General features: G+C 29.0%; 13 protein-coding genes across 22 annotated transcripts; 7 read left to right on the forward strand and 6 right to left on the reverse strand.

Annotated features, from left to right (window-relative positions):
* The first annotated feature begins 51909 nt into the window (after positions 1-51909).
* LOC132928406 (A disintegrin and metalloproteinase with thrombospondin motifs like) lies at positions 51910-101209 on the forward strand. Of its 3 annotated transcripts, none has more exons than XM_060993043.1 (17): positions 51910-52556; positions 71072-71255; positions 75623-75686; positions 77063-77271; positions 82842-82928; positions 90309-90540; positions 90607-90724; positions 90885-91014; positions 91774-91916; positions 92127-92179; positions 93495-93621; positions 93752-93916; positions 94180-94306; positions 94388-94492; positions 94942-95093; positions 96838-97211; positions 100025-101209. In XM_060993043.1, exons 2-17 carry the CDS (start codon positions 71187-71189, stop codon positions 100216-100218), a joined length of 2349 nt encoding a protein of 782 aa, XP_060849026.1. In that variant the 5' UTR covers positions 51910-52556; positions 71072-71186; the 3' UTR covers positions 100219-101209. The 3 variants fall into 3 exon arrangements, with proteins under 3 accessions (XP_060849026.1, XP_060849025.1, XP_060849027.1); XM_060993042.1 differs by lacking the exon at positions 92127-92179 and adding an exon at positions 92577-92632; XM_060993044.1 differs by lacking the exons at positions 92127-92179; positions 96838-97211 and adding an exon at positions 92577-92632 and having other exon boundaries at positions 51911-52556; positions 100025-100165.
* LOC132928410 (transmembrane protein 14C) lies at positions 90806-110945 on the reverse strand. Of its 3 annotated transcripts, none has more exons than XM_060993052.1 (4): positions 110616-110757; positions 104241-104418; positions 103775-103964; positions 101213-101600 (listed from the first exon to the last, which is right to left on the reverse strand). In XM_060993052.1, the coding sequence occupies exons 2-4, from the start codon at positions 104314-104316 to the stop codon at positions 101537-101539; spliced, it is 330 nt and encodes a 109-aa protein (XP_060849035.1). In that variant the 5' UTR covers positions 104317-104418; positions 110616-110757; the 3' UTR covers positions 101213-101536. The 3 variants fall into 3 exon arrangements, with proteins under 3 accessions (XP_060849034.1, XP_060849035.1, XP_060849036.1); XM_060993053.1 differs by having other exon boundaries at positions 104241-104390; positions 110616-110755; XM_060993051.1 differs by lacking the exons at positions 101213-101600; positions 103775-103964; positions 104241-104418 and adding exons at positions 90806-91720; positions 91864-91939 and having other exon boundaries at positions 110616-110945.
* LOC132928409 (glutamate--cysteine ligase regulatory subunit) lies at positions 104728-107501 on the forward strand. The gene is made up of 5 exons (XM_060993050.1): positions 104728-105049; positions 105127-105316; positions 105392-105585; positions 105644-105758; positions 107194-107501. The coding sequence occupies exons 1-5, from the start codon at positions 104942-104944 to the stop codon at positions 107352-107354; spliced, it is 768 nt and encodes a 255-aa protein (XP_060849033.1). The 5' UTR covers positions 104728-104941; the 3' UTR covers positions 107355-107501.
* A 160-nt stretch (positions 110946-111105) lies between the features above and the next one.
* On the forward strand, positions 111106-117048 carry LOC132928407 (uncharacterized). Of its 3 annotated transcripts, XM_060993047.1 has the most exons (3): positions 111264-111649; positions 112275-113528; positions 116666-117048. In XM_060993047.1, exon 2 carries the CDS (start codon positions 112279-112281, stop codon positions 113506-113508), a length of 1230 nt encoding a protein of 409 aa, XP_060849030.1. In that variant the 5' UTR covers positions 111264-111649; positions 112275-112278; the 3' UTR covers positions 113509-113528; positions 116666-117048. The 3 variants fall into 3 exon arrangements, with proteins under 3 accessions (XP_060849031.1, XP_060849030.1, XP_060849028.1); XM_060993048.1 differs by lacking the exons at positions 111264-111649; positions 116666-117048 and adding an exon at positions 111106-111241 and having other exon boundaries at positions 112275-113569; XM_060993045.1 differs by lacking the exon at positions 116666-117048 and having other exon boundaries at positions 112275-113569.
* Positions 117048-121970, reverse strand: LOC132928411 (transmembrane protein 234 homolog). Of its 2 annotated transcripts, none has more exons than XM_060993056.1 (5): positions 121718-121970; positions 117615-117754; positions 117469-117535; positions 117261-117353; positions 117048-117181 (listed from the first exon to the last, which is right to left on the reverse strand). In XM_060993056.1, the coding sequence occupies exons 1-5, from the start codon at positions 121722-121724 to the stop codon at positions 117114-117116; spliced, it is 375 nt and encodes a 124-aa protein (XP_060849039.1). In that variant the 5' UTR covers positions 121725-121970; the 3' UTR covers positions 117048-117113. The 2 variants fall into 2 exon arrangements, with proteins under 2 accessions (XP_060849039.1, XP_060849037.1); XM_060993054.1 differs by having other exon boundaries at positions 117065-117199.
* Positions 120645-121720, reverse strand: LOC132928408 (NADH dehydrogenase [ubiquinone] 1 alpha subcomplex assembly factor 3). The gene has a single exon (XM_060993049.1). It carries the CDS (start codon positions 121655-121657, stop codon positions 120854-120856), a length of 804 nt encoding a protein of 267 aa, XP_060849032.1. The 5' UTR covers positions 121658-121720; the 3' UTR covers positions 120645-120853.
* Positions 121971-123547: 1577 nt separating the features above from the next.
* LOC132928461 (protein LTV1 homolog) lies at positions 123548-126578 on the forward strand. 3 transcript variants are annotated; one of them, XM_060993139.1, is made up of 11 exons: positions 123548-123698; positions 123771-123851; positions 124574-124717; positions 124792-124926; positions 125002-125095; positions 125158-125272; positions 125341-125530; positions 125605-125730; positions 125796-125972; positions 126115-126327; positions 126394-126578. In XM_060993139.1, the coding sequence occupies exons 2-11, from the start codon at positions 123849-123851 to the stop codon at positions 126502-126504; spliced, it is 1308 nt and encodes a 435-aa protein (XP_060849122.1). In that variant the 5' UTR covers positions 123548-123698; positions 123771-123848; the 3' UTR covers positions 126505-126578. The 3 variants fall into 3 exon arrangements, with proteins under 3 accessions (XP_060849122.1, XP_060849125.1, XP_060849124.1); XM_060993142.1 differs by having other exon boundaries at positions 124574-124714; XM_060993141.1 differs by having other exon boundaries at positions 123643-123851.
* Positions 126579-127734: 1156 nt separating this feature from the next.
* Positions 127735-131250, reverse strand: LOC132928460 (SNW domain-containing protein 1-like). Its single transcript, XM_060993138.1, has 5 exons — positions 131086-131250; positions 130846-130999; positions 129245-129595; positions 128295-129184; positions 127735-128074 (listed from the first exon to the last, which is right to left on the reverse strand). The coding sequence occupies exons 1-5, from the start codon at positions 131097-131099 to the stop codon at positions 127876-127878; spliced, it is 1608 nt and encodes a 535-aa protein (XP_060849121.1). The 5' UTR covers positions 131100-131250; the 3' UTR covers positions 127735-127875.
* A 478-nt stretch (positions 131251-131728) lies between these two features.
* On the reverse strand, positions 131729-134579 carry LOC132928459 (tRNA-dihydrouridine(47) synthase [NAD(P)(+)]-like). Its single transcript, XM_060993137.1, is given in 3 exon segments — positions 131729-133298; positions 133300-133699; positions 134425-134579. Coding segments are annotated over 2 exon segments (1761 nt in total). The 5' UTR covers positions 133690-133699; positions 134425-134579; the 3' UTR covers positions 131729-131927.
* Positions 134580-134723: 144 nt separating this feature from the next.
* On the forward strand, positions 134724-138560 carry LOC132929974 (protein lin-9 homolog). Its single transcript, XM_060995631.1, has 2 exons — positions 134724-134878; positions 136354-138560. Exon 2 carries the CDS (start codon positions 136496-136498, stop codon positions 138305-138307), a length of 1812 nt encoding a protein of 603 aa, XP_060851614.1. The 5' UTR covers positions 134724-134878; positions 136354-136495; the 3' UTR covers positions 138308-138560.
* A 1787-nt stretch (positions 138561-140347) lies between these two features.
* LOC132929973 (coiled-coil domain-containing protein 40-like) lies at positions 140348-152936 on the forward strand. The gene is made up of 14 exons (XM_060995630.1): positions 140348-140704; positions 141048-141415; positions 141484-141703; positions 141772-141929; positions 142138-142382; positions 143670-143913; positions 143975-144157; positions 144216-144461; positions 144540-144714; positions 149065-149273; positions 149863-150078; positions 150150-150341; positions 150978-151136; positions 152152-152936. Exons 1-14 carry the CDS (start codon positions 140518-140520, stop codon positions 152389-152391), a joined length of 3042 nt encoding a protein of 1013 aa, XP_060851613.1. The 5' UTR covers positions 140348-140517; the 3' UTR covers positions 152392-152936.
* Positions 152937-156000: 3064 nt separating this feature from the next.
* Positions 156001-185270, forward strand: LOC132930449 (F-actin-monooxygenase Mical). Its single transcript, XM_060996330.1, is given in 30 exon segments — positions 156001-156471; positions 166087-166273; positions 166469-166549; positions 166551-166571; positions 166632-166839; positions 166905-167015; positions 167302-167403; positions 167505-167761; positions 168225-168482; positions 168552-168909; positions 168998-169030; positions 169183-169418; positions 169479-169601; positions 169666-169890; positions 170020-170157; positions 170899-171046; positions 171164-171297; positions 171392-171616; positions 171983-172306; positions 172373-172551; positions 172617-172804; positions 172921-173048; positions 175214-177625; positions 177712-177912; positions 178970-179005; positions 180025-180175; positions 180243-180366; positions 180429-180535; positions 180953-181114; positions 184789-185270. Coding segments are annotated over 29 exon segments (6882 nt in total). The 5' UTR covers positions 156001-156471; positions 166087-166096; the 3' UTR covers positions 184824-185270.
* A 190-nt stretch (positions 185271-185460) lies between these two features.
* Positions 185461-202097, reverse strand: LOC132930450 (SPARC-related modular calcium-binding protein 2). The gene is made up of 14 exons (XM_060996332.1): positions 201622-202097; positions 200515-200694; positions 194568-194736; positions 191932-192144; positions 191799-191846; positions 191356-191451; positions 190418-190657; positions 189333-189494; positions 189136-189216; positions 186493-186615; positions 186235-186412; positions 186065-186149; positions 185781-185961; positions 185461-185714 (listed from the first exon to the last, which is right to left on the reverse strand). The coding sequence occupies exons 2-14, from the start codon at positions 200599-200601 to the stop codon at positions 185641-185643; spliced, it is 1737 nt and encodes a 578-aa protein (XP_060852315.1). The 5' UTR covers positions 200602-200694; positions 201622-202097; the 3' UTR covers positions 185461-185640.
* Between the last annotated feature and the right edge of the window lie 11107 nt (positions 202098-213204).

The raw sequence follows: 213204 nt of genomic DNA on the forward strand, positions 1-213204 counted from the left end.
ATTATCCTAATTGAATAGAAATTATAAACGTAAAAGCGTCGCACGTCTACTTGTAGGTATATATTATGTATATATTATATATACAGCGCGTATCATTATAATATTATATTTTGTGCTGCCTGTGATGGCAATCCGCCCGATTATAATTTATTATGTAAAAAAATAAAAAACTTCTCGTGAAATATAAAAAGTTAATATCATATTATACGATATGATAACTTTTATTTTATTACTGTTTTAGTTTTCGTATAAATTTCACATAAATTGTAGAAAAAAAAACATACACGTGTTCATTATATGCACAAGGAAAATGTGTGCGGTCCAAAAAAAAAAAATCGCTACTTTATTTTGTCAATAAAAAAAATAAAAAAATAGAAGACCTCGGGATAGGCATATATTATAATATCATGGATGTTGAGGATTTAGTATACATATATATATAGATAGATATTATACTACAGTATAGGTAATATAATATAATAGATATATAGCATAATACAGTTTTTCCCGTCGACATTGTCGCCGAACAATGTTCCTCGACGTAACGACGAGGAAGCAGTAGTATAATATATTGTACATTTATACGTGTTTTAATAATATAGTTATGATGTACCTACCGTTTGACGATAATCGAAATATTTCTGGTGATTATAAACGTTGGTGCTGAAATCGATTACATTTCAGTATAAACTCTGTGACACGTTCCGTCGATCGGAGAAAATTTTATTCTGATTGGCGAGACGGCGCGATTTTTCAATTTTTCGTTGGATTTTCTCTGTAGGTGATGACAAAAGAAACAATTAAAAGTTGTTACGACGTACGCCTAGCTATTATAGTTGTATATAAAATCGTATATTCATCGAACATCGTACCTGTTAGTATACTTTGAAAATGAGAATAATATCATTAAAATAAATCTAAATAATATTATATTATCTAATTTTGATCGTACAAATTTTTGGACAACTGTTTTCATTATACGCTTAACCCCGTTAATTGATTTTTATATTTTGCTTCGAGACTATCATATTAATTCTAAATTGTAATATTTACTAATAAAAGTAAATTATTCTTAAATTATTCAAATGCATACATCAAATTTTTAGAAAAATAATCTGTTCCGGAATGTGAACTCATTAATAACAAAACTCGACAGCAGATTTGCTTACAAAAGTTATAAAATTGAAAATGTTAACAGAATGTACCGAGTTGTATTTATATTTAATTTTCTTTTAAGATCGTATTATTGATTTCCTTTTCAGTATATTTTGTATTTTCAAGAAATGTACTGATCTTACATGATACTACGAGGGATTATGTGTGTGGTTTTTTTATTACTTTATAAAACAGACGATTTACTATAATCTCCAACCTTGATTCTTGACATTAAAAGTGGTTTTTAGTAGCAGTTTTGATATGGTTTGAAAATATGGTAATATTATACGCAACCTCAGTTTTTGATCAATTGAACAAATCAATTTTGGTCAGTGTAAATCGTGTGTAATCAGTGTAATCATTAGATAATCCACCTGTCTCATTCACGCAGGAATGTTTTTTCAATACACAATGATTGATTATTGGATTTATAAATAATACACTTATTATCTCTAGCTGATCATACCTGCAGTTAAAGTGACCTACTCGCAAGGAAAATAGATACAATATTGCAGCAGTCCAGCAGTCGAAATATCGCATTTTTCTTCTATCCACGTCACGCGTTGTATACGCGATTTCAGCATTTGTTCGACAGATCGTTTGCAAAACTTTAAATTACTATATTAAATACTTATAAACATATAATTGACAACATTTTACACGTCTTTGTTATTAACTATATAATGCATTTCGTATAGCCCCGAGTTGCGAATCGCAAAACGCCATCTCCTTGAAGGTTAACGAATATAATACGATACATTATATTATACCTATTATAATACGAGTGCGATAAAACGTACGTATTATCTACGACTATATTCTATAATTATATGGTGATATATTATTATTAATGGACGTTTTAAATGCACGCGCGAACTGGCGATTAAGTTTTCGACTTTTCGTGCAGGCTGCTGTAGCGGAACTATAAATATTATTATTTGTGCAATTTGCACACTATTATAGAACAATATCGTGTATATTCTATAAATAGTAAATAATAATGCGTAAAATGATATATAGGCACTGGAGTCACAAGTCACAAGCAATATGCGTAGGAACCGCGTGTTCCAAACGTATAACAACAAACAATTATACGTATAGATATATACAGGTGAATAATAATTTAAGACGGATATAATATATTTAAGATCGATTTACTGTAGATTTGTTCGCAGAAGCTTACGACGAGCTCGTGATTTCTCGGGCCTCTCGCGACCGAAAGGGTTAAGGTTAAGATGTGTATATAAATAACGACAAAGCGGAGTAAGACAAATGTGTGCGCAAAAGAGAGAGAGAAGAGGAGAGAGTATGTGTGTGTGAGAGAGAAACGCGTCGTACAACGATGTAGATGTTTTATTGTTGATCGACCACACGACGACCGATGATTTCCTTGATCGCGTGCTGCAATCTACAATGCGTCTCTGGAAGACGAAGAATCGCGTCGAAAAACAAAACGCCGTGCATTTGCAGTGCACATAGCAGCTAGGTATGGGTATGGATCCAGCGAAACGCTGTCGGCGATTTGTCGTACCAGTTGGAATAATGATGCGCCAAGGTCCTTAAGGTTTTCGACAAAATTAATTTACGATAATAATAATATATTGTAATCGGTCTTCCTAAAATAACCGACAATACTAATTTCACGCGCGTAGTATTATATTATTATTATATATTGTGTATGCGCTTGCTATACGCGGATACATTTTGTTTCGTTTTTATCAGCCCGACGACACCGACGAGATAATTTATCATCGTTTGGAGGACGATCTCACTATAATACTACGTTTACATAATATTTAATATTGTGATGTGTCATGTACAGTGTACACCCATATGTGTGTTTTATTTTTATTTTTTATCGTGATCAAAACAATATTGTCATGCCGTATAAAAGATTTCTATGTGTATCCTACAAAATCGACAGTAACATATTATATTATATTGACAGACACGTGGTACAGAACAATACGATGAAGATTATTGCAATACTATAGCAAGCTATTTACGTTTCCAAAAACGTAAAATCGTGTGTACATCTATTGGTAATATATTAAATAGCCGCTAAAGCTATATTCGCATTAGAGCTGCCGCGAAGTCACTGAATAATAACATTAGGAACAAGAACGGCGCAGGCACGAAATTCATTTTCAAAATATGAGATCGCGTTTTCATCGTCTCGGAAATCGTTATGACAAGAGATCGCGCGATCGAGTACTAAAGAGTGAGGTAAATGGTTTAGATCGCTTATATATTATTATATCCATTCTCCATTCCATATATTATTGTAGTCAAATTTCCAGTATGATACCTATTCCATTTAACTTAGGTTATTGTTGTCGGTAACGATGGTTGTTTTCAAGAATATATATCAATTAGATCGGGTTCGGTCTATTTTTAGAATCCAGAGGATGTATATTTTTAATATTGGTATGCCTTCCTAAATAATTACCGTAGCGCCCTTGTAGCAAAACAAGTTATAACAGGTGGACGTATAGGCACGGGACCCTATTCAGGGCGGGCCAAGAAAGCGTGAGCCGGGGGCACACATTTTAGAACTCAAAATATGTGAATAAATAAATACAATTGCCTACTGCGAGTGCTGAATACTTATCAATCATTACTCCTAAAACTCGTGTACTCAACTCCGAAGTATATTTATTATTTGAATTAAAAATAAATTATGAAGCTTTATAAGCTCTACTGTGTAGTTGGCAGTAAACTCGCTTACTATTGAAAATGTATAAGTCCCGATAATATAAATTTATTTAGTTTTTCAATTTTAATTTTAGGTAGTTATACTTTGTATTTTTAATAGTTAGTTATGTTAAAAATCTGATCTCGTAAATTTGGGTTTGTGGCAAAAAAGAAAAATAAATAAATCAAAAACGTTCAAAATGTATAATATATGATCTAACGGCTAACACAGAATTCTGACTATAGACAAATTCGAAAAATTCGTTTTATTCAAAAAGTTGAAAGGGCGCAATTATAATGATTTCCTAGAGGCGTTGAACAAAACTTATGAAATATATGGTATCTACTGAATCTTTTTTAATAAACAAAAAAGCAATATAAATACAAGTATTATGTAAACAGTGCACAGCCATGAATGAATACGTCATATATGATTTTTGTGATACTTAAATTTTTAAACAATTTGTAATACCTTACTTATTGCAGTCGACTTCAATTTCGGGTTGTGACTTTATTTAATACATCGCACGTGTATGAGTTACATCTCGTTTACCTAATTTAAACCATTTAACCATTTCAAAACGTTTAAACCAGTGTATGTTTTGATACAGATCTAATTTAGATAAATAATATGTTATAAGTAAACGGCGACAGCTGCAGTAGACTTAGTGCTGACGTTTTTATAAGCAGTATATATATTACCGTATTTATTATAATAATAACTATTAGTTTATAATAAAGTGCCGCCGCCGCGTAGTCTAATCTGCAGTCCATGATCCCGCTTTTCGTCCGACGATTTAACCACCATCATATGTTTTTAGTAAAAATAATAATTCACCACGGCTGCTGCAGTCGCTGCAGTAGTCCCGCCACTCCCACGGCGCCGCCGCCGATCGTTCGTCCGGATCAAAAATATTAATCATTTGACGTAATTCCGTTTGACCTTTCGAAAACACTTGCGAAACATCGAAAAAGTGCGACGAATAACGATAAATCACGGTTTAAATAGTATACCAGCTATAACTGCGATACATACACTCATTATAATAATATTATATTTCAATATTTGTAACTATTGTGTATAGACGGCGTTGCACGTCTGTTTGACCTTTACCGCAGACGGAAACGCGCGCTCGAATGCTTGCAAAGCGAAAACATATATATGTACAATAAATATATATATATATATATAACCACACCTCCTCCGATAAAAAATAAATAAATAAAAATTTCTGTTGGGGCTACGAACGGTCGATAGTATGTAGTGTAAATATAATATATTATATTATCATTATAATATCGAAATCGATGTACGACCGACGTCAACAAATTATATGATGTCGAGAAAACACGTTTTTTTTTATTTCCATATATTATTTCGATAGAAAACAATACGTGACTGTAGCAGTCTATATGTATATAGAAGCATTTATTATCTATCTTTCGCAGCGTATGATTAGTCTGAATCATTCGGAACGATCGATTTCGAGAGTGTGCGCTGCAACGTGGTCCATAATATTATGGTCTAGTTAGGTTAAAAACATGAAGTAGGTACAAATGTGTGTCGCGCGATGGTATAGACAACAATTATATAGACCGTATAGTTAATTATTACCGGGAAAACAATAAACTCACCTTAAATAATCTCGCCAAGGGCCGGATCTATGGGGGAGCGAACCGGGGGTACTTGCCCCGGAAGTCTTGATCGGAAGGCGTCAAATTACCAAATAATAAGTGGGTGAATTATAGTAGAGCGCTAATTTTGCTTACTTTGCTCCGGGTAAAAAATATACAAGATCCACCACTGATCTTGCCAGCTTCTCGCGGATCGGGGAAGACTACGAAATCGCGGTTTATATATATATATAGAGAGACAACTATCGAACTGGTAATAGTAATTATTATTCAAATCCACCCGCAACATCGACGTGCACAATAATGTGGTTCCATATAATATATGATAATAATTAAATATCCGTCATAAATTACTCGTAATTATTAATATATACCTCTATATATACACTACATTATAGCTATAGTGTATAGCCGCGGTATAGTCATTAATCAAAATTAACGTGTTGGCACCTAATTTTTTTTTCAGCGTTTGGCATACGCCTCGATAACACGCATCGTGCAATCGACAAAACTAATATAATGTATAGAGTCACAATAAATAATAACATCATATATAAAATGTTGAGGTATAAATTGTTCAATCTTTTTATACCCACGCGCGTAAAATATATATATACGACGTGCCTGTATATTATATTTTATGAAGACATTTCGCATTATTACAATATATAATAATATATGCTATACATTATATTATCATATTATTGAGAGAAAATTGGTATATTGACAAATTCCTACATGATATTATGCAGACAGTCCTACACGCGCGCACCCATCAATGAGAATATAATAATATATAAAATGTTTGTGTTTCGGCAGCGAAAAAAACAACTATACAGATTTTCGTTAGTTTTCGGTCCATCGACGAGACGATAGATCATCGCCAAACTTTCAGCGTATCGCGATGTATTAAAATATCACCCGTGTTTCGTATTGAATCACTTAACGCCAATGATTTTATACGTACAACAGGATGTGTTTAAAATAAATAGAAATTCATTTGTACATTATAAATACGAACGTGAAGGTGCACTGCGACAGGTATAATCGTAGAGATATTGGCACGCTTTATATCTATACGAGTAACGAGTATAAAACATAATTGCTAATCATATGGATGGACGAAATAATTTTATAATTTACCAACAAAATTCTCGTCAAACTAATTAAGTTCTGATGTATTTAACGAATATATTATAATATCGAAATGCAATAAATATTATTTGTTAATTTCATCCACGATTTTTCTTACTACGATTGCGAGTTATCTGGTTGTTGGTTAAACTTAAAATTGTAAATTAATAATGACCCATAGGTACTTAGAAAATATTTACATAAATTGCATATTTTAGAATTTTAGATGTTTAATAAACATCGCTTATAGCCTTTAAGGAAATTAAAAAAGTATTAAAAATTATGTAATAACTATACTACACTGGTTATGCATTATTGACTATCAATAATTTTCTGAAAAATGATTATGAGAAAACATATTTTACCGAAAGGAATACTTTTTCAACAGAATTATAGTCTACGGCCTCTATTTATTTTAAAACAAAGCCTTCTCTTGAACCAATCAATTTATGTGCTTTCGGCAAAATACTTTTTAAATTTGATGTTAGTTTTAATTGTTAGTTTTAACTACTTAGATACATAAATAGTTTTCTAGTATTAAATATGTTAATTCATTAGTGATCCATTAAAAACATTGTTTTTATTCTGCAGCGTATGCATTCAAAAAACCCGTACGCAAAAAATAATATAGTTTTTGACAGCGCACGATTGTTGGCAACAAATTGGTTGATTATATGATAATATTATATATATATATATATATATTGTTATCGCATTGTGTTATGATATATTATAATAATTTGTCTATCATTAAATCACGTATTGTTATATTATTTTTTAAAGAACACTATATAAATCACTTAGTATTTTTTAGTAACCAGACTATTGATCGAAGTGTCCGATCAGAAGACGGTTTCTAGACGTAGTGATGAATTATTAAAATATTGCCCACGGCGAGGGTAGTAAGGTCGAAAGCTGTTCAATATGATATATCGTACTACTCTGCATAATATACCTACGACCACGGGATATACCTATTCATACTACAACGTACACCATCGTGTCTAGTACGGAACTAGGCGATTTTTTCTCCAACACACTTCAACACGCGAAGGTTTCGGGGACCGGTTTAACACATTTTCCGGGCGTTTTTATTCTGTTAAATATAGTATATGTCGGAGTATATGTCCGTCGTCGGAGCATGAGCACCGTCGTGCAGTATTACACCGATTCGATAAAATATATTATCGATATTTTATGACAGTCTCACGGCTCACACCTGTTGATATTAGATGATCTCACGTATACTATTTACATTATAATATTATATAGATATGTATGTATATTTTATCAATTATTTACATATAATATACGAAGTGAACACACATTGGCGGCGCGCGGCGGCCACAGCAGTCTGCCCATAATTGGATACCTAATAGTAATAATAATACAATATAATAATTCGTGTATATGCTGTAGGTATATAGTGTATACGGATGTTGTATGCTGTTAATAGTTTTTAAAAAAAAAAATTGTTTTTCTCTTTTACTCGGCAACAAATCATTTTGTTCCTAAACGCGGACGTGATTATGTATGGGTTGAAATAAACTGACGTGTTTTTATTAAACGGAACAATGACTAAGAGAAATAATAATAATAATGTATTGCCGATGACCATAGTACGCTACTCCATTATATACGTATACGTACCTATGCCTAGCGTGAAAAAAGGGCGTACTACAGTCGTTTATACTTACTGCACATAATAATATACATTTTAATGATTAAATTGACCGCGGCTCCCGAGAATAAAATACAATTGGTTTTAACGTATCCCTTACTCAGTTTTCTCTAAACTTACGTCACTTACGATTTCTGTATCACATTCACAACACTATATTTTATTTAAATACTTAAATATACATTTACAAATATAATTATATTACATGCTTACACACGGGTCACAGGTAAACTCTTCGCAGGTTCACAGGATGATATGAATGTATTTGTTTCTCCTGTACTCGCCGTGTACCTATATATATATATATATAGCCAAGGGGAGGTCTACTTGCGGCTAGCGAACCATATACGGCTCGTGTCTTATTTATAAAATTGAAATTTACTTATTGTTATATTATTATTATTATTTTAAATTTTAATATTTTAGGTATACATTTATAAAAAATTATTAAATTTTATAAAACGTATCTATAGACATTTTGGCTCTTGGTATTGTTGTACTTTACGTGTGGTCCGGAAAACAATTCATGTTGGCCACCCCTGCTATACAGTATAGGTAATATTATAATATTGTATATACCTACATCATGATCGAAAACCAGCCAGCAGTTTAGATAATTTGTACTAAATATTGCGTTGGTCGAATTAAAAACTAAAACTCATTTATACCATGTCCGTTACGCAATTATTAGCGATAATATTATAGTCAAAATTAATCCACCCACACAAATAAGCAACTAAAAAATGAAGACTTCCGAAAAAAAAATCACCGTACTTTTGCCGTTGCTGTGTAGGTACCTATAGAATTTTATTATTGTGTTAGTCAACGGTAATCTGCGATTTGCTTTGTTCCGATTAGTTAATCTCGTGAATTGTAAATTTATATAGTATATTAGTTGTTTTCCTTTTACATTGTAGTAATTATCAAAGAATTTTTGCTTTTTGAAAGCACTTGGCATGTATACTTTATATTTTTAAACAAAGATTTTGTATATTTTTTTCAAAAAAAAATAATAAAAATAGTTATGAAGCGTCCAAGGTACTCGTCACTGACCGTAAAAATTGGATCGCACCACGGTCACTCACTATCGCCACGCTCGTTTGAACGGGTTAGTTTGGATACCTAGCAGAGCTTCCCAAAATATAATAAATATTTCAAATGTTGATACTTTTTTTCTCTCTCTTTGATCGATGTGACGATGTAGGTACCTACCTAAATTTTTTTCTTGAATCGATCATACACAACAGATGAATTTACCTGATAGTAAGTCGTGTCCTCGGTGTGGGAAAATATATTTTTCTTTTTAAATGTATAGTTAATTTATATTTCACGGTTAAGTATTATATTCTGTTCGGTTGACCTTTAAATTTTAACACATAGACCAATATATATTTATTATGTTAAGATAGTTGAGCATCGCTAAGCGTTGTGGGTTATTATAGAAAACGCCGTGTGAAGGCAATATACACACAGCTAATATTATTAATTGCAATATTCTAAGAGAGTTCTTTACTTAAGACTGCAGTCTTATCAGATATAATTATACATGATTATTTCGAATATTGTAGATAAGGAAATAATTCGCATAGTTATACTAATTACTATTAATAACATTAATAACTGCCGATAAATAATTATTATAATTGATTAATTAATTAGGTTTTTTTTCATTTTTTTAATGAATAAACGCATATTGTGATCAAAACATTTGATAACTATACAAATAACTCTCAACAATTAAGTAAGGTTTCCTTTCAATTAAATTAAATCATCTTAATTTCAAACATATATGCACCTATTTGTTGGGTATATTCGTATTATAATATTATATAAAATGGTATAAGGTGTCAAGTGATGAGTAAATATTTTAATTTAAATCATCAGAATGATGGACCAACATTTTTTCAGTGAACCATAATATGCCACTCAACTCCATTCAACACAGAACAGTAGTTGAGATGTGAACCGTACATCGTAAACCCATAGCTCATTATGATATTAATATATTTTTTTTCAGTACGAATAATTAGCTACGACCTTTTGTTCTCATTTTTATTAGGATTTGCATAACTATAAGTTATTGTTTCATCATAGTCGACGCGATATTCGAAACAATATCGTACGAGAGCGGGACTGGCGCAACGTATTGTGTCCTAAAGCCCCTACCCGTGACCAAAATCTGATTTTATTGAATATACGTATAGCGGTATATAGTACTATGTATAGAATATATATTGTATATCGAATATGCAGTAGATATTCACGATTAGCATGAATTAACACTAACGCGTACGGCGTACCTATATAGATACTATAATGTACGTAGTGCCGGAAGTCGTGTATAATATATTGTGGGATCACGGAGTACAATTTTAACGTATTAAATTCACTTAATGCGACGCGCAATATTTATGTAAATGAACAAAAAAATTATGTACATATACTAGTTGTTTCTTTTTTATGCCAATCGTTATTATTGAGAAAGTGAAATCTGTGTACTGCAGTTATTTCAATTGACAATAATTTTGGTCTTTGGAGCCAATAGAGGACAAAACTCGATTTATCCTTCGTCGCGTTAAATCACAATAAACATAGTTTAAAGCGTAATTAAATCTCAAAATATAAATTCATCTTTTTTAGTTTTTTATAAGGTTTGATGTCACGTGATAGTAAGACTTTTTCGCCAATATTGCTATTTTTGGTGGAGTCTTTACAGAGATTAACGACTATTAACGACATTTTTTTTCAAGTTATTAATATAATAACTCTGAATTAAAAAAATATTCGATCAAATAGATCTGATTTTGTTTTTGTTGAAGACAAAAAAAATTAATGTTTAACATATACGTAGAACACAAATTCTGGCAAATAAATTGCTCAAACGCCTCGAACAACTTACATACTAATAAATTTAATTTAATTATAATAAATATATATGTAATATTATGTATAATGTTATATCGTTGATATCGAAATGATTACATTTGTTTGAATAAAACTCAATACTATAATATAACGTTGAGTATACAATATATAATATATCATATCATTAATATCACATCGATACATTTTCTCACCCACTTTCACCCGTGTAGAAACGTATCACGAGGTCCTTCGATGTCCTGCAGGTTGAATATATTATAATTTATCAAATTCGTTCCTTGTTTTATATTTTATTGATACTTACATTTGTTGTGATTGAAAAAGAAATTGTATTCAATCATACTATTATTTGCTTGGCATATTTCTACGTAACATTTTTAATTAATGAATTTTTCTAAACATATTTTAATATTATGTATATTGTATATTCTAATCCCTGAAATAGACGATTTTTACAAACACCACTCTTCGTAGCACAAATTTTGCACTATGAGTTTAAGTTACAATAATACGGCCGGCACGCTGCAATGCACATCGATAAATGTACTCGATAAATACGTAATGTTAAAAAAAAAAAAACAATGATACGTACTTACTTCGCACGTATTATGTCATGTCCACCGTGTCATAGTCTATATTATTCACTATACAGGCAATTGGTATAATATATTCGCTTCTGACGTGGTTCTGTACGTTTTTATAATATAACGACGTTTGTCTAGTATAATAATATATATTACGACTGTAATAATTAAACGTCGTACAACAACCGTACGTGTACATTAATTGTTTGAAACTTGACTTGAGACCTCCAATTTTCTACGCAAGAAAGTCACGGCCAGACCGGCGGTGGTGTATAAATCTAACGCTGTTTATGATAGTAATAAGTAGGTAATATTTTATATATACATAAAATAAATACGTGCACCGAGAAATCCGCGTATTGTGTATTGTGGGTCGCGCGTTTTCCCAGCACATTTCGACACGAATCAAGTGCGAAGGTTTCACGACCAATTTAACTTTTGGCCGTTTGCAAACTGTTGTTATTGTAGATATATAAATACCGTTTTCGCAGGCCACCGCTGCACGGGATAACACGCGTGTGTGTAGTAAAACTAATTTGTTAATTTTTATCCTACACGATTGTGTGTGTGTGTGTACGTGTGTGCATGTGTAAGGGAGAGAGTGAATATACGAGTGTGTAGGAGTATCCGAAACGATACTGATATTTTATTACAATGGGCGTCGGCTTCTCAAACTATATCATATTATACTATGTACGGACAGAGAGTGAAAATAATGACTGTGGCGGGTCCGACCGTAATTGGATAATATTATACACCTAACCTATACGCGACTGCAGTTGTCTAATAGTTTTTGATTTTTTGTCTTCTTCCTTCGCCCGGCACCAGCCAACAAGGTAACGACTTATCATTTTATTGTTTCCATATGCGCGATCGCGTGATTTTATCAGACTTCTTATGAAAACCGTCTCGCCGCGGTGCTTGCAGTGATGTGAATACAATTTTCTAGAACACGATTCACCCTCCCACACCCACCTACCGACCAAGATCTTGAGATCGCATAGGTTTGTACGATAGAAATAGATTGCTTATTCGACTTTTAAAACGTTTACGATTAACATTACGAACACCTACTGGTCCTGCTGTAATACTATCACAAAACAGCGTTTTCGGGTATGAAAATCGTCGTGAAAGTAATTTTTTTATTTCAAATTTAATCCGGTTGAACTATCTATTATATATGTATAAGTATATATAGGTATTTTAAACTGCAATATATTGAATATAACACATTTTTAAATACCATTTAAATGGTCCCGCTTAGAAAATATAAAGTAATAAATCCGTCGATTGGGACACTAATAACTCTGCGGGGGCTTACGAGTGTACAGTGCATATACGCACTGACTGAAATATATTGACATGCACTATATTATACAGACGCGTACTATGTCATAATAACGCTGAAAATTGTTTTGCGTTCATCTGAACAATGGCCGAGTTATAATAATATAACGAACGTTGAACAGCGTACAATACAATAAGTGTTAAACTTGCAATGAATAATGATGATAATATCTATTGCCAATGGCCCTCCCGCAATAATAATATTATATGCACTGTGTACACGACAAACGTAGTTGTGTTGTGATTATTTAGAGTAAATAGCATTATTGTTCTGCTGTCGTCGGATAATAGTTCGTGATTTATTTTCGACAAATACGGCGAAAAATAAGTCTATTGTTTTTAAACCGAGCGCAAATGGTCGTGAAACAGCCATCACAAACATATATTATTATAATATAATCAAGTCGCCGAAAAATGTATACATCCGTCATCGTGTAAGTACGTGTTGCGAGCGGTGCAGACGGCGCAGAGACGATGAATTAATAATTATTACATTTTATTTTTTCACGTATGCTTTCATAATATATACCCACTGTATATTCCTGTAATTAATTTAGTTTATTAGTTTGCGAGTCTAATTCGTCAAAAATTCGAGCGTAATTTGTTTTAGAATCGTTTTTACTATGGATTACACTGATTACAGGGATGCCAAACTAATATCTATATCGCTAGTCGGTGTTGTTCGTATCAAACTCGCGCGTCGAATAAGTGTTTAATATAATATACGTTAATACGCATTTACGATAGTTTAGCAGTCGGAACAACTCGACGCGAACACTATATTGTGTGTGACCAATCGTTAAGAATTCCAAGACGGATTTGAGGGTTATTTCAACATTAATTATACCGGCATTTAATTTCAAGCCCGCAAGTTTGGACGTTCACGACAATTTATCAAATCCGACGGCGTGCTGCCCGCAGTGATGATCACCATAGCGCTTAACTATATACAGTACAATACGTAACCAAGACAAGTACAATTTCTCATAACAGATGAAAACGTTATATTATTGAAACTGATTACTTGCGTTGTAAATGCATTATGCGCGTGTATGCGCATGTTATATATTATATAGTTATTATCATCATGAACGTCAAAAAATGACGATTTTTCTACAGTATTCAGACCGTTTGCGCAAACCATAATCGATTATTTTGTTTTATAGTTTGTGCGCGAATGGTCCGCGAGTTAGATTTTTAATGTACATGACTATATGTATACATGAATATAATATTAAAAATCGTTAAATTATTATTGTACGTACCTGTGTGCACTTGACCGATCGTTTATTATCGCGGATTGCGTCATTTATTAGGACACACGACGATGAGCAATACGCATTATGAACGATGGGGTTATTATATGGATTTTATATTAAATTCACTGTACTTTATATTCGTATTTATTTTATACTCGTCCGCGACCTAAAATAAATACGTATATAATATTATTATAACAATACTCGTCGTAATTTTATAGCGTTATCGTATAAAATCGAAACTCACTACATATAATAGTTATAAATGTTATAATATATTATAACATCGTCATGCTGCCATACAATTATCAAGAGTATGTGGTCACATTTTTGGTCATCACTGAGACACAAATTGCAATGCTTACATCAATATTATACTTATTTACGAGTGTACTGTTAATATTATAGTTTTAAATAGGTTTTTTAAGATTTACAGAGTTTCACGTGTAATGAGTGTATGTAGGTGTAGAGGACTAGATAATTTCTGTTTAAATTGACATAATAAACATCATGACGTATATTATGTACAACGTCTAACGCCTATAAACAGATAATAACCCGGAAATCCACGCTTAGGCGGCAGCGGGTAAACTGCCCTCGCTTGTGACCCCTCGCTTAACGGCCCCAGCGAAAGTTTAGAAATTTCCGTCAGTAAGACGCGCAGTACGTCTTTATAGCGTCCGTACATTATTATAGTATAATCGCGTATAATATATTATCGTTCCGGGAAGTGTGTGTATAAAATAACAATAACAGTAAATCGCCTTGAAAAATATCATCGCTGCTCAAATATAGCATCGATGTGTGCTCAGAAATATTATAATAATATTGCCTCGCGTACATTTATAGTATATTATACTGTACACCCACCAGTTAACATAAAACTGTATTTATTATATTTTATAGTTGCTACTGGAGATGTGAGCTCCCATAGAGAGCGAACGCGCACGTGCGTGTGTATGTGATATACCGATATATTATATCAGGCAGGTATACACGATAGTCTCGATTTCACGCGGAGACAATTAATATAAATTATTGTTTCTCGTTGATAACGATATTATAAGTACGTGCGTGTGACGCGTATAATATTATACTATACAATATTATTATTTAGCACGTCCTCTCTCTATATACGGCCATAGGACAGTGATTTTTAGCAAAAATGATTTTAAATAGCTCGAACTCTCAAAGTCCTAAACATTATGATTTATAATACTGTATTATATATATTTTATTCGATTACATTTTTTATCTGAAAATTCGTTTTAGTCACCGATTTTAATCTTCCAAAATTAGAATTACCAATGAGTGTAAATGTCCAAACCTACGGTCACACCCAAACTTACTGGGTTTATTTTCCCATGTGTGCATAAAACGTGGGATAAATCATCTAACCTACCTCCTGTACGAGCCGAATCTCCTAAAAGAATCATCCTCTGCAAAAGAGCATACGCCCAAGTAAAAAATCCGAAAATAATTATAAAATAATTCTTTAAATTTAAAAATTTCACTAGAATTGTTAAAAACAACGTGTCTTACTAAACATATAGCTTTAACTAAAAAATTGATTAAAGTTTCGGCTGTATAATAACGTGTACTATATTAATTTTGGCATTTGTCGACATTAAAATTCGGCTGATGTCAAATCTTTTACAACACGTGAGTTAAAAATAATATTTATACTGTTTTACTCTATAAATATTGACGGATATATTTTTTTTTACTAATACACACGATACATTGTGCAGGAAATGATTTTGCAAAAAACACGTGGCCGGTGAAGAAAGTGAAACGGTTATACATTACGTCCGAGAAGTTTCGTCAATGAAAAAAACCATCTAATGAAAAACGGATGTTCGGGAAAATATATCTAAACAAGGAAACCAATCAAAAAATGTACTAATTTAAATTAAATATAATATATTATATTTTGATATATTATTATTGATTAAAATGTGTTTCATAGACTCATCTGGTGGAGTACACATGTTTGTATTCTTTTATTCCTTCAACAGCTTAACAGCTCAATAAAGACGTAAGACCGGTGCTGACACTATAGTAATACATTTATCGATATATTTATCTACCTTAATACTTATAATCACACTATCCTACCACGGTAAAGTGGTATTGATTCAAAAGCTAACAATAATAATAAATTATATATAAATATATTATACTATACTGATAATGATTAATAATATAATAAATCTAATTTTTTTAGTAAACATTAATTCGACCTACCGGCTACCATAATGATATATCATTGAATTCAAATTTAACACACACATTATAGTAACTTACTCAATGAATAGACTATCTTACACTCATTAACACCTACTGCAGTAGAGCATATAGGTAGTGGTTACCTACTTTCCACATTTTCTTTTGTTTGATTTGTATAAAAAAAAAAAATTAGCGATAATAACTTCACATGTGCGGGGGGGGCTTTTCGTGAGGTTTCAAGTTCACACGATAATTAATTAACTGTCGTAAAGTAAATAGGTTTATAAGTTATAACCAGGTGGTCTGAAAAACACGCACACTTAATAATAATAATAATAAATAATAATAATGTAGGTCCACCTACTCGAGGGTCGACGTAAGTCTAACAGCTGTGTGCATAAATCAGTAATATTATATTAAGGCGCTGGTTTGATTTAAAGCTTAAAAGCAAAAATAGAAAGTTTCGCTAATTCCACCGTTCATGTTTATGCGATCTACATTTGAATATCCCTTTTACCTATATTATTTTGATACTCTAAAACATTTGCAGAAGTTGATCGAGAAACTTAAACAAATATAAGTACCCGTGTGTGCTGTAAATACCTACCTATATATTTTAATAATGATACATATACATATGACAGCACGATTGTCCAAAGTCATCATATAATGTATCACACCAATGATATCACATATATTATATATTATATATAATTCATTTCGATAAATAACGTTTGGCACTTACACGCTTTTTAAATACGATCCCGGATCCATATACCTGTTGACTTTAATGATATCTATTTAACCATTGATTTTATTGATTTTATATTGTGTGTATATTATACTATGTCATACAATCAGTGGTATCAGTAGTGAGTATAACTTAACAATAATATCAAACATTTTCAATATTGAACAATGCATACTTTATAAGTAGATAAATGCGAGTATGAAAATATCGAACAAAATAAAAGTGATACTTATTATTATTATTATTATTATTTTATCACTGTTGCGCGTGTCTCAAAGACAAAATATAATTAACATCAATAGACAATAATCGTAATGAACTTAAAACGAAATGTTTAACAGTGGCTTTTTTTTATTATTATAATTTACTTCACGTAAAATATTTAGCTCTCGTGACTGTAGTATTCGATTCAATAAACTTTACTTGGGTTTATATTTTATATTATAATAATATACAGTGTTCTCGTTGAATCGAAGAAATTTAATTGGGTAAGTGAAACACACGACATAACGTTATTGATGTGACATTAAAATACTCCTCTTAAATATGAACGTAAAACGCATTACCTCTCATCTGTACTCTGTAGCATACACTTTTACATATATATTATGTACACTGCTCATAATTTCTATTAACGTTAATCGTATATGCATTTTATTCTGCAGGTCGTAAAATGTATATGTTAATTTCAAATTTTATCGATCTCTCGATATTAACAATATTTTTTAATACGTATGTATATTTATACATTTTTATTTTTATTTTTTTTAAGTGCTTTCATTTGTTTATAATTTAACTTTATATCGAGATGCGTATCAACAAATATCGTATGGTCTGTAAACAATATACCTGTCCTATTAATAATAGTAGATAACAATACAATATTATAATATAACAATACGCCAGCATTCTTCAAATACTGTGTCGCCGTCGAATGTTTTCTGAGAAAAGATAAGTGCACAAGTATTCATCGTGACGTAGACATCTTCGGCAGTTACCGCAGTGACTTTTGTGACAGACTATAATGAGAAATCAGTGTCGTTGCGTGAATTTCGATTTTTCGGATCGGACAGAGATGGCGCGCAGAAGGAACAACCGCAGACGTTGTTGTGCAATCCGTAATGTGTATATATAATTCCAGACGAAAACCGTGTACGGCGGAACGGCGATGTATACATGGATATAAATATTGTATATTATGTGTATGCACACGTAACGAGCAGGGTCACGATTATCTCGAGGAAATAATATAGGTATGACATATTTATATAAAACAATAATGGTATATACGGGCGATTTGCCGGCGACACGACAAATAATAACAGTAATAATAATATGACTCTCGGCGCGCACGGTCGAATATGCTTGACCGCGGACGTATACCTATAATATTATAAAATATATATATATTATACATGAATTATACGTGTGCATTGTGCTTGTATATATCATATGCGCATGTAACGCTACCCGAAACTCCGTAATCTGGTGATCTAACCCACCTCTTCACCCCCCCACCGCCACAGACGGTTCTGAAACTTTCAGTTTCATTATCGCTCGCTAATCATATATTATGTATTTTTGTAAAAGTATAATATAGGGTGGTCGTACTCCGTACTAATTGCGGAACACACGTACATACTAAAATAAGTACTTATTCCACAAAATATCTAATGATGACGTCGCATATAAAATCAGACGGCGAATCGATAGCGATGGATACGTGAGATTCGTCTTCCTATAACTCCATTGCTGCGATATTACGTTTGTGGATTCATGACGGTATACGTTATGGTTCGATTTTCACGATCTCAAAACGATTGAGGGCGAGGAGAGGGCGTCACCAGAAAAGTATGTGATGCCTATTATAATATACGTTATTATTACCTGTATGTTTCGAAAGTATTGGGCACATCTAACCCAAAATAAAAACCCTTTTTCGGCTACCCCTGTTGGAAATATCGTATACATCATATACTTATTTTTACGATTCTTTCTAGTCCGCGTTGCTTAATCAAAAATGTTATTTACTATAGCAACACATCCTTCTCTAAAACAGCGCAAAACGGTTTTAAATAAAATTATATCCCACAACACCTTTAAATACCGTCGATTTTGCATAAAGTTACAGGTGTTTAGATAACATAGCGTTCCAAGCGTGCCTGTTCTACGGCTAGTTTATGGTCAGATTACGTTGATCGAAGTCTAGTGATGGTTTTTGTTTTGATTTATAATATGCATCATGTCATCAAACTATGACTACGGAGCGTTCTTATAATCGTATCGAGACAGTCGAAACTGCAACAAAGTACAGCTGAATTATTATTAACGCATATTATATTATTATATTTTACTGATGATGCGATAATTGCGTAAAATATAATAAAACACCTATCTATTACTTAATACCATTAATAGACTCGTAAAGTCATAAAATTGCATAAACGTTTTAATATCGCGTCTTAATTATTGTTATTGTAAAATATTAAATAACGTAATTTAGATTTTAGATCAAATGTAATTTTGAATTTAGATTAGATTTTTTATTAACTTTTTATTGAAATCGCGGCGTAGGTAACTATATTATTTAAAGCATACAATTACTTCATCATTCATTATATACATATAGACTGTAATGAAATACCGTACACGCATGCCTATTATAATATATAATTTGGTATTTAAAATTTAATAACTGTATGTTAATGGGTCATCGTGCACAAAAATCGAGTGCGGTATTATACATATTATTATGATATTAGATTAACAATAATAATAATAATAATGCATGCACTCGATGACGATATAATAATATATGCGTATTATACTTAACGGCACGATCGGCGATGAGGTGATATTTTGCGTGGGTACCTTATAGTATAATATATATGTATGTATTAACTCTGCGTTATGTATATAATATTATTATACGACATCGTCATATCCTGTTGTAGACTATACAGTGCCTATTATATTATCAATTATCATTGAACAAAAAACATTACAACTTGACGTCTTCTACGGGCTTCGACAGAGAAACCTAAACATCGACTGCCTATTCAATAGACTTAAATACATAGATTGGATTCGACAGAACCTATGCATATAGCCATATATAGGTATAATATATAATATTTCAAATGTAATATTATGATGTGTGTGTACTAATCTTATCGGGGTGTTAAACGTGATGACTGATCAGCTGCGACGGCATAGGACTTCAACGTATTGGAACTATAGAATATAAAATAATAATATTTTTTATGTTTCTCCTTCGTCTGAACACTTGAAAATTATTTTATTTTTCAATAATTTCTATAGTTGACGAGATAATGTGGAAAAAATGAGCATTCAAATCAAAACTATATTTTTATAAATAAATACATAAACACGAGGCATTGATAAGAATTTGATCAATGCACCTGACGCATTCATCGTGTTTATAATTATATTATGTTAATACCGACGACGAGTCAACAAACAGTCAAGTGTAGGTATGCACACTAAACAAAACGTTTGATTACGTTATTTTATTATAATCGCATTGTTTCAGAATCGATTGACAAATCGTTTAAATGACATTACGTACATGGTATGCCGCCGCCCGACGCTAACTGTTGCTTAACATTATTATATGCTCTCATAGTAATAATATAATAGTACGTCATATTATGTATACCGAAGACGATGACGGTGTTTTGCACTTAGTCGACGGCTGACACGAAGTCGTCAAACAATTCTTATATCATAACTACTACTTATATGTATATGTATAGTATATTTATGACGAGTTTTATAAAAATTGATTAATTTAATGGACCGATCATAGGCCTCTTAATCGCATGTTTAATATACGACTAATACTGATGCATTAATTCGTTACATCTTACATGTTTAGTACTTTTTAAGGGCAACCCGGCAACAAGGTTTGAAAATTTCACGAATTATAAAATTTTTATGAAAATATTTTGGCATGTGTATTATATCGGTTATTTATAATATTATGAATTGGATAAATTAAAAAATGTTGTATACGTAACATCAATATACCATCCAAATATCCAAGTATGCACAAATAGATACATGAAAAATACTGTAAATGGATAGTTACTATTATGCTAAAAATATGGTCCATATAGGTACGCTTAACTACTTAAGTAATTCAAAAATTGAATAGATGCAATATTAAAGGGTAAAATGGGTTGAGCATGATGCTTGATGTATCATCATGTATACATATATACCATATGGGACTCGCACTCGTGCATCAACTCGTTTTAACCATTCGATTTATTTACGACTTATAACATTGTTTTTATAGGTACCTACCTAGTCAGAGAAGTAATGTAATAGTGAGCAGCAAACCGTTGTCACAGATTAAACACATACAAGCGTATACAACATCTATCTGTTCTGAAGTTATGTACGGGCTGGGCCTGTAGCTACAGCGAGGCACCGATGTAAGCGTAAAGTGTTACAACTATAGTTAATAGTGGCGAGTGATATTTTCACAACGGTCAATGTAAAATGTTTATTTTATATACTTGTATCACTCGTGCGTAAAATTATATAGCCCATAAATTAAAACACATTAACAAAATATAACACGGACGTCTCGCCCGGGCTATTATCCATTTATAGAGCTTATGTTGACCATCACGTGACTACGGTCAAAACTACGCGCACACATACATACTATAAAATATAAATATGGAAGATTGCGTTTTCGTTGTACGCGCGTTGTGTAAGTTCACGAACTCGCGTGTCTTTAGTGGAGTTTCGGGTGATAATAACCTGCAAAACATGCAAAATTATTGAATACGATCGAATCGATTTAATATGATACGTATATAACATAAATGTTATAAATACAATATAAAATTGTGAAATAAATAACTTTTTAAAAAACTCGACAATCTATACAATACGTATTAAGGTAAACATTGTAATCGGACGGATATATTGTCCATATACATACGTCGTAGGTACATATAATAATTGTATAGGTATACCTCGCAGTATAATTTTAACCATACTGCTGCAGTAACCCAATATAGCAGCAATATATGTGTGTGTGTGTACAACCATCGCCATTTAACGGTGTCGCAAAAACGCTAGTTTTTCATCGTTCTATTCGGCGATGGCAGGTCGATGTTATGATAATTATAAGTTGTTACAGCATTGCCGTCTGCAGTGTATAATAATAACGCGCCAAGCAAACGTTGGCACTTAAAAACATCACATCGCCGGCCACAAGTCACAGTCCCTCGTCACTTCGAATGTGGGAAAAATTCTATTGGTGAACAATTTTTTATATTTCACTCGCATGTAACACGCGCACATCCACCAACACCACTGCAGTATGGGATAATATTATTATAATGATGAAACTAAATCGATTTCTTATTTCTTTTCGAACGAAAATCGCTGTCGATTGCGCAATACGCGAATTCAATGCGCACGGCGACGGGCGTGATCTTATTACACGTACATACACGGCCAAGGCGATTTTTCGAATTACACGTATAATGACGAAATATCCGTTGTTTGTCGGTCGTTATTAATAATCCAACGGCCGTTTGCGGCGTTCAACCGAAATAATCATTGCACGTCAACGCCGTATAATATATTATATTATATTAGAATATATATACACGTAAATTAGGTATTATTATTGTTATCTGTGCCGAAATTCGATTTTTCTACAAAAGCGTTATGGAGTTGACCTTCACATTTGTTATAACCTATATTATTGTAACGCATTATGTCTAAGTCTAAACAATATTATTAGGGCCCTAAAATAATATCATTGCGAATAGGCCGCGTCAGATATTCGAGACATGATCGATATAATAAAACAATAATATAATAATATAATATATGAGCTTATAATATATAATATATTAATATTATATATCTCTGTGTATATATGATTGATGTGTTTGAGAACGCGTTCCGGCCTCAAATTTTGGATTGATTTCTTAGCCGATTTATCGCTCTCGCACAACTATTGTGACTATAAGTCAAAACTCACGGTGTGTGCGGAATGACGCGCCAACGCGTATCGAGCACACCAAGACGTGTTTTCCACGTTTATATGTGTTGTCTGTGTACGCGTTTATTCGGCTTTATCGTGACCGGAAATTGGTAAATACAGGACCTGCAAGGGTTGATACCCAAGAATATTTCCAAATATTTTCGCAAGCGTTCCAAGTCCGCTCGTCTATGTACGTATTGCAAATATATAATATGTAAGCTTATTAACGTTAAAATCAAAAATCTATGCTACATGCATTGCGGACGATTTTCACTGCGGTTCCGCCACGACCGCCGTAGTCTTTCTGCCGGTCGCCACTTCACGAAAACCGGTCCACGACTCGAACGTTCTTTCTGTTTGGTCATTACAGTGCAGCGGTTGTCCAAGTGTCACGCCAACACTGCGAGATAAAAAAAAAATATGATAAATGACCGTAAAAAAATTTGCAAAACACATCAGTATTATACGAGCGCATCACTTGAAATTGTGTACAGGCATTAGGCAACCTAAAACATTTCACATAATATCACAGTATGTTCGTCGTCGGACTTCGCTTCACGTTATTCATATCGTAGTAGTGTGCGTAAATATTATGTGATACACAATAATAATATAACCATATCGACACCTCATCGGAGTTGTACACTACGACGTAATAATTAAGCGCACGGGCTGACGGTGACGTGCCCGAGTCTAAAGTGATATTATTACGACACTTAGACCGAATTTCGCGGTTTGACGCTATACGTAAAATAATTTGTGTGTATATATAATAAGCTTCTTGCCGTGGCAAAAAAAACCGCAGAGGAGTGCGTATTGTGTCGGTTTCGAGTCATTGCACTGACCCGATTCAGGGTGAGCACAGGACACTGCATGCAGTCGACTTGTCATCCGTAACGATTATTGTGATCTGCAATATCGCCACGTGGATATCACAATAATATCATTCATATTCATTTCGGTGTTTTTTTTTTTTTTACCAGCCGATCGTAGTAAAATTCGTATCCTACTTTGCAGTGAACAATAACGTTATTGTCATCTGCAATATTATTACATCGATCGTGCGGTATGCGTTGTCGGGGTAGGTGAACCTGTACACAGTGTACACGTAAGACGTAACTTAATGCGTATAGGTAGGTATATTTTGAAATGACATGACGTATTAAGTCGACTTAGTATTACTATATTTTATCTAGTAATACGTATACTAAATTTTAATGAGTGTGAAATTAGCCCCCTCACCCTTTGTCTAAATTATACTGGAACAATCGTAAATTGTAAGAAATTGCAGGAAGTCGCATAAAAATTAACTTAAGAGAGAGGTGAACTTTACACATGGCACTCTCATCTTGCCTTCTTCAAATCGTTATAAACCTACGTAATTGTATAAAATTAAATTTGTAAGTAATTATACGAATAAGCTAATTGTTTGGTGTAACCACCCTCTAGTTTTGCGCATATCTATACGTATCAATGTGCTTAAAAATTCCAAAAATCAACTTATAATTACTATTATCAATTGAGGTCTATCACTATATCACTATATCATACACTTTTTCGGTATAATTTAGATAAAGTGGTGGTAGGACTGACTTCACTCACGCATCTCTATTTATTACTAACTAACGTAATATGTTTATAAAATTATAGGTCTAGGTTGGTTAGGTTAGGTCTTATCTATAATTATTGTTACATATTATATGACTGGGCCATTTGGGTACAATATTATATAATTTGTATCGTACAGAAATGGTAAATCGAACGGGTTCGTTTAGAACAAAACCAAAATCATATTTTAAACGTTTCGTGACTCAAAGATAAAGTAAAATTAAAATAAATGATTTTTTTTTAGACGAACGATATCTAACCCATATTTTTAACATTGACACAGTTTTTACCACGACGCCGCATATTATTATATAAGTCATAAAAACACTATAACTACTCGCGAAGTCCAATCGGATATATTTGGTGATTTCTGCTTTATTGTCTCCCAGTTTTAAATACGTCTGTAATAAACCATATCGTCATAACGAAGATTTTTGAAGTTTTTGGCGCGATCGTGTTGTATATTATGTAAGAGTCGTCGGCAATCCCCATTATCCTGCAAACTCTAAGACAATAAGAGTCGTATCACTACATCGAAGATTATATATAACAATAATATAATATGTATATATATATATTTATCACATAAACTACCGTTTGTCCGTTTAGTCGACCCACGAGGAGGTAAGTTTTCGTTTTACTGAATTTCCCGTTTGCTGTAGTTCGCCCTGTTTAAACGCACGATCAGCTGCACATACGGTGAGAAGAGTTTTGCGCGCGTCCAAAGTCTCAAGCCAAATAGGTCGACGGGTTTCCACCGCTCTTACGGTTCATTCGCCGAAGTCACCCGTACCGGCCTGCAAGTACATAATATACCGGCTGCGGATATTTCTCTATATATTATACATGTATACATATTGTTCACCACACGCGATCGTCGACTATCTATCTGCATATACGCGTTCGTGATCGTGTCGATGACCCCGCGGGGTAAACGACACCCGACCGGCAATTTACCCTCATTGTGTATCGGTGGCAGGTAAAAGGAAAAAAATTATACTCAAGTACCTATATATATATATATATATACGCAGCGTATACATCATGTAGTACGCGCGTTCCCTTTAATTTCTCTCTCGACCAGAGATCGGAGTTTGTACACACACACACATTTACTCGTATATATTATATATATATGTACAATATAATAGATTATACTTGCAGTATATGAACGACGAGAGACGACGACATTCCGCCGCGGTAAAATATATAGTATAACCACTACCGCGAGGAGGGTATGTCTAATCGGGTGGGAGGAGGCCGCGGCGGTGTATCTCTCATTAGAGAAAGATACTGTGTGTGTGTTTGTATCTTTTGACCATTCGACCGTGCACCCCGGACGCACGCGCATTACCATAAGACTTATGTGTATGTATATGTGTGTGTGTGTGTGTGTGATTGTGTATAATATGTACGTGTCTGCCGGTAGTATAGACCACTTCGGTCGGGTCCTCGGACAAGTACGATATTTTTTCTTTACAAACCTATATAAATACATACGTTGTAGATGTATTTGCGCACCGAGTGGCTTCTCTTTTTTCCCCACCGTCACGTATTTCGCAGTATACATACATACATATATTTCGCTGATTTTATTTATGAACGTGTTTATTGTGTCCGCGCTCTCAACAGGTGAGGCCCCTGCAATTGGAACTGGTCCAAGTGGCTTTTACAGACTTCTAGTCGTCCCGATATCCGTTCTGACATTCCACGTACACCGCACACACAAACGCACACACACACATACACATTAACATTCACATTCACATTCACATTCGTTCGCGCGTGTGTGCGCGTATAATATATGTACCGGCCGCGGTATATAAGCCTCACCTCCTCTATATAAAATGCTATATAGGCACTTATCGCCACAATAAAATAGTGTGCGACGTGTGCGCGTGTGTGTGTGTCAAACTCATTCATCCACGATTCCCGCGAAGGTTTTCCGCACGATCGTGTTTTTCGGGGATGACTCATTACAGCGCGCGCGTCAAAGGTCAATAACTCGTGCAAGTGGCGAAGAGGTGGCAGAGACGGCCGCGGCGCGATTGCTGGTAGAGCACAAGTGGGGAGAGGGAGTCGGGGGGAACGAGTTGACCTTAAACCTCCGCTGCAGCAGCAGCAAGCCAGCGAGCGAGCGAGCCAAGGGTCTAACCTGTTTGTACGACGCGTTTCGTGTTTTTCTCGAGAAGGAGTAGAAGAATAAGATGATGATGAAAAAATCATCGTTGGCAAAAAAAAAAAATAACTTATTATATAAACATATGCAGGGCCACCTGCGAAGATGAATATGGCGGTGATGGGCCGCGGATGGTGCAGACAACGGCGGCAACGACGATTCGACCCGATGACATTCTCGTCGGCCGCTGCAGAATACACGAACTGCACATGAACGGGCGATGGATCGTCGCAGCGCTGTGTACAACGGTGGCGTGAGAAAAATGGGTTGAACACACTTCACTAAATGAGTGAAGAAATATGCAAAATCGTATGCACATCGCACATACGTCGTACGTATATAAAGAATGTTGTGTATGATTGTATGAACGTGTTATGACTTTGCAGGAGGTGACATTATACTAATTTTTATTATACGCATAACACGCGTTTACCTATACATTATATTTATTTATTTTATCATAATTATTATCGTTTTTATATCATATAACGTCACATACATATAAACCTGCCAGAAATTATACCTATCTGACGCGACACTACGTAGCGTAATGATTATTATTGTATTATGATCACTATATAGCTGGATTATCCGATTTCGACCGTGTGCAGTTTTGAACTAAAATGCAATTATTTATATAATATATATGCCATTTCTCATTATATTTTTTATAATTTGACAATTTTGTGAAATAAAAATCGTAAAATTATTTAAATGCCTTTTCGAAAAAAATCATAATATTTAATACAATACTTCTTCTATCCCCTCACCTAAAAAAAATTGGCGTCATGGGGACACTCAATGAGGTATTTGAAACCACTCTGTGATGAAAATGAATCGTAAAAAAGTTTATAATAGTGTCGTCAGAAACTTAAGTACCTATTTATAAAAAAGAACTGTTCTTCTATATAAATATAAGGATAAGGATTATTATTTCAGTGCAGCGTCGACATATGTTACAACTTAAAAACGATATATTATTATTGTATTGATTATATTATACACTAGTAGGTACATTAATACGTCATTCGAAAATATTATGTAGAAATAATATATGAAAATGAATTTCCAATGATAATAATTTAGCCGCATGAACGATTTGGCAGATTCTCTGCGGCAGCTGTAATAATATTTTAACGTGTTGCGTATACCTAATATGGTGTATATTAAGAGTTTGCCGTAGGTATATACACTTATATGAATGCATGTGACCGTGTTCGGATTTTAATAATCTTATTAATTTTAATAATTTTGTAATATACATTATTTTACGTGTACTATAGTACAAGCTTGTGTGTAGACATTAATTAAATAAAATTACGAATAATAATAATATACGCAAAAATGTTGCGACAACACGCGTTAAAGTCTCTACGATTTGTTCAAAATAATGTATTATTATTATCGTCACAATATTGTAACCAGAAATAACGACAAAGAATCTCGAAGCATAGGAAAACACCATAATCTGCATTTTCATTGAAGTGAGCAATATTCATAATCGACTGTCACCGTAACTTTTCAGAATTTTAAAAATATCTAAATTAAACGAGAACTAACGTTATTGAATATTTATATTGTTGATACACATCTATCGATGAATCGTCTAAAAATGACTGTAGTGATATGAATACAACATAATACTGCATTTTGAAGGATACTCAAATTTATTGTCTGTGTCTTATAGAACAACATAGAATGCGTTTACCTTCGGTAGTTCAATTTTAGTTTTATCAGGTAGTCTTGATAATATTAAAGTGATTGAATATTGGCCTATTATTTAACTTAAAGATAGATGACTAATATATTTCGATTATTTAATGATATTTTATAACAAATGTAATAATAATTTTAATGCTAGTTTTTAGAATATTTAAATTGTATTAATAAAAAAACACCGATAGCCAAACCCAAACAAAAAGGGACATATTAAAGTGGTGTGCTGTAGCTTTGAAAATCAATGTATTTAGTTATTTTGTTTCATAAATTTATTTAGGTATTGGAAGATAAACTATGTTTATATTTAATTTACCAAATACTTTAAATGAGTTGAAAGAAGAACTAAAATATAATTATAATCAATAGAACCTAAATAATATAATGTATAGAAAAAAACATTAAACAATAAATTATCAATAATTACTTACTGTAGATTGTACAAACATTATCTTTTTGTATTCAAATATTAAATTAGGTACTTTCAATGTCATTATTTATTCGGAACAGTACCCGTGACATATCCTCAATGGCTGTACATCCAATATCCAAAAGATGATCTCATCTCTATAACACCTAAAGATACAATCGATGTGCAAAAAATCAACACCCAACATGGGGAGCTACCCCTGAAACACATATATTATTATAAAATACAAGTATTTCAATCTTGAATTGTATAAATAATTTTTATAATTTTTTCTATGGAAATGCGAATTATTATATATTGCCATAATCCTCCCAATTCGTATTAGATATAATCAGATTTTCACTCCTGTCCCCTCCACCCGTAGGACATTACAATGTTTTGATTATTCAAAAGCTGTGTATGTGGATTATATTTATAAAAATGTCCACCATGTTGTTCCCGCGTTAGATAATATATTGCATTAAACCCATTTACAGCGATGGGACTGTTTATTATATGTATACAACGCCAATATATATAGGTATACAATTATACAATATGTTATTCGCACGCGCGAGGGGACCAAGATTTTGGCTCAATCGAGACGATTTGTCAATCGATTATGTTATCTTATCACGACGACCTTCTCCTTCATTTACGCACAGATTTCCGGAATGAATTTCGAGGTATGGGTGGGAATGATGAGTGGAGGAGGGTCGAACAACAAGGGAGACGACACGTGGACGCGGGTAAACAGAAAATCATCAATTTTATTATTTATTTATTTTTATTCTTAGTGAAAAAAATGGACGTACCTATTTTAAGCAAAAAATGAAAACATGAATTTTGATGAAATGCCAACAATTCATAAATATTACGATAACGCTCCACCTCCGCATATAGAGTACGAGTACCTATAATGGTGTATGCGATAGCCTTGAGCCGATATGCGTTGAGTCGTTATTATATTAAAATTATATTTATGGCGATATAAGTATAATTGACGCTAAATTATTATACTATTTTATATGAATACATACTATATAAATATATTTTAGCATACATATATAACGGACGGCTATCGCCAATTTGATATCTATAATAGTCACACTAATATATTTGTGTGACCATCAAAACGCGGTATACCTAATAATTAAAAAGGTATCATAATATACATTTTTTCTTTATATAATATCAAAAACTTATAACATTTTAAACATAATTATTTGAAAACTAGGTTGAACAAAACTTTTAAATGACAACAGATATACATAATATGTCTGTGGTGTTCACCCCTCCCCCATTTCCTTTATTTACATCTAGACATTAACAGCTATTGATTTTATCGAGTAAATCAAATTAATTATCTTTTAAGGAAGTTTACTTCTGTAAGACTCCTAAAATAAAACGTGTGATCAAAAAACCATAAATAATAAACACTTTTCATGTATTAAAAAAAAATAACTACAATTATAATGTAATACTTTTTTTATAACTTCCCCTCCGTGAAGAAATCCTGTTCACGGACTTGATAAGTAAATAACCCAGGTTTCAGAAGTCCATCACAATATTAAGGAATTAAGGATCAAAATGTAATGTGCATGGGTGACGTTTGCGCGACTGACATCGATATATTGGTCCAAGGCTCGAATTGCCTTCTATGGCATATTGGCATGCACTATGCACACACAATATTATATTTTTTTTTATTTTGCTTTTGTCGTCTCCGAAAACGCCACTTTCGATATCATACGGTAATTATTCATATTGTACTTACCATTCTGACTTTCTGAGTATCTAGATTCGCCAAAATATTTTCACAAAACCACTCGTGAGTAACACATCTACCAGCTGGTATTTGGTATTATATTACACAAAATTTATCGATACGTTCAAGTATATTCAACTGATTTGAATAATAACTTTTCTAACCATTGCACAGCAAGATTTCTTACCGAACGTACTAAACATGTTAATGTGTTTTTATTAGTTTAAATATGACAACATGACAATTATTTATTGTTATAATTATTTTATTTGACCACAAACCACATATTTTATTAAAAAGTATTATAAATTATAATATGATATAATAGCTAGTGCCTGGTTATAATATGTCGAATATTGTACGACTTATCGTTAAATTGAATTCAAACCCTCTGTATATAGTGCATACATTAATTTTAATGATTCGAATAGTGTAGTACTATTATATACCATTATTAGCTGAATGATTTTTACTTACAGCTATACATCTCACAATGTCGATTTTCGTGTTTTAAACTTTTGTTTGTGCTGTCAAATCAAAAAATGGTATAAAAACTCATTATTTACGCAACTATAATATGTGTTACTGAATAATCGTCAATGTTCGTAAGCATCAGTACGGGCAGTATGGCTTCACCGTAGTATATGTATATATCATGATCGTACCTGACGTACCTTATATAATGTTATATTGTTGCACCTATGTTTCCAACCCTTCTTCATCAATTAATTCAATGAATAAATTAAAAAAAAATAATTTCAATATTCTCTTCCTTATTTCTTTATTATCTCTTATTTAATAAAATATGTAAATTATTAATTGTTTACGAGTGATTTTATAAAGTTTATTAATATTTTGTATTTGCTGTATACCTACTACATAAATTGTAAATATATATTATATACCTACCTTCTATATGATTACATTACCACCCACTAATTCAATCATAACGAACAGTTAGTAGTCATTATTTAGTATTATAATAATAATATAACGTAGACTAAGCACGCTGGAAATATTCTATTTATTTGATTTTAATATTAAATGTAATAAAATACATTATATAACGAGTAAACGTCTTCAACGTGTAATTCCTGTTTTACGTTGTCATTTTTAAAATATTCATCCTAGTCCAAATGTAAATAATAACATCATCTTTTACCAGTTTCTCACTAATCGAATGATAATTTACATAAACGCGAATCCACTTTTACGTGTTTCACTGAAAGAATAATGGCCGCAAAAGTGGTCAATTAACTTTTTATTCGCAATAATATATATATATATAATACATAGAGATGCACGAATATCGCGCAAACAGCAGTCTTATTCTTACAATGTATTATTAATTGTGAATTAATTTAATATGCTAAATAAATAGTATTTTTCTATTTAACGTTGTCCGGTTTGTTTCCATTTTATATTTACAGTAATTTATTATTATAATATAAATATTTAATATATACTTAATAAAATTATAAAAATGGGAAGAAAAAAATCATAATTTTCCTCCATATAGATATAATAGTTTGTAGCTCTTGAAATTTTACTAAAAAGTTTGATACTATTTACAATGATTGAATTTATAGAGCACAATAAAGATACAGAGTTAATATTTTACTTATAATTATATTTTAATTATACATTACTATGATACAAAAAATATATATAATATATGATCGCAATCGTACCAACAATTATCCAAGACTGTTTAACAAACGACCAATTTAGTCATATAATATTTTTTTACTATAAATACAGTATATACATATATTTTATTGTAAAATTGAAATATTGTTAACATTTTAAATGTTTAAACCAGTTGTGGCGCCAAAAACAGGTACGGGAGGGCCACTGTGAAGCCTCCCTGAAAATCCCTGTCTATTGGCACACCCTGAAATTTTATGAATATTTAAATTTTACATAAAAACCTATAGTTATTATTACATATTTTTCATGGTCTTTTATTAATATGTGTACTAGGAGAAAATATAAATGAATTATATATGAAAATATGATAATAATGATATTTTCATTGATCTATGTTGCGTATATGATGTGATTATTAGTGTAATAATGCCCTTTATTATATAAAAGTAGGAGAATAATATTGAAATAAATTAAATATATACTTCAATTTATAATGTCAATCGTTGTTCCGTTTATGTTAACAATCTAAAACTAATAACTTATAATAAATAGTAATATAAAACATAATTTATAATCATTTCAATATTATTTAATTAAGTAAATATAGTTAAAAGTATATATATATATATAAGATGTAGATGTAGGTGTAGATGATAATATAATATAATAATAATGTTTTAATTTTCTTACAAAGTATTTATAAATACTTGTATTTTATTTATTATCATGTATATACATTATACTCATACATCATATATAATTATAATATATATTTATACTAACCGAAAAGTGTATCTATTTTATCCTATAAAATCTTCATAAATTACTTATATGTATCTTAAAAATTGACTCCCTGCTTTGTCCAATCGATTTGATAAACTTGCTAATAACTTAAATATAAATTTAAAATAATTAGATTTTAGAATTTTCAATTTAGTCATTTTAATTTAATCTAAATCTAAAAATTGTAAAATTTACCAAAAACATATATATTGCTTCGCAAATTTCAAAACTAATTTGCAATTGATTTGTATAATATTGGCAATTTTTTCGAATCGACCAGACCACCAGACTTACATTAATTACAAATCGTGCAAAACATTTTAACTTAAGTAATCAACAACTTAAAACGGCCAACTGGTTTCTACGAAGTTAAACGTGACTTAAACATATATATATATAAATAACTGGATACATCATCTGAATTTAAAAATTAACAATTTATAGTATAGTATACTTATTTATTGTATTTATTTACGTGTGACTTATTTTTTACTTGCCTATTATTTATTGAAAAACTTGAGAGTTAAAACCGTTCGTTTAAGTCTCTATATATGAAATGGAATATATTTTTTCGGTGATGAGTGCGGTGACAACTGTTTTGGTTTTAGGAATAACAAATTATTATTACTCAAACTGAGTGTTGCCTGTTTTTATTTTTTTTCTTGTTACCTTGACCTTTTAGCGAACTTGACTATCAAACGGTACAAGTATGACGTATATAATGTATATACATAATATACCCTCTTCCACCACCAATTTTGTATGTAAAGAAATTACAATTCGATCTTTGTTTTTGTATATTTTTTAATGCTCTTTGAAATAATACTGTTAGTCAATATAATATTATAATGTGATAGTAGAAAAATAAGTGCATATGTTTAATTATATAATACATCGTATACAGTTTTATGAGTGAGTCACTTGAAAAAAAAATAAAAAAAAATAAAATAGTATAGTTGGTACCTACATCACGTTACTATACAAGATAAGTAAATAAAAGGCTAATATTATTTATTATTATCAAAAAACAAGTATCTACACCAATAACAGAGTCGCTGTACTGTAAATACTGAAAAAAATATAGTTATCTCTGATAATGATGAGCGCAAATTATTTAAAATTATTTTTCACGATAAATCGTGCGTTATGTAGTCAATGGTCATTACATAAGAATAGCCAAAAATATATTTTGAAAAAACTGTTTATTTTTAAAACAATGCGCTACGATGAATGGAATTACTAATCACTGTATGTCCATAATATATTACTTACACATTTTTGTATTTAGTAAACCTATCGTGTTATTACCCGTCGGCGATAATCATTAACACCGTGCGTACGATATGTGCATTTTACGCCCCGTGGGCTGAGAACGGTCAATTTTTTAGATGGTATATGATAAAAATTTTAAATTAACACTATTCAGAAGAATAAAAATAAAAAAATAAATAGGAATGATCGATATTTACTGCTTAATTATGCGACGTGAATACTGAAATGTATTGCAAATATCCTGTGGCCAAATAGTCTGCATCATATCATCATATGGCGATGATAGGTCCGCGCGTTATATTATCGAAGTATATATATATATATATATATACAATATAGGTACCACCGGAGCGGCGTACTATAATAATATACCATATTATTTATATTATAATAAAACCAACCGACTGCAGCCTATAATACACGTGCGCACGACTACCATTAGAATTCCATGACATTGAGTCGGTGTCGCGCAAATTTACACACACACACACACACACGCACACATACACGTGAGAGTGTACATCCAATGACCGGTTGAACATTTGCCAAAGCGAAGTCTGCAGCGTATATATAGGTACGTGTGCGTTGATAACGATCGTACGAGACTGGCGAACGGTTTAATAATAATAATAATGTTCGTGGTCCAGTCGGATTTTACGACTTTACCTGCAGTATAGGATATTATGCATATACTATGAATCGCATAGCTTTTTCGCGGGCAACGATCAAACAATATAATATAGGGGTCGGACCCGGTCGAATGGGTATTGGGTTTCGTCGCGGCGTCCAACAGGTTTCGCATGCGCGTGCGTTCGCGTTTTTTGGCATGCACGGTTTTAAAATATCTCGTCGGATGGCACTTGGATAGAGTACGACGTTTGAACGGACGAAAACTATAATTTCGATAATAACCGTTGACACATTCCCGTCACGAGTCGACGACAAAGACGATGGCCGATAAATCTTAGTAACCAGCTATAAATTATAATAACTGCAAGTCGAGTTCTATTCCAAAACAATATTAGATGAAAAGAATTGATACCATGGATAAGTTTTACCATACCGATATCAAATCCCGACGACTAGAAATATATGATATATTTTTAAAGGCAGGGGTCACTTTGAAAATCTATAATCAACTAAATATTCATATAATATATTACCCAACTTCAAAGTCGTTAATTTATTTATTTTTTAATTTTCGACTTCGCCGAATCAAAAATTAATCATCGACTCGTCCAACCTTGGTTTTTAAACGTTCGTCTAGTTGTGTACGAAGTAAACGAATAGCACTATATAGCTATATAGCTTCTACATAGCTCCAGAGGCTATTAATATTGTAATTTTACGCGTGCCGGACAATATTGTTACGAAACCGCCGCGCCGACCGGATGACCAGTCATTATACAATAATATTATTATTTTTATTATTATTATTATTATTATTATTATTATTATTATTGTAACCTGCTGTCCACCATAATATTATATGCGTATTACTTTATATTACACTTTGATCCGAGGTTCCCATTAATACTTACTGCATAACACGCACGTCGACGTCTGTCACAGGACTAGCATTTTACATTTTTACCACGAATAATTATTATTTAAAAAAATGTTGCAATATAATATACTCGTAATAATAATATTATGCGTGTATGATCTATGCCGATCGAATATTCAAGAATATATGCTATATACGTGTGACGAATACGCAGTGTGATCATTGTAACGTGGTAAACATACGGTGGGACTGCATCGACATTTTGAGTATTCGACGTTTTTCGACATATTTTTGTAAGGACAATTATTTGCGATACGAACTGGAAATTGTTTTAACATTTTATGTCACACATCCGAATTTTTCACTTTCGTGTTTGTTGGTGAGACCACACTATTCGACAAATTTTGATTTGTTAAAACGCAAAACTTTTTTGCATTTTTTATTCCATGTATAGTCTAATGCGTAAAGCAGAATTAAAAAGTGTAAAAATAAACAAGACAAGTAACCCTCAAAATTGTTGTTGCATTTTTCTATTTTATTTTATCAACCAACTCAGAAGGATTAAAGATATATTGGGTCATATAAAATATCAGAAATGCATTTTTATTAGAAATTAGGCATTTATTTCAAATAAAACTTTGGTAAAAGTTAAGAATTTTTGAAATAATGAGTGTTTACGAATTTACGATTAAAACATCCTCTTTGTGTACAAAATATCTACGTATACGCGTGTGCCTTTATCGAGTAAAGTTAACCTTTAACTATATTATGTATATTTTTACTGTGACATTTTTTTCTGCGACATTATAACAAGTAGCTGCAGTGAACTGATCCATCATTCGTGTTATATTTTAAAACAATTGTATTACCTATGTAATATTATCGGTTAGTAAAATTAGTATTTTTTTTTTACGCGAACATTATAATTTTACTAAACATATTCATTGTGCACGTAATCTTAAATAATAATATTATGATAATATTATACTTGCAGTCTGGTTCCCGTGAGCATAAATCGTCAGGTTCCATGTTATAATAATAATGTCGCAATAAGATAAGAAGTGAACTTCCCGAAAAACGATAGAGAGTCAGCATAATTGTTTTAATTATGCGTTTGATTCTTACCAACAAACAATCTGAGTTTTTATTAATAACTTGAACAAATAAGAAAGCTTAAATGGTTTTAAAATAAAACAATATATTGATAGTTTGCAACGATAAAACAAAACAAAAATAAATACAACAATTCTGCAATTTAATTGGAAAAAAACATGATACTTTTCAAATTAAATCAATTGATTATTATTTACGTGGAATATCCCATCGTTTTAAAAATAAACAATATAACTAGGTATTTGCTTAAATATTTTACATAATATAATTTATTTTTTTAATATTTTTATTATTCTTAACAATAACATACGAGCAGTATTTTGTAAGGTTTTATTTATATAATATTTTATTTTAAAATTTGAAGTTTTGAAATAAAATGTTAAAAATTTAAAATCGTATTACGCGATGCGATAATTTGTATTATTAATTTTTTGTGAAATGTACTTTATAATGATTATAGCATTATATTCCAATATTTTATATTATTTTTTATACAAAATATACGATAAAAACTTACGATATTTTTACCACGAAATCATGACGGTATACCGTCGCTGTAAGTGTGAGTTTTCAGTTTCTTCTTCGGACGTGACTTTCTTAAAAATGTTTGTTTTGTTAGTTATAAACATATAGATATCGCATATACTAGCTTTATTTTTGTGGACACAAAAACACAAAAATCATTTTTATTGCGAGATATTAAAATTAAAATATTGAATTAAAAAAATAATATATTATTATGTTAATATATAAAATGTATTATAAATAGAGTTAAATAAAGTTAGATATATAAATTTAATTAAGTACCATTTATATTTAGTTTAAGTTTAGTTGAAATATAATATAGACATTAGGTAATGCCTATAGAGTTCAAAAAAACATATTTCTTAAAAGCCAATTGAAAAATCTTATTAATTTTGTCGTCGTATTGTGCCATAATATTATATTTGTCACATGTATGAGCATATTTGTTATTCGATACGAATGCTAATTAAAAATATACCACCCAAAATTATTATTTAGCTTGTGATCGTTGAGGCGGTTTTATTTTATGTAATACATCCGTCATCGGATATTTGAGCTAATCAAGTTAAATTAATCAAAACTAATTTTAACTAACCGAAATTAATTTAAATTAACCAAATCGAGAGTATAAATAGGAAGAAATAATTATAAACCAATTTAATATTATTTGAGAGATCGGATATGCATATATGTGTATACATATCTAAATACTTATAAAATGTTTGCAAGAGATCGGAATGTAATTTCTTGAACAAAAAAAAATCTGGAATCTAAATAGAACAAAATATTCTGATAACAGTTATGTTTTAAAATTCACGAAAATCGTCGTTTTCTATATACCTTCATTATGTAGTTAAGATATAATGTTTTAAAAAATAATTGAATTTAGAAATCAATTATTCTAGGTCACGTATTACATCGTATAACTCAGCTAGTAATTTTATTTTCCATCATCAATCATGAACTTGGTTAAATTTATAATGTTTGCTTAACAATATTCAATGTCAAACGTCACCTTAATGGAAAAAGATAATAGTTGTCATAAATACGCATGTAATAATACCTATATACGTATAATATTCTGCATTATACATACGCATATGTATTACATACGAAAGGTACATTATTGTACATTTTATGAATAGTGTAAATATTATTAATGTCAGAATAATAGATGCTAATAATAAAATATTGTTATAGTCATCTAGGAAGTTATCTAGGTAAGTCATTAAATCGTATGATCGTTTTGAGTTTATAATGTAAAAAACAAATTTAACCGTCAGTCGAACAAAGGTTAAAATCAAAATTAATTAATTTCGACGTTTGACAATTAATGCATAATATATATTATTATTGTGTACGATCGTTGCGTAAATGATTTACTATATTATATATATACAACAATATACGAGACAGTCGGCTGTACGATAGCCACGGGTGGTCGGATGTACGCGGTCACATGAGGAAATTATTATCCATCTCCATCCGATCGCTCGGATTTTTTAATTTGAATAGCTAATTTTTTGAAAGATGTTACTTATAATAACAATAATTTGGTATTGTAATTTAAAAAAACTAATGCCAACGGTTTACTCAAACAAATATACGACGCGGACGTTTCCAATTACGTCACTGCGGGCATATTATGACTTTATGTATAGGTATATATATAATTTGATATATCATAATGTTCTGCATTTAGTACGCGGCTATCAGAGTAAATTGTTTTAATCTCTAAATTGCATATTTGAATTTTTTTTTTTTCATTGGAAAACACATTTTTTGCTGAATAAAAAACCGTCTAGCGTTTAATAGTTGTATAGACAATGAGACATTTTTAGTATCTAAACGCGTCGCTTGCAAAAATATAAATATTCACATCGGCGAACTGTAAAACCGGATTTTTATCAAAGGTGATTAAATATTTTCATATACATATTCTACATAGGCTACCGGCAGAGGAAGCTAAGTCGTTTGTTGTATACTTATTAAAGCTATTTTATCCGCGCAATGTATTATTATTTTACGAGTGTTGGAAATTAATTATCAACTGGTTTTTTAGTTCAAAAACCCAATAAAATCGTACACGAAATTATGTTTGCACAACGATAAGCGTTATTGTAAAAAAAAAAAAAAAAAAGCGTACAGCTGATATGTGCGGCGCGCAAATAACGTTTAGGTAACATAATATTCTATAACCGCCGAGTGTGTAAATTCCATAACTCACGCTTGACGGTTAATCGGACTTTCGTTGGGAATGTACGCGAAATGCCCAGCACCCACACCTGAGTACAATAATATATTAATATAAATCGATCGCATTATCAATGGGTGTTCTAGTAAAATTGTGCCGAGCAACAAGCCGCGTATGACGAAAATATTATTATTTCTTTCTGTGCGTTATAACTTAGAATATATAGGTAGATAGGTGATAATGTAATGTAATATCGTGTTGGTTTTCACACGATAATGACGAATATACGTTCGACCAGTCTATATATTCTTGAAAATATACGAATTTATAATACAATATTATAATAACGTATATGAATATAATAATATAGGACATGGGTGTTATGCTAAATCGCCGCGTGGTCCATAACTTTGTCGTTGAGATGTTTTTTGATTCTGTTCCAAATTTTAAACGAACGCGCGGCGACTGTTATATTATATACGATTATGCAAATGTGCGCTTTAATAATAACCATTCGCAATTAAAAAACGGCGCACGAGCAGAAGAAGAAGAAGAAGAAGACGACGACGACGACGAAGAACTTATAGTTAAACGTGTCGTCGTCGATTTGACGTATTGGCAACGAGATGGTCTGCGGGGGATAGGAGAAAAAATCTGAATCCAATGCCAAATGCACACGGTATAATAATAATATACGATGTACGACTATTTAGGTTTGTATTATCGTATTAGTACCGCTTCGTCTAGGAACGACAACTATAGGAATAGCGTGTATATTATTATGATTATTATTATGGCAAAAGTGAAATTTTGTGTAGTATTAAATTACTGTTGACAAGCAATTAACAATAATACGCACTATATTTCATTGCTATTGACCTCGTAGAACATATAATATATATAGTATAACAGACGTATTTTCTTAACCAATTTACATTAGAAATGAAGATTTCCAAGTGAGACGAACAAAACGACCAAAACTCGTTATGATATTCTACTCTTAAGTCACCGTTATGTAGGTATAAGTACCTATACATACGTTTACGAATATAATACTTATAAGTTATAACATTTTTTTTTTTTTGTCATATATGCGTTAAAAACTGCGTTTAGTAGTTTCTATATCGTACCGAAGTCGTGAAACAAGTGTATACGTATTTCCGACATACAAATATATAGGTTCAAATGGTTCAATTATTTTCGAATAATTTAAAGTAATATATTATATACACATATAACTAAGGTTAAAAATGTTTTTAGCGATTTCGTGTTAATTTACATTTATTTGTCGGCCATAAAATATATTACACTTATAGTTTAACCAACAACCTACTGAGCTAAAATTGTAAATTAGATACATACAAATATACAATGTACAAATTGTGTTTCAATAATGTATTATTTTATTATTACTGAAATATACTGTAATATACTTACACTTTCAGAGTTTTACAAATAAGTATATTGTAAATTAATGAATTGAAGAACTGCAAACAAGACAAATACAAAATATATATTTAATCGCAGGATTACTCTCTGCAGACTAAATAAAATTGTTAAAATGTTGATATTTATAGGTATAGATATTCTATTTCAATAAAAAGGTAAATTTAACTGAATTAAATATTTTATAAACTAAAAATCGACAATAATATACAAATATTATATGTTTTAAAGACATTATTCTTATTTTAATTTTATTATACTATAATAATTATATTTAATATATATATATATATTATATTAATGATTAGATAATGGCGCTAAAGTATCTCTGGTAATACTAATAAATAATAATAATAATAGTGAAGTACTGAAATGATTATGATCATACCAGCAGTATATAATATGAAGATAAAAATAATAATACAACTATAGTATAAAAATAATAATGTTATATGAAAGGGTTATTTGTTGAAGTTAAAAAAATAACGGATTGGTGAGTATTAGTAAGTAAAAGTGAATGGGAAGGTGGCGAAGAGGAATAGAAAGTGAGGATACATTAAATTATATTTGTTTGTTCAAATGTAATTACCTATTAGACCAGCATCATAATCTGTTATTATAGTTTTGATTTGATATTTTAAACTCTACAAAATGCATAAAAATCCACACTAATTTGAATTAATCAAATGCATTTCTATTACGTTCTCGTGGAAATCGGTGTTCATGATTTTTATAAAATCGCGGTAAAAACTAGAAAGATTCCTATAATTTCATTTAATATTCATAGCAGTTTATTTTTTTGCAGCTGCTTGTATCGATTATTTACGATTGTTTATGTAAAATATTATAACCTTATAACCATATATACGTACCTACCTCACTTTTCTATAAAGTTTTGTACAATTTATTCAATTCCCAATTACAGCACTATTGAGTGTTAGGTAATACCTATACTGCTAGCATATATTATAATACAAATTGTTTTTTTTATTTCGTCACCTATATGCTTTTGTACCATTTTCAATATCAGTTTATTATTTTAATTATTATTCATTAAACTGTCCTCACTAATTAATTCATCGTTGTTTATAATATTGCTAAAAACTAGAATTATTGCAAAACCCAATATGTATATTATACATTTATATTGTGTAGCTTATGCTGTTACGAACCTGCCATCTCAGTTAGTATATTATGTACATTATACTATATAAATCTATTCAAAGCATATATTTTAAAAACTGAAATCGCGACGGGCAGTGACAGCATCGGTGAAATTTAGTGATTCGTTTATTTTGAACGGCACACTCCGGGAGAATTAGCAATTAATTATTCTGTGATAAATCATTTTACGACATAGCATCAATGATGATGTGCCAGCTGGATTTAGCAAACCAGTCAATGTAGATAATATATACCTATATTACCTACACGTCGTATTTATATTGTTTTTGCCTCACGACGTCCTAATCGTTTCTTCGCATTGATATATGACTTAAATAAAACTCTTACGTAACACTATTCACACTATCCATAGGAATTCTTCATAGCAGTCATAACCATTATTTTTGTAATAGTTTAATAAATTAAAACTACATTGCACTAATTACTGCATTTGTTAATTTGCATGCGTATGTATGTAACTAACTGTGGAATGTATAAGAACAATTTTATAAATTTCTTATCGTCTTCGATTTAACGTAACTTTATCTAAACAGCCTCTTAAAAATCCCCAAAATTTCGGTAAGTCCGTCGAAAAAATAATATCTTTTCTGTAATTCGTGAGATTTTGTTTACCCAGAGTGTCTATTGTATTTATACATATCTACCGGACTTTATAATATAGCTGTTTTTTTTTCGTATATGCTTGGCCGCCGTGAAGGAACGCAAACAGGATGATGATAAATATTAAATAATATTGACCGGTGAGGTTTTTTACGCTACCTTTATAGTTTGCGCCAAAGTTTATAAACAATAAACATAATATAAATTTCTGATAAAACGGAATGGTTCTAGTCAACAATAATTAAGGTCAAAATAACACAAACAAAAATAAAATACATTACTTATGACACTTAGGCAGGTACTAAATTCGTGCGTGTGTTTAATATACGTAATATCTCGCTCTCGTATCGGGATAAAGGCAGCGATATGTATAATAAATGTCAGTCGGCGTATAAACCTAATATGTTATATACAATATATTTATATAGCTACGGCCGAAATGGTTTCAATAAAATCGTATAATCAAAACAGAGGCGTATTTAGGAATATTTAATGAAATGGAGGGAGACACTAACATAACATAATTTAGTCGCAGATACAACAAATTACATAATAAATATAAAAGTAATAAAACAATAATCAAAATAATAATAAACCGTTTATTTATACAGTATACGTAACCACAAAGGTATTATTTTTTAATATATTTCTGACCCTCCCTCAAAAATACGCCCTCGATCGAGGTCCAATCTGTCGACGTCATATATACGTCGTTTTCTATTATATTCGTAAAAGAAATGCGTATATTAATTTATCATAAATGGGCCTAATGCAAAATGCAAAGCCCTAAAATACTATTCATTACATAATAGTATTATTAATTATTATACAATATTGTCAATTATAGTAGTTTAAATACCTCACATCAATATACGAGCTGACCGATTCTCCTTCCAATCAAAATCAAAGTCACAAGATTATAATAATATAGTCAGAGAATACACTGTCATCTGCATTTTATTGCGGTCTGTCACATCTTACGACTTTATTATTTTCTACGATCGAAAAAGATGCAAACTCCGCCTGTATGTAACATAATATACACATATTCATATACACATGCCAAGCCACATTCACTTATCAATTTATTATTAAATAAGACACAAACATGACACTGAAGAATATAATAGCTATACAATTAAACATACGTATAGTATACCGCATGATGCACTCGCGACGACGAGCCACGAATAGAATATCTGATTGTCTTTGCGGAATTCACAACCGATAAAATTAAGCTTTAAGCTTATAATTTATGATATCAACCTTTTAATATTAATTTGATTCTATTTTATGCAGTTAGGCGTATGACAAATATAAATATTTATACCAATTAGTAATTTGTACCAGCACGTGCGATTGATCACGTTGGTCGTCGTCGCTTATGTTTATACTGTCATTATATATCAGATACCTACACCATTAAACGGACAACGGACATTGTGGACCGGTTACGGGATTTCATAATTATTTCGTATACCTATATTGCGATTGTTCCCTTCGAGTCAGAAACGACCAGAAGACACGCGTCTGAACAACGAACGGCATAGAAACACACGAGATGGATATATATACGACACCCTCCTTGCACACCAACCACTATCATTCGAGTAGATACGCCCGACTTCGTTTTCAAATTTAAGATCAATAATTTTGGTTTGACATTGGCTTACAAAAAATAGCATACTAACTAAAGCTCGTCTTCGCGGAATCACTGAAAAGAAAAATCGACAGATTTTAAAACGAAAAAAAAACCAACCACTTCTGAGGACCGATAAGATTGGTAGCGTTTGTAGTGCTCAGTTAACTACCCCGATACTGCTACTGCTCCTGCGACAGGTAATAAAGTAATTATTGGCCTATATATAAACAATATTATGCGTTACCTATATTAAATTATGCCCGGGGATAATTGAAGGAAGGGGAATTAAATTGTTATGAAATATGCGACCGGCTGACGGCTGCAGCACATTATAATATTTATGCATAAGGCATAACATTATATAGGTTGTACAGTGGCCCGAATTTCTCGAAAATTAGCACGTGATCGTACATTATATGATACTATATAGGTGTAGTGGTATATTACCCATAGTGCCGATCGAACATATAACTTGTAACTATTTAGCGAGTGTTATATAATTTCGTTAATATTACGACGACGACGTCGTTATATGGGTTCGACAATAAAATCGAACATAATTATAATAATATGTAACGTTCACATAATAACATCGGTCGACCACAATCGACAAAATATTATTATATAGTATACCTAAACGTACGCGTTTTCGTGTACGTTATTTTCGCACTATTTTGCAGATGAAAGTAGTAGATAATAATAATAATATTCTTGTTATTTTTTTTTCGCCGTACCTATTCACCGTTTGTCAAGTACTCAAGTTTGTAACAACCGCAACGCGTGTTTATCGAGACACGTCGGTTCTGACGTTTATTTTGAACCATATTACACTGTATACGCTTATTGGTTCCTCGAGTTCCTGCTCGTATGCAGATTGATATTCCGTTTGTGTCGTCAATTTATCGGAACCCCGCAGCACTTAAATCGCGTTTCGACAATTTAAGATAATATTATGACGTCCGTGGTTGAGTGGTTCGAGTATTTGATATGATATATATTATATCAAAACGATATTATCAATGTAGATTCTAAAATTCGACCAGTCTATTTCGTATAAAAGGATTATTATATTATATGTATGTGTATATAAATATACTTGTATAATTGTATATACCTACTTTATTCAACTTTTTCATTTTGCACGCCGATTTGAGACGAAATAATATTACAATAGGCCAACGTTTGTCATATCTTCCTAGCTGTCAACTAAATGATTATTTTGTGTAAACTGACATGACTTTTTTTTTAGTAAATAAATCGAAAAAAAATTATTTTCTGCAATGAATACCTGATGAAATATTAACTGCGTCAATGTACATTTTATTTTTACACCTTCTACTACAGTACTCCTTCCCTCTCACAAAAATTCAGAAACATTCATATACTTTGACTTTAATCCAATCTTGCCAGCCCGGGTTTCGGAGGACACCATTTTAACCTTAAAGAATCAAGTTTCTATAACTAGAATAACTTTTGTTATTTATATTGTTGATATCAAATCATGTTAAATTGATGTTGTTGCAATTAACTTTATATTATTATTATTTTAAGTTTCGAGTATCCGAATGCTATCACGAGCATATTATGATAATATGATAATATATGACGATAGGTACTATATTATTATTATTGAATCTTGTGATTGTTGCAATTTCAAAACGTCAACGAAAACTATGCACCGCAAATTCGTTTATTTATAAATGAGCACTACAAAGTTAAATTTAGTTAAATTTTTTTACGGTAAACCGATTTCACTCAATATATAGTTGTTTTAATAGAATATATTATTATTATTATGTACGTTTATAAATATATACCACTACACGTGCGACGTGCAACAAGTTTCAAGTTTCTATACGAGTTTTTGTACAAATAACATTGGTTTGTTTACAAACTATGTTCCTATAACATGCCTGTCGTGTCGTACCTATACATTTTGTATGTTATTATTTTCTCAATAAAAACGGTTTTAACATTCTTCCAACATTACTAGTTACTACACATTACGTTCGTCAAATTACAATTACTAGATTATTATGTGCAATGGATAGATGAATAGTACCTACATAATGCATTACATTTACTAAACAGCGTTGACAATGCGCGTTTACACTGCTGAAATTTTAGATATTACGTTATACCTATCAATTATCATTACTCATAACGAGCTAAATAACTTTAGCATATTTAATTTATAGAGTTTACCTAATTTTAAACTTAAACGCGTATAAGTAATTATGATGGTACCTAGTTAAAAGTAGAAAATTCATAGTATTTTCAAGCTTTCTTAATAATTAACTTCGTAATAGCAAACAGTGGGAAAACGAAAAAATTATTTACGTAACATCATTTTTAAACACAACTTTTGTTTTTTTTTTGTCATAATTCGGAAAGGAATAACCTGCTTGGTCTTAAATTTAAACTTTAAACTAAATATTTATGTTATTTTTTTTTTAGCTATTCATAAGCTTTTTAAATAAACAATTTTAGATTCTCAGAGGAGTGATGAAAGTATTAATTTTACAATAATGTGTATTTATTTTTTGTCTTAAAACATTTTTCTTGTAATAAAAATGCTCCGATTATCGGAGGTGATTTCTAGTACCAAATTAGATATAGTTTTCGCTTTGGGGGGTGGGTCTTAGTTGTACTTTTTCAAAAGTAAAAGCTTCCCAGTACTTTTCAAAATAATTCGCAATAAAAAAAAAATACTATCGTTTGATACAATTTAAATATTATTATTACAATTATTGTTTGGTAACCACGCTCTGCAGTAATAACAATAATAATAGTAATGAATAATAATAACAATTTATGTGCTATAAATCTATATCGATATAAGGAACAACGTTTATTCCTCCGTGTACAGTGCACGGGTACCAACCCGTTTCCGTGTTCCATATTATATACGCTTATTATGTATTATTATAAAATATTATTCGTATATTATTCTCAAACTCGGAGAAAACGGTCAGTGGCCAATGTTTGGATCCCTCAAGACCGACCACCAGAAAACGCGGCGGTTAACGTTAGCGAGCGACGTATAACGCCTGTGATGGACGGCGATCCCCTCGGTGACCATTGTCCGCTGTCCACATCGGTATATTTGTGACACGTGTCACCGAATTGATTTTCCTCGTCGGTCTAAAATAATTAAATCATGACTATCGTCGTCATTTGTTTTCCTTTAAATTAATTATGCCACACCGGTAATAATAATAAATTCTTATTGCCAATTTATTATAATAAGGATAGGTACATAAGGATGTAACGTGCCTAAAAAATAATAATATATATTAATTTATTATACTAGTTATTCATAAATTATTAAAACTATGCCATTCTATCTGAAAAAAATTAAAATTGTGTTTTTTTCTAAATAAATATATGATTGATTTGTAACATTTAATATATTTGTAGACGATTCACCCAATTGTGAAGTGGATTATACCGTTAAGCATACTCTTTAGCCAAAAAAATGAAATAAGCACTATAACAGACAGGAAAAGTATTACAACCGGACCTAATATCAAATATGAATATATTATTAACTTCCTAAATTAAAAGTAAAATTTAATTATACAACTTAATTTAAGCTTATCGTATATTATATTGTAAATAAAATGCGAATATAATTTAAACTAATGGCCTTGGATGTCGATATTATTTAGATCAATAAAAAATAATACATATATAATATATATATATACATATTATATTAATAGTATTTGAATGCCATAAACGCAACAAGTCCACAATAAATGATTATAGTGAAAGAGGTCATTAAACGAACGGAGAACAATGAGAAAAAAGTTAATGGCATATCGTTCCCCGCGCGTTTGATATGTTTAAAAAAAAAAAAAAAAAAACCCAACATTGGGCGTTACAACGATAATCATGTCAACAATATACACTGTATATATGTATTGAAACGAGTAATTTCTGTAACACGTGTAATGCAATATTGGTATAACCCGCTACTCGACAACCGCCTACAACTCATCTTGTGCGGGTATGCTGTTTGACCTTCGACGAGGGAGAGTACCCAATACATCACTCGCGTTTCGCGCACGTTGTCAAACGACGATGGCGGTCGGCACGACGGTGAGGTCGGATTTCACCTAAACAGCACATTATCGTTTCGCGCGAAGGCAGAGATAACCGAATGCAGACGACTGTATAATGGAATCAGTCGTTCTCCATCGTCGGACGGAGGAGTGCTGCTAGTCAGTAGAGTTATAAGGGTTGAAGTCCGACTTAAACATTTAGATGCCTACCGCATGTACGACGGCATATTCTCGCGATTCATTTAAGGTCGGTATATGTATTTGAGTTTTTTACCCAAAGTTGAATTGTACGTCCGTGCAAAGTATTAAAAACCAAATTATGCGACACGATGTTTTTGTTCGGAGTTCGGTTTGCATATCATATACTATACAGCGAGAGCGTCGGGGGATTGTTTACGGCTAAGGCGCAGAAGTATTCTAGTTTCTTCATAGTAAAGATGCAATAATAGAATCGTAAAACCACCCGAAACACCTATTCATAAACGTAGAATGATGGTCTGCAGACATTTATCGTGAAAAATATCAACACCTTCGTTCTGCGTGTATATATATATATATATACCTACTAATTTAAGGTAAGAACACAAATTATATCATTATTAATGTTGTATGCAGTGGTGTTGTAAAATGAAAATTTTCCAGAAACAAAAAAAAATAAACCAAGGAATCACTGACCACTATATAGACGCGAAAAATAGTAGTGGGTGAATAACATACATTTATGTAATTAATGCATAATAATATAATACAAATAATTATATTACAGATCAGTATTGACTTATCTATTGAGTATCATATTACATTTACAATTAAGGGACCCACCAATTACCACCCACCTACCCACTGAAAAAAAAATTCAAGCATCCTGTTCGTATGATGCTATAGGTATTACATAGGACAAAATCCACAACTATATTAAATAGTTTTGTGCTATTTTTTAAACTGTTTAATGCATTTATTTTTTATTATTATTATTTTTTAAAAGAAAAAGTTCCTATTTCTTACATATTATCGACAAAAAGACGTTCGAAAACTACCCAGATCTTGTTTTTAGTGCATTGGAGTTTCTTCGTTCGTATAGCTCGTCTAAAAGATTATATTTCATAGAATATATAATACTACCAACAAAATCAATTATTGTGAAACGATATTTATAATCAAATAAATATTCAGTAGATTTTATCGAGAAACTATCACCACCTTTTTGCTTTCGAATTCAATTTTAAAATATTATTATTATTATTATTATTATTATTTGCATAATATTGTAATTAAATAAGCTTCTTAAAAACCTAAGAAAGTGACACATAATATGTAATAGTTGTACCTGCCTATTATGTTTCCATTCATTGAATAGACGATTTTAAATAATCAATAATCAATATTACGAGTTATGACTACAATTCATTTAATTTGTATTTACCTATTATAGGTATACAGCAATTAATATATTTACATAATTTATGCTGTCTTATTAATTTAAAAATCCATTAAATTTAATTGAAACCAAGAGGATTTAAAAATGTTATTTTTAACTCGCATGTATTCATTTCTTACACATAGTAATTTATAACATACCTACACGCGTTTGTTCAACTTTTTGTATAATCATTTTTTTATTTTTAGTCTTCGTAGTCTTTTTGTAGGTATTTAGTATTTACTATTTTCGACGATTAGTATTGAGACTATTATAGTTATTTAGATGTACTTTAAACTTGTGGCTTTTAATTATGATAAATGCACTAACAAATATAAACTGTGATTATATATTATTGTAATATAGCAAAAGAATTCTTCGGATACTTAAAAAATTGTTATTATTATGTTTGATAATTACAGTAATTTTTTGCAACACAAAAAACTGCTATAGATAAAAAGAGTATAATTAAAATAAACCGTGTGATTAGTATTTCATGTAAGGTTGACGTGTGATACTTTGTACAGCGCATATATTCATTATGTTTCGATGTAACAACTAACAACAATCGCATACAACATTTATTATCATAGAATATATTTTTAATTATTTTCACTTTTAGTGATATATACTATGTATTTATTATTTTAATTATACACGACTTGACTACTTGAGTATTACAGAAAAACAAGCACTCATTATTGGTATACGTCCAATATGGATAAACAATTTTTTTTTAGTTTATGCATAAAGATATATACCTAAAATGGCCCAACTATATGCAGTATTAATAGTTTTAAAGCTCAAATGCAATAATACCTATACAATGTAATATATTTTGGTTTAATTCGGAAAAAAATTCTTCTCTATTTTCCGATCAGTCGTTTCCATATGTGTGGTATGCGCACTGACTAAAAAATCAAGTAATAATCCAAACTTGAATTTCGCAAAACCGAAAATCATTTAACGAGTTTCTTATATTATATAAATTTGAATACATAGAGGTAGTCATTAAAATCGTTTAATCGTCGGCAATATAATACGATGCGATGGACGGTATTCGCAGACGAAAATTGCCAAGCCGCGCTTCTATATGAAAAAAAAAATAATAATAAAAAACAACCATGGTCGCGAGCTGATAAGTATCGTATAATTGATCGAATTTGATGGATCGCGGAAAATTGCGAATTCGTCGTCGAGAGTAGCTCGCGACTTACGCATACACCTATTGCACGCACACACACACTCGCATAATGCGACACGGCACTTTCCGCGGTGGGAGTCGGGCATCAAAAGAAGGAGATACGGGTGAGAGTGAGAGAATGAGAGGGGGAGAGAAAGACCGCGCGCGACACGGGGAGGGAGGAGAGTGGGAGAGACCGATGACCACGCGAGCACGCCGTGCGCGGACGGGGCAACAACGGCAGCCGGAGCAGCAGCAACCGCGGAGACAACAACGGCGGCGGCTATAGCAGTAGGTTCGTCGAGAGAACACGACACGGACAAGCGCGACGCCCGGGGGACCTCACATCGATATATCATTGTACCGGCGGCACGGTCAGTAGTCATCGCGAGTTGACGACGAGTAGTGCTCGTCGAGTCCCCCGCGACTTATAGACACAAACACAATCGCCGACAGTAATAATATACTAATCGCAAAATATTTTATATCTCGCGCGTACACATCATATGATACTATAAAGCGTCGAGTTCAAGTCGGGCCAGTCGAAGTACGCGCAAATATTAAAGTGTCCAGTGAAAGCAGTCCACACGGTGCGCACGACAGTCGTATAACGTCGCTCGCGAATTTTTTTTAAATTCTCAACTCTTAACGTCCGAACGTTTTTTGGATTTCCGCCCGTGGACGTGACACAGACGCCGGTCGTGCGCGCGCGCCAAACCACCGGGGTATTTTATTTTTTAAAGAAAAACTTTTTTTCGTTCACGTCGATACCATCTTTTTCGTTCGCCGAATCGCGCCGGAGTCCGGTGTTTTGTTTTTTGCCGCGCCGACAACGAGGAGGACGACGGTTCCCGCAGAAGTTTCGGATTTCGTTCCCGTTTCGCCGCGTCTACTGTCAAACGAGTAAGTACTTGCACACATGTTATATCCATGATCCGCGCACAAACGATCCGAAACATTTTTTTACTCATATTTTTCTGTCTTTTACGGGTGAAGTCGGTATACTCGGCTTATTATTAATATATAATATATACATATATGGTAGAGGTAAATATTTGTGATTTAGTCTGTACGGATTTCGAGCGAAATCGAAACCGATCGCAATATAATATTATACGACGTACACATTATACTAGTTTTCAGACGAGTTTTACGTAACGACTGTGTGGCGCAAAAGTTGTTGTTTCGAACGTATATAGAAAGGCGCGCGCAATGTTTTTTTTCCCCGTACGTGAAATATGAAAGTGAATTTACACGTGTACGTATACGTAAGCGCCGCCCGACAAGCAACGCGCGTTCGCTCATCTTGCACTCGACTTTTTCCTCCAACCTCCAGGCCCTCGGAAATGACTATATGGCGAATAAAATATTAATGACCAAACATCCTCACCAAAGTAGACACGAAGCCTGTGATACTGATAAATAATGTTTGGCGTTTTACGAGAACCGTTTACAGAGCTTTAGGCGAATAAATAAACACCTTAGTGTTTCAACCGTAGAAAAACGTGTCGGGCATACAGTATTGAGTGTTATTCGAAGTGCAATCAAGAAAATCACTTAGCTATAGGACGACCACCACAGTGCAAAGCGTTTGTGGCGCGAAACCGCTAACCATTCACAACGCGGTACCTAAATATTTTGTTAATCGAATAGTGTTGGAACCAGACAAAATCCTTTACGTTTAAAAACCACGTCGGGTGATGGATGAATAATGGTTTGTTCTGATAGATCCGTGTACAACACTATAGAATCACCAGTGATTATAATAATACCGTAAGATTCCATTAAAACATCGAAATAATATCGACCCGGCGCCCGGTGTGTGCGTATATAAGTACTGTAGTACGCGTTAACAAAAACCATTCGGAAGAAAGTAAACACGGTGGGCGAACAAGGAAATAATAATAATATATACAGGAGAAATATATTACAGTGTGGGAGAAAATGTATCAACGGTCATTGTGGTCGGACAAAGCGGAGAAATCATATTTGTATTTGGTAAAAAAAAAATATATATATAATAATGATAATAATAATATTTCGTAACGACTATACTAAAAACGATAATGTCATGAGTGCGCTCGATAAAAAAAAGAATTACGACAATAATAGTAATGACGACTGAAAACATCGCCACCGTGTGTAACCATCGCTGGAATTTGTCATTAATTTCAGTTACGCACGTTTAAGTCTAATCTCGCGACTATCCACTCAGACAATTCAACGTAATCGCCAGCTGTAGGTTTGTTTTCAGTTGGAAACAATTGAATGATGGCTTCGTGGTTACTCCAATTATTCTTTAGCCCTGTGAAAACGCAAAAAAAAACTCTTACGACGACGATTCACGGGCGAGTCTCCGGAAGATTCGCCACAAAATCGACAATCGAATTTCCCAGACCATCAGTGACGATTTACCGTACCCAGCACTCAGATCTTTCATCGGCGGATCGAATTTCGCGTGACTCGTATTATACACGCGTACGGCAATAATATCATTTGCATACACGCTACGTGTGGTATAGGTATACTATACTATAGTATATCACACCACACGCACGAAAACGTCCGGTGAAAACATTTCATCGGGAAAGTCGCATATATGGTCGGGGGGTCTTGTAGGTATATCGAAATCGGATCGGACGGACAAATTTAATTATCTCCACCGAACTACAGTTGCTGCTTTAATGCGCGTTTAAGTCACCGTCGCGTACTGAGGGAAAGTAAAACGGAATTATAATAATAATAAAAACGTAGGTTTTAGGTGTAGGCACATATACATTATACATTATTCGAATTTATCACACGCACAAACGTTTCCTTAAAAAAAAACAAACAACCGATGAGTGGAAAAAAACGAATTATTAATTTTAGGTATATTATTATATTGCATATAAGTTTGATAGCCGATTCGCGATCATCCGTATTGAGTTACAGTGTCCGTATTAAGACCTTTAAAATTTTTTATATATTGCATATTATTGTCATTTTTATTAGGTATGATTTTTGTATTTATGTAAAAATGCGAACGGCGCTGCGCGTCAGTCGCTTGTTATGAAATCTCTCGAGTAGGTATAGTTACGATTTTAAAAAAACCGTTCGGTCTACGTCGCCATGTCCGAAAATTTCGCAACGCCCGTATGCAGGAAGTCTCCGCGTGGAAGTGTGTACAAAATATTATTATATTTCAAATCTGTAACGGGACGGGGGTAAGATTTCGAGAGGAAGGGGCGGGCGGCGTGCGATCACGACGACGACCGTTCACCTTGATCCAAATAATGTAATCGCACTGCAGCGGACATATACTATTAATATAGGTACATAATATGATATAGGTACAAGCGGACATTCTTGTAAATTGCCGTGCGCTACCGATTTCGCAATGGATTTGGTGTTGTGTCCTACGAATTGTTGTGCGATAATTGTTTGGTCGCCGGTTCGAAGTGTTTGACACACGCACACACATATATATATGTTATTATTGTGTCCGAGAAATAATCGAAAAATAAAATATAATATCCATTTATACATAGGTATAGGTATAATATATAATATCCATGTCTATATAAATTATTATCGATCTGTCTGTACATAAATATACGCGTGTACCGGGCCCACTGTTTTGACACACCATGTAAAATCCATTACCATTTATTATATACTTTTAAAGCTATGGAATATTATATAATTTATGTTTGCGACCGCGCAAGATCATTGCTCGTTGCGGTATATTGTATCGTTCATAACATATAATAACATATACACGCGTTTATAACAATATTATAGGTACTATATTATTGACACTGTGTAAAAACGGATATGCACGGTTAGCGTGCAATATTTTTTAAAAAAAATTTTCGAAATTCTTTTATATTACTTCGTTTGGCTTACAACTCTCGATTGCATAACTGCAAAACCATCGTCCGTCCCTGGCACTGTCCTCGGAAAATTAACGTAAAAATTGCATACGAAACAAACGTTATTAAACCTATACATATATAGATTATATTATATAAATATCGCAGCTTTTATACTGTCATATAAAAATAATTATTATAATAACATAATAAACCAATCCAGACGAACGCTTAAAATATTATTACCGTCAACGTCAGACTATGTGACGGCTGCGGATGTAATGATTATGCGCTTACACAATGCGATTATTATTATTATCATTATTACCATTGTATAATATTATGATATATATCTGCGTACACAGCCGTAGCTTAAACTTAACGAGATCGGCCCCGGCCCGTTACCTACACACGCACATTTATTTATGTATTATTATATTTATATATATATATATATTTGTCGCGAAGGATTGTCGACGGCATAGAGCCGAACGCTGTCGTAATTTACAACCCAAATACCTAGCCAACCTTAGACCGCTGCCGCTGTGGATAAATACCGAATATCCACTCGGCGGTCACTCGAGTGTTACGCCGCTAAAACCAAAGGTTAGTTTGTCAAGCGCATTTACGCGAATCGACAGCGGTGTTATGTGATCTGTTGCTGCTGCACGGGCTGTGTATCGGTCCCGCGCGTGGTCGAGTCGTAAACGCCGAAAACGAAGTATAACATACCTAATGTTCGGTATATGATCCATTTAACCCGCTATTGCATATTTAAATCTCTGCCAACTCGTTGAACTGTACTATATATTTTTAACAGCAAAACAGACTCAAACTCATTTTTCAAAACCTTTTTCACATTCCTAGCTGGAAATTTTGTAATTATTTCGACGTCTTTGTTTACAATTCACTCCTTACCGAACATATTAACATATTTTCCATCATAAAATTATTCATGTATGCTATAAGAGCTATAGAGCTAGAATATAATATCATTTATAAATAATTTAAAACTATTATTTCAAATTTTCGATATTTTTCGACATTACGTTATTTAGCTATTGCGTTATTAAATGAGGTTTTGAAATTGAATTTGTCTTATTTTTTAGAGCATTAAAATCCGCGCCCTAATTATTATATAAGATAATATTATTATTTATTATTACATCGTGATGTCCGTGGCACGCGCCATGTTATAAAAGCAGCGACCACGCGGGTGAACATTTTTATTTTATTTTGTCACGTTGTTGTTAACATTGTTTACTGCTTTTTCTTCATACTGCATATACTACTAGAAATTTAAAACTACTGAATGGGTGCAATTGTATAATTTAATTAAATAAAAAAAAAATTTAAGTTAAATTGCAAGTACTTATTATAAATAAAAACAGTATAGGTACTTCTTCAACATATTTTGTTATTTATACAATATCAAAATGTTCATAAAAAAAATTAAATCAACAATGCAGGATTTACCAATAAACATTAGTAAGAAGGGTGACAAAATAAAGGACGATTTATAAATGTTAAAATTAAATGTACCTATTGAAGATATCTAAAGATTTGCAAAAATAAAAGTTTATTTTTCGAAATAACAATTAGTGTTCAAAACAATCACACCTTGTATACCTAGTAGTATAATGTGTATTGTGTAATGTGATCTTTGGTGCAACAAATATCCTAAATTTATATCGATAATCATAATATATGTACCGTTCTGGTGTAATTTATTTAATATGCAAAATCGATCGTGTCGTGAGCTTTGGCGAGGATAAATTGAACGAAAAAATGTTTTTTTGCGCCACAGCCGACGCCGTGGGTGTGGGCTTACAATGTGTGTCAGCCGCGATGGTGTCCAGCGGCGCGACAGCAGTTTTCTAACAATAACAAATAATAATAATAACATTGTATATCAGCGCCCAGCGGACTTGTATTACTTCATAATAATATTTTTATAGTTATTTTCGTGCGCTCTTGTGACCGCGCCAGTGATAGCCCGCAGTGCAGTCGCGCGAGTTACGGGTCGTCGGCTGTTACGCGCGCAGACGGATATCGGCACGGATGTCGAACGATGCAATCGTTTTTTTACGTTTTTATATTTTTTTTAATATATGTAATATTTTTATGACGAAACTAATTATAATGGTTGGAAACCACTTGATCGTTCCCACAACTTCGAACAAGACATCGGAAGAAAAAAAAACAATAATAATAAACAAATTATTTATTACAGCTATATATATGTATATTATGTATTTACGTCGAGTATCGAACAATCTTTATAATAACAATAATAATTAGTATGATAAAATATTACATAGCCGGTTACATTGCGATTGATTTTTTTTTTTGCATCTCGATTTCGTCAATTTGCAGTCTGCAAACATTTCGATTTTGAGATTTTTTTAATTTGTTCCTTTTTTTTAAACCATTAATTAGTTTAAAATTATTCTTGGAATTTGAACAATCTTCTGAGAATTGAGTTATGTTTTTATATGATATAAATATATATAGAGAGAGACTGCAGTATAGTTAGTCGGTACACCGTATGATTTTGGTTTTCCATTCCCTCGTCCAAATTTTAGATTGGTCATAAATAATTTATTATTAAAACTCAATGCTCAATGTTTGATATTTTATACGTTATACTATATGAAAATATTTCGCTAAAAAATACTTGTATTAATGCATGAAAAAAAACAATCGTGATAAAATAAAATGTGAGTTTAAAAATTGTACTATATAAATAGAAAGCAAAACCATTTCGTCATACTAATATTATACTGAGAAAAGACCGAAGTCGAATTTACTACACGTGTCTACACCGTCTATGGATATAATCATCGGTTTGTGATTGAAGTAAAAAACATATCACCATATATAGTGTAATAAACACTTTGTTTATATATTTTGTTATGTCGTTTTAGCCCAAAACGGCAAATGGGATTTTCGCGGCTCAAAAAACGTAAATCGTATATCATAATAATGTATTCTCTGACCAGTCATTAATATATAGGTCTATATATAATAATATGTAACAGCCCGTTGTAAAACAATAATAAATAATTATGGTTGTTCGAAAAATCAGTTATAGGTAGAAGTACTTTCTAATACAATTTATAAAAGTTATATATATTATTATCCGACGCCGTACAACTGGTTCTGCGACCGTTTCCAACTGCAGACTTTAATATAGACGCATTAAATAATAACTAGCTGACGGTCATATACACATAATATATGTACCTACCTATATGTATATTTTGTTTTCCTACACTCGTGTTTATAATATTAGCGCATTGTTACGATTTTCGTTTTTGTTCTTACTATCGTCCGGCGTATGACGTACTACAATAAACTGTTAACAAATTTATAAAAAAAAAACCACGTGTCTTACACTTGTATTCGTATTTATTAAAAATATTTAAAAAAAAATCGACAGATGTATGACATCCAGTCAATAACGTATGATAATAATAGTGTTATTATGTATAATATGTAATACAATACGCATATTGGGTATGTATCTACGTGCATATATATTATTGATATGTTGTGTAACACGAACATTGTAAGGGTCAGTGTTTTATCGGTGTTTTCGGTCGAAAGGAACAGTTTTTTCTGTCTTTTTTTTTAATGTACCTCCTCTCCCCCGTCCGTTCGAATCCGTTTAACCTCGCTGACGAAAGCCGAACAATGTACAATATGACGTCGCCGCGGTTGTCTATAACAATATTATCGTTGGTGTGTGAACTCGCCCGGTAGCTTGTGTACCGATATAATTACCGGGCAATTAATAGCCGTATCATGCGTAAGAATGGTTGGGTTGTACATTATAACATAGTTACGCGCGCGCTGCGATAGACGTAGTTGTGCGAAAGGTCTGCTGCCACCTTGTCCTTGTGGGAAACGACCTTATGACGGCGCGACTGCTACCAAGAGCTATATGGCGTTTCACGGTTGATAATACGAGATATCCTTTGTATTGTTCGTCGAGAAGCGGAATAATAATAACAGCGGCGATAATAATGATAGTATAATATGACATTTCGTGGATTGTGTATAGTGTACAAAGCAAAATGGGCCGCCGACCTCGCGGCCCATGAGACGCGCAAACCCCCACGCCGAACCGCACAACACAATACCGATATTATTTAGCATTTATATGGTATATCAAGCAAAATTACGTCGACTTTTAAGTGATGATAGATTCCGTGACGTCATATATATACACAGTATTAACTGTCCACTACATCGATAGAGTACGCGACGTTTAGCTAATCGGAACGTCCAGCAAATCGACTCGGTGTCGAATTTGTCATCGCAATATTATAATAGTCGTTCATCCGAATTTTCGATTTTCATAATCCCCCCCCCCCCCAGTGTGATTTATTAGTGTATGTGGGCTGTATGCGCAGATAAGTCTATGATTACCTATATATACTATATATATAGCCTGCCTGTAATGACTATAAAGAAGTGTTGTGTTGTGGTGAAGTCGATACAGCAGTATGGTGCCTATAAGCCATGCAACGTATACCGTATCTATATACATGTAGTTGATCAAATAAATATACTCTACAGTGTAAAGTCTACAGAAATGGTATGTGCAATACCTACTGCAATATGTATAATAATAATATATAATACGAAGTTTGGGTCGTAAAAATTAAGCGCACGCACGACGTTTCGGCTATGACCGCTGCCGCCGTGTGTGCATATAAACAGTTACGATGTAAGAGGATCGCAAGTATACTATGTATATATATATATATTATAAGATTACAGTAAACCCGTCGGAGCGCAGAACCGACATGGCGACATTGAGGATTTCACATATCGATTCCCTCTGGCTGGGATTGCAACTCGTTGATGTTATTTTAATTATTATGTTATCTTTATCAAAATCCACTAAAGCTTATATTGTAAAAAGGTCATTGGATGAAATAATCACTAGAGCAGTCGCTACACCACATCATTCGATCATAATATTGTTATTATTATAACTCATTTTATTATATACGTTCATATTACGTTCTATTATATGTTCCACCAGAAAAATAGACTCGCTCGTGTATGGCGCGACGGAGAGAGATCACATACGCTTACAGACGATAACTGAAATACAAATATCAACGAGATAATATTATGTGATGAGTATCTGATTATAATGCGCATTATTGCCTTGTTTATGTTAGTATATTCACACGCATTTTAAGGTTTTCAGACGAATTCAAGTCTCCGCGCGTGTAGCTTTCACCTAGGCAATCGAAACGCCGCGAGACGCGAGAAACGCAAAAAAGTACTTTTGCATATGCGTATCTAGCATGTACATTCAACGAAGCGATTTTGTATGAGCATTTTATATGTATTGCATAATACTATTATAACGTTTGAACGATCCGTTCTGGCTGACGTCGAATATTATCATCTGCAACGACCGTGCACAGTCCTAGCGAAAACGATACAGTAATTATTAAATAATATAATCAAGTGCTGCTGCAGTTAATGTCGTTTACCGGCGCAATAATTTGTCGTGAAATAATAACTGTAATTGAAAGTGTAAGAATGAAAATACTTTAAATTATACTACCATAAATGTATGGTCCAAGACAATCAAATTTTACTCAATGGCAACAACAAAAACTAACGTGCATTAAAATTATATTTTATCGAGAAATCAATTTATAACTATTATATCTCAACAAATGCTTATACAAATATAATAAACGTTATAAATCATGCATTATTATTTAAGTACATTGTATTACATGATAATAATAATTGAAAAGATAATAAAGTATAATAAAAGGTGTTATTACTATGGAATTGAAATAGTAGATGATGAAAGATTATTTAATAATGTTTTTAATAAGAGTTGCATAGTGATATACTTAAGTTTTTTAAAGAATTTGGAGATTTACTCAGACTTTGTTAAATATTATAGGTATGAATAGTATGATACTACTTTGGCGCTTTCTCACTGGACACGGGACACTCTGTTTAAGCGTCAAAGACATGCGTATGTGTATGTTAACATAGTGTGCTGTACACATATTTTATGGTAGCGAATCTTACGGTATACTGCGCGTGCGCACAGAGAGCGCGGAATGATATAATCGAGTGTGGTGACGATACATAATATACAGTTTCAACCGTGCGGATTTCGATTTCAATTGCTATACTATATTTTCTCTTTAATGCAATAAAAAGAAAAAACAATCACCGATCGAATAATGAAGTGTCGTCTGAACTTTGAAACTGGAATTGTCTTCCAGTTTTCATTACCGGTTCCCGTTTCAGTTTGTTTTTTTCGGTTATCAACAAATCCAGTTTTGAGTGTTTGCGCCGCGTATGAGAATTTCTACGTTCGTCGAAATCGTGGTTTCGCGGTATAAATAAATATAACCATGTATAAATCGCACGTCACAGCACTCACAACGATAATATCATTACACTCGAAAAGACAACGATGAACGAATAATTTTCTTCCTCTATTGGGTCCTATACATACAACAGTATCTGTACGAAAATGGGAAGTTTTTAAACATGACCCTCTGCAAGACTCGATATTTTAGGACCGGGCGAGAGCTCTGAATGCTCTGATGCCCGAGGCTACAAAACAAAGAGAGAAAATGATTGAACAGAATTTTTTTGTATTAAAGTACACTTAATACATTCACACTTAATATACATTCAGGTGTCGGTATTTTTCAGTCTTAACTTCTTCAGTGAATATAATAGGTACTTGATATATGAGTGATTGTACTTAATCTTCTGTTGAAAATCTGTATGTATGTTTAATATGATCGTAACACTCAAGTCATTCGATTACGGAGGGTAAAAAAAGAATTTGAAAATATTTAATTATTTGAGCGGAACGTTACATTTTTTTTTTCGAAAACTGTTTGCCATGTGGTTATGTTAGTCGTCTTTCTCGAAGATTCGAGCAATTCGTTTTATTTCCGTGCAGTTGTATCTTAATCAGTGGACGCGGTGGAATATCGTGTGTACTGCGCCGCGAGCCCGATTATACCACGACTCGCGAACGCTATATTATAATAAACACGTTCTTCATTAGCTGCTCTGCACTGGCCTCAGTCTTCGGCGGCAGCGAGATTACAAGAAAACGGCTAACTGCTGATGCTCTGCTGCTGCATTAAATAATATAATTTATATCCGCAGAGAGAAAAACGGACGACCCGCAGCAAAAAGACGGGGAAAAAAAAATAATAGGTATATAAACATTAAACACGCGCGTATATGTTTTATAACAATATCCTGACACGACCCGAGACCGACCGGTTTGCCGCGACGGTTTTCAGATATACAATAATAATAATAATATAATAATGTCCCGAGAGCCCGTCTCGGCGGTCAGTTCTACGGCGCGGCGGACGGGGGTGACTGCAGCAGGTTTTCCGCCGCGGGTTTTTCTTCGCGAGCGGACGCCCCCGAAACCAGACAACGATAACAATAATAACCGCGTTGTGTATATACTGCATAATGACGGTCGTCGTCTAGGAAGAAATTCTACTATCGCCTGCATGAGCACCGTGAGTCGAGTATAATGTACGACGACTGTTACGAAATCGGAAGTGCCACGCGCATTTCTCTATTCGCGGTATACGACTGCAGCGTCGTGTGTGCATATCATAGGTATACCTATACTGCTACGCGTACAATATTATAATATGTGAGATCGCGCGGTACGGCGGGACGACCTTGAAGGCGATCGTGATGGTCAAAAGCGTGTGTGCCCTCCAGACGCGCTGCTTTAACGCTGCTGCCGCTGCTGCTGCTGCACTGCTATATAATATGATATTATGTTATTGTATTATTATTATTATACGTATATGTATAGCGGCTAGAAAGTAAAAACGTCGACGGCTATAATACGTATAGGTATATGTGTACGTTTCTCGGGCGTACAGGTAGGTATAAGCACACACGGTGCGCCGGGCGAAGGCGTCGGCGGCGCGAGAGAGTGAAAGCAACAGGTGGACGGCGGCGGCGGTTGAAAAAAAAAACGCACGCGCCACATTATTATATTACGGTCATGATTGTTGTGATTATTCGTGTGTACGACTGATATAATAATAATAATAATATAATTATATTATCGCGTCTTATATATATACGAGTATTAGATATATACCTGCCATTATAGGTATATGCACGCGCATATATTAAACTGGCTCGGTGTAATGCCGCTGCGGCAGTTGTAAATCGTATTGTGTATATAAATAATAACAACACAAAGATAATACACAAAGTCGACGACACGGAGTTTGTGTAATACGGTTTTCGAATTCGTGAGCCGCTGGTGGTGTGTGTGTGCGCGCGCGTAAAGGGCGTCGCCGCAACGTGTTGAAGTGTAATACGTAAGTATACGAGTAGGTAACCTATTCGTGTCTCGCCACCGCTTTTCGAGCCCGTCTGTCGGCCATATTATATTATAGGTATATGTATACGCGTGTCATAGTATTATTAATATTTTTGTTGATGTTGGTGTTGTATATACCGTCATAAACGTCATCTATGTCTACTGCGATCAGTCGAAAAAACGAATTTGTTTTTACCCCTCTCCCCGTCCATCATTTTTCGTATGTTTTCTTCAATTTCTCTTCGTCCGTCCAAATTCAATCACCGCCGTATCGATACGATTAGATTATATTGAAAACCCGGGCCTAAGTATAGAGAGATCGTTTATCTGTAACACACGTGCAGTCCGCGGATTGCAATTATATCACATTATTATCCAATCGTACGAGAAAAAAAAAATAACATTATAACAATAATGTCATTTCGACATCGTTTTTGTATAACACGTGATCAACAACGCGCGCACACGACACTGACAGAGATTCTTTCCGCGGTGTCTGCACGATATCATGATACTATTAGTTATTACATAAAGTATTGTAGGTACCTATTTAGTACCTAATCAATTTCCTCCTAGAAAAAAATAACACATTAACGTATATAATATACTTTTTACATATTTTTACGTACTATATCCGTACGGCGTACGTCAAATTACCGCTGCGCACGAATAGAATAAATCGTTTAAAATTACCTATCAGCGATTGTATAAGAATTACATAATGTGTATTGTACACTTACGTGTCACATAAAATACGTCGATATATTTTTATTTTATATGAAAATAATCAAAACAACTTTTGTGCATAATCGTATATAGATCTATTCGCATGTAATATCTAAAGATATTCCGCATTTAAAAACTACCCCTATTCGTAGGTTTTTCGGGGTAGGTACTATTATAAAATTATCATATTTTTAAGTTTTTTTTTCAATAGAAACAATTATTTCCTTTTTGACTGACAAAAATGTGTTAGTTTTTATAGTTATTAGTTATTTATTATTTATATAGTATACTAACAAAAATAACGAAAATTATATTTTTCATAATCTGCAGCCCGGAACATTTAATGATAGGTGTACGTATATATGACGTATTTTGTATAATATATTGAATTAAAAAAAATTGCATTAAAATATTCATACTATACATCATTTGTGAAGTCTAGGGTTACTGACTTTCCAATAAATTAACATACCTACTGTTTAATATTATATATACATGTATATTATAGTTTAACTAATAAAAAACTCTCGTTGGTAAGTGTATAACGATAATAGGGTAAAATCCTATTTTTTTTCACTTTTAAATAATGATGGTCATATATATTACGATACATCAATGATAATATTATACGTCGATTATACAGCGATCGATACGTCGCAATAATACTATACTACTAGATATAATAATATAATACCTAATAATAATAATTGACGAGCGAATCACCTCGACAGCGATTCCTTGACCAATTTGATAATATAGTTAAACGTTAAGCAATACGTATATATAATAGGTACCAGGTACCTATTTTATATATATAATAATAATATTATGTATATAGGTAATCGTTGGTAGTACACACGCACTCATCGTTAATGGTTATTTTTTTGTTCATTTATTCGCCTCGATCGTGATGATAATAGCGACTATATCACGTGAGGATTTCTTGCGGTCCGAAGTTTGCCAATAAGACGCGTTTATTTTATTTATATAAGTATATTAATACTATAATAATGGCTATAAACTAATTAGTATCGAGTTAAAAAAAATTATATATATATACTAATTATATTATAATTTATCGAATTTCGTATGCAGTCAATGCAATATTATAAATAGGTACATCGCAAATTATACTTAAAAAACACATACACAGTACACACACAAACTTTCACGTTTTACACAACCCACAGTAGATTTATAATAATATAATAAAAGTAAAACTCTGCGATCCGTTTTTGTGTAAGAATAAACTGCCGATTTAATTAGAAAGTTTAAGTGGGTAATACAGCTAACCTATAAGTGATTTAAATATTATTACATTTTTCACAAATTTTTAAACTAAACGTCGATTATTTCTGACGACATTGAGCCACAAAAATGTAATAAGCCCAAATTCCAATAGTAAAATCACGCGAAACCTATATCTTTTTTTTTCGATTGCTGCAATATATTATAACATGTCGTGGCGTTACGCACACGAGTCATTCGCAATTTGTTTTTTTTTACGTTTAGTTAATTTTCATTAATGTACGATTTGCAACATAATAATACAATTACGATATTTTAAAACGATACTTTTGTTTTCGCGTGAAATGGCATGTCTTAAAATTTCTTACATCGATACGGGGAGTCAAATGTAATGTTTGCGGTCAAACGGTGAAAGATTTTCATTGTTTGGAATTCATAAATCATAATAAATTGAAAATCGTTTTTATTTTTTCTATAATAATATTTTCACCATTTGCCAATGAAATACATTTTCCCGTCTGTTGCAGCCGTAATTATGCTAGCCTATAAATACCTATATATAATATACACATGTATATATAAGTACCGTTGATCTACAGCACTATTGTTACTGCAGCTAATGAAAGCATTTATCGCACGAAAATGTATACAATGAGACCGGAGGTGATTAAGTAATTTATAAAATACCATAATAAATTATAATATATATATATATAAATGGGAGTAAAATTGTAATTGGGCCGTAGACACTGGGCCGCCGCTTGATATATTAAATGTGTGTATGATGAATTATTGATGATAATGGAAATCGAACCATCTTTTGTGTGCTCCGAAGATCGAACGGTTTTGCAAGAATCTCAAAGAAAACTATCAATATTGAGGTATGTTAATGTATTATAGTAACCGGGTCGTTGTCGTTTTTACGATGCAGACTTTCGTTCAAAATGAGAAACGATGAACTTACAAGAACTGCACGCCAATGGGAAATCCGTATTTATATATTACGATGATCGAGTGTATACAGAGTGTCCGCCGTTTTTATACTCGCACAGTGTCGTACACGGTCTCCCGCTCGTGAATTATCGAATTACATGTACGTCATATAAACTTCACTATAATATACAAAGTTTCTATAATCACTACTCGTATATGTCTTAAGTTTTAGAATTTTTTTATTTAGAAATAATCATACTCTTATAAAATATCGTCGGCTTTATCAATTTTTAAGAAACGCTAAAACACAAACATAATAATTTAATTAAAATGTAATGTTACTGCGGAAAAGTGGAAGAGGATGACGATGACGCGAGTAAAAAGAAAATTTATCTCTATCTAATCGATAAAAAAAACTTCGAACGTCAGAGGAAAACAGCGGAAAACAATAATTTCGATTCGATGATGGTGATAATAGTAATAATAATGTCATCGCATACGTCGACCACTCCGGCACAAATAACACCCTATACAAGTGTACACATTATACACGCAGGTAAAGCATATATCTACACAACGCGGTACGTAATTTGTCTGCCGGTGCTTAGCTGCACGGCGACGCAGAAACCATAATTTCATCGTGTATATACATAATATACATGGGTGTATAAGTCGTGTCGTGGGTATATTGCGTGTGTCGTATAAATCGTATATGTACGAACGTTTAATTCGCCGTGCGCGGCTGCTGCAGACATCGGAGACGTAGTCGTAAGGTCGAGCGGACGAACGAACGGTGCGACGCACGGGATCCCGATAAAACGTGTTAAACGAAAAATACACGTCGCGGATTTGGACCTGGTCCAAGAAAATAATATTACAACGTCGGCAGATCGTCGTTTATAACATTATATGTATGTATAGGTAGGGTATATAATACACGTACGGCGTATATTGGTTTTGCACTTTTGCGTTTTGGTGCCGTGCCAGCAGCAGCAGCAGCAGCAGCAGCAGCAACAGGCAACAGCAGACCGACGACGACGACGGATGTATATATTATATATATATATAAGAATACCGGTGCCGCTGCTGTATATTATTATCATTATTGTATTGTGGGTAGGTATATATACACACCACACGGTCGTCGATTTTGGCTACCGAATTCGTATTATATTATAATTGTTAAGTTATGATTGTATATATGATATTATAAGGTCTCACGCTGGTCGTGGATCACGCCGAGTTCGTTGCGCCCATATAGAATCGCTGTTGACATGCGTATACTTGCAAGCACGTTAATATAAGTTTATGAATACCTGAATGTGCGTTTTTGGCGATCGCGATTCGCTGCAGTGTAAGCCCACTGCAGGACAGTCCGAGACGCGTCTTCCACCTACATCATGTCGTATTCAGTATATATTCTAATCTGTAACGCGTCGTAACAAACTCGAAAAATATTCTGTCTCGCGTGTTTTCTGCTCTGTGATGTGGACGATTGTTTTTCTCTTGAAAAATTGAGAAAATTGCCGGTCAGGCATTACTAAACATTAAGAAAAAAATCGTGTTCGTAGGAGGTACCTAAGTAATTTCCTAACGGGTCCCACTGACGGATATATTGTAACGGTGATGATGACGTGTGTCGCGCGTTTCACTATAATATGTTCCAGTTTTGAAATGTCAGATATTATGTATTTATACGATAATTATAATTATATAGGTACACCGTAATATGTTATCATTACATTACAGCATACAGCCGGCGTGTGTGCGGTATGATATAAATTGTAATAATTACGCGCGCCCTTGAAACGCGTATGCATTTGTGTGTGAAGATCCTATATTACATGGCGTCGTATGTATTTGAAAAATTATGAAGTATATACCTACCCAAAGCTTATATATGTGTAATCATATACAATATATAATGTATAAAGTGCCTATTATCTGTTCATTGTCCTTTACGAGTCATTGTTTCCATATCATATTATTATTATGTTTATCGAGCACACGCGCACGGAGCAGTAGCCGGTAGCCGGTTTTAAAACGAAACCCGTGTATATATATATTATATATGTATAAACTACAAAGCATATTTTAATTTGATACGCTTTAATAATAATAACAACCCGTTCTTATAATTACTGATCTTACAAGGCGAACGCTTTTCGAAACGTCTTTGCCGAATGTTAGTAGTGTTACCCGTATAAGGTATAAGTATACACGGGACCGTAAAGGATACATTTCTGAACTTTTTACGTAGATAAATATAGTAATGCGCGCGTTTGGAACGCCACGGTTTCTTGTCTAAAATCGTACAATAAAAATATTACTATAAATTATAATATCGTCTATATTATAATATTTCATAGTTGCACATAATTATTTATTATAGACTACACTATAGTGTTAGTGTATAATATTATATTCAATATTCACTGACTACATGTACTCTTATATTATAATAATTTATAATAAGTATACGGTACGGTATCGTCGTGACATATAAATTAAAAAAGAAAAACCATTGCTATATTATATATTGTGTTATCGTAATAAAACATTATACTGTAAACATCATAACATAATAATTGCTATGTTGTGATATTTATACAATGATTGCAGTTATTTGATTCGCCAGTTTTTCTGAGTTTCTTAACATTCGTCGAGGTTTTTCATAACACTAATAAGTAATAACTGTCATGAACGAGTTAAGAAAATGTATATAGAATGCAAAGTTAGCCATCCATTCTCAGACCTAGGTATATTGTTTAGAGTCCATTCTGACAAACTTACATAATGCAGGCCAGCTAATAAAATTATACAAATGTACTTTAAAAACTTTATAAATCCGCAAGTTTTATAAAAATTTCATCAAATCAAATAAATTATTAGCATAAAATATACCTCTAGAAATCGGTAACAACACGCAAAAAATTATATTGACAATTAAATAGTAATAATAATTTTACGGATCTCTGATCATAATAATTGTTATTGTATTTATTAAATATGATTCTTTTTTATTACACCTCCTATAGGCGTTTGTTATATAGGTGAAGACGTTTTAAAAGCGACGCAAAGATAGAAAACTTATTATTGTAGTTTACAAAACTAAAATTTTCACGAACACTTTCTTCGAATCGTATAAAATGTCGCAACAGACAATTAGGTGTTCACGCATACAGATCGCTTCCATTTTATAAACTTTTCATTTTATTCACGATCAAAGCAGTAATTTTAAAATCTTAAATGTCTGAAGAATAATTATTTTTAAAACCGTTGGACGTTTGGCAGGCAGCATGGTTAAGATATACAAATATACAATCGTTCCCGTTATGTCGACTTTTCCCTGTCCTTTTTGAAACACTCAATAGTCTTGACTTTATATTTTCGGTTTTAGCATAACATAAATTCGAATACTGATAACCCGATAATCACATCGCTATATAATCAAATTCGTGGATTGTCCGTGCAGACGTAATGATCACACCCACACCCCACAGATCGGTCAATGTGTCAAACTAAAATACACTTCTCAACATCCGGAAAGCGAAAGTGTGCGACACGTGTGCACAAAACATTATAATGCACATATACATCGCGTCTGCGAGAAGATAATACCTATAGCGAATGGAAACGAATAAACGTATATCCGCGTGCGCATGTGGCATGTGTGCACGAAGCGTGGAATATAATATTCATCCATATTTATGATTACAATTTTACGCCTTGTTATATCTATTCTATGTGTGTGTTTGCATACGCACACCTTTACCGGCGATAGGATGTACACGAAACTCTTCTTCCGGTTATAATATTGTTTTTACCACATAAAACTTTTATTTTATAATATATCATAAACAATGCGGACGCAGACGCATTTAGACGCGGTATTCGCATAATATATTATAATATGTACGTCATTAAATTATACTCAAACTCATCTAATTACAGGCGGAAAATTTCGCGTTATCGTTCAATTATAATACGTACCTACATTGACTACATTGTTCCTACACAGGAATGTGCATTACTACTGCGCCACGCGATATCACTATACGTCGTCATCGTGCGCTATAATACAAAGTTGACTTCACGCGTCGGTCGTCTTTATGAGCCATATACACTTCCTTCCGTGTAACGTGCTGCAGCCTATTATTATGTTATGACTGCTATATAATATAATCACAATTAATGTGCAGCAATAAGCGTGTAATACTCGCGTTTAGTAGCCATTTATGACATAACAGTTTTTCGTTTGTAATTTGCAGCCTGGCGACGACAGCGGTGCTCGTTTATCCCGGATGACCGGCGACTACAGAAGACGTCTGTAACGCGCCCGCAACCCCAACACCACCACCGCGGGTCCGGCCTCGAATTGCCGCCATGGTAATACTATCGACATGGAGTTTCATCAGCATAACAGCGTTCGCATCGCAGATATTCGCCAACACGGTAATAACAAAAACATTATATATATATATATATTATAGATTTGTGTATAGGTACTATATGTATAAAGGTATCCAAAGCTATGTCTTCATTATTATAAATACAGGATTTATTATTTCACGGATTGTTATAATATTATAACAATTGTTTTTAATATTTTCTTTTTCGTTTATTACATTATAATAATATGATCTTATAGTCAAGACAAGAAATCTCTGTAACATTTTCTTTTCAGTCGGAGGGTTATCGTGTATTGTATTCCGATTGACATTATTGAGATTGGAGAATTTTGTGTGACTGTATGTATCTGTAAAATATTTCTGAAATTTGATTTCGATTTTTATTTTTACGTTTGTGACTTTCCTCGGATTCCTTAAGAACTATGAACTATAATAAATTATATTATGAAGACTTTTTATCTTGTTGCATTTTTAAACTTTTTAATTCAAAAATACCTAACATTTATCAATTTTTCCATATTTCCAAGCTTTAAACGATTATAATCTATGTGATTATACAAATATATATACAGTTAAATTAAATAAAAAAAACGTTTACCTTGGTGACGTTAAGATTAGTCGTTTACAGGGAGCGTCCCATTCATCCCTTCTCGTCCCTCCACGATAACTTGACATAGGAAACGCGTATATATGAAAATGCAGCATGTATATTATAATGTATAATAACATACAAGTTAAAGGTAAACGACAACCCATAGCTAGTTCTTATTATAGAAATTGGTTCATATCGCGCCGCAGGTGTCTACCTATATATTATTATTATATTATTATGTACACAGTAAAACAACGTTTTTTTTTTTGTTACCATATCATTATTATACCACCACCGCCTGCCGCGATATATTAAATGTGTGTGTTTTACTCTTTTACCTGCCGCCACCGACTGCAGGCTAACAATAATACGCGTGCACCGCCGATCGGGTTTTTTACGCAAGTGTAAATAGTGAACTACTTTGGAATACGCATGATAATATTATTATTGTACACACGCGTGGCGGTTGATACACTCACAGACATGCGGCGTATATAATATAAACTGTACAACGACGTAATCACTGCAGATTCGATCGAGATACCTTTTTTATTATAATATATATATATAACGCACAATGTCAAAAACGAAACTGGGTCCGCCACGTACCTGATCGTTATAGGCGGGCAGGGCGATTGCGTCAAGCCCGGCACATTTATCGTATACAGTATAACAGTATACACCATATAATACATAACACGCGTATATTAAATATATATATAAAACATTATACCTATAGGTACACCTGCAGCGGTCGTGACTCGCGAGTTCGCAGTGTATTATATATCATTATATTGGCGAAAACGAGAAAAAAACCAATTCGAATCTAATAACTATATAATAATATAATATCATATCGTTATATATTGCACCTACGTCAATAGGCAACATTATATTATGTTGCCAAATGCTCAAACGTCCGCCCGCAAGTCTCGATCGAGACACGCGACGCGCGAACAATAATATTCGAAACGAAACAAAATTCCAACGGTGCGGTAAATCGTCGTCGATCGGTTTTGTCACGATTGACAACCTCCTCCCGCCGTGGCACCGCCACCGCATTGACACCATCTCGGTCGATTGCTTTATTGTTTCAAGGATTGTGTGCGCACGGTGCGTTATCGTCATTCGATAGTAATAATTGAAACGCGTTTATGATAATACAAAAATGATTTTCTATTTTGTTTCTCGTACAAGTTACCGGTAATAGTCTGCAATAGATCGACTAGGGCAGAGTGTCCCAATCCTAAATCGATATAATAATCGATTACGTCGTCTGTTTAATACTTAATAAATAAAAATAATAATAATCATTATTGTTTAAAACCAATAAGATTCGATTTTATGGTAAAATACATAAGTTCACATCGATTGGCTAACAAAAACCAACCCATTTAGATTTACATGTCACGAAACTCTCTCTCTCTCACTTAGTAAAACGTTAAATGTATTCAAAATAATTTTGATGTTATTATTCAGTAGTTTTTCACGTTTTCTATTTACTTGACGTAAATCTAACGTTACACCAAACTTTAATCGCAAGAACAATATAAATAGTACCTAAATATGTATAACAATGTGATGTTTCAACCTTAAACTATGTTTGTTTTAATGCAATTCTACACGGAAGATGATTTATGATAATTGAAGGCCTTGTTTGGTTACGATTCACGATTATTATCTAAAAAATTAAAATTCATAAAAAATAAAAAAAAAATAATCGACGTATTGTGTTGTTCCATAGTGTAGCTATGTTACTCAATACTCAACAATAGTGTAGTGTGTTTGCGTATAATATTGTATGTTTTTTTTATATCGTTTATCAATAATATTTTGTTCGTACGTCGTACCTAATCATTTACCTTTTCGATCGGAAAACGACGAAAGTGTTTAATAACAATATACGCATTTCCATACATTTGCAGATATCTTCGTATTATGATATTAACATTTTTTTTTTAAAATTCGTGGCGCCAACTTTCACCAAACGGTTAATGATCCGAATCGTCGTCATATGTATATCATGACCACGTGGGCGAATTCGCGCTCTCTGCGGTGTCGTTGGCTCAATATACGTGACCAAATATAATAAAATACATATAAGAGACATTCCTCAAGGTAAACGAAAATCCTTGTGGTGGCGATACGAGTCGAGATCCTGCGGTGTTATCAGCTCTTCAGCGGGCCGTCACAATATTATAATGAATTCATTATAATTTTTTTGGTTTTTTAAGTCCTTGGACTCCGTGTATGCTATATAATATGTAGTGCTTACATCCTAACACACACTCGCGCACGCACACAATCTTATATAGATACGGATACGGGACGACGTCACCCGCTGCCTGCCACCATCTAGTGTAGTTCTCGACCTTCTATACGGGACGAGGTCGGTCTCTGCGTTTTCGGCCGTAATCCGTCACTCTACTGCAGCTGAACGAAATAATGCTTTTCTCATTGTCCTGGTTTTTTGTGTTATCGTGATAACAAATAATAATAATATTATTATTCCGTGTGGTTTGTCGACCGTATAATGCGACGGCGGCAACCGATATCCACCCTAAACAATGGGCTGCCGTCGGGGCTAACGAACCTATATCTCGTCGCATACATGTACGCCACTATATTATATTATTATACGTGTGTGTATGCATGGCGTCATGTGCTCGACCCATAGAAGACGTAATAATATATATTTTAATGACGCATTATTGTACGCGCGGTCCGAATGCCTGATGTCCGAACGGCGGAGAGACTCATCGTGATATTATATATGTACATTGTACGTACACATACGTATATATATATATATATATATATATATGCCCCGCACCACATCGCAGTCGGAAAACTGCCGTAAATGTGAGGGCGAATTGATGTTATGTAGTATCCGGTTACCTTTTTTTTTATTATTATTATTACTCGATACTCAATAATTGTAGATGATGATTAAAGCTTGAAATATTTTTTGACAAAATGTCCAGTTTTTGTTTTTTAAACCACCGACTGCATGCAGTGTTAAGTGCTATCTAAGTCTATATATGTATGTATATATATATATATATATATATATATATATATATTTACACTTATACACCAAGTCTATAACACTCAAAATTTCAAAAACTAAGTTTATCGATTTCCATAATATATGGTCGTGAACTCGTATGTCGTCGCGGAGTAAACATCTTTTCGCAAAACTGTCTGTAATACTTTTTTATACTATTCAAATGTTATAGTGTAGCCATTTTTTTAAAGAAGTCGCAGTCGAGAACTTTTTCCACAGAAACTCGTTAGTTGTGCCTATATAAGTACGCGTATACGGTATACACTCCAGAGATGAGGATTTCTACATTTATTTCTCTTTCGAATCGGATGTATTAAATTACCTATGTATAATGATATATTATCTCCGCCATGCGTTACGCAATCGTAACTTCACGTCATCCGGCTGGATGCGTTTTTATGCAACTCATAAAGGTATCTCGAGATAACTGTCTACAGCGCGGGAATTGGTTACCTATCAGACACCCAGCTAAAATATATATGCAACATCTATTATAGATACGTACGTCGTACACAGATCATAGGTAGCATATCGATATCATACGTACCTATTATCAACATGACATATACTCATAACTTATATTATTGTATGTACTTACATATTATACGAATTGTGAATTAATATTATACCATCAAACGTCATTCCGGACAAAACAGTTATAAAATAGAAACAGACGATAATATCAATATTAATCATATAGATAAACTTAAATACTTACTCGAATAATAAAATGTTTTATTTTTGATTTCAGTTACACGAGCATATGGACGTGGACGGCCTGAGGACACTGTTTCACGTGGAACATCATTCGGAAGGTATGCGACTATCTCGAAAATTAAAATATTATTTATTTTGTTTCATTATTTGACGCGGATCATATTATAATTCATAACCTGGGTTAGGTAACACATATAATATATAGCTGATACGATATCGACATATTATCAATACTTCCCGTTTTTTATAATTTTTATTTTGTTCTAATTATTATTATTATATAAGATTTGGGCTAATTGAGAAAAAGGCAGGGTGGCCAACTTTAATAGACTTGTGATCGATTTCTGAGTTTTCACAGGTTGTTGCGATCGACAAAAAAAAAGAACGCATGTCGACCTGTTGGAAACCCCTGATATATTATAGTGCCAACTATAACCCGTTATAATATAATTCTTAATTCTGAAAAGTGGAGATACCCGGTTCTTGCACCAGACCCTTCATCTCACGGACAGTAAAAAAAAGTATCTTCAATGTTAACACGACGAGATTTTTGCAGAATACTTCATGATTTTCGCATTTTACGAGTATAGGTACGTGAAGAGTAGTTATTCCCATTGTATACGTTAATACGTATGATCATCATACAGTGAATCGCCCCGAAAACTACATTGCAGCGAACCAATGTCGTCATGTGGATCTGCTATGTACTGCATATCTATAACTTAACCATGGGTGACGCGAGGTACACTTATAATATGTTAAATATGGACGTTGTGGAGCTATTTAATATTTATCCGTACACATTATGATACTGTACTGCGTGAGATTTCCTCCTCTTTTTTGCGTTTTTTACACACCGCTATAACAGGAGTTTCTATACTACACAAATGTGTTATACTTATGTAGGTGTTTGCGTAGGTTTCAACTTTATACTAATAATGCTGCCTGCCTCGTTAACACCGGTCAACGTTCTGTCTGAATCCCGTGCCACCACTGTATGTGTAGTAATATTTACATACACTTTTGGTACCTTTAACTTTATATCATTTGACTTATTTTTCAATTGTCTTCTAAAATTTTATTTACGTGTTAAATTTTTGAACACTAAATATATAAATCGATTCATTCGATGGATAAAAAAAATTACTAATACATAACTATTTAGTGTTGTTAACCATACAATTGGTCATCGTAATATAATATAATCCATATAATATTATATTATCATACAACCATTAAATAAGAATACAATGGAGGCACGTTTCGCCATCTTAGACAGGAGACTATGTGCATTAATATTAAACGATGAATAATCAAGGGGAAAAGAATTTAATTTATTACAACAACAAATTATTAACAAAAGTTTAAAATTTTAATTTTACTTTAATCTTAAATTTTATAGATCTTAAATACGATTTTATAATAGTAACTTTAATAGACTTGAATGTGTTAATATAAAGTATTTTATTTACAGTGCCCGTCTACGAGGTGATAAGTCTGCATTCGGTCGTCAAACGGAATGCGGATGGCGCACACAAAGTTCGACTGAAGGCGTTCGGAGAACACCACGACTTGCAACTAGAGCCTTCCGATCGCCTTTTCACGGGCGACAAGTTGCGTGCCTGGACGGCACATCACAACTCCACCACAGACACAGTACACTACACCGAACTGCCAAACGACGTAAGTCCTCACAAATATTTTAATACTAATTAATTTTATTACATTATTTATGTATATTTTCATAAACATCTATATCGAATACCTGTTAGTATTGAGCTGTAAATAATTGCAGTAAGTGTAGATTCAGTGGTGGCGTCAGGGACGGGCAAAATAGGGCCATGGCCTTACTGGCTACTTGAAAATGTCTGGCCCTACCACTGGCCTAACCTTAGACATTATAATAGACTTATTTTTAATTTTCTGTGACCCTACCTTAGTAGGGTTGTACCTTACAACATTTTAAACACAAATCCTTTATAAATGGCCAAATTCTCCTTTATAAACAATGATGCCATTAAAAATTATCTAGTAATAGAAACAATGCTTTTCGTTTCGTTTAAATATTTTTGCTTAAAAAATTTAAAAAAATAATAATACTTAATACAACTATCACACGCATAACTATTACATAAAATAACAAACTAGAAACAAACAGTATCGCAATATATTGACAATTAGTTTTGTTTAACTTTTAAACTTTCGGCCACGTCAATCATGTATTGAATCGGATGTAATACAATATAGTGACTATATCCTGATAGAGAATTTAATGTATTTGGTTGGTATATTAGATATACATTTTATCATTATTATCACTAATAAATAACTATTAATCCCATTGATTGCTTACCGGATAGAAGTATTAATTTATTATACTCAACTATATGTACAAAGAATTAAATAACGAACATTTCTGTACATGAGTTATGTATGTAGATTTTGTCGGGACGTTATTTTCTTCCCTTTTTAATCGACGATTTGTATTCCAATAATCATATTATTATTGAATCATGACGCATTTTAATGTTTTACTGTATTAACTATTTACGATTTGACGTTTAAAAACATAATAATACTTATGTATGAGGCATTTTACCTACGTCATCGTCGTAATTTTACGGATTATACCGGTTCTGAACCTTATTAATCAGGTAGGTACTTTTATATTAAAAAATCATTTTGAAAACGAAAAACCAATTTCAATTTACGTTAATTTCAGTGTTTTAACCACGACATAATAATAATAAATAAATTCGAACGTCAAAAAACATTTAGCATGATTGATTTCGACGTTTCTGCGAATGAATTTTATTAAAATTATTATAAAAATATTTATACAAATCAATAATGATTTTTGACGAAAAATTTTTGTTTTAAAAATTTAAATCCAACAATTTTTCCCATTTCTCTACTATTAGAATTAAAATTATTATTGTTAATATTGTTTCGCTTTGTAATACGTATAATATTTATCATTTTTTGTCTCCACACCTATAATGACTAATGAGTACCTATTATAAACATTAAAATTTATTTAATCCACGTTTTATTAATTTTTTATCTATTGTTATACTTATTCGTTACAATAATAAATGTATTAGAATGCTTTCTTTGAGGTTCCAACCGGTTTCCAACTTTTTGCCTGTAAACGATAACGCTTATCGTCGGATTTTCCTGTTTTTACCCTATCTAAAACCAAGTGTAGGTGACGGTTATATACTATTGTATATGTACGTGTGTGTTATTTGTATACACAATTCATGTTTGTTTATGTGTGGTGTTATCTGCGTATTGTGATGTCACTCGTCGAGGTTACTATTCAATACTATTAAATAATAATGGAAACGTTAGATAATGAATTAAGACACATACACATAGCAAGATACTATAGTATACCTACTATATGAATAAAACATTGACAATGACTATACTCGTTACGACCATCCACCATTCTGAATTAAAATAAAATTACATAGGTAACAATTTATAATGTTGAACTCATTAAGCATTGTCCTGATCAAATTTTGTATTTTTGTGTTATTTTTTGTTTTTTTAATGCAAATCATTTTATATTTTATACAATTTGTGTGTGTTTAAGACTTTCATATAAAAATCTGCTATAGAATATGTAGTAGTCAGTAGGCACCTAAAGTTGTATAAAAAAATGACTGGGAAGTGGGATAATGAACATTTTCAAGAATACAATCATTTATTTTTTAACGATGTAATTATTTAATATGTAGATTGTAGATACATAAAATACATTTTTATTTTATAATAATTTAATACGCAATTCTCGTGTAACAGAAAAAAAACTGTTAATCCGGCGGTAAAAGTATACAAATTTTCTTACGGCGTATGATAATAAGACATTTTACCGTTCAGTTTAAATAAATAAAAAATAAACCATAATGATACGATTTTAATAAATTAATTATACTCTTCCCCTCTGATCACGACGCAACGTTTTTGGCTGTGTTTCAAATATTCAAATCTCACATTATAACGATGACAAGTATTACCTCCATATAAGTGTGCTCATCGTCAATTATAAGTAGTTTTGCATTGGTTATTGGCTATATTTTCCTTCGTCAGCTGCAGACCAGCTTGACGAGTATTATGAAACGATACAAAAGGTTCATTGCTACTACTATATAAATGGAATATTTTATAATATTATGTACATTATTATCATAGGGTTGATAACAAAACTTGGCATGTGCAAACTTTCGACGCAACTATATTATAACATATTACATATAATGCGTGTATGAATATATGCATTAAAAACCACATAAGATTTTTTTAACAGTCGATTTCTACGTTCCTAAGTCTTGGATAATTGTATTTCGGAAATTTTTAGTTATTTTAATGGAATCATGGAAAACTTTAGTTAGTGTATACGGATTCAAAAAACATAAGTTATTTTCGTAAAAAAGTTTTTTCAATTAAAACATAAGTAAATAAAGTATTTTTCTGAAAGCTTTGAATTATAAATATCTGGTATCTATATTGGATTTTGAATCGATTGTCAATTACTGAAATTGAAAATTTTAATTTTATACATTTTGATGAGTTAGAATAATTCCATCAATTATTGTCTGGCATAGGATTACCAGTAAGATGTCGATGCACTTTATAACTATGATTATGTTTTCACTTCAATACTCTAAACATTTATTAATATAAATAACTTAAAGCTATAAACAATAAACTTATTAATGCATTAATCCTAATTGCAGATAGATAAAATCCCGTCGTCTTGTGATAGAAAAAAAAATTTTTTTGTATAAATAACATATTCCTATGCATAATATTGTATCCTATAAAACAAACATATTAATTATTAATCCTTATACCTAGTAGGTACCTACATCATAGTACACACACAGTAAAAACTGTAAAACCTAAGATAAGACGCAAATGTCCTTATATTTCGGTGGTCAGTTATATCTTCTGCTATACCAAAATAATTTCCGCATTGTAGGTGGTATAGGTCAGCCATGGTTAATTTTTAATGATTACAAATATATATATATAATGATAAATCATAATATTATGCATTTATATAAATATATATTATATAAACATGTAAACATTATGTCAGCGAAACTTTTTTTTTTAAATACCTATAATCTATACGCACATTCGTGATTCAACTATGAGCATTGTACAATAATATATAAATATCCTATACAATAACCGATATGAATATATGAATATTCAAATAAAAATTATGATATTGTGTTCATATACATATACTAACGCGTACGCGCGTTACATAAGAATAAACACCCACGCATCGTAAGTTTATCACTCCCGCCAAGGTGTGGTACAGTATTTTTAACGGCCAATACGCATTTAAATTTACTCGATATTTACACCTATATATAGTATATTATATATTTATACACGTGGTTTCTCCATGAAATGTAATAATTACCGAACAAAACCAACACACTCTTCTCGCGTGTGCGTGTACTAAATAATAATACTATAGTATCGCAGTCGTTAACAAATTTATAATATATAGTATATACCTACGTAAATATACGTATCCTGCACAAAGAGCTCGCATAATGGAAACGTACGAAATATATGATGTACCTACCTGTACAAAACATAATTATTATGTAACCGCCCGGGGCCGAAAACCGCTCTGTTTTCATTTATATATATTTATTACTCACATCAAATACCTATTAAATTATTATATGATTGGTCAGAAAATGAATTAGAGAGAAAGAACTCGCTTAAACGACTGAACGTTGTAATGTTTACATATGTTTCACGTGCGTTGCCTTTTATCATGTAATATTATATACTATATATATATATATATATATATTAAAAATAAAAGAGCCGAATTTATATTTTAATGATTCAATTTATATATGTTTGTAAAATACATAAATAATCTGTACATTATTCATAACTTCATAAGTACTGCGTTATGCGGACGATAGACACAATGATTCCTGATGACCTATTAATATCATAAACAATATTATGCATTATAATTTGTGATTCCTATTAAACGATGAACACATTTTATGCATTACATAATTCAGTGTGTCCATGCGGCGTGAAATGGATTGACTCGTATAAATCAACGAAACTTGCATCGAGAAATTGTATTTACGAACAAAAAACACTTTGCCACGGTCAATTATTATGCTGTTAATACACAAGTGTACACTTATATTACAACACAATATAATATCGTATGTACAAAAGTAGATTCATATTAATTGTTTAGTTTGACACCTCCTACGCGTTACAGCCTAGATAATATCGCCAGAGCTTTATTGTTATAAGGAGGCTTATGGTGTGACGTTGTTGACACACACTTTGCACCAGTCCTGCCATATATTTATGCATTTCCAAACTACACCAACAGACGAAAAAATTAAGTAATTCTTATTGATAAAATCAATTTTCTATTTTTTCATTATCTATTAAATACGTATTCCTAATTCGAGAAACGATCTTTTAGATAACTTTTAACACGCGTCACGCCTCATTAATACAAAAAAGTTTAAAATTATAGTAAAATTGATATTGAAATATAGTTTCTAAAACTAGTATAATAGCTAATTATGTGCCGATAATAGAGATGAGTTTTTGTAACCCATTTTTTTGAGTCATAAATCTCAAAATGTTTTATAACAATAATATTAAGAATTCGTTGTTTCATCAGTAGTAAAATGTCCTCATCAAATCGAAAAATTAAACATAATATTTTTAATAAAATATCAATACATAATATTATTTTGATATTATATAAGCTTCTAATAATTTATAAAATGAACAATATTTTTATAGTCCATTTGTGTTAATAGGGGTGGTTTTTATATGGTTATCTTATGATAATAGTGCTAGACTCTTAGTTGTTATTACATGGCGATAAATCGTATTTACGATATAGGTGGAGGTGATTTTTACCAACCATCTAATTACCACAGTAACGATAACGATTATGTATACCTTGCATGTATATAGTATAATATATTTTACTTATTTTGATTTACAATCCACCTATATTATATTATATATCCAACCATAATACACCGATATCATTATGAAGATGATAGAGAACCAAATGCATTGCAGCGTAGATAATTTGATTCTTTTATATATTGTTACGTTGTTGGAGATTCCATGTACCTTCTACTATATAAATTACTTTATTATACGCCTATAATATATAAGTATTTTTTTAACGAGTTGTTTTTGTTTGTCTTTTGCAGGAACACATCGGCGTGCCGTATCAAGATGTCGATAAACGAGCAGCAGTCGTCTTACACAACGACCACGAGGACGGAACGATTCTTATGGTAAGTCAGTCGCGTCTCGTCGTGTGACAAGGTCAAGTCAAAGCGCCATAATACAAAATATAACGACATTATTATAATAGAAGATAATACATAAATAATAAAATGTCAGGCCGCGAGACGGATCATTGTCGTTGTTGTAATCGAAGTATATAAACCCGGCCGCGAGCCACTAGAGTATTACGTTGACAAACACAATGCGTCTTCATTTAATGTATTATAAATAATTAAGTTTAAGAAAATAATGTATAAATAACGCGAGTCTTATTAAATATTGTATAATATATTTCTATATATATAAGTACAGGTAATAGGTATAATTAATATATTATAAATGCGCAACGAGGCGACGAAATAAGGTCGTTTGAACATATATATATATATATATATATATACGTGAAACGGTTTTTTTTTTTACTCAGTGTTCTTCTTTGATTAATGAATTGGCACGAAAACCGAGCACAGTCGTTATTGGGTCATTGAACAATATATATAATTGAAAAAAATAATTATTATTATTATAATAACGAATATTATTCTTCGGGAGCCGTTGCGCAACCCGATTTCGATTATTTTATAACAATAAAAATATATATAAATGAAACGACGAGACATCAGACAATAATACACTTATAATACGATAGTATCTTATAATATACACATCATCGCATACTTCATAGATGGTCAGACTTGTGAAATCGCCATCGGGAACCATGATTTGGACTTGCGATGGATCCCACGACAGCGACACTCTCGTCGCGTCGTATTGTTGTAAATCGCCTGCTAATATCGAATACTACGGGCGCAACAGTATAAGAACATAATATAATAATAATATTACGGATTGTACGCATCGTACGGTGGATTGGTGATTGGACACGGAATTCGTTCCGGTTACGCGTGGTGTCTGACCCTTAGACGAGGTTACTCAATGTTATATAAATTATAATACCGTAGTTGTATTGCGGATCTGATTGCAGACAGATGTAAATCGGTGAAAAAATCAAAAAAAAATAATAATTAATATAATATATTAATATACTTACCAACTTACATAGATACCTGCAACTTAGGCAGATATCACGGATTTGCATACATTATACCTATATATACTTACTGTTATATATGTTATATAATGCTATAGGTACGTATACCGTATTCGCACTTGTGTATATATATACGCAAATACAATATACAATATCGGTGCCATTCAAGAACGTTTGTCGAAAAATTTGCAATTTGTATGTATATAATGCGCCGACTCAAGGTTTGTGCAGAAAACAATAATATTCAGATGCGGAGTCGACTATATTTTGCCTCCCATCCTAAATGCCTATTATAATTTGACACGAGGTTACCTACATCTATTCTATGTTATACAATATTATTATATATATAACTATAATATATAGTAGGTATACCTTATTATGTATAAGTTATGTATACGCACGTGCGTCGTCCGTATGACATATTTCGGTTTCCCTAGAAATTTGATTAGTTGAGCATCTATATTATGTCGAACGTCGATCATCTCGTCAATGTGTAAAGATATGAATACGTAATATATATATACATAGAATAAGGCATAATATTTTAATATGATCGAAAATTTTATTCATCAATCTCGATATGAAAACTTGTACAAATCAGACTGAAAACAAAAACATATTCCGTCGTGTAAGCACGATTATATTCAAATAGCATACGAATGCCTATATCATAGTAATAATAATAATCTATAATAATACTATATAAGTATTATATATGCATGCAGAAAATCGTCTAGAATTCAAACCTATTATTGTCTTAGTACTACCAGCTGGCTATAAATGTCTATATTGTAAACAAATATAGGCGAAATAACAATATAATATAATAAAACTGCTAAAATACAATAATATATAATATTATAATCTATTTCGGCGACGAACAAAAATAAAGCAAGCGAGAGACTTTAATGCATGACATGACGTAATAGCACTGAGGACCGTTTTGGATCTAATTTATATGCCAACTACGTATAAGACAATAGAGAAATTAATCGAAAAAAGCTTAGACGAATATGAATGACATGTGTGTTTTCTATGTCGACGGGATGTCGTTTTCTATAAAAGTAAAATTTGAACTTATATTTGCTAATCTTTAATAAATATCTACATAATAACAACGGCTTATCGTAGATTCGTAGTATATTATACTATACAATGTATATAGGTATATATAATGTCATTGAAACGTTTAAAGTGGAGAAATACAACACGTAACAATAAATATCATAATAAAGAAGTCAAAATCGTTTAATGATATTCGCCATTCCTCCATGCACTTAAATTACTGTAAAGTGAGTGAATAATATATATTATTATAATACCTTCAATCTTCATAGATTTTTTTTTAAGTTATATTTACTGGTTTTACTAGTAATACTTATAGTTATTTACAGTATCCAATAGGTTTGGAAACTAATCTAATGACTAATTAGGACTGATAAGCTACAGACTACACTATAGATATATAATATATTTATACATATTTTTAAATTAAAAAATTAATTAATCAATTACACAATTTGTAAAAAATTAGATTTGTTGTTTCAGTTTTAACATGCATTACATAGTCATGATTTGAATAGATTATTTTATTTCTTTGCATAATTTTTGAAAAAATTTAAAGTAGGTACCTACATCATAATTTTTTTAAATATTAAATTTAGTCTAAGTGGTTTTCGTTTTCACAAACGCATCGACCAATACATAAATAAGCTATATTAATACTTGTCCAGTAAAAATGTTTACCTTGAAACTTCTACCAGATAACATTTAAAAAAAATTTATTTTAATTTTGTTTTATATTCCCACGGAAACTTAACAAAACCACCTACTCTCACTTTTCTTGTGGAAACCATTATTGCAATATGAAAACAAATTATCATTGTATAACGATTTGTTAAAATAGTTTGGTCTGAAAAAAAATGTGTGATTAATATTTATCAATGGATATACCTACGTACTATCCTTTGCGGGTGGTATATAAATAACATTTTTCTTAACCATATATGATAATGTCAATAACAATAATGAATAATGATTATGATAAAGTATATGCTATAGGTGTTATATTGTCGACGTTGGTAAATCAGCTTATTAATACTAGCAGTCTAGCACATAAAAAATATTATAATTAATTTTAATTAAAGCACATAATAAATATTCTGATTTTATAACCTGTTCTGGGTGCGCGTATTAGGCAATAATATACATTTAAATATCTTGTAATTTTCATCAGATAACAATTTGTTTACAAAACATAAACATTTGAATTCGTTAACACCTGCAGCGAATACATTATATATTTAGATTGTATAGGACATAATCAGACACCGCACGAGTTCAATAACGGCAACGCGCCGAGTAAAATCGAAAAAATTAGTCAAAATTAATGAAACCCGAATATACACGCGACACACTTATGGAACGGTGATATGTTTTTTTTTATTTCGTTCTTCGTCCTTACGTCCAAAATGTTTAAATATATATGTTTATTTACCATTCAAGTGCCACATATATAAACGACACCGGTATACCTATATGGTTACATTATAACAGGGACATAACAAATATAACCGCGAAGTGTTCCAAGCAAAATAACGCGAACGATGAACGAACTGTATTGAGTTATATTTGTCAAACAACGAATAAATTATACAACTTATACATATAAGGCATATTCAAACAATAAAAAAAAACGCAAGCGATTTGTAATAAACTATATATTATTATTGTCAGAAAAAATATTTTGAAAACTTTGAAAAATCTCCACCTCCTCGATGACTTAATATTTAGATAAAATAAGGACAATCGTATACCAGGTGATTTCTTAAATTATTCGTAATTTACTATTAACCGGTATATATATTAGATACTTATATGTTATAGTACTAAAAAAATCAAATATATTTCTGATCAAATAATTAAAATATAATAATAATAATAATATAATACGTGCCGATGTAAATATTATATAATATTCATATATTTAGGGGCGTAAAATGTATAAATAGGTACCACCCTGGACTATGGCGCGAAAAATCTGCACAGTGTTGCTCATACACGATATTATATTATATAATAACATCTCATTAATTTTCAATGATCACAACCCAAAGTTAAATATTATACTAAGTAATATCCGCTATCAAAGGATGCTTCAGCGTTGATTACTGCAAGGCGGTTGGCCGCTGGCGAGATTACTCACGAGCGCTTATACTATGCGATATAATAATATTTATAGTACCTAAATGTGTCATATAAAAATAATATAATAAAGCCATGTATATTGTATAATGTGATATTGTATTCCATATATAGCGACGAGCTTATTAAAGGACTTGCAGTTCACGCGTAAGTCGCCGTCGCTTACGTACCTATGTATTTGACTATTATAATAGTAATAATAAATGTATATACACTAAACGACTAAACTGTAGTGACTTCGTTATATTCGTTATAATATATTATAACACTGTGACGTGTTAATAAAATACATGCCATATAAACGCTAACCAATATAAACTATTATTATTTATAAATTTAACTCTTTACACCATGACGTCTAAGATACCTAAATAAATTAATGCTTAAAATGTATATAATATATTAAATTATTAAATACAATTTTTTCATCGAAGTTATTATAAATTTCAATTTTTAATAAAAAATATATAACCATTAACACATATGAATTACTATATGAGTTAGACAATGAACACCCGTCAAAAAGCTATGATGCACTACTCTGCTTATTTTTATGTCTTAAATTACTCATATATAAAAACCAATTTATCCAAAATGCTTCCATAGATGTTTCCATAAAAAATATTTAAAAATAAATAAATTCACAACTAATCTTAGCTATAATATTACCGTAATACACGATACTATCCAAGTTTTACCAGCTATGATTATAAATATAATATTATTATAAATTATGTACCTACGATATAGGTAGGTACGTGTAATTATTTCGAGAGCGTAAATTTTTCGCCATGAACTTTCGTGGTTCTATAAGACTATCCCCTGCAATATGCCTAGGTATAGATGCTTAAATACAGGTATAATATTAACTAAAACAACGGTTCGCCCAAGCCTTAATCGCGTCAATGTAACAACAATAATAAATAATAATATACATGAGCTGGTAAATTAGTGCGCATAATGCATAATATAAATGTACTACTATACGTGTCCACCGGGCGCATATCATTATATTATACGAGATATATGGGTATACGTAATAAGCAAACGCGATACCGTGCGGTTTTATATACGTGCTTTTCTGTTTCTATTCCTTTTCAATTTTTTTTTTTTTAGTTTCTTGGCTTTGACTCAAAAATCCATTTTTGTTTCAACATTTGAACGAACGTCTAACGTCCGTGTTTGTTTTATCTAACCGTACACGTGTAATTTGTTTATTTTACGCTCCTTCAATTACTCAAACAGCATAATATATTATAAAGATGTACCTACTTACCTTTCTCTGCCGATCGCCTAACCCGATTTTATTAACTTTTTTTTTGGTTGTTGTTGTTACTCTGAACAGTCTTAACACTCGGCCTCCGTCTTTGTCGCTTATTACCACTGGTCATACGAATTATATTCTACTGCCGTTATTATTTTACGACGCGCTTGCAATGTAAATATTATCGACCAGACGCTATTGAATAAAATATTACATTATGACCGCATTGAGAGGTAGATACCAACAAAACGTTTACGCGGTGCATATAATAGCGTGTTTATTTTTGTTGTTTAGTTATGCATTTTTGTTTTTTGTTTGTCTTACGAACTGTGGAATATTGCGCTTCGGGACGTGTCTACTCTGCATCATTGAAACCTAAAATCATCGTATTATTATTTACTACACCTTGTGGCGATGGCGTTCACATCGTCCAATACCTAATAGAGACAACAATAATTTATACACGCACGCTATATGTTGTTATATTGTATTCAATGAAATTTGATTCTGAAAAGAAATCATTTTTTTTTTCACGAACTCTGCCTATTGTTGTTTAATTGCATTGCAATAACCCAGGCTTTATAAGCTACGTCATTGTTATCAATATAATATTCTACTCTTGAAATACGATTCGGCGCTTAGTAGTCAGGATACTAAAACATCATATAGTTATTTATTTAGAATATTATTTTGTTTGAGCTACAGAGTTTACACAAACGTAATAAAATCTAATGGTCGTTTTGAACGAATATACACATCATACGTATACATTTTATTATATATAATTTAATTTTAATGAACTTTGAATATGTATTATAATATAGTTTGCCAAAAACAACTATCTAGGAAAGTGGAAATGTCATTAATATGGAATATCAATATGATTTAATTTGCTATAAAATTGTTTGAACATGTACTTATAATAGTAGAACATTCTACAATCTTTAAATCGAGTACATATAGGTATATATGCGCAGATACATGTATGTTATTGATTTTGAATTCGATAAGATAAGTTAACTATTAAATCGTTTACATTTTAATTTACTTACACGGCATGCACGAGAGATTTGAATCATTGTTTAATCTATGAAATTATATTTGTCGATTGCTATACTTAGTTGAGATGTGCAAAGTCTTGCATGTACGTTCCGTAGCGTCAAAAACACCAGTTTTTTTTTTAATTGAGACATAATACTCTTATATATTATATATACATATATATACTTTATATTACCGTACTCGTCGACAGTATATGATAATTATGACATAAAAAATACATCGAACAGCAACCCAGTACACGCGTAGTAGTTTGCAGTAGGTCGTTATAGTTGTATAACTACAAATATTGGTACAGATGAATTCTTTTACGCGCTTGAAATTGAAGCAGTTTACCGCGTCGGTAAAATGTCCGTGCTAATGCTATTGCACTAAATTATTTTTATAGAAATTTGGGACGCGAAGCGACTTTCTCGGAATAGTAAGACGGCGGGCGGGCGGAAAAGGCCAATACGTGCAGTTTCCAGTTTTTACCATAAATCAATATAATATTACCGTACATACGAGAATCTAAATAACATAATAATATTATATATTATACATACATGTATATTACGGTTTGTCGCGTGAAAAAAAAATAAATATTAAATTATAGTCTATTTGTCTGCACGGCAACCGGTTTCCACGTACATGATCGTCTCCTCGTCTTAATCATATCCGATGTACCGAAACTTGTGTCGTATTATATAAATAATTAAGTACAGATAGCGCTAACCCGGATTAAACCGTCGAGACATCGAGTAGATTATTATTTTTAAAAACGTAATCGAAATTTGTATTTCAATTTCACATTCGATTGGGTTTTAGGAAGGTACCATTGGCGATCACTTGGTGGTGAAACCCGTGCCGGCCGTATACAGGAGACACGTACAGTCTGCCACCCCGGACGACGAGATGTTCTTGGACCAAGAGCTCCGAGACGGCGAAAACGAAGTGTCCGACCAAGGTTTCCCGCTGAAGTCGCAAAAGTTCGTGGCCCATCACAAACACGTAGTGTACAGGAGAAATCCCGATACCGATCGGACAGCGGGAGATTACGGTAAGACACAACGCCAATATATATAAAAACTACCGATTTGACTCGAAATCGTTTCGTTTTCTGTAGCGCTAATGGAACCAGACGCGTTGCCGAGGAGCAGGCGGAAAAGATCGATCACCAAGCGGGAAGCGCCGTACGCCATTTATCCCGAAATAATGGTCATCGTCGACTACGACGGTTACAGGTATGCGCCGCCGTAATTCAGATTTAACGGATCGCGCGATGATGATAATAATAAACTGTTTATGATTTAACATACGATAAATCGATATCTAATAATCATTTATTTATACATAATAACTATAGCACATTTTAAACAAAACCATTTTTTGATTTCTATACAGGTTGCACGGGGGAGACAATGTACAGATCAAACGTTACTTTGTGTCCTTCTGGAACGGCGTGGACCTCAGGTACAGACTACTCAAGGGCCCAAAAATACGTATAAGCATCGCGGGAATCATAATATCACGGGTAAATAAAGTTTAAGTATTACAGACATAAAAATAAAAAATAAAATAATAATAATATTTTTAACCCCATGATCGCGCTCACAGTTTTGGCATGCCGACGCTTTCGTCGGTTTCGATTCCGATTTCTTCGAAGAGAGCTTTTTTCGGTTTCGGACAGTTCTCCAAGATCGAGTCCAGTATGTCTGTACACATACGCTTGCGTTTTCTATACTCTTTACTAACCGTTTCGTATTCCTTTTTCACTTTTTCTTTATCCTTCGACGACACCGCGTTGCCACTTGTTTTGGACATTTTGTCCAATTTCGATTTTAGTTCCGATACGATTTTTTCCATTTCGGACACCTTGCGTTTCGCTTCCTCGGTACTATAGGTACCCTGTAGCGTTTTCACTTCGATTTCGGATTGTTTATACTTGCGCTCGACTTCGCGCAGTGCCTCGGTAGTTTTTACCAATTCCTCGTCGATTAACTGGATTTCCTTTTGGTCTTCTGCCGTCGAATCCGGTTGCACTACACAGTAAATCTTCTGCTTGCCGTTCAACTTCATGAAGATCTTATTTTCCTTCACCAACTGATCGAGCGCTTTTTCCACGGCCGACTTTCCGATACCCTGCCGCTGTAAATTTGAAAACACGTCGTTGCTGCTGAACGGCCTGTTGGCCGTGGCCATGAAATCGTAAACGTTCTTCTTGTCTGATCCCATGTTTGCTGCAAAAAAATAAAAATTTAAAAAAAGGTATTAATAAATATGCAATTTTTAGGCGAGAGACGCCACGCCGTATTTGGAAAGAAATAGGGTCGGTAGAGACGCTATTGACTCGGCGGCTGCACTCACGGACATGGGTAAATACCTGTTCAAAGAACGAAGACTGCCCGTGTACGATATCGCCGTAGCCGTCACCAAGTGAGTAGCTGGTTCTGAACAGTCTATGAATTTACATAAAAAAAAAACAAATCTAATTAATCAGTTTTTCAGTTTTTACTTTTTATTAACATCTCGAGTAAAAATAGATTTATTACTTTTACTCCGAGACCGTACAAAATGATATTTGTGTGATAATTAAATATATTATAATATTATATGGGAATTATAACCGACAACCAATGCATTTAGGTACGACATGTGCAGACGTCGAAAAGGAGGCCGTTGCACAAAAGGAACGGCTGGTATGTGGTAAATAAAAATAAGAGGGGAAAAGTGCTTGGTAGTGTGATACGGGAGAATTTGTACATAATGCAAATTGTCGGCCTACGAACGGTATTATAAATTACTTATACTAAACATCCTTCTGGGTACGATGGGACACAGAGTATGTTATTATTGTGGTAGTTGACGAAGCTTCTAACGTGTGTAGATGGTAGACGATTAATACTTTATATCATAATCTATACGATATTATATAATTAAAATGTAAACATTTGACGTGTTATAATAATTATTATGTGTACGAAATATGTTTAAACAACAACGTATTAGCGGATCGAGAGAGATGTTATTGATTCCAGAGAAATGTAAATGACAATTCAGTACGGACTAAATAGCAATATACTGTTTCATTTTCAGATTAGACATGTGCAGGCGACAATACCCACACGATACATGCAACAGGGGTACCGCAGGTATGTCCCTGAAAATCCAAAACACATCAGTGCACTTGTAATTTATTCGGCCCCCATATATCATTTCGTTTTCCTCTCAAACAAATCGCACTTAAAATTAAACATTGTATTATTTTTATTTTATTTTTTTTTTTTTGGCAAACAAAGGTTACAACAATCTTGATTCATTCACTGTCTGGCACTGAAATTCTGAAATTACCTGGAAATTTATGTATTTAAGGTCACCATTATATCTTCTTTTACACTGTTTTATATATATATAATACAAGACAATCAACACGTGTCTATTTTTAAACGCTATCAGCAAAAAATGTTTTTAAGCATTTCGTTATACACACACACACACAAACGCGCGCTCGCACTTGTATACCACCAAGCACGCAAATGCGTGACATGTGGTAATACGGCTGCGAAACTGGTTAGCTATAATGGTATAATGTACACGAAGCTTTCTTTGCGGTGATTTGTTTCCTGAATAATCAAATCAATTATAAGCATATACATTTGTGTATGTTTTTCTAACAAATATTTTATAAGTACTTGCATGTGTATATAATACATATAAATAAATATATTTAACTTAATCAGCTGCTCCGAACCGGTGTACCTAATATTGTATATACAAGGTAAAACGGTTTAACAACATTTACATGCTTTCCAATCGATCAAGTTGGACTAACACTATAATAAATGTATACATCGACGGCCCGTCCGCCGGTAGAGATTGCATGTCAATAAATAATAATAGTAATAATAATGTTTTGCACTCTTTTTTGCGTTTGGGTATTAGAAAACAAAACGAAACGATTTTATTTAATCTAAAAAAGATCGAGTGTACTAATCACTGTGTTCACGTGTATAGGATTCGCGTACGTGGGCGGTGCTTGCGTAGTGAACAAACGTCTCGAGAAAGTCAACAGCGTCGCGATCATCGAGGACACCGGCGGCTTTTCGGGCATCATCGTAGCGGCGCACGAAGTCGGTCACCTGTAAGTCCGACCGCCACTATTTACTAGATGGATAAGCCGCAAGACTTGTACATCGCTGCAAGATTTTTTTCTTAGCAGTGGTGCACAATTCTTGAATTTGATCTCGATCAGTAACCGTATCGTTGTATAGGTTGGGTGCGGTGCACGACGGTTCGCCTCCGCCGACCTACCTGGGCGGACCGGGAGCGGAGAAATGTCGCTGGGAAGACGGATACATAATGAGCGATCTGCGGCACACGGAAAAAGGATTCCGGTGGTCGCCGTGCAGCGTGTCGTCTTTCCATCACTTCTTAAAGTTCGTATACAATATTCATTCGATAAATAAGTGTATATGTGAGCGTAAATACTCGTAATATGTTAAGTCAAAGACGCCAATGTGCGGTAAAGCGACTTCAGCGCTCTGGGAAATATCCCTGTCATTTGAAAATGATTAAAACCGTTGCCCGACCGTGACTATTGGCGTTTCTGACCAACTACTAACTACGAACCGAATAAACATATCATGTTGACTGTCGTTTAAACATTTTAATAATAAAAATAAAATTTAATTTTCCACAGCGGTGACACGGCCACGTGTCTGTTCAATTCACCGCACGAAGACGAGTCACTGCCCAGGATGTTACCGGGAAAACTATTGACTCTGGACGCCCAGTGCAGAAAAGACCGAGGGACCAGTGCCTGTTTCGTAAGTTCACATAATATACGCTCAATATATTAAGTTTTTATCTTTTTTTAACGTTTTTCTGTATATTTGTTTGCCCTGCAGAAAGACGATCGGGTGTGCGCTCAGTTGTTCTGCTTTGACGCGGGTTCGGGCTACTGCGTGGCGTACAGGCCAGCGGCCGAAGGATCGCCTTGCGGAGATGGACAAGTGAGTACTTAAGATAGCAAATTAATATATTATACTACTATAGCCTGTATTATTTCATTTTCGAAAAACAAAAGCCATCTCGGTTGCACATATTTATCGTATATCTTATCTATAATACTAATCGTGACATATAAGAAAACTATAATATTATATTATTCAATAGATTAAATTATACATTGAATTAAATTCAAGTCTAACATTAAAAGATTTAATTTTAAAAATAACGTTTAATTCATCTGCTATAACTACTTATTACTCATATTATAATTGATAATATTAAATTTTATATTTTAATCCCTTTCACATACACCGAGCAAAACAACAAACCCGTTCATATCGAAACTAATACCCAGCTAGTTTATAATATAATACATTAAGTTTATTTATAAATGAACATTATACGCATTATATGAATTTAAGTTTTATTCATTGTCGCCACCCTGTTGTAGCATTGCACCAACGGCAAGTGCATAACGGAACACGAGAACATAATACCAGATTTTTCGCAAAACACACCGGCTTACCTGCGCCGGTTGGGAGACGAAGGGGAAGCGACTCAAGACTGGCCGCAGTATTTGACTCCTAACATCACTACACAGAGGTAAAATCAAAAACAAAACCACGCAAGTCGCAAACAACGCGTATTATACCGGCGACCGCTGCGGTGTATTATGACGGATCGCCTTAAATCACTACTCTATGTATAAAGACGCACGATTGACGACGATAAGTAACAGTGTGTGTGTGTACATAAACTGTTATTAGATCAGGGATGGGCAAACTTACTTAACAGAGGGTCAACAAGTAAGCCCGTCCCTGGTTTAGATATTCGTTCGCTATTCGTGAATGTTTATAATACTCGTACCGGTATCGCAGCGACGACAATATTATTATTATTATTGTTGTTGTTGTAAGTACACCTGATTATATATGACCAGTACGTACGCTTGTCTCGTACTTACATTTTAAATCGATAAAATATTTCTTATAAATTACGTTTGATTGGTTGTCTAGAATTTTTATAAGAAATGCGAAAACCAATTGAAAATTTAATTTTAATTCGAGACAATTTAAAAGCAAATATGTGAGTATTATCGGCTAATGCTTACAGGTTAAGTTTTTCGAAATAAAAACAACACAAATATTGAACCGTTGACGATTTAGTAATCTGTACTCGTGTCCAATAACAACACATAATTAATGATAAATGAAAGATATTAATAATATTGTCGTCGTAAAGTACCTAGAGCGGTACGCATTTCGCGCATGCTTGTGTTATATAATATATTATTATATGTTTATGTTTATAAATTTATAATACACGGTGTTCAAAGAAAGCGCGCGTTTTCGAACAAAGCTATCCGGGATGTTGGCGTACCGTAGATGAGTCAAAATATATTGTAACCTATATGGATTTTGGACTCTAAGCGGATGTGTTTCACGATGTATTTTTAATTCTTTTTTTCCTAAACGTTGAATTTTTTACTCGAGAATACACTTTTTTCGACGGTAAATTAAAAAGGTAAAAATCAATAAGCTTCGTAAATCCTGATGCGGGCTATGAATTAAATTTGTAGCTTCGAGCAAATTTTGGTGGTTTTTCATATAAATCCATATTATTTGAAGTTCAACTCAGAAAGTCAGAACACAGAATCTTTTCATCGCCGTTGATTTGTAGTCGAAAACGCGCGTTTAGCACAATAGCACATGTTTTGTTGTTTGTGAATGTTATATGTTTTCTATTTGTATGTGTACTGTAAATACAACATATTATCACATACATAGGTATTACATACAGGTTGTGCCACAGTATATTCCCATAAAGCTAACACATGGAAATGGAAACACACAACAGTGGCCCGGCCTAAAATATCACACCTATATATATTATTTAGTACTAATGAGTAGATTCTAGATATACGCACTTAAATACGATTTTATATTTTATATAATCAGGGATGGGCAACTGTTGGCATGATGCGTATATCATCATATCTGGCCCGTGCTACATTTTCAAATTTAATAAGTACTCCAAAATTTAAAAATTTAAATTACTTCATAAAATGTCGTTAACCTGTATTTATAAATTACGTTGTTCGTAGAATGCAGATGTTAATATTTTTATCTGATATGGAACTACAACTAAATTATTAAATATCTAAATACGTAGGTAACCCCAATGCCTAATACATATTGGTAGGTAATGGGTATAGTAAATAATGTATCAGTCTTGTCGTCATCTTAATAAATACAGCGGACGAATTATACACACATACATTTTATATGATTAGGGATCACTAAACATAATATTAAATTTAATATTGACAAATTTGGCGGCGTTTTAGGTCCGTGTGGAATGACTATTGGAGGACAACCCAAAAGACTATTGCCACCACCACCAATACTAATAACAACCTGCAACCCCGAACGCAAAACTTGTACATTCCAAACCCTTACCAACAACCTCCACAGATTACCACGACTAGCGGAGACACTCATGACGCGCGATTACCGACATACAAACAACTACTACTACAACAACAACAACAACAACAACAACAACCACAAATTAAACAACTATCACTAGGTAACGGCGACAAAAACGAAGACCCTTTGGCCGCGTTGCTTAAAAACAAATACTACCATTCGGGGCCGCAAGAGTTGAAAACCGTCGATCGACCGCAGTCGTCGTCCAAGAGTAACGGCGGCGGACCGTACGGTAAGTGATCGAGTTTGCGCGAATAAGTGCAACAAAATAAGGGGGGCAAAAACCATCCAACACATCGCATATTCGATCACATCATCATCATTTTATTATTATATTTATCATTGCGCATACGACGACAACAAAAAATAATAATTATTTATTGGCTGGAACGAAACCACTTCGCACTATATCTTTACGCCGACGATCTTCATATCATATAATATATTACACCGCAGAGAGTATCCATATATTACATAATATTATAACATTATAACAAAAAGCTGCACGGACGACAACGCGTCGTGATAATGCCATCGCGTCACATCGTACCTACTTATATATAGGTATGATATCTCTATACACGTACGCGACATCGTCGAGTATACATAATAACTATACACGTATAAATCATGTACGTTATTATTATAATAATTTATGAAAACGTACCTATATTGTATACAGCTGTGGAGGGGTCCGTGTTTCGCGTTATAAGAAATATGTTCGGTCGGATAATAAGCTCGAGATATTATATTATCACTGGCTCGGCGTAAACCGAAATCGATCCGCACAAGCGTTTGTAGCGCGAAACACGGACATCGATCCGTCGGCGACGATATTATATTTGTACGCCTAACAGTTTCATACATACCTATATAATATACTTAACACAAAAATCCATATTTTTTCAATGACATTTTTTTTACGTATCGATCGTCTGTTATTATATTATATATATATATATATATATATACAATCGCTTGCACGGTGGCAACCGCCATCATCGCCGCCGCCGTGTCGACACGCTAAACGCCTATACCTATGCAGTTCACGCATTACCTATATAATATTATTTATTAAGTACTCGCCTATTATTATTATTATTAATACTATACACGCGAGGCGCTGATTTGGGTCCATGCTGCCTATTGTATGGACGCGATGATCGTTTTCTCGGTCGACCGGTCGTCGAGTCATTGATAAGAGGAAAAACAACGAATAATTTACTCTGTCAACGACCGAGGGCGTAAAAAATTAGGCACCAAGAAAACGAGGCGTCTATAATATTACAATAAAAAACATGCTTAATACAAAATTCGCGCTCTACGCCGTTGCCAATCGTTCGAATTATATACGTAATGTTCAAATATTATATTTGTATTATACACCGGACGTATGATGGCTACGGCGGCATAACCACCACAAATTAAATAAAAAAAAATTGCATGCAAAGTACTCGAATAACACACACACACACACACACACACACTATATAACAGCTTGGGTGGTGATAGGGACGGTTTCATTGTTGTTATACGTAGTTATGACAGCTAGTCGTCCAAACAAAATGCGCTTGTGTACCGATTATATAGTTTATAGTGGCGCCGAAGTCCATGTCAAGGTCGGGTCATGGCCCGACCTTTTTGTTTGAAAAATGTGGCCGGTATTATATTATTTATTGACATCATAACTTTATTACGAGTAAATGTATATTTTTACACCCTCTACCCCAAATTGAATATTTTTGTTTACGTCAATAGGTATTGAGGTCACGAAGTTTTGAAATCGCCCGACCACATTTTAAAAACTTCGACGTCACTGGACTATAATAACAGAAGTATCGGTACAATCTCGTATTCGTTTATTAACAACTAAGCACAGAATTTATTATTATATTACGCACTTATTGTACAATCTAACATAATAATAATATACATTAATACTGATTTAGCACCGTTAAATTGTGAATAACATAAACAGGGCGATTTTTTATCCATACAATGCAACCAGTCTCGGTCAACTTTGTTTGAATTTAAAACGGAAAATTACGTTTTATATAAATTATAACTAATTAATTATACATAAGTAATAAGTATATTGTACTTAACATATCGCTTATTTTTTTTTAAAGAAGTCAATTTAATCGTATACACTTATAATTTTGCAAGACAGTCGTGTGTATTCTTCACGACTTTTTTAAGAAAAAACATACTTATTGCAATAAAATGAATACTTCTTTAAACTATGTGTTAAACTACATTTAAATAGAAACTTTTTATACTTGCAATGTAGTACACACGGCGATTGAGGTGGATAAGTATTCAATTTGAATACTTCAAATACAAGTGAGATGGTTAGACTTTTAGAAAATCTAAATAGATAATAAGTTATCTAACTCGTAATTTGGACGAGTTTTAGGAAAAAAAGGCGATTAGTGATTGTGTCAAGAAGACAAGAAAGCAATGCGTCGTATATATTATACTAGTATACTCCCTTCTTTTAAATTATTGTTAAAAATGTTTTATTTAACAAAATAAACATTTCAACATTTTGGAGGGAGGGTGTACAGACTGGAGCGACGTATTTACTTGACTACTAACACTTTATCAAGACCCAAAAACTGGCTGAGAAAGAAATAAAAAATCGCCCTTCGTTATCTTCACTATCTACTTTAATATCATATACCAGACATAATTATATACTCGAAAAGTATAGACGATTTTGGAACATTCTTTTTACAAAACAACACTTAAATATTATATTTTTATTATTTCCTACCTAGTTAATTACTTTTTTAAAGCATACGTTTTGTACTTTATACTTCACAAAGTAGAATATTTTTCTAAGAATCAAAATTTACAAAAAAAAAAACCCCCCATGCTTTAAGTTCAATCAGTTCAGATGACTATATCGTAAAATTGTAGTTGGTTTCGAACGTCAACACTTTTCGAGTAAACGCGAACGTCGATGAAAACCTATACAATAATATTGCGCACTGCATTATGAAAATCCATAACACTATTTTTCTTTTGCCGTTTCGCCCGCAGCTGACGAGTGCGTGGACCGAGCCGGAGCCATGGACATGCTGGGAGCCGTGTCCTGTTACGACTACCTGTCTAGGTACGGCATGGGACACTGTTCGAATCCGTACATCCGGGAAAACTGTTGCGCCGCCGTCAAGTACGTGTGCAACGGCGGTCCGTCGCGACAACTGCAACCGCTGCAGCAGCAGTTCGGCTGAGTCATCGAGAGAGTGCATACACGCAACACAACACTCGACGCTCGGACGCAGTCTGAAGTTTACCCGTTCCCGTCCCACCAGCCAGCCAGCCCGCCCGCACGTACCTATCGTCAAGTTTTACGATATATATGTATATATATATACACACTATATATATATATAGAGAGAAAAACAAAAAACAAAAAAAAAAACCATATACAATCTCTGTGAGATCAATCTATTATTAATATTATTATTATTATTATTATTTATGCATCGTTATACATATATTATATTATCTTATACTATATTCTTTTTGGAGAAAATTATTTGTTTAAAAAATAAATAAATAAATAAGCCACTCATAACTTCAATGTTGTGTCGTGAACCTACGCGCGGACCTAGGCACTAGGCACACGCATACGCGTACCTATATCATAACCGCGGTTGAATACATCACACACACACACACACACACACACACAAACACACTGGAATACGATATTATTATTTATTGCTACTATATATTATGTATATTGTTTTTTCTGTTTTATTTTTATCATTATTTATTAGTTGTGGTGTGACTCGACGACAAACAGAAATCTTTATGGAAACCACACACACACACACACGTTGTCCGCATAATATACTCATTCTCGATTCGGAGATATTTTTTTGTGATAAGCCGCCCTATATGATATTATATAACAACATTATGTATTACGTTCTCGTGTTTTGAAATCTTTTTTTATCCGATTCAAATAATATTGTTCCTCGACAACTCTAGGATAAAACTGGACTGAAAAAGATTTCGAAACCACGACATTTATGTGATTCAAAATTTATTTTTGTTTATTTTTTATTTTTATTTGTAATTATTGATTGGGCAAACTCAACTTTTTTGCCCATGATATTTTATTTTTAACTGATTAAGATGTTGTTTAGTCTAAGTATTTTAAGTGACAGAAATGTACATATACAAAAAATATATGATGAATAAGTTAAACAAGTATACTTAGTTTTTTTTTGGTTTTTATTCGGATACAAATCATTATAAAAAAAATTATTATACATAGCAGTTATCATAAATAATATAAAAAATGACCCAAATCACCAAAAACAATTAAAATATTATTTAAGTTTAAACTATTCTAATTTTATATTTTGCAGAGTATTGACTAAGATCTGTAATGATGGACAATCCTGGAGGTAGGAAAGGCAAAACAATGATTTTCAAACATTTGCATTATTTCCCTCTAGTCTTCTGGCTTGTTAATGTGCTCTTGTACATTTTGAAGTGATGATTGCTGTGGTACTTCAGTAGTCTCTCCAGGATTGTCTACTCGTTTTTTGCCGACCAAACAATAACTTGTCTAGCGCCCAATCTGATTACCATGGCCAAGCTAAAAAAATCAATAGTAATAAATAATCACACATAAATATGTACCTATAACAAAAAAATTGTATGAGTTCATAAATCATTTTTTAATTGAAAATGTAATATCATTTCATTAGGATTACTATTTTAATTTTAAAAAATGGTTTACAGAAACTATTAAGAAAAATCTGCCCACATTGTGAAATTTACCAAAGATACAGATTAACAGGTCAGAATGCAATTTACTGTTTTTAAAAATTATATTAATAAGTATTTAATTCTCATAAAACTAATAACTAATGGTACACTTTTAGATATATGTAAATGTGTAAATACTGTTAAAATAACTATAAAATAACATAATTATAAATCACATATATATGTTTATAGTATTATCCTTGAGTCAAAGCTTTCAATTAAATATATGACCTTAATGCTATTTTTACAAATTTACAAGTGCCTTAGGCCATGATTTTATTATACAAAAAAAATAAAAGCAAATTATGAGTACCTCAAATGTTCTTTTTAAAATACTTAAATTCACTATTTTTTTACTTTACATAGATGTTCTTTTAAAAGAAACTTTTAAGCATTCCAATATTATCATCTTACATCCTCACAGCTCAAAAATGTATCAATAGACTATTCATTTTTAATTTTTTCTCACTGATTAAAGCATTGATTATAAACTAATAAGATCAGACCATTTTAACTACTTAAAAATATATATCTTTTAATTAATAGTTGTTATTTATTAAGTATTTAAAAATATATATAATTTTGTTTGATAAAAAAAGATTAAGTAATATGTAAAAAATAATCAATAGTCACTTTGTCAGATATTAGTGACCTCAAAACGAAAATATAAATATAATATAATATAATATAAAAGTAGGTATCTAAAACAAAAAACATTTAAAAGATTTAGTTTTTTTCAATTGTTCTTGGTTTGAGTTCTCTTGAAATTATTTTCTAATTTTTAATTAATTAATTCAAATAAATCAAAGATTTAATAGTGAATTAATTTCAACGTTAACATTTTAGTTATAACACAAGTTAACTAATTATTTTTTTTTTTTTTTTTTTTAAGGACATCATCAAGTTTACTAAACCTTTCTCATTTGACCTATAATTCTAGAATTATTTTTTGACTAAAATGATTTATAATTTATTTTAAGCATGAAATAATATTATACAGCAATAACTTGTAAAGGACAAAACTAGTTAATTTATGTATTCTATCGAAATATTTTATTAAATTATTAGTTTTTATAAGATAAATAATTTTAGATTATAAATATTATAAGTATAACATTTATCATAAAACTTAAACAGTCTTCAAATATGTTTGTTATTAAATATTACAAAGTTCAATTATTATTAAAAAAAATAAAAATGGCATACTAATTAAATTAAACTTTTCTTTGATACCAAGTTTTTTAGATAAATTAAACTGTAATCTGATGCTACAGTAAAAATAACTCAACAAATTACTACTAACATAACTTAAATATAATGATATGAATGATATGAAAATAAATATTGATTCATGTTTGGTCGCTTACATTTCTTTAATTAAATTTGTTCTTTCCAACAGTTATAAAATTTGTTGTATTCAATATTTAAACCTAACTAAAATTGTTGTAACCTATTTATTTATTTTAATTCCATATAAAGAATTGATAGTTGTGATATATGTTATAATTTTTAATTATGATATTATCAATATTCGATCTTATTAAATACAATTTATCCGAACTGATTAATTTATACTGAAATAATATTGTATAAGAAAAAAAAATTATAGTTAATATTAATATATTGTTTACAAGTTACAAAAAATATTATAATATTACTATATATAAAATATAAATCTATTTTATTGTAAATTTTGACCAAATTTTTTTCTCAAAAAATGTATTTTATTATTTCAATAAAAATTTAAAATAATCTGATAAACAGCAACTATTTATTTTTAATACACAATGATTGAGAAATGCAAAACATTCTTTACAAAGTATACATAAACACAACTTAAAAAAAGGATCAAAATTTACAAACATAAAAAAATATTTTAAATAAAAATTCAACAAATACACACTAATATTTACGACCCATCTCAAAAAGTTAATGATGCATATAATACAATATAATCAACTAAATATGATGTAAATCATTAAAATAATTATAAAAATGTACCTTAAAGCTGCCAGTATACCAGCTGGCATGATTTTTCCACTGTTAAGATAACGAACACCCATTATTCCTCCAAGAACTGCACTTGTACTCAATGAAAGGGCTAAGTTATTAGGATTTTTTGTTGTTTGATATGCACCATACCCAAGTAATGATCCAAACAACAGACCAGCAGATAGACTTGGAATACTAGCTGTAAACAAAAATATCAATTCAATTACATTTTCAAATAATCTCACACGATTAAAAAAAATTGAATAACTCAAAACTAAAAAGAAACTAAATCCCTTTCATTTGTAGATGTACCACTAAATTGTTTATTACATTTATTCTTTAATCTTTATAGTTTTGAGTCGTCTATTAATCAAACCATGTACATCACACAACACTATTATGTGTTTATATGAACCATAAGGATATCATAATTTATAAGTACAGTACCCACTTATTAAAAATGAAAGCGTCATACCTGCTTTCGCATAGCCGATGATGCCTCCAGCAGCCACCGTTGCGGCGTACGCAAATCCAACGTAATCGACGGGCATCGTGAACGGAACGCTGGTCGTGTGTTGACGACAAAAAATTTTCCGATAAAAAACTTGCGATTATTTTTTTTTTCCTTTAGAATAAACAAGCACCGATAACGACTATGTAACAAGTTAATATTTTAGATAACCACTCGCTAAAGTTTATTGTTTATTCGTACTTAAATCTTATCGTCAGTGACTAGTATTATTATTATTATTTATTAGTCATTAGTTATAAGGCACTATAATTAATTGTCGGTTTAAATTGCGTGTTTTCCGCATGTATATATATAATATTATGATAATGAGCGATTGGCGTGTAAAAAAAAAAAATATAGTAATAATAATAATGTCCATGTGATATTGTATGCGCAGGTACATACAACAGTTGTATTCCCGCGGATGACCTTGGAATTGATAACAGAAATTGTGCTACTATATAGGACGGCTGAATAATCGTTTCCTTTTTACTTCAATTGTGTGTCGTGTATGGCGTGTACGCACGACATAGTTATAAATTAGTTCATTTTGCTCAAATAATATCCATCACAACCTTTTTCGTAATTTATTTAGAATATCGATTTTTACTCATTACATATACATTATAGCAAGTGTGTGGTTAACTATCAATAGTTATTTTACAATGCCATACGATATTCCAAAAACTGTTTCAAAAATTTATATTCATACTGGAAATGTGTTAAATGCTAATGAATTAACACAAAAGGCTGGTCAAAATGCAACTCAAGAGGTAATAATTATTAAGTTTGTATTTAGATACCTAAATTAATATTTTATATTTAACTAGTTGCCTTTATATGATTTTAGGTAATTGAATGTTTGAGCATTTGTCTGTCCAAGTATCCCTCACCATTTGCATTAAACGAAAATAATTTACATTTAAAATGTGATGAGTGCTACAACACTGATAATGAAGAAGATTTAGCTCTCAGAACAAGTGTCAAGATTTTTCTTACCACAAACGAGGTGGATGTTTTGGAAGATTCGTTAAAAAATCGTAAGATACTAATTCATTATCTAGTATTGTATTCTATTTAATAGAATTAATAGAAATAATAATTTATTGTTTTAGTTTTTAAAGAATTGAACGAAGAAGTTGTAGATTCTGTAATTTTAGCATTTAATCATGGTAAAGATACCTTGTTAGCAGATTTACTAACTCTGTGGTCTATACTTGAAGGATATGTTAACAAACAGAAAATCACACGTATAGGTGTGAGTGACATTGACACAGATCTGTTCATTTCTCTGTACAATAACTCAATTGTAAGTTCATTGTATTCTATTTTGTATACTAAATATTAATAAATTGTTTTGATCTTAGATTAAACCAACAATTGTACAAATTAATTTGAACTCTTGTTGTGTTGTACCAGAAGCCCTTCAAGAATTTACTAAAGATAATGAAATACAATTATTGACACACAGTGATTCGAAAGGTATTTTTTTTAGTGTATCTAAATATTAATAGTATACTTATTTGCAATATAATGTATATACATAAAATCTATAAAATTATAATCATTAGAGCAATTTAAATGTTTTTAGAATATTTTAACATTTCTAAAAATATCTTATAAATGTTAACAAGGTTTATAAAGAAAAATATATTTTGAAATAGGTTTTACATATTTATTTATTTTTATAGAGAAAGAAGTATAAATACCTTATATCATAAAATGAAACATCTGTATAATTATTACTTCCAATATTTTATATATAGTATATTGTAAATATGGTGACCAGATATAAAATCCAAAAATAAAAATATATTTTAAAACTCTCCTAAAGAGAATTAACCAATATGTATACTATCTTAAAAATTTATCCAATAGATAATCTATACTTTGTCCAGCAAAAGAATGAGCCAATTCTGCACAATCCCCCGCGTTACTTCATATGCAGAAAACTGATTTTGGTTTGTGTGACGCGTTCTCTTACTGGACAGAATATATATATATATTTTATTGGTTACTCTTTATTTTCAGTTTATATTATCAACTATTATAACTAATTTTTAACTATAATTTCAATACTACATATAAACTTATTACATGAGTTTTTTTACAATGAAAATACTTTGAACTGAATACATTGAAAGTATAAAAAATTTTTGTAAGTATGAATATTGAAAAAATAAAACTTTAAATACAAACATTTATCAATAATATGTGTTCTGTAGACATAATTTCAATAATAATATATTTTGAATTAATATACATTGGGTTAAACCATAAAGGATAAATTAATAATCAAATTATAAAAAATCATCAAAATGTATTAGTTTGTAATATATTTAAAAAATTAGGATAATACATATAAAAAGTGTACTGTTCTATGAAAAAGAGTAAATCTGGTCACCATAATTATATATATACTTACTACTGTTGATATAAATAGGATATATTTAATTTCGGTTATAATAGAATTTTGCTATTTTGTTAATTTTTAACAGGTTAAACTAAAACTGTCTTATCATTAGAGAATGGATAAATATGCAAACAATATGCAACATTCTTTGAAATAGATATTCAAGATGAAAAATTAACTAATTAAATAGGTATGCATAAGTATCTAAAATAAAAAAAATACTTAAAATATGCTATATAAATAAAATTTATTTTGAATCTATGATAAAATTACCTAATAAAATAGTCTTAAGAATAATGACAAAATTTAATAAAAATTAATCACCAATTAATTAAATTCAATTTTAAAAATTAAAATATTGTATTTGTTTATTAAATGTACAATTGCAAATTAGTACTAAAATAATAAACAAATAGTTATGTGGTAATACATTTTTAAAAATCATCTCTTTATTTTGCTAAGATGTGTTTCATTTATAAATAAGTATATTTTTTTATTTTTCAGAAATTTTACCCCAATCGTGCTTAGCTGAAGTTTTTGGTGACCAAACTGAACTAAAACAAAAAATACCTAAGCTTGAATGGATGATAAGATACCTAACTCATGTAAAGTGCAGAGGAGTTTTAGCAAGTAAAGGGTACATAGTATGTCTTAAAAGATCATAGAGTGAATCCACATGTCTAGAAGGCTAATGATGTATACACACACATTTTTTTATTATTAAAAAAGTTTATGAATTTTATACTTTTTTCTTCGAACAAACTAAAATTGTTACTAAACAAACTAAATAAATTGTTATCATAATATTTTTATACTCTTGTGAAGGCATCTTAAGTCTATAACTTATACAAATATTTGTAACCTTGTTGAAGTTATGATAGTTACATACTTTTATGAATTATATAACTATCCTAAATGTTAATAAACTAAACATAAAAATGAATAGATAATTATTTAATTTTATATTTGATACATTAACACAGAATTAACATTGCATACATTTTTTATTGCAAACAAATTGCTAATTTGATATTACTGTAGTTTAAATATTACTTGATTGAAATTATATAAAAGTTAATTATTTGTTATAAATTATTTTGATTAAATAAAAATTAATATAATAATTCAAAAAAATATCAACCGGCCTTACTTTAACTAAAAATATTGAAACTAAAATCATTAAATGTTAAATTTTTTACAATTCAAATTATTTCTCAAGGTTACGCATAGAATACATTTTACTTGAAAAACTGAAAAATGCCTTTATGAAATTAATGTTTAAAATTTAATTATTGTTATTTTCACAAAAGCTTACTTATGTGATAATTCTCAACTTAATAGTGTTGGCACTTTGTATATATCTTGATGAATAATAATACAATCCACACTGTACAACTTTATTTTGTATTTTATCAGTAAACTATATATTTTTTAGGGTGCTCATATGATAAAATGTATCATGTGAGAAGATTTATAAATATAACTTATGTAAATTAAAAACTATGATTTATAGTATGCTATCTAAGGATCAATAACATTATGCAATATGTTAAATACCTATACGGATTTGTTGAATTAATAAAATTGTAGATACATTTTAAATAAAAATGAATTATGTGTGTTTGACCAATATAATAAACATAAGGATAGTGTGGCACATAAATTATTGTATTAGAATACTATTGCATTTTTCAAACTTATATTTTAAAAAAGTAATGCCGTAGAATGATTAGTATAATTGAATAATATGCCTTATATATTAATGAAATAATTACAGCTACTATACTCTATCTTTTATAAGACTAAAGTTAGACAGCAACTGATTTTAGTGTGGTTTGATCAAACTATACTTCTCATTAAATCAGATTTTATTGTCAGCTATACTCCACTCCAGCCACTGAGAGAGCGCTTCTGGGCGGCAACCAAAAATGTGTCCATTCTTGCGCATTCCCACCATTAAACTCTCCAACTGACTGCCGTAGTGGTAGAGTGGGAGAAATTTGGGTACAAAACCACGGAGCTCAATCATTTTTATGCGCGAAGGAGTAGCGCACTTTCAGTAGCCAGAGTATACCATTTATCACAATAGGTTCCATTAAACACAAGCTAGATGGTTGTTGGAATAATAAAATAATGCTCCCGAGAACGCGGCACTCACACACATTGATGAAGTGTACCTGAGGTATATCAGACAGATTATAAACTATAGTTGATAATATTTTAGGATAAATATAAATTATAATCAACAGCATTACATACCAAAAGTAACAAATTTTCATAAAGAGATTTCTGATATACAAAAGTTTTTAATCAAACGTTATACACTAATTTATATAAATTAAAATTACCTATCTAATTATTTTAAATTGAAATTAGAACCAATATCATTATTTTTTTATTATGATCATTCCTGAGTAATTGGTTACCTACCACAAAATAAATTTAATTTAATCTATATATAACCTATATTTTTATAGATTTAATGATGATAATAATAATTTATAATAATATATAAATTTTAAATTTATTAATGAAAAAAATAGTTGGATTTCTTTGAGAAAGCAGATAAATTATGTCTTCTAATGACTGCTGTTTAAAGCTAAAATTTTAATTTTAATCTCACTATTCATAATTTGAGAACATTTAACATTGGAACTATTATAAATGTCGTACAGAATAATATCAAAAATGTTTATAAATAATTTACTTAAATATTTTTAAATTATAGGTATCAATTTGTATTGAAATAAAAAATTATTGTTATTTTAAAGTTGCAACAATTGTAGTTTCGGGGAAGTTGTGGGAGAAAATACATGTATTAAATTTATATTGCAAATTAACTTAAACTTAACTACAGACTTTATAAACCTAATGACCAACTAATATTGATCCTAATAATCATATTATAAAAACCTCAAGGAAGAGCTTTTTTTTATTCAGACAGGTATTTTCTAAAATCAATGCCCATACTAACCATACATTTCAGGGGGGTTGAACCCCTAACCTCCCTATATACGCCATTGACAGGATTTGTACAACTTCACTTTCACATCTTTCCTAATCTAGATCAAAATTAACTATGAAGAAGTATTCCAAACTCCCCAAGTGTGAAATCTAATTGGAAACTGGTCCACAAATTGGAAAATTTAAATCAATACTAAATAATCTTATTTCACAAGTCTTTTACACTTTCAAAAAAAAAATATACACATTTACAACTTCCAAGGTCATATTTCTTTTGTCTCGAATTAAATATAACTCTACACAAAAAATTAAACTTGAGTCCTCATAAAAAAAAAAAAAAAACGTTAAATACTCAATTTTAGAGCGCCATATAACAAAATAGTAAATTACACTCTCATTTTAAAACCCTTTACTTCTATAAATTGACGTTGAAATCAATTTGGATATATGGGAATGTACTAAAATAACCCATTTAAAACATTTGGGTACAAGGTTTCCTATCAATTATAATCCGATTAATCACATCTCTTCTTTGATTTGTCTCCAACCAAGCTCTCTACAACGATCTTCACATTGAAACAGATGAAACATAGTTAAATCATATTATGAAAAGTTCTACTGAAATTCACTAATCTCGAGCAAATTCCAGGAAAGACACTGATGATCTTTTAGATTAACAAATTATTACTATCCTGAGTTCTAGGTTGTAACTCTGAACCTATTGAGGATCCTGTTACTAGATAATTTACCTACTCTCGCTTCTCCAAGCATTACATTAATTTACTTTAAGCTTATTTGCTTATTGAATATTTGTTTTATACCGATTGTAAATGTTATACATATTTAAAAAAATATACAAATATATTATAAAAATATAGTTTTTTGGTTACACATTTGCTTAAGGTTTATTAATTTTATTTAAATATCAAGGATAATAGATAACATAGGTACTCAGTACTTACTTCAGTATGTATTTTCACTTGAGCGCATTCAACTTAGAAAATTTGTAAGATAAACAACTTCAAAAATTGCGTTAAATTTTCTTATGAAAATTCTTGTCGTGCACAGATTAAATAATAAAAACCGAGTTAAAAATTACAAAAATGAATCAAAGCTGATATTTTAAAAACATTTATATAATATTAAACATTGTTTTGTTACTTAGGATTTCCATTTCATGGAAACGTGGAGCGGATAGACAAATGTCGGACAAAAATAAGACAACATAATATGAGAAATGTTTAACACTAATTTATACTACTTTATTTATTATTATTATTGGTAATGAGTTTATTATCATGAAACCCGGTTTTGGCGCGATAAATACAAAACAAAAATGGTTTCCGCGTTAACTCTACTCCGTGTGGGAATTCGGTCGCGGTCTCAGGTTCACTGATAATAAAAAAAAAAATTCACTTCGAAAATTGTAACATACTCGAACAATTTCAATTGGTGAGAAAAACTATTTTAGGAAATATTTCGGATTTTATTCTCGGCACAAAACGAAATTTCCTCAAAAACGAATGCGTAACAATGTTGCCAAACTTAAACTACAATTGATCCACAACTGAACAACATTGTAAAATAGGTATTTTGTTTGGTATCATTTTTAGATTTAGACTTAGTATGTTCGACTTTGTAAATTTCTTGGTACTAACTACAAATAATTTTTTTTATACTTAGACATTTTAATACTTCTATAGTACCTAATACCTACTACTTAGTATTTAATATTTATTAATTTATTATTACTATTTTATTATGCGTGCAATAAGTTATTTATACCTTCCGCGTCGATTCGAAACAATTGAGTACTTATTTGTTTAGTTGTTGGCTGGTGCCTGACGCCACACTTGTTGGCCCCTCGGAAATCATCTTGAGCCATTTAACTGCTTTTAAATTTTTTAGTTTTATTAGACAACCTATGCTTATTTTAATGCAATCTGAATGAATCGACGGCAATAGTGTACCTAATAAAATATTAAACCAAAAACGAGTGAGTATTTGGCTAATCTCTAGAATTTAAATACCGGATAAAACGCACGGCATATAAAAATAATATAATAAAGGCATTTAATTTAATAATAGTTATAAAGTTTAAAATTATGAATTAAATATTAAAGTATACCTCTCAGTGCTGAAACGTAATATAAAAAAATATATATGGAAAGTTACAGAAATAAGAATATTAATTACATCTAACTTTGTATTTTGTTGATATATCTCATTATAGTTGTGTAAACATTAACATTTTTTCTTATCTTTAAATTTATTAACTTAAGAACATCGTATTAAGTGCTAAGTGTACACATTTTTAATCGATATATTATTTCTGCATTAAAATATATATATATTTTTTTGCAAATTTCTAATTATAAAAATAATTATGTTTTTTTTTGTTATAAATAGGATTATTATTTATCTAATCAATATAACTAATGCATGTCAGCATGTATGATTAGAATTATTAATTTAATTAATTTTTATAAAACTAGGCCTTTATTCATAAGTGTGTTAGTTATCTTAATATTTCATAGAAATATTCATTTTTTTCTTAACAGTGTACCTAAACAATTTATACACTAATTTCTCAGATTTTATATTATTTTATAATTGTTTAGAAATATGGCTGAGCTGAATAGTGAAGATAGTTCAGATGGTACATTAGTTATCGATGAACCGAATTACGATAATCAAACAATTGAAATATCAGATGATTCTGATTCTGATGTGGAAGTTGTTAAATTAAATGATGATATAGAAGATAATTCAGACGTGGAAGTTGTTGAATTAGATGATAATGTAAACGATAATTCGGATGTGGAAATTGTTGAATTAGATAATCATGTAGAAAATGCTTCTACTTCATTGAATCCTTCAGGTTTAACCTGTAAACCCTGCTCTAGAGTATTTTCTACTAACAATGATTTACTCAATCACATCAGAAAGTTTAAAGGAAGAATAGGAGGTTGTACCAATATATCAAATAATACATTTACTAAAAGAAAAAATGTTGAAAACCCAAAATCTGAATGCTTAGTAAAAAAGAAACGTGGCAGGCCTCCAAAGAATAATAATGTTATTGTTCCTTCAGTTCCTTTACCAGTTCTCAAACCTGTTCCTAAACCTATTCCCCTAAATCGTCCATCGATACCAGAATTAATACCAATAATATTCAAGACTGTTACCAAACCTACTACTGAAACCAATAAAACTATTTTACCATCTCTTAGTCAAATATTAGTTGATGAAATTGAACCCGAATATCCATGTACAGTGTGTGGTGAAGTATTTCGTCATAATATTGCTCTTTTATGTCATTTGAATACTGAACACAATAATGAAACAATTAATAAAAAGGACGAAAACAAAGATAAAAAATCAACAAAATTGGGTGTAAAAAAACAGATAGTGAAAAAACATCATGTTAATGAAAATAGGCAAATAGAAAACTGTGAGCCCATATCAGACACTGTTGATTTAACACTATTACCAGATTTGAAAAAAGACAGCTTGATGAATAGAATGAAATCTTACATTGGTACTTCAGACAAAGGTCAAGTAACTTGTCTTCTATGCAATATAGAATTTAAAAATACTAAAAAAGCATTAGCTCATGTCGAAGATAAGCATATAATGGATAAGCTAGAATGTGGTTATTGTAATATGAAATTTGTTTTTCAATTAAAACTAAGAAGTCATATGGCAAAAAGACATAAAGTTATTGGTGTGTACAAATGTGATAAATGTTCAAAAATGATAAATAACGAAGAAAAAGTTTCTCATTCAGAAGAATGTAAAGGAAAAGTGAACCCAATAATAATCAAAAAAGAAGAAATGTCTAACAGTTTATAAATTTAAATAATTATTTAGTGGTAAGTAACATGTCAATAAAAATCTAATACCAAAGTTAAAACATACTATAAAGTTTTCATTTAAAATATATAGGTAGTTATAATACTTAAAAAATATATAAAAACAGTGTAACGCCTTTGTGTCGTAAGTCCTAAAGGCATAAATATAATTATATATATTATACATAATATAACGCGTTAAATGAAAGCTAAACATTTTATTTTAGAATTAGGGAAGTTAAATATGTAGTTGAATGTTTAGTTTTAATTTTGTATTTAAAGTCAGCATTTTACTTCTAAAAAGTCGAGTTAGGAATTCTGTGAAAATGAAAAAACAATTCCTAATTTTTAATATGAAAGACATGATAACAGGTTTAAAAAAATATTCAAATATGTGTGTTAATAAAATTGGTGTTTCTCAGAATTGATTTATAACATTTTACTCTAAGATAGTCATGTATATCTATTAAACATTCAATCAGTATATCCATTATCCAAGTGTCTTTAATAATAATAACGATAAAGTAGTTTATTAAGTAAATCAATTATACGTTTTTTTTTGTTATGTTCATGGATCAAAAAGTATTTATATTATTTAGTATCTACATGAATATTTACATCAAATTAGTTGTAAACTAAAGTACTTGGCATGTCTAAATAACTAAATTATATTCTGATAATAGTACTCAGTTTCAATATTATTATTAAATATTTTTGTAACTTTGTAAGCACACCTGCATTAAAAATTGAATTACAAAAGGCTCACACATATTTGGTTGTAGTAGGGTATAATTTTTATAAAATTAAAAATATTTTAACTGAAACTTTTGTACATTTTAATTACTTAAGATATTGAGTCACTTGATGTTTAGAATGTTTTTATATGATAACTATGGGAAAACAATGCATATGGTAACCCATTTTATGAATAACTAAATTAAATTAAATGATATTTAAGGAATATAACCATTCTTTGTTACAACTTGCTGTTAGGTTTTATATAAGTTAAATAAATGATATATTATTGTAATACTAAAAGTTATGCAACTAGCTATAGAATTTTTTTAATATAATGTTTTATTAAAGCTTATGGGTAACATTACTTTTAGTGCTCAAATTTTAGTTATCATATTATTTAATTAGCATTTAATAAGTGGGTAACTCAAAACCATAAATATTTAGATTTACAAATATTGAAAACAAAACAGTTATTTGAATACATTTATGAATAACGATCAAAATGTTTCACTTATAGTCAAATGATACACAATAATTTTTAATTCAAGAAAATAATTTAGTTTTTTTAACTTAAAAAACATATTATTTTATAAACATAAGTTCAATTTAAACTCAATTATTTTGATAATTTTATCTCATAGAAAAATAATATTACATCATAACTTTTAGGTGAAAGATATCACTATATAATTTGAGTTGTATTAATTTTCTACTAATATAATATATTAGTAAAACATTAATAAAACTTTGTTATAAAATTATGTTCCTAATGTATTTATTTGTTTTGTCTTATAAATGTATGTTATTTGAGTTTTGTTAAAATAAGTAGAAATTATCAAAAAACAAAAATTCAGTAACATTTTGATGTTTAGTAGTTTTATTTAAATATTGAGCGATTTGTATTTTGTATGGAATAGAGCGTATTAATTTATAGTTGAATTGTTTATTCTACATTTAGAAACTATTTTATTATCCTTAGTGGTTATTAAAATAATCTCAACAATTTAAAATGTAGACATTTATCTTTATTAAACTGTTTTTCTAATAATAATTGTTAAACCTTGTGTACCTAAAAAACTAAGTACTACCATTTGAAACACATTTTTTAATTTCATTAATGATAAAATACTGACTCAATAATAAAAATTGTATATAAAAATAATAACAAACATATATTTATAGCTGTTCTGTGTTAAATTTTAATGCTACTAGGGTAACAGAAAAAATGTAAATACATATTATAAAAACAGTCATTTGTTTTCACAAGTGTAATTCAATAAAGTTTCTACTCTTTATCTTCCACCTATTTAAGTTAAAAACAAAATTGCCCATTGTACATAATTGATTGAATTTTATTGTATATCTATATCACATTAATTTGCTAAAGATAAACTTAAAAAATTTATGTTCCTGCCAATAATAATTATTACTATGATATAAACTATCACATACACACATATACACAAAATAATAATAACTAGGGTTAGGATGTTTTTGATTTTGCCTAATTTTTTTTAGGTTTTCTAATAGCTTCCATTCTTGTATAGAAATATGTTTCATAATATCCATATTCATAATACCAAAATTTTATTTATTTTGCATATAATGGCATGTTTTACCATTTTTTATTTATAAATGTTTTTCTGTTTTTAAGCGCATATTTGACGGTTTTCAATGCAAAATATTGAAAAATACTGTAATTTTATATTTTATCAACCGAATCTGAAATAAGTTTGATTATCTGTATTTTACATATTATCACTTATATATTGTTGAAAATTGAATATGATTATACAGAGTAAAAGTACCTACTTAAATATATAGGTATTAGCGCCAAATAGACAAAGATTTACAATAGAACATTTATAACAAACAATAATTATTTAATGCAACTCTTTTTAGAACATATTTTTTTTATACTCATATAGGTAGTAAATAAAAAAAATTCAAAAATGTATAACAGACTACAATAGTTAAAATAACGAGCACATAAAAATAGTACTGACCTAATTTGTTTATATTCAATTAATAATTAAATTTGTCTATGTATTTATTGCATTTTTTTTTGTACACATTTCTTTATTTTTGTAATGCAAAAACTGTTTTTAGTGCATAAGAGCCTACATATTTGTACATTTTTTAGTGCATAAACATCCTAACCCTAATAATAACCTTGTAAATGAGTAACATACGATACATCATTTTAAATACGGCAGAAATTTTCATCACTTATTAATATTTGTTGCCTTGTAATTAAATTGTTCAAAATATTATTTATTTTCCTATAATTTTTAATAGCAAGATTTTGTTTAATATAGTGAAGATTTCTTTATTTTTAAGTTATACTTATTCACCAAAGTAATATAACAATAATATAAAATTAAAATCAAATACATTTTAGGTATGCTTGTTATTTGCAGATTTTATCTTTTTGGTCTTTATGTAAAAATGAAGCAATAACAGTTGATAAATTCAAAATATATGAATAAATTAAAAAAATTATTCATGACCAAGTAGTTATTAATCAATACCAAAAAAGACTAGTACCAATAAATGTATTTATTTTATTTTTATTTATTTATAATTAGTCAAATTATCTAGACTGATGTTATAACTATTTAAATGCTTTTTGTTTATTTTATCATTTATTTATTTAAGTTATTTTATTTTGTTAAAGCTTACACATATTATAATATACTTTATAGGTATAGCATATACTCCTATATTCAATGTTATACACCTAGTCACATGTATTTGTTGTTTTTTTTATTTATTTAAAAAAATACAAATTTGTTATATTTTATTTGTTTAAATAGACTTAATTGTAAACATGTTTTTTAAAAAAAAGATTAAATTATAAATAATTGTTCATGTTTTCTTATCTATAATTAAACAAAAAATACCAAATAATAAAAATAGTATTCCAACCATTGTTCCTGAAAATAAAATATTAACTAATATAAAAAAAAAACAATGAAACTCGAATAATGTTAAAATTTAAATTAACGAACTTACTAAATTTTGGTTTTTCTTCTCCAATCAAGGTGCCTACTATTGATGTACTCACAAATGAAACTCCATTTGCAATAGGAACAGCCAAAGATATGTCTAAAAGAAGTTATTAATCATCTTATTTTCGAGGTGCACATAATACTAATTACCTACTAATTATTAATAATTTAAATTTGGCATGTTAAAAAGTAAATGTTCTTTTTCTTTTTACCTGAATATTTTAAAGTGAAATAGAACAACAAGGAACCACATTGGTTGATAATAAATGGTATCAAATACTAAAATAGAACATGATTTAATTTAGACAGATTTTTATTATAATCATAAATCATAGTGTATTATATATATAATACTCACATGCCAATTGGTTACATGATTAGTAACCTCTGAAATTATACTAAATGTCTTATTTCTTTTTATTTTACTGGTAGCAGCTTTCAGAAATGGATTTGTGCTGCCCCATAAAACGCCAACAATAAGTAATTGAAGTATTGAGTCTATAACAAATTGTATTGTTTTAGGGCCAGTTGTACCATCTCACAGTCCTTTAGTTAACTATATTAAGTGTGTACCAGTGTACCTAAATTTTTGAAATATCGGGGGCTTTTAAAAAAAAATCCGTAGTCGCTTTGTCATACACTAAGTACATGGAATATAATATTATGTTCTATGTTGTGTATCTAGTATACCTCCTCTATCCTCTAAGTAGAAAACTGTAATGGGTATGTTAAATTTGAATTCAATGATTATAAATCATTGTTATTTATAATACGAAAAACAATTAGCAGAATAGTTAGTCGGCCTATATGAATGTATTATAATAAATTTAGGTAAATTGAAAATTGTTCTATTAGTAATACAGCAGGTTTAAGCTATTTAATACTATCCTATAAATCAACATACAATTTAAAAAGAAATTATGCAAATTATTATTATTAAATTTAAAAAAAGTAAACATTTTTTATTAAAAGTTAGAATTTTTAAAAAAAAATCTCGTATTGCTCCAAATAATTTAATATTTAATATGGGTTTTTCGTTTGTGTATTATTTTACTGAATAACAGCTAATCATTGCAGGTTTTTTGTGATTGTAATTATTGCCTATTTATAATTATTAATTTTACTAAATGTGAAGTTTGAATAGTTAAGTTTATTTTTTAAAAACAAAATGGAAACCAATTAACGTAAAAAAACAAAATAATAAGTGGCAAAAAATTAGTAGTAACAAAATTACTAAAATTATTATTTTTTTGTTTAACTATTCGATTTCTTTGAAATTTAAATTTTAAATACGTATAAAAAAATTTAATATAGGTGCCTATGTATTTTTTATATTTTTAGGAACTAAAAAAATATTGAAATATTTCGATAATTTATTATTATATATGGACAATGATAATTTGAAGTTAATCTTTCATAAAAAATATATGAAGTTTCACATTTAAGAAATAGTGATCCACAAAAACGAAAAATAATCCAACAAAGTTAAAATCGTATTTCTAATACACCGGGAGGTTTGGAACCAAACGCGTGCATCTGACAAATTGGTCATCTAGTCTACCTCTACGGACTACGAGTCTATTATAATTGCAACATGGCAAGTTATAAGATGGATAGTGAACATGAATCGCGAAAATATTAATAATCTTAATTCAAAACATTTCAATAAAACAAATTACCATAAAAACTTCCTAATCAGCTCAAAAAAAGTAGGTACGAGCTTATTATAATAAGAGTATAAGTATTTGGTATTCTATCATGTGAAAATTATGTCAAATTAATTACGTAATTTTAGCACCTAAAGTCGGAAAATATTCACTACCCGTCTACCTAGTACCTACCTACTATAAGGTGACTTTTTTTTTTTTGAAAAGTATATTTTCAAACTACAACGAAAGCTGAATGCGCATTAAGTACCTTAGCGCGATGACAAAAATTAAGTTAGGTACATAATATTATGATAGTATGATACCTACACTAAATTATAGTTTATAATTTGAATGGCAATTTGCATCGACTATTATCATAATAGGAGTTTGACTACATTTGTAACTATTATTTGTTTATTACTTGCATGTAGAGCAATGGCGCTTCTATCTATTATAATATTATTTTATTTTATGTAATATGTCAGCCGTCGGGGAATATGTGTAGTTGGTTGATGTGTACGTTTGATAGGCAATAAATAATAGCGCAGAATAAAAATAACATTAGCCCTTCAGAATATTTGTTGGAACAAAAGTTCTAACTTGGATATACATTTAAAAGCTTCCATAAAATTAAGACGTATTATTACTTAACACGTTGACCGCCATACAGCCGCCGGCGGCCGTACTGTTGTTTATTATTACAACGCCATCGGCCTATTTTATGGGAATTACGAAAACGTTCGATGTGTTATCTCTTGAACAAATAGGTCTAAAAATACGAACTAAACACCAAAATATTTATTTTTATACATAGATTATTAATTTTCAACAATAATTGTACGGCCGCCGGCGGCAATTCGGCACCTCGATAATACGATTCACTATCAGACGCCATACAGCCGCCGGCGGTCTAACTTATTTATTGTGACAATTTTTGAATTTTATCTTTTAAAAATGAATTCACGGGCAAAAAGGTTCAAGATTGGTGATGAAAATGTTGTTAGAGGGTTATTGGAAGAGTCTGAGTCTGATTTAAGTTCGTTTAGTGAATTTGATGTTTGTTTTATTTTATTTATTCATTTAAAAAATGTATTTACTTATTTTAACAAGATTTTTTTATTTAAATAATACCATGACATTGTTATTGAATAAAATAAAGTGAGTAAATGAAAACTTGTCTTCTTTAGTCATTTTCTAATTTAAAATATGATAAGAAATTAAAATAATAATAATTTCTATAGGTACTTATTTGAACCACAATATAACGATGAAAAAATATTGTAAAAAGATTAAAAATATATCAATCGAAGCAGAATTTTTAGCTCTACGTCACAAAATAATTATAAAAATCATTACTACAGCGCCAACATTTTTATCTCTATGTAAAAGAATATGAGAAATGCGGCAGCCGGCGGCCGCATGGCCTCGCAGGAATAAAATGTTACGGCAGCCGGCGGCCTAAAATTCTTAATTTGTAACAATATTTTTGTGGCCGCCGGCGGCCGTATGGCGGTCAACGTGTTAAGAACTATACTACCCTATAGTGTCTTTAGGCAGTGTCTACACACTCTTAATGACAGTCTTCACATTTGAATACCAAATGCACCTACATTGTGATGGTATTAATGATCTCACCACTTTAAAGTATAGAGTTCACAGACAGGTAGGTAGATAGTATGTGTACTGTGTAGATGGTACACGGGTATTTGACTTCGAGAAATGGAAAAAAAAACAACGTATCGTTTTAAAATTTACCGATCTATATATACATATAGTTGCAGAAGGGCAAACAAATAAATTATACGTATATTTTTTACAGCAACAATAATTCCGTAGTCGGGAATAACAGCAGATTCCGGTCTCGACAGTAAACGGGGGCAATTATAACAACGGTTAGATAACTACAACAAAGGCGGCACGGGGGTATTAGACGCGCGTTCGTCGCAGATCACCGGATCTTTTTCTCGGCTCCCTCGCCCTGCTTCCGGTCTCCGGCCAATTTCGCCCGCCTCTCGTGCTCGGCCGCCTTCTGCGCGCCAACCACCTCGCCGAACTCCCGGTAATTGGTGTTTATCATCTCACTGCGCTCCTCCGCGTCCTGCCACACGTCGGTGACCGGCACGCTGTCTCCGTACAGGTGGACGTGACGCGCGTTGGCCGTGATCGCGTCGTCGTCCATCGCCGGTATGAACCGCGGCGGTATGAAAGCGCCGACCGCGTGCCGTCCCTCGCTGATGATAAAGTTGTACGTGGCCAACGCCGCGTCCACCGGCAGTATCTCGACGGTGCACCCGTACTGACGGGCCGCGGCCCACACCACCTTGTCGATGTGCTGCCGGTTCAGCTGCAACTTCCGGTGGTTGTCGTCGCGGCGGTTCCGCTGCGGACCGTCGCCCAGGCCCAGCACGATGACGGCGGGCGCGGGTTCCAGGTGGAACAGCATCGACAGCGAGTCGACGTTCACGTCCCGGTCGTCTTCCACGCGCCAGGCCATTATCGAGTTGGCGAAGCACACGACCGGGCCGAGCACCACGAACCCGTTGTTCAACCGGAAACCGTACTGGCTGTAACCGGAAATCATGATGCCTTCCCGGATGTTGTTGTTGTTCAACATGGACACGTACGTTTTACCGTCGTTCTCGTACGCACCGACGGATCGGCGGGACTGCTGTTGCGGCGTCGGGACGTGACCGGCGCCGAGTATCCGTGAGCGCGACCACAGCAGCTTTCGGGCGACGTTTCTCAACGACATAGCGGAACGATAGGAAATAAAATAACGCTAAAAACTATAGACAAGTAATGATGACCGTACCTTCCATCGTTCGGTAACGAGACTGTTCACGGCCCCGCAGTCGTGTGGGGTAACAGTGGCGACGGCAGCTCCGTACAGTCTTTTATTCTTTTCTGTGTCTCTCCAGCGAAGACTGTCTCTCTGATAGTCAGTTCTTATTTCTTATTAGTTGCGTGCCGTTAAGATTTAAAATTCAAAAAAGGTATTTTTTGCGAATTTTAAATTATGATTTTTCTCCTTATCAGACACCACTCACCGCTACGTAGTGCTTATCTCCAAACCACCGGTACTAACCAGTGTTAACCGAATCGAGATTGGTTACGGTTACTTACCACCTAGATCCCGCTACAAGTTGATCCACGTACGTCAACTGGATCCCTTTGAACATTTTAGATTCCATATTAACTATAATCTACCACGTCATTTACGGCGGTAATTTTAATAATTTATCTAAAAAAATACTTAAATAACAATTTAAACTTTAAAAATATTATGAAATATAAGTAAGTTACATGGCGTTAGTAAAATTTCTAATTCCATTAATTATGATAATAGATTCGATGTTTTAAATAAGTAGTAACGTTTCATTATATTCTAATATACACGATATATGAATTATCGATGATGTTAATGTAGAATTTATATATAATTTTTAAAAGGACTTGCTCAAATACCTATTTATTATAATAGGTAAGTACATTAAAACCTATAGTATACAAGGGCGACTATACTTATTTACAAGCATTGTATGGCCACTTATTCCTTTAATGTTAAATTTATGTTAGACTTTCAAATTTTAGAGTTAACTTTGCCTTAAGGTCATATTTTTAAATTCAAATACACAGAAGTTGTACATTGTTTAAGCTATGTCATGTAACGGTAAAGACTTATTTTTTCAAATGAGAAATAACCTTTATTGCGAATAATTAAGCACATTATTTTTTTGAAAATTTTTATCTAACTACATCCACATAATAATCCTGAAAATGGTTTTAAAAAACTTAAAAATAGAGGTAACTATGTAAGTAATATTTAATCTAGTAATTACAATAAAACAGTTTTTGCAAAATATAAAATATTGATGAATTTATAGTATATAGTACCATTCGAACGTAACTAACTAAACATTTTTTTAGCAGGTGGGTCTAACGACAGCATTTTTCCCCATAATATGAAATATAGATCGGCGCCACTGGACTTACGACTAACCTTTGAGACTGGGAGTGAGAATATGAATAAAGTTACAACTTTTAAGCAATAATAATAATATAATAGTAGCTATGGTTATATAGTTATACTTAGTTAGTTATATACTATTCTGATTAATATAAAAAAAAACATAAGATGGTGACCACTGACCAGACATGAGTTATGGCTATTTTAACTGAGAAGTGAAAATCTAAGTAACCTAGTAACTTCAGTTACTACATTTTAATTTTTTATTAGATGTATAAACGAAACCTTACATTATGAAAGTTTTATTTATGAAATAATTTATGCGTATATTATTAAAACATTAGGTTAAAATAGAAAATATTTTTTAATTATCTATTAAACAAAAATTATATGGATTATGTTAGATGTCAACTGTTATACTACAAAAAAAAAATAGTGTTACAACGATATAATAACGTAAAAGCATTTAAATACATTGATAATTAAAAATTAATTAATTTGTAAAATCTTTATGATTTTTTTTAATCCCCCATCAATTAGATCCTCATGTGTCATTTTAATCTCGCGTCAATTGGATCCTCTTGCGTCAGTTAGCCAACGGGATTAGCTGTCGAGGGATCTATGTGACCGTTCACCATTGGTGACTACGAGTTTTTATCATTTATCGAACAAGCGCTTATCACTCAGGGTTGTTGATAATAATCATAGTAAATTAAAAAGAATATTTCTTTATCAATCACGAGTCTATACGCAATAATAATATACACAACACACTCTACGACTGCCGACTACGTCTTTACATGCACTACATCGTGACCTGTGGCACGTGAGTTTAAAATTTGAGTTTTTTTCACAGATAATTTGTGAATATTGAATTGTCTTATTTGACTTGTGTTAGGTGACCGTAAGTACACCAATATACCAGACATTTCAGCATCTTTAAAACTACTGCGAAAGTAGGAACTAAAAGATCAAAATGGTAAGTTGATTTTAATTTCGAATATTGATATCCAGCTATTATAATAATTATTTTTACCATAGTAAATATTAATAGTAGTAGAAGTACCTACTATTAGCAATAGTTAGTACCTGTGCAGTTTATAGTGTATATGGTTTAGACTAATTATATTTATTAAAATTATATAATATGTGTATACTAGTATAGTATATTAAATTATAAGTATTTTTATACTTCATCTTAAAGAAATTGATTTATTATTGATTCTTGTTTAACCAATCATAATAGTTAGTATTAATCACAATATCATCAAAAAACTTCTTTTTTTTTATAAATTAAAGACTATACTTATTAGTTATTATTATTAATCTTAGATTTTTTTAAAACATGGACCTTTAGACAGGTACGACAATTTCAATATGTATTATTAAATATAGCATTGCTTATTTGTATTGTACTTAATAAATTAGAAACAATACTGTTAATTGTGTTAAAATGTAAAAATGAAGTATGTAATTAACAACCTATTTTAGTATTTCACAAAATTATAGTATATCTTTAATAAATTATTTTTATATTTAGTTGTAGTTTTTAGTATAGTTTTAGTTATAAATATTTTTGAGGTTAAATGTTAATTTTAAGTTACAAATAACTAGATAATTTAAGTCTTTTATTTAGTAAATTATTTTAAAATCCTTACAATATAATTTATTATTTTAATTGTAAATATTTGATTTTTATAGCCAAAATCCAAAAGAAAATTTATTGAAAAGAAAAATTCTGTTACTTTCCATGTAGTACACAGAAGTCAGCATGATCCACTTATTACTGATGAAACAGCACCACAACATGTTTTGGTACCTCAACAGCCAACTCAATCAAAAGTAGTAATTTGTTTTATAAATATAATAATATATTAAAATATAATTTATTAAGCTTTATAAAATAAAATATGTTTTAGAAAAAAAATAAAGATGAAGAAGCTAAATACGGGATATATTTTGATGATGATTATGATTATTTACAACATCTCAAAGAATGCCGATCCAATGATTTTATATTATTGGCCGCCCCTGCCAATCATAATAATGAAAAGGTATAGACATTTTTTTAATACTTTATTCTATATTAAAAAACAAATACAAAATTAATTAATTTTTGTTTAATAAAGAAAGAAAAACCTAAAGTTATGTTACCCTCTTCAATATTTGAATCTGAAGTCGAGGAAAAAGTAGGCTTGTTGAATAAAGCTGCTCCTCAATCAGGTAACATTCAATAAACAGTAGAAGTTTAACAAGTTAATAATATAATAAATTATATTATGTAGGTTTACGTCTGGATTTGGACCCAGATATAGTTGCTGGATTGGATGATGATTTTAATTTTGAAGATCCAGATAATGAATTGGAAGATGATTTTGTGTTGATGGCTAATCAACCTGGGTAAGTTATCTTGTTGCTGTATTTTAATTTTACACGTTATATATTCTTTGGTTATTATTTGGCTTCAGATCAGATGACGATATGGATGAACTAGAAGACATAAACGAAGAAAGTGATCAGTATGATAGTGAGGCATATGATGATGTTGGTAGCTTAAACAATGATGATACCAAATCACGTTTTACCGATTACTCTATGTCCAGTTCTATTATAAGACGAAATGAAAATTTAAAATTAATAGATGATCAATTTGAACAAGTATTAATAGTTTTACTTTTTAATAGACAATTAAAAAAATTAAATAAACTTAAAAACTAATGGTATTTCATTAGATGTTTGCTGCTTATGATGATGCAGAAATTGGAGCTTTAGAAACTGAAGAAATCGAAGGTACATTGACAATGGAATCTGATTTGTTAAAAAAAGCCGCTGAAGAATTTGAATTAAATATGAAAAGGGTAAAATATTAAATAATGATTTTTGTTATAAGAAATTATAATTTTTAAATTCTTTTATATTTTAGGATGAAATCCCTACTGACAGAACAGCTGCTTTGATTTTTGATAGCGATTCTGATCAAGAAGAACCTACTTACAAAGTACCAGTTGAAGACCAAGATGTAAAAAAATGGGATTGTGAAAGCATCATTTCTACGTATTCTAATATTTACAATCGTCCTGCTCTTATCAAAGACCCACCAGTTAGTTCAAAACATATTTAATATCAAATTTTATTATGAGTATTAAAACTTATTGCTCTTCAAGAATTAAACTATTAGATAAAAAGTATATTTATAATAATTAATATAATATGATTTTAATGAAAACAAATTTATAATTTAGATTCAGAAAATTCGAATAAATCCTAAAACCGGTGTTCCAATATTACAACAAAGACTTACAGCTCAAGCATTGAAATCCTTGGACAATAAAGATGCACCAAAATCTGGTTCTAGATCAGTGATATCAGCTCTTTCTGTTTTATCAATAAGACCAAAAGATGAGACACCCGAAGAAAAACTGAAGAGGAAAAAGGCACTAAAAGAATTCAGACATGTATGATTCTTTATTAAATTTAACTTACTTTAAGTGTGTGTAGTTAAACTCATTTTTTTTTTTTAGGAAAGAAGAGTAGAACGAAAGGCAAACACTTTGGCATTTAAAGAACAAAAGAAAAAAATGGAAAAAGAATTAATCAACAAAAATGTTAACAAAACTGTACGTGTAATATAAGTAATTTAAGTATTCTGAGAAGTATCATATTTGTTAATGTTTGTATAAAATAAAAAGTTGTAAATTCTTTATTATTGGGATATAAATTTATTGAAAAACTTTTCAATAGTTCATAATAATTACCACAACTTATATCCTGTATTATGTTATTTTAAATAATTGTATGATTTGGAAAGAAGTTTTAGTCAATGACAATCCATTCTTTTTTTGTATGAAAATTTGAAACAACATATCATAACATAATATAATATTTAATGTAATAATAAACTATTATCATATTAAATAATATTATAATAATAATATTTTTTATTATTTTAACAACTATTGTTTTTCCAATTATTAAGATTTTCATAATTAATTGAATACTAACCAAATTTAAGTACAGTAGAACTCCGATTATCCGAACGCCTATCAACCGAACGTCCAATTAACTGGACGAGAGAAAAGATTTAATGGCTTAAAAATTTCTTTTAAAATATGTTATTGTATTTATAGCTTATTCTTTTTCAGTTAAATATTATTATAAAATTATTTGTTTATTGTTACAAATTTCAATTTATAGTACATGCATATTAATAATAAATACACACATACAATATATTCATACAATTATATAATTATATAATTTTTGATATGTCATATATCAATCATCCGGATATTTGCTTATACGGACCACCTTTGACATTAATTAGTCCGGATAATCGGAGTTCTACTGTATTTTTTATATGAATTAACTTGCAATTATTATTCTAAAAACTTAATACCTTTACATTAAATTTTATTGTATGGTAAGTTATAAATGTATTTATATTTATAAGTGTTATAAACTTATAACCAATTTTAATTTAACTAATAATCATAAATGAGAGTAAATTGATTTTAAATTGAAAGTTAAAGAAACCATAATGATTCTCATTATGATTAGGACACTTAATATATATATATATATAATTAGCTTTGTTAATGCAGTGTTTATCAGTGTCTAACATTACAAAAGTGGTTTAAACTATGCGATAAAAATTCTATTAAATACTGTAGAAAAGGATGAAAAATATATAAACAAGAACGACCCAGTTTTAGCTGTGTTTACTATTTAGTATGATTTAAAATTGAATAAAGTTTATGACCATATATGTTTATCTATAAAACACGTGTATCCACGATCTGTGGAATATGGAAATTAAAACTTGTTTTACTTAAAAGATGTTTATATTACAGAATTCAACAATGTTATGGAAATAAGATATTTTTAATTAATTTCATGATAGGTACTGCACTTTTGTGTATAAGTTAGTTTTTAAGATAAAAAAAATACATTTTTAACGCAATGAATACAAAAAAAAGTTTGAAACGAAATAGAAAAAAAAGAAATCAATCTTTTCTACGACGTTTATCACGGTCTTGTTGTTGTGGTTGAGACCTTTTAGATGCATGCTTGGCTTGAGTTAAGAACTGATCCAAACCAAATGGATCTTCTTCTTGTTGATGTTTTTCAAATTGAACAGGGCCAGATCGACCACTAGCTTTAGGATCACGATCTGTTCCACTAAATTCTTTGTTAGGGACAAATCTAAATAAAAACAAAAATCAAAATTATTTAAAAATTTTTTTTAAAAGATGATAATACATAATTGCAAGTTAAATTGTATTTCTAACAAATAAAATTATTGTTCTATGAAAACAGAGTATGTCCAACAGCTTTGAATTACTTAGTTTTGCTGTCTTTTAAATTTAAGATACATTTAATAATAATATAAATTAATAATTATTAATTATAATTCCAAACTTACCTATTTGTCTTAGCAATTTTCTCTAAATCATCACCATACACGTCTTTATCAATATTAGCAGATGGACGATAAATATGTTGAGCCAATGAGCTATTTCCACGCCAAGGTTTATCATACACATTGTATTCTTCATCATCACCAAATCCAGTATCCATACCTGCTGTTGTATTGAGCAAACGTTGATCATACTGAGTATCTCCAGTTTTTCTAGTGATTGCTGGGAGTCCAAGAGCAATTTGTTCACTTATATCTCGATCTCGCAACACTTTGTTTTTACGGCTGTCAGCATTTCTAGCAAGATTACGATCACGAGCTCTATCTTTTTGACGTTCCAAACGTAATTGATCACGTTCACGTGATTCATCATTCTTAGCGGATCCAGGAAGCCTAATACCTGCCCTTTCTTCCCTGGCTTTTTGAGCCATTGCTCTAAGATGTTCCTCTTTCTTTTCCTTTTCTTTTTGTGCCATTTTCTTTTCCAACTGAGCTCTCATTTCAACAGCTTCTCTGGCTTTACGATCTGCTATGTATAAAGCCTCAGCCAGCTTAGCAAACTTTTCATTTATATGATTTTGTTGTAAACCTCGGCCATCAGCAGCTAACCTCTTATCTAATGGAATTGTATAACCTTTGGCATTTTTCCAATTGGATATACATGGTGGAATTTTCCATTCTTTCTGTTCTTTAACAGATGTCTTTCTGGTTGGAGAATGCATTAATGGTGCAGGAGGTGATGGAGGACCTCGAGGTATTTTTTTATTAATTTTGAATTTTGGGGGTTCCATAGGATCTTTCTGAGCCTCCACTAATCTTACTACACGTTGTTTTGAACCTGAATTATATTCTTTTCCTTGTTCAGTAGGGGTATAACGGAACCATTGTACAGGAGCCTAAACATAAATATTTTAAAAATAAGTATATTTATAAAAATTAAAAACCTTAAGACTTACAGGTTTATCTGCCGCTCGTACTGGTAATGCAGCCGAAACTTTAGAATTAGTCAGCTTTTCCAGTGCTGCCCTTGTTTTTTCTGTGATATCTGCAACTTCATCTGAATCAGGCTTTTGCAAAGAAGGGTCATCTTCATTTATCACCTCCGATGGAAGCATGTCAGATAGTTTTGAATAAATCACTTTATCTTTTCTTTGACCTTGACGAGCAAGCACATCATATTTAACTTTACCATCAGAAGTTAACTGTAATGCAAGAGCATTTGAAACAGATTCTTTATTTTCTTTTCCCATATTCAATGGATATTGCGCAACTTGGATTTCTGGAAAAGCACCCCCATCACCAAAATCCTAAAAAAAAAAGTTATTTTAACAAAAGCATACATAAATAGTATTATAAAAAAACATCTTATCAATTATATTTTAATAAAATTTATAATTTTTATGAATGTTTTTAATAATGTAATATTAATTTACTATTACTGTATTAGTATACTCAAATATAACTTAACATAGTTTACAATAGTTGAGTATAATAAATACTTTATTTTCAAGTTTTACATTTTGACCACCAGGTGGCCCAGTTCCAGATTAAGACTGACAAAAAAAAAGCTTAGGCAAACATTTTTTTATAGACATCGTATTAAGATTTTAAACATTTGCCACGATGGCCTGGTTAAACTCCCACAGTGCCACTATTATAAAAAATAGCCCCCTCTGACGGCCACTTTTATCTAGCACTAGGCATGTGCCTACCCTACCTATATTATAATCCAGCACTGTCAGGTTCCATGTAATTGTTGACTATAATTTAACAATGTATTTTTACCTATATCAAATAATAAGTATATTTCATAAAATTAATATTATTTTTAGTATATATTCAGTAGAAACAGTTTGTTCTATGGCGGATGTTGTTGCTATTGTCTCATGAAAAATTCTATTATATTAACATGTTGACTGCAATCCAACTTATTACACAAAACATTGTAGTATGACACTTGACTACTACAAATACACTAAAATCCCATAAGGTATTATGATGAATATATGAGCAAGATTTTGAAAAATATCTATAATTAAGTAATTAGTAGAGCGCAGATTTGTATGTATTTGCATAGTTATTCTGGTTGATCGTATGATATGATAAGTGAGCACAAAATTTGTTTCATGACATAACGATTTAAATAATGAAACTTTTTTAGTGCAAATTTCGACATTTATCTATTTTAAAGGATTACTTTACAATTTTTATTGCTTATTTCAATGTTTTTTTTTGTTTTTTTTAGACATTTTTGAAATTTAAATTTTTGTCTATTGTAATAATATTTGTATAGTTTCAATTAATATCAAAATAAATTAATAGGAATACTTGTATGTATAATCGGTTTTCCCAAATATGACCTTAGATCAATAATCGAGGAAATAAAATGCATATACCATGATGAAAGTGAATAAAAAAATGAACAAAAGTAGATAAGTATCTATAGAAGGGTTCAGTAAATTTGTTAATTTTCATGCAAATTTTAACATTTTTGTGCATATGAATCTGCGCTCTAGTAATTAGTTACTTAACTAAAACGTAATATTTAAAACATTACTTCAACAGTCCTTGGTACCCATCCATTTCTGTTACCGTATGGTGGGATTTTAACAGCATACACTTCAAATGTATTGGTTTTCTCTGCAAGTGTTTCGTTGGATTCGTCATCTTCCTCCAAATCCTGAAGGAATTGTGTAGGTGCTGGTAACACACTAAGGAATTATAAATTAATATATATATATATACACAAAATAGTAAGTTACAATAGGTTTTTAACTAAAACCTAACTTTGGCTTACCTAAATAGAGACATTATTTATCTTCAATCTTGTAAAAAAAGGTAATTAAATTTAATACAACAAGACTAAATAATTAAATGAAGATAAATAACAAAAATTATGTCTCAGGAACACGAATTAAGATAAACCAACAGATATGAAAAAGAAAGCAAACTTAGCAAACGATATCATTTGATATCTATATTATTCGATTTTGACTATTGTGTATATTTCATAATCTATGCTACTGAAAACAATTATGAAAATTGCTTATCAGTGTGACCATCCCATCCCGCACCGACAGTTTTTTCTGTGGTTAAATGTAGTTACTGATAAAGATAAACTGTTTATCACGATTTAAGATGTTCGACCGCGAATATTCATTATTCAAAATATTCAGATATTATAATTTATATAAAACAAGATGTTTACATGTATACTCTTTTTATTTTGTTAACCATGTGTATTTCACATCTTTAAACCTAGATGGCTTAATGTTTCGACTATTGGCATGGTTATAATATAATTATTATAACTACAATGAACTGTATTAAATACATTTTATAAAATTGAAAGAGTAAAATGATTACATTCTTTCTATAGTCGTAACGCTCAAAAAATGAATTTGATAGAATTGAATGGTTCACTTTCACATCGTCCAGTATTCATACATTATAAATTTTGTTTATTGAAATATTTTAAATTGTTAAAAATATTTTTAATACATATATATGACATACACACATTAAAATATATTAATTTAATACACTGTCACAAAACCTTAACATGATATAATATTATAATATTAAAAACATAATACGACAATATGAACAAAGATAATTAAATAATATAATATAAATTAACTATTTCCAAGAATTTGCCTTATGTTTAGGTAGAAATTGAAATCCATTAGGTACTGGTCCAAGTAACATTTCACTTATTTCTATCCAATCAGCACAATTTCCGCTAGCCATTAATGTTTCTAAATCGTCTCTTCCTTTGTAATTTGGTGGTCTTTCATTTACTTTTTGAGGTACACGTTCTAAAATGCCAACAGGAATATATCGGTAACAAAAAGATAGCCATTCCAATAAAAATCTTCTTGTTGTTTCCACACCTCGAGTATCACTACCCCAATGTTCAAGACCATAGTTTACAAATTTTCTTAAAATACCTAATCGTTCACTACTACTTATGTCCCAATGCCGATTTTCTTTAATCTCTGTAAATATCCAAGGTTTTATCAAAGCTCCTCGACCAATCATAGCACCAGTTATATCCGGAAATTGCTGTTTTGTATTTATGTAATCTTCATAAGACATTATATCTCCACTACTAAACACTGGTACTGGACTTGCCAATTTGGCACATTCATTAACATAATTCCAATCAGCCATTTTAGTGTATCTTTGATCTCTTGATCTTCCATGAACTGTTATAAGGGATACTCCACTATCTTTGAACATTGGTATTAAATCGTGTGCAATATTTTGATCTTTATTGACACCTGAGCGAGATTTTACTGTAAGAGGTACATCAAGTACTGTTCTCATACTTTTTAAGCAAACTTCTAATTTTTTACTTCTAAGTAATAAGCCACTACCAGCTCCTTGCTTATAAATTTGATCTAATGGACATCCTAAATTTAAGTCTAAGAAATCCATACTTACATTTTCTTGTAGGACTTGTGCACTTTTAGCCAACATATATGGATTATTACCACATATTTGAATTCCGAATATGTCTTCTGTTTCATGTCTTTTAGTTAATGCCCATTCTTGATTATGTCCTTGTAACAAACTTGATGATAAAACCATTTCACTGCAGGTTATATCAGCCCCTAACTCTTTACAAACTCTTCGAAAAGGTAAATTACCAACTGTAGTCAAAGGGGCCAAATATAGTTTATTTTCCCAATTAATTTTTTTATAACTTTCCTCAATTAAAGGCCCCAAGTCTTTATCCTTATCAATTTTTTTAACAGCATCTTCACTTTTTGTAAAATTGTATAATTTTTTTCTCAATTTTAACATATTTTCTTTACTTAAGGTTTTACCACGGTTTTGATTATTAGTTTCATTTCTACATTTATTCCATGTCTCATAAATAGTTTGGTCAACAATATTTTTGCCATTTTCAATGTGGCTACTTCCATATCTACAGGTCAGTCCTCTAGGACAACGACCCTTAAGAGAATAAACATAACATGTTTGGTCAATATCATCAGGTTTTTTTTTCCAAATACTCTGTGACATTGTGTAAGAATTTACATTTCTCAAATGTACAAGAGCCTGTTTCTAAACCATCAACAAGATTTGAGCATAAGTTTTCTTGTGGAACTTGATAGTAAGTACAATTTCTAGATTTGTTTTGACCTTTTAATACACTCTTTGTACACTTCTGTTTTTTAGAAGGTGGTTCATCTTCATTTAATTGGTTTTTATCTGATTCGGAAATATAATTTATTGCTAACTTAGGTATATGTCTCTCAATGATATATTCTTTTTTTATACACGCAATTCCCTTATTTTCCTCTTTTACAATCGATGTAATATTGGTATCAACTGTAGTATTTGTTTGTTCATTTAGTTCATTTAAACACAAGTCTTTATTGATGGATGACATTTCAAAAAATCTAAATAAAAACAGAAATATAAAATTATTAAAAATTAAAATTGATGTCCTAGTTTATAATTAATTTGGTACACAAATGCTATAGAAACTACTTTTAATTATTTTAAAGCATTATTAATATATATAAATTAATTTAGAAACAAATTTATACATTATTTGGTAATTGGGGATTAAATGACAGAATTTAAATACCTAATAATTATTATACGTCAAATATCAATACTCATTAGTTATTAAACATATATTTGCATTTGAGTTCTATAATAGTATTTCTTAATTGGAGGGTTGCGTAAGTCAAAAATAATAAAACACTGATTTACAAAATGAACCTTTTCAAAAATTTTTATTTAACAAAAAAATATTGAAAATTATACCAGCTCTCCACCGCTAATGGCTTTCCCAACAATATGATACTTTAATTGTTCAAATGTATACTTAATATAAATAAAGAAGGAGGGTCTCAAAGTGATTGCCCATATTTTATACCTTTTTTGGTGGTTGGCAAAACTAAAAAAGGTTAAAAAATGATATTTTTTAAATATGTTTGGTGATTATAAAAACAAATATCTGTAACAACTTAATTTAGTAAAAATTAATAATCTAATGTATATATAATGTTTTATATTATAAGATATTATATTAATTGTAAAACATAATACTATTTCAGTTTTATTATTAAATGTATAATTGTAATAAATTACAAGTTCAAAATACATTATAAGTTACCTGTTAACTTCTAAGGAAGATAAATTGCTTTATTAATATAATACTATAACAAATCAACTAGTTTTAGAGTTTTTGTGGTTTTCCAAATCCAAAACACAAAACAATTAACACTAGTCTTAAAAATTAATTTGATTTTTTTGAACGTAACCAACAAAATAAAAATTTGTATTTGATAATGTAATTGATAATGTATTGATTTTTGTTTTTTAAACTATTTATTTGATAACAATTTGTTTTTAAAGTATCGCATCACTGTATAGCATTCGTGAAATGTAATTGGTGCACCTGGCGATAATGTGGAATTTAAACTGGGAAATGTTTTCCTCCGCGATTTTTACGAAATTTATAAATTTACGAATCATTTCGTATTTGATTCCGTATTATTATTTCTAGTACGTACATCCATTGCTTGCAATTTATTTCATCATCGTACTACATTCACCATGGAAATAGCGTAAGTACATTTAAAGTATATGGATAATTGACGTTTTGGAACGTTAGAGAATTCATTCAAACGACAATTGATACAGTTGTTTGCGCCATTTCCTTTCAAATAATAATTCGTTCAAATATCTCGATTAACAATCATCTCAAAATGTTTCTATAGTTCATTTTTTGCCATTACTAATAGCCGACAATGAGTTGTATGATATCAGTTGAACAAAACTTATACTGTTTGAACTTTGAATTGGTAAATGTTTCTGGTTCATAATTTTTCTTAATTACTTTCACTTTAAACTTAATTGTACAAATAAAAGATACTTTATATAGTTTGGTTTCATTGTGTGGATGTGGAACTAAAAATGAAATTTCATGTATTTTGATAAATAAGTATTGTATGTGTGAAATTTGACCTGATTATATTACTAATGCCGTTAATAATTTATATTATAAGATGTGGCAAAGTTTGGTGAATATATTCCATACCTTGTGTAATAAATTAAGCAAAAAATTTAAATTTAGTAATTAAATATAAAATAATATTTATTAGAATATCTAGATTTTTTAGATAAATTAGTTAAAATTTATATTTTTCGTTTATTCATATTCAAACTAAATGTTTTAACTTTTTTAATAACTACATCTAATTTTAAGTTCATTGTATAACATAATTTCTAAATAATTTTTGTTATCTATTCTTCACAATAGAAATCATATCGATTAATTTAATTTCTTTGTTTTTATTATATATTCATTTTACATACAAATTAATTTCATATCGTTCTTTTTTTAGTTTTATTTTTATTTAATACTGTTATTTGGCCATTATTTTTTTTTAATAATAGAAGTTTTTTCATATAAATATATAGAAATTATTAGTTGAAAAGTTTATGAATTAAGCCTTTGCACTATTCATACTTACTTAAATTAATTTAACTCATGAATCTTCAAAATATTATATCTTCATTAGTCTTGAGAAATCAAATGTTTATTTAAATATAAAATAGTTAAAAAAACTACCTAAATAATTTTATGTATTTGTATTATACATTTATGATTGGTATCTTCTTCAAATATTTGTTTGTTTTTTTTTTATTGTAAAACTACAATACTCTTGATTATAGTGTATTAATTCTTTTAATAAAAATTATACAATTTTATATTTATTAGCAAAACAAAAACTTATAATTCAAAGTGTTATAAATTGTATATGGTTACCTGATAAATGTTAATGTATATCTAATATTTATTCGAATAGTAAAATAAAAAAACAATTAACTGTCTAATTAAAGTTGTAATCACATAGAGGCAAACAATGATCATAAAATTAAAACATAAGTTTTTATAAAATGTACAGCCAATATAAATAAAATAGTATTAATATTCCTCAGGTAAAAATGCATCTTATAGGAATTACATAGTTATTTCTCAAAATATCCTCAATCAAAATTGGAAAAAATTAATAATTGTTTTGTTTTTTTTTTTCAGGTTATTATGGGATTGCTGCAATTTATTGAATTGTCAATGTGTATTAATTTGAAAAATATTTCTTGATACGTTATTTCAATCTATCAAACACAGTATTTATAATAAATTTAATTATTGGTTTAAAGTTATTAAATAAATAAAAATGGATTCAGATAGTAGTGATATGGAAGTAGACGACGAATATCGCCAAACAAAATTATGTCCAGCAGTTTTAGGTTTGCAGCCTGTAAATAAAAGAAATAATCCTAAAATTATAGAATCGACAAATTCGGGAAAAGATAAATTAAACAGAAGAGGTATGCCTGTTCGTATAAGGAAAAAAAATAAATTATTTTTTGATGAAGAAGTATTCAACACATCTAAAAATCCATCTGTGAAACAAGAACGCATGATGTATGTGAATTCTCCTAAAAAACAAACACCAAAAAAAATTGTTGAACCTAAATTAGAACCAAAAACACCAAAAACGCCTAAACAAGAAAAAATTGTTAATCAAAAATTACCAACTCCAAAAGTTGCTGCTGTCAAAACAACACCTACAATCAAACTTAAGACTCCCAATGTAAAAACACCTGTTAAAAGTGCTTCTAAAAAATCTACCGAAAATGGTGTAACTAAACCAAAAATTGTAAAACTCGAAACTCCTAAAAACATAGTGTCAACATCCAAACCAAAATCTGACTCTTTGGAACGTAAACGTTGTCAAAATGTTGGATTAAGACTGAGGAAAATTTTTCAATTACCAAAAGCAAAGAATTGGATATATTACGAGTGGTTTTATAGCAATATAGATAAACCTCTTTTATATGAATCTGATTTTATGATGTGTGTACAAGACTTCTTTCCCTCTTTTAAAATTAAAACTATGACTAGGACTGAATGGTGTATGTTACGGAGAATGATGGGTAAACCTCGTAGATGTTCTCAGAATTTCTTTGACGAAGAAATTCGAGAATTGGATAGAAGAAGAAGAAAAATAAGATTATTACAACAAAGGAAAGCTAGAGATGAATTGTTATTTAAAGATATACCAGATGAAATACCTTTACAACTTAGCGTTGGTACAAAAGTAACAGCAATGTTAAGAAGTAACACTGAAGATGGTCTGTTTAATGGAACTATTGAAGCTTTAGATGTTTCAAACAATACTTATAGAATACATTTTGATAAGCCTGGCTTAGGTACACACTCTGTCCTTGATTATGAAGTATGCTCCAATCAACCTCCAGAAACTATTTCAAAAAATGTATTATTACAAATGTGTCGTCCACGTGTACCCTACCATAACCGTTCAATATCACCTGAAACTAAAGTAGACGTACATAAAACTGATCAGAATACAACTGCACAATATTCAATGAAACTTTTAGAATCTACTGTAAAATTTAGAAAAATTTTAACCGCAAAAAAGCAATATGTACAAACATTACGTAACATGAATTCTGAAGCCGAAAAAATGGTTCTGTACAATGAAGATATAACACCAGAATTTCAGAGTCGATATGCTAAAATTGTTTTGGACTTGGATAATTTAAATCTTCATTTAACATCAGTAATGTGTGTTCTTAGCGAAGAAATTAAAATATTAGCACCTGAAGAAGCTGAAACGTGGCCATTGATAACAGATTATTTGCAAAATCAGTCATTTGATGAAGCTGAACAAATGATTGAGCATAACAAAGAAGTAACTGATTCCCGTTTTATGATTGATGACCAGCCGATGTTAGCTTTAATTAAAGATTTATTAGCTTTAATGCTTCAGGTGAAGACATTAACTGAAAATGAACCTACTGCATATGAATTGGATGCTTTAAAAAGAACCATGGTTGAAATAAAACTTAAACTTAGTCAATCTAATCAAAAATCTTTTGAAAATTGTGTAGAAATTCATATGCAGCAAATTCAATCTAGTTTAGATACTTTTCATACTTTATCCTCTTCTAATAGAAAATAACATCAAGTGATTGAAACATTTATTAAATTATATTTAACAGATATATTTTTAAAGATGTAAAAATATTGTTATGTATACAAAGGAGATTGATTATTAATAGAAGTAACAAAAATTTAAAAAGATTATTGATTAATGCCATCATAACTGATGTTTTAAGTACCTACCTATATTTTAATGAATTTATCCTTACTTAAACAATAATTTAAAATTACTTGTAAATAAATAAAATAATGAATATATAATATCAATGGGTTTTTTAAAATTTTAATTAAAAATCATATTTTAAATAAAAATAAAACAATTCAAATATTTCATTGCTTAAATTAAATTTTATTATTATTTTTACATTTGAAAGATTCTTTAAGAGATTACAAAATATTGTTTTGTAGAATATATATTTAATTAAAAAAAATTTGGTTTATAATGTTTTGATAATTGAATAAAATTCCTTAAAAACCCTGGTATACTCATCAATAATTTATGATTAAGTAATTTTACATTATATAATAATTGGAAAATAAATTTTTTTCAAAGTGTTGATCTCCTTTAATTAATAACATTATTTTTAACGAAAAACTAATATGTTAAAATGATTTATTGATATAATATCTTTTTTATTATTATTATAATGTGTTATTAAATTAATATGATATAAAATTTATTTTTTTTATTTTTCTTCATAGCAATTTATTTTATTTTAAACCATTCAGCATCTACTTAAGTTTAGTTGTATATGTAATCAGAAACATATTTTGTCTATACTTATAATTTAAATTATAAGTTATTTATTCACATTATAGTACGTAAAAATACTATTATTATAAATTATAGTTTATGATTGATTTGAGTTATCTAATTATAGAGTAGATTGCACTGGATTGTGAGACAATTATTCTTAGCTTTTAATTGTAAATGTGTTTGTGAAAATTGTAGAAACAGGTAGAGTTATATTATGTTATATTTGTTAATTTTATTAGTAAATATTAATATTATTTTACCTTTAAAAATTTGAAATTATAGATGTAAGTTATTAATAATAATTTATACAATTCTTAAAGAACTGAACAATAATTGAATACTGTACACTATATTATTTACATTTTCTTTTAAATACTTGCAATTATGTGAGCATTTTAAAACATTTTAGTAAACATATTCTTAATATATATATTTATTCAAACAAGTGATTAAAATTTATTATTTATGAAAGTCATTATTTTTAATGTTCTGATTGTTCCAAAATTATTAATTAACAAAAATTGATTTTACTGTATTTTTTCCTAAAATTTTAAATTAGAGCTGTTAAAATAAGTAAGAGATTAATATTGTGTAAGCATTTATGTACATTTATGTATTTTAATTACCTATAATTTTTATGAATTGGAGTATTGTTTATACGACCTGTACTATATAATTTTATTATTGATTAAAATGTTTAAGAAATACAAAATATATTTAATTTTAAACTAGCAAAATATTATCCTTACGATTGGGTAAAATTTAGCTCAATACATCTACCACAAATGCATGTGGCGTTATAAATATATAATAAACAAAATTATACATATTAGAATTATAAACATATTGTGTGAATAAAAATTATATATAATATTATACATAGAATTGAACGCTTTAATATTTTATCATTCTTCTCTTTGTCACCTATTACCATTAACAATATTGATTTTTATATTTCAAATCTATAATTTTTTGATTGTTTATTATATAATACAATTTGTATTGTGAACAATGATATAAGCTCTACAAAATATCCACATATATGTAAAGTGTATTAACAACAATCAATATTGCCTTAAAAGAATATACCTATAGAATTTATTTATTTAATAATAACATATACAAATAATATTCATCAATGGTGTATTAAAAATGAAGATGGATAAAATTGATTTCACTATTTTTTTACCTTAATAAGTAGTATTAAGATAGATCTTTATTCTTTATTAATACCTAACTACCTAAGTGGGTTAATTTTATTTTGTATTAGGTACTTTTTTTGATTTTGTTTTACACCCCTTGAAAAATTATAAATACTCTTATTGTATTAAACTTTAAACATTGCCATAGTAACCACTAACCAATGTGTATGTAGGTACTGGATACTGCATACTTACATCATATTATTGTTATAAGTGCATGTAAATAGCATATGTAGTCTTGTCTTAGTATTAATTTTATTTAAGGGTGAAATGTCTGAATCTGAAATGGATAATATTGAGACAGAAAATCATAAATTAAGAGACAAACAAAAAACATTAGAAAATTATAATGATGTTGAAGATATTCATAGAGATAATATGTGCATTGAAAATCCTGCTGAATTTACATCAAATCTATATGAATCACAAGATAATAATAAAAGTTTTGATCTTATGGGTGAGTAAAAGTTGTAAGACAATTAATTTAAGTAACTATGCATTTTATAGTATCATGGACAGTGGGCATATCTCAACTAAAGCGCTCCTTCCTCATCAGTAATCGTTTTTTTAATTTGTTTTTCATTTTAAATGTTTTATAAATCAAATCTATTATTGTACTGTTTGTCTGTATTTATACATAATATACAAAGCAAAAATAACGATTTAAATTTAGATACTTTTAAATGAATAGACCACCAGATAATTTATAATATAAATGGACAACCAATATATTGACTAAGTACACAACTAAATGGTCATAAGTTTTTGAACTGATTTTAAAAAGTTTAATAATGTTTCAGCAAAAGAACAACTTGAAAATGTATTCAATCATCAATCTAATGTAATGGATTCAATTTCACCTACAGAATTACAGCATTTTGAAGATATGTCATCAGAATCCGAAAATCTAGTTGATAATTATTATTCACGTGCTCTAGAAATAGAAACTGAAACATCCAAAAAGAGTTCAGATGATACATCATTAGAGTTTGAAAGTATAAATAGTGAGATGACATATGTAACCCCTAAATCCATAAATAAAGAAATATATAATAGTCAACTAATTGTACTGGAACCAAATAATCCTGTTATGGTAAGATTTCAGAAGACACTAAAATTACATTTATTAAAGCAAAGAGAAAATATCAAAAAAGAACTACAAACACTCGTAAGTGTATTTATTTTTATTTAAATATTTCTGTATTCTTTGAAATTAATTCAAAAGATTTTTCTTAGGATGGCTCAATTAGATCCAGACAAAAAGAAAAATCTTCATTTATAAATGAAATAAATAACGTAGCTTGTAGAGTTGAAACTCAGCATAAGTTATTGAATGAATTCCATAGAATGAAATTAGAATTAAAAATAACAAAAGACCGTGTGGAAGAATCTATTGAACAAAGAAAACAACGCTATACTGAAATTCATACAACAACTACAATTGAATCAAAAAAATGTAGAATATCTTTTTTTTTAATGTCCTATTTATTATTTTGTATTTTAATACATTTTATAACTTTTTAGTTTCAACTTTAAAAAGACAACTAGATTGTAGTCGAGGACTTTTAAAAGAACTATTAAAATACGAAAATGAACAAGAAATCACATTTAATATTTGTAATCAAAAAAAATCTGAAACTAAACAATACAAAAAAAAATTATTAAATGATCAACAAAAACAGGTAACTTAATTCTAAAAGATAATTTTGAACTTTTCTTTTCATACAGTCAATTCTGGATAACTTTGTGTTCATACTAACATGAAATTAAATTTGAAATATCAAGAATTAGAAGTTCACAAAATATATATTTTATAAAACATGACAGATATTTTTAATTGTTAGAAATTTTAAATTATTAAAAGATTATTTATGTTTCATATTTTTTTAGGATTTGTTATTACTATCTTTAACCCAAGAAATTCTTCGATTGGAAGATCGCATGAAACAATTAGGTGAACAAGCAGAGACAAAATTTAATGAAAGAGAAGTTTTGAGACAAAAAGTTATGAACAATTCAACAGAGCTTGATGCTATTAATGAAGATAATGCTAAAATTACATTATTATGGAATGATGTTTTAATTAGTATTCAGCAGTGTGATAAATGTTTTCTGAGGACAAAAAATGATTTTCAGTAATTATTATAATTTAAATTTCTTACTTTGAATCATATGAAAATTTTCTAATTTTGTCAATATGTATGATTTAAAAAAAAAATATGTTTATGTTTAAGTGTAATGATTAAGAATTTATAATAATATTAAACTAATAGGGTAATATTTATTGTCTTTATTGTTTATCTAGAGCAAGGGTGCCCAAACCCAGGCCCGTCAATGCTTTTGGATTTAATTTTTTCATTAAACAATTTATTTATTCAAATAATTTTGATGTATAGAATGTTTACATATGCTTAATTAAAATCTGTGATGATATAAATTTCCGTTTTTCCAGTGAAAACCTTATCATCGCTACAAGTGGCGTAGTCTGGATTATAAAATGTGAGGGGGCAAACCCAAAATACTAAAAAAAACATAATCAACAATTAACAATAACAGTTCATTTTTATATTAAGTTGATACAGCCGATGGGGGGGATGACACACTACCTCCCCTCCATGGCTATGCCACTGTTCTCCATCTATTATAATGTAAATTATTATGTGGACATATATATATATATATATATTTAAAATTTTGATGTACCTATTTCAAAATTTAAACAAATAGTTTTTCAGTTATTAATGTTTATAGGTACTTAAAATAAAAGTAATAAAAAGTTGTCTTACAAAAATATAAAATATGAAATATTGAATCTAGAGTTTATTTACATTGATCATATTTTTAAAACTATAAATGTTAATAGATTAATATTAATTACTAATATGTTCAAGTCACTATTGTCTTCATACCTTTTGAGCCCATTAAATAGACCTATTAGCATTAGTATACAAAGTTAAATAAATCAAAAATTATTTCTCTGAATTTTGTGTTTGATATGTCAAAATTAAATCTATTAAATAATTTATAGTACAAATTAGGGTTCTCTTTTGAAAAACAGAAGTTTGTATCTTTGCAGGACACTTCTTCAAAATCTTAGAATAACTCCAAAAGAATCAATATGATAAATAAAAATTACAAATATTTATGTGCTATGGCTTTGTTTATTATTATTAATTAAAATACAAAAATGTTCAATGTGTGCATTAAGTAAATTTAAGGGGAGCAATCAGAACCTAACTTAACCTAGGAGACGTAATTGAGGAAGTCTCCCAAGGTTAGGTTATTCTAGATTATAACTTAATATTAGGTACCTACTTAAAAATAAATGGAAAAACAATTGTTGTGTTACAAAAATTGTAGCATATTAAATAAATAATCTAAAAGATGATATTGTATTAAATATATTTTTTTACATTTTTCAGAGAAGCAAAAAATAAGTATCATACATTATTAATGGAAGCCAACAGTTACAAACGTAGTGCCAAAGAAGAATTTCGTAAAAATAAAGATCTATTCAACTATTTGAATAAATTGAAACGAGAACAAAATAACTTACAAAATAGTTTTAAAACTTGTTTGGATAAGTTAAACTGCTTGAAAGAGGAATATTCTAAGCTAATACAAATGACAGAATTTCAACACCAAAACTTAGATCAAATTACATTAGTATAGTATATTGTGTAACTAAATGTATTAATATAAATTAAAAATTAAATTATAATTGCAGGATCAAATATCTATTAAAAATGAAACAAATAAATCATTAAATTGTTTAAACAAAGTATCAAATCAGAAATTAAAATATGAAGAAGATATTTTAAATGAAATAAAAAAACAATTATTTTCAAATAATTATTGTGTTCAGATAAATAACAAAATATCAGAAATTAAAGTTCAAAATAAAGAGCATGTATGATATATCATTTCTTCACTTAAAAATATATTAACTTATTTAATATTAAATCTAGGAATTAGTATTAGTTGAAGTTGAAAACAATTTATCTAAATCTTTATTAAAACTAGAACAATATCGTACAACAAGTTCTAATTTAGAACATGATGTAGAAGAAAACACTAAATATTTAAATGATCAAGGATGTGCATTACATAAATTAGATTCTGAATTGAAGAAATTATATACCGAGATTCAAAATAAAACAAAACAAATTGATTTAGAAAATAAACAATTGGAAATAGTAAAAAAATTACATGATGTAAGCTAAAAAAAAAACGTTTAATTAATATTTAATTACATGATAATTACCTTGTATTTAATTTTTATTAAAATTTAGGATGGTCATATCTTGACCCCTCAAATGCAAATTGATCAAGTTAGAAATAAAATTGATGAAGTAGTAAAAGAAACTAATTTCATAAAACAATCTTGGATTCAACAACAAAATAAAAATGTACAGTTATTAGCTCAACTTAATAATCAATTTAATGAACTGGTAAAAGTACGCAAATGTAAGTATACTTATAGATATTAAGTAATTGTGAGTTACGTATGAAAAATAATTTTATGTTTAACCATAGTTTAAATTTTTTATTTTAAATCATCAATGGCTTAACCATTTTAAGGATTTAACATTTCAATTTGAGATTTACTAGCCTATATAGTATATTGCTAATAATAATGCATTATATTATAATATGTTGAATATATTATATGTTATGTAAGAGTTATTTGAACAATATATATATATATATTCATTTTAACTTAAATAAATACTTATTTAGTTTTTAAATATATTATTTGAACTGTTCAGCAGTCCACGACCCAGCGGTTCCCAATCAATGGGCCGTGGACCATATAATATTAACATTAATAACGTATTTATTTAAAATATTATTATTGTATATTTTTATTATATACCTAATAATATTATACATATTATATATACACGTATATAGGTGTGCTATTAATCATTAGTGGGCCTCAGAGATTTTTTTACAAGATTAGTGGTCCTCACAACTAAAAAGGTTGGGAACCGCTGGTCTATGCAATAAACAAGACAAGTGCCATAACCATGCACCGCCTTCTGTACATATCAATTAATTCATTATTATTTTTTTCATTTTTATACATATAGAAGGTGATTTTTTAAGCATGCTTACCCCATTTCTATCCTTAAATTATGCATATATTCAAATTCTGATTTTTACACAGTTTCAAATTGTTTAAAAACAACGTTTTTATTAAAAAATTATATTTTTTATTCTTAAATGTTTTTAAGTTTTTTATTTTTTTGAACGACAACATAGTTTTAATTTCATATTCCAAAGCAGAATATTTTTCTAAGTATTTTGATACATAAAATTCGAATTTAGGGCGAGTAGTATATGAGTTACACGTATTTAAAGTTTTGACAAACGGCCGGAGTAGGTAGTAGACAAACATTTTGCGGGATAACCCCGTACCATTCCACTCCGCGCATCTAAACTTTAAATACTTATAACTCAGTGAAACCACTAGCCCAAAATTCGATTTTTATGTATTAAAATACTCAGAAAATTATTCTGCTTTGGAATATGAAATTAAAACTCTATGCTGTCATTCAAAATAATAAAAAAATTAAGGGTAAAAAATATTTAAAAATATAATTTTTTTTAAAAACATTGTTTTTTAACAACTTGAAACTAAGTAAAAATCAGAATTTGAATACATGCATAATTTAGGCAAATAATGGGGTGAGCATGCTTAAAAAATCACCTTGTATACGTGCTTGTCACCAAATTATTTATACGATATAGTCATTATTCAATGTTTATATAATATATATTATACGAATCATCTATAATGTTATTATATTAGGCCCCCACACGAGTCTTCTAAGTGGGGCACTAGGCCCAGTATTCATATGTATATGAATTTAAATTAAATAAATAAATAAATTGATTATATAAATTCATCAGATAAATTGGACAAAATCATATAATAAATAATAAATCAATGAAATGATATCCATTATTCGAAATTAATTTATCGCCTAAATTGATTTCGTGTCAATAATTCACTGATGTTGATGGTAACTGCATAATACCTATACTTAATACTACTTCTAAGCATTTTGAAGAAATTCTGGCTAACAAAAGCAACAATGTTTCACATAAATCCGGGTATAATAAATCTATATTGTTATCCAATTCGAATAAAGAAGTGTCAACAATTAAAAAATGTGAATAATTTATTAAGGGTATATTGAGTTAATAATGTATTAATTTTTATTTTGGTGGTTTTATTTGGTGGGAGGGGTTGGTTTGTTTCCACAATTAATTTAAAATGTCTAAGTTTATCAATTGATGGAACGTTCCTAAAATGAAATTCCTTAAAAAGTGTAATTGATGAGTTAAATAATAGAAACACCAAACACCACTGCAGGTTAAATTAATTTATTTGTTAAATATTTTAATATATTAAAAATCTACTTGCCATCTCAAATAACAAATAAAATCCAATGTTAATTCAAAGCAATTATATTTATATTTTATTCTATAAGAGTGTCTGTTGTTTAAATACTAAATTTGTCATTTCAGTCACTTGACATTTTTTTTTAATATTTGTCATCATGAACTACCTAAGATCTTAATTACCTATATTATTAAGTAGTTATAATTTTCTAGTTATACAGTGACGGTTTTTAAATAAAAAATGAAGCTGTTTTTCAATTTGGTAAAGACGAATTATAAAATATGTAGGTAAGTCGTAGGTATTCGTATTAGTTATTTTTTCTTATCTTTTTTTAATACAATAAAATTATAAAAATCTCCAACATTCTATTATTTAATTCAGATTTTTTTTACATTGTATGTGAACTATCTACTTTGATTCCAATTGATTACATCTTATATAGTTGTATAATATCATCCAGTTCTACTAATTAAACTTCCTATCTTTGAAAATATTGAACCATTTGAACCTTTGTATTTAAATTATACTGTTTATGACTATTATATTATAAGGTTATCATTAGCTTATTATTAATTGAAATCTCATGTTTAATGTACCTATATCATATTAAGGGTTCAATCAATGCCTTTTATTATAATGTTTTTAAAATTATTGTTAGTTAGGTATTATGAGAAAAATATAAATATATATTTTAGTAGTAAACATCCTTTATGGTTTAGTTCGATTTTGAGGAATTTATAATTTATAAGGAAAAATTGCTCATACGATATTCAAACTTTATACACTCTTTTATAAATAAATTACAATAATTTTTCTAATTTACGTACTAAATTTAAATTTCGATCCAAATTAGATTATAAAACTCATATTTTTGAAATTCAAAATTCTTCAAATTCTAAAACTAAAACTATTTCGAATCTTCTTAATAAAAAAAAATCATTCCTATTCCAAATATTATGTCTTATAAAAATTGTCTTTTAACTGGAGTTAAAGATACAATAAATTATTTTGCTCGATATTTTTCTATTGTCTGTCTAGCGACAATAAATCATTGAACCACGGTTAAAAAATTCGTCAAACCATTGAACGTCTTAACGTCTACTTCCTCAAAGAACTTAGTTGAATATAAAATTACTCATCCTTAACAAAAGACATTACTTTGCTCGCGGTTACATTTAATAATTTCATAACTACCTATACTTAGTATTTATTACAGAACACATAATATAGAAGTGAAGTAACAGACATTTTTTCATACAAATCGAATATACCTAATTAATCTTGAAAATGTTTGCTATTAAAAATTTATAAATAATATACAAAAAATTTGAATTGTACAAAAACAAAATATTTCTTTGATACCTACCTATATATACAATAAAATATAATAAAACTGAGTCCTTGAATATTTAAGGTATCTTAAAAATTAAACAGATTCTTTTACAAAAGGCAAAAAGTATTTTTATTAATACAGATATATATATTGGCCGTAAAAATGGCTAATATTTTGAAAATGTCTTGATTCATTTTTGGAGATTTTAGCTAATACAAATGGAAATTGTTATAGTATTAAAATTTTAAAATGCATTAAAAGCTTTATTATATCTATATTTAATGTTTTATAGTATTATAATATTTGATATTGGTACATATACTACACATGTAGTTGCAGTTATATTGTTATATATATATTTTTTAATTTTTTGAACATTTTATTTTAATTTAGCATTTTAAGGATGTAAAACTGGGTTTTGCTATTCATTCATCTTGTGAAACATAAATTAATTTGGTTTACTACTTAGCCTATACCTTAGTTCTAAACCAATAAAGCAAAATACATCGATATGTATAATTTATATACAAAAAAAAAATTAAGACAATATTATCTAATCTCTAATTTCCCTACCTTAAACCCGCTTTTAGTGTCAACAAAACAATTTATCGTTAAATATTAATAAGTGCAATGTGCAAAATAATGCAATCGCAATCTTGAAATCCCGTTCCAAGTCCATTTCTCCATAATTATTATTATTATTTAGATTATTATTTAACATTTTGCTTTATCAGGTGGTTGACACAATACTTCAAATTTCGATAAACATTATTATTTTAATATTTCAAAAAAATTGTCATCAATTCTATGATTCATTAGTAAAACTTTTACTAATCCTATTATCTTCTAAACAATACAACTACCTATGTGATTATCTAATGATATCCAAATTTATTTATTTGATTTTAACTTTATATTGAATTGTTTTGTAATTATACCATTAAGCTTTAAACATGAATTATTTTTTATTATATTCTTTAGTCTGTTATTTATATCATTTTTTTCTGTTTAAATGCACCTTGTTATTATATTTATTTTTAAAACTATCTATCTAAATAAATAAATATTTCAGACGATTTAGTAATGGAAACAAAAAATAAAAAACTAGATAAAGAAATTGCCTCTTTATCCAAAGAAGTTTTTCAGTATAAACAAACACTTACAAATATGAGAAATACAATGTTGAAACTTAATGAACAATTTAGCCAAAATAAAGGGAAGAGTAGTATGCTTTTGAATGAAAATGAATGGATTCAGTGTTCTTATTTAGCTGAATTGAAGGTTAATGTGAACACTAGAATAAGTAATGTTTTGCCTAATTATCCATACAAATATATAAATTATTTACTAATATATGCTAATACAGTGAAACTTCCATTTAAAAAAATATTTTTGAAATTTAACCAAATATAACTAAATGTATGCAGTGGCGTATATAGAGTGGGGGTCACCCTCTCGAAATTTATTGTTGATACGGCACACGTTGCACACTGTGAACCTACTTCAAAAATTAACATAATATAATAATCAGTAATCACCCCTAAATTAATTCCTATGTACGCCACGGAAGTATGTAATTCTATTTAACGAACTTCTATTAATACGTTTTTTTTTGTTACCATGAGACTTTCTAATATAGAAGTTTCACTGTAGTTTAAAACTTCAAACATTTAAATATAACGAACATTATATGTATCTATGTGAAAAATTAACTCAAAATCACAATTTTATAGTTAATTTAAATAGTATATATTTATATATAGTTGTATGGTAAATTTTTACGGAACTATTTACGTAGTTGTAATTATATTTATAATAATATACGAATGTTTATTGTTTATCTCCTATATATATATATAATTTGTTTTAGGAAAATGAAAAATTGTGTTTAGAATATATAGATCAATTGAAGTTATTAAAAAATGAATTGAGTGAATTAAAAAATATATGTTTGGAAAAACAATGTGAAAGTAAAACATGGGATACCAAACTTCAATTACTCATTGAAATTAAAAAAGAAATTAAAAACAAAGAAGGTGATTTAGGTGATATTGATATTATGAAAAATGAAATTCATAGAATGCAGGTAAAATGAATAATTATAAATTATAATAAATAAAGTTTTTGATATATTATAAACATATTATTTTCTTATAGATAAGAGAAAGTCAATTAAAAAAAATATTGGAAAAAATAATGTTAGATTTAGAAGTATGCATATCAAGGCGTGAAACAATTTATAATAAAGTAGCAGCCAAAGATATTCGTTTAAAGGGAAAAAATGAAGCTAAACAAAAATTTTTGAAGAAGCTTGATTATTTACGAATAAATATCAAAAAAATTAAAACTGTAATTTTACTGATGTATTATTATTAAACTTAAATTATTATGTTTGGTTATGTTTTATTGTATCGTATTTGTTGAATATAATGACCTAAAATTTACAATTATTGGGTCTGTATATAAAATCACAAATTTACTAAATTTTCTTTAATTAAATTCATTGAAATCAATGAATTATTATAAAAAATATTTGAATGTTTATTAAACATTTTTTTTTTAATTAGTGACCTATCAAAAATACTATAAATCATTGTTCTCCAACCTATAGGTCGTAAAATACTTTTGATGAGTCACGAATTGTGGTGTTTGTAAACTGATTAGACAACTTTATCGATAATAATATATACGAATACCTATGCAATTTTTTTTTACTGGGGATTGAATATATATTAAATATCTGAGTCGTCATTATAAAAAAGGTTGAGAAACAGTGAAACACTGCTATAAATGATTAAACTATGAATTTATTTTTCATTTACTTGTAAATTTTTCATAATTTATTTTTAAAGAAAATTATAATAAAATAGGTACTTAGTAAATTATGATAATTTTATATTTATAACTTTTAAAAATACTTTTTTTTAATAAAATATATTTAAATATAACCTTAGTTGCAATTAACATTTGTTTACTGTTTTACAGGAATGCAAAAAGTTAGATTCAAATATAAGTATTTTAGAAAATGATAAAATGAAATTGGATAACAAACTTACATATTTAAATGATAATATGATTGATATTCAAAAGACTATTAATGATATCTTAAGGAATATCGAAGACATTGGAGCTACAAAAATTAAAGTGTGTATTTTTCTTAAAATGTATGTTACAAGTCGTTGAGCTTAGTTATTTAGATATTGATAGTACCTATGGCTATAATAAGTCAGAGACGCAATTAAGACTTATTTTCAAGAAGAGGATACAACGCCTAACTCCTCTCTCCATTTATGATTTCTATACCGTATAAATATTTTGAACATTACTTAAAAATTCACTAAATCAGCGAAAAGCAGCTATGTGGATAGTGTAGAATGATGAAGCGTCCCATACGCGTTTTCCTTAAAAATAGTAGTATAGAACTACGCTAAAATTTCTGAAAAATGAGTTGGGGTACTTCATCCATCTGCGTCTTTATCCCAAGTCGAGCATTAATATTATTTGACTTATTTTATAGGGAAAAATGTAGCCACTGTGTATTTTCTTTTTTTATACAATTACTTGACAATAATACCTTTCTAATGGTACATCATAAGTATCTAATATTCCTCTATTATTATATGCTTATAAACGAAGTAATTGGTATGACAAAATAAATGCATAATGCATATTAATACATAGATTTGTATAAGTATAATGTGGCATAAGAGACTTACCATAAATGTTGCAATTTGATTAATTCAAATAATGGGGTTGGTGGGTGTTCTACTGGGTTATTCTTATTAAGGTATACTTCGATGCCATTAAAACTATGTTTTAATTTGTGAACAAATCGTAATTTTAATTTAAAATCTATAAAGGTATTAGTTAGGAAATTAAATGTAAGCCCTCAACATTCAACATTTTGATTATAATTTCTCTTAAATATTCCCTGTCCAATCTCTGACCATCGTTATGGTGTCACCATATCCCATTATTGCAGTGTTTAAAATAAAATAAAGTTCATTATATGTAAATAGGAATAAATTAGGATACCCATATAAACTGTCTTTTATAAACCATTTATATAAATATACATATTAATTAATGTGTTAGTTAAGTTAATTTTATAATAATGTTCTCATAATACTAATTCATAATTGTATTTACTTTTTTTTAGAATATTCATATATTAAGCTACAAACAAAACTATGCTAAATTTTTGGATGCGGTTAAAAAAGGACACTACCGTTTACTGATAAAAAATGAATTGAAAATGGATGATGAATTTTCAGACGAGTGGAAGAAAAATTCTGATTTAATAAGTGTCGTAGAAGCTTTGAAAAACGATTTTCCATACTTGGATTTTCAAATTACACGTTTATTATATATTCTGAAGTCTATTGAAAATAAGTCTTAAATTCTTAATTGATAATAATTTATAAAAATGCTCTATTTAACCAACAACCATAAATTGTTGGTAATTTAAGAGACAGTCTGCACAATATTTGTTGTATTTCTCAGATCCACGAGCAACATAGATAAAACTCATTCACGTAAAAAAATTTTTATAATTTTTAATAATCTTAAAATAAAATCACCTATTACAAAAATCGCTGTTGCATTAAAAATAAAACAGACATCTCCATTTATATTATATCGGATTTGTCTGGTTGTTGTACCAATTGACGCGGATATTTTTTTTTATTAATGAACACAATTTGATATTATTCTATATACAAATACAAACAAGTGATTTTCAACAAAAAAAAACGTAGATGTCTGGTTATTGCACCCACGTCTTCAATAATTATAGAGGACAACATTTTTTAGTATTTGGAATATCGGTTTTATATTTTATTATTATTTAGAATTTAATTTAAAAAATAAAAATAAAATTGTAAATTTAAATGGATATTACATTTTTTGAAACAATATATTCAGATAAATTAAATATTTGTACTATTTCCGATTGAGTCTAATTTATTTATTTGTGTGCTCTTGATCCATCCTTCAAATCCAAGATCAATTAATATTAATTATTATCGTTTTAATAATGTTGGCATGTTGCATTAACATTATATCACTAATAGTAAGGTAATTCTATTTTCTATTACACCTATAAATTATTAGTACTTATTATCGCCCCGCCACCAACCCATATACAATTTACTTCTCTATCCTCGAATTATTGTTTCTTGTACTTATTATGATATTTTTTATACCTATAGCGTTTTAAATAATGGTAAAAAATAACTATAATAAATTATTTACAATTAATAATATCATAGTTAACAACTAGAATTGTTTATTAACATGTAAATTAATAAGACAGTTTTCTAAAGATTCTTAAATATCACACATTTTATTTGTTCTAACAATAATTGTTGCTGTAAAAATTGAATGTCGCTAATGCCAGTATTAAATATTGCTGGAAAAAGCTTATTATAATTAATTTTTAACAGAATTTTAAAATAAGTTAATACTTTTTGTAAGATATCAACTTTAAATTACAATTATGTATAATAATATAGTAACAAGCCGAAAACATATTATACTACTTTATAGTTTACACGATTAACATAATAAAATAAAATTTCAAATATTATAATATTATATGAAATATTTGCTATTTTTCCTTAAACCAGTGGTGGATTAAGCTATTTGCCGCCGTTTCAAACTATAATATAATATATAATTTTTAATTTTTATTATTTAAGTGCACCAAATTTGCCTCTCCAATCACCTGATTATTTTACCTGTAGGGTAACCCGATGCTGCCTTAAACAGATGACATAACACATACGTGTATACGACTAGACTAACCTTCATCTAAGATATCATAGAAATGCAGAGATGTAAATTATGAATTGAAATGTTAGATTTGAGATTTAAGACTGCTGACCTGGTGGTCGCTGGATTTATATAGGTTAGTGGCGGCCGGCGGGGCGATAGCAAACAAGTAGATATTATATTTTATTAGTTATTACTAGGGTTCATAATTCATACTAGTTATAGCAGTGGCATATTATATTCTGTATATGCTCTCGATTTATAGCAGACCAAGCTAGAAATTCGAGCTATACAATGTTGAGTTTAAAACTTTAAAAATTGAAAATTAAAAAATGCATATTTTGCATGATTGAAAAATTCGTCGATTTTAAAGAAAAAATTGCACATCAAAATCGTTTTTCTTATGCTACAGGTACCTAGTTTATCATTGCATTTAAATTTAATACATCCATTAAAGTGATATAATTAAATATGAGGTAAATTAGAAACTAGATTGAGGGATCTATTTTTATAATAATTGATATAAATTAAACAATTTTTAATGTCTATCAGAGGGGAAAGCGAAGGTCTTCATGGCTTTGTGTTATTTGCACATTATGAAGGCTAGTTGCTTTTTGGATTCTGTCGCCTATGCCCCTATAGGCTATAGTCTATATAGTAGATAATCAAAAAGATCTATGATAGAATTTATTATGTTGAACGAAGACGTAAAAGCGTGAAGTACTCTAAATTCCAATAAATATGTACCTACCTATGTTGTTTAAATCCTCCCGTAAGAAAATTGAATGTACTTCGTTGATATCTAGTATCTAGTATTGATACTTTTTGTTATAGGTCGCGACTGGCTAAACCTACTTACTTACCCATAAATAAATATACAATCATATTTTTTTTTTAGTGGGGGTGGGTCGCCGAGCCTGGATTAAGGGGGCATGGGCCCGGGCTCACAACAGATATTAAACAATAGTGAGCCCCGGGCGAATAGTACGTTTTTTTTTTATAAATTAGAAATATTTGGATATAATAATAATATTATATTTCTTGTATAAACATGTACAATTATTTATATAAATAACATTTTTATTATTGTATTTAAAAAAGTAAGAAATAAATTTATAAATATAACTTTTTTTTGTCTGAAATGTTATTATATGTAGGTCACCAATATTTTGATTATGGTTATTGGCCACAAAATTATCTTAATCCGAGTTTGTGGGCCGCGTAACCAACAAGGGGTAAATTTGAGCGTCACCATTACAAAAAGGTTGGGAAATACTGCTATAGTAGGTATGTTTTATAAACTCAATCAAAAAATTACTTTTCATGTCAAAATTCAAAATCAATTTATTATTAAACAAAAAGCATAAAAGTACAGAACATGGTCATTCTAACTTGTAAATAAATAGTAATTAGATATACTATATAGTTATTATTTAATACTAAAATAGTAAATATTTAACATCACAGCAAATGGCTATAGAAAATAGCCATAAATTAATAATAGGTACCTAATTAATATCTATATAGGTATTAGTATTCCATAGCGGTGTTTAATATACCTACAGGCGACAGGCTACATTACAGTTACAGATTTACTCATTTAATATTATTTTGGCAATCACAATTATTATTGAAAATTTGAAACTAATATTTATTGTGTTAGTACAAATATAGTGTTTAAGAAATTATAGTGTTTATATTTTATAATCAATTGTAGACTGTAGTAGATACATAAATATATAGTTATTACCACAGATTAATATACTAATATAGTAATATGCATATATATTAATCCACGGTTATTACTTATTAGTTATTATAGTTCATTCGATTCATTAAAGTTTCTGGTTTATAGGCGTATACCACCGACTAATGAAAATTTTCCATATAGTCTGTGCCATTGACATGTCAATGGTCTGTGCTTATACCAAGCCACCAAGGTGGTTATATATAAATATATAATAAATATAATATAACATCACAGATTCACAGAACAATATCCACCGTGGTTTATACAGTTAAATGTTAATACTGTTAATTGTTAATTTGTTATCGCAATTTGAAATTCGCAATAATAATAAACAATAATAATTATTGTTATTATTATCTTATATCACAGTATACAATAATATTATTGTGTTCGATTTATGTACAGTGTGGCCTGGGACTGTGATAACAATAAATAATGGTGAGCACGACAAACTTGTTTGACTGCATTTCAGTCATTACAGCTACAGCTGCAGTGCAGTCCTCCTCGTGCCGCCCCAGCGTGTTGTTTTCTCTTTTTACTACAGTATTTTTTTATCATAACATAGGTAGTACATAGTGATCGTTGTGCTCGGGCTATAATTTAATTATTTATTAATTACTAATTTTTTTAATACTATATTTTGCGATCAAAATGTTAATTATATCGTAGTCTTTAAAGAACAATTTACATGTTCCTGCTTTTATAGTGCTTATTAATTATACTACTATTTTTGCTTTAATATTTTCTTAATCAAATTTTATTTTTTTTAACAATATTTGTTACAATTCAATGTTTAAATTTAAATATCAGTTTTCTCGCCTTCAAATATTTCAATTTGATGTTTAAAGCAAATGAAATTTTCTCATTTGCCAAATGTATTACCAGTTATATTCCGAATATGTATATAAATTCAGAATATTTCTAAATATCTTGCTGAATAAACGAAAATATTAACAGGTTAGTATCTCGGTTAGCATCATGGATTAAAATTATCCTAGTTCATAGTATACAATTTTAAATAAGAACTGCTGATAAATTATCGTTGATAAAAGAGATGGTTGGCCAATGTAGTTTGTCTGTTTAAAATTTAAACTAATAATGAATCTTTGTATTTATTAAACACTATTATAGTTGCTGCTAGGCTTACTCAGTATTAAGTATTTGGAATTTACCTATCTAATAAGTAATAATCACAGGTAGCTGCTTATTTAATTAGGTAACTGCATGTACATATTTCTTATTTTATTTAAAAGTATTTTAATTTATTGAAGACAATTTTAAGAGTACCAATATGTGTTAACATTGTGGAACTGATATAATGTTAAAATTAAAAATATCCATTCATGATAGATTTCAAATGATAGACATGTAATTGAAGTTTTGACATCATTGAACAAATGTATAGGAATTAAAAATACTAATTAATACTACTTACTTATTACAATTAAGCTGTTAGTAGCTGTTGTAAGTTTATTTGTAAAACTAGCTCTATAATGTTTATATCATAAAGAATAAAGCAACTAAATATATTATATTCTTTATTGGTAATGTGTGCATTTTTTAAAATTTATTTGATAAATTTGTTATTAATTCAATTAATTCGTGGACATCAATGACGGCATATTTTACTACAGAAACAATCACAGTGGTTTTTGACAGTCTTGTAAAAAATAGGTATTTCTTTAAAAGTATGCAAGTTCAGATACTGATACTTAATTTGAAAAGTATTTAAAAATATGTATTTGAATACTTAGCAAAAAATGTAATTGAGTACAAATACAGATACTTGAGAAAGCATTTTAGTAGATACGTTTGATAGTTTTACATAAGATATTATTTAACTATATAAATCAATTAAATTATTAACTAATTTTTTAATTAATAATTAAATTACTGAACCTTGTTTTTTTTAGCATTTTCATGTTAATAGGATTAAAAATTGAAAATATGTGAACTAAAAAGAAAAAGTTTTTTTAAAAAATAGCACATAATTCATTTTCATTTGGTATACATGAGCTATTTTGAGAAATTACCTAATATACTTAGTTCTAGTACATTTTTCCAAAAATGTCTTATAATAATATTTAGGAAATAGATTGGTATTCAAGTAGCCTATTAGACAGGTGTGAGGTGACATTGGTGTAAATGTTAAACTATGTTTGTTTTTAATAGCTACATTTTAATTTAGGAAATATTTGTTGCTTGTGGTTTGTGGTGACAATTTTAATTCAAACTTGTAAAAAACAAATAAATTTGAAAATGAATTTGATTGGTATGATTATACACATTTCATTTTTCATTATAACTATAATATTTACTCACTCATATAAACAACAAATTGTATTAATTTTGATATTTGTATATAAATAAATTGTGAAATATGATTTCATAAATTAATTATTTGAAGTATGATATAAGAAGATGCTACCGACAAACAAATATGATTTCAAATATTTGATTAGAACCCATCAAAGTCTGTATATAAATTTACCGATCTCTGATTATTATATAACAGGAAGAAATCTGATAATATTTATTATTGCATTATACATAGTTAAATTATTATTATTATTTCGTATTATTTTTTTATGTGTGTAGAAGTAAGTAAATAATGTATTTAGTTGTTTAAAATATTTTTGACTAATGTATATTACTAAATAAGTTGATTGTAACTATTTTTACATGATAATTTTCATAGTAATTTTATGATCTCTAATTTAATTTCAAGCTATAATTTTGTAAAAAACAGTAGATGGATAGGTTAATAGTAATAATTTAATTAACATTTTATTTTTTGGTTTATTTTTCTTTGAGATACACTACACATATATAATAAATAGTGTATACCTAGGTCCTAATTAGTATTAACTTATATTAATTGAGGATTAAAAATAAATTAATAATGTAACTCAAGTTTAGTAGATTATAGTAAATACTGATCATCAAAAAATATCTATGTAGATTCAATATAAAATATATAGAATATATTTAATATTCTGCTATTTTAGAATAACGCTCCATTAGTTTTTTATTTTTGTTGCACCTAATACCAGTAGTATCCTACTATACAGGGTCATTAACATGAATTTTCTATATTGCCTTGACATATCTATATTAATTTGACTATTGATACTTTTGTTTATTATTAAACGTTTCATAACATGACTAGGTACAATAAGATAGATCATAAGGTAAAATAAATAACAAATTTTAATATTAAATTGTATATTATAATCCTTTTATGAAACACTTAATGTTCTTTTTAATTAAAATATAAATATATTTATTTATTAAAACTTTTATGTACTCTTAAAAAATATATTTATTTATTATGTGTTATTTTAATTTTATAGGTTGGTAACCTTTTGTCCTTTAATAACGTTTTGCTTTGTAGGAGGGTTTGTATGACATCATCAACCATATGGGGGTCATCAACATCACTACCGCCATTCATTGAGAATTAATTGCCCCATTTTATAATGTACTTATGTACTGCCCTAGACCTTCCTGTACAATGTTGTTCCAGTCTGATCAATTTCGATTTTCGAATCACAATAGAATTAGGTTTATTTATTATACTCGTATTATCCAGCGTGTATTGGTTATAGGTGATGTATAACAGGAAATCGTCAAATGTAGATTTTAAATGTTTGTTTAATAGTCAACAGATCAGTTATTTTTGATATTATAATGACTAAAATACACGATTTGAACATTTGAACGTATTTGATTCTGTGCCAACTATTTGCACTTCATTGTTACAATCCTGATAAATCCTAAGAACTATTCTGACTAAGATATAGACAAAGAAAAATATTGGTTTTGCGTGTTTTTTCTTATAGACCTTGAGATACCATAATAGAAGTGCACATGTCAAATTAATTATGCAGTATAATTATTATTTTCATAAAATTCGGTTGTATATTAAAACTAATACAATTATGAACAATGTTAATTGAATAGATAATTTAATAAAATTGTAACTGATGAAAGTGTTAAATAATAATGTTTACTGTTTACATGTGTTATTTTAATAATTGATTCTTATAATTGTATTATTGATATATTGGCCTTGAAATGTTTATTTTACATTTCTTCAATGTATTATGTTCAAAAGTAGAACAAAATAAAATAGGACGAAAACTCGCTATTTTTATCTGAATAAAGGTAGTGTAAACGATTTTTTCATTGTTTCATGGAATGACTGGCAGTATTCTCTATTATTATTGCAGTATTTATAGCAGAAGACACAAGTCACAAAACGTTCTACTTTTTATGGTTAAAACACTAAAAATAAAAATGTAGTGATCATGGATGTATATTTTTTTACCCTTGGTAGTTATCATAAAATCGTGTAACAATTCAATTGTTAACCTATAAAAATAATTTAAAATCTTAAGGGTGAATTATTAATTTGAAAGTGAAGTAATTAAAAATAGCCAATTATATTAATATTTTTAATAAATCTAGATAGGTAACCACTTATTTCCAAACTATTGAATATCAGTTAAGAATAATACAAAAAAAGCAATATTTATGTTTTTTAGACGGGATGTAATAATTTAAAACTGTGGATTTAAAATCACAATTCACAAGACGTTCGTAAACAAATTTAAATAAAGAAGTTCTATTCTGACCCGCCCATAATAAACAAGGCATTATGATGAACACCTGTCAAACAAAAATATTGATTCGATAAGTCTATTTCAATAATGAAAATGTATTGATGTGTTTTCAAGGTCATATTTTATAAATATTTGCTCTGCAGTTTGTTTAACAAGATTAATTAACTTAAAATATATTATCTATCTTATCTGGATTAATAGAAAGCGAGTAATTATCATTACTGAAGCTGATCTCTCTTTATTCTGGTTTTGTATCTATAGTATAGTAGTATCTAGTATCTACACACAAAATAATAATTAAAATTCATTCTCAATTTCTTGTTGTATGTTTCAAGATGTTCCTCAAGCTGAACAGTTATCTGAAAAAAAATCTTATATTAATGATAATAATAATAAAAAAAATGTAATGGAACTAATTACGGAAAATTACTGTACCAATATATGATTGTTAGGTACAGTTCGTAACTATTATATTATAGTAAAAATGAACTATATGGTCTGATTAATTATGGTAATGCTTTTTCTTCTATTTGTAATATATTTATTTCAACTTGTTTAAATTAATTTAATTAACATTTTATTTAAAAGTTAAAGCTATAAAAATAAATTTATTATTTAACTACTTACTGGATGATCCATTAAACATAATATGACACTTACTATTTTAGAAAAAACGTTGAAAATATTTATTTTATATAATTTTAAGTAATCACTAAACATTTTTGGAAATATTTCTAGTTTCATCTTACGAAGCAGAATAATATTATTCAGAGTATTTGATGTATAAAAGTCAAAATTTGATCAATTAGTTTATTTTTTACAATTGATTTTATTAATGCTCTAAAAGTATGAAAAAGCAAAAAAAAAATTTTTAACTGCAATAATGTCCTTATAAAATGATCCAATTTTTAAATTTTAAATTTTATTACGATAATCAGAAAAATTTCAATGTATGCATTGGTGATGATTTTGAGTATCGGCCGGGACTGAATTACTCATTCCAAACATACCAAAATTTTTAATGTCGTGTTTTACGTTTATTTGGTACCGGAAGCAGTACGGGCAGTACAGCTAATAACTGCCGTCTAAATAGATAAAGAAGTTATAGATAAATATCGAAATCATAGGTAAATTGAACGATTCACAAAATGATAAATGGTCAGAACAAATTTTTTAAGCTAGTATATTTTGAATTACCAATTAAATTTTATCTATGAATTAATTTTATTAGAAATTTGCATTGAAAACGACATTAAAAATTAACAAATTTACAGAAAAATTATAAAAAATATTCTAAAAAGTACATATTTCTTAAAAATACAAAATAAAATTCTAAATCTGTGATGCATGAAACGGATTTTATACTTGAAAAGCATTTTCGGTACTTCTCTTAAAATAATGCATTTTGCATTGAAATACGCGTCTGTTATAACTTGTAAGTATTTAAAGTCGATGAAGTAGATCACTTGGTCCATTATTTTGCGTGATGGTATCCTTGTACCACATCGCTTAACCAAAGTGAAATACTAATATAAGTTATAATTCATAAACTACCCGACTAAAATTTACTTTTTATATATGGAAGTATTCCAAAAAATATTCTACTTAAGAATAAAGAATTCAAATGCTTGTTGTCATTAATATAAGAATTTTTTTTTAGAATAAAATATATTGCTTTTTAACAACTTAAAATTATGTAAAAATATGTATTTAAAAATTTGAATAGTTTTTGGAACAATAAGTGTCTTAAGTCAAAAGGATCACTCGGTATAATATTATTTATTGATTTAGTAAAAGTTGAATTTAAATTGTATTGTTTACTATTTGAATTAAACCCTGAATTAAATTTATTATAAATCTTTTAACATTTTGATAAATCAATAAGATAACATGTTCTTAAAAATGGTAAGTCAAATATGTCATGTATTCATATTATTTTATATTATATTCAATTTAATGTAAGTTGAATTAACCGTGGAAGATTACAAATTGAAATTGACAATTTAAATTTCCATTTAAACGAGATTATAATTCATTTGGATTAGAAAAATATATAAAAAAAAATTACACTACATGGAATGTAGATTTGAATTGGATATTTAGTTAGAAAATATTTAATAATAAAATAGTAATAAAAATAGTCATTTTTAAATTTTAAAATGTATTGTGTTATTTCTAATCAAGATATGTCGTGCACTTATCTTAAACCAAAAGGATAAAACTTTTATAATTAAAAATATAATTAACTTATATATTTATTGATTATAATTTATAGTTCGTTTAGTTTTTGAGTTTTGGCCCTCGGCAAACCAATATAAAAATACTTTACTATTATTTTATCTTTAATATTTAACATATAAATATGCTCGTAAATATGTATTATAGGTACAATTTACAGTATAAATAGTATAATATACTGAGCATTTTAAATTGTAATATTTTACATAGATATAATTCACTTTGTATGGTAATATAAATACAAGTCTATGTAATGGCCTAGATAATATTCTTACTTTTAGTTTGATATTAGGTAAATTTACTCTAATATGAAAACTAACAACATAAAATGGATTTTGCTGAACGAAAATTTGCCATGTTATGTGTATGCAAAACGAAGAACACTACATGCGGGTGTGACGTCCTCTTATGATTTAAGTTTGTTGGGTTATTGTTATTTATTTGAATTTAAGTTAGAATGTTGTCGTGATATGTATTATTATTTATTAGTAATAAGTTATTACTTATTACTAATAATGTATAATATATAATAGAAAATAGTTTAAATATAAAAGTAATATATATTATTGCTTTCTATTACTATTCAATTTTCAAAATATTTAGACTATAATTATTTTAAGCTATTAAAATTTAAAATTTAAGGTATATCACGAACCTGTTTACTATTCTACGACACGACCGACGTCGTATTGATTTCTAAATTATAAGTTAATAACAATAATATGTTATTACAATATTAAACTGTGAATAGGTATATTTAAATTTAAATGTTTATACTTACAGACTACAGTTTACATTTAAATATAATAAAATAATTAAAAACCTATATATTTAAATTTTACTTGGTTAAATAAATGTATACGCAGTATAATTTTAAAAATATATTGACTCTTTTTGAGCTATTTATTATTTATACATTATCGATTTTTGATTCAATAATTGCAGATAAAAAAAATTAACTAGTTCTAAAAGCTTAAATATTTAATACAAGATTCCACATAAGTTTCAATTCTTGCGATTAAAAAAAAATTGTTCGTAATTCTATAGATTTTTTATGACCATTTGAAGTTTAATTTTTGACGAAATAGGATATTATTTGCTCGTAAAATAATGATTTTTTATACCTAACTTTAAATTTTCACAAAATATTTATATGACCATTTTATGTACATGTTACAATTAACTTTAAAATTTAATACCAGTTTCCTCATAAGAAGCTTATTATGAAACAAAAAAATATATAACCACAATTTTTTTTTCATTTGTAGTTTAATTTTGGACCAAATTAAATATTTAAATGAAGAATAACAATTTTAATTACTTGGTTGTTTTTCAAAAATATTATTCGTGAGGATTTAAAACTTTTTGTATATTATTATATTTTATAAGCACATTGTCATTTTAAAAACATTTAGATTAATTTAAAACTATTGCCATTTGTTTTTAAATCTTGGATGGGGAGGGGGGTTGGAAACGACGTTATTCATTTTACTCTCCCCCTTTCTCCTCAGCCTCATCGTTTGCTTATTTATACTAGTATACCATAATATTCGCTCTATTCTATATTGACACAAAAATTAATAAAAACACTAAATTATATAAATTTATACTGTTATACCTAATAACAAATAAATTACTTTAATAGTAGTATAAAAAAATATATCATGATATAAAATATACTTGGTACGAGTAATATTATTGGCTGACAGATCGTCTTCCCTTAAAATTTTTTTTTGTATACAATAATTAATCATTTAAATTCAATATAAACATTATTACATTAAAATAACTTATTCAAAATGATAACTAAACGTTTCCATTCTTAATTTCTTTAAACATTTTGTTAGTACAAAATAACTAGGAGAGAATAATTCATCGAATTTAAGGCTTCAAACATCTCTTGTAGTCGTATTACAATCAGTAATGTCCTAGATAGTTTGGCATCCATTGATTGCTATGCGTGTGGCACAAGGCCAGATGACATTTTTCCGGACACTATTTTCGTCTCATTACTCTCAAAACGCTGGAAATTTGAGAATATTTTTATTTTTTATATTTTAATGATAATTTGTGTTTCCCTTTTGTGAACATAATCGAGTTAAAAGGGTAGTCTTCGTTGTAGGTAATTTAAAAATAGTTGGGTGTATTAGTATACTAGTTTATATAGATTATTTGGTTTAGTTATATATTGTATTAATGAAATTTAGGTCGTTATTCGTGGCTTGTAATATTCTAATTTGGTTCTTGGCGTCATTATTTTAGCTATACCTACTCATTCAGTTTTATTTGACGTGTGTTTCGCGAAAATATATAAATATGTTGTTGATAAAGAAAATAATAAATAGTCAACTGAAATTTTCTACTTAAATCGTGTATTTGTGTGGGATTTATAAGGACGCCCTCGTACTTCTAGTTCTGTTTTTGGATTACGTACATGTAAACGATTGATTTAATTACCGCGATAATTTAAACATTTAATTTACGTATTACATAAAAATAAAATAGGCAATTCCTAGAAATGTTAGGTTGTTACTAGAGGTGAAGTATAGACAGTATAGGGGATTCTAAAATTATGGAACCAGAGTTTTTAGGTTGTAAAAACTGTATGTGTAAAACTGTAAATGAGGCCCTGAGTGGCCCGCGAGTTGTATGTTATTTTTGATTTATTGAAATGAAGTTAAACATGCATAATTTACATTCTATATATAATATTATAGTAGTCTTACTATATATATAAATTATATAATAGTATATTATTTTCCATTTTTTAAATAATTACCTTAATTTTTTTAGGAAATAGAATTTTTTCGACTTATTTTCTATATATCTATATTATATGGTACTGACTTATGACAGAAGGCAATAGTATTACAAATATATGAGTATAATTAGAATATTAAAATTATTGAAAAAAAATCGTAAGTCAAAATTAGTCATGACAAAGTTTTATTTAAACTATGTATAGTAATATAAAGATTCAGAATATCGGTGTATTTTGAAATCTTGTAAATATAAATACATCTTTATTGGTAATGACTTATATATTTGGTAATACAGAGAGTTCGTTTTGGTTTGAAGATGAATTGGTAGGAATATGTTTTTTATAAACTGGAATTACAATGGATTTTTATTTTTAACATGTTTCCACGCTATTAAAATCCGTGGGCTCAAAATGTAAATTCTTTGTAGTCTGTTATTTAATTCTTGAAGGTCAAATTTGCCAATGTAATGTTACATTTTTTTAATATAAAAATTGTCATTTGTTTCGTTAAATCAAAACTAAAAGTATTAGATTTTGAAAATATTTGACTATACTTTTACTCAAATATTGTAAATCTATTTTCTAATTTATAACGCACTGCATTATTCCGATTTATTGCTATTACGGTTCGTAAATCATTTTTAAATTCTGATTTTATAATATTTATAATTTGATTCTTAATATTATGCCACTATTGCCGACTCTTTTCTGTCAATATTTTTTTTTTGTTAACAATGTAATAAAATTATTTTATATATAGACCTGAATTTTCTTTAGTATAATGTCTTTAAATTGGTAATTTGTTCAGTGAACTTAAATTGATAATTATTATTGCATGATAAAACAATTTGATTGTATATAATAATATAAAATTAAAATTAATTTTTGTTCTTTATAAAAACAGACTAGTTTATTTGAATTGCTATTTAATTGTCCTGTTTTATTTAGGACTTAAATAATGGCGTCACATTATCGTAAAACTCTTCCATCGGCTGATGCTGCACTGGCATCAGAAGTTTTTGATCGTTTTTGCACTGCTTCTACAATGAAGACTATTCTTGGTCATTTTCGACATCTATGTGAAATATTATGCATCAAGCCTACTAATTTTCCTCAATTTTACCCAAAACTTAAGGTAAGTTTTTAATTGCATAATTTAAGAATTTATTTAATTTAAGTTATTATTGTTTATTTAAATGTGTAGGTATATTATATTTATTTTTATTTAAACTTTAGAACATTAATTAATTATTATTAATTACAATTAAATTCTTTATATATATATATATATATATAGCTTTTATTAAAATTGTAACTAATTATTTTCTAGACTATGCTATGTTCATGGAAAGCAAAAGCTTTATGGAATAAATTTGATAAAAAAGCAAGTCACAAGTGTTATAATCGTGGAAAAAACTTGTATGAATACTAGGGTAAATTTAAATTGTATTATTATTTATTCTTTTTTAAACTAAGTTAAATAAATTATTTAGGTTTTAATTATTGGTTCGGGACCTTGCGGATTACGTGCTGCTATTGAAGCTCAGCTTTTAGGTGCTAAAGTAGTTGTAGTAGAAAAGAGAGATCGTCTCTCAAGAAATAATGTACTTCATCTGTGGCCCTTCGTTATTCAAGACTTAAAATTACTTGGTGCAAAAAAATTTTTTGGTAAATTTTGTGCTGGTGCTATTGATCATATAAGTAAGATATAAATATTGGTTCATATTATTAAATTAGCTTTCTAATAATCACAACTATTTTTATAGGTATAAGACAGCTTCAATGTATTTTGCTAAAAGTTTCATTAATCCTAGGCGTTGAAATTCATGAAGGTGTCAGTTTTGATTCCCTTTCTCCGCCACCCGATAATGATGAAAGTATGTTTTAATTTAATTAATAGTGTTTTAATTTCAATACTATGTTATACATAGTATACTCACATAATACACCATACATAGTATATGTTTATAACAATATCAATGTTCAGACAAGTGTTGAATTTCATTTTAAATAATATTTTTTGTAACCAGAAGTCACATAGATCTCACTTCTTATTCTATTTAATTCATACTTAAAATTTATTAATTTATAACCTAATATAACAGTTTAATTTTTTTTGAAAAATGTTTGATGTCTGTATTATTTTTAATTGCTAAACAATAGAAATTGGATGGAGAGCTATCTTTAGTCCATTAGATCATCCCGTTTCTCAGTATGAATTTGATGTTCTTATTGGTGCTGATGGAAAACGAAATACATTGGAAGGTATGTATTCAATAAAAAATACTGTAATTTTATAACCAACATTTTATCATATTAATATGTTTTTATTAAATTGTATGATTTTTTTTATATTTATTATTTAGGTTTTAAAAGAAAAGAATTTCGTGGTAGGTTAGCAATTGCTATCACTGCTAACTTTATAAACAAACACACAGAAGCTGAAGCAAGGGTGGAAGAAATATCTGGAGTTGCTTTCATATTTAATCAAAAGTTTTTTAAAGATCTTTATCGGGAAACAGGAATTGATTTGGAAAATATTGTTTATTATAAAGACGAAACTCATTATTTTGTTATGACTGCCAAAAAACATAGTTTGATTGATAAAGGTGTTATATTAAATGTATGTATAAATTTTTATATAATTGAAAATCCCTAATAACTAGAAGTCAGGTTAATATTTTCTTAAAATATATGATGTTTTTATGTTATTATAATAGGCAATATATTCTTCTAATATGAATTAAATATTTGTTATTGATCGATATTTTGATTTTGTATTCTATATTTTCTATGTAAATTAAATGTGTTATATTCAAAAAATGTCTACAGCTAACTAAATATTTTTGGTCTTAAATTATGCAGTTTTTTTTTGTGCCAAAAATACTTACCTTTTGATTGAACATGTAGTCTGTTTTTCTTAAGAAACATACTTGGTGTAAGAGTATAATATGATTAATGAAGTCTTGCTCCCATACACTTGTATAGTCTTAAAAAATACAAAAATCATAAAATTCTGACATCTAATAATTTAATAAATAGTTATGTTTTAATTTTCTCCTCATCCATGTACATTTTACCTATAGGATTATGCTGATGTTGCTAAGTTATTAGCCTTAGAAAATATTAATAAGGAAGCATTAACAGAATATGCTAAAGAAGCTGCAAATTTTTCAACAAATTACTCATTGCCTCAACTTGAATTTGCTGTTAATCATTATGGTCAACCAGATGTAGCTATGTTTGATTTTACTTCAATGTATGCTGCTGAAAATGCTAGTCATGTGATCCAAAGAAATGGTCATAAACTTTTGACTACATTAGTTGGAGATAGCTTACTAGAGGTATAAAGTATTATGATATTTTTTTATTTAAAAAATATTAATTTTATTTTTATCATACTATATTTTTAGCCATTTTGGCCAACTGGCTCTGGTTGTGCTCGTGGTTTTTTGAGTTCAATGGATACCTGTTGGGCTATTAGACATTGGGGTTCTCCTGACTCTAATCCATTAGATGTATTAGCTGAACGAGAGTCAATTTATCATATTCTTGGTCAAACAACACCTGAAAATCTACATAAAAATATAGTCGGCTACACTGTTGATCCTCATACAAGATATCCAAATCTAAATACACATGCTGTTTTACCTATGCAAGTTGTACATTTATTTGATTGTGATGACAAGACTGTTGTGGAAAAACTTCTTAAAGCTCCTCGCCAAACAATTACTCCAGTGCAAGATGTTCCAAAAAAACGTCGACGGAAAGGTAAACTATCATAATAATTTGTTTTTTATTTTATGTTTATAATTATTTTTCTCATTAAAAATATTTTTATTTAAACATTTGAAAACAGTCCGTTTGGCTGCACTTGATCCTGCAATAAAGGGTGAATAATATAAAATACACAAAACTTATTCGTGTGTAGTACTGTGTTCTCTAACCGTGTGTTTTTTGTTATTTTTATTTACATATAAATATTAAACAATAGTATTTAAATATATATGAGTAGTTATTAATTTATATAGTGTATTTTTTTAGAAAGTCAAGTAAATCAAGAAACATTACATCATTGGTTAAAAACTCAAGTTGAACCCTACGATTCAATATCTGTTGAAGATTTTGCAAAATCATTTAAAAATGGGTTAGCATTATGTGCAATTATACATAGGTACCGTCCAGATTTGGTAGATTTCTATACTCTTTCATCTTCTGATGTGGCAAAAAATAATCAATTAGCTTTTGATATTTTAGAACATGAATTTGGAATTCCACCAGTAAGTTTATTTTATATTATTTTTGATATTGAATATTATATTTACATATTTATTTTTTAGATAATGTCTGGTACTGAAATGGAACAGTGTGATATACCTGATATTTTAGCCATGCTATCTTATTTGTCACAAGTGTATGATACATTCAGACGAGAAATTCCACACATAAATCATCCAAAATTGGTATTTAATTTATTTTATATAAATCAATTTAAATAATTCAATATTATTTTTAAAAAAATTTTAGGAAGACAGTGATCATGGACCTACGCCAGCAGAAAGTCGTTTTAGAATTCATGTCGCTAGAAATAATATGCTTGCTCCGTATTCAAAACCTTCTACATTGGTAAAACCTATTTCGCAGTCACGAAAACGTTCAGGTGTTAATAATATATCTACTATTGATAAAAGTACTTCTTCTATGCAAAGACGAAATAGAAAGCGGCGTACTAACATAAATAATGGGTCATTGGTAAGTTAATTACAATTTACTGTATTTGATAATATCATTTTTTTTTAAATATTTATATCATATAAAATGTATTTAAGTAATGACTGAATTTAATACAAAAAAAATATTAATATTTTTGCTAATAATAAGGCACAAATAAAAAAAAGACTACATTTACGGATGCAGCAAATTTATATAAGAGAACCTGAAGAAGATGAGTTTTTAGAAAATAATCATGAAAAGTTTAAAGAACGAGCTAGAGAGTTGGAGAAAAAATTGTTTCCAAGTGTAAGGAGAATGTGTTAAAAACTGTGATTATTGTGTTGGTGTGTGAATATTTTTATTAACTTATCCAAATAATAAATTATTTATCAACTAAATAGTATAGTTATTTTAAATTATTAAAATGACTATTCTAATAATAATTACTAATAATTTAGTTATATGATACGTAATTATATATTTTATAATATTATTTATCAGTTTTATTCATCCTCTAAAATTGTTATTTTATTTAATGAAATACTAGTTACAACAGCAATTGTCCTCCTTTTTAAGGTACTATAGACAATTGCTACTGTATTAAATTATTTTGAACTAATTTGTGTATGTTTTTGATACAATTTTTAAAACAATTAAGTTAATTAGTTATACATTAAATGAATTAATAAGTGATATGTTTTGTGCCTTAATGATTATGTGTGTCAAACTGTTACTAAACCAATTTAAGCAGGTTCAGGAATTAAAATTTAGGAATTGAATTAAAACTAAAAACAAAAAAATTACTTTAAAATCCTCTTATATTTGTGAATTGTGAAATGCTTAATCTTAAATTGTATATTTTCATATTTATCTTTTAAGTATTTGTGACTGACTTAATTTAATATTGTGATATTGTTGTATTTGCAAATAACAATAGAGCACCTATGGTGGAGAAAGGTGTGTTTGTATAATACCAATATATAATTGTAATAGTGTACTATATTCATAATTGTGTTTTCTTTTTAATTTTTAATTTTATTATTTAAGCCACGAGACAGTCGTGTACAAGAAGATTGTTCTTCACCACGATATAAAATGGAGGAAGATATTTCAGTAAGAGCCAAAGAAATTGAAGCAAAGCTTAAAGGTGGCCCAGCACCTGATAAAAAACCTAAAGATCTCATGAGAGCTATTGGTATAATTATAAGATTAATTTTATAGTTTATTAATTATTTTACATACATATATGTAATTATTACATATGTAAAACATTTTACTATTATCTATGTATGATATTATTATTTGTTTATAGGAAAAATTGATAAAAGTGATTGGAATGTAAAAGAAATAGAACGGAAGATTGAAGAAAGTAAAGTAAATGCTAAGCATATTAAAAATGGTACTGAAAAAGTACCTAAATGGAGTCGCCCTCAATTTGATGATAAGGTATTACAATTAATAATATAATGATTTTTTTTACTTAAAAATTTAAATCAATAATTAAATATGATCTTTTTTAATAAAAAATGAAATATATTAGGTTAGCGCAATCAAGAAAAAACTTCATGTAAAAGGATATCAAGATAATATCAACAATGACAAAAAATTCTTTGAAATTGATGATAATTTAAACAAACTAAATAGAAAAATTAAAGATGGAAATATTTTAGATCAAGGTTTACGTGGTGCTAATAAAGTTTCAGCAATGGCTGCACATTTAGCTACCATAAATAAACAGCCTGAACAGCCTTTACTTCAAAGATCTGTGAGTAAATTTTTCTTAATCTAATATTTTATACTTTAAGGATATTTAAAAAATTCAAAACGTAACATTCATTAAGAAAATATTATTGCAAAATGTTGTACATTTATATAAGCACCCTTTATAATAAAATATTTTAATTACTACCTAAGTTTATTTTAATAAAATTCGTGTTTTTTACCTCTTTATTGTATTAAATGAAAAATTGTGTCTAGAAATTGAAATGAAAATAAAAATAAAAATTTCTTATTTTTTTTTCTGGACTTTTCATTTTTATACATTTATATCTAATAATATATTGGTTTAATTTTTTTTAATATTTTTACAAACAAATTGAAATAAAAATTTATTTTCATTTAATATTTTTAGGGTACTAAAAATACTGTAATAATTCCACAAGGTGGAAGTGAAACATGTCATTTTTGTAAAAACCGTGTTTATTTAATGGAACGGTTAAGTGCAGAAGGCAGATTTTTTCACCGTGGTTGTTTCCGTTGTGAATATTGTCATACAACTCTGAGATTAAGTAATTATATGTATGACCGTGAAGGTAAATACGACAATCGTTTCTACTGTTCTCAACACTTCGGAATGTCTGGGACACAACAAATGAGATCTAGACGTAAACTTGAACAAAAGACTGAACCAGATTTAGGAATTAAACCAATTGTTTTAGCTAAAACTCCCGATAAAGTATGTTATTCATATTATGTTATAAAGCTTATTATTTATAATTTATTTATATTAATTGTATATCAGACTAAGGCATCAATGGAATCATTAGATCGAGGTGAAACACCTGAACGAGTAGAGTTTGAAAATTTAGATTTAGAAGAAGATTTGGTCCTTAGTGAAATGGATGAAGATGAATGGACTGATCGTAATTTTGGTGCTTCAGCTAATGAAATGCTTTCTTCCGATGAATTATCTGAATTTAGGTTAGTACATACACTTTTAACTAATATTAACTTATTTCATGAGTATTGACAACATTTTGTTTTAGTGATAGTGAAAGTGACGAGAATCAAAACATAGAATTAAATGATGATAATCAAGAGAAAAAATTACTGCCAATAAATATTAATAATGAGAATATATGTAACATAAATGTTGAAGATGATGGTTTAAGTTCACAAAATGAGTCTGATGAGTCACAGGATCGTTTCAGCTACAAAGAATTCGATAGTGGTGGTAATACTATACATTTTTATATTTTAAACATATTTTTTTCTGAATTTAAAATTAGTTAAATATTTTTTATGATTAAGTGTCTTATAATAAACTTGCATACATTAAATACATTTTAGATGATGAAAGTGACACAGCAACTGAAGGTGAAGAAGAAATTAAGGCACGGGAAATAAGAAAACAAGAAGTTTGTTTACGTATCCCTAATATATCATCTGCTACTACAGATACTGGATCTGATACAGAGGTGATATTTTTTACGCCTCCCAAATCAATAGAAAATTCTTTAAATAAAAATAGTGAATCTATCATAAATGATGAATCCTCAAAATCAATCAAAACAAATATTAATACAAATACATTTAATGTTGAAGAATCTCTTAATTCATTAAATACTAATTTTATTAATAATCTTGAATATACAGATAGTTGTAGTCTCAATAATAATCTTGAAAGTACAAATACTAATGTTCAAAAATGTGATGTCACATTTAATAATATTATTACAAATGATAATATTGTGAAAAATGCATCTTCATCATCATTAAATTCCTGTCTTCAAAATAAGTCTAAAAATGAATGTGTGCAGGAAATGGAAAATGTTTCAAATCCTCAATCAAAATTGGAAAAGAATGACATGTTTTTAAATGATAATGATTATTTAAATGAAATAGAAACTTCTGAAATTTCAATAGGTTGTATAAAAAATGATACAAAAAATCAATCTAAAATTAATAAAATTAGTTCTAGCTTAAAAGTTCATGATGATTTGATTGAAGTTAATGATAATATTCAGTTAAATAGTTTTACTAATGACACCAATTTATCTAAAAAAATAATTGAAAATAAAAATTATAATAAGCCGAATAAATTAAATATGGTTACTACTGAACCTTATCCAAAATATACGCCTACGGTTGAAAAGGCTATTAAAAAGTATGAAAATAAACAACCAAAAAAAGAATGTATTGTTATGTAAATTTCAATATAGTAAAATAAATAATTAATACTTAAATATTCATCCATATACAGTCTGTATTATATATACATGTATGAAAAAATATTAAAATTTAAGCTAGAAATCATAGTACACAATCTTCACAGATATACATAATAAGCCTTTCTCTCAAGTATCATGGAATATAAACAATTCAGGTAAAAATAATTAGAATTTTGTGTTACTTGTGATTTCGTTGTGTTTCAATAATTTCATTTTTTGAATATAATATGTCTTCTGCATTTTAAAAATATTGTGAATTTAACTAATTTACAATAGGTACATATATGCCTATATGTAAATTTATCTATATTTATGTTGTAATATTCTTGTATATTTAAAATTGATTAAGGAGATACACTAACAAACTATTTGATGATAAACTTTAAACTTAAGATGATATTGTATCCCAATGTATTGTTTTCATTTTACTGAAGCATAACATATTATAATAATTTATATTCGTTAACTCTAATTTTGTATTGTTTACTCAAATATTAGAATGAATTGACATATTATCAAAATTAAAGGTAAGAACATTATTTGTGTTCTCTCATTAGATTTTTAAATGAGTGATGAGTATGTTATATATTAGTACGTATTTTAAATTTTTCATAATTTGCTTAAAAATAAAATATTGTTAAAAAAACTAATGAGAGTACACGGGTGATATTCATACACTTAATTTTGACAATAGGTCTATTCATTCTAATATTTGAGCTAACTACACAAAATAGTAACTGATATTTGTATATTTTGGTTAATATTTTATTATGGTTTAATAAGATGAAGCAAACACATATGGGTATAATATCCTTTTATTAATAATTGATTTTAACTGAAAATGAATTATAAGTTTAAAATATACATATAATTATTTTAACGCATTTATTCATTTAATTGGCTTTTGAAATTTGAATTTTCACTATTGAGGGGAAAGGCTTGTTTTGTATGTCTTATTTATTTTACTAAATTACATTTTATGTAATTAATATTATATTTATTGTATGATTGTTTTATTGTATTATCTAATCAAAGTTTGATTTAATGTTTATTAACTTATAACAAATAATCATAAATTTGTGTTGTATAATAAATTATAGAATGATTTATACCCAGATGCATTTATAATGTATATATATAATCAAAAGATTAAAATAATAGCTAATTAATTTCAGTATCTACCTTATAAGTATTATAACAAAAAATAAATATTATAAAACATTTTATTTATTAGTGTTTAGATAACAAAAGATATCATATTATATAGATATTTTATATTTTGATAACATCTTAAAAATGTTTGTATGTTATACATACATATATATATATATATATATATATATTAATATATGCATTCTGGTATTATAAAAATTATCATATTTTTCTCAAAACTTAATTTTTTGTTTTTTTAGGTTGCTACTGATTTTTATACATCAAGTTCTGGTAGTAGTAATTCTGCTACAGAAATATCTACAGATTCTGAATTTGAGCGAGATGATAAAACCCCAACAAGACACAGTATTCCAAATATAATTGTAAGCGAAAGTATTCAATCAAAACGTAAGGTAGAAGAAACAAAAGTTGATCCTTTAGTACCAGAAAATCCTAAAATTGCAGAAATAGTAAATCGAGCTCAAAATCGACCAAATTTTATTCCATTTACTAATCCTGGATATGAACTTAATCGAACACAGTCTACAGAAGGTATTGCTACTAAACGTTCATTGGAATTGAAAAAGTTGTACTTGTTAGCTGGTAATGGTAATGGAATAGCGGTTAAAAAATCTGGCTCAGCTGTAACTTTAGATACAAAATTTAAAAGCTTTGTTGATCAAATATCTGAGTGTCAAAAAAAATTAAACCCTGCACCAGTACCCAGTCCTACTATGCAAGCATTCTTACAAAACGTAAGTCCTGTTGTCAATAAAAATGAGAAAAAATCAAAAGAATTATCAGAGATTAATGAATTTAAACATGTCTGTTTAAAACATTCTGAAAAAAATAATGACTGTAATGAGAACAACGAAACTAATAATAAAGTAATAGAAATAATTAATACTCAGTATCAAGAACACGATAACGAATTACGTCCCCGTAGTCCAGCTCATGAAACTTCTATAATTGTACCAGAATTTAATCGTTCCCAAATAGAAAATAAAATTGAATCGGATTCTTTATCAACAGATACTTCGACGGATACTGAAAATGATTTAGAAATTCCTGATATTTCATCTGATGATAAAGATATTCCAATAGAAAACCATAGTTTACCAAAATTAGAAATCCATAACTCTCGAGGTGAACTTATGAATGATATAGAACAAAAAGAACAAATAAATGAATCTGAATGCATACCAAAATATTCAGATAATGGATTTAATAAAATAATTACAGTTCCAAGTCCAATAAAAGATAAAAATGTTAGAAATGGGGAAATATTAAAACATGTTTCAACTACTGCTGATTTATTTATGAATGAAGTTTCAAAACCTAATTGTGCTGAAATAATTCATCCTGAATCTTATGCTCATGTGTCTGATTATAATAATGATGATGATCATACTATTGAGGGACAAACTGAAACAGAACTTTCTGATTGGGCAAGAGATGATGATGTTGGAGTATCTGAAGCTTGGGACGATTTTGTACATGTACCAATAAAATCATTAACATATAGAAAACATCAGAGGCCTAAATCAAAACGTAAACCTAGAAATTCTCCAAAGAAACGACCCAATGAAGATTTAGATGAATATGGACATGTCTGTGGAAAAATTGATAGTGATAACATTGAGTTCATGGATACCATTAGTGACAATGATAGTAATGAACACGTTGCTGCATTAAATCAAACATTGCTACACAATACTGGTTATGTGGAATTTGTAACCAACCCTCAAATGGACGATGAGCTTAAAACACCTGTTGTAGAGACGTTGAATGCTATTTATAACATGTCAGTTGATAAAGATGATAATGATACTACAACGACCAGTGATCTAGTGACTGTGATGGATTTCAATGATAAAAATAATATTGACGATGATGCATTAACTCCAATTGCTAATGAAGATTGTAATAAAACCTATCAGAATTATGTGAAACGTTTGCAGGAAAAAATTACACCATTTAATAGTATAAGAGATTCCATTGATGTACGTAAAATGAAAAAAAATAGCAAGGGAGAAAAATTAGATGAAAACAATTTAAAAGAACAAAATGAACAAGAACAAAATTCTACTACTTATAAACTTCAACAAATAACAAAGGAGAGAATGAAAGAAAAAAATTTAATTCATGATATGGTTATGAGTAAAATAACAAGTAAATCACCTCATGAAAAAAAACCACGTCGTAACAGAAGTTCACTTTTTTCTCCAGAATCTCATACAGAAAATTTTGAATTCGCAAAACCATTTCCTGTTCACCAATGTAATGCAGATGTACAACTTCGACCTACTTCTCTTTTAATTCCTACAAAAAGTCCCTTAAGTGATCGAAAAATGTGTCCAACTCAACAGATATCATGTTCAGAAGCATTTTCATTGCCCGATATAAGAAGGGCACTATTTGATGAAAATACCCCAACATCTAGTATTGCTGAAATATTAAAGTCCACCGAAGAAATACGTGAAAACGCTAGGGCCAGAGCTAGATTAAAGAGTGATTCTGAATTGGGTATAAGTCCTGAAGATAAAATTAGACAACTCAGAGAAAAGTTGGAACGTCGAAGAGCAGTAAAAAACAATTGTAGTGGACTTTCATTACTAACAAAAAGTAAAAGTTGTCAATCAATTGATGAATTTGATCTTGATATTGCATTAGTAAGCTTTTAAAATACTAAAATCAGATAACTATATTATTACTAATTATATATATTTATTTATATTTTTTAATCATCAAATTTTAGTGTGATACACCAAAAAGAAACGAACAAAATATAATGAATGATCGACCTGAAAGAAAACGTAGTATTACTCAAACTGTTATGGCTGCAATTTTTCAAAAAAAGTCACCATCACCGAATAAAATCCGTTCTCCACCTAGTCAACCAACATCTCCATCTAGATTTAAATTTTTAATAAGTGGCAAAATAAAAGAAAAATCTCAGGTAATTTTTTAAATATTTTAATTTATAGTTTAACATAAGTATTAAGCTATACAAATATTTTGTGGTGACGTGTGAAAAATGTAATAGGGGTAGACAATTAAGGAAATAATATCAAAAAAAATATTTTATCATTAAAAGAAATAAACAAAGAAAGTAAAACATCCATATTTGAATACAATTTAATTCAATTTGCTTATTTTGTTTTGTTGCAAATACATCTATAATACTCTAAATAAATATTAGATCTTTAGATAATTCACCTCACTTTTTTTTTTCAATTACTTAAGTAAAGTAAAAGCCTATCATTTGTCATTAAAATTATATTTATATTATATTTGATATATTTTAAAGTAATCATCGATCATACATTAATTGTCTTACAAAAATATTAAACATTTTATACATTAACCATGAACGTGATTAGAATGCTACTAATTTAATATCACACTGAAACATGTTTCTTTTGTGTATTTATTTTGGTAATATACTACGATGTCCTCCTGTTTACACTACCTTACACCTGTCATTAATAATAAGATACACTTCAATACGTCTCAGTCGATTCAATAACGTAATTGGAATGGCGATTAATGTATCAATAAAATATTATACATAGATATTATATCATCTTATAGAATCAGTTGAAATAACATTTTATTTATAAAATCATGAAGATGAAATACTATTGTAGTATTCACTATATAATTACTAATTTCTTTTAAAATTTTAATTATTAGATCAATTCGGGGAGATAATGAGACATTTGTCTACCTTGACTAATACATGTGTTGCCACTGCAAACATTAAGATAAATTTATTATTAATAGGATTATGATTGGAAAGAAAAAAATAAAAAATTATTCCAGATAATTATTTAGTTTTAAAGTAATTGTAAAAGTATTTAAAAAAAAAACTGAAATCATTTATAAATTTTAAATGAAAATGCATATCACCTTTACAATTTAAGTTTTATTTTTTTGGTATACATTTATATATTTGGTACTAATTAAAATTATTAATTATTATCTGATGATTAATTTTATCTTTTAAATTTCAGTCGGCAGATAATGTTTCTACGTTCATTGGAGATTATGTATGTCCTTTTAGAGCAGTTTTTTTGTATTGTAAAATCTTATTATTTAAAAATAATATTTAGAATCTTAGAACTGTTTATTATAAGTTTAATAATTAAATAATGCATAGATTGTAGATTATTTGGTAGCTTACACATATTAGATTCTATTGCTTTATTTTCTTGATTGTAATGCAGTTGCAGTATGTACATTGTACATAATCAATCAATATATTTATGAATATCTTAAACACCTTAGTGGCTTGGTCACATATCTCAAACATCTTAATTTTCTAAAATTAATTACAAAATTTGTTGAAATGCATCTAATGTAGTTCTCACTATTCTTGTACCATACTATTTTTATACTGTGTGAATAAAAAATAATATTACAATAAAATTATTATTTAAGTCATTCAAAATGTATAGGTTACCTAGTGTTTTCTAACTATTTCATTATTTCTTAGTGAACTTTTAGAACAATAAAAATGAACTATTAATCTTGTACAACATATTATTTATTGATTAAAAATTAATAATCATTAGTAAAATTTGCTATTAAAAAAAAAATGGCATTAAAATGTTTACTATTTTATTAAATATCCAATCATAAAACATGAGAATTTTATTAGGTATTATCATTGATTATTATATTATATAATGTATACGATTACAATTTCAGTAGTATCATCGTATTATATATTATAGATAAATATTAATAATTATTTGTTGCATTTGTAATTAAAAATTTAAAACACTAACTATTGAATATTTTATAATTATTTTATAAATTTTAAATAATTAAATAGCCATTTAAAGTATAATAACAAGTTCAATGTTCCTCAGGATAAATTTCAATAATATACATAATAATCCTGAAATATTTGTTTGTATTGCTTTAAATTAACAACTTACACACTGAATTTTACAAACATTAAATCAATATTATTTTAATATTTTATGTATAATAATGAGACATTTTAGTTTCAGTTAATTTAAATTCTTGTTCACTACAATAATAACAATTATTTACTTTTTAGGATAAAAAATTAATTCCAGCTGCTGGAGATAAACCTGTGCAATATAAATCAAATAGTGAATCTGAAATCAGACGTCGCTTAATAGATTCATTGGCTCCTCCTATACCACCACTACCATCCTGCTATAATATTGATAATCTACAATTATTAGGTACATATTTAAAATGTAAAAATGTATGGTATAATAAATATACAAATTAAACATATTCTTCTTATAGAAACTGATGTCACTATAGATGAATCCAAAAAAAACAAAGTTGATGATGATTATAGTATTCATAACGTAGATGGTAGAATGTCAAAGTCTGAGATTAAAATTGCTAGACAATCCCAACGGAAAAGGTATTGTACATATAATTTATAAATTTATTTTATTAACGGAAATATTGTTTTAACAATTAAAGATTGCGTATTGCACAAGAAGTTCAAAGGAAATTGGAAGAATTGGATGTTAAGCTGAAAACTTTAGAAGCTGAAGGGGTTGAAGTAGAGAAGAAACTTAGAGGAGAAGGTAAAGAAATAGTTATTATATATAATATCTGTATGTATGTGATTAAAAACATTAGTAAGATTAATATTTTATAGTGTTTTTAGATTTTAAACAAAAACATTAAACTATTGTTTAACAATAAATTAAAAAAGATATGTTAATGCATTTTCTATTTAGTATAAAAACACTTATAGAAAGTAAAAAATTCATGTAGTAACTCTCTATATTAGAAATTCAATATAATGTTATTTCATTTAATTTTTCAGAAATGTGAGTAACCACTTAAGTTAAATTGTTTTGGCAAACTGATCATAGTTTAGATTTTTTAAATTCAATGGTTTATCTTATTTTTTTCTTTAAATTTAACAACACCAGCTGCTTCTGTAACTCGCTAAATTTTATAGTTGTATATTATATTGGTTGTAATCTTTAATTTAGGAGGTGAAAAAAATGAAGATGAACCATCTCTTTTACACACTTATTGTGAACTAATGAGTGAAGTGAATCGATTGAGAAGAGAAGAACGTGAATTAGGATTACAAGCACAAGAATTAGAAATAGAAGATAATCTGGCAAGGTGTGAGACAATCAGTCCAAATGGTAATTACAGTTTAAAATTGCATGTTTTAAATACTTTTTAATATTTTATTATTATAGAATGATGTGTAAAAAGATTTTGATCTAGCATCATTTTATAAAATTACAGAGTTTGGCTCTGATTCCAATTGTTTGGCCAGCATTCACCGCACAAACCATGTTCTTACAAAATTATTCCCCTTATATGTCTTAATAGTATTCTATTACTTCAATTTATTTACTTCCTAAATCACTTAATATTTAAGTTACCTAACTATATAATATAATAACTAAAATCAAAATTTGGTTTTGCTATAAAGGTAATACTAATGCTATTAAAGGTAACTATTTAAATACTTATAATACTAATATAATATTCACTTCAAGAATAATTAATATTTATTTTATCCAAAATAGAATAAATGTTTTTAAATTTGAATATTATTTTAGCTCATCTTGACTACTATTATTAACAGTAATAGTATAATATTTAAATTAAATGAATCAAATCATGTATGTGATGTGTTAAATCTTCTATTGTATTGTACATACTACATGTACATTTAAAATATGCTGTATTAAAATCAATTTATCGAAGTTCTAGATATGATATTATACTTGCATTATTAATGTACATATGTAAAATTTGATTAAATAATAAAAAATTATTTGTTAGTCGTATTTCACTTTTTAGATTTGTACATTATGTATGGAAACCAAAAAATTAGTATGCTTGTTGAGTATCATTAATTTTGTTTTATATTTTGAATGGCTTAGTAATTATAGGCTACAATATTATTAATAAATATTATGCTTTACTTTCTAACAAAATATGTTTATAAAACTAATTTAAACTGTTCAATCTATTAACCAATTAACTATTTTTTAACAATAAATCTACAATGATTTAAAAATAATTTTCCATAATATTATTATCATTACTTCAACTATAACCAATATATTAGATGAGATAAAAATTTTGTTTTGAGTAAATAGTTTACCAAAACCTATAACAGTACTTAATACATACATAAAGTAATGATTCAATACAAAGACACAAAGTTGTAGAACATAATAATTATTAGATATTTTCTTTAATAGTATGTATTAGGTTAAAAATATTAGCTTAAATTGGTAATCTAAAAAAAAAAATATCGCTGGTAAAATATTGTGTGACCAAAATGTCGCGTTGAAATATTGCAAAACCAATGCCAATGTGTATTGCAACAAAATATTTTCGTACATTATTATCGCATATCTGCATCTGTACCTTATCTTATCTAATCGTATCCACCTTTTACATAGCAATGCATTCCAGTATTCTGGTTTTTCATTTAATAATTTGTAAATTGTAATACTTTATACTGTCATTGTGACAGTACATATTAATATATTATATATTTATATGTATCGACTTTAATATCTATTTGCATTAATTTATTTGTATTGCTTACATCAATTTTGTTATATTATATAATATTGTTATGAGAGCATTTTTACAAAACAGACTGTTGCTATGGCTATATTATATGCTTTGAAATGTATGAAATTGTCTATTTATATTTTGTCTATTCGAAATAAAAAATAATAATATTAGAATTGTGATATTTTGATCAGGCGATATTTTGTTTTTGTGATATATTGGTTTTGCTATATTTTAGTTGCGATATTTTTTTAGTAATTTATTGAAATTTGAGGTGTATATTCAGATGATGACCAGCATTATAGGATACTATTTTAGAATAAAAGACATAAGAATGGATTTTAAATAGTATGTACTAAAATTCAAGTTAGTCCACCAGAAAGTTTTTAAATTATCTCTTTAAATAACTCAAATAATATTTATTACAGATTGTGAAATACATTTTAAACAAAAACAAAAAAAAAAATTACTTATAACTAAACTGTTAGTAGATAAGTTCAATATAATATTAAGTTAATTGAAAAATATATATGTAGTATATTGTGCAATTTTATTTGATCACATAACATTCAAACAGGTATACCTCATCTGATGGTATGGTATGGTTTGGTAGCATGTATGTATTATAGAGTAGTGTAATTATTCGTTTTTAAACTTATTAAATTTTGTTCTGATCCTCAAAACATCCGTGATAACCATCAAACCAACCGACCTAAATATACAACGCTATGTACATCAAACATTTGATATGGTAAGCTAACTTAATTTTTATGTTAACATCAGAATTTCAGTATATGATTTGTGATATCAATATATTATGTAATATAACATTTGTCCATAATCATTAATTGAATACTATAGGCTATAATTAAATTTATAAATTTTATGATAATTTTAAAAACATATTTTGAAATTATTACTAAAATCAGTATTTTAAAATTTGATTTGGTTAAAACACACATTAAAAATATAAAAAGATTATTATTATATTTATTTATTCATATAATTTTTTTTAACTTTTATATATTTGTTTATTTTTTTCTGTTTTTTTTTTTTTTTTGTTAATATTTAAAATATGGGATTGTTTTAAAAATACAAATTACCATTTGTATTTTACATATTTTAAAAGTATTAAATAAAATGTATTATTTCTATTTATAAAATTACTATATACAATTTAATATGTACACAATTAGAAGTACTAATTCATTTAATTTAGAAAAGACTTTAATTTAAGTACTTTTTAATATCTTAATTCAACCTTCATAAATAATTTAATTAAATTCTTTAAGTTGGTTTATAACAAATAATATTTTTGCATATAATATTGTCTTATATTATATCTGATAAATGATAATGTTTTATTTATTGATATTTTTTTTTTACATATTTATAATTTCGACATACTTTTCCATTATAAACATGATCAATATGTTACGAGTAATGATTTTTGGAACTAGTTGAAAAGCAATTGCCATTTAATAGATTATGTTAAAAGTTATATTTATTTCACTTATTGAGTATACATTCTTTAAATAAGTAATACTCATTATTTCAAATGCTATTTACGTTTTTGAAAAAAAAAATTTGCATTATTTCCAGTTGAAATAAAACAACATTTTGAGTCTTTTAATAATTATTATAATATTTACATTTTTACTTGTTTGAATAGCAACATTAATTTTTAATTTCATATTCTGAAGCAGAATATTTTTTTGGAGTTTCGGTACATAGAAACTGAAAATTGGAGTAGTTTATGAGTTATATATATTAAAATTTAGGTAAGGTTGTATAAATATTATAATATTATAAATATTCTACTTCAGAATATGAAATAAAAAATATATGTTGTCATTCAAAAAAGTAAAAAGCTTAATGAATATTTGATAAAAGATTTGTTCTGTTTATGTTATATATATTTATGGAATATAGAAAGTATTGTCTGGGCTATTTATCGGAAGTATTGCTGTAAGTAATAGGGTAAATTGCATAACAACTATACAGAGTATACAATTAGGTATTTTAATTTTATGTTTATCACATTATTGATTCATTCTGCAATTTTACACTTTCAGAACTATTAGGAATCATAGTAATCATATTGTACATAAATAATTATTGCTACATATTTTTGTAGGCTAATTATTGTTGTATGGTTTAAAATATTTAAGATATTTAAAATATATATATTTGTTTTATTATTTTAAAATTGTATTAAACATTTTAACTACCGCTTAATATTTTATTGATCTAATTCATTTTTTTTTTCTTGCAGACAACGATTGGAGCAAACTGTCAACAGCTCATTAGATATAATTGCTAAGCTATTTATTAATAATACTTGTACATTTCTGGTTGAAACAACGACAGAATCCCTACTAACAGGAACTTTTAGCTCACTTATTATTTAAGTTTATTTATGGAACAAATAATCATATTATATTTATTTTTATACTTGTTTTCTTCTTTTGTTTGTATTGTAAGTAAGCTAAAGTGTGATAGTTTTATTTTAATCAACGAGTCAAAGCTTTTATCCAGTATATAAAGTTACTTAAGTTTTAAAATCCTAAGCCAAAGCTAACAATTTATTTAATACAATTCATAAAATTTTGATTTTGTATAATCTGTGATATAATGTTTAGATTTATGACTCAATTGGGCCTTATATTTTAATTTTTAATATAAATATTATAAAAATTTTCAATTTTTTTAACACTACTTATCTTATTTTTTTGACATTCATATTATATTATTTTATTATTTTAACATTTATAATATTATATTCTAATTATTATTATGTTAGTTTTATTATTTTTATTAAATACAAAAATAAATCCAAATATTTTTTGAATTTTATTAATAATAAAACTTTTATTTTATTATAAATTAGTTAAATAAAAATCAAAATATATATATATATATATATTATAATATTAAAAAAGCAATATAGTATTTTCAGAAAAATAAAGTTTATATAATATACAATACATATTTCATATATGTAATATAATAGTAATAGTATGATCAAGCTGTTAAATCATAGTTTACAAACAGTCTTAATAAAAATTAATTTTGCTGTATTTTATTGATTTTATTTATTTCAGAATATAACCGTTTGCCATCTGATTTAGTCATCACCCTTTAGATATGATTCAAGTGGATTAGGACCTCTTCTTTTAGCAATTATTGTTGTGTTAGACTCTGAAAAAAATATAAGAATTTTTCAAACACGTGTTTGACGACATTATAATTTATCTAAAAATATACCATTGGGTTGTGTTTGAGTCTGAACATGGTTAACATTTAAACAATTTAACCATTCTGTGAAGCCAATTTTATTATCATGATTAACATCACAATGTCGAGGCATTTTTTTTCCGCATCTTTTTAGTTTGTTGTTGGCTGCCATTTCTTCGCGAAAACTCTTCCATTCTTTGCGCTCCAACACCTTTTATTTTAAAACGCAATGTATGACAGTATTAATAATTTAATATTACTAAGTATTATGTATCGACAGAATACGTATTGCTAACATAAACAAATTCACTTACTTTATTGTGATTTGTATCCAAAGAATGAAAAATGTCTGAGATTATCGACTCATAGTCACTAGAAAATGACGTGTTATTGTTTTTACTGTAAAAATTATAAATTCAAAACAAGCAAAATATTAGAAAAATTATGTCTGTAAAAAATGAAATGTTATTTGTGTATTACAAACCTGTGTTTTTGTTTTAGGTAATCCATGAGATCTTTTAAAAAAATATGTTTTTTATGCTCAGGGCAACCTTTTATTGGACGGGAAAGTAAAGGAATACCATCACACTTAGGATTAGAATCTTTTACCGAGGTTCCTGGTATTGGTTTTCCGGTGTCTTCTTGTGCGCACCAACAATAACCTAAATTAAAAACAATTCCACCCGAAAATAAAATACTTTATTTTAAATTTCAATAATCTCATCAGACTTAATGTACTTACCGACTGATTTGTAACACTGAACACGTTTATATCTTCCATCTGTTGTACATTCTGGTATGTATTTATGCGACGAAGACGATGGATCATCTAATGCTTCTTGTCTGTCTATTAAACAATCGTTAACTGAAAAACAAAATTAAATGTTAGCACGTCATAAATCAACTATAATTTATTTCTATGTATATGTAAATCGTATATAATATTATGTATATTGTATAGGTACTACCTATAAAATATGTTTATTAAATGTATGCAGTATTTTTAAATGTTACTTATTTGTTAAATCTCACAAATTATGATTATGAAATTTGTATGATTTAGTATTCAATTACTTTGTATAGTACAGGTAAAACCGTGATCTTTGTACCATCGTTTAAATTTTTAAAACTTAATTTTGCCACCTGAAAAACCCTACATTTTTATTAACCATTTTTGAAAAAGTATCGGCTAGTATCGAATTTGATGCATAAACGGCAAACTAAATTTTAAATTTGTATTTACTCTAAGAAAATATTGATAGGGTTAATAATAAAAACATTGTGAAATTTCTTACTCTGACGAAATTGATTTTTTTATTTATAATTTATAAATATATAATAAATTATTTACTTTATTTTATTTTTATATAAATATTATTTTATTCTAATCGATAAAATAGTGATAATAATAATTAATAGATAAAAAGAGAAATTGTTTTTCGTTTTTAATATGAGTATTTTTTTAACGAGCCAGCTAAGGGTGCTCCGTGCAATACCCCTAGTTGCACAAATATGTAGTATATATTGTGTATAATATGTTTAAAGCCAAATAAATTTTAATGAAAGTAGGAAGAAATCCACCAAATTAAGTTACACGTTGTATTAATCGTAATTGTAATCTGTTTAGTTTTGTGAATGAGAATTTGTTAAACTTAAACAATATAATTTTTATGTATGTATCTTTATTTTCATACATATATTACATTATTATGGGGTAAATACACTGTGGCTATGACACAGACTTCTATATTACACTATTATATAGAAATCTGTCAATTTTTTAGTGAATGTTTGTTAAGATTCGTAATTATTTTCTTACCGGATCTCACAATTATTTTTGAGCTAACATTTTGTATTTGAAGCAAATTACCAAAACTCGGGATTCAATAGTTGTGGATTTCGCACTTATGATGTCCTAAAAGGTAATATCACGACGTGAGAAACTGTAGTGAATCTCTTAAGTCTTAATCTAACTATTTTAAGAAAGTATAACAAATAAATATGATGTCTAATATGCCGATTATTGTCGTATATTATGTTTATGATATTTATATTTTTAATGTAGTGAAACATATGCATCAGCGGTATTGTATTGCAAATTATTACCGATAATGATATAGAGGTTTAAGAAGACATGGCACTATATGCATATAATATATTATGTATACATATATAGATAAAGCGGAAAATTTGAGCGCTTAGGTAAATGAATACACTCCCGACACCAAAACTCGATCATTTAGATGAAATAAACAGTCTTTCGTGTACCTAACATGGTTTACGGTAAACAAATATTTAAACCGGGTAACCATTAATTCATGTCACGTGAACTGTAGAATTGAATATTATAGTTAAACTTGTAGGTAACACCGCGGTAACGTGCACCTATATATTGGTCATTTGACATTTGGCGAGACGCGCATTAGATAAAAGATAAATGGAACACGACTCGAACAGTGTACTTCGTGCAAAAATGGCTTTGTGCACAAGTGGTATCGTGAATCAGAGCCCCCACATACAATCTCGGGTTCCTGTACCAAATGTTTGTGCGGGCCCATTTCAAATAAATTTCAACGAACCCACGGGCCCCTGTACTTGAGGTCGATCAGCTGCTCCCCCCTTGTGGGGTGTGGGGGCCCTGCAGTGAATAGTATGCTTCCAGCGTGTGGTGGGCACCGGACAGTCATCAGTGTTACTCATTACTCGTCTTCGTATTTTAATTAGTGTTGGTTGGACTTTTGAGAAGATATAGTTTATTAAATAAATCTAAGGGAGCAATTTTAGTTTAGAATTCAAGTGAATTTTTTTTTTTTTGAAACCGAAATAAATTAATGAGCTTAGAATGATCGTGCAATTTGAATTTTTCGATGGAACTTATGGTTTCAAAGTTATAGCATTTTAAAGTTCGATGATATTTTACGTTTTTTATACACGTACGTACAACAATCAAGTTTACCACGCCATGTCATTATTTTAAATGTACGATTTTTTTATGCTTAATTTATTGGAACAAACAAGTTTCCCAATATTTTGGAAAGTCGTAAAAACATTTTATGGATGTGTCTAGAAACGCATTATTTTACAATTTCAGTATTATCGTTATTGTTAGCGATTGTATATTTGTATTCAGTTTAGCGCAACAGTGGTCCCTATTGATCATTAAGTGTAAGAAACTATAAGAACCTATGTACCTACTAGTTAGAGCAGTTAATATATGTATCGTGTTAAATTGTGTTCAACTGTTGTTAATTGATATTTAACTAGGTGTCTTATTGCAGTATGTAAGACGTATCTAAATAGAAGGTAAGAACATACTTTGTATAATATATAGATACTATTATACATTGTATTGTTTTAGTAATTTTATATCAATGAACAAAAATACCTTCAGCCTCTTCCTCTTGGTCGCCTTCGGCCATTAAACCCGGAAGAGTACCACTAAGCGTAGCTACGCTTTCTTGTAGTACTGCGAATACAAAAAGTATTTCATTATTATCGTGTTGCGTTATCGACGAAAATATCAAACATGATATATAATATGTATACCTAACATGTATGGGCAATAGTTAGGTTTGTACTTACTGTCTTCGGGATCGGCTTCCTCAAGTCCGATTCCACCGTCCTCTTTGTCTTCGTAGTCTTCCGACGAGGGAATTTCGGTCGTTGTAGTGGTAGTCGTAGTGGTCGTGGTCGTCGTGGTCGTCGTCGTAGTCGAGGTTGTTGATGACTTTTTGCCCAATGTTTCTGATAATTATTATACAAATAAATAATATTAGTATACAGTATATTATTATATTATTATATTTATACAAACCAACATTCCAATAGATAATACTATTAATACTACAGATGTATATTTAGCTGGATTAACACAATTAGGGCAAACATAGGTAAGTTAATGAAAAACTTGAATTAGTTAACTTAGGTCAAAGTTAAGAACGTTGAATTATAAGGATATAGTTAAAATAAACAATATACTTAACTTGAAAGTTTAAAGTTAATAGGTATGAAGATTAAATATTAACTGAACGTCCAGTTAAAAATAAGTTAATTAGATAATAGTTTTTTATTAATATCTAAGTTACGCATGATGATTGTGAAACTTTCACTGCAACGATTTTATTATACATTAATTATATAACTAAATATTTTTGTACTGTCTGTACTCATATTTGGAATAAACAATTTCAAATTAAAAACCTTTAAGACTATTTCATCTCTCACCCTTTTTAAAAATATAATAGTACCTACATATGTATTCAAATGTAAGTACGTACTAATGTAGTAATGTTCTATAATAAGTGATGTCATTATATTAAATAAACAAAATTGTACTCAATAAAATGTGAAGATTATAATCTGTCACCCACCTGCCAAAATTGTAAGATTTAAGAATATTCGAATACTTCAGGATATCAAGTTTTTAATCAGCACGAAAATAAATATTTAAAAAAAATTATTTTGAGCTTAAATTATTTAAAATCTACTTAATTATCTAAGTACATTTAGATAACATACTAAAATTTTGTCATTTTAATAAAGAAGATTACTTATCCAAAATAATAGTTAAAAATATAAATTAGAATAAAGTTAACGATGGGAACAAACATGTGATGTATAAAATATATTATTACATATTAATATATTCTCCGTCAATGGTGACTTACCGTCAATCGATAAACAATTTGTCCATTCGACTTTCGACACTACGCTGTTATGGTCGGTGTCGCAGTTGCGGATAAACGTCCTGGAACATCTCTTGGGCCTTACCACTTTACGGACTAGTCTCTTTAAGTCTCTGTATTCTATTCTAGTAAGGCTTTCGTTTTTGTCTGCGTCCAAATTATTGAATTTCCATTCAGTGACTCGTTTATCCAACGTAATTGGATCCAACAGCGAACGGTCACCTATTATGTACATAAATATAAATAAGAATTCAACATTTAAAAATTAAAATCCGTTATTAATTATTATCAGACATCTGCAGTAGGCTTATTGCTTAAGAGTATTTTTTTTAAATAAAATAATTGATACTTACTATTTATAAAACTTTATGTTATAAACATTGGAACAATAATAATAAAAGTATATATCTATAGGAATTATACCTATACTTATAGAGTATATAAGAGTATAGCCTCTCTCCAAAATGCATAATTTACTCTGAATGTTACATTTTTAAAATTATTTTTCCGTCTTATTTTTGTAGAAATCAACCCACAAATATTTTAGGAAATTGTATTATAGTTTTTAATAATAAACAAAATATGGATAGCTATTTAATTTTAATATTTTAATACATTAATGAATATCAACAAGTAAAATTTTTGATAAGTAAAAACTTTTATAGACACGATGGTCGATGAGTACAGTAGTTATTTACTAAGTTAGTTATTTATTATGTTTTCTCTCTAATTGTTAACGAATACCGGAATACATATTTATATACTTTTCGTTCTGTTAGATTAGTAGTTAAAAAATTATATGTATTGTAATCTAAAATATCGCTAAATATTGATAATAAGATCTCTAACAAAACCAAAATACTTTGCATACATCTACAGATAAATATATATTATAATATGTATAACTTTAATTACTTTACCATTTATTAATGCTGCATATTGTTCTCGATTGTACTCCGTTTTGAATATTCTGATTAAATTATTGACAAATATTACTTTATCGTTTTTACTGCATTCTAAAAACACGGTAACAATTTGTTTATAATAATTGTTATTTGTTAATTTTATATGTATACCTAAAACCTATTTATACTAAATATAATGTCTAGAGTGCTTATAGATTAGAAACTTTCAGAGGTTATTGGACGTTACATTAACATTCATTGTCTATCCATATATTACATAAATACATATAAATTATATAATATTATTGCAAATTACATTAAAATATATTCATGTAGAAGTAAAGGTTCTAAAACGAATTTTTTTTAAGGGAAGAAAGGTATATAAAATAATTTATATATTTTACTCTTTAGTCTTTAGAATTATACCTACGCTAATTATGTATTGTAAATTTGTTTACCTCTTCTAGGATTACCTCCTTTCTGCAAAGAACCTCTACGCCATTTGCCTATTAAAAAACAATACTACATAATAGAGTTTGACAAAACAAAAGTAAATATGGAGGTATTACTTAAGTATAATTTCAAACGAACCTCTGCCATTATCACATTTGGGCTTTTGTCCTCGAACAATGGTGTTGGACACTACTTTTCCCGCAGGTGTTACACACCAACAATATCCTTCCTTTTTATGGCATTGAATCCGGAAGTATGTGCCGTCCGCTTTGCATCTGGGCATATATGAGTCCGGCGTTCGAGTTGGATCAACTGATTTCGTAGTATGATCTACCCAACAGGGCTGCTTTTCTATATAAAATCAATAGTTTTAATACTCCATACTTCATTTAACTTTAAAATACTTAAAATTAACTACAAATATGTTAATAGCGATATAATCAAACAAGTAAAATAGGTAATAATATTGCTTATTGAAGATTTACTGCTCCATGTAATAAACACTGTTTTTGTATATTGTATGTTTAAACTCAATAGTAGAATAGTATAGCATACGAGTACAATGCAATACTTGATGAGAATTTAAAAGCTACGTAAAGTTATTAATATTTAATTATAAAAATTGAGAACAGTTTACTTTACTTTAAAATAGTTTATCCATGTAAAAAAAAGCTAGGTTATTCTTAGACCTACTCACTAGGGCATTGTTAAGTATATTAATTGTCATAAAGTGTAGGTACCTCGTATTATCGATAATTTTTAATCATTTTGAAAATAACGTATGAAGTATCTTGTATTACATTTGCAAGTTATCTTACATACAAATCAAAATTTTAACAAAATAAAAATGTTAAATGTTTATGAACCTATAAATAGCAAAAAAATTATCTAAATATTTAGTGAAAGATTTAAGTCTTTAAAGTTATTAGTTAATACTTATTTTCAATATTAAGTATAAAATTATTTTTATCTATGAATTTGAAAATGTTGATAAAATTTAGTAAACTAAGAAAAATTAAGTAGACTGATAACTGATATAATATATTATAACAGTATTTTTGTAAATCTTTTTTAATATAGTTTGTAAGCATTGGTAGGTATACGTGTCATTTCAATATCACGTTCAAGATTTACACAATATAGCTGGAGATATTGTCTTTAGATGCATTATATATGAGTAATTATATACAGTTATTATGGCCGTTATGGGTAGTATACCTATATTATATGTATCATAATATAATTTTTCATTTTTTAAATAATTATATAATTTTTACCTAAGAGAACAAATAAGTAGGTATAACGGATACGGGTAAGTACATTATAAAAGTATAATAATAATAATATATTTGTTAAAAAAACAATAAATAAATAACACACTAAAGAGAGTAATGAGTAACAGTGAAGTAAAAAGCAAAATTATTTAATTAAATTGTAACTTATAAGGAAATAAGTTAATTCAAATCAAAAAAAGAAAATAAACATCAATTTTTAAATTAAAAATACAAGTTTTAACTTAGAACAAGAATAAAAAAAAAATTACTTAATTTATTACATCTTCTTGGCAAGCTTATTTATGCTTATATACGCATATATACGTCTGCTATGTATATGTATAGCATATTTTTTGAAGCGTTTGTAAAATTAAGATTAAGATGATCAATGTAAGAAAATATTTTTTATGAAAATATTAATAAAATATATTGTACCAATTTGAAAATTACGGGTTTAATCGATTTAATATTACACAATGGTCATTAAGATTTATTAGCATTGAATATTTGTGAGTATATTATTAATATTGGATCACTGTAAATTAATCGATTATTTATTAAGGATAATAAATAAAAATGTTGTACCTACTTTTTTTTTTATAAAAACAAATATGTTTTGGACTAAAGACACGAATCATATACTCTTTATAAAGGAGTAAAAATATACTGTCAAATTCGTATGATAATTCATTGAATATGGCAATTTTAATAATTAGATAGTATAATGTACACATGAATAGTAGTATAATTGTTTGTATTTATTTTTAAGTTCCCATAAGTTTTACTTTTTAAACCTAATATTTTTCATGAATAGTTGTTTTATACCTTTCATAAGTGAAACAATTCTACAGTCAGGTAAAACCCATGTTTTTTTGCCCAGTTGCAAAATAAAAATCATGTGTAGGTGGTTACTGATATACTTGGAACGAAGTTATGGATATTGTTTTATTTTTATGATTGTTTGAAAGGAAAATACACACCTGCAGCATTGTACACGTATCTTGCTATTTTACCATCATATGCATATTAAATACATCTAGTAAACAATTAGATAACCATGTCATCATGATGTGTTTAAAAGTGTATCATATCTATATGATTTAGATGTATGTATAACAAAATAAATACTTATATAGTTATATAATATGATAAACATATAGGGATACATGGATCACTTCAGAGGATTATAAAATGTTTGTAAAGGGTGAGCAAATTGATTATAATGCTTGTAATTTATATATACCTATATATTTATTGCGTTTTTGTTATTTTTACTTCTCCTCTAGATACCAATAGAAATAACACAAAATGGATATTATGGTAAACAAATTAACCTTTTTTGATTTCACAAGAGAATCCGTCACACGATTATTATTGTATTATATAATATTTCAACGAAGTACATTTCCACGATGGGTAAATACTAAATAGCAAAAAGTGCAGATCTGTTACATCACACAATATAGTATATTATTATTACATTATGTTAAAATAAATTACCTTTGCATCGTCCCCGGTGTTTGACACGCAACAACGAATCGTTAAAGCATCGGACTCGCAGCAAGGCGCATCTACTCGGATAGCTAATATTGTCCGTGCCGCACACTGGTCTCCTGGTGGCCGCCTTCTTCCTCTCGCACCGTTCCACTCGACCTTTGCAATCGAATTCCTGTTGAAACAATCGTGCATATGAATATAACATATTATATATGATACTAGGTGTCTCGGGAGTATTTGTAAATTGTAATATATATATATAATCTATTTTATTTTAACTTCCTATTTAATACATAATATTATATTATATGTATACAAAAAATCGACATTATTTATTTCCTCAGCTTAATGTACGTTTTCCACAGCAATGAAGTAATATACAGTACGTACTTTATTCAAATTTATAATATATATTATAATGTATTAATAATTAACAATAAATATATTATAATATTAATTTGCGTGCTTATATTTTTTACTATAGACGATGGATGAATGGAAAAAAAATGTTATTTTATGACGGCGATTTGTGACTACGAATATAACGACGAATATACTCAGAAACGATTTAAGAAACTAGTTTTATCATCGGGTGGGGACGACAATACGACGACGGGGTAGAAAAAAAAATTATCTGAAATGCATTTCGGCTTTTTAATATAGCTAGTTGGCGCCATTATAGGATCGTCACAGACGTTGTAGCGGGAATCGGAAAAAAGAACGTGGAACGCATTAACTGTAGGTGGGACATATTTACTCGTTGTAGTTATGTATATGTAAGAAAAAACTGGTTTCGCTGTTAATGCAAAAGACCTTTTTTGTTAGCAAATTGAGTTTTCGGGGAAAACATTTAACTAGTTTTTTCACTAATTTCCCGAGGTAATTGTTTTTTGTATACACAAATCCACCAGCTACGCAGACAATATCCGTAATATAAAAAGACTTATAACTCATAAGAATATCATAAAAGAACATAAGTATATATGATATATCTATTGATTGATAATGCCAGCATTCACTATCCAGTATTAAAATTTCTATAGGCACGTGCATGTGTGCAGTATTATGTTGTTCGCATGTAATTTTTTGTCCTTATAAACTATAATCTATTCATACTTTTTATTCACTTATCAGTCTTATCACATAAACATATATATACTTATACTTATTGTGTAATTTACTCTTTTTGATATAGATTGTATATTATTTAATAAATGAAAAAAATAACTATAGTAAACTATAATCTATGATAATATGCGTTATATCTATTATATTGGTGTATTAATATTAGGTATTTAAGAGGTAATAATTTCCATTAATCAAAGTAATAGGTGTAAATGACAGAAAGATAAGGGGACTAAGGATTGCTTTAATCACCTCTTTCATAAAAAACTGATGAGATCCATGACGTATATATATATATAAATTATTAGAAATATATTTCTTAGAATCATCAAAATCACCTAGTCTTTCTCCTCCCATAATGTAGAGCAGGGATCTGAAAATTTTTCACGGGCCATCAAAATTCTAAGTACATATTTACATTATTTAAAAACCAAAAATGTTTAACAAAAATAATAATTTACAATAATAACAATTATAATGTTGTCGTAATATGTGTTATTTATTATTTGTTTGCGGGCCGGATAAAATGTGTTCGTGGGCCGCCATTTGGTGACCCATGATGTAGAGCCTAAGACACTGAGTATTGACACAACATCATTATAAATTTCTCTGGTTGTTGGTTGTTGCAAATATAATTTCATAATTTTAGAATATTTATTTTTATATTTGTAATCTATTATTTTGTTTTTTAAATAATATTATGATTATTTCGTACCTATTAATATAGGCCGTAAAGAATTGAAAAATATAATAATAATATAATAGTTTACCGAAAATATTATTTAGTATTAATATTAATTATTACTCCTTACACGCAATAAAATCTTTTTTAAATAATAAAACATTGATACTATATTATACTTTGCATCTGTATTTCGAAAGTTGATAGTTTAAGTTTAGTTAAAATGATATGATCAAGTTTAAGGAATTCCTATACTATTAATTTAATTTACAAATATTTTTTTTTGCATATGAAATAATAATGTTCAATGAAGTCATTTAAGAAATTTTTTATAATTTTCCTGATTTCAATTTGCTCCGAAAATAATATAAAGTTTTTGTTTCAGATGTCAAGTCAACAAATTTCGATTTATCGCAAGAATAAAACGAATACTTAAATTATTGCAGTATCTGCGTATAATACTGCAGTATTACAATATATTATAGCGGCTACTTACACGACATATTATACGCTGCAGTGCGTCTCTGATCAGCGAACTGTGAAAAATAAACCAGTTTTAACACAGTGTTTTTTTTCTTTCATAAATAATGTATAGGTGTTTTATTAATAACTCTATATAAGATGATAATTTTACGACAACCGGTCTCCTCTAAATGATATTAATTGGATAGCCGCCACGACTATACTTGTCTGAAGCAGTAAGTTTATAATATACAGATGTTATATATTATATATTTATATAAGGTACGTGTAGTAATAAATATGTATTACAGCTTTACACATATAATGCAAAAATATATAGACATACGGACATGAGCGCACGTATTATTGTGTGTTTCTATCAGAACTGAAAAGTGTAAGACTTGTCTGACTTGGCATATCTGCAATTGCATACACGATTTTATAAAATTACAAAGTTTGCGATATACTTATAAGCTTACTGTAGGCTATATATATATATGCTTATATACATCCTAAATGTGACGGGTTGGGACAAAGTAGGTACCTATATGCACGCCCAGACACCCTGGTTTTAGTTTTAGTAAGTAATATTGATCATAATTATTGTACAAGTACAACTGTACATTATAACATAATGTATATATTTAATAGTTTATTATAAAACTATAAGAAACATATTTCTAACGTAAAGTTGTGGATATTTATTTAAATCAAGTAGATGTAATAGTAGTGTCGCAGCAACATTTGTTTTTATTAGTATTCATTATCATAATAAAAAATTCTTATAACTTGTCAATAAATAGTATTTTGAGTATATTTGATATCCGGGGCTTATAAATTACTTTAAAAATTCAAAATATATTTATTAAAAGAATAAAATATAACTATATTGTATTATAATATTTAAATTAGTATCTTAATACTGTATATTAAGAATAATGGTATTTATTCAAGTCGATTTAAAGAGTCAATAATTTGATTTTTTAACTTTAACAATGTAAGTAAAAATACAATAAACGATTCTTTTTTTTTTACCAAGTCGCAAGAATACTAGATACCTATTATAATACAACACAACTTCACTGTCGTAACGGATGTTTATTTCTCCTGTGGTGGTGATTTATTTGGGTCCACTTATACAATATAAATGTACTATTCGAATTGGATACACCGTATACCTATATATATTAGAGATTTATTACGTGTTCTTTTTTCATCTTCGTCCGATTTGGATAATCTCTTCGAGCGCAATAATATTATAAACGTATATAATATATATAAATGTTTGTGTGCGCGCACGCGCGTATGGTTGTAATTTTTTTTTCAAGGTTATGGTTTGTGATACATACGACAACACACAGGTTTTCAAAGGTTTCCATTGTAATTTTACTCGCCACCGCATTTCGTCTTCGTTTTACACACATATATAATATAATGCGGTGGCCAACGTCCATAAAGTGGAGATGATATTATAATATATGTACCTACCAGCTAAACCAAAAAGGTTAACGGAAGAACGGCGGCGACGTCCAATAAACGTATATAATATAAGTATATTCGAACACTCATCACAATATAATGATAATAATATGTGCGTTATATTGCAGGACAGGAGGGATCGAAATACCAAATACTTATGTGGCACCGCAAAATCGTTGAACATTTAAAACGATAACGTCCTGCAAACGGATTCGATTGTATAGGAATTCGGACGAAAACTGGTTTTCGAGTATATTATCTATACATTGTTTAGAAATATAAAATATTTTTATCGAAGACAAAATATTATGAAAGCAAATATTTTTTTTATTTTGAACGGTGAGTTCAACATGTAGTTGGTTGTGCATGTATAATAAAATTGTAGTCATCAATCGTCAGTTGAATGAAATACGTGTTCTGAGGGCTATTGAAGTTTTTGATTCATGATTTAATTTATTGATCAATGACGATGGTATTTAATTTATCAATAATATAAAAAATAAACACGAAAAAAATATTTTAATTATTTTAATAAATATTGATAGGTATATTAGGTACCTGTGCGTAAACTACCCTGGAAGAGGGGATTAACATTTAACCCCCATAATCCACCCCTCGTATATGTCATTGCCTTTGTACCATATTAATATAAACATCATGTACTTCGAGCAAATATTTACATCATATTTATATATTATAATAGATAATATATTATATACCTGCTTACACGGTCGTGGATAATTACATACATTGCATGTTATAAAATATAATTGTACAGCTAGTATTTTTAGCCTATATATTATAAACTATAATATATCACTTAATCTTTTTAGTTTTTAAATTAAAATTTGTTTGTTTGAAAAAACAATAAATATTAGAATACGATAAAATGGAGAACTATTTCGAACTCATACTCATATGGTTTTGATAATGATCTCGAGAGGGTTTATACCTACTATTACGATTATTATAATATTGATATCGATTTATAACTACTGCATATTATGTGTAAAAGTTTGATTGTTTAAATTATTAATAATAAATACAATATAAATATTGAGAGTTCTTAATTGTAGTGCCTATTATTACTGCATTATAACAGTTATTGACTTGCATTCCTCATAGAGAAACATAAAGTTTATTGTAATTCATTATATTGTAAGTTTTAAAGTATAATATACCTAGGTATTATATTTTTAGAAATAATTCACAGCCATCAGAGATTTATATAGCTTTAAATTCCATAGTTAATAAACTATGGTAGTTTGTAAATTGTATTTTATTTTAATATTTTCATAAAATATTATTAATTTTAAATGCACTTATGTAGGTATTATTTATATTTATCTAATTCCATTAGTAAGAGATTATAATATTTATTAGAAAACGCAAATTTAATTGATATAAATTATTTTGAAAGATCGTCGATAAGTTGTACGTAGGCACTATAGGTATATAACACTCGATACAAATAAATAATGGTTTTCCATAAACAACTCGCTCTGAGCCAGGTGTGCCGATAGTATTGTGAAGTCAACCCTAGACTCGCCGGCACCAATGTTTTTTTCTCATAACCGATATAGCATGTATATGGTTTTTTTTTCACCCGGGGGCTTATAAATGAAAAGGTGTTTGAGACACGCCCAGCTAATAATCGACCTCATAAAAACTATTCCGAGACGTGCCAGACAATGTGCCGCCTGTGAACCGAGATCCTTGAGGGTATATCTTTTTTCTCTCGAAAAATCATTCAATACATAGTACTATACAGTCGAGTATAAATATAAAGACGAAACGTGGATAATAATTAACCTAGTTTTAAACTATGTACATAGTATATACCACCATTTATAACTGGGGATGTTGTTTCGTTGTATAAAACCGGAATGAAATCTTCGAAGTGAGATATTATATATTTACTCAACTGGGGATTATAATTAACTTCAAACGAAATGGAGATTCGGTTAAGTTTTTTTTATCGTGGTCTTAAATCATGATAATAGTTATCATTGTACCAATACATTGAATAATTTAACTATGAATCTAATAGTTTGATAGCAAAGAATATTGTACTTAACGATTTCTAAAGACTTGCCATTTACTGCATTGTTTTTGGTTTAACATTAAACGGATTTATTTTAATATGTATAATAAGTATTGAATTATTAAGTACCGTGGAAAGGACAAAATCGAGTAGCTCACCTTGTTTGGAACGGGAGAAGTGAAGCCGGTCGAGGAAAATAGCAACAACATCCATGGCAATAGATCAGCGACTGAATGAAAGTTCATGACGGTAATTGACGTGTCATTCTTCTCCGGGGTGTTCTAACTACCGACTACTGCAGCCGTAGCACGTGTGCATCAATCGCCTCGAGCGCATGCCTGTAACCAGAAGAAATGTGTAATAATATTATTATATATTAGGTAATGCGTTTAATTACTATATTATAATTGCAAAAAATAATCAAATTTGTAGTTTCGTTTAACATGGTATTGTCGCGGGATGTTTTCATAGTCAATAGACATAACAAAAAAATCTAGATTACTATTATACATATTTATGTATGTATTACACCTTGTAGATTTAAACCTACTTTATCATAGTATCCGGAGGATATATCCTAGTTTTTTTCTATACCTTTTATTAATTAATAACTATTATTGTCGTCGTAATTAAGAAATAATAGCATCGAAACTTTCACCTCTTTGCGATACGATCAATCCAAATATATCGAACAAAACCAACACCATCTTCGTTTCTATCTTGGCCTATAAATAACCCATAAACATATAGTCGTTGAATCTCAACGTTACGCATGTTTGAAAGTTATAAGTAATACCTTCGATGAAGTCGCTAAGCTATACATCACAGTACATACGTGATTATAGCTAACATATATCATTTACGTCACACGCGTGGTATTCGATACATAATCGATACATCGTTTAGTTTTAAATTATTTTTGAGACAAATTTAAGACTACGCCTATATAATATAAATATATTATATTCATTAATATTTCAATAATTCGTTTTGTTTAAATTAAAATCACATTGGCAATGTTATAAGCACCTATACCTAATATTTAGTATATTGTCAGTTTAATAATACTAAAAGATGCTGATAACCGTTTTTTTTTAATATTGCTTAAATTTTAGCCAAGTGTTTGCAAATGAAAATTACTGATATTCTTTATTATTATTTAATGGATATAAACTGAAATCGTGTAGATGGGTTTTGTTCGGTTTTCTTGAACATGAAAAAAAGTAGCAAGTCTCATTTAATAGCTATTATAATTTATAATGTACCTGCAGCCAATCTTCAATAGTCTTGATGCACCTACAATGTTGTATCATTCGTATCACAATGACACAATATTATCATCGTTGTGAACGAGGCATAACGCACGCGAGAGAAAAAAAAAGAACAAATGTATTATAAAAAAAAGTCCAAAACGTTCTATTCGAGAAAAACTTCAAACGAAAAGCATCAAGTGTTAAAAATAAATAAATAATAAATACGCAGTAAATAATGAAGAAAATAAAATTCAATAATAATGATTTAAATAGATCAAAAACGACAACGATAATATTATATCTGAGCCGATCACTACACGGAAATTGGTGTGGTTATACTACGAGCATACAGTAAATATAAAATATAATATTAAATAACGTAGTTTTTATTGGAAGTACGTCCTCGTGTCGGCGTTGTGGTTTACTCGGCGGACTGTCGGACTATACTCTTACGACACGTACGGCGTGCGTAGCTAGAAGAGCCGAACTGCGCGCACATACACACACCCACCTCGCGCACAATACACACACATACATACGCATCACACTACACACACACTCACAACACGGACCGTACACATATATAACAACAATAATAATAATAATAATAATAATAAAATAATATATATAATACTCACCACTCGTTTGGAACGGGTCGGTGGCGGGTCAGAACGGTATGAAAAAGGTATACATAATATAATATATAATATTAATAATACGAGTCGTGCGGGGCCCTGTGCGCATGCCGATAGACAGTTTTTTCATTTTCTACACGCGTATAATATCCACATGTACAGGGTGTTTTACCAAACATGCTTACCCCAATTTTATTATTTAACCATGCATTTATTATTTTTTTTGTGAAAGCACCCTGTTTTTTGGGAATGTAGGCGTTAAACAACGAATTCACCGTATACCCAGAAAATCTTTGTATTTTATATATATATACTATTATATATAGGTATGTACATAAAACCACCCCGTCGCAGGCGAAATAGCCGTTTTCTGCCGACCGCAGCAAATTTTTAATTTTTTAAATTGTTTTATATAATATATAGGTATTAAGTATATTGTACATTCAAAATATATGCGCAATTGGTGTTTAATTGGATAAAAAAAAACAATAAGATATTATTATTGTTTCGTTTTGTGAATTTCAATAAATTTATTTTAGATATAGTAATAATGTTATAAATTATTAATAAAGGGACGTCCGATTTTAAAAAAAAAAAAAGGATAACCAAATTAATAATTTTCCATAAAACGTTTATATAATTTATAAACTTTATAATATGCTAATATCTATATGAATATACTGTAATATTGTAATAGTTTGCCTTAAATTAAATTGTAAAAATGTTAATAAGATCGTCCATAACAGATTATTAATTATATCAGAATAATATGTATATATTTTTAATTAGGCTAATAAGTGATAACTGTTGAAGATCTCAAAACATACATTACATATGTACCTATACGGCTGCTATACATTCCTATTATTCTAATTTGTTTATATTCTGTTTTAGTTACTATATTTCCTTATAGTAGGAAATACATACATTTCAAAACAGCTTTTTTACTTTTTTTTTTAAACTGTTTTTTTTCTCGATGATCAAGAAATCATTTAAAAATATTCTTGTTATATTAATTTGTCATTTGCTGATAATAATTAATGATCACAATTGCATTTTTGAGAAAGTCAAAAATTAATTTTGCGGAATAAGCATTTTAAAATATGGAGCTTTCATTAAATATTTAAGAGACATCAACGAGAAATACTGCAAGATGTTTTCGTGTATAACCACTTTAACGGCTATAACCTCCTATGTAATAGGATAAAAAAGTCACGGAAAAAAACTTTATTTCTATACGGAGTGTCTCTTTGCGTACGTCCCACTTTCAACTTTTTTTAAAACAATTTTATAAATTGTATACGGTCTTCTTATCAGAATTTGAAAATTCTTTCGAAAATAAATAAATAATAATTTAAATAAACATAATAGATTATTTGCCTATATCCTAAATTACACATTTTAAGTCTACCTACTTAATATTATTTGTAGACCGTCGTCGATTAAATCATTTGACTAATTAGGTAAAACGTAAAAGTATAACTTATTATTGTTTACTAGAAAACAAAGTATTATAGAAAGAATACATTTAAAAAAAAAAATTATGAAGCTCGTAGCCACATTTTGTTTTGAATTTTGATGACTATAGGTATACTATACGTATAATTGATAAAGATGCAGTATAAATTCGAATTGTTCGTCTTCTAATATACATACTATATATAAGATTGAGTTGTGATATATTTATACCTACTATAATACACTCGTAATAATAATGTAAAGGTGCTAGGTGCATATTATAGGTAGTCTAGAGTTGTCCTTATCCGGTTTTACTTGGAGGGCAAGTATCGTTTTTATTGGGAATAAAACGCAATTTAGTTACAAGTATTTTCGTTTGTATATATATTTATTTCTGATCATAAATTGTTTTTTCTTTATTAAATTCCGAGGCTTAGTTTTTTATTAAGTGGCGCCAAACCTTAGATTCTATAGTACATCATTAGTCATAGTTATATAATAACGTGTAGTGGTCCGTGCTGGATGACAGAAGAACCAGACTTGAAATATAGAAATTATGACAATCGAGGGTAGATAAATAAACTCAACTACACTCACTGTCTGATCATAAAAAAAAAAAAAATGTCTACAACTAATGGAGATGTGATCACCCCATAATATTTCCTAGAAAACTAGAAATAAATTGTGTCGTTATATAAAATAATGATAGTATAAATTAATCGTTTATGCTAATGTACATTAATCGCTAATGGAATTTATTAACAGTTTGATAAAGATGAAATTTATCTGTATAGTGTATATAATTCGTTATCCATAGTGTATATACATTATACATACGCGGAGAAATATAAAATAGGTTTCGTTTTTAAAAGTGTAAACAAAATCCATGAATGTTAAAAATGTAAATGATTAATATTATAATTACTTATATTAGTTTAAAGCTGCATTGAGTATTTTTTTTTTTAATTGAAAATTGTTATCAATTATTTAAATAATTAATTTAAAAAAAAAACTATATTTACAGAATTATACTATATAAATAGATCGATAATATATAATATAAAATATAAATACTCTCTATAAACACAATTGATATTTTTAAAGATTTTTTTATTAGATATATCTACCATCCTAGTCATCCTACCAACTAAGAATATGTAAGTTTTATGAAATTTAAATCTTGTTAAATTATATATAAGTTTAATATGTAATTCTTAATTCTTATTATAAATTACTATAATTTAAATATCTAGGACCATTAGTTATATAACATTGTTATTATCTATTAATAATTATTTCTTTATTATGAAAATATAAACCTATATTTTATAATATAACTTAAATCTGTTGCAAATAATTTATCATCATTACATTATAGTATGTATATTATATTCCAAAGGCCATGGGCCATGGCATATCAAAAAGAAAGTCTTGAAGTCAAACAATTAATACCGACATATACCCGTTAGCATAAATTACGGCTATTGATATACCTATAGTATCTACCTATGTAGCTGTCTTATGTATTACATGTTCTATTAAATACTTATATGTATATCCTTGACATATTTTATGTATTTCTATAATTCTACGAGCTTCAATGGCTAGCAAACTCAATGGTTTTAATTTAAATACAGCATATATGTACAAATTACATTATACTCGTAGGTACTAGCCATACTACTATATTAGGCTTTTTATTATTGGAGTATAAATACTAAAATATATTGTAAATCATCTATACTAGTATATACATATAGGTAGAATAAAGACATTAATTATTAATGATGAGTAGGTTATTGCTATAACATATTCATACATAGAATGATTCATTATATTTTTATAGGTACCTAATTAAAATATTACACAGGATTATTTAAAATGATTCATTCGGTTTTTAGGTAGGTACTAACATTTGATATTTAACACATTTAATTAAAGAATAATATTTTAAATTTAAAATACTTTGTATTTATATAAATGTTCGAGAATATGATTTGACTTGGTTACATGAATTAAATTTAATCGATAGTCAAATTCATCATATTGTACTTGCTCCGGCTTATCTATTAATGTAATTGATTCCACCGGTTTTCTAACTCCTCTGAAGTTTGAGGTTATGATATTGGCCAATGAACATAGTATTATAAACTTTAAAAATATTCCCGAAAGACTATAGTCATTTAAATTATGATCACTAATAGTATATTTATTGATTGATCAATTCTTATTAAAATAAAAATATTTTACAAATTATTAACTACCCATAAATAAAATTGAATAAAAATTAAATTTTCCCATTAAAAGTATAAGACGATCGATTATTATAATATTTTGAAGATTAAAATCGATTTAATAAGTTCATTGAACTTACAGAACTTATTTTAGTTCTGTGATGTCTATGAAGTTACTATTTAAATATAATAGCTTATAATAGTTATATTTATATAAAATCGATACATTTATATTATAATAGTATATTAATTTTAAACTAATTTAATAAGAAGCAGTTCTACTTATTAGCTACTACCTTAATTAATTGAAAAAAGTATCTAACTCCGTGATACCCATATGCTTTATTGTGCGGGAGGGAAATTATAGATTTAAGATGTTCTTTTTTAGTAATCTCTACATTATATTTTTTAGTTATTGAATATGGTTCGAGAGCTTTGAGGATGTTATAGAAAATCTATACATTGTTTGCAATCCTCTTCGGTGTTTCAATTCCGGTATTTGTGCTTTCTTAAACAAATTTTTCGTGACGAATCTATACGGCAAGCCCTAGGTAAATGTGATGCCTGATCGGAAAGAAGAATAAGATGTTCCGTGACAGTGATATCTACTCGAAGAACTTGGTTAGGATATTTCGAACAACAAGGTGAAGTGGAAAGTGGTAAAAATGTATAAATTAAGCAATAAAAAGCCAAAGAATCAAGAAAAATAAGAAAGATAGAGGTAATAGAAGATAATATCAATATTATCGTTATATGAAAATTATTATTATTATTACAATATTTATCACATATCTTTTATAAAGAACATTATATAGATGAGTTGGCGCGAGAGGCATGTCCCACGGATTCAATCAAGTTGTAATGGTTTTGTAAATTAACGATGATGATCCCATGTTAATGTATCCAGGAGTATTGAGGGAAGGTGAAATTATTAACCACCCATGGCTTCTTTACTACACTATAAAAAAAAGTTTTAACTTTACCTAATGTAGGTTACAAACCAGCCACCAGGACCAGGTATACTGCTACGCTACGGTATCCTAAGTTAATATATCCTAACTATAATAAATATATATATTAGACTGACATGAATTTTCGAGTTCAAGTGAGAAGTGTGTCGACATTAAATGATTATTGAAGTATGTAAGTATAATATTCTACAGTGGATAATTGTGGTCTTATAATGTGTCGTGTGTACGAGTATGGTTAGGTAACAGCTAATACCGTAAATTAATTTGTGCGAAGTTTATTATCATTATCATTATTATTATCATATTTGCATAACTCTGTATGAATTTTTTTCTTTTGCACAAAATAATATAATAAACAATTGTTTTATCTATCATCTGTAAGCAACGCTTGTGTTGGAGGTAGAGATTATAATTAATACCCTATTATTATTTTTTATACATTTTTAGTCTCAATGTATGATAATTAATATAGATACATAGCTAGGTTATCAAAAAATTATAAAAGTAATGTCTGACTTAAAATTGTTAAAAATCGTAAAAATACTTGTGACAATAAATTTTTATGAAAATTTACTGAAAATAGTAGGTTAAGTAGAGGTAATTATTTTTTAGTACTTAATAAAATGTCTTCATCCTAAAAAATATTATTATGGTAGTGTCTCTTTTCAACTTTATTAAATAAAAATATACTATATGCATATCAAAATTTGCATATATATTATAGAAGTTGGCTAATTTCCAGAGTTATAGAATTTACCGATTAGCATACCTATATTCAATATTAATTCGAATTTAATTTTAAAACATGTATATATTTTAAATGGAATCGCGTACTATAGTAGGTACACAAATGGATTAAATTAACCCATTTAAATATTATTTAAACGAAGTTTGAATTTCTTATCATTTTAAGAAAATACGTCTTACACATTTTAATTTCAAGTGTGCATATATTTTCTACTAAATATGTGTATTTTCTTATAACAATGAATCTGTACTCGTAGGTATATTATATTAAGTATTAACAATAAAAAAAACGAGTAAATCACTTCTGAATAATATACTAGTACAGTTCAATTATACTATATGTAAAGTGGTCACTTTGTAGCATTATAGCATTTTGTATTAAAAATAACGAATCAGAACAAGCATTATTGTTATTACGAGTACATTGTAAAAAAATAGTTTTTTTAATTTAGGAAAACTTATTAAATTGTTAAAATTTTTATTTATAAACAAAAATTGTATCATTATAAATTATAAAAGTAAACAAATTTAAATATTATCTTTAATAATATAGCTCAAAAAAGTTTTTGTAAATCATGTCTAGAAAACGATAATATAAATATTTCAAATATTTGGTGAAAAAGTCGTGCTTGCCAAAAGATACAAAAATAAAAAATATCGATTTAGTCAAAAACTGGTAGGTATTGTGTAAATATTTCCATTTTCCGTATTTTTTTTTTTTTTTGTTTTCTTATTATTAAGTACTAAGATACTAAGAATTTTCTAGTTTTTTTTTTGCTTTTAACTCCTTCAGTATTGAAAGTAGATCCAATTTTCTACCAGAAACATCTTTCAAAATTGAAGATCGATACATTTTTATTTTAATTGTACAAAGTTGCTTCAGGCGTACACTTACAAAAACAACTCATCATTGTAAAACTAATAGGTATATTAATTTCTCTGCTCAGAATCTAAAATTATTTATTATTATTGGTGTGTTTATTTTGGCGTACAATCATGCCCGTAACCAGACTAAATTTTCAGGCGGGGAAAAGCAAATTTTTTTTGGGGGGGGATTATATATACCTACCTAAAAGTCTTTCTAATATTTTTAGGGGGCAACGACTGGGTTTAGGTGGAGCAACGCCCGTTCAACTAATGGAAAACATGGTCAAAATTTGATCTGAACCATAAAATTACTGGCACATTTTTTTTTTTTACCAGACTTTGGATTTGGGAATGAATAAAGGTCTAAAATATAGTAACTAATATAAATCCTACTCGAATAAGATGGCATTGGATTTATTTTAATTTTACCTATTATAATACTATGTGTATGTATATAAATATAACCAAAATATATATTGCATATAAATGTAATTTAACTTTTCAGCGTACGTACTTATGTAAAATACCAAAATTATACCTAACTGGTTATAATTCATTTTTTGTATTTAGTAACATAAAAGTATTGAGTTATTAAGTGCATACGAGTACTAGCTATTATTAAATTATAATAGAATTAATAAGTAGGTTATAGCTTAAAACTGGTAACTTCCTTAAATGTTTGTATTAGTATTATTAATTCAGGATTTAATCTGAATAATTTAATTATTATTGTCAACTATTTTATATTTCACTATAAAAACAGTTTTTGTAAGAAAGTTAAACTATAATAACCTATTGCGTAGTTACGTGCACAGGTATAATAATAATGTATTTTATTTCTTATCATTATAGATATCGAGTAAAACGCTTATCTGCCAGACACATTTTTATTGTATGTATTTAGTAGATAATTTTATCAACATCATTAATTATATAACACTATAGGTACAGACATACAGTTGTATAATAGAATCCACCCCATCCCCCGTCATACAATAGTTTCGATGTTGCAGATTTAGTAGCTTAACTTGGATTATTTATTCCTGTAGATAAGCCAGCGGATCTTAATTCTTACAAACATAAATGCGATTTTTTTTGAGCATTATAAAATGTATTAAAATTTTAGAGATAAATTTAATTATATACCAATAAATTTTCAAAATAAGATTTATTTTTAAATTAATAAAATATTATCGAAATAAATGCAACGATGATATCTATGTGCTGTTAATTTCATCTCATCTAGTCTATATTAGTTAATAGACTATTTTTATACGTAGGTATTTAAGGTATTTTAGGTATTTAAGTATTTTAATATTGTGAAACAAAAAATAACCATATTGAAATAAAAATACTAAATTGTAACTTTTTAATGAAAATAATATACCTACTACGTTTCATAAAAATTATAACAGTATATAGATATAAATGTTTAATATACAGTTATGACTGATAAATCCTCCGGAATCGTAGACACAATATGTACACGTACAGCAATCGTATATTATTATATTGAATATAAATTAATATTTCGTATTAAAAAGAAAAAACTAAAAAGTTATAACTTAATATTAAAATATAATATAAAATATATTTAAAACGAAATTGAATAAAATATCATCTTGTTTAGATCTTGAGGTGACTTAAGTAGTGTTAAGCTTACACATTCTAAATTCTCCATCTATAGTGTTATGTAAACAAATTTGTCACCCTGAACAAATTGTTTATGGTGTCACTCAATGTGTCACTTAACCTTACCTATCGCAAAATAATTAAGCGTATAGATAGAGTAGGTAGACATATACTTAGATTTACAAAATAAACGTATTTATTAGAACAGTGTACTTAACCAGTATATGTTATGTCGCATTGTCGCCGAATAAGTCAAAATATTTCATGTAATATTATGTTAAATGAGTAAATGACACAAAATTCCCAAACACTTGACTCAATTTACAAAAATCAAAAGGTCCTTGATATAATTTCTAATTTCTATGATGATTAAAAATTAGTAATCTGTTATCATTACTTTTATTATGTTATATATATATATATATTTTTTAAATTTTAAAATTTAAATCATTAATTAAAATTAAATATTAAATATTACTCATTATTTTTAATTTTTAAATTGTGTTTCGCAAAATATGAAATATTTTATTAATGTGTCGCCATAATAAAAAAAAAGGTTGATAAGTCGTGTATTATTAGAATACCTTCGGTAGCATATTTCGGTATCGGTACCGCTACTTTACTAAAAAAACACACCTCGAGCATTTTTTACCCCTTAAAATTGACACCCACGGAAAATAATGTTTCCCCTACATAGCACTGCACTGTCCTCATCTTTAAAAATGCGTATGAATAATACACGTACATAACATTTATCGTGAAATTAGGTAATATATATAAAACAGGAATAATAATAATGGAATCGAAATTTTCATTTCTCGCATACATTATAGTTATTTTTAAGAATAGCTATTATAGCTATACCTTTTTTAATAGATAAATATATCCTTATATAATACTCGTGTATCCGTGTATATGTTATTATATACTATTGTATACGTACATATATATATTATATATTTATTAAACGTGTGAATCGTGCGCGCGGTCAATTGTTATTATTTTATTATTATCGTCGTCGTGTCAGCCAGGAGAGTTTTTAATAACGACGCGTATATAGTATAAATATAGATAGGTAGGTACGCGACGACTATACACACTGCACACGCGTCGCTGTCGAACAATTTGCTTCAATTTTTCTAGTTGTTATTCTATTTGTATATATAAAAAAAAAAAAAATTAAAAAACGACGTTTCTCACGTTTTTTTCATCGGGGGAAACGACGCGATGTTGGTGTCTTTTGTGTGACGCACGTTTATTTCTTTTTTCTTTTTTTCGTGTACATATATGTTTTTCCTTCCGATAGGCTCCAAGGTTTCTATCGCATGTTATATGTATGTATGAAGAGTGGTTGGTCAGCTCGTATATATATATATATATATATATATATATATATATATATACTTCTTTGTTCGAAAACTCACGTGCGTGCGCGAGTGTGTGTATAAACGATCGGGACAGGTGACAAAGACGGAGAAAGAAAACGATAAAGATATACCCAACTGTATATACCTATGTGTATAATATATGCTTGTTCGGAAACGATAAAGGGAGATGGGTATTGGGTAGATAGATCGATAGATCGATAAGGAGAGAGAGTGTGCGAGCGAGAGAGAACGAGTGCGGAGAGACGGAGATGGCTGTGCGACGGCGACAGACAGTCAGACGACCGACCGACCCATGCCATGCCCATGCGGTATATCCTCGGCTCCAGCGTGTCTGGGGTCCGGCTCGTCGTTGTGTTCGCCTGCCGTGCCTAACTAACCTCATTCTCCTCGGACTTCACCGCCGATAACCGTCCGAATGACAGGTGTCACATCGATTGTACCATACACAGCGCACACACAGCGTACACACGCGTATTCTATAATATATAATAATATTATAGTATACATATTATATCGGTTTATATATGTATATAAAATATACACGGTCGAAACGCACACGGGTTTTTGTCGATCGCGGTAGCGTGTTCATAATACTATACATATGCATGTATAAACGGACGAGTGCGGCTCGCAGAACTGGTTTCCTCCCATATTATATTATATTATATTATATTAAATTATATTATGTTTTATTCTATCACGATCGTCTAATCCTACTGCAAGAGAAGATAGTGCATACGTGATCATCACATGATAATATAATAAACTCGTATCTATAATATATTAGAGATATATGTTATAATTTTAATATAATTGATTATTTATTACATTAAAATGCTGGTTTTAAGGTTTTTCAGTGTTTAAGCTTTTAGGAAAATATGGGTTAAATTTACAATTATTTATATTTATTTTCACCTACACATTATACCAAGTTTGATGTGGACAATACCATGGAAGCATATTACTATATTAGTTATTTTAATATGCTATATTAATCTATATAGTATGGTATAAAATAAATATAATATATTTATAGGAACTTGAAACTTATTTCCATTATCAGGGGCGCCATTATATAGGGATGACTAAGAGAGCATATACCCCTTCTTGGATTGTATAAACCATACCAATTTTTATAGATACTATCGACAAAAATTAATTAAAAAAAAAACATTTTAATAATTTTATTTTATATTGTAGTTTTAACGTTTAGTTAGATAAAAGTTAAAATGAATATAAACTTAGCTAGGTATAGGTAAGTAAAGTACCAATAATTAATCTTTTTTTATTTGAAAAATCGAAAAATGTATTCACAATCATCAATTTACTAGGTACCTACTTACAGATTATCTATGATTTTAGAATACAAGAAATATTGAGAAGACAGAATATTCGAATATAATTACTCTGCGTGATCCATAATAAGACGTCTCATATTACTGATCAATTTCCTTTCTCCTTCGACAAGAGTGATTGATACCAATACAATTATTGGAAACATTATTCTTAAAAAGAGGAAAAATCCCATTTATATTTGAAATTTGTTGTTTTATTATTTATTTGTTTACCTATGTAATTATTATATTTTATTTTGTAAAGGTATAGCAATAGGCAATAGGCTCAATAGGGAGTTACAATAGTTACATATAGGTAGACCTACCAT

The sequence above is a fragment of the Rhopalosiphum padi genome, chromosome 4 (genome assembly GCF_020882245.1).
Source record: "Rhopalosiphum padi isolate XX-2018 chromosome 4, ASM2088224v1, whole genome shotgun sequence".
In the NCBI taxonomy this organism is placed as follows: domain Eukaryota; kingdom Metazoa; phylum Arthropoda; class Insecta; order Hemiptera; family Aphididae; genus Rhopalosiphum; species Rhopalosiphum padi.

Excerpts from the sequence above, each read along its gene's own strand:
- LOC132928406 (XM_060993042.1), top strand. The coding sequence starts at position 71,187 with ATGGTAATACTATCGACATGGAGTTTCATCAGCATAACAGCGTTCGCA. Across the intron at positions 75,687-77,062 it reads CGTGGAACATCATTCGGAAG|TGCCCGTCTACGAGGTGATA; the intron begins GTATGCGACTAT and ends TTTTATTTACAG. Across the intron at positions 90,725-90,884 it reads GTCGACTACGACGGTTACAG|GTTGCACGGGGGAGACAATG; the intron begins GTATGCGCCGCC and ends ATTTCTATACAG.
- LOC132928410 (XM_060993051.1), bottom strand. The coding sequence starts at position 91,715 with ATGGGATCAGACAAGAAGAACGTTTACGATTTCATGGCCACGGCCAAC.
- LOC132928409 (XM_060993050.1), top strand. The coding sequence starts at position 104,942 with ATGCCATACGATATTCCAAAAACTGTTTCAAAAATTTATATTCATACT. Across the intron at positions 105,317-105,391 it reads GGAAGATTCGTTAAAAAATC|TTTTTAAAGAATTGAACGAA; the intron begins GTAAGATACTAA and ends TTATTGTTTTAG. Across the intron at positions 105,586-105,643 it reads CTCTGTACAATAACTCAATT|ATTAAACCAACAATTGTACA; the intron begins GTAAGTTCATTG and ends TTTTGATCTTAG.
- LOC132928407 (XM_060993048.1), top strand. The coding sequence starts at position 112,279 with ATGGCTGAGCTGAATAGTGAAGATAGTTCAGATGGTACATTAGTTATC.
- LOC132928408 (XM_060993049.1), bottom strand. The coding sequence starts at position 121,657 with ATGTCGTTGAGAAACGTCGCCCGAAAGCTGCTGTGGTCGCGCTCACGG.
- LOC132928411 (XM_060993054.1), bottom strand. Across the intron at positions 117,536-117,614 it reads ATCATGTAACCAATTGGCAT|TATTTGATACCATTTATTAT; the intron begins GTGAGTATTATA and ends GTTCTATTTTAG. Across the intron at positions 117,200-117,260 it reads AGAAGAAAAACCAAAATTTA|TTAATATTTTATTTTCAGGA; the intron begins GTAAGTTCGTTA and ends TTTTTATATTAG.
- LOC132928461 (XM_060993139.1), top strand. Across the intron at positions 125,273-125,340 it reads TTGATGGCTAATCAACCTGG|ATCAGATGACGATATGGATG; the intron begins GTAAGTTATCTT and ends ATTTGGCTTCAG. Across the intron at positions 126,328-126,393 it reads CACTAAAAGAATTCAGACAT|GAAAGAAGAGTAGAACGAAA; the intron begins GTATGATTCTTT and ends TTTTTTTTTTAG.
- LOC132928460 (XM_060993138.1), bottom strand. Across the intron at positions 129,596-130,845 it reads GGGTACCAAGGACTGTTGAA|GATTTTGGTGATGGGGGTGC; the intron begins GTAATGTTTTAA and ends TTTTTTTTTTAG. Across the intron at positions 128,075-128,294 it reads AAAATTGCTAAGACAAATAG|ATTTGTCCCTAACAAAGAAT; the intron begins GTAAGTTTGGAA and ends GTTTTTATTTAG.
- LOC132929974 (XM_060995631.1), top strand. The coding sequence starts at position 136,496 with ATGGATTCAGATAGTAGTGATATGGAAGTAGACGACGAATATCGCCAA.
- LOC132929973 (XM_060995630.1), top strand. The coding sequence starts at position 140,518 with ATGTCTGAATCTGAAATGGATAATATTGAGACAGAAAATCATAAATTA. Across the intron at positions 141,416-141,483 it reads AAAAAGAACTACAAACACTC|GATGGCTCAATTAGATCCAG; the intron begins GTAAGTGTATTT and ends GATTTTTCTTAG. Across the intron at positions 141,704-141,771 it reads TACAATTGAATCAAAAAAAT|TTTCAACTTTAAAAAGACAA; the intron begins GTAGAATATCTT and ends ATAACTTTTTAG.
- LOC132930450 (XM_060996332.1), bottom strand. The coding sequence starts at position 200,601 with ATGAACTTTCATTCAGTCGCTGATCTATTGCCATGGATGTTGTTGCTA. Across the intron at positions 186,616-189,135 it reads CCAAGAGGAAGAGGCTGAAG|TTAACGATTGTTTAATAGAC; the intron begins GTATTTTTGTTC and ends TTTGTTTTTCAG. Across the intron at positions 186,150-186,234 it reads TACCTAAAACAAAAACACAG|TAAAAACAATAACACGTCAT; the intron begins GTTTGTAATACA and ends TAATTTTTACAG.